The sequence below is a fragment of the Lissotriton vulgaris genome, chromosome 9 (genome assembly GCF_964263255.1).
Source record: "Lissotriton vulgaris chromosome 9, aLisVul1.2, whole genome shotgun sequence".
Classification (NCBI taxonomy): Eukaryota; Metazoa; Chordata; class Amphibia; order Caudata; family Salamandridae; genus Lissotriton; species Lissotriton vulgaris.
Genome location: NC_141697.1, coordinates 1,218,174,239 through 1,218,462,596, shown reverse-complemented (window position 1 = coordinate 1,218,462,596; position 288,358 = coordinate 1,218,174,239). Strand labels below are relative to the sequence as shown.

Sequence of the window (288,358 nt, the reverse complement as noted above, 5' to 3'; positions counted from 1 at the left end):
CCACTGCCTGCGGAGGCACCACTGGAGCGCCCTCATGTGCCAGCGTGCATGACTGACCAACAGAATGCAAGAAGCCATCAGACCGAGCAGGCGAAGGACCTTCAGGACTGGAACAACCGCTCCATTGAAGAATAAAGGAATCATTTCCTGAATGTCGCGAATCCTTTGAGGTGGAGGGAATGCACGACATACAGAAGTGTCCAGTACCGCACCTATGAACAGGTTGCGCTGGGAGGGCACCAGGTGAGATTTGGGTACGTTTATCGAAAAACCCAACCTGTGCAACAACTGAGTTGTCTCCTGCAGATGATGGAGCACCATCTCCGGCGACTCCGCTTTGATGAGCCAGTCGTCTAGATAAGGGAATACAGGAATCCCTGACCTTCTGAGATGCGCCGCCACCACCGCCATCACCTTGGTGAAAACTCGAGGCGCAGTAGTAAGTCCAAACGGGAGGACCGCAAACTGGTAGTGCTGCGATCCCACCGTAAAACGGAGATACTTCCTGTGCGACTTCAGGATTGGGATGTGAAAATACGCATCCTGCAAGTCGATCAACACCATCCAGTCTTCTTCCATCAGCGCAAGAAGAACCTGAGCAAGGGTGAGCATTTTGAACTTCTCCTGTTTGAGATAGAGGTTCAAAATCCTGAGATCCAGGATAGGCCGAAGTCTGCCATCCTTCTTGGGAATCAAGAAATACCGGGAGTAGCACCCTTGACCCCTCTCCTGCTCTGGAACCACCTCTATCGCTCCCTTTCGATACAGAGCCAGGACTTCCTCCTGCAGGAGAAGCAGGTGGTCCTCCGAGCAAAAACCTTGGCAAGGAGGGTAATTGGGAGGGAACTCCTGAAAAGGAAGTGCATACCCATTCTCTACGAGATTGAGAACCCAAAGATCTGATGTAACCGATTCCCAATCTCGTAGAAAGTGAGTAAGCCGACCCCCTACTGGCCCTACATGATCCAGAATGGTGGATCTAGGGCTGCTTTGCTGATGCGGGTGGGGGTTGGGCATTATTGGAGGAAGTGGAGGAAGAGGAGACTTGACGTCCACGTCCACGACCCCTCTGTCTACCTCTATAGGACTTGTATAGAGGGTTCTGCTGCTGCTGCTGTTGTTGGCCCTGCTTGAAGGGACGAAAAGAAGATTTACCAAATCCCTTGAATTTTCTTGCTGCAGACCCTCTCATCTGCAGACCCAACGACCTCGCAGTGGCACGGCTGTCTTTAAACCTTTCCAAGGCCACATCAGCCTTCTTACCAAAAAGGCCAGATCCTTCAAAGGGTAAGTCCAGCAAGGTAGATTGTACGTCCGCCGAGAAATCAGATGACTTTAACCATGCGGCTCTCCTAGTTGCAATGGATGAGCCCATAATTCTGGCAACTGAATCCACAGTGTCCATGCCGCTTTGGATGACCATGCGGGCCGCGGCCTGAGTGTCAGAGATGACTTCATTAAAGTCTTTCCTATCCTCCTCAGGAAGTTTTGGTGACAATTGCTTCACTGAGTCCATCAGCGCGTGCACATATCTACCCAAAAGGCAAGTAGCATTTGACGACTTTAGAGCCATGCTTCCAGAAGAGAAAGTCTTCTTCGCAGCCTGATCCAACTTCTTAGACTCTTTGTCAGCAGGCACTTGAGGGAAGGAGCCTGCCGCCCTATTAGAGCAAGCCGCCTGAACCACAAGACTTTCCGGAGACGGATGCGTAGAAAGAAATGCAGGGTCATCAGGAGCCACCCTATAGCGCCTTGCAATAACCCTTGAAACTGCAGGAGCAGACAACGGCCTCTTCCAAATTTCCTTAATCGGATCTGACAAGGCATCAGTAAACGGCAAAGTAGGCTCCACAATTGAAGATGGAGAATGCAGGACTTCCGTGAGAATGTTGGGCTTGTACTCCACTGTGGCCAGCTTTAAGTTAAGAAGGTCAGCAGCCTTCCTAATAACCACGTGATAAGGAGCTACGTCCCTTGATGGTGCATCAGAAGCCGAAGGCAGACCCCACTCGGGAGAGAGTTCCAGACCACTAGCATCCCGAAGCTCATCAAAGTCATCACCATGATCAGGAAGCTCGCCTTCTTCCACATCTGAACTCTCATCGTCCTTTTGCTCGAGAAGACGCTGAGCTCTTCGCCTCGACCACTCCATTCGAATCGAAGTCGACGGATCCGGTAACGACTCCGACGGAGCCGGTTCCGACGTCGCTCGAGGAACCGAAGCAGGAGGACGAGAGTCATGAACAGGCGTGGCACCTCGATCTCGACTGCGAGGTCGATCCGGAGTCGGCGAAGCCGCATGCGGAGTCGAGGACCTCGGTGGAGCCGTACCGAGCCAAGGTGAAAGAGGCGCCGGCATAAAAGGCATAAATGGAGCAGGGGCATACGACTGAGGAATACCCAGGTTGTATGATAACGGACCCATGGGGCCACCAGGCGCTCCAGCGGGGTACATTGCCCTCGAATAAACTCCAAACATCGCATTGAGAAAATGCGAGGGATCCTGCCCAGGACCAGGAAAGGAAGGGTACGGACCTACCGGATGTTGCAATGGAGGCCGACCCGACACATCCTCACCCTGACCTTCTGGATTCACAGGAGTCTCCGCCGAAGCCGGTTCTTGAGTCACCTCCTCTTCTTCATGCTCCGAGGAAACCGGCTCCGGGTCCGGCTCCGGCGCCGGAGAACCCACTCTTGACAAAGCAGGTGAAGGAGAGACAAAGTCCTTACGGTGTTTGTGAGACCTTCTCTTCGAGTCAGAGGAATCCTTCCCCGAATGATGTCTCGAACTGTGCTTCCTCCTCTTATGCTTTCTCCTCGAAGAGCTCGAAGCATGCCCGGAAGCCGATTTAGATCTAGACCTAGACCTTTCCCTGGACTTTGACTTCGCCTTGGACCTCGAGTCGTCTTCAGACCTCGAACCCGCTCTGGACCTCGACGCCGATCTCGACCTCGACTTCGATCTCCGTGACGTAGATCTCGAAAGCCGCCCAGAGTCTTTTTTCACCTTTGCCAAAAGCAACTTTGCTTCACGCTCCCGAAGCGCCTTCGGATTCATCTTAAAACAGGACTCACAGTTCTTGACGTCGTGGCCCGATCCAAGACACCACAAACAATCCTTATGTGGGTCAGTGATAGACATCATGCGGGCACAAGACCTACATGGCTTAAAGCCTGTTTTCCTCGACGACATCTCCGGAGAAGAACAAAGTCGCAAGAGAGAAACAGTGACAAATATTAGTCAGAAAGATACTAGGTATCGCTGAAGATCCCGAAAACCGTTAGCGTCGGAGACGCGGAAAAAAGGGAACTGACGTCATCACGCCGGCGTGGGCCTAATATGAGGTCGGTGACGTCAGACGGAGTCGCGTGCGATGCCGTGCTCCTGTGACGTCGCCCACGACGGCGTGCTACGAAGAAAATTTCCGAACGTTGCTGACGCAAGGGGGATATTCACAAGGTGAGGAATCCACACGGCAGATGTATCTATCAGAACCCTACTTCCAGTTGAAAGCCTAACCCCAGCCCTAGTCCCAACCACCAATCATACAGTAAACCCTAAACCCTAATTCCAATCGAAAGCCCAGCCCCAGGAACCAATCCAAAACCCTGAACCTATCCACCAATCAGATCACTAGACCTTAGCTCTAAATCAATTAAAAACTCTGAACCAGGAACCAATCAGTACCCTCAAATATCCAACCATGAGAACACCAACCAATAGCCAATAGAAGCACCAGATGCAACCAACAATCAGTGCACACATGTGGGATCCAATAGCAGCCCATATAAGGTCCCTGCAACCTCAGGCTGGCCAGGGAGTTGGAAGCCGCTCCTCAATGCAGAATCTCCTACGAGACAGACAGGCTCAATTCATACTTTAAAGTCTTGCAGGTAAGCGCATAACAAACTTTGCCCGCTAATAATACAGTTTTAAAAAACGTTATTCACTCTCCTAGCCAAAAAACAAGTTTACATCCCTAAAAAACATAGATTAAACAGCTAACAGCAGATTACTGCTGTCTCAGAGCACCCTCTGTTTACTGTCTGATGTATAATATCTGTGTTGCTAAGGGAGAAAGGGGGTAATCTGGTTTCACTCACTCGCTAACGCAAAACGGGAGCTGGGGTGGATTGCTTAACACACAGGTTTGAGCACAGAGCAAGGGAGAAATTAGGAGGGAAAAACAGGTAGTCACAGGCAATGTGAAAAAACAACAGATTAAGGACTGCACATCACACAATTCAACAGGTAAAATGAAAGAGTCACGGGCAAGTTAAAAACACACATTTCTAAACAAAACAGGTGACAAATGATGCAATCACAGGCTGGTAAAACAACTTACATTTTTGAACTGTAACAACCACAAGCAAAACAGGTGTAAATGATGCAATCACGGGTAGGGAAAATTGCTTTTTACATTTCAGGAAAAAGACAGCACTAGTCTGCCTTCTCACCACCTCCTGGACCTTGGCTCACTACAATCTTGGGTACAGGGAAACTGCAGCTGAGAGTGGATCCTTAAAGTACCACTTGACAGGAGGAGGATCATGCACATCCTGTCTATACTAACTTTTGTGAGTTGGTGGGATAAGATGTAAGCCTCTGTAAGACAAGAGTCAGAGGAACCCATAGGAGTTTGCCGGCTGTGACTCGGTGCCTGGTGGTGGACAGTGTCAAAGGCTGCAGCGAGAGGTCAAGCAGGATCAGAAAGCGTGAGCCATTTTTATCATTGGTGAAGAAGGCATATTAACTACTTAAAAGTACCAATTTTCATGCTGTATCATGGGTTGAAGTGAGATTGGTAGTCCTCCATCAGATTTTCTTGTTTCTCTGCTGTAAATGTTTGGCGGAAACTACTTTCCCAATAATCTTTCATACGAAAGGTAGGTGGGTAATGTGGTTAAAGTTGGTGAGGTTGTCTGGGTCCAAAGTAGGGTTCCTCAGCAGGGAAGGATCTGTCCTCCTGTTTTAAGGTATCTGGAAATGTTCTTTAACTGGGGGCAACATAGAAAGCATTTATTGAAAGGGATTTTACAATCGAGGATGATAGGATGACAGGTAGTTTGAAGTGGAAAGTTGGGAGAAAATGCTGCATGGCAAAGCAGGTAGAAGGATTCGGCCTAGGGTATTCAAAGTAAAAAGTGGCAGATGATGTCATTGAAAGACTTGGATGTTGGGTGAATGTTGCGGTGTAGGTATAACCCCAATCTCTGTCTTGTGTGTTTGGTATGTGTGTTGGAGTTTGTTACCTACAGGCAGGAGCATTTCTAGGTGTGAGTGGATGTGGGTGTGAACCACGTTTCAGGGATGAATAGTGCATCTGCGTTGTGAAGCGTGATGGTCGTAGTTGTCATTAGCGATGAGGACGACAAAGTGAGGATTAGTAAGCATGGATTGATGATTTGAGCTTTGGGTCATGTGTGTTTGCTGATGAGTAATATGTGGATGAGGAGCGTAGTTTGTTGGCTCCTGTGAGTTTTGGCTTCTGTTGATGTGGGGTTTGTTACGGCAGCCCGACTTGGTTTTGTGCAATATTTTATACCGATCTCTTTTGCTGCACTAGACTGTATGTTTGTGTTGCGGGGTTTCAGAACTACAGTTCTACTCCGTGTTACTTAATTTTTATTTAAAATTAACTCACCGCAATAGTTTTTAGCCTTGTTGGGGACCTGCCTGCCCTCCTTGTCATCTGGCGTTCTGTGCTCCGCGTTGGCTGGGTCTGTCCGTGCGAGCGGACCCGCCATCTTGGAGTCAGTTGTCAGGGGCTCACTAAAGGGTGCTGACCGGTCAGTTACTCTAGTGAAGAGCTTTATTTTATTGGTGAGGTGGGCAGGGCCAAGGGGGCCCTTGACTTTGCTCAGTCTGCCTTTCCATTGTAATGAGGTAATATGAATTTTTATGGTCAATTGTGTCCCCTAACGTGAACCCCACCGTCTCCATGTACGAGCTTAAAGTGCATGTAACTTCCCTCCTCGACCTGCTATGAAGACGCAAATACATTTGCGTCCAACGTTAATATGTCCTCTTTCAGATCCACCATGAATGGATCGATAATTCAGTTCCTAAGTATGCCTTGCCAACGTCTTTTCATGGTGCACTTTCACGTTTTCCTAGCCCTGCAGAGCTAGGCCCTGATTTCTGCCATCGAGCCCTTTCTGTTCTCTGCCTCCTGAAAGCTGCAACGTGGGATGCATCCCTGACCTCTGTCCTACTCCCTGCGCGGCGAGCGGTGCCCGGCTCGGCCTGCTTGCCTGCCAAAGACAGTATTTTGCCCTCAAGTTATCAGTATAGCCGAGTTCAGCTCCTCGAAAACACATTCCAGTCTAGCAGAATAGATAAACATTTCCCCGGCTGCAGAGCAAAGGGCCCGGCCTCTCTGTCTCCATGCAAGTAATTCATTGCTCCCGTTACCATGGAAGGCCCATGGCCCCTCGCATTACACGTAGACACGTAGTCACATATGCACGCATTAATAGTCAGTATAGAGTAGCCTCTGCCCAAGAGACCTTTCCTTCTAGATAATATAGTTCCCTAAACACAAGATATCAGATATGATTTAGGAACGAGTCGATCTGACATGCCAGACTTCTGTCTCTTTCCTCTAGTGCTAAATGTCAAGTCCCCTGCACCCTCCAGCCTCACGTCAGTCACACGTCATGCTGCTGCGCGCGCATCCTTGCTACAGATTTCTGCTGACACTGCAAGATTCCACTATGTATCCACCCACTTGTGACACTTTCATGTGACGTTTCTAGCACACACCTCTGTGTACGCCCTCGTGCACGCCTTTCTGTTACGCACATGTGTTCTTATCTCGTTTCTCTCAGCTGTTACGCCTTCTGTATCCATCACCATTATATGCATTGACTATAAATATTGTATTCTGTCAATAAAGTATTGTCTATCCCTTCCCGATCCTTAATGGTGAAAGGAACATGATACCCTGGTTCGAACCATTCCATTTTATGGAATAAAACCCTTTTAAACTCAGATATCACGGATTTTGCCTCTTATTTTCGACTGAGTTATTTTATTGAATTTTACTGCATAGAAATTCCGACGGTAAATATTTATTTACCACATTAATTTGGCGCCCGAACAGGGACCCCTCCCCCACCTTACGCGCCGGCGGTGCGTTGCAGGCCTAGCCCCCTGCCACAGCCGAGACGTACAATTACGCGTACCCGCAGGATTTCCTGTATCTCCCTCTGGCCAACGGAGGTGACTGAGACTGCGATCGACACCCAGACGAGGCGGTGAGGAGTGCGGAGGATCCCGACCAGAGCCCAGCCAAGAGAGCAAGATCCGAGGTGTTTAGAGGCCCACCAGTTCCGACGTGCCTGTGACGTCACGAGTCGAGTCGAGTCCAGTCCGGTCCAGTCCAGACGAGTTTTCCGAGGCCTTCCGTTCCGTGCTTCCCGGTGAGTACCGTTGCTGGGGACGCATCTAGACGGGTACATTACTATGTATCCGGTCAAGACGGGTTTGGGTACACAGACCCGGTCTGCACTGTTTTAGCAGTGTATCTGTACTGTTTAGCAGTATATCAAGTAATTAGTGTCTTCAACAGTTCGATTTTTGTTTTCGTTATAGAATTCAAGCTTAGTTAATATGTGTTCAAAATGTTTCTATGTGATTAATGTTGTGGTATGAGTGACTGTTTGATATACATTACCGTGTTTCTGTGTCAAAGGTGTGTTCAGGTTCGAGTAAGTATCAAGTACCGAATATCAAGATGCCATTGTTTTCCAAATTAAGACAGATAGGAACTAGGAAAGGGATACTAGAGGAAGCGATTCCTGTCCCACCTAGGGACACTCCCGGAAATTTTATGTACCATAAGCATGGCTTAGATGCCATCTTATATCTAGATTTATGGGCCGATTATACTAAGAACCTAGACGAGAAATATAGATGGCCCGTTACAGGAACATGGGATGCAGATTGCATCATGAGAGTAGAAGAAGCGCTATGGAAAAAGAAGGCCAGACAATCTCAGAAAGACGCCATAGAATTGTGGCGTAAAGAATCGCATAGACGTACAGAAAAAGAATTCAGAAAAGCAGAGAAACATAGAGAAGATTCAGATAAAACCCGAGAAAACGTACTAGTTGAAGAAGGAATACGAGTTAAAGCAGAGCAAGTAGACCGACAACGAAACACCCTTGTGAATGGTATGTATCCTCTTTTGGCCGAGGGTTTACCTAAGGCCACTCCGGAAATACCAAAAGATCTGCCCCCTCCATTGGTTCCGACTAAATTACGTCACAAGACTGCAGCAGACATTTTTATTTCTTCCTATTTAGACGATGTAGCTCCTACATATACTACTGCACCTGCCCATGTACCCGTACCACCTGCACCTGCTGACGGTCTCCTACCCCAAGATCATCCGCCCCCAGGTCCGCAACAGCAGATCCTTCCAGGTCCGCTGCCCGTACCCGTTCCCGTTGTCCCCCCTGGTATCCAACAACTGCATCCATTAAATCCTTTTGGGACTGGCGTGGTCCAGGACCCAACCCAGCTACAGCAAGTACCGACCCTACAGCCAGGTTATGCTCAAGCCTCCGGTTCAGGAGGTGCTACAGGAGGTTATCAAACACCCCCACAGATACACCGAGTTACAATGAGAGATTTAGCAAAGGCTCGGACACCGAAAGGCGTTTTGACCGAACAACTTAGAAGAGAACTTACAGACTGCAGATATGACTCAGTGCCTGGTACGTCAGGACCCATGTTGTTAGCGTCCATACGTTTGAGACGCGTTACGGATTATTTGATGCTACTACCAGAAATGCCAGAACATCTAGACAAATTGTATTATTTTATCAGAACAGGAGAAGGACCGGAGTCTGTTGCCGACGCCATGTCACGTCAGAAAGTTGAGACTAAAGGTTTAATAATGCGATTTTTGGTTAATTGTTTAATAAGAGAACAAGATCAGGCAGGCTTTCCGCAAAGTGAGATGAAAAGACTGATTAGATGGAGCCAGAATATGGCGGAGGGTAAACATGATAAGGAGAACAGTATACATATTATGGTTAAAAAGATCCGTAAAGAAATAATAGACATACATGCCCAGCGAGCACCTGACGAAGATCTTGAATTAGACGATCCACCTTCCTCGCAAGAGGAGGAGGAAACAGAGGATCTAGCAGAAACTTCGCAACAGTCAGACAAAGAGATGATAGCATATGTAGGTAAGGGAAAATACCTAAAGAAAACAACACATCCATAAAGCAAAATAATTTTTCTCTCTGCTATATCAAATCCGAGTTCGCCTGAACATATGTTTCAGGCTACCGATAAAATACTTCAAGATCGAATGGGGTACCATGTACTCAATTCCATGGATGAGCAAGAACTAGCCCGGTCCGCAGTACAATGGGCTAACAATTCCAGTACATATAATGATGATGCAGTAGCACAGACGTTTTTGAACCTTTCCCCTGATGAACAAAAATTAGCTGGTATATACATGATTCAGCATCTCATTACGTTGTTTAAAAGCCAACATTCTGATCCAGGTCCCTTACCGGATATATTAGTAGAACTGCTCTCTAATAGATGGAGAGGCCTAGGTACTGATTTAATAAAAGAAATTCTAGAACATAGACACAAGTATAATGCTTTTCTGAAACCTCAGTTTATGTCAGCTCCACCACCCTCAGAAAGAAAAATGTTTTACTTTGACAGACAGAATCCCTTACGGGAAGTACATCCGGTCAGAAAAGACGATAACACACTAGAACGTGTATTCGTATATACACCCATCACTAAAATGGAATTATTGGAAATGAAGAAAATAGTGCCTAGTCATGATAAAGACCCTGCAGGTTTTCACCGAGAGATTAAAGATATGTTACTCATGGGCGATTATACATATACAGATATTATGAAAATGTTAAAAGTACTGTTGCCTGCTGGAATTTACGAGAAACTAAAGGAGAAAGAATGGGAGGTGGGAGACACAAAGATTGATTGGGCTGCATTAGAAGTTGAAGAAAATGGACGTACCGCAGGTTTAGGCCTTGGGGATAAAGCTAAAGCTTTACCAGGTTTATTAGTTCAGGTTTTGCCTAGACTGTTAGCAACTAAAAAGGAAGACTGGGACGCAATCTCAGCCTGTAAACAGAAACACGATGAAGACACTAGTGATTTTTATTCTAGATTCGAGAAATGTTTTATTATTAACAGTGGCCTGAAAACAAGTAGCGAGTCATACCCACACCTCTTTGTATCAAAATTAGTCGAGAATTCCCTGCCTCAAGTTAAGAACCGTGTTTTGAAAGTAGAAAGTACATGGCAAGCAAATACGCCGTCCCAAATGTTACAAATGTTACAGTACCACCAGAATAGAATTAGGGAAGAACAAGACCACGAACAGAGACGTATGAAAGATACGAAAATGAAAATGTTAGTTGCTCAGTCAGTTCCAGCTGACGGTCAGAAAAAGGGTATGACACAGTCAAATAATACGGCGGCTCCCGTTAAAGGGACATGCAACTATTGTAAACAGCCAGGTCACTATGTGAATGAATGTACGGTTCTGAAATACAATATAGCAACAGGAAAAACTAAAGAGAGACCACGTCAGCCTAGACAGGACCAGGTCCAACACCAAGTTCAGCAACATATTCCACAGAACGTACAGCCAATGCCTGCTCCACAACAGACAGGACAGATAGTGGCGGTACCACATCCACAGCCCATTGCCGCGACACAGCAAGTTTCACAGCAGATGTACCAGTATGCACAATCTGATTACCCCGATTATCAGCGATACTCATGAAACAGCCTAGAGAGGGAGGTTGGCTTGCCTCTCATTGAGGTTCCTGTAGATCAAGAGGGTCCTTATGTACATAGTCAAGTATTAGGAAAAGATAGAAAGTTTTTGATTGACACAGGGGCAAGTCGAACAACAATAAGTCACGACGAGGTTCCAGGGGCACCCCTCTCAGGCTCACAGAATGTTTCCCTTGGATTTTCAGGACAGCCCATTGTTAATGAAGTATCGAAACCTGTTCCCCTAGCAGTTGGTCCATTGTCACGTACTACAGACTTACTACTCACGAAGTCATGTCCAGAAAACTTGTTAGGTATCAAGACACTGAAAGCTCTAGGAGCTGTAATATGTTGTTCTCCAGAAGGAGTTAGACTGTTTTTGCGTGACTTTAAAGGTCACTATGTATTACGAGATTTTGATGTCAGATTGAAAAATGTACCAGAACATTTATGGGCGAAAGGCCCAACTGATGTAGGTTGTATGCACATTACACCATACCGAGTTACACTCAAGCCAGGAGTTGTACTGCCCCGAATCCGACAATACAAGTTACCACCCGATGCTGTAGTGGCTTTACTGGAAATCATTGAAGAGCTCATTGCACAGGGAGTGGTTGTAGAAACCGACTCCAATTTATGTAATTCCCCTATCATTCCGATTCTTAAACGTACTGACCCAAATGCACCTCCCGTTTATCGGTTGGTGATTGATCTATGAGAATTAAATAAATGCATTGTGCCACAGTATCCTGTGGTCCCCGACATCTCATCATTACTGACTGCTTTTGATTCAGAGGCGACGTTCTTTACTGTAATTGACCTCAAGAACGCCTTCTTCAGTGTCCCCATTGATCCGGAGAGCCAATACCTTTTCGGATTCTGTTTAAATGGCCGTAGCTTCAAATTTGCACGCCCACCTCAAGGATTCACAGAAAGCCCCAGCATCTACAGCCAAGCATTGAAAATACAACTTGACAGTATTCACATGCCAGTTAACACTGCCCTACTTCAGTACGTCGATGATCTGTTGATCACCGCTCGTAGCGAACCTGAATGTGAACATGCATCACTGACGGTTTTGCATTTCTTGGCTGACAAGGGACACAAGGTGTCCCCTTCAAAGTTACAATTCTGTGTTCAGCAAGTGGTGTACCTTGGGCACTTGCTGTCCAAGAGGGGGAGACAGCTACTACCTGACCGCATTGAGTTAATTGCACACTTACCGCAACCCAAGACACAAAAGGAAGTGCGGGCCTTCATTGGCCTCACCTCTTACTGCAGGCAATGGATTCCCCAATACGCATTTCTAGCCAAGCCACTTATACAGTTGACAACACAGGAGGCAGTGACTTCGACTGTCCTCCCTTGGACTCAGGAACACACACAGGCTTTTGATGAATTAAAGAAAGCATTATGTCACGCACCAGTTTTAGCAACACCATGTTACAGCAAACCTTTTACACTTTTTGTTACAGAACGTGATGGCACAGCATTATCTGTCCTCACACAAGACCAAGCAGGTTCACATAAGCCGTGTGCTTATTTTTCGAGTACATTAGACCCAGTAGCCCAGGCTCTGCCTGCATGCTTAAAATCAGTTGCAGCGACAGCCTTAGCAATCCGACAAAGTGATTCCATAGTGTTAGGACATTCCCTGACAGTACAAGTTCCACACTCTGTGGAAGTTCTTTTAAACAGAACGCAGACTCAACACTTGACTATAGCACGACTGACAGGTTATGAATTGACATTGTTCCAGCCACACATAGAAATCAGACGCTGTAATATACTCAATCCTGCCACATTGTTACCGTCGAACATTACAGATCCTGCTCCACATGACTGTATAGAGATCATTAATGCAGTAACAAAGCCCCGACGAGACTTGACAGATGTTGCACTGACTAACCCAGACCTGACACTTTACGTGGATGGTTCATGTATGAGAACAAGCACAGGAGAATTAGTGGCCGCATATGCAGTGACCACTGAAACTGAAGTCAAAGAAACACACCGTATTGATACACTGTCTGCTCAAGCAGCAGAGCTCATTGCTCTGACCCGAGCTTGTATAGTAGCCAAGAACAGGAATGTTAACATATACACAGATTCACGTTATGCATTTGGAGTCGTACACGACTTCGGTGTACTCTGGCAGGAAAGAGGTTTCTTGACCTCTCACGGAGCCAAAATCCAGCATGGTCCACTCATTCAAGAATTATTGGAAGCAATACATTTGCCATCAGCCATAGCTATCATGAAGTGCAGAGCACATACTAAAGTTACAGATACTATTTCCCAGGGTAACGACCTGGCCGATCGAACCGCGAAACACACAGCTCTGACTCATACACATGCAGCTGATATGACAAAGACAATAGTTCCGACACCGACACATTGCATGACAGTTAAGGATCCCGCACTAGATGTAATTGACATACAGACACATGCTACTCCAGACGAAATAAAGAAATGGACTGAACTAGGAGGGATCCAGACAGACCAGGGATGGATGACGAAGGGAAAAGCCACATGGTTTCTCCCCGACTCTATGGTTCAAGTTATGATTAACACTGCACACAGTCCAGCACACTTAGGAGAAAAAGCCATGTTAGACAGTTTACAGAATCTCTGGTACAATAAACATTTACGAGCAGCAGCAAAACAGAAAGTGCGTACTTGCATGATCTGTTGTCAGTTCAACCCAGGTAAAAGCATTCCTGTAGAGCAAGGTGGATTCAATCCTCCCGATCACCCTTTTGAAGTCCTCCAGATGGATTATATCCAGATGGAACGATGTCGAGGATTCAAATATGTCCTTGTAGTTGTATGTGCACTTTCCCGTTGGACAGAAGCATATCCAGTCCCAGATTACACTGCTCCGACCACTGCCAAACAGTTGGTTCGTGAATTCTTCCCACGATACGGTTTGCCTCGTGTCGTGTATTCAGATAATGGCCAACCATTCTCGTCCGAGCTAATGAAGCAGGTATCACTCCTGCTAGGATATCAGTGGAAATTCCACTGCGTCCGACATCCCGAGGCAGCAGGTCTCGTGGAACGCCACAATCAGACACTGAAAACACGTCTTGCTAAGATTTGTGCTGATAAAGGGGTAGACTGGATAGTCGCCTTGCCAGTTGCATTGTTTTACATGAGAATGGTTGCACACTCTAGAACAGGGCTATCCCCGTATGAGGTGGTCTTTGGTAGGCCACCGAATATGTGGGGGACGCCTCTGCCTCGTAAGATCACAGATGTTGACTGTAATATGCTGACAGATTACCTTGCCTCCTTGATGTCTGCACTACAATCTTGTCGTTCACAGGTGGCTGCAGCCTTTCCCGACAACACCGAGGTGAAGCCACACGAGATTGTTCCGGGGGACCTCGTCTTTGTGAGGAACTTCGACAGGAGGAGTCCGCTGGAGCCCCGCTGGCAGGAGCCGAAGCTTGTTTTATTAACTACAAGGACAGCCGTGAAGGTGGAGGGCCGCAAGGGCTGGCTCCACTCAAGTCATATAAAAAAATATCATGGACTACCGCCAGAGTCAGACTCCCAGCCCGGCCCCATCCTAGAGACTGATACTAAACTCCCACTGGTAGAGAAAACTCCTCAACAGGAGTACCATCTAAAGTTGAGGTCTAGCAAGTCAGACAGTTTAATTGTTTAAGTCCTCCCCTAGGTGAAGCGGTTAGACAGGTTCCTGACATGTACAAGTTAGACCCCAATAGAGAGAGAGATAGACAGAAACAGCTCAAGAAACGAGAATATTGTAAATCTCTTCGTAGTCACTGCATCGTGACATTATTGATTATGTTTTTTCTGAGTCTTACGATTATTGCTGCAAGTTTACTGCTACACATGTATTTCCCCATTTCCATACATGCACATTTCTTTCCAAATAGCACTGTCGAGCATACTTTCAGCGAACTACCCCCGCACGAGTTATCTTACCGGCTTGCGCTGCGCAACAATACTTTTATCAGTATGTTACATCATTCCCATCAGACCAGCAATGCTACCAATTGTTGGATATGTGGCCGACTTCCTCCCTACCAGAAATACAAGGGAGTCCTGCCCCTCTTCCCGTATCCGTTCACACATAATGGTTCCTGTGGTGCCTGGTTTAGTTCAATAAATTCTTTAGACTCTGATTCCATAGTCTACAAAGGCAGTTGGAATGGGGAAATCTGAACACAGTTCTGCATAAAGCATGTTACCCTAACAAGGAGGGTCTTCCACAAGGGACAGGGACCGATCTAGAAAATGAAGTAGATGGATTAGGTAATTATACACTTAACCTCATGATTCTGAATGTCCAGTCCGATACAGGACCAGACTTGCCCTCTATGTCAGTGTTACCAGTCAAAGGCGAATTATGTGTCAGAAAGAATGGTTCGGTACCCCTAGGTCATAGTAAATGTACTACTGTGATCGAATTCAGTGATAAAGGCAAGTCTACATTCAGCTACCCGCCATTCCTATTTCATTTGTGGTCATACAGCCTATATACGTTTGCCACTAGATTGGGATGGGACATGTTACATTGCATTCCTTCTGCCACCTGTTTTTCTAGCTCCACCTGATTATCATAAGAACTCCCGGCTAGTACCTAATAGACCCAAGAGAGAACTCCCGATTGTCGACTATACTGAAACGGCATGGGAACAATATACAGATTTCAATAAAGGTTTCTTTCCCTATTTAGGAGCTATCTTCAATAGCAAATCAATACGTCACTTGACCAGAACCCTTGAAGCAGTGGTAAATGAAACTACTTCCGCCCTAGGCAACTTAACAGAGGAACAGTCTGCTATGAGAATTGTTGTCCATCAAAATCGTCTTGTTCTTGACGTCATCCTGGCCGATAGGGGTGGAGCCTGTAGAGTCATCGGATCGAGTTGCTGTGTTTTCATTCCAGAAAACGCACCGTCAGTATATAAAGCCATAACGCGTCTCCATAAGATTGCAAGTCAGATACATCAGAATCCAGGTACCTGGACATGGTCCGGTTGGTTCTGGAGCGTGTTATCAGCCTGGGGATGGAAAGTCCTATCCTTCCTCGGAATAGCCCTTCTCATAGTATTCAGTTGTTGCTTATGTATACAATGTGGGCCAGCGATATGCGGCTTGTGCGCCACATCATGTTTTCCTCATCCAAGTCCACGTTCTAAATACCGCCTGAAAAAGGAAGAGCAAATGATGTTATATGAACAAATAGATGGACTAATGAAGATTGATATATCATGAAGGGTCCGTAGGGGACAAGGAGGGAATGAGGTAATATGAATTTTTATGGTCAATTGTGTCCCCTAACGTGAACCCCACCGTCTCCATGTACGAGCTTAAAGTGCATGTAACTTCCCTCCTCGACCTGCTATGAAGACGCAAATACATTTGCGTCCAACGTTAATATGTCCTCTTTCAGATCCACCATGAATGGATCGATAATTCAGTTCCTAAGTATGCCTTGCCAACGTCTTTTCATGGTGCACTTTCACGTTTTCCTAGCCCTGCAGAGCTAGGCCCTGATTTCTGCCATCGAGCCCTTTCTGTTCTCTGCCTCCTGAAAGCTGCAACGTGGGATGCATCCCTGACCTCTGTCCTACTCCCTGCGCGGCGAGCGGTGCCCGGCTCGGCCTGCTTGCCTGCCAAAGACAGTATTTTGCCCTCAAGTTATCAGTATAGCCGAGTTCAGCTCCTCGAAAACACATTCCAGTCTAGCAGAATAGATAAACATTTCCCCAGCTGCAGAGCAAAGGGCCCGGCCTCTCTGTCTCCATGCAAGTAATTCATTGCTCCCGTTAACATGGAAGGCCCATGGCCCCTCGCATTACACGTAGACACGTAGTCACATATGCACGCATTAATAGTCAGTATAGAGTAGCCTCTGCCCAAGAGACCTTTCCTTCTAGATAATATAGTTCCCTAAACACAAGATATCAGATATGATTTAGGAACAAGTCGATCTGACATGCCAGACTTCTGTCTCTTTCCTCTAGTGCTAAATGTCAAGTCCCCTGCACCCTCCAGCCTCACGTCAGTCACACGTCATGCTGCTGCGTGCGCATCCTTGCTACAGATTTCTGCTGACACTGCACGATTCCACTATGTATCCACCCACTTGTGACACTTTCATGTGACGTTTCTAGCACACACCTCTGTGTACGCCCTCGTGCACGCCTTTCTGTTACGCACATGTGTTCTTATCTCGTTTCTCTCAGCTGTTACGCCTTCTGTATCCATCACCATTATATGCATTGACTATAAATATTGTATTCTGTCGATAAAGTATTGTCTATCCCTTCCCGATCCTTAATGGTGAAAGGAACATGATACCCTGGTTCGAACCATTCCATTTTATGGAATAAAACCCTTTTAAACTCAGATATCACGGATTTTGCCTCTTATTTTCGACTGAGTTATTTTATTGAATTTTACTGCATAGAAATTCCGACGGTAAATATTTATTTACCACACTTTCTTGACACAGGATTATTATCGTGTGGACTTTTGAATGTTAGGTCACTTCCTAAGCACTTCACGGAAAATCAGCTGTTGCTGGAACACCATGAACTTGAGGTCCTGTTTATGACCGAGACTTGGACCTCTCCTGATTGTGAGATCGACCCCGGCTGGGCTTGCCCACCTGGTTATAACATTCGCCACAAACCTAAATCGAATGGGAGGGGTGGAGGAGTGGGGGTGATTTTTAAAGATAGCTTGAACCTGGTTATTTTTGATGTGGATGCGGTCGCTGGTTTTGAGCTACTCGGCTTCGCTAATAAGAATGACGATGGTCAAGCCCTTACTGGGATCATCTGCTATCGTCCTCCTGGGGTTTTCAGTGTGCTACAGCAGCAACTTCTGCTGGAGCCTTTCACTGACATGGCGGCTACTCACCGCCGATTGGTGATCATGGATGATTTTAATCTTTGGTTTAATGGGTCGCTTGATTCTGCCTATTCTAATGTTCTTCACTCTTGTGAAGGCCTTGGCCTTTTTCAGCAGGTGTCCAAAGCCACTCATACAGGAGGGCATATGCTTGATTTAATTTTTGCAGAGGCTAATCACCTTTCTATTGGGGAAATTCTGCCAATGGACTGGACGGGCCATTCGCTGATCAAATTTTTCGTTGATGTTGCCACTTACAATTCTCGGGGAACAAATTCTGTTCACTATTATGTGAGCAGAGATTGGAAGGCCCTCTTGCATATGAAGGGCAGTGTCCCGTTATTCAGGGTAGTAGATTGTTTTTCCTCAGATAGGCAAGTGGATGAGAACTATGCTTCCTTCTATAGTGAGATCACCTCAACCCTGGATTTATTAGCTCCCTTAAAAAAACACCGTAATAGGGGTAGACCTTCAGCTGCTTGGTTTAATGAAAACCTAAAAAACTTGAAATTGGAATGTAAGCATGCTGAAAGGAGGTGGAGACGTAGCTATCACGACAATGATAAGACTATGTGGAAGTCTAAGATTCCGGGATATAAGAAGGCGATCAACATGGCTAAGACAGACTATTTTTTCTCCTTGATACTTAAGGCCTCCAACAGTTCGAGAAGTATTTTTAATATCCTGAACAGCTTGACAAGCCCCGAATGTTCCAAGAACGTGATACCTTCCTCCCAAGAGCTCTGTGAGGACCTGGCTAGGTTCTTCCATGATAAAATTAAAATCATTATTGAGGATCTGGGAGGTGGTCAACAGCTTTCGGGGGTGGCAAACACTGTGACTATTGGCTGTGGCGATAGGGCAGACACGGATTATGAGGCTTTTGTTGCTAGTGTAGAAAGATAGGCCGTCAACCGCCTTTCTGAGTTTGTGCCTCTAGGAGTGAATGATTTTAATAGGGTGGCCTGTGGTGTCCCCTCTGGGTCTCCTCTTGATCCCGCGCGCCTTAAAATATGGATTGAATTTAAGGCAGAGCTGTTCTCCACTCTTCGGTTGATTTGCAACCAGTCTCTGTCTAGTGGTGTGGTCCCGGCCCGGTGGAAACAAGCATTGGTGACACACCTGCTAAAGAAGCCCTCACTTGACCCTGGAGTGTCCTAAGAACTTTAGGCCTATCTCTCTCCTGCCTTTTCCAGCTAAAATCGTGGAGCGAGTGGTGAGTAGCACTCTTAAGTTTTTGGAACAACACAATTTGCTGGAGGAGGTGCAGTTTGGCTTTCGGCCGGCCCATGGAACTGAAACGCTCTAGTGACCGTGATGGACGAACTTTGGATGCGGGTAGACATGGGGCAGGCAGCCATCTTGGTTTTGCTTGACCTGTCTGCCGCCTTCGACACGGTAAACCACGGGATCCTGCTGAATAGACTGAGAGAGGTTGGGGTGACGGGAGCTGTCCTGAGGTGGTTCCAGTCATTTTTATGGGATAGACAGCAGACGGTATCCCTCCCCCCTTTTCAATCTGCCTACTCCGATATCTCGCATGGTGTACCACAGGGCTCGGCCATCAGCCCTACTTTATTTAACATTTACAAGAAACCTCTGATTGCTGTCATCAAAAAGCATAACATTAACATTGTTAATTATGCGGATGACACACAGTTGATTTTCTCCCTTGAGGGAGACCAGTCAACCCAGTTAGAGGTGTTTCATAGTTGCCTGCGTGACATGGCCATCTGGTTGAAGGAAAACTCACTGCAATTCAATGCAGATAAGACAGAAGTGCTTTATTGTCCTAGGGACAGAATTCCCTCTGTCTTGCCTAGTAATTTCTGGCCCGCTACCACCTCGTCCATTGTTCAACCAATGAAGAAGGTCCGTAATCTGGGCGTCATGTTTGATTATAAACTCACACTGGAATCTCAGGTAATGAAAACTGTGACCTGCTGTCTGGTTATTATTAGGTCTCTGCGGAAGATCCTTCCTCTGCTTCCATCTCATGCCCGTGCATTGATAATGCGCAGCACTATTCTTAGTAGACTTGATTATTGTAATGCTTTGTTTCTCGAGTCTCCTGAATTTTTTTTGACAAGTTGCAGAGGATCCAGTCTACCGCCGCCCAGTTGGCCTTGTGGTGGCCTAGAAGATCCGCTTCCTCTGCGGCTATGGCAGAACTGCATTGGCTTCCGCTGAGACAAAGAGTCCAGTTCAAGTCTCTCTGCATAGTGTTTAAAGCCTTGCATAGGTTGGGGCCTGTATCCATGCAGAGAAAGTTTGAGTGGTACGCTCCTGCGAGATGCCTTCGCTCTTCTTTAGCAAGACTTGTAAAAATTCCCAGATTTAGGAAAGTCAGGGCAGGTGGTCGATCCTTTGAGTATGCTGCTGCCAAACTTTGAAATCAGCTCCTTTGGAACTAAGACAAGTTAGTGATCTCCGTGTCTTTAGAAGGAGACTCAAAACCTGGTTGTTTCCTAAAACCTAGTTGGATGCCGGCTTTGGTGCATCTTTTTGTCCTTCCTTATCTTGAGCCAACAGCGCCAGGATGCCTTTTTGGTGACAGTGCGCTTTATAAGTTAAATAAATAAAAATAATTTGTGGGAAAGATGTCTGTGTTTACGTGGTCTGAGTGTGAATGTGGGTATGTGGAAGGGTGCCGTTTGAGAAAGGCACATGTTGCTAATGTCTTACGTTAGATGCAAGGGTTCTGGTCCTAAGTCATTCTAGGCCTAAGCAGGCTCAAGTATGTGGTGACCTTGTCTTTGCCCTTCCATTGCTGAAGAAGCCCCTGCAGTAGACTATCCAAGGGGTGGAATATAAATAGAGCTGCTGATTGGCTGGGGTGGATCGCCTCCTAATGAATTGAATTGAATTGAAGGTTCACTTGTATAGCGCTATCTACCCAGAGGCCTCGTAGCGCTTATGACAAAAGACTAAAATAGCGTGGACTCGGGTATGAGAAGCAGCTATGCTGCCTGGGGGGCCCCCTCTGGTGGTGCTGTGGTATGGCAGCAGTGATTGGCCAAGATTTGTCATGGCATGTGGTGGGAAATCTTGAAGATGGGAAATCTTGAAGATGACTGCTCATTAGTTGTTGGGCGCGTTGCTGCAGTGCTCTGTTATTGGTATCTGGATAGCACAGAAAGTGATTTTCAGAGACAAACAATGCTTTTGCATATCAACCCTATACTGACTTGTTATGTTATGTTATGTTATGTTATTTATACTTTTGTATAGCGCAACGGTTACTCAAAAAGAGTGTCCCGGCGCTTTGGGTAAGGAGAACTAATTCACAATAACATAACACATTAAAAGCAACAAAAAACACACAAGACAGAAGAGGGGACTGCTAACTGGACTACTGAGTGAACAACCAGGTCTTAAGCCCTCTCCTAAACTCAAGCAGACTTGAAGCCCCCCTAAGAGGGAGCGGGAGCGAATTCCACATCTGTGGGGCCAGCAAGCTGAAGGAACGGCCACCCAGGCGCGCTCTCTTAACACGAGGAACAGCCGCCAAGAGCAAAGATTCTGATCTCAGAGAACGAGCAGGATGGTAAAAAGCCAGTCTCTTTTGAAGATACCTTGCTCCCATCGCATGGAGAGCCTTGTATGCCAGACTTGCATCGTGCACTACGCAGGTAGTACTAAAACATATTCAGAGCTCACAAAGCACCTGTCGCCTGATTTGTTGTAGGTTGAGGTATCACAGTAGTGACACCTAGTGAGCTCTGGCAAATCACCTCCGTTCTGAGTTACATGGTAAGGTATATCAGGGGCTCAACACACCTGCTACAGAGATATATATGATGTCTCAGGTCACATCCCAAGCTAGTGTTTGCAGGTGGTGGCATCAGCACTTATTTTTGAGGCCCAAGACTTATATTTCATCAGCAGACTGGACCAGAGCAAAAGAAAAAAAAGAGAGAAAGGCAGAGGAAGATAACGATAGCAAAAGAGATATGGAAGGAAAAGGCAGGGATAAATAGAACTTGCAAAGTAAGATAAAGAGAAAGGACTTGTAGGATGCTGGCAGAAACAGGTAAGTGGTGGAATAAGTACTTTAGATTTGCAACTCCAGCGTTTGTCAGTACTGGCGGTGGGCTCCTAAGAGAACCTATGGGTTGCTGCACTTTTTTTCTTCAAAGTAGGCCCTGTCCATATAAATTCTATTAAGCGGAGTTAAATCAACACTTGCTATTCCTCACATAAATTTAGCTAACATTAAATGTGATATACAGATGTGTTCTATTTTCTCTGTTCCAGAGTGTGTATATTAACCCGCTGTATAAAACAGGATTAAAAGAAGCCTGGAGCCCTATATGTTGTTTATGAAAATAGCTGAAGGAAAGCAAGTACGATTACACACAAAGTTGAGTACATGCTGCAGAGATCTTTGTGTGCCCTGTGGTAACTAGTCCTGAGTGGAAGATGTCAATCCGCCTGCGCAATTTCCGGAACTCTGCGTTACCCTTGTAAGTTCTGGCCAAATTCTGCCAGTCGCCGCGTGGTGGAATTATTTCTCCCGCAAGGCTCCAGAAATGCGAGTTGGCGAGTGCAAGAGAGATTTGGTGTCTCGTAGTCCAGTTTCTAGAGAGACTTTTGAACCTAGGTGGTTGAGAAAGGGCACAGTCCCGATCAGAGGGTTGCTTGCTTTTCTAGTATTTTTCCTACTTGAGCGTCAGCAAAAGCAATTCGAATGGCCACGTGCTCTTGCGCACAGCGAGGTGCCGTTAACCCTGATTTTTCAGCAAGCAATGCGGTACCAGAGCTAAATCGCAGCCGGAGCAGTGCAGCATGCCTTTTTCCGCCCGTTAGCGGAACTATAAGGAGTCTCACTGAGTTATGTGAATCTACGGAATTTTGCAGAGTGGAATTCCGTGAGTTCCGCCCAACCCTAATGGTAAAAATCTAAATAAAAGCTCACAAAGCTGATGTTGAGTGCCACAGAATGATTCAAAACCTGCTGCCCCCAAATTCCAATCCCAGTAATATATTGTGATGGAGTTATCATTCCTGAAATAAAACATGAGTACTCTACCTGTCTGCAAGTCATGGTTTCGAATGCCAGCAGAATAGCTCAAGCGATCTGTAAATAAGCTATTGATTAGTGATGTGAATCCCGTCTGGGCCACCACAGCCCTTCCTCCTTCTGAGATTGAAAAATGAGTCTATTTGCACTCAGTGATAGAAACAGGTAACACCACAGAATTCGAATACTGCATAAATTCAATACGTTAAATAAAAACAAATTATAATGTTTTTAACAAAAATTCCTTCCTTTACAGGTTTCTTCATTTTGCAGGAAGACGCCTGTAGATATTTAGGCTGCTCCCATCTGTCACTCCTGCTGCATGTTCACCCCCAAACCACCGGTGAATGTTGCTTTACAACAGTGACATGGAGGGTCTCCACCTCTTGTTACTAAGAGAAAGCCGCCCTTCTCTCCACCTCACCTGCTTCTTATGCACCATCTTGAGTCCTCCCAACCCCCTCTGTGTGCCTTGGAGAGCCTCACCTCTTGTTACTAAGAGAAAGCCGCCCTTCTCTCCACCTCACCTGCCTCTTACGCACCATCTTGAATCCTTCCCACCCCTCTGTGTGCCTTGGAGAGCTTCACCTCTTGTTACTAAGAGAAAGCCACCCTTCTCTCCACCTCATGTTATGTTATGTTATGTTAAATTTAGCTTATAAAGCGCACGTACGCCCGTAGGCTTCATGGCGCTGTAGGAAGTTTTCAGAGCATAACACAACAACAGGAGGACAACTTAGAACGTCTAAGGATAGGCTTCTCTAAAAAGCCAGGTCTTAAAGGCTAGTCTAAAGGCTAGAATATCCTCGTGTGACCTTAAAGAAGCTGGCAAGGAGTTCCAGAGGGAGGCAGCAAGAAAATGAAAGGAGCTGCCGCCCTGACGTTGCTTCCTAACAACCGGCACCGTGAGCAAGTTTTTGTGACCAGAACGGAGGCTGCGGGAGGGGGTGTATCTGGCAAGCAGGTTGATGATAAATTTGGGGCCTTTGCTTTGTAATGCCCATGCCTCATCCGCTTCTTATGCACCATCTTGAATCCTTCCTCCCCTCTGTGTGCCTTGAAGTAGCTTCCACCTCTTGTCACTAAGAGAAAACCACCCTTCTCTCCACCTCATCCGCTTCTTATGCACCATCTTGAGTCCTCCCAACCCCCTCTGTGTGCCTTGGAGAGCCTCACGTCTTGTTACTAAGAGAAAGCTGCCCTTCTCTCCACCTCATCCGCTTCTTATGCACCATCTTGAATCCTTCCTCCCCTCTGTTTGCCTTGAAGTAGCTTCCACCTCTTGTCACTAAGAGAAAGCCGCCCTTCTCTCCACCTCGCCCGCTTCTTATGCACCATCTTGAGTCTATCCTACCCCTTCTGGTGTGAGCAGCAGGACACCACTTCCTCACTAGCCCGGCAGAATACATACGTCTCAACATACAAGTACATACATCAGCCGACACGTTTAACAGAGGTGACCAACGTAACAGACTTCAGATCATACCCACTCTAAATCATCCCAGAAATCCAAATTACTTTTAAAATCTTTTATTATGAGAATCAACTGTGTTTCTGTGAACATTCAAATGATAAATTTGAAACCATAAATAAGAATAAATAATTACTCAGTGCAATCAATGCAAACGTGTATGTAAACACTTAAATAACAGAAAAAGCAACGAGGGAATGACAATATGTGCATGCATTGTGTGGCGCCACAATGTACAAAGGGACCGGGTCCCACTGTATATCCCAAAGGTTTCCCCACGGGCACACAGGAGGAGATCCCCGCAGGAGTCTTGTTCCTTACTGGACCTGACACACGTGGGTTTGGAGGCGGTAAACAGTCAGATGTGCCTTTTCAACCTTCATTTCACCGTATAGTAATAACAGGCCACATGCATTTAGAAGTAATTGAAAGAGATTAAAGGGAACAACTCAACAGTGGGACTACTGAACTGCATGTGTGCCTTAGCAGTCAATAATGCCTTGACCTGGACAGCACAGCAATCCTATGGATCTGTAAGTCACTGTACTTTCCGATAAGGCAACTTATTGCCACTTTTTGATGATGCAGTCCTACACTTTCCAATACGTATGCTTGCACAAGAGGGATATACATGGCCTCTGGGGATTGGGGGTGGAATGCCTGGCTTGACCTCCATGGCTTCAATGGGGTGCACCTCAATAAAGCACCACACACATTATGCTTTTTCGGGCCCTACTTTTTGTTCACCTAGATTGAAACCAGTCTGCAAATACGCGTCTATTGAGTCCCATTTGCGTTTTAGGTAATTTAAATGCATGATGCCCAAGGAGCAGAAAAGGGATGTGTGTAATTGGGGACCAGCACATTAACATATTCTCTTCAGAGCTCTAGTACCACACCTCTACTCTAGAATGAATGCATATTACATATCTCTTGATTCTGTCTTATTACCTCGATTTTGGAAATGTTGCCAGCAGAAGGGAAAAAACACATCCTATGGTTTTCATTTTAGTAAAATGGAAAGTTATTTATCTGTAACTTCAGTTTATAACAGGATCTTCAATGAATTAGAAAACACAGAATATCTCTGCCGCTTTGGGCCTTGGATCCCACAAGGAGGTGAAGATATTTTATGTTTATGAAGTCAGTGAAGATCCCAAGATGGACAACAAGAATCCCATGTCATCCCAACATGAAAACTGAATTTACAGTCAGAGGTAATTACATCCTCCATAGAGACTAAAGAATAGAAAAGTTTGCATAAAGGACAGGAGAAAATAGGGTCGGAGGATCCCAATTTATCTGACCAGAATCAACAAAAAAATATTGCTTTTCATATGACTGGACTTTTGTGATTTTTCTTTGAAGGCCATGTGACACACCTACTCCCAAAGGAGGATATCAATGAGCTGCATCATAAAACCCCTTTTAAATAAGCGTCTTTCTAATGGATATGTGTACAAAGTAGAGGGAAGAGCCCACAATTTGCTATAGGGCTTGGGCTTAAACGTGCATGTTGGAAGTAGAACGCTATGGGACCATGATGCAATCCTTTTCGGGTGGCAGAATATGCAATTACATCTCCTTCGATAAAATAATTTTTTACTCAGTTTTTACAGTACATGCACTGTAATCGATATATAATCAATAGCAATAAATACCTAAAATGGTAAACAAACAAGACGTTTTATGTCAAAAATAAAATACATATATTTAAATAACACAACATATTGTGGGATCTAAGATTTTCTGTCAGTCAGATGCTCTTCATTACAAAAAAATACAGTAACAAAATTGGGCAAACACAGCAGATTCATGACCCTTGGAATTATTACAGATGGGTCCAGTAGGGCCCAAAGATGATACACACATTTGACACAGATAAAGAATGTTTTCATTATCAATATGAAACTATCATTCATCTGATATACAAATGTTGAGATAATACAACTAATCAAACAGCAAATGAACATCTTCTCTGGCTGTGGTGGCCTGTAGGCAAGGGTGTCAGATCTCCACCCACCTTTCCAGTGCATGAGTACCTGTGAGGTTGAGTAAAGGTTAGCCTGACAAATACTCATCATGTCAGGGTCAGGCAGCCAGGCATGCGCTAAAGCGCAGTTGCCGGGTATCCATAGTTTGCCGAGTCAAGGATCTCAGCCCTGAGGGCAGTGACATCATCACACCGGCAGAGATTTGTGAGGATCTTCCTCCTGATGACTGGGGGAGCATCACTGATAGAGTCAGTCCTATAGTGCCCTGGGCTGACTTCAATCAGCGAAGTCTCACACACCACCCTTTTTCAACTCAGCAAGTCTGCCCACCCCGTGATAAGGTAGGAAAGGTCATCCTCTTATGGGCCGATGCTTGACCAGGTTAGGCAACGAGAGGAGGCAGAGGGATCTTCCTGGTTGTGCTGCCTAAGGCTGCCGGAAGCCTCCAGCTTCCTCCTGGGCCATCGTGCACCTCCCTCCCACCACGGACAGGTCCTGTATTTCCACCAAGGCCATCCAGGTAAGCACTACATTGAATGTTTGCATGCATGTGTATACGTATTTGTATTTGCGCATGTATTCTTGTGACTAGGTGGGTGCGTGTATGTTTGTGAATGGGTGGGTGTGAGCTTGTGTGTGCACTTGTGAATGAATGGGTGTGAGTATATGGGCCTGTGCATGCTTGTGGATAGTACGAAAAGAGTATGTGTGCCCGTGGCACACCTTCTACAATTAAGCAGCCGCCACTGCTGTCTGGTGCTCGAGCCCCGTTTACCCAAGCACTAACATAATACATGTAGGTGGAACATGTCACATACACCTTGTATTTTAAGCTGCTTGATAAGAACAGGTCAATCAAGGAAAGTCTACATAGTTTTTCATAAGTCAAGTGATAAAATATTGCCTCTGACTTTTTAAAGATGTATTCATCACAAATCTACATTTCTTTGGTGTGTATACATCTACAGACTTAACAGTTCAGACAGAATCCTAAGCACAAATGAACTTTACCACAAGACAGTAAGTATGCTTTCAGTATCCGCGTACATAAACACGAATACTCTTTGTGAAATCTTTAAACAACACAACAGCATCCTTTGTACCGCCAAGCAGTCTGCAGTGAACCCAGGTAGCTGTCAGTTTGCCTCTCCCTGGAAACACTCTGATATGCTTTTAATGTTGTCTCCTTTCAAAGTGGCTCAAAAAGCTATACAATAAATACATACAAGCTCTAGACACAGTTATGTAATCGCTATAATTTACAAAAACAAATATTTTCTTTGTAAATATATTTTTTCTAGTATTGCACAAAGGTGTCGGTCCAAACAGTAAACAGGAACCTTTCAGAAAAGTACTTCAGCCCTGAGAATAATTTACAGACTTGCATACATTTTTAGTTTCTTGTGGTTGTTTCCTATTACTCAGACCATGCTGGCCCATCTGCTATTGCCACATATTAGGATGTTACTTCCCCTTCATTTGTTTTCCTGGCATGATGATTTCTACTTGACCACTCTCTTCCAGAATGCCTACTTCTAGCAGAAACATGTCAAAACATTTTCCAAAGTGAAAACTGGTTTTAGAGATACTTCCCACAACTCGATATATATGGGAGTGGGCAACATTTTAATTTAACCTAACCTACAAAGGTTTGTGAATGTTAAAAACTACACATTTCACAAGACTTGCGACATTTTGTGAAGGCTCCAAATGTCGCCTATGGGCAAAAAGCTTTCAAAAACTGTTTTGGGTGGAAAAGACAATTCTCTAACTAAAAGGGGTTTTTGCTGATATTTTATTTTGCAAATCCTGTTTTTAATGGATTTGTTTGCACATTTTTGTTTACATTTTGCAATCTTCGCAAAGTTTTCAAAATAATTTCATGCGGAGCTAAAACTTTGCCGTTTTAAATACCCATAGGTAAAAATTCCAGTGAACTAACAAAATCCTCTTTCATTCACAAGTAAGCCACACCATATGGTCTTACTGGACAGCTGAACGTCCTGCAACTTCAACTGCTTATTGGTTATGCTTACTTTCCAGAGCAGGTTAATAATTATTTGCAATTTGTTGCCTGATGAGAAGAGCGCGGATCCCGACTCCGGCTCCCAAGAGCCAATGTTCCCATGAGCTTCTACCAGTCGTAAATGTGGTTAGTCGTATCTGGCATGAAAGACAACCTCAGCAAGACAATATGTACTGAACGCCTTTAATATATGGACCATTACAGCACCTAGGCCAAAGTAACGTGAACATCTACAGTAACGTCTTAAGCCATCCCTAAAAAAGTCACAAAGAATTTAGGAGTCGGATCCTCTTGACCCTTCCCTATTAAGAGATACTAGCCATGTTGTTGTTCGGTCTCATCCCTTTCCCAGCAAACTGAGTTAGAGATCAGTTGGTCTTTGTATGCTTGGTGGACGAGCTGTGTAGTGAAACATCTGGTATAGACTCAACACTATAAATATCACCTTTGTCTCTACAGCAGCTTCTATTCCTAGTCTATGTGGCTTCCTCCTTTGCCCATTAAATGTGTCTGAGCTCCTTTTATCTGCCAGGGTAGCCCCTGGCTGCCTGTCTCCTTTGTCAGTGGATCACAGAAACAGCCTTAAGAAAGAGAAGAATAATGTAATATATTAGCTGACGTTGGGAATTCACAGCACAGCACCCTCTCCACTGGCTCCCCAGCTTGAGTTTCTGAATTACTTGTCTGGAAAAACCCAAAACTGAGCTTTTGCCTTTAGTACTGTAAAATGTTTCCTGGGGTTTCTGCTGCACAGAGATCTTCTGCGAGTGAGAAGCGAGTTTGGAATGTCTTATCTTCATATTAAGAAATTTACATAGTTCTTTGGACTTGAGGCACCTCAAGTCTGACCGGTAACTGGAGAAAGGCTAAAAATCATGTGAAAGCGTGCTCGAAGAGCAAGCCGCCTGATTTTCTCGCCTGGGTGGTAAACAGACCAGAGTCTCCCTGATGACAGTTACACAAAAGTTAGTTGTAAAGCAGCTGGTGGCAGAGGCGCTGTTGGGGCTCAGTATGGTTCTTTTTATTCAGGAACGTACGTATGTGCAAAGCATGAGACACTGCATGCACTGAATTTCTTGGGTGGGCCATATGATTGTTGATAAAATATTGCGTTCGTTCATTACATTTACCAAAATTCAGTTCTTGATATGTGGAAACTGGTGTTTCTTGGGCAAAAAAAGACCGATATATATTAACTTTTATTTTGGATTAATAGTCCAACTGAATGAAAAGTTCTGACCACCTTTATTCTCTAGCAAAGCTTCTCTGATGGTTGAGCTGGAAGAGCAAACACAGGACCAGAGTCTTGGGGAATTGAAGTACTCCTCGGAATCAACCAGGAGGCCCCAACTGCATTAACAGTGATCAACAATAAAGTGGTCATAAAATGTGCTGCACAAATGTGATTAATGTTACCTTTATTTGGCACAAAAGCCAACTGCCTCTCCGAGTGCCAAGGTTTTGGTCAAGAGACTGACTCAGAGAAAGCTCCAGAGGGTTTTTCACATTTATGAATGTAGAGGAGCTGTTGTGGACTCAATATAATGTGTGCAGCCTTCTTAGGCAGCAGAGTTAAAGGGAGTAAAATGACCTGTCAATAGCTAGGGCTCTGAGGATGAGTAACATTGCTACGTTGGCTGTGGCTCGTGCTGTGTGGAGAGCATAAAACAGTAGATTTTATTTTCAAGCACAGTGGGAATTTGGCAAAGAGTTTTACAGATCAATCACCCTGTACTTTGAGTTCTGGTTGGCTGTGGTAACCAACATAACCGAGGAAAGGTGACATGGTTTCCTCTCTGCTTTTACAAGGGGTCAGGCGGCAGAGTTCTACATTTTTGGCTGCCATCTATATAACGTATAATTGAGACCTTTGTATAAGCTGTTGTAGTACACTTGTTTTGCTTCTTTTATTGGTGAAATGAGTATTTCCGAGGAGCCCAGTCAAGGTGTTGCCGGGTGACATCCATTATATATTTACTATTCTATTATCTGTCCCGGATGGAAGTGCTGTCAAGCTAACTCTTTGCTCCATGAATGGGGAAAGATTTGCCAATGAGTCTCATTACAGTACATAACACTCATTTCCATTCTGTGTTTGCATTCAACTGAGCTGTGTTTGCACTACACGCAACCAGCTGGTCTCATCTGCTGCTTGCATATTGGAAAATAGGATTCCGCAGTTTAAGTGTCGTGTCTAAGCGTCACTTAAATATCAAACCGCCGGGGCAAGAGTGTTGATCCCTGAGCCTCAGCGTAGGTAGGAGGTGCTGGTAGAGCCTCCATATTAGGATCCAGCTGACACTCCATTAGGAAGGAGAGAATGTGAGTGAGTATATTAGTCAGCATGATCATTCCTAATGCTCATGCCACAAAGCAACCTGCCCATTGGCGCTGATTGAAGCCACGAAAAAACATGCAACGTATCCTCTGTACATCAAACCAACATTGAGAGTCAAATATTAAAGCCTCGTACATCAGAAATGGCAAGCTAGTATCAGGGCAGGCACCTCCCTAACTATATACACCAAGGGTCAGCTAGGGCCGCCATCTCTCTCTTTCTGTCTGTTTGTTTAAAATCTGGTTTGTTAATTTCTTTTGAAACATCTGCTTGTGTGGGGTTCACATCACTAGAGCATTGAGGCTGCATCTTGTTCTAGACATCCAGGAGTTCTACTCAAAAGTACACAATGTCAGCCCTAGGAGTCTAGACTGAATGTAAGGGGTTAAACATCATCTCTTTGTGTGGTGAACTTTAATAGCCTCAACCTGGTGCATAGGAAGCCTTATTCGGCTGTACGAATGACAGAACTGCTATAAACAAGGGAGGCTGTGAAACTGGGAGGATCCTGTCCTGGAAATGTGGAAATGGCAGCTTTCAATAAGCAAACAACCACACTTTGCTCTGCATAGGTGTCTAGAAATTACAAATACAAAAGTGCACTGATGCACTCTGGGCGTGAAACAATGGGGATGTGTAAACATTTAATATATGCGAAGCACTACAGTGATATGGTTGTGAAGTCGTAAACAGTTCCTCAAGTACTAGGACTAACGGAATGAGCCAAAGAGATTGAGCCTACTTCTTCGAGCACCACCCAATAAAAGTCAGTTGGAGAAAATGAAAAAGAAGGGCTTCTCTGGAGTCATGCCGCTTATTTACTGGTCTCTGTCCCTTCTTAACCTCTATGGTGCCGCTGTATGAAAGTAGTCTTTGGGTAAGGATTATGTTTCCCCACTGATGGCATAATCGTACAATGAGGCAGTCACTAGTTGATGACACAAGGAGCGTACGAGTGCCAACCCGTGCTGAGCATTCTGTGAGCATGTAGAGTCAACAGCTGATTAAACGCAGCTAAGAATTCCAAAAACACCTTGAAAAGGTTAACAAAACACATGTTGAACACAAACACGGATGCTTTTGGAAAGCGGCGCTCAGCAGGCTGGAGACACTTGAAACAGTCAACGAGTCCTTCTGGGACTCACTTACTTCACCTACCATGAGCTCCTGTGCTGCGAAACTACAAGACTTCTTACAATCATGGTCGGTGTAAGGGGTACCAAGCGTGCATTAACCTAGCAGGTGGTGACTGCTCGCTATGCTCAAAGTGCCACCTTCGATGAAGTTTATCCTCTGACGACTAAAGATCCAAGTGTACATCTTTGTAGGATTTGTCTAAGGTCCATTCTGACTGGGAGTCAGTATCCTCTTTGCCGTAGAGCGCCATCTCTTGTTGGAAACGAATCTGGCGCAGCCTGTTGGGGTCCACATTGATCCAGTTGTTTGCAATCCACTTGACACCTTGAGTGACCAGGCAGCCACCATGCAGGGAGTATTCATCCAGTTCTCCTACCCAACCTGGAACAACAACACACAAACAAGTTACTCGGCTTCTGGGGAGAGAACATTATGGAAGAGTAGCCTCTTCCTTCAGTTCTTCAATTTATAAGTCAAACTGATGAAATAGTGCAAGAGAATATCTCAGCACTGTGGGTAATTAGAAGATGCATGTAATTATTGCAAATGTTCTATGGTGGTTGCCAGCAGAGTGCACGTCCAGATTCTCTGAATACCTGGACGTACAAGGTGCCTTACAAACCTTCTTTAAGTACTTCAGTAACTCCAGTACGTCTGGAGAGCCTTCCACTGTAAAGGCCTTTTTACATGCTTCTCATTTATCTAATCACAAATATCAAGTTTATAGCGCATATGGAAACAAAGCTTTTTCTACAACAACACCTGAAGGCGGGAAAACGCTTCCAGTTCGCCTTTCCAAAACGAATTATGCCATGCAATTTCCGTATGCTCTGAAGATGTGGCTCCCTATTTAGCAATTACACCATCTCCACCTGGACACTGACCACGACCAAAGAGACCGCCTCAACCATGAAAGGATCCACTCGGGCCCCTACAGACCCCTGCCCACTACACATATACCACAGAGCAGCCCCCGCCATAGCGCCAAAACATTGACGCACCATCAACACCACCTTCAAGACCGGCATCTTCCCCGAAGACTGGAAACACTCTGAAATCAGACCCCTCCTCAAGAAGCCCTCAGCAGATCCCACCGACCTCAAGAACTACCGGTCCATCTCACTCCTCCCTTTCGCTGCAAAAGTCGTAGAGAAGATCGTCAATGCACAACTAACAAGGTTCATCGAAGTCAACTCTGTCCTCAACGCCTCCCAATCCAGATTCTGCGGCAACAACAGCACCAAGACCGCCCAACTCGCCGCTACAGAAGATATCCGCTCCCTCTTCAACCAAGGACACACCATGGCCCTGATGCTGCTTGACCTCTCAGCAGCATTCAACACTGTCTCCCACCGCACACTCGCCGCCAGACTTCACGACGCCGGCATTCAAGAAACTGCCCTCGACTGGATCTGCTTCGTTCCTCACCGGCACAACTGAAAGAATCAGTCCGCCACCCTTCCTTTTCAAACCCACGGATATCAACTGCAGAGAGCCCCAGGGATCATCGCTCAGCCCATCCCCTTCAACATCTACATGGCTCCCCTCGCAAGCTTCGTCAGACAGCAGGGCCTCAGCATAGTATCCTACGCAGATGACACCCAGCAGATCCTCTCCCTCACCAAAATCCCCACCATGGATTGGTGTATGTTCAGGGAGAGGGCAGTGTATGTGGCCAGGGGTTGTCCAGAGAAGTGGGGGAAGATCTGGGGGGGCTTGGAATAGTTATCGTGGTGAACTATGCACTCCCCCGATGCGGCAAATGGAAGCAGAAGCACAGGAATCCCCGTGATCCCAAATTTTATGCATATTGTAATATATGATTCTGTACAAATGACAAATAAAACCTCACAATGATGACAATTGTTGTTCACCTGATGCTATTGTTTCTTTTGTTCCTTTTCAATAAAAACAAAAACAAAAAACCCCCACCACCACCAGACCTCCAGGAAGGAATGCAGGTGGTCGCATCCTGGATGAGAAACAGCTGCCTCAAGCTCAACTCAGAGAAGACAGAAGTCCTCATCCTCAGAACCTCCCCCTCAGCTTGGAACAACACCTGGTGGCCCATCTCCCTCGGCAGCCCCCTGAACCCCACGGACCACGCTTGGAACCTCGGCATCATACTCGACTCCCACCTCTCCATGAACCAACAGGTCAACGCCGTCACCTCCAGCTGTTTCAACACCTTCCACACCCTCCGTAAGACTTTCAAATGGATCCCCCCCAAATCAAGGTAGACCGTCACCCACACACTCATAACCAGCAGACTGGACTAAGGAAACATCCTCTACACCGGGATCAACGAGTCTGCACTCCGCAAGCTCCAGCCAATACAGAACACCGCAGCCAGACTCGTCCTTAGCATCCCACGACACAAACATATCACACAACACCTACGGGACCTCCACTGGCTCTCCGTCGAGAAAAAACTCACTTTTAAGATACTCACCCTCGCCTACAAATGCCTCCACAACACCGGACCCCGATACCTCAACGAGAGAATCTCGTTCCATGTACACAAAAGAAACCTCCGATCCACCAACCTTGCCCTCGCCGAAACCCTGTGCATCCATAGAGCCAGAACAGGAGGAAGAGCTTTCTCCTACATAGCGACGAAGGCCTGGAACAAGCTCCCGCTCGACATCAGACGCGCTCCCTCCCTGAGCATCTTCAGAAAGACACTCAAAACCTGGCTTTTCGGCTGAACGGAGCTGCTCAACCTTACGCCCCCCTCCCTCCAGCGCCATGAGACCCACTTGGGTGAGTAGTGCGCTTACAATCCCCTGATTGATTGATTGATATAATGGTAGATGTGGTTGCTGCTATGGCCCCTGCTGTGGATGAGTACTGACGTGACAGGTGGTCCCTGTGTATTTGTATCAGAGAAGCTCCATAGTGTGATCGTGGCCCTTTTAACCCACTCGCCGAAGCAAAAACACAGTACAAATTGTATCACTACTAAAATCAACATGGAAAGCTTTTCTCTATATAATCTTTTTTTCTGTCACATTAGATCAAACAAACAGCTAAAACGGTCTCTAGCCAGACCTAAAAAGAAGCAACAATACAAGGTACCATGGTTCCATAGGCTGTGCCATGTATGTGTGACCAAAGGCATTACCTTTTCCGTTCGACAGGTAGTTGTACCAGAAGACAGCTGTGCCCTGCCGAGGTTTCACCCTCAGGTTCCCTTTATCACAGTGCTTCCTTGTATCTCGCAGATCAACATCATTCTGGATCAAGGACTGAAACAACACGAAGAAAACACTGAAACTGTATGTAAGCAAACAAAATATTGCCACACCCACCCCTTTTATTAGTTAAAAGTCCCATAAATGTTACATCAGCACAAAGAACAACATTTTATAGATACCATTGCTAGACTCCTAGACATGTGAAGGGTCAGTGCTGAGTCAGTGCTTGTGCTCAGTCTCATTCTTCTTGTAGAGCTAAAGAAGAAGTTACTTCTCTTGAGTAACACCTTTTCTAGCAGATACTAAACTTTTCACTGATTTTGCACCTTGAACTATTGCAATGCAGCAGAATATGGTCCTAATTTACAGTTGGACTGATGGGTTTACCATCACAAACATGACAGATATCCTGTTCACCTTATCACAAGTGCATTAGGATAGAAGAATATGGGATATTAGGATACGATTATTTGCCATTATGTGAACGGGGAGTACCCGACTGCCAAACTCTGAATCAGGCTCTAAGTCAGAATTATGTTTCAACAATTCCCCCTTGCCATGCTCGATGGGGCTGCTGCAGGGCCAGCCCTGGATCAGACAGACCGCATCCTCAGAAATTCATTTTTGGATCCATAAAGGCACCGGATATGCTGCTGGTACTCATTCTTACTAATAATCCTCACTACACGTAAGCCGAGGTAAAAGAAAACTAAGAGATAATTCCTTCAATGATCAGAAAAACATTACCAATGAATTAACACCCTAAGAAGAGATTGGAGGAAGGGTGCTGAAGAATCTGTGAAAAGATTTGTATCCACCAGAAAAGATGTTACTGAGATTTAACTCACCACTAGGAGAAGGGATGCTTTAGAGTGATGAAGAGCTTAGTGAAGATTTGTATTGATCACAGTATTATCGAAGGTAAGCAACTCGTTTTTCTGATGGCTACTCCTACCTGCAGGTTATGATGACCAAATCACACTTTGACAGCTTCTATTGGCTCTTTCTGTGATAGTTCATACCACAATTTATTGTACAGAATGGCCATATGGGACATTGCTTGTTTCCTAGTTTGAGGACTCGGGTGGAGCGCACCGCAGTGGGTCTCTTTGCAAGGGCCTCCACTCATGCCAGCTATTGTTCCCTAACTTACCTACAGGGGGCTACACCAGGGCAAGGCAGAACAAACACTGCATATGGTTCACTAGGACATACAGGAGATGTGTTCTACAGGAATGCTGCTAAGATGCACATTTACTCGAGAGGCGCCCAATAGAAAAAAATCTGTTTTCTTTCATTGGGTTTTTATTTAACTCCATGGTGACAGCCATCTTGGATTGGGAGACTTTCAATTATATCTGCATGTTGTTCGCGTTTTCTTATTTTTCACTCTTCTTCCAGGGCATTCTAGCAGCAGCAGTAATAAAGCGGCTAGTCAAATCACTTCTTACGTTTACGCGCAGCGATCGCGCCCAATCCGCGCCGAAGGTGCGCCAAAGGTAAGCCCATCTACGCCCGTCCGCGCCTGGACCGCGCCCAGCGCCAGTCCCCCTGGCCCCCGCTCTGCCCACCCATCCCGCATTTCTTACGATGCCACCACCCTCCTAGCCCTCAACCCCGGCCGCTCCCCCAACTGCGTCCAAGCCGCTTCTGGACACACCCATGGACCTTTCTCATGCTACTCCTGCAAATTCGTCGGCACCGTCAACAACCTTGCTACGTTCACACCTCAGACTCCCGACCCCAACCACCTACAATGCATCCTGCTCAACACCCGATCGGTCCACAGGCACGCCATTGACCTATGGAATCTACTAGACACCATCTCACCGGACGTCGCCTTCCTCACAGAAACATGGATGAACGCCTCCTCCGCCCCTGACATCACCATCGCCATCCCAGAAGATTATAAGATCATACGCAAAGACCGCACAGGCCACACAGGAGGAGGAATCGCTATCGTCCACAAGAAATCTATCCACATCTCTACCAGCTCTGACATCAATCTCGCCAACTCTGAACACCTTCACTTCCAGATCCACATCGACCCCAAGACCACACTCAGAGGCACCCTCCTTTACAGACCACCAGGACCCCGCGCACAATTTAGTGAGGACATCACGGACTTCATCACTCCACACGCACTCCCCTCCAAAGATTACATCCTCCGGGGAGACCTCAACTTTCACCTTGAAAAAAACAACGACCGCAACTCCACCACCCTTCTGGACAACCTCGCCAACCTCGGACTTAGACAACTGGTCTCTTCCCCCACCCACATCGCAGGTCACACTCTCGACCCTATCTTCACCTCCAGCAATCATGTCTCCTTCAGCCACACTACGGCTCTCCTCTGGACTGACCACAGCTGCGTTCACTTTACCTACAACAAACCCAAACCCAACAACCACCCCCAACCAACTCTGCAAATAAACTGGAACAAAATCACCATCAACCAGATCTCCTCATCGCTTCTTCTAAACCCCCCAGCCCACTCCTCTAACCCCGACCAAGCCGCCTCCAACCTCTCCCTTTGGTTATCCAGCAGCGCAGACATCCTAGCACCACTGAAAAAGCGACAAAACAAAGCTGGCAGCAAGAAGGCCTCATGGTTCAACGATGATCTTAAGAAATCCAAGATACTTTGCCGCTCCCATGAGAAGGCCTGGAAAAAAGACCCAACCACCAGCACCAAGGACGCCTTCAAAAACGCCACCCGCACACACCACCAACTGATCCGAAAGGCCAAGAAAAGCGCCTTCAAGGAATGACTAGATAACAACGCCCACAACAGCAAGGAACTTTTCAACATCGTCAAGGAATTTACCAATCCCTCGGCCAACTCTAACGACATCACCCCCTCTCAAGCACTCTGCGACTCACTAGCCTCATTCTTCCACAACAAAATTGCAGACATCCACAACAGCTTCGACAACCAACCAAGAGAGCAACCCTCCCAACCATCTACCGGACCTGCACCCCCCGCGAACACCCTTAATGACTGGAACCCTATCTCCACTGAGGACACCATCCGCCTGATGAACTCCATCCACTCAGGATCCCCCACAGACCCTTGTCCTCACCACATCTTCAACAAAGCAGACTCCATCATAGCACCGCACCTCCGAGACGTCATCAACTGCTCCTTCAAATCCGCCACCTTCCCGGAAAGCTGGAAACACGCAGAACAAGACAAGACAAGATGCAGGACAAGGGGGGAGGGGGGAGGGGGGGGGGGGGCAGTTCTCCAAGGCGCCCTCATCCTGAGAGTTTTTCCTTTATTAAACTGTTCCCCCGAATGCATGGGCAACACATGTACTAGTAAATCTGTTCTGGTTCAGTTACTCGGGCGCGAGCATTTTAAAATAGCAGACGGATGAGGCACCTGCTGCAGAGATGTTTGTGGTCCTTGCAAACCCGGGTAATAATAAAGTAAGAGTTCAGGTGGTTAATACAAGTGGTTAATGCAAGTGCTGGTGAAATCTGTGAGGGATCTAGTCATAGGTTTGACTCGTCAGGAAATTGCATCGAGGGTTATGATCTGTCTACATAAAATACAATTCTATGACTTAATATCTATGTTACACGTTGTGCCTTGCATCAGTCACAGATGCGTGTTTAACCAGCCGGTCACAAATGGTAATCCTGCTGCTATAGTTCATTTAATAATTTAAGGCGGCATCGAAGAGGTGCATTCAAATTGCAAGTTTAGTTGTTGGACGACTTTAATCTTGTTTCCCAATATATTTGCAAGTCAGTCACGTAAATAGCTCACATCGACATTCATAGGGCTTTAAATGGGCCAGTTCAAAAAAACAGGTGCCGAAACGGGTCCCTATCGGGCTCTCCATTTCGGCCCTCACCGTCAGGCTGGGGAAAAAATCTTAACCCTGGAGCTGCCTTTGAGGTAACTTCAAAGAGACTCGTTATCGTTCTTGCACAGTCTAATTTCTAAACAGAAGCATTTTCAATATTTTATACAACAAAGCCATAGCGGTTGCTTAATTATCTTATGCAGCTAACAGCCACTGACAAAGCCAATAGTCCTGGCTTATAGGTATAATGTTATTTGCTGTAATGACTGAAACAGCAAAATACCAGTTGGGTGGCACACGTGCCAAGGACAGGTTTTTAGCTTAGGTGTTTTTGAACGACGCCCTTAATTATACAGACCAGGCCCCTTTGAGGGAACTCCCACTTTTTTTTCATCCCACTTAAAGCCCTGGACACACATATCTAACCTTCCTACAGAGATTGGAAAACTTAAAAACCTGCCTTTGACTGCTAGCTTAGCTCATGCACTTGTAAAGTGAGAATCTTAATATGTTTGCTTTCATTACTTTTTGTCTGCAAGGAGGATGAGACCAGAAAACAAGCATTTACAAAGTCAGTAGCTCTCGCCTACACAAGAGCTATTGACTTTGTCAGTGTTTTGTTTAGCCATGTTGTACAGCAGGACAACTGCTGTGCGGGATGGCGGAAAGTAAAGAAAAAAAAAAAGCGATATGAAGCAGGCAATGCTGACCACGTCATAGCGATTTATCAGGCCGAAGCCTATGGTTTGCAATAAATCTTGGCATTCTCAATCAATCAATCAGAGTACTTGTAAAGCGCGCTACTTACCAGTGAGGGTCTCAAGGCGCTGAGGGAAGGGGGGTGCTGCTACTGCTCGAAGAGCCAGGTCTTGAGGAGTCTTCTGAAGGCGAGTAGGTCTTGGGTCTGCCAAATGTGGGTAGGGAGGGTGTTCCTGGTCTTGGTGACGAGGTAGTCTGCTGTTCAGGTAGGCTGGTCCTGCGTTGTGGAGTGCTTTGTGTGCGTGGGTGAGGAGGTTGAAGGTGATCCTCTTGTCGACGGGGAGCCAGTGTAGGTCTCTCGGGTGGGGGGGTGATGTGGCTGCGGCGGGGGACGTTGACGATCAGTCGGGCGGAGGCGTTTTGGATGCGTTGTAGTCGTCGTAGGTGTTTGGCTGGCATTCCTGCATAGAGTTCATTGCCGTAGTCCAGTCTGCTGCTGACGAGGGCCTGTGTCACCGTTCTTCTTGTTTCGGTCGGGATTGGGTGTTGTAGCAGGAGGAGACAGTGCTGACCTGCTTAGACATGGAGAGGGAGGAGTCGAGGATGAATCCTAGGTTGTGAGCATGGTCGGTGGATGTTGGTGCTGTTCCCAATGTGGTCGGCCACCAGGAGTCGTCCCAGGCTGAGCGGTTGGGTCCGAGGATGAGGACCTCCGTCTTGTCCGAGTTCAGCTTCAGTGGAGGTTGGTTTTGGCGGTATGTGGGCCTTGGTGAGGGAGAGGATGAGCTGGGTGTCGTCGGCGTAGGAGATGATGTTGAGGTCGTGATGGCGGGCCACTTGTGCGAGGGGGGCCATGTAGACGTTGAACAGTGTCGGGATGAGCCCTGGGGGATGCAGCAGATGATGTTGGTGGCTTCGGATCGGATGGGTGGGAGGCGGACGCTCTGGGTTCTGCCGGAGAGGAAGGATGTGGTCCAGTCAAGGGCCTTCTCTTGGATTTCGGTTTCTAGGAGGCGTGTCTTTAGAGTGCGATGGCAGACCGTGTCGAAGGCGGCCCACAGGTCCAGGAGGATGAGGGCTGATGTTTCGCCGTTGTCTAGTTGGCACCTGATGTCGTCTGTGGCGGCGATGAGGGCTGTCTCGGTGCTGTGGTTTCGTTTGAAGCCGGACTGGGAAGGGTCCAAGATGTTGTTGTCTTCCAGGTGGCGGGCCAATTGCATGTTGACGATTTTCTCGATGACCTTTGCCGGGAACGGGAGCAGGGAGATAAGACGGAAGTTCTTGAGGTCCTTGGGGTCAGCCTTTGGCTTCTTGAGGAGGGCGTTGATTTCGGTGTGCTTCCAGCTTTCCGGGAATGTCGGTGTTTCGAAGGAGATGTTGATGACCTTCCATAGTTGGGGTGCGATGGCTGCGTCTGCTTTGTTGAATACGTGGTGTGGGCACAGGTCTGACGGAGATCCTGAGTGGATGGAGTTCATGACCTTGTGTGTCTCCTCGCCGTTGATGTTGGACCAGGAGGTCAGGCGGATGGCGCTGGTGGTGTTCACAGGGGAGGTGGAGTCTGGCGTAGTTGGGGCGGTTGTGGTGTTGAAGCTGTCGTGGATGTCAGCGATCTTGCGGTGGAAGAAGATGGCTAGTGAGTTGCACAGTTCTTGTGAGGGCGGGATGTCGTTGGGGTTGGAGAGTATCTTTAGGATGCTGAAGAGCTCTTTGCTGTTGTGTGCGTTGTTATCCAAGCTGTCTTTTAAGGAGGATCTCTTGGCTAATCTGATGAGGTGGTGATGTCTGTGGGTGGCATCCTTGTGGGCTGCATGGTTGTCCGTTGTGTGTTCGTGGAGCCATATCTTCTCCAGGTTCCGGCATGCGCGTCTGGAGGTCCTCGGTGAACCAGGTGGCTCTCTTGCTGGTGTGGCTGTTGGAGGGTTTCTTGAGTGGTACGTGGATGTTGGAACAGGGTGGCGGAGTTGGCGTTATTGTTGTTCTCGAGGTGGAAGTTCAGGTCCCCGAGGAGGATGTAGTCCAGTGCATAGGTGCTGGCGAGGTCGGCCATGGAGTCGCTGAACTGAGCCCGGGGGGTCTGTAGATGGTGTTCCTCTGAGGGTGGTGTTGGGGTCGGTGTGGATCCGGAAGTGCAGGTGCTCGGAGGTGTTGAGGGTGTCGTCTGCATGGGTGGCAACCTTGAGGGTGGACTTGTGGGCGATGGCTATTCCTCCTCCGATTACGTTGGCACGATCCCTGCGGGTGATCTTGTAGCCGTCCGGGGTGGTTTGGCGATGTCGGGCGCCGAGGAGTCGTTCCACCAGGTCTCGGTTAGGAAGGCCACGTCTGGGGCAGAGGTGTCGAGCAGATCCCAGAGCTCGACGGCATGTTTGTGTGCGGAGCGGGTGTTGAAGAGTATGCAGCGGAGGTGGTTGGGTCCAGTCCTTGGAGGTTTGGTGGTTCTGTTGCAGGTGCGGTAGGAGAAGGGTCCATGGGTCCGTTTCGGGGCGGCCTGGAAGCAGGTGTGGTTTCGGCCGGCGATGAGTGCGTGGAGGGTGCTGGCGTCGTAGTGGAGTCTGGTGTCGTGGAGTTCGCGGGGTCCAGGGGTTCTGGCGCTGGGCGCGGTCCAGGCGCTTATGGGCTTGCCCTAGGCGAGCCTTCGGCGCGCCAGCGGCGCAGTGGCCAGCATATATGGGGAGGTGAGAGGGAGGGGCAGCTTGGAGGCGGGAGCAGCGAGCAGGGAAACAGTGGTACAGAAGGCAAAAAGCTTCCTTGGGAATGCATTCTGCCCATTTCTTACCATTGGCTTTGTGTACTTTATGACACTCTACTCTCTCTACGCCAGAGGTCTTCAAACTTTAGTCGGCCGAGCCCCCCCTATGAAACTTTTTTACACGTAAAGCCCCCCCACCGCCACTACCACCTGACAACAAAGTTCTGGAAGCTGGTACTCTGCATCATTAATGGCTATTCCCTCCTGCAGAGCCCAGGTTGTATAGGGCAAATAATATTAAATAAAGTAAGAGTGTTTAGCAAACTGAAGTTTTTGTAGTGCATGTGCTTATTCTAAAGTTAAAATGAAAAGTCTCCAAGAAACAAATTAGCCCAAAAAATTACATTGGTGCTTTATTTTTCCCATAAAACACAACATTTAGGATAGATTAGCAAAAACACTCCCAAAACACAGGTGCAGGAGTGCTTGTTTTTCTCCACAGAGACAATGTGTGGATGTATTCTTGCTTCTGCCACCCTTAGGTTGTGCTCCACTTCGAGTCTTGAGCAGTGCCTGGAAACAGGAGTGCTCACAACATTTTGCAATATATTTTTTGTACTTTCATATAGGGCGAACATGACCCAAAGGTATTGGAGCGCCTTACAGGAGCATCTTTTACATTACACAAGCACACATTCATTTTTTGTAAGTACAGGGCGATTAAGCGATTTGCCCAGAATCACAGGATATTGAGCAGACATCAAGAATTGAACCTGGTTTCCCAGCTCTACAGTCATCAGCTCCAGCTGTTGTGCCACATCCTTGCCCCTAAACAAGATATCAGAAAAAGAAGTTCCACAAAACATGCTTTCTGACGCAATTAAAAAATCCATGATTATGTGGATTATGGCCAGGTGTTGCCATGTCAGTAGGAGGCCAGCCACACTTTTCCAAGAAGGCCTAGGGGACATTTACATCATACACATGTGATATAAGTGATTCAAGAGGATATATACATCTTTATTCTCTAGTAACATCAAGAATCCTTTTGTTAGCAGAGTTGGCTCATAAAGAAGATCGCCTTCCAAAGCTTTAGAAATAGCTGCACAAGAAAAAAAATTAATTCGGTGTACGAAAGAAGCGAGAACAGATGGTAGACACACTTCACACTATTTGTTATATTTGACTTGTGGACTCAGCTGTAGGGATTGTAACATGCTAAACCAGCACCAGCGACTTTAATCAAGGTCAAATTCATTTTTCGTAAGTCACTGGTAAATTAAGTGATTTCACCCAGGGATCACACGATGTTGAGCCGAACCCAGGACTCGAACCTGGGTCCCCAGAACCAAAGGCAGCACCTATGGCATTAATGCCAAATCCACTCCCCCTTGAAATATCCAATGTTCCCACTAGTATTGGGACGAAGGGGAAAGGAGCAAGGCTTAAAAAAAAATACAAAAAGCTCTCCACTCTTACCTGCCAGAGAATGGAATCTACAGGAAGGATGTAACCATTGTAAACTCCTTGCAGTGAAACTTACTTCTGACGTGGGAAGCAACATGGAGTGCAACTAGACAGAACTTTGGGGTGGGGAGACTAAGATTCCCAGCCAGGGCTGGCTCTAACACTGATCGCTCACGTGCGAGGGACAGGTAGTGAAGTGTTGCATGAGCAGGGTGAGTAGTGTGCTCGTGTGACTGCAGGGTGAGGTACAGGGTGAACTCGTGTGACTGCAGGATGAGGACCAGGGTAAACAGAGCAAGAGTATTGTGAGTGCAGAGTGATCACTGTGAGTGCATAGTGTGCGGTGAGCTCATGTGACCGCAGGGTAAGTGGAGGGAGAACAGTGTAAGTTCATGGTGAGTGGCATAAGTGCAGTGTGGTCACTGTGAGTACAGGGTGAAAGAGTGGGTTCAGTGCATAGTGATCAGTGTGAGTACATTGTGATCCCAGTGAGTGCAGGGTGAGTGTGAAAGTGAAGGACGAGAAAGAGGAGTGAGTTGTCTGAATGCAGGGTGCATCCCCAGACACAGTTGAAGTTACTCAGCATGTTATTGAGGCTTGGCATAGGGTTTCAGATATAAGTTAAACTAATGCTTTTAATGCAAGGTCCAGGGATCGAGGGTGGGGGCAATAAATATTGTGCTCATCCTGCAATAAACTTCCAGTCTTGCGATTAGGGTTGCCAGCTCATTATATTGATGTCCCAGAAGGTACAAAAGTAAGCAGTCCCCTAAAGCCTATTTTCAGCACTGATCGGTGCACACTTGGAACAGCAAAACTACATAGAAAGCATTTTTAATTGTGTTCTAAGGCTTCCTGAATGATCTATGACTTATAATTAAAGGGAACAAAGATTAAACGTCACATTACAAAGGAATATATACTATTTTATTTATAACCCTATTTAGTGTCAAGACAAGGCCTTTGCAGGCTCTTTAAACAGCACATGGCTGGCATTTTTATTTTGGTAACCCTTCTTTATATTCCTTTTCATGAAATGCATTCTCACATTAAGGCAGTAAAATTTAAAATGTAAGGAATAGGCAGAGTGGGGGCACAGGGGGCACTGGAACCAGAAAACAAACAGCCTCTTTAATCAGTTTACAAAGGTATGTAAATATGCACAGGGGGGCAGATTTACAAGTCCCTTGTGCCATTTTTGCGTCACTTTTTCCATGTTAAAAGTGACGAAGGGGCTTGTAAATAAGCCCCATGGTTTTTACCAGGCGCACAACACCCATGGGCTCAAAAGGCTTCAGCATGCCTCCCCCCACCCATCGTGTGTGTCAGCCCAGGCTGAGGCAGCTTCCGGGCACACACACAGACAGTTTTGGAGCTGGCAGCCGCACAAGTACTTCACAGATCTTTAAAAGACCATTTACACGTTAATGAGGCTTTGTTGTTTTCCAGCCTTTAGAGCCCCTGCATCTCCGTGACCATGAGAATGAGCCCCCACCCCCTCTCCAAAATCGTCGTGCCTGCCTCTGGCCTTTAAAGACCTGTGACTCTTGACACCGTCAGCCGAGCCCCCAGCAGCTGCAGCAGCCCGGGCTGAGAGGCACGTCTCGCGCCTGGAAGCAACAGTGTGGTGTGAAGTGCGCGCCCCCCCTGAAGGGATGCGTGCCCCCCCAGGGGGGCGCGCCCCACAGTTTGAAGACCTATGCTCTACGCTATGCCACTCCACAACACTCTACACCATTCCACAACCTTTTACTTCATTCTACAACACTTCACTTTATGACACTATACCCCACTCTATGCCACTCCACTCTACGACACTCCACTTTATTACACTCCACACTATGACACTCTACTCCATTCCAATCTATGACACTCCACTCAGCAGCCCTCTTCGCCACTCCACACTAGGCCACTCTACTTCCCTCCACCCTACCACACACTACACCATTCTGTGCCACCCTATGCCACTCCATCCTACGCCACTCCATGACACTATGCCATCCCACTCCACTCCATGCCATTCTCTTCTACGCAATTTTTTTTTGCCATGCTGAACAGCAGCCACACTGGTCTACAACATGACTAAAACACATTGGCAAAGCCATTGGCTCTTGCATGGAAAATAACTATTGGCTCTGCCAATGATTATTAGATTCTGTATCTTAATAAAATCATCCCTTAAAAATGAAGTCTTTTTTTAGGGGATTTTTTTTTTTAATTAAAAAGTATATTTTATGAGAAAAACATAACTTCATTTAAATGTTTTGTTTTTTTAGTGATTACAGATCTGTTAATATAAATATGTTTTGATTTGACGTTTTATGTTCTGAGAGACACTGCTCAAGTGGTGGGAGGTTTATTTGATGTTTATAACTGTAGGACCTTATGCGGGACAGCAGGGAGTTCAGATGGAATAACATTGATGTTGACAACAGAAAAACTACAATATCATCACTGTTACAGGATAGAATGACAATATTTAAAAACTTGCTGAAAAGCAAATGTATCTCGATCATCGTAACTGTTATGCAAAGGGGATCATAATTATGCTGCCGTTTCCTTGGACCCTGAAGCTGGAATTAGTCATAGACATTGCAAAAGGCTGGTCCTGCAAAAGGTGAAGATAGGTTTCATAAGAAACTGAAAGATTGCACGCATGGATGGTGCAATGGTATATCTTTTATGTGACCAGGGGCCATATGTGTAAAACACACTTTTTGCGATTCTCAAATAGCGATTTTTAGAGAATCGCTATTTAAGAATCGCAAAATGCTATGTATGTAGGATTTGCAAATAATTTTGCGAATCCTACATATTCCTTAATTGCGATGCGCAAATTGCAATTCGCAATTAAGGAATACCTCCCCGTTCATTCCTAGGGGCCCATGGGAATGAATGGTAAAACATTCTCAATTTGCGATTCTCAATTAGAGAATCGTAAATTGAGAATGCAATTTCAAGGGTGCCAGGGTGTCAAAAGGAAACCATGTTGCACCCCTGAAATGTGCATGTGTGCCCATGTGGCACACATACATGCCCTAAGGGCATGTATGTGCGCCACATGGCACTCTGAAAAATGCAAAAAAGTGAATTTTTCAAAGAAATCGCAAATTACCACCAACTTGAAGTTGGTGGTAATTTCGATTCCTTAAGGCCAAATTGCACTTTTTTGGTGCTTCTTACATTGCATTTAAGGAATCGCAAAATTTGCAATTCCTTAAATGCAATCACAAAATAAGGAATCGCAAATTTTGCGATTCCTTATTTTGCACGCAGATTTTCCCTCATGCATACCATTTAGCAAAAATGCGATCGCAAATGCCCAAATTCTACGAATTTCGGCGTTTGCGATCGCATTTTTGCTTGATACATATGGCCCTAAGTCTCATCAGGGTGTTTATGAAGATACTGAATGGAACCAAATGCGCAGTTGCCTTTACCTTAAAAACCACTGAAAAAGGGCATATACGTTCCAACAACTATGTGAAGCAAATGGGGCAAGCGGTGCTGCAGATTACATTTTGAGGTGTGCGTATTTTACTTCATACTGTAATAGGCAGAGGGTCAAAATGAGAGATCTCATTTATAAACGAGAAAATGAAAAAAGTGCCACAAGCCAGCTGGGTTTTAAATCTTCCATAGAATAAAAGGTAATCCATTGCTAGCCTTAGATTTGGGCACAAGAAGACAGTTAAAGACTATTTTTCTTTACAGTTAAATATTTCACCATGTTACATATAGAAAAGCCAAAGCAGGTTAATTTACAGCATTTCACTGCTTAGAAAAGTTAGAAAAAAGTCCTAGGACGCAGCCAACACTGGAAGAGGCAAGACGGACATTATAGGAAACAAGTAACAGACAATGAGAGGGAAAAATCCACATGGACAACAGGCAGGTGGGTGGGAGAGAAGAAGCAACATGGACAACAGTTGGGGGGGGGTGAGATGAAAAGAAGAAAAACAACAACATGGACAAGGTAACTGGGCAATTGTCCTCAATTGGCAAGATCTTTAGCACCGCTGTAAGTCCTTAGTAAATAGTACCCATGGTACATAGGGCATGGGTAATAAAGAGGATCCATAAGGGCTGCAGCATGTATTGTGCCACCCTAAGGGAACCACCATTAAACTTGTCCAGGCTGCGATTGCAGGCTGCGGGAAATGGTGCAAACAAGTGTGAAAACACGACATGACACACACCCTGTGTGCAATGCCCACAGACACTGCCTGCAATATGTGCAAGTCACCCTCTACAGCAGGCCTTACCGTCCAATGGCTGGGTGCATTATATTTAGGGCTCCTGGTTATATGGTATTTATTTTTTTAACATTTCCGTCTGTATTTATCCATATTTATTTTTGGCCCATCGTATTGGTATTTATCCATATTTATATTGTGTTTCACTAATATATGGAGTCTTAAAATGGTATATTTCCACTTTTAATTGATAAACATGCACTCATACTTTGTTGCCTGTCGCATTTTAGCAAATTAAGCAGCCAAATATAGCAAAACACTACACCTTCAGGTAAATATGAGCATTATAATACAAATATGTTACCATACACCTGCATTTAGGAAAATCTCAACCTATTTTAACTTCCCATGCTGCTCATCTGCTCAGCTGTTGTCCTTGAAATCATGAAAAACAGCATGGAGAGTCACCCACAAGAAGCATTCTTCTACATTTTCTCACTGTAAAAATAAATACAGACAGGAAACACTTTGTTTTCTGTCTGTAATTATCTGTAAAAATTCATAAAAGCGGAAACCCGGGAGCTTAAATTATATAACAAGTGAGGAAATATCTGCATGAGCAGATATGCTCCTGTGCTGTCTATTTCAATTGCCAGATAGTACCAGTGAACAGGGAAGCCATCCTAACGAGTTCCCCAGATACATGATGGCTTCACTGAAACCTATGGTGTCTGGTATCAAACACCTTGTCTTAATAAACCCATACTGATGCCAGAGGTGGAATTATTAAAACATGCACCCAGAGGGCACCTTAGAGGTGCCCCCTGAAAACCTACCAGCCTCTTAGTGTGCTCTCTGACTGGTATCATCCAGCCTGCCATCACAGACATCTTTTTAACCCCCTGCAGGTGAGAGCTTGCATGCTCCCAGAGGAAGGTGTTCACGCCTCCTCCAGGAGGATGGCTAGTGAATCTGCATACCAAGGCCAGGGACTTCAAAGCCCCTGCTGCCTTCGATATGTGACCCCGGCTTCCCCAAGACCTGGGAGATGCCACCCTTTGCCTGAGGTCCATTTGGCACCAGGACAGGCTGGAAATTTGCTATACAAGATTGGGAAGCAGCCAGCGATTTAGATAGCCGTAAAACCTGGAATTATTACATGTATAGTATGTTATAATTGCGTGTTGCCCACCTCAACGGTGTGTTGCTCATTGACTTAGCTTTACCATTAAATATGTACAAATAGAGAGGCAACCACAACCGATTAATGAATGTAGTGAGTTCAAGAAGCAAGTAAATAAAAAGTCGCAGGTCCTGGTTGATGTGTTGGTTTCTTTTCTTTATACATTTTTCTTCTATCTTTTTCTCTCAGAAATAGCGCACCCAACGCGTTTCACCTTAAAGAAGGCTTCATCTGGGCATAAAAATGAAGAAACCACTTTTTGTAACCGGTGATGCGTGGAAGTATATTCCGACCATTACGTCTGTTGTTTGACTTCCATGGGGATGTGATGACATGTGCATGGGCCTTACTCTGCCTATATCACGGTTTATGGAATCATTGGTCAATTGTACTGCAACCTGTAGCAATTGTGAAAGAGCTAAAATAAGCCTGACTATCCCCTGAAGAGAAATCTTGTTGTTTCTTCTCAAGTAGTTTATTCATTTACATGCCCTGAGGAAGCCTTCTTTAAGGTGAAACGCGTTGCTTGCGCTATTTCTGAGAGAAAAAGATATAAGGGAAATTAGCTATGCTAGGAGGCGTGGTGCACTATCAGGCCATTCACACCACTAAGGTGGGCTGCCTGATGAGCCTCATAAAAGAAGGATTCCACCATCTTGATTTTGGTGGAATTAGGAACTCTGGGACAGGGTTATGCCCCTACCCGCGGGAAGTAGTCATATAGTGGGCATAGTGACCCCAAGGGTGAGTAGTCCATTGGCTACTACCCTTTACTCCTCTTAGCACCTCTAAATTCTGTATTTAGGTGGCCCCCTGACACCACCCCTTTGCAGGTCAAACCGAGACCCGTGGATGCCTGAGCACCAGCCAAAGCCAACAAAAACTCTGCACCCGAGGTCTGTGGGCCCGGGTTCACAACAACTGACTGTGCTCTCCTGCTCTCAGGACCGCCACAAAGCGCGCCCCCTATTGGGAGCTCTCAGACTTGTCCCCCTCTGCAGCCTGTTTCTAGGTGCCCCCCCTCTTTGCCTACGCTGTAGTGGACAAGGCTACCAACCCATCCAGCATGTCTGCACCCGGACACTCCAGGGCATGTAAACCTGAACTGCCGGTGGTACTTTGGACCTTGGCCCCCTAGCACCTTAAATCCTCAAGGCAGTGGTCTTCAAACATTTTAATGCCGCCCCCGTGGAAAAACAAATCATCGGAGCCCCCCTCAAAATTATTACATTGGCAATGTTTAAATATGTCTATACATATGTAAACATTGCAGTTACGTTCTGCTACTGTTTTAAAAATGCAATCAAACACATGATTGCCAAACATACTTTTCTGGTCAGGCAGGCCTTAATACCATGTACTAGTATCCACATTGTGACTATTAGAAGTGGGAGTGGAGTCTCTTCCCTTTTGACACCTTCTCCCAGCTGGGATATAAATGACACAACGTTAGTGATGGCCCATTACAGAGCAGCTTCCTGCCGTTCCTTTTTTCAGCTTAAAACAAAGCACAGTTATCAACACAATGCTTCTGTTGGCCAGAGCCAGGAGCAACACCTGGGATCACTTTAGGTCCGCCCCACAGTTTGAAGACCTCTGCCCTAAGGGGACCCTAGAATAGTTTGCAAATATCCAAATGCAGTATATGCCTTTTCCTCCATAGGACAGCGTAAAGACACATTTTTGAGCAAACATTTATTTACTTACCTACAACAACTGATAAACTGAAAAGTCATAACGAAGTTCTTGGTGTTTAAAAGAAATATTAAAATACTTGTTATTCTTCTAAATTAGTCTTGAGTTTCTTCTTGAGTGTGTGTCTCATTTGTTGACTCTGTGTGTGTTCAACAAATACATGAATACTACCCCCTGATAAGCCAAAACTGCTCGCCCACAGTGCCACAAAAGAGAGCAGTTGGGATTATTAAATTAAGCCCTGTAAATCCATAAGGGTCATCTGGACTTTCTACTTAGAACACCTCGTTTTGGTATATTACATAAAAAGCCAGCTTCCTACAACTACACTGATACTAATGATCTAAATAATTTTCGCCCAGCATCTAACATCCCCTTCCTTGCAAATCGGCTTGAAAAATGCATCTACAAACAACAATGTCAGCATATGAACAATCTTATCGACGACTTCCAATTGGGCTTAAGAACAGGACACAGCACAGAATCGGCCATACTATACATTGTGGAAAATGTACTCAGAATAATGGACTAGAATGAATCCTGAATTTCTCATCCAACTGGACCTATCCTCAGCATTCGACACAGTCAATCATGACTGGCTTATGGAGATACTCAAACACAGAATGGGTTTCTATGGCAACGTTCTCACTTGGTTCAACTCATTTCTATGTGATCACTTGCAACAAATCAAATTGGGAACCTCATTATCAAAGATAGGACCGATCAAGATGGGTGTGCGTTGAGGTTCCATCATATCGCCCACACATTTCAGTCTATACATGGAACTGCTATTGGAGATATTCAAACAGGCAAACCTAGCTTACCACATGTATGCAGATGACATGCAACTATACCTAAAAAATTCCTCCAGTGATGACATCACAAAACTCAACAACATTCATAGGAAATCCCAAACCTGACTAGCAGACAATGACCTCACACTGAAAACTATGAAAACAGAATTTCTACTGTTCTCCCCTCCTCACCCACAGTACAAGAATGGTTGACCCTCCTTGACACCCTCAATTACACTCCAATCTCTGTGGAAAAGACAAAATCCCTGAAGATAACTCTAGATCAAATCCTGACTATGCTTAGCCACTCTAAGTGCATTTAACCAACTCAACTTCCTCATGAAGTTGAAACATTTTGTACCGCCAGAAGACTTACGGTACAATCCTTGGTGGTGTCTAGATTAGACTATGGGTCAGCTACCTTAGCGAGCATACCAAAAGCACACTCTGCACCACTAAAGGCTATACTCAATGCTGCAGGGAGATTAATAACAGGAAAGATGTGTTTCAACTACATCACTGCCTCTCTTAAGTCTTTACATTGGCTCCCAGTAGAAGCCAGAATCCATCTGAAAATAGATTGATGGTCACACAAAGCACTTTACTATGAGACACCTAGGTATCTTAAAAATAAGCTAACAATATTAAGGGGCAGCTGCTCTTCACGTATTGCAAACACCTTCCTCCTAGAACCTCCAGTATTAAGACAAAAGAAGAACTACGCCCGTACCTTTGCTGGATCTGCACCAAGAATTTGGAACTTTACCTGCAGAGATCAGGTTGAACCGTCCTACAGCCACCTACAAGAAAGAGGTCTAGAGGATTTCAAGAAACAGATTCCTAGATTAAGCTCTAGGCACTAAACCTCGGACAGACTCAGCTATATCAACGAGCAAGTGCTAGCATGCATAGATAAGATGTGCTATGTTATTGAACTTGAAGAGTATCGTTGGTGTATGCCATTTAACTTGATTTGCGACTATGGTATTTTATCTGAAGTTTTCGTGTAAGTGGTTTGTTAAGCATTCTGTTGTACAGCGCTCTGACACCCCTGGGTTAAGTTCGCACTTTATCAAGCTCTCTAAATAAATAAAGAGTTACATTGAAGCCAAGAAATGGTAAGCAGAGGGCGGGCACCAAGACCTTAATGTACACAATATCTCTCGCAAGCGACAGAGCAGATAAAAAAAGACCTAAAAAGGAGTGCTGATGGACCTGTAAGTTAGGCGTTTGAGTTGGGCCCAGCTGCAACTAAACCTAAGAGACCTCCCTCACCATGTGCAGATGTTGCTCTGAACCAAAGCAGTAAAAGTGCAGCCACTGCTGTATGTGTAGAGATGCTCTGAGGCATGGGCAAAGTAGGAAATTGCTCAGGGTCTCCTCATAAAGCATAGTTGCAACCAGACATGCATAAGTAGTTAACTCCACTACCTCCTTGAGAAAATGCTTCAACCAGTGTCAAACACAAGTGTAATCAGGTGTAAGTATCACAACAATGGTGATTTATTCTAGCGACTTACCTTTAATGCAGTATCATATCACAGAATAATCACGCTTATCCTAAGACGTTCCTTCAAAGTAGGGGTGAAGTAGTGTACTTCTTAAGGCCCTTGAGGAGATGAGCTGCAGCTTGTATGACGCTTTGAAGGGGTGCCAAACTGATGTTCAGTAGGCAGTGGAGCAGAGAATTGTCACCAACTAAGTCAGAGGACCTTTTTCTGAAGTCTGTTTCAGGAAGGAAGTGTCTCAATTATTCAAGAGGAAGTGTTGGGACAAAGTTGTCTTAATTTTTTAGCAATGTGTTCCTCCAAGGTGCGTTCAGTGTTGAGGACAAACCTCAATGATTCTGCAGTGGCAGCCAGCTGAAAGATGAATCAGTCTAGTTTTATCTTGGAGAGACACAATTGGATCTGTAGATGTTTGGAGCTATTGGCAAATATGAGGAAATCTCGCTTTGTGTTTAGGCAACTGCTTGTTATTCATTTATAGGCCAATTCAAGGTTTTTCTCAGAACGTTAATATATGGATCGTGATGGTGGTGGTAATAGAGATCCACATAGATTTTAAAGGAGATTGTATTGTAATTGCATTTATTTAGTGCTTACTACCCCATACGAGGTGTCAAAGCGCTTTCTCGATGAGTAGCATGCTACTCCGGAACCCATATAGGATTAGTGGTGAATTAGTATAGGGAAATATGAAAGTAATTTGAGTGGTGGATATGTTAGTCAGCTATTTGGATTGAGAAGGATAGCGGGGGGGATAGAAAAGGGAAAAAGGTTTGCATTTATGTGGAGCTTTCTACCCCTGATGAGGTATTGAAGCGCTTTTTGGGTGAGTAGCACGTTACTCCAGAACCCATAAAGGATTAGTGGTGAATTAGTGAAGTGAAAAAGTAAATTAATTTGTGAGGTGAACATGTTAGTCTGTTATCTTGATTGAAAGGATAGTGGAGGGATAGAAGTTTTTTCAGATTTTTTTGTTGTTTTTTTTGTTTGGAGGTCATAGCAGTAGGAGGAGGCTTGGGGTGCGTTAAGGGGATGTGGAGGGGGAAGAGTCAGAGGAAAGGGTTTAGAAAGGCTTGTTTTGGGGGATCGGAATAGTAAAAGAGGTATGAGATTATGCTAGGAGGGCTAGAGTAAGGAAGAGTCTTGAAAGGGTTATTTTGGGGATCATAGCAGTGGTATGGGGTTTGGGATGAATGAGAGAGGTTGAGGATATATTGATAGAGGAATAAGGTGAGAAATAGGGCAGTGCATTGAAAAGAGTAGTAAAAAGACGTTTGAGATGAGCCAGGGAGTTGAGGTAGAAGATATATTGTGAGAGGTATAGGGTTAGAAATAGGGTAGCTCATTGGATATGCTGAATTAGAAGATATGTAATAAATATATAGATCCATAAGTACATGGGAAGTATATAGATGCACAATGGAAGTAGTATATGTAGATTAAAGATGCATTAAATAAACTCCGGCTTTCAAGTGTTGTTGTACTCAAAATTAATATAAACAATTTAATTTGTATATGTAATTGTTCTTTTTTTGTAATTCAATAGTGAAGCAATTGTAGATAGTTATGATAAAATATTAACTTATTCATGCAGTCACTTATATACATGTTAAAAACATAGAATGATATCAGCAATATGTGATTTGTTTCACAGAACTAATGAATATATATATTTTTTAACCCCTTCGCTGCTGCGGCAATTCCGCTGCAGCGCTAGGGGGGAGGGGGGCAGAGCGGCTCTCGCATGCTCGTGACGGAGCCGCTCCGTCACGAGCCGCGGTTGAGCTGTGCTCATGACGGAGCGGTTCCGTCATGGCCCCGCCCGCTCAATGGAACGTCCAGCGCAGGCACGGAATTTGCGCCGCGCAGGCCCGCCGAGCGGGCCATGACGGAACCGCTCCGTCATGAGCACAGCTCAACAGAGGCTCATGACGGAGCGGCTCCGTCATGAGCTTGGAAAAGGTTAAAACAACAATTTTACTCATTTATACAAAGCAATAAACATATATAGGTACATATTGAAAGTACAAATAAATGCTTATATACAGAGGGATATGCTGTATATTTGTGTTTGCGAATGGTGCTTTTGTGGGGAAGAGCCACTTCTTGAGTAGTTTTCTGAAGATAAGGTGGTTATTCGTGTATCTTATGTTGGGGGTAAAGAGTTCCATAGTTTGGCTGCTTGAACAGAGAAAGATGTGCCACCCATTTTTTTTCTTGTATCTTGGATTTAGAGACCAGGTGCTCTAGAGCAGAGGTTCCTTTGTTTAATGTGTTTGGTGATTTTATTGCTGATTAAGTGCAGTCCTGTTCCATGTATTGCTTTGTGGGTGATACAAAGCAGCCTGAATGTGGATCTTCTGGCAACCGGTTACCAATGCAGGGCTTTCAAGGCAGGGGAGATGTGGTCTTGCAGTTTTATATGCAAGAGTAGTCTGGCAGCTGACTTCTGAATGCGTTTTAATTTTTTCACAGTCATTAAAGGTGAACCGTAGTAGAGGCTATTGGTGTAATCGAGTTTGGACAGAACAAGGGAGATGGTAGCTTGGACCTTGTGAGGAAACCCAAATGGGGGAAGATTCATCGCAGAGTTTTTATAGAAATAAAGCTCTTGATCTTGCTAGTTTGTTCACTTGGGCATTCATCGATAGTTTGAAGTCCATGGTCATTCAGAGGTTTCTCACATCCTTCAAATCTTTAGGTGGTGTTCAGGCCAGGCAACAAGCGGGTCATAATGCTACCAATCGGCACACATGAGTATTTCTATTTTGGAAGCATTCAGTTTGAGATGGCTCCTCGTCATCCATTGATCCATGGCACTGAGACAACTAAAAAGTGGCGAGTTTGCAATGTATTTGGGGCATTCCAGTTGAAGGAGTATTTACGTGTCATCTGCATAGTTATAGCACGTGAGGTGAAATTGACTGATCAGCGTTGGTAATAACTGCATGTAAATGTTGAAAAGCATGGGTGAGATGGACGAGAAAGGGGGTATGAATGAAATTAGTTCTGTTGCAAAGGTAGGATTTGATCCAGTCTAGAGCAGTCCACTATATGCTGACTTCTTAGAGTGTTTGTATCAGAGTGTCATGGTCAACTGTGTCAAATGCAGCCGAGAGGTCCAACAGAAGTAGCGCACTAACCTCGTTACGGTCAACTGTCTTCTTCAGGTCATCCCAGATGGCAAGAAGGACAGATTCTATGACTCTTCCTGGATGGAATATCGTTTGGAGGTATGACATTCTCTTCAACGAATTGTGACATCTGGGCGAATGCTGCTCTTTCTATCAGTTTGCGCAGGAAAGGTCCATTTGTAATCGGTCTCTAGTTGTCAGGGTTCAGCGAGTCCAAGTTTGTTTTCTTTAGTAATAGGTGTATGTATGACTTTTTGAGTTCTTCTGGGAATATTCCAGTAGTTAAGGAGTTGTTGATGATTCTTCTTACTGGAGTGGCAGCATAGGTTGTTAGACAAATTGACTTGAAGGTTTGCTGTGGACAGGGTCAGAAGGGCTGCCGACAGACCTGCTTGCTTTGACCAGGTCCATAAATTTGTCATGTGAAATGTGTTGGAAGGAACGGAGAGGCTGGATTAGAGTATTCTTGGATTGTTGTTTTGTAAAAGGGTCAGTGCTGGTGCTTTGTCTTTGTTTTAAGTATGATTCCAATGTGTCTGCTTTGGCGGTGTAATGGTTTACCACTTTGTCTGTGAAATCTTGAGTAACAAGATGAGTTCCTTCCAGGAAATTCGGTTTACGAAATTCATCGAGTATTTTATAGAATTCTTTATTTGCACATTTAACATTTTGAATTATGTCCAAATAGTACCTTTTCTTCGCATTTTTGATAGTCGACTTGTATAATCTGTTAATTGTTTGTAGGTGAAGTTTGTCTTGATTGGCGTTTGTTTTGCGCCAGGCATGCTACAGATTTCTAATTTGTTCTTTTATGTCTTTTATCTCTGTATTTCTCTATGGTGTTTGTTTTCTTTTGTTCTGTTGTGTGGGTTTTAGCAGTATCAGGATATCAAAAGCTTTCTGTAGGTATAGGTTTTTAACAGAAATTATTGTTTCTAGATCTCTATTGGATGTTAGTTGTTTTTCTAAGTATTCCGAATTGAGTTTGTTCCACGGTTAATGGGTGGATGCATGTAAGGTGGTTTTAGGTGCATCGCTTAGTGTTGTTTTATGTTGGAAAGCAAGCAAATGGTGGTTTGACCATGTGACCGGAGTTATAGTTTGAAAGGTAACTAGTTCTGTATTTGCAAAAATGACATCTAGGATGTGTCCAGCATTGTGTGTGGGTTTGTGGATGATCTGATGCATGTTCAGCGTGTCTAGGCCAGCAATGATTGTTTTCGATGGGGCATATTGGTTTGTCAAACCAAATGTTGAGGTCACCCAGAAGGCATAGCTTGGAGCGTAGTGTTTTCAGGTTTGAAATTGTGTCTAGAAGCATATCTGGGAATGTTGCATTGCTAGGTGGAGGTCTGTAAAGGAGTAGGGAGTTACAGGAGGAAGATGGGGTAGGATTGCATCTGGCGAAAAGAGAGCCTCACAATTTTTTATGGCGAAGTCGTCCACTTTAGTCATGTATAATGTTTGCCTGAACACAACAGCTAGGCCACCTCCATTTTTGCCTGGACGATTTTGTATGATCACTTGATAGCGTAGAGGAACGGCTTCATGCAGGACTGGGGCCATATCATCTCCCAACCATGATTCAGTTATGATAAGTATGTCTGGTTTTGAGTCAGTGAGAATGTCGTAGATGTGATGTTTGTTTTTAGAGAGCAACCTCAGTTTAGAGAATGTGCTTTGGCGATAATGTGACTTTGTTTTGTAGAAGAGTGAGCAGTATTTTGTGGGCTTGTAGCAGGTGTGTCCTTAGTGTTGGTATTAGCTGTAGGAGGATAGCAATAGTGTAGCGGTTCTGTATCGTGTTCCTCGTCCACCAGGCTAAGAAGGCATTTTGATGGGTCTGCGTGTGTAGATGGTGGAGACAGTGTTTGAGAGGGAGTTGGTGTGTTGTGTTGTTTTTGTGGTGTAACCTTGTTGTGCAGTAGACATGGAGAAGCAAAGTTGTGAGGTGTGGCACGTTGCTTATATAGTTTGCGTGTGTTAGGGCAGAATGAGTATGAGTTAGGGGTGGTGGTGTAGCATGTGGATCATGGAGTAAGGTTCTAAATTGTACAATGTTGGAGAAGCGGTTAGAAAAGAGTTGTTGTATGTGTCTTAGGTGTGGTGGAAGAGAGAAAGCTTGGGATTGGAGTTTATTCATTTGTGTAGTTTGAAAGGTGGGTGTATGTTTGTATTTTGTGATGGTATCATGAGGTGTTGCGCTTGCGACAATTTGTTGTGCTGGTGTGCATGATATGTTTTGTTTTTGAGGAGTAGTGAAAAGAGGTGCTGACCTATTTGTTTTATGAGATGGATTTGTTCGTATAGTATTGTTTGTTAGTGGAAGTTGTAAGGTAAAGGGGGCATTGATGTGTTTGTAAGTAGAGTGTAGGTTGTGTGTAAGAAGGGATGATATAGAGTTAAGAGTGTTTGTCTTAGACTTGTTTGCTGCAATAGGTTATATGTGTGGTGTAGTGGAGTGTAAGTGTTGTGTGGTTGTGTTATTGTGGTAGAAAAAAGAGGAGGGTGTTGGTTGGAGAAATGATGGAAGGCTGAGTATAGGTTTGTTAGTGACAAAAAGGGGTCAGTTAGGAGTAATTATAGAGGGGAGTATGTGTATAGATGGGATATAGTTAAATATGCAGTGGACTTGGTTTGTGGAATAGGATAGAGTTGTGTACTGTTTGTAGGCGATGGTGGAAATGTGCGGTAACTGGGATAGAAGGGTGTATAGATGTGGTTTGTGTGGTTTAATAGTGGGTGCTGAGATATTGAATTGTTCATAGGGTTAGTTGATAGTAAATGAGTGGAGTACATTTGGTGTGAGTGTGTGAATCTGGTTGTGGATGTGGGTAGTGTAGGGTGGGTGTTCGTGGATGTGAATTTGGGCAGCATTTCAGGCCCTACTAGTCTTAAACAGGCTCAAACAGGCAACTGCCCTTGTCCTCTTTGCCTTTAGCCTCAACTTAGGCTGAGACGCCCTAAACTTAAATAGCCCTAGTAATCAGGCAAATGGGAAACTTAGCCCTAACCAGTAACAATTATAGCCCACAGCCCTACAACTAATAGTACAGCAGCCTCTTACAGCCAATAACAACCCTAGTCCCAGAAGCCAATCAGGCACACAACCCTAAACCCTACATCCAGTAAAAAATACCAAGCCCCAGCCCTAGTCTCTGCTCTCACCACAGCCCTAATCCCAGCAGCCAATCAGACACGAAACCCTAAACCCTACTTCCAGTTGAAAGCCTAACCCCAGCCCTAGTCCCAACCACCAATCATACAGGAAACCCTAAACCCTAATTCCAATCGAAAGCCCAGCCCCAGGAACCAATCCAAAACCCTGAACCTATCCACCAATCAGATCACTAGACCTTAGCTCTAAATCAATTAAAAACTCTGAACCAGGAACCAATCAGTACCCTCAAATATCCAACCATGAGAACACCAACCAATAGCCAATAGAAGCACCAGATGCAACCAACAATCAGTGCACACATGTGGGATCCAATAGCAGCCCATATAAGGTCCCTGCAACCTCAGGCTGGCCAGGGAGTTGGAAGCCGCTCCTCAATGCAGAATCTCCTACGAGACAGACAGGCTCAATTCACACTTTAAAGTCTTGCAGGTAAGCGCATAACAAACTTTGCCCGCTAACAATACTGTTTTAAAAAACTTTATTCACTCTCCTAGCCAAAAAACAAGTTTACATCCCTAAAAAACACAGATTAAACAGCTAACAGCAGATTACTGCTGTCTCAGAGCACCCTCTGTTTACTGTCTGATGTATAATATCTGTGTTGCTAAGGGAGAAAGGGGGTAATCTGGTTTCACTCACTCGCTAACGCAAAACGGGATCTGGGGGTGGATTGCTTAACACTCAGGTTTGAGCACAGAGCAAGGGAGAAATTAGGAGGGAAAACAGGTAGTCACAGGCAATGTGAAAAAACAACGGATTATGGACTGCACATCACACAATTCAACAGATAAAATGAAACAGTCACGGGCAAGTTAAAAACACACATTTCTAAACAAAACAGGTGACAAATGATGCAATCACAGGCTGGTAAAACAACTTACATTTTTGAACTGTAACAACCACAAGCAAAACAGGTGTAAATGATGCAATCACGGGTAGGGAACATTACTTTTTACATTTCAGGAAAAAGACAGCACTAGTCTGCCTTCTCACCACCTCCTGGACCTTGGCTCACTACAATCTTGGGTACAGGGAAACTGCAGCTGAGAGTGGATCCTTAAAGTACCACTTGACAGGAGGAGGATCATGCCCATCCTGTCTATACTAACTTTTGCGAGTTGGTGGGATCAGATGTAAGCCTCTGTAAGACAAGAGTCAGAGGAACCCATAGGAGTTTGCAGGATGTGACTCGGTGCCTGGAGGTTGACAGTGTCAAAGACTGCAGCCAGGTCAAGCAGGATCAGAAAGCGTGAGCCATTTTTATCATTGGTGAAGAAGGCATATCAACTACTTACAAAGTACCAATGTTCATGCTGTATCATGGGTTGAAGTGAGATTGGTAGTCCTACATCCGATTTTCTTGTTTCTCTGCTGTAAATGTTTGGCGGAAACTGCTTTCCCAATAATCTTTCATACGAAAGGTAGGTGGGTAATGTGGTTAAAGTTGGTGAGGTTGTCTGGGTCCAAAGTAGGGTTCCTCAGCAGGGAAGGATCTGTCCTCCTGTTTTAAGGTATCTGGAAATGTTCTTTAACTGAGGGCAACATAGAAAGCATTTATTGAAAGGGATTTTACAATCGAGGATGATAGGATGACAGGTAGTTTGAAGTGGAAAGGTGGGAGGAAATGCTGCATGGCAAAGCTGGTAGAAGGATTCGGCCTACGGTATTAAAAGTAAAAAGTGGCAGATGATGTCATTGAAAGACTTGGGTGTTGGGTGAATGTTGCGGTGTAGTTATAACCCCAATCTCTGTCTTGTGTGTTTGGTATGTGTGTTGGAGTTTGTTACCTACAGGCAGGAGCATTTCTAGGTGTGAGTGGATGTGGGTGTGAACCACGTTTCAGGGATGAATAGTGCATCTGCGTTGTGAAGCGTGATGGTCGTAGTTGTCATTAGCGATGAGGACGACAAAGTGAGGATTAGTAAGCATGGATTGATGATTTGAGCTTTGGGTCATGTGTGTTTGCTGATGAGTAATATGTGGATGAGGAGCGTAGTTTGTTGGCTCCTGTGAGTTTTGGCTTCTGTTGATGTGAGGTTTGTTACGGCAGCCCGACTTGGTTTTATGCAATATTTTATACCGATCTCTTTTGCTGCACTAGACTGTATGTTTGTGTTGCGGGGTTTCAGAACTACAGTTCTACTCCGTGTTACTTAATTTTTATTTAAAATTAACTCACCGCAATAGTTTTTAGCCTTGTTGGGGACCTGCCTGCCCTCCTTGTCATCTGGCGTTCTGTGCTCCGTGTTGGCTGGGTCTGTCCGTGCGAGCCATCTTGGAGTCAGTTGTCAGGGGCTCACTAAAGGGTGCTGCCCGGTCAGTTACTCCAGTGAAGAGCTTTATTTTATTGGTGAGGTGGGCAGGGCCAAGGGGGCCCTTGACTTTGCTCAGCCTGCCTTTCCATTGTCTGACTTTCTTGACACAGGATTATTATCGTGTGGACTTTTAAATGTTAGGTCACTTCCTAAGCACTTCACAGAAATTCAGCTGTTGCTGGAACACCATGAACTTGAGGTCCTGTTTATGACCGAGACTTGGACCTCTCCTGATTGTGAGATCGACCCCGGCTGGGCTTGCCCACCTGGTTATAACATTCGCCACAAACCTAAATCGAATGGGAGGGGTGGAGGAGTGGGGGTGATTTTTAAAGATAGCTTGAACCTGGTTATTTTTGATGTGGATGCGGTCGCTGGTTTTGAGCTACTCGGCTTCGCTATTAAGAATGACGATGGTCAAGCCCTTACTGGGATCATCTGCTGTCGTCCTCCTGGGGTTTTCAGTGTGCTGCAGCAGCAACTTCTGCTGGAGCCTTTCACTGACATGGCGTCTACTCACCGCCGATTGGTGATCATGGATGATTTTAATCTTTGGTTTAATGGGTCGCTTGATTCTGCCTATTCTAATGTTCTTCACTCTTGTGAAGGCCTTGGCCTTTTTCAGCAGGTGTCCAAAGCCACTCATACAGGAGGGCATATGCTTGATTTAATTTTTGCAGAGGCTAATCACCTTTCTATTGGGGAAATTCTGCCAATGGACTGGACGGGCCATTTGCTGATCAAATTTTTCGTTGATGTTGCCACTTACAATTCTCGGGGAACAAATTCTGTTCACTATTATGTGAGCAGAGATTGGAAGGCCCTCTTGCATATGAAGGGCAGTGTCCCGTTATTCAGGGTAGTAGATTGTTTTTCATCAGATAGGCAAGTGGATGAGAACTATGCTTCCTTCTATAGTGAGATCACCTCAACCCTGGATTTATTAGCTCCCTTAAAAAACCACCGTAATGGGGTAGACCTTCAGCTGCTTGGTTTAATGAAAACCTAAAAAACTTGAAATTGGAATGTAAGCATGCTGAAAGGAGGTGGAGACGTAGCTATCACGACAATGATAAGACTATGTGGAAGTCTAAGATTCCGGGATATAAGAAGGCGATCAACATGGCTAAGGCAGACTATTTTTTCTCCTTGATACTTAAGGCCTCCAACAGTTCGAGAAGTATTTTTAATATCCTGAACAGCTTGACAAGCCCCGAATGTTCCAAGAACGTGATACCTTCCTCCCAAGAGCTCTGTGAGGACCTGGCTAGGTTCTTCCATGATAAAATTAAAATCATTATTGAGGATCTGGGAGGTGGTCAACAGCTTTCGGGGGTGGCAAACACTGTGACTATTGGCTGTGACGATAGGGCAAACACGGATTCTGAGGCTTTTGTTGCTAGTGTAGAAAGATAGGCCGTCAACCGCCTTTCTGAGTTTGTGCCTCTAGGAGTGAATGATTTTAATAGGGTGGCCTGTGGTGTCCCCTCTGGGCTCCTCTTGATCCCGCGCCCCTTAAAATATGGATTAAATTTAAGGCAGAGCTGTTCTCCACTCTTCGGTTGATTTGCAACCAGTCTCTGTCTAGTGGTGTGGTCCCGGCCCGGTGGAAACTAGCATTGGTGACACACCTGCTAAAGAAGCCCTCACTTGACCCAGGAGTGTCCTAAGAACTTTAGGCCTATCTCTCTCCTGCCTTTTCCAGCTAAAATCGTGGAGCGAGTGGTGAGTAGCACTCTTAAGTTTTTGGAACAACACAATTTGCTGGAGGAGGTGCAGTTTGGCTTTCGGCCGGCCCATGGAACTGAAACGCTCTAGTGACCGTGATGGACGAACTTTGGATGCGGGTAGACATGGGGCAGGCAGCCATCTTGGTTTTGCTTGACCTGTCTGCCGCCTTCGACACGGTAAACCACGGGATCCTGCTGAATAGACTGAGAGAGGTTGGGGTGACGGGAGCTGTCCTGAGGTGGTTCCAGTCATTTTTATGGGATAGACAGCAGGCGGTATCCCTCCCCCCTTTTCAATCTGCCTACTCCGATATCTCGCATGGTGTACCACAGGGCTCGGCCATCAGCCCTACTTTATTTAACATTTACAAGAAACCTCTGATTGCTGTCATCAAAAAGCATAACATTAACATTGTTAATTATGCGGATGACACACAGTTGATTTTTTCCCTTGAGGGAGACCAGTCAACCCAGTTAGAGGCGTTTCATAGTTGCCTGCGTGACACGGCCATCTGGTTGAAGGAAAACTCGCTGCAATTCAATGCAGATAAGACAGAGGCGCTTTATTGTCCTAGGGACAGAATTCCCTCTGTCTTGCCTAGTAATTTCTGGCCCGCTACCACCTCGTCCATTGTTCAACCAATGAAGAAGGTCCGTAATCTGGGCGTCATGTTTGATTATAAACTCACCCTGGAATCTCAGGTAATGAAAACTGTGACCTGCTGTCTGGTTATTATTAGGTCTCTGCGGAAGATCCTTCCTCTGCTTCCATCTCATGCCCGTGCATTGATAGTGCGCAGCACTATTCTTAGTAGACTTGATTATTGTAATGCTTTGTTTCTCGAGTCTCCTAAATTTTTTTTTGACAAGTTGCAGAGGATCCAGTCTACCGCCGCCCAGTTGGCCTTGTGGTGGCCTAGAAGATCCGCTTCCTCTGCGGCTATGGCAGAACTGCATTGGCTTCCGCTGAGACAAAGAGTCCAGTTCAAGTCTCTCTGCATAGTGTTTAAAGCCTTGCATAGGTTGGGGCCTGTATCCATGCAGAGAAAGTTTGAGTGGTACGCTCCTGCGAGATGCCTTCGCTCTGCTTTAGCAAGACTTGTAAAAATTTCCAGATTTAGGAAAGTCAGGGCAGGTGGTCGATCCTTTGAGTATGCTGCTGCCAAACTTTGAAATCAGCTCCTTTGGAACTAAGACAAGTTAGTGATCTCCGTGTCTTTAGAAGGAGACTCAAAACCTGGTTGTTTCCTAAAACCTAGTTGGATGCCGGCTTTGGTGCATCTTTTTGTCCTTCCTTATCTTGAGCCAACAGCGCCAGGATGCCTTTTTGGTGACAGTGCGCTTTATAAGTTAAATAAATAAAAATAATTTGTGGGAAAGATGTCTGTGTTTACGTGGTCTGAGTGTGAATGTGGGTATGTGGAAGGGTGCCGTTTGAGAAAGGCACATGTTGCTAATGTCTTACGTTAGATGCAAGGGTTCTGGTCCTAAGTCATTCTAGGCCTAAGCAGGCTCAAATATGTGGTGACCTTGTCTTTGCCCTTCCATTGCTGAAGGAGCCCCTGCAGTAGACTATCCAAGGGGTGGAATATAAATAGAGCTGCTGATTGGCTGGGGTGGATCGCCTCCTAATGAGAAGCAGCTATGCTGCCTGGGGGGCCCCCTCTGGTGGTGCTGTGGTATGGCAGCAGTGATTGGCCAAGATTTGTCATGGCATGTGGTGGGAAATCTTGAAGATGGGAAATCTTGAAGATGACTGCTCATTAGTTGTTGGGCGCGTTGCTGCAGTGCTCTGTTATTGGTATCTGGATAGCACAGAAAGTGATTTTCAGAGACAAACAATGCTTTTGCATATCAACCCTATACTGACTTGTTATGTTATGTTATGTTATGTTATTTATACTTTTGTATAGCGCAACGGTTACTCAAAAAGAGTGTCCCGGCGCTTTGGGTAAGGAGAACTAATTCACAATAACATAACACATTAAAAGCAACAAAAAACACACAAGACAGAAGAGGGGACTGCTAACTGGACTACTGAGTGAACAACCAGGTCTTAAGCCCTCTCCTAAACTCAAGCAGACTTGAAGCCCCCCTAAGAGGGAGCGGGAGCGAATTCCACATCTGTGGGGCCAGCAAGCTGAAGGAACGGCCACCCAGGCGCGCTCTCTTAACACGAGGAACAGCCGCCAAGAGCAAAGATTCTGATCTCAGAGAACGAGCAGGATGGTAAAAAGCCAGTCTCTTTTGAAGATACCTTGCTCCCATCGCATGGAGAGCCTTGTATGCCAGACTTGCATCGTGCACTACGCAGGTAGTACTAAAACATATTCAGAGCTCACAAAGCACCTGTCGCCTGATTTGTTGTAGGTTGAGGTATCACAGTAGTGACACCTAGTGAGCTCTGGCAAATCACCTCCGTTCTGAGTTACATGGTAAGGTATATCAGGGGCTCAACACACCTGCTACAGAGATATATATGATGTCTCAGGTCACATCCCAAGCTAGTGTTTGCAGGTGGTGGCATCAGCACTTATTTTTGAGGCCCAAGACTTATATTTCATCAGCAGACTGGACCAGAGCAAAAGAAAAAAAAGAGAGAAAGGCAGAGGAAGATAACGATAGCAAAAGAGATATGGAAGGAAAAGGCAGGGATAAATAGAACTTGCAAAGTAAGATAAAGAGAAAGGACTTGTAGGATGCTGGCAGAAACAGGTAAGTGGTGGAATAAGTACTTTAGATTTGCAACTCCAGCGTTTGTCAGTACTGGCGGTGGGCTCCTAAGAGAACCTATGGGTTGCTGCACTTTTTTTCTTCAAAGTAGGCCCTGTCCATATAAATTCTATTAAGCGGAGTTAAATCAACACTTGCTATTCCTCACATAAATTTAGCTAACATTAAATGTGATATACAGATGTGTTCTATTTTCTCTGTTCCAGAGTGTGTATATTAACCCGCTGTATAAAACAGGATTAAAAGAAGCCTGGAGCCCTATATGTTGTTTATGAAAATAGCTGAAGGAAAGCAAGTACGATTACACACAAAGTTGAGTACATGCTGCAGAGATCTATGTGTGCCCTGTGGTAACTAGTCCTGAGGGGAAGATGTCAATCCGCCTGCGCAATTTCAGGAACTCTGCGTTACCCTTGTAAGTTCTGGCTAAATTCTGCCAGTCGCCGCGTGGTGGAATTATTTCTCCCGCAAGGCTCCAGAAATGCGAGTTGGCGAGTGCAAGAGAGATTTGGTGTCTCGTAGTCCAGTTTCTAGAGAGACTTTTGAACCTAGGTGGTTGAGAAAGGGCACAGTCCCAATCAGAGGGTTGCTTGCTTTTCTAGTATTTTTCCTACTTGAGCGTCAGCAAAAGCAATTCGAATGGCCACGTGCTCTTGCGCACAGCGAGGTGCCGTTAACCCTGATTTTTCAGCAAGCAATGCGGTACCAGAGCTAAATCGCAGCCGGAGCAGTGTGGCATGCCTTTTTCCGCCCGTTAGCGGAACTATAAGGAGTCTCACTGAGTTATGTGAATCCACGGAATTTTGCAGAGTGGAATTCCGTGAGTTCCGCCCAACCCTAATGGTAAAAATCTAAATAAAAGCTCACAAAGCTGATGTTGAGTGCCACAGAATGATTCAAAACCTGCTGCCCCCAAATTCCAATCCCAGTAATATATTGTGGTGGAGTTATCCTTCCTGAGATAAAACATGAGTACTCTACCTGTCCGCAAGTCATGGTTTCCAATGCCAGCAGAATAGCTCAAGCGATCTGTAAATAAGCTATTGATTAGTGATGTGAATCCCGTCTGGGCCACCACAGCCCTTCCTCCTTCTGAGATTGAAAAATGAGTCTATTTGCACTCAGTGATAGAAACAGGTAAAACCACAGAATTCGAATATTGCATGAATTCAATACGTTAAATAAAAACAAATTATGTTTTTAACAAAAATGCCTTCCTTTACAGGCTTCTTCCTTTTGCAGGAAGACGCCTGTAGATATTTAGGCTGCTCCCATCTGTCACTCCTGCTGCATGTTCACCCCCAAACCACCGGTGAATGTTGCTTTACAACAGTGACATGGAGGGTCTCCACCTCTTGTTACTAAGAGAAAGCCGCCCTTCTCTCCACCTCACCTGCTTCTTATGCACCATCTTGAGTCCTCCCAACCCCCTCTGTGTGCCTTGGAGAGCCTCACCTCTTGTTACTAAGAGAAAGCCACCCTTCTCTCCACCTCATCCGCTTCTTATGCACCATCTTGAATCCTTCCTCCCCTCTGTGTGCCTTGGAGAGCCTCACCTCTTGTTACTAAGAGAAAGCCACCCTTCTCTCCACCTCATCCGCTTCTTATGCACCATCTTGAATCCTTCCTCCCCTCTGTGTGCCTTGGAGAGCCTCACCTCTTGTTACTAAGAGAAAGCCGCCCTTCTCTCCACCTCATCCGCTTCTTATGCACCATCTTGAATCCTTCCTCCCCTCTGTTTGCCTTGAAGTAGCTTCCACCTCTTGTCACTAAGAGAAAGCCGCCCTTCTCTCCACCTCATCCGCTTCTTATGCACCATCTTGAGTCTATCCTACCCCTTCTGGTGTGAGCAGCAGGACACTGCTTCTCACTAGCCCTGCAGAATACATACGTCTCAACATACAAGTACATACATCAGCCGACACGTTCAACAGAGGTGACCAACGTAACAGACTTCAGATCATACCCACTCTAAATCATCCCAGAAATCAAAATTACTTTTAAAATCTTTTATTATGAGAATCAACTGTGTTTCTGTGAACATTCAAATGATAAATATGAAACCATAAATAAGAATAAATAATTACTCAGTGCAATCAATGCAAACGTGTATGTAAACACTTAAATAACAGAAAAAGCAACGAGGGAATGACAATATGTGCATGCATTGTGTGGCGCCACAATGTACAAAGGGACCGGGTCCCACTGTATATCCCAAAGGTTTCCCCACGGGCACACAGGAGGAGATCCCCGCAGGAGTCTTGTTCCTTACTGGACCTGACACACGTGGGTTTGGAGGCGGTAAACAGTCAGATGTGCCTTTTCAACCTTCATTTCACCGTTTAGTAATAACAGGCCACATGCATTTAGAAGTAATTGAAAGAGATTAAAGGGAACAACTCAACAGTGGGACTACTGAACTGCATGTGCGTTGTCCTGCTGGTGAGGTGGCCTTAGGAGTCAATAATGCCTTGACCTGGACAGCACAGCAATCCTATGGATCTGTAAGTCACTGTACTTTCCGATAAGGCAACTTATTGCCACTTTTTGATGATGCCGTCCTACACTTTCCAATACGTATGCTTGCACAAGAGGGATGTACCTGGCCTCTGGGGATTGGGGGTGGAATGCCTGGCTTGACCTCCATGGCTTCAATGGGGTGCACCTCAATAAAGCACCACACACATTATGCTTTTTCGGGCCCTACTTTTTGTTCACCTAGATTGAAACCAGTCTGCAAATACGCGTCTATTGAGTCCCATTTGCGTTTTAGGTAATTTAAATGCATGATGCCCAAGGAGCAGAAAAGGGATAGGTGTAATTGGGGACCAGCACATTAACAAATTCTCTTCAGAGCTCTAGTACCACACCTCTACTCTAGAATGAATGCATATTACATATCTCTTGATTCTGTCTTATTACCTCGATTTTGGAAATGTTGCCAGCAGAAGGAAAAAAAACACACCCTATGGTTTTCATTTTAGTAAAATGGAAAGTTATGTATCTGTAACTTCAGTTTATAACAGGATCTTCAATGAATTAGAAAACACAGAATATCTCTGCCGCTTTGGGCCTTGGATCCCACAAGGAGGTGAAGATATTTTATGTTTATGAAGTCAGTGAAGATCCCAAGATGGACAACAAGAATCCCATGTCATCCCAACATGAAAACTGAATTTACAGTCAGGGGTAATTACATCCTCCATAGAGACTAAAGAATAGAAAAGTTTGCATAAAGGACAGGAAAAAATAGGGTCAGAGGATCCCAATTTATCTGACCAGAATCAACAAAAAAATATTGCTTTTCATATGACTGGACTTTTGTGATTTTTCTTTGAAGGCCATGTGACACACCCACTCCCAAAGGAGGATATCAATGAGCTGCATCATAAAACCCCTTTTAAATAAGCGTATTTCTAATGGATATGTGTACAAAGTAGAGGGAAGAGCCCACAATTTGCTATAGGGCTTGGGCTTAAACGTGCATGTTGCAAGTAGAACGCTATGGGACCATGATGCAATCCTTTTCGGGTGGCAGAATATGCAATTACATCTCCTTCGATAAAATAATTTTTTACTCAGTTTTTACAGTACATGCACTGTAATCGATATATAATAAATAGCAATAAATACCTAAAATGGTAAACAAACAAGACGTTTTATGTCAAAAATAAAATACATATATTTAAATAACACAACATAATGTGGGATCTAAGATTTTCTGTCAGTCAGATGCTCTTCATTACAAAAAAATACAGTAACAAAATTGGGCAAACACAGCAGATTCATGACCCTTGGAATTATTACAGATGGGTCCAGTAGGGCCCAAAGATGATACACACATTTGACACAGATAAAGAATGTTTTCATTATCAATATGAAACTATCATTCATCTGATATACAAATGTTGAGATAATACAACTAATCAAACAGCAAATGAACATCTTCTCTGGCTGTGGTGGCCTGTAGGCAAGGGTGTCAGATCTCCACCCACCTTTCCAGTGCATGAGTACCTGTGAGGTTGAGTAAAGGTTAGCCTGACAAATACTCATCATGTCAGGGTCAGGCAGCCAGGCATGCGCTAAAGCGCAGGTGCCGGGTATCCATAGTTTGCCGAGTCAAGGATCTCAGCCCTGAGGGCAGTGACATCATCACACCGGCAGAGATTTGTGAGGATCTTCCTCCTGATGACTGGGGGAGCATCACTGATAGAGTCAGTCCTATAGTGCCCTGGGCTGACTTCAATCAGCGAAGTCTCACACACCACCCTTTTTCAACTCAGCAAGTCTGCCCTCCCCGTGATAAGGTAGGAAAGGTCATCCTCTTATGGGCCGATGCTTGACCAGGTTAGGCAACGAGAGGAGGCAGAGGGATCTTCCTGGTTGTGCTGCCTAAGGCTGCCGGAAGCCTCCAGCTTCCTCCTGGGCCATCGTGCACCTCCCTCCCACCACGGACAGGTCCTGTATTTCCACCAAGGCCATCCAGGTAAGTACTACATTGAATGTTTGCATGCATGTGTATACGTATTTGTATTTGCGCATGTATTCTTGTGACTAGGTGGGTGTGTGTATGTTTGTGAATGGGTGGGTGTGAGCTTGTGTGTGCACTTGTGAATGAATGGGTGTGAGTATATGGGCCTGTGCATGCTTGTGGATAGTACGAAAAGAGTATGTGTGCCCGTGGCACACCTTCTACAATTAAGCAGCCGCCACTGCTGTCTGGTGCTCGAGCCCCGTTTACCCAAGCACTAACATAATACATGTAGGTGGAACATGTCACATACACCTTGTGTTTTAAGCTGCTTGATAAGAACAGGTCAATCAAGGAAAGTCTACATAGTTTTTCATAAGTCAAGTGATAAAATATTGCCTCTGACTTTTTAAAGATGTATTCATCACAAATCTACATTTCTTTGGTGTGTATACATCTACAGACTTAACAGTTCAGACAGAATCCTAAGCACAAATGAACTTTACCACAAGACAGTAAGTATGCTTTCAGTATCCGCATACATAAACACGAATACTCTTTGTGAAATCTTTAAACAACACAACAGCATCCTTTGTACCGCCAAGCAGTCTGCAGTGAACCCAGGTAGCTGTCAGTTTGCCTCTCCCTGGAAACACTCTGATATGCTTTTAATGTTGTCTCCTTTTAAAGTGGCTCAAAAAGCTATACAATAAATACATACAAGCTCTAGACACAGTTATGTAATCGCTATAATTTACAAAAACAAATATTTTCTTTGTAAATATTTTTTCTCTAGTATTGCACAAAGGTGTCGGTCCAAACAGTAAACAGGAACCTTTCAGAAAAGTACTTCAGCCCTGAGAATAATTTACAGACTTGCATACATTTTTAGTTTCTTGTGGTTGTTTCCTATTACTCAGACCATGTTGGCCCATCTGCTATTGCCACATATTAGGATGTTACTTCCCCTTCATTTGTTTTCCTGGCATGATGATTTCTACTTGACCACTCTCTTCCAGAATGCCTACTTCTAGCAGAAACATGTCAAAACATTTTCCAAAGTGAAAACTGGTTTTAGAGATACTTCCCACAACTCGATAAATATGGGAGTGGGCAACATTTTCATTTAACCTAACCTACAAAGGTTTGTGAATGTTAAAAACTACACATTTCACAAGACTTGCGACATTTTGTGAAGGCTCCAAATGTCGCCTATGGGCAAAAAGCTTTCAAAAATTGTTTTGGGTGGAAAAGACAATTCTCTAACTAAAAGGGGTTTTTGCTGATATTTTATTTTGCAAATCCTGTTTTTAATGGATTTGTTTGCACATTTTTGTTTAAATTTTGCAATCTTCGCAAAGTTTTGAAAATAATTTCATGCGGAGCTAAAACTTTGCCGTTTTAAATACCCATAGGTAAAAATTCCAGTGAACTAACAAAATCCTCTTTCATTCACAAGTAAGCCACACCATATGGTCTTACTGGACAGCTGAACGTCCTGCAACTTCAACTGCTTATTGGTTATGCTTACTTTCCAGAGCAGGTTAATAATTATTTGCAATTTGTTGCCTGATGAGAAGAGCGCGGATCCCGACTCCGGCTCCCAAGAGCCAATGTTCCCATGAGCTTCTACCAGTCGTAAATGTGGTTAGTCGTATCTGGCATGAAAGACAACCTCAGCAAGACAATATGTGCTGAACGCCTTTGATATATGGACCATTACAGCACCTAGGCCAAAGTAACGTGAACATCTACAGTAACGTCTTAAGCCAGCCCTAAAAAAGTCACAAAGAATTTAGGAGTCGGATCCTCTTGACCCTTCCCTATTAAGAGATACTAGCCATGTGGTTGTTCGGTCTCATCCCTTTCCCAGGAAACTGAGTTAGGGATCAGTTGGTCTTTGTATGCTTGGTGGACGAGCTGTGTAGTGAAACATCTAGTATAGACTCAACACTATAAATATCACCTTTGTCTCTACAGCAGCTTCTATTCCTAGTCTATGTGGCTTCCTCCTTTGCCCATTAAATGTGTTTGAGCTCCTTTTATCTGCCTGGGTAGCCCCTGGCTGCCTGTCTCCTTTGTCAGTGAATCACGGAAACAGCCTTAAGAAAGAGAAGAATAATGTAATATATTAGCTGACGTTGGGAATTCACAGCACTGCACCCTCTCCACTGGTCCCCCAGCTTGAGTTTCTGAATTACTTGTCTGGAAAAACCCAAAACTGAGCTTTTGCCTTTAGTCCTGTAAAATGTTTCCTGGGGTTTCTGCTGCACATAGATCTTCTGCGAGTGAGAAGCGAGTTTGGAATGTCTTATCTTCATTTTAAGAAATGTACATAGTTCTTTGGACTTGAGGCACCTCAAGTCTGACCGGTAACTGGAGAAAGGCTAAAAATCATGTGAAAGCGTGCTCGAAGAGCAAGCCGCCTGATTTTCTCGCCTGGGTGGTAAACAGACCAGAGTCTCCCTGATGACAGTTACACAAAAGTTAGTTGTAAAGCAGCTGGTGGCAGAGGCGCTGTTAGGGCTCAGTATGGTTCTTTTTATTCAGGAACGTACGTATGTGCAAAGCATGAGACACTGCATGCACTGAATTTCTTGGGTGGGCCATATGATTGTTGATAAAATATTGCGTTCGTTCATTACATTTACCAAAATTCAGTTCTTGATATGTGGAAACTGGTGTTTCTTGGGCAAAAAAAGACCGATATATGTTGACTTTTATTTTTGATTAATAGTCCAACTGAATGAAAAGTTCTGACCACCTTTATTCTCTAGCAAAGCTTCTCTGATGGTTGAGCTGGAAGAGCAAACACAGGACCAGAGTCTTGGGGAATTGAAGTACTCCTCGGAATCAACCAGGAGGCCCCAACTGCATTAACAGTGATCAACAATAAAGTGGTCATAAAATGTGCTGCACAAATGTGATTAATATTACATTTATTTGGCACAAAAGCCAACTGCCTCTCCGAGTGCCAAGGTTTTGGTCAAGAGACTGACTCAGAGAAAGCTCCAGAGGGTTTTGCACCTTTATGAATGTAGAGGAGCTGTTGTGGACTCAATATAATGTGTGCAGCCTTCTTAGGCAGCAGAGTTAAAGGGAGTAAAATTACCTGTCAATAGCTAGGGCTCTGAGGATGAGTAACATTGCTACGTTGGCTGTGGCTCATGCTGTGTGGAGAGCACAAAACAGTAGATTTTATTTTCAAGCACAGTGGGAATTTGGCAAAGAGTTTTACAGATCAATCACCCTGTACTTTGAGTTCTGGTTGGCTGTGGTAACCAACATAACCGAGGAAAGGTGACATGGTTTCCTCTCTGCTTTTACAAGGGGTCAGGCGGCAGAGTTCTACATTTTTGGCTGCCATCTATATAACGTATAATTGAGACCTTTGTATAAGCTGTTGTAGTACACTTGTTTTGCTTCTTTTATTGGTGAAATGAGTATTTCCGAGGAGCCCAGTCAAGGTGTTGCCGGGTGACATCCATTATATATTTACTATTCTATTATCTGTCCTGGATTGAAGTGCCTGTCAAGCTAACTCTTTGCTCCATGAATGGGGAAAGATTTGCCAATGAGTCTCATTAAAGTATATAACACTCATTTCCATTCTGTGTTTGCATTCAACTGAGCTGTGTTTGCACTACACGCAACCAGCTGGTCTCATCTGCTGCTTGCATATTGGAAAATAGGATTCCGCAGTTTAAGTGTCGTGTCTAAGCGTCACTTAAATATCAAACCGCCGGGGCAAGAGTGTTGATCCCTGAGCCTCAGCGTAGGTAGGAGGTGCTGGTAGAGCCTCCATATTAGGATCCAGCTGACACTCCATTAGGAAGGAGAGAATGTGAGTGAGTATATTAGTCAGCATGATCATTCCTAATGCTCATGCCACAAAGCAACCTGCCCACTGGCGCTGATTGAAGCCACGAAAAAACATGCAACGTATCCTCTGTACATCAAACCAACATTGAGAGTCAAATATTAAAGCCTCGTACATCAGAAATGGCAGGCTAGTATCAGGGCAGGCACCTCCCTAACTATATACACCAAGGGTCAGCTAGGGCCGCCATCTCTCTCTTTCTGTCTGTTTGTTTAAAATCTGGTTTGTTCATTTCTTTTGAAACATCTGCTTGTGTGGGGTTCACATCACTAGAGAATTGAGGCTGCATCTTGTTCTAGACATCCAGGAGTTCTACTCAAAAGTACACAATGTCAGCCCTAGGAGACTAGACTGAATGTAAGGGGTTAAACATCATCTCTTTGTGTGGTGAACTTTAATAGCCTCAACCTGGTGCATAGGAAGCCTTATTCGGCTGTACGAATGACAGAACTGCTATAAACAAGGGAGGCTGTGAAACTGGGAGGATCCTGTCCTGGAAATGTGGAAATGGCAGCTTTCAATAAGCAAACAACCACACTTTGCTCTGCATAGGTGTCTAGAAATTACAAATACAAAAGTGCACTGATGCACTCTGGGCGTGAAACAATGGGGGATGTGTAAACATTTAATATATGCGAAGCACTACAGTGATATGGTTGTGAAGTCGTAAACAGTTCCTCAAGTACTAGGACTAACGGAATGAGCCAAAGAGGTTGAGCCTACTTCTTCGAGCACCACCCATTAAAAGTCAGTTGGAGAAAATGAAAAAGAAGGGCTTCTCTGGAGTCATGCCGCTTATTTGCTGGTCTCTGTCCCTTCTTAACCTCTATGGTGCCGCTGTATGAAAGTAGTCTTTGGGTAAGGATTATGTTTCCCCACTGATGGCATAATCGTACAATGAGGCAGTCACTAGTGTGATGACACAAGGAGCGTACGAGTGCCAACCCGTGCTGAGCATTCTGTGAGCATGTAGAGTCAACAGCTGATTAAACGCAGCTAAGAATTCCAAAAACACCTTGAAAAGGTTAACAAAACACATGTTAAACACAAACACGGATGCTTTTGGAAAGCGGCGCTCAGCAGGCTGGAGACACTTGAAACAGTCAACGAGTCCTTCTGGGACTCACTTACTTCACCTACCATGAGCTCCTGTGCTGCGAAGCTACAAGACTTCTTACAATCATGGTCGGTGTAAGGGGTACCAAGCGTGCATTAACCTAGCGGGTGGTGACTGCTCGCTATGCTCAAAGTGCCACCTTCGATGAAGTTTAACCTCTGACGACTAGAGATCCAAGTGTACATCTTTGTAGGATTTGTCTAAGGTCCATTCTGACTGGGAGTCAGTATCCTCTTTGCCGTAGAGCGCCATCTCTTGTTGGAAACGAATCTGGCGCAGCCTGTTGGGGTCCACATTGATCCAGTTGTTTGCAATCCACTTGACACCTTGAGTGACCAGGCAGCCACCATGCAGGGAATATTCATCCAGTTCTCCTACCCAACCTGGAACAACAACACACAAACAAGTTACTCGGCTTCTGGGGAGAGAACATTATGGAAGTTTAACCTCTTCCTTCAGTTCTTCAATTTATAAGTCAAACTGATGAAATAGTGCAAGGGAATATCTCAGCACTGTGGGTAATTAGAAGATGCATGTAATTATTGCAAATGTTCTATGGTGGTTGCCAGCAGAGTGCATGTCCAGATTCTCTGAATACCTGGGTATCCACAATGCTCACGGCTCGTATGTATAATGCCCTTCTGAAGCGAACAAGGTGCCTTACAAACCTTCTTTAAGTACTTCAGTGACTGCAGTACGTCTGGAGAGCCTTCCACTGTAAAGGCCTTTTTACATGCTTCTCATTTATCTAATCACAAATATCAAGTTTATAGCGCATATGGAAACAAAGCTTTTTCTACAACAACACCTGAAGGCGGGAAAACGCTTCCAGTTCGCCTTTGCAAAACGAATTATGCCATGCAATTTCCATATGCTCTGAAGATGTGGCTCCCTATTTAGCAATTACACCATCTCCACCTGGACACTGACCACGACCAAAGAGACCGCCTCAACCATGAAAGGATCCACTCGGGCCCCTACAGACCCCTGCCCACAACACATATACCACAGAGCAGCCACCGCCATAGCGCCAAAACATCGACGCACCATCAACACCACCTTCAAGACCGGCATCTTCCCTGAAGACTGGGAACACTCTGAAATCAGACCCCTCCTCAAGAAGCCCTCAGCAGATCCCACCGACCTCAAGAACTACCGGTCCATCTCACTCCTCCCTTTCGCTGCAAAAGTCGTAGAGAAGATCGTCAACGCACAACTAACAAGGTTCATCGAAGTCAACTCTGTCCTCAACCCCTCCCAATCCAGATTCTGCGGCAACAACAGCACCGAGACCGCCCTACTCGCCGCTACAGAAGATATCCGCTCCCTCTTCAACCAAGGACACGCCATGGCCCTGATGCTGCTTGACCTCTCAGCAGCATTCAACACTGTCTCCCACCGCACACTCGCCGCCAGACTTCACGACGCCGGCATTCAAGAAACTGCCCTCGACTGGATCCGCTTCGTTCCTCACCGGCACAACTGAAAGAATCAGTCCGCCACCCTTCCTTTTCAAACCCACGGATATCAACTGCAGAGAGCCCCAGGGATCATCGCTAAGCCCATCCCCTTCAACATCTACATGGCTACCCTCGCAACCTTCGTCAGACAGCAGGGCCTCAGCATAGTATCCTACGCAGATGACACCCAGCTGATCCTCTCCCTCACCAAAATCCCCACCATGGATTGGTGTATGTTCAGGGAGAGGGCAGTGTATGTGGCATGGGGTTGTCCAGAGAAGTGGGGGAAGATCTGGGGGGCTTGGAATAGTTATCGTGGTGAACTATGCACTCCCCCGATGCGGCAAATGGAAGCAGAAGCACAGGAATCCCCGTGATCACCATTTTTTATGCATATTGTAATATATGATTCTGTACAAATGACAAATAAAACCTCACAATGATGACAATTGTTGTTCACCTGATGCTATTGTTTCTTTTGTTCCTTTTCAATAAAAACAAAAACAAAAAACCCCCCACCACCACCAGACTTCCAGGAAGGAATGCAGGTGGTCGCATCCTGGATGAGAAACAGCTGCCTCAAGCTCAACTCAGAGAAGACAGAAGTCCTCATCCTCAGAACCTCCCCCTCAGCTTGGAACAACACCTAGTGGCCCATCTCCCTCGGCAGCCCCCTGAACCCCACGGACCACGCTTGGAACCTCGGCATCATACTCGACTCCCACCTCTCCATGAACCAACAGGTCAACGCCGTCACCTCCAGCTGTTTCAACACCTTCCACACCTCCGTAAGACTTTCAAATGGATCCCCCCCAAATCAAGGTAGACCGTCACCCACACACTCATAACCAGCAGACTGGACTAAGGAAACATCCTCTACACCGGGATCAACGAGTCTGCACTCCGCAAGCTCCAGCCAATACAGAACACCGCAGCCAGACTCGTCCTTAGCATCCCACGACACAAACATATCACACAACACCTACGGGACCTCCACTGGCTCTCCGTCGAGAAAAAAAGTCACTTTTAAGATACTCACCCTCGCCTACAAATACCTCCACAACACCGGACCCCGATACCTCAACGAGAGAATCTCGTTCCATGTACCCAAAAGAAACCTCCGATCCACCAACCTTGCCCTCGCCGAAACCCTGTGCATCCATAGAGCCAGAACAGGAGGAAGAGCTTTCTCCTACATAGCGACGAAGACCTGGAACAAGCTCCCGCTCGACATCAGACGCGCTCCCTCCCTGAGCATCTTCAGAAAAACACTCAAAACCTGGCTTTTCGGCTGAACGGAGCTGCTCAACCTTACCCCCCCCTCCCTCCAGCGCCATGAGACCCACTTGGGTGAGTAGTGCGCTTACAATCCCCTGATTGATTGATTGATATAATGGTAGATGTGGTTGCTGCTAAGGCCTCTGTTGTGGATGAGTACTGACGTGACAGGTGGTCCCTGTGTATTTGTATCAGAGAAGCTCCATAGTGTGATCGTGGCCCTTTTAACCCACTCGCCAAAGCAAAAACACAGTACAAATTGTATCACTACTAAAATCAACATGGAAAGCTTTTCTCTATATAATCTTTTTTTCTGTCACATTAGATCAAACAAACAGCTAAAACAGTCTCTAGCCAGACCTAAAAAGAAGCAACAATACAAGGTACCATGGTTCCATAGGCTGTGCCATGTATGTGTGACCAAAGGCATTACCCTTTCCGTTCGACAGGTAGTTGTACCAGAAGACAGCCGTGCCCTGCCGAGGTTTCACCCTCAGGTTCCCTTTATCACAGTGCTTCCTTGTATCTCGCAGATCAACATCATTCTGGATCAAGGACTGAAACAACACGAAGAAAACACTGAAACTGTATGTAAGCAAACAAAATATTGCCACACCCACCCCTTTTATTAGTTAAAAGTCCCATAAATGTTACATCAGCACAAAGAACAACATTTTATAGATACCATTGCTAGACTCCTAGACATGTGAAGGGTCAGTGCTGAGTCAGTGCTTGCGCTCAGTCTCATTCTTCTTGTAGAGCTAAAGAAGAAGTTACTTCTCTTGAGTAACACCTTTTCTAGCAGATACTGAACTTTTCACTGATTTTGCATCTTGAACTATTGCAATGCAGCAGAATATGGTCCTAATTTAAAGTTGGACTGATGGGTTTACCATCACAAACATGACAGATATCCTGTTCACCTTATCACAAGTGCATTAGGATAGAAGAATATGGGATATTAGGATACGATTACTTGCCATTATGTGAACGGGGAGTACCCGACGGCCAAACTCTGAATCAGGCTCTAAGTCAGGATTATGTTTCAACGATTCCCCCTTGCCATGCTCGAGGGGGCTGCTGCAGGGCCAGCCCTGGATCAGACAGACCGCATCCTCAGAAATTCATTTTTGGATCCATAAAGGCACCGGATATGCTGCTGGTGCTTATTCTTACTAATAATCCTCACTACACATAAGCCGAGGTAAGAGAAAACTAAGAGATAATTCCTTCAATGATCAGAAAAACATTACCAATGAATTAACACCCTAAGAAGAGATTGGAGGAAGGGTGCTGAGGAATCTGTGAAAAGATTTGTATCCACCAGAAAAGATGTTACTGAGATTTAACTCACCACTAGGAGAAGGGATGCTTTAGAGTGATGAAGAGCTTAGTGAAGATATGTATTGATCACAGTATTATCGAAGGTAAGCAACTCGTTTTTCTGATGGCTACTCCTACCTGCAGGTTATGATGACCAAATCACACTTTGACAGCTTCTATTGGTTCTTTCTGTGATAGTTCATACCACAATTTATTGTACAGAATGGCCATATGGGACATTGCTTGTTTCCTAGTTTGAGGACTCGGGTGGAGCGCACCGCAGTGGGTCTCTTAGCAAGGGCCTCTACTCATGCCAGCTATTGTTCCCTAACTTACCTACAGGGGGCTACACCAGGGCAAGGCAGAACAAACACTGCATATGGTTCACTAGGACATACAGGAGATGTGTTCTACAGGAATGCTGCTAAGATGCACATTTACTCGAGAGGCGCCCAATAGAAAAAAATCTGTTTTCTTTCATTGGGTTTTTATTTAACTCCATGGTGACAGCCATCTTGGATTGGGAGACTTTCAATTATATCTGCATGTTGTTCGCGTTTTCTTATTTTTCACTCTTCTTCCAGGGGATTCTAGCAGCAGCAGTAATAAAGCGGCTAGTCAAATCACTTCTTACTTGGCAACATTGCAAGTTCGTAGAAGGGTTGACACCTTGCTGGTTTTATACCTGCATGACCTCTATTTTAATATCCCTGTAGCCACAAAAATTTGAAAAATCACTAAAAGCTAGTGTTTTTTCGGCTTATCAGTACATACTTTAAAAGAAAATACTTTTAAATGGTTTCTACCGCTGCCCTAATAACCCCTGACTGATAATTAAAGTAAACAAAGACAGACCGGGCATGGTAAAAATGAATATAGAAGATTTCATATACATGAATCAGGTCCGGGCCTTAGCAGAATTATCTGATCTCCACCTCATTCAGGTGACCACACCAGCCCAGAGGGATGCATCCGTCATAGTCAGCTCTGGTTGGGGAAGGTAGAGGTGTCTGCCACTGACCCAATCGTGATTCCTTAGTCACCACTGTAGATCTTTTGCAGTTCCCTCCGAGAGCGGGACCATGTTAAAGAGATTCCCCTGATGCCATGCCCAGTGGGACTTCAGGTCCCACAGCAGAGCCCACATATGCCATTGGACATGAGTAAGAAAACAAGTTACTTACCTGTAACTACAGTTATACAGTATTGGTATCTTTCATAGATTCACATGCCTGAATCATTCCCCGTCGTCGAGGCGGGAGTCCCACTGTAAAAATATATATAATAGCAGTGCCTAAAAATTTCTTGTAGTAGGCTGGAAAAGCCTAAAGGCCTAGCTAGGCCCAACACTTAGCAGCCTATCTACCTCATTATGTAAAAAGACCTGAAATAGTAGCCTCAGCCAATCAGCTGTCCTCACCCTCTAGAACCTTCCTAGCTCAGGCAGTTCTCCTCAGATTTTACCAGCACAAGTGAGAATAAGTATCTATAAAACAGAACTGCCCTGCCGGGGAGGAGGGTGGGTGCATGTGAATCTATGAAAGATACCAATACTGGATAACCGTAGTTACAGGTAAGTAACTTGTTTTCTTATCCAGTATTGGGGTCTCTTTCATAGATTCACATGCCTGAATCAGAGTAGCAAGCAGTGACATCATGTCTGTCGTTAGAGGAAGGTGGGAGACAAAATAAATCGTATACACCCCACACAACCTGGAAGGTTATAGAGCACACACCTGTTTACATAACATATGCATCAAAAACCTTCATAAAGTACATCACAGATTAGGACAGCGTTTGAAAAGAATAAAACATCATAATGAAATACATATGCTTAAAACAGTCAAATGAAGAAGAAAACACTATAAAGAGTCTAACCTTAGTGAAGAAGATGCTGCAGCACCGCTTCCCCAACTGCTGTATCATCATGAGCTGCCGACTGCAGACAGTAGTGCTTCGTAAAAGTGTGCACACTTTTCCACCTAGCAGCTCGGCAAATGTTCTCCAGCGCCACTCCAGCGAAAAGGTCCGTCGACGCTGACATTGTTCGGGTGGAATGCGCTTTAACCTTTCTTGTTAAAGGTTTGTGAGCTTTGTCATGACAGAAGAGAATCGTAGATGACAACCATCTAGCTATAGTTGCCTTTGTTACAGCCTGACCCAAGGTGGCTTGACCATAAGCAACAAAAAGCTGATTAGATTTGCTTATGTCCTTTGTTTTTTGAAGATAAAACTTAAGGCACCGTTTCACATCTAGGGAATGTAAAACCTTCTCTGCCGGAGTTTTAGGATCCGGGAAAAAAGTTTTGAGCTTGACAGGTTGATTGATGTGAAATTGGGTCGGCACCTTTGGGATGAATCTTGGGTTGGTTCTAAGCGTCACAAAGACTCTAGAGAATTGCAAGAAAGGCTGTGCAATCGTGAAGGCCTGCATCTCACTGACTCTGCCGGCTGAAGTGAGAGCCGTAAGATAGCCACTTTCCAAGTTAGAAACTTTAGCTCCGCCTTGTGAATAGGTTCAAAAGGCCTTTTTAGTAGTTGGGACAGAACAATATTGAGATCCCACTCAGGAGGAGGAGGCCGAACTGGAGGAAAAGCTCTGAATAGCCCTTTAAGGAATTGTTTGATCAAAGATGATGAACATAATGATGGTTTGTTGGAACTCTTTCTGAATCTGGATATTGCCGCCATATGTACCTTAATGGACGAGAAAACCAGTCCTGCCCCAGCTAGGACAGCAGTTAAGGAAGGATGTCTTCAGGTGGAGCTTGAATTGGATGAACATTATTTCTCCACACCAGGAACAGAATCGCTTCCACTTAAAACGATATGTCTTGATGGTACTTTGCGCACGGGCCTGTGATAAAATCGCCCTGCAGTCTGAGGAGATGTTAAGATCATTGAACTCTATGAAGAAACAAGTTACTTACCTGTAACTTTAGTTCTCCAGTATTGGTAACTTTCATAGATTCCCATTGCTTGTATCATTCCCCGTCGTCGGAATGGGAGCCTCGGTAATAATATATATATATATATACACCTAGGTAAATACACCCTAATAGGTGTAAAAAAGTAAAAAATTAGGCCTAGGCCTCATTATCTTTTGTAGCCTATTGGTGTCATTATGTAAAAAGACCCAAAGTCACCTTAGCAACCAATCAGATCAGCCTCACCCTGTAGAACCTTCCTGAGAAAGCTCAGAGCCTCAGATTTTCGTAGCCGTTGCTTTGCCACATAATCACCTAGCCCTAAAGTGAGCTTTCCTCGGGGAGTTGGGTGGGCGCATGGGAATCTATGAAAGTTACCAATACTGGAGAACTAAAGTTACAGGTAAGTAACTTGTTTCTTACTCCAGTATTGGAACTTTCATAGATTCCCATTGCTTGTATCAGAGTAGATAGCAGTTAGCATACCTCAAACATTTCTTGCACAGTTACAGAATCATTACTAACTAATGATATCACAGATTATAACAACCATAAAGCAGTAACCAAAGCATAATAAATGAAATGTTTGAAAAAACAGGAGGAGGGAAGAGAGGAAAGCTCACCTCTTATTGGAAGAGATTTCTCAGGACTGCCTGTCCTACAGCCGAATCCTCCTTTGCAGCCGCCTCCAGGCAGTAGTGCCTCGTGAATGAGTGAGTACTGCTCCAGGTGGCCGCTCTGCAAATATCCTTTATGGATACTCCAGCAAACAGCGCTGTTGATGCTGAGATTGATCTTGTGGAATGCGCCTTCACCTGTCCTTGCAAAGGCTTGCCTGCCGCCTGGTGGCAGAACCGGATCGCACTTGTTATCCATCTAGAAATCCCTTGTTTTGACAATGGAAATCCTTTCCTTGGGGCTCCGAAAGCCACAAACAGCTGGGGTGTCTTTCGAAATCCAGCTGTGCGTTGTAGATAGAATTTCAAACATCTCTGAACGTCCAGAGAATGAAGTGTCCTCTCAGCCTGGGTTGAAGGTCGAGGAAAAAAGACTTCAAAACCACTGGTTCGTTAAGATGAAAGTCTGTCGGTACCTTCGGAATGAACTTGGGGTTCATTCGTAGGATCAATGTATCATTCTTGAACTGCAAGAAGGGTTCCTTGATAGTTAAAGCCTGAAGCTCTCCTACTCGCCTTGCAGAGGTGAGTGCCAAAAGAAGCGCCACTTTCCATGATAGGAACTTTAGGTCCGCCTTATGTACTGGCTCAAATGGCGGTCTCATCAGTTGAGCCAGGACCACATTCAAGTGCCACACCGGAGGTGGGGGCCTAACTGGCGGAAAAACTCTAAACAGTCCTTTCAGGAATTGTTTTATTACTCTTGCTGACAATAGAGAAGGGCCCGATCTTGTTCTTCTATACCTGGAAATAGCTGCCAAGTTGACCTTGATAGAAGTATGAGCCAGGCCTGCCTGTGCCAACGATAGAATGTATGGTAAGAGTTGATGCGGAGCTGAAGAGAATGGATGTACTTTTTCTCTCTGGCACCACAAATAGAACCTCTTCCATTTCGCTCTATATGTCTTATTAGTGCTAGGAGCTCGTGCCTGTGCCAAGATGTTCCTGCATTCTTCTGAGATGTTTAAATCCTTAAACTCTCTGTATTCAGGAGCCAAGCTGTTAATTGAAGCGAGCTCGGGTTCGGGTGAAGAACCTGGCCGTTGTACATTGATAGAAGTGTCTGTTTGGGTTGCAGATGAATGGGCTGTGTCTCTGATAGAAGAAGCAACTCCGTATACCAAAACTGGCGAGCCCAGGCAGGCGCTATTAGTATCATCCTGCACCTGTCCATCTTGAGTTTCTTGAGGACTCGAGGAATCAGGGGAAATGGCGGAAAGGCGTAAACAAACGCGCCTGACCAGGACATCGAAAGGGCATTCCCCAGTGACCCTCGATGGTGTTCCCTGCTTGCATAACACCGGCATTTCTTGTTCCAAGGTGTTGCAAACAGGTCGATCGCTGGGGTCCCCCAACGGAAGAAGATGTCCTTGACCACTGTGCTCTCCAATTCCCACTCGTGCGAGACTGCTCTCAGGCGGCTTAGTGTATCCGCCTTCGTGTTGTATACTCCTGGAAGGTGTTCTGCCACGAGCGTGATGTTCTGCGATATCGCCCATTCCCACAGTATTTGGGCTTCCTGTGAAAGCAGTGGTGATCTTGTGCCTCCCTGCTTGTTGACGTAATGCATTGCGGTGGTGTTGTCCGTCCGCACCAGGATTGCCGAATTTGTAATCCTTGGGAGGAAAGCCAACATCGCCAATCGAATAGCTCTTAGTTCCAGAACGTTGATATGTAAGCGACGTTCTTCCGGAGTCCAGTGACCACTGACCTGGAGGTCTTGTATGACCGCTCCCCAACCTTGAAGAGAAGCGTCTGTGGTAATGACGTGAGGAGCCGGTGCAGCCCTGAAACTGAGTCCCACAGTGAGGTGAGATCTTTTCATCCACCATGAAACCGACCGTTTCATCTGCTGGGTAACCGTCACCCTGTCGTCGAACGAACCTCCCACTTGTCTCCACTGAAGGTCCAGTTCCTCCTGCAAGGGGCGCATTCGCAGCCTGCAGTGCGGAATCAATTGAATACAGGATGAAATCGACCCTAGAAGAGATTTGTACATCCTGACTGTTATCCAACTCCTCTTCTGCAAGCGAGTGGCTGACGACATGAGTTTCATCTGTCTCTCTTCCGATGGGAAGGCTTTGCACACCTGAGTATCGAGTATCGCTCCCAAGAACTTCACCGTACCTGCCGGCTGAAGAACCGATTTCTCCTTGTTGAGTTGTAAACCCAGATGAATAAAGAGATTTAGGCATGTGTTCACTGCTTTTGATGCCTCTTGTAAGCTTGGAGCCTTCAGCAGCCAGTCGTCTAAGTACGGGAATACTTCCAGCGACTGTCTTCTCAGAAATGCTGCTACCGGGGCCAGCACCTTTGTGAATATCCGAGGAGCGGACTTTAATCCAAATGGGAGCACCATGAACTGGAAGTGACTCTTGCCTACTGTAAAGCGAAGGAAACGTCTGTGAGCTGGATGGATCGGGATATGAAAATAGGCATCTTCCAGGTCTAATGTTGCCATGAAGTCGCCTGGGTTCAAAAGGCGCAATATGTCCTGGAGTGAAATCATCCGAAACGACAGCTTCGTGAGATAGGTGTTGAGCTCCCTCAAGTCCAGGATAGGACGCCACTTTTGTTTTGTTTTGCGGATCAGAAAAAATCTTGAATAGAAACCTTCTCCTCTTTGTGATAGGGGAACACGTTGGATAGCCCCCTTCAGAAGCATTTGTTGAACTTCCTTTTGTAGAAGGTTGAGATGTTTCGAAGTAGTGGCGTGGGGAGCTCTTGTAGGTGGAAATTCCTGGAATTCTAGTGTATGCCCATTTCGGATGATGTTCAATACCCACTGATCCGATGTTATTTCTTCCCAGCTGCTCATATGTTGTGATATCCTGCCGCCCACTGGAGATCCCAGAAGCGGAGGAACAGTTAGCAGAGTCAGGAGGCCGCTATTGACGCTTGCCAGCGTCTTTGCCCTGACGCCCCTGTCGTCCACGAGCGTTCTGACGAGAGAAAGACTGGGATTGCGACTGTCGCTGATAGTACTGATTGCCGTACTGGGGTCTGTACGACTGCGACTGCTGCGAGTACCGCTGCTGCTGATAACCTCCTCTTGGTGAAGTGAAGCCTCTTCCTCGTGCTCCACGGAACAATGTTTTCCTATATTGCAGGTTTCCCAGAGCCCTTGCAGTCTCTGTGTCTTTCTTTATACCCTGTAGGGTCTCATCGACATGTTTCCCAAATAACATGTCCCCATCAACGGGCAAGTCCAAAATCCTATTCTGGACCTCTGGCCGGAAGTAAGTCGCTCGCAGCCACCCTTGTCGCCGAAGAACCGCCACGCTGCCTAGAGCACGGAAAGAGATGGTGGCGATGTCCATCGCGCAGTCAATCATTTCCGAAGAGGAACGTTGCCCTTCTTCTAGAAGTTTATGTGCTTCAGCTCTAGGGTCATCCGCTAGAAGGTCCACATAGTGTGCCACATCACTCCACATCTGGCGGTCGTATCTTGCTAGGATCGCCAAGGCATTCGCTGCTCTGACCAATAAGCTAGCCATCGACGAAAAACACTTCCCCGCGTTGTCTAACCTTCTACCCTCCTTGTCTGGTGGAGTTGTGAGGGTGGCCGAAGCATTCCGCGACTTCTTTTGCGCCGCCTGCGATATGACCGAGTCTGGTCTAGGTTGTCCAGTCAAGCAGGCGGGACTGTCATCAGGAGCTTTATATTTTTTCTCCAAGCGCAGAAGAGTTGGAATGACCGTCGCTGGGGACTGCATCACCTTCTTTCCTTCATCCCATATGTGGTCTACAATGGGAATCGAACGCACCGCCTTACGGTATGCCTCTTTAAAATCGTACAAGAAACAGTCCGTAGATGTTGTAGGCATTGTTAGCTTAAAGCGTGCTGTGGCTCTTTCCATCAAACTGAAGAAACCTCCTACATCCGCCGGAGGCGAATCGACCGGGTCTGGCACTGGTGAAGCCGGATCCGGAGCTACATACTGGTTCCATTCATTATCAGGGTCTTGATCCTGGTTCTGCCCTGTTTCATCCTCATCCGAGGTATCTGCATGGACTTGCGTCTGCCGAGGATATTCCCTCTCATGTTCCTCCTGTGCAGGCAGCACTGACTGAGCTGCCACCACCTGCGGTTGAACTTGCGCTTGACCTTCCACTGGTCGCGACCCTTGTCTGCTCCTATACTCCTCCAGCATTGCCCTTAAGTCTGTCAAAAGACTCATAGGCATCGTTACCATGCCCTGCTGCGGTTGGGTTTCCTGGTATGCGACCTGTTTTTGTGGTCGCTGTTCCTGTTGATAATAATACTCCTCATCTAAGTCCGAATCATGGTATTTTAGATTCAACTGAGATGGACTGTATGCATCCCCATACATCTCATTCTCCTCCTCTGAGTAGTCCTCTTCATCCAACAAAAGGGCTGGAGGTAATGAAGGCACCTTTCTAGGTGAAGTCATATCTGGAGTTATCCTCCTCTTTCTGATGCTTTCTGTAGCACCTGCCGTCGACGGCGTTGAAAACAAATCCACCATCTCCTTATCTTGAATCGTCGTCGACGGGACCGTCGACGAGAGTCCTTTCACCGTCGACGGGATCGTCGACGGAACTGTCATCGTCGACGGGCCCATCATCGTCAACTGGATCGTCGACGGAACCGTCCTCGTCGACGGGCTCGTCGTCGTCGACGCGATGGTCGCCGTCGAGATTGCCACCGTCGACGGAATAGTCATCGTCGACGGGATGGTCTTCGTCGATGAGGTGGTAACTGTCGACGTGGTTATCGTCGTCGACGCTGTCGTCGATCCAGTCTTTGTCGACGGAATCGACGTCGAAGTCCTCGTCGACGCTCTCGTCGTCGTCGTCCTCGTCGTCGTTGGATGGCTCGTCGACGACTGAGGAGAAAAATTCACCTCAGATGCTTTAGAGTCTTTCTTGACCACTGTAGAGGCCTCTACAGTCGTTTTTTTGAAGGACTTGGCTACTTTTTCCTGGTGGGAAGGCGCCGAGCTCTCATACAGTTTAGCCTTCTGCACCTGTGGTGCTTGCCTTTCCCTCTCCTTTAAACTCACGTGAGGAGATTCGTTAGGCCCTGGCTTGCCAGACCTATCAGAGGTCCCACGCATAGCCTTTGAGGGGGGTTCAGTTGAAACCTCCACAGATGATCCACCCCTCTTCAACGATGTTCTAGAAGATGATGATCTGGCATCTTCCTCATCACCAGAAACCACTACTTCCTTCCTTTCCAACTTTCTGAGCCACAGAAGTAGCCTTCCTTCACGATCACGGAGGGTTTTCACTGACATCCTCCTGCATATACTACACCCTTCTACCTTATGGTCTGGGTATAGACAGTATATACAGTCATTATGTTGATCTTCAGCATAAAGTCGTTTTTTGCCACAAGTGGCACAGGGCCTGAAAAGACTCTTCTTTTCCTTATCGAACAAGTTACTTACCTTCGGTAACGATATATCTGTAAGAAACATTAGTTAGTGTTAGATTCCTTACCTTAGAATATCCCCAGGCGTCAGTCTGGATCCGGAAACTTTTGCGTAGCAGTACCCTTGCGCGTCGGTGGGCGTCGTCTGCAGGCGTCTCCTGCGGCTCCGCGTCCGTCGTTGGCGTCGTGCGCCGTGATGACGTCGCTGGAGTATATAGACGCCGCCTCCGCGCGCTGACGTCAGTTCTTTGTACACAGCTTTTCCGCGCCAGAAGACGCAGAGCCATGAGAGAACCAACACTGGTGCCTTTTGAAACTAGGGCCCTGAAAGGGATGTCCTTAACCCTAGGTATCAGTTCGCAGAACGGGGAGGATGGGTGGGTTCGGTAAGGAATCTAACACTAACTAATGTTTCTTACAGATATATCGTTACCGAAGGTAAGTAACTTGTTCATCTGAAAGAAACACGTTAGTGTTAGATTCCTTACCTTAGAATAGATACCCCAGCAATACCAACCCCGGTGGTGGGTCTGCGAACCAATACACTCCTACACCAGAAAGTCCTGGAGGACAGAACGGCCAAAGAAGCCATCCCTCCGGACTTGACTGTCCAGGCAGTAGTGCCTCGCAAATGTGTGCAGCGAGGCCCACGTAGCCGCTTGGCAAATGTCCTGCAAGGGGACTCCCCGACCCAGGGCAGTAGTAGCCGCCGTGGCCCGAGTGGAATGGGCCCTCAGCCCAACAGGAGGCTCCTTCCGAGCCAAAGAGTAGCACGCTTTGATGCAGAGAACGACCCACCGAGAGATGGTCCGTTTGTGTACCGCCCGTCCCTTCTTCGCACCCACGTAGCCAACAAACAGTTGGTCATCCACCCGGAACTGGCGTGTGCGATCCATGTAAAATGAAAGCGCACGTTTTGGGTCCAGACGGTGGAGCCGCTCTTCATCCTTTGAAGGATGCGGAGGCGGGAAGAAGGAAGGGAGGGTGATGGACTGCCCAATGTGAAAAGCAGAAACTACTTTGGGCAGGAAAGAAGGTCTAGTCCTCAGAACCACCTTGTCAGGATGGATGGACAAGAAAGGAAGTTTGACAGAAAGAGCCTGGAGCTCACTCACCCTCCTGGCAGAGGTGATGGCAACCAGGAAAGCCGTCTTTAAAGTCAGGAGACGAAGAGGGCAAGAATGAAGGGGCTCAAAGGGAGCACACATCAAAAAGGTTAGAACCAGGTTCAAGTCCCACTGAGGCATCACAAACGGAACAGGTGGATACATGTGCGTGATGCCCTTCAAGAATCTCGTGACAATCGGGGACTTGAACAAAGAAGGCTGATCAGGAAGCCTAAGAAAGGCTGAAAGGGCAGAAAGGTAGCCCTTGATAGTGCCCAGAGCAGAGCCCTGCTGGGCAAGAGAGAGAAGGAACAGAAGAACCTCGGAGAGAGGGGCAGAAAGGGGATCCACAGCCTTTGCTGTGCACCATGCCACAAACTTGTTCCACCGACAGGCGTATACCGATTTCGTGGAGGGACGCCTGGCTGCCAGAATTACATTACAGACTTCAGGAGGCAAGTCAAATGGCCTCAACTGCCGCCGCTCAATCTCCAAGCATGGAGGTGGAGACTGGACAGGTTCGGGTGGAGGACCGTCCCCTGTTGCTGCGACAGAAGGTCCTCCTGAAGGGGCAGGCGGATCGGGGGACCGACTGACATGCTGAGTAGCTCGGGATACCAGTACCTTCGAGCCCAGTCCGGAGCCACAAGGATAACTTGGGCCCGGTCGCGCCTGATCTTCTTCAGCACTCTGGGCAGAAGTGGTATAGGCGGAAAGGCGTATAACAGACCGCAACTCCACTCGCGCCGAAAGGCGTCGCCGTGCGAGTGCCGTCTTGGAAACTCCAACGCGCAGAACTGATGACATTGCGCGTTCTCTTCTGTGGCGAATAGATCTAACCAAGGCTCTCCCCAGTGCCGAAAGAGACCTTGCGCCACGTCCGAGTTCAGACGCCATTCGTGATCCATCGAGCACCGACGGCTGAGTTCGTCCGCCCTGGCGTTCAGAGAACCTGCCAGGTGTTGAACCGTCAGAGTCACGCCCTGACGTTCCAGCCACTGCCAGAGGCGCAGAGCCTCCTGGCAAAGGGTCCACGACCCCACCCCGCCTTGTTTGTTGCAGTACCACATGGCGGTGGTGTTGTCCGTGAACACCTGCACCACACTCCCGTTGACAAAGGGGAGGAATGCCTTCAGTGCTAGACGAATCGCCCGCAGCTCCAACAGGTTGATATGGAGCCGGGACTCCGCCGGAGACCAGATGCCTCTGATCTCCGCCTCTCCCAAGTGGCCTCCCCAGCCCTGGAGGGACGCGTCCGTCACGACAACGTGCTCCGGTTGGGGAAGGGAGAGGGACTTGCCCCTGACCCAATCGCGGTCCGTAAGCCACCACTGCAGTTGTCTCGCAGTGCCCTCCGAGATCAAGACGTGGTCGGACAAGTTGCCCTGATGCTGGGCCCACTGAAACTTCAGGTCCCACTGCAGAGCCCGCATCCGCCACCGGGCGTGATGCACCAGAAGGATGCAGGAAGCCATCAGCCCCAGCAGCCGCAGCGTCAACCTGACCGAAACCCGGGATAGCGGCTGAAAGATGGGAATCAACGCCTGAATATCCCGGATCCGCCGTTCCGGAGGATAGACCCGAAACTGCGCCGAGTCCAGAACCGCTCCGATGAAAAGGAGCTTTTGAGAGGGACACAGGTGTGATTTCGGCACATTGATGGAGAACCCCAGGCCGTGCAAGAGGTCTGCCGTCATCTGGAGGTGGTGGACGACTGTCTGGGGCGAGCCCGCCTTCAACAACCAGTCGTCTAGGTAGGGGAAGACTGAAACCCCTAACCTGCGCAGATGGGCTGCGACCACCGCCAACACCTTTGTGAACACCCGTGGGGCGGTGGTAAGGCCGAAGGGGAGCACGATAAACTGAAAGTGTTCCTGGCCTACCGTGAACCGCAGGTAACGCCGGTGGGCCGGCAGGATGGGGATGTGAAAATACGCATCCTGCAAGTCCAACGCTACCATCCAGTCTTGCGGGTCTAGAGCAGCCAAGACCTGAGCTAACGTCAACATCTTGAACTTCTCCTTCCGGAGGAAGCCGTTGACGTTCCTTAGATCCAAGATAGGACGTAGGCCCCCTTTGTCCTTCTTGGGTACCAGAAAGTAGTGGGAATAACAACCACGCCCTACTTCTGGCCCAGGAACGTGCTCGACGGCCCCCTTGGCCAAGAGGGCCGTAACTTCCTCCTGCAGAAGTTGCAAGTGGTCCCCCGACACACGGTGGTTCTGCGGTGGCATGGCTGGAGGAGTTGTCTCGAAGGGGAGGGAGTAGCCCCTTCGGACGATTTGCAGCACCCACCTGTCCGATGTGATCGTGCGCCAGCGGGCGTGGTGATGGCGAACCCTGCCACCCACTGGCGTCACGTGGGCCTGAAAGCACGGACTAGGAGGATTTTGAGGCAGATGCTGCGGGGGGGGATGTGGCCTGACCCCGCCTCTGACCCCGACCGCCTCCACGGCGGTTTCCACGGCCGCCACCGCGTTGATAAGATTGTTGCGGCGCGTGGCTGGCAGCACGTGTGGGGACGCCCCTTCCTTGGCCACGAAAGGAGCGAAACGAACCCGTTTGCTGGCGCTGGGTCGAGAGACCCAAGGACTTGGCCGTGACCCTGGAGTCCTTGAAGCGTTCCAGCGCGTGGTCCGCCTTGTCACCAAACAGATGACAGCCATCGAACGGCATGTCCATTAAAGTATTCTGGACATCTGCCGAGAAGTTGGCGGATCTCAACCATGCGTGGCGACGAATCGCCACCGTCGTGGACATCGCTCTGCCTAGCGAGTCGGTCGTATCAAGGCCACATCGAATTGAATACCTAGCTGCATCTCGGCCCTCAGCTACAGCTTTGCCGAGCTTTGCCCGCACCTCCATGGGGCATTCTGGCAGCAGCTCCGCGACCGTATCCCACACAGAGTGGGTGTAGCGGCCCAAGAGGCAAGCGGTGTTGCAAGACCGCAGTCCTAAGCTCAGGGACGAGAAGACCTTCTTGCCATATTGGTCATACCTCTTGGATTCCCGATCGGGCGGGGCCGACGGGAATGCGGACTGGGAGGTAGAGGCCTGGATCACCAGACTCTCAGGGGTGGGGTGGGTGGACAGGAACTTGGGGTCGTCCGGACAAGGACGGTGGCGTCTGGCCACGTTCCGATCAACAGGCGCACCTGAAGAGGGCCTGGACCAAGTGCCCAACAGAACGTCTGACAAGGCTTCGTTAAACGGCAGCAGAGGCTCCTGTGGGCATGACCGCGGTTTGAAGACCTCAGTGAGGATGTTAGGCCTCAAGGCCGCAACGGGGAGCTCAAGGTTTAAGGCCTTGGCAGCCCTCATCAACACCACTGAATAGGCAGCTCCCTCCTCCGATGCCACGGAAGGAGGAGAGACAAAGCCAGGGTTAGGAGAGTCATCTAATCCACTGGCGTCCCCCAAATCACCTGTCCAGTCCATGTCATACTGACACTCGCGTGACAGAGGGTCTTCAGACCCCTCCCAGCCCTCACCGTACTCTACATCATCACCATAGTCGGTGTCAACCATGTAGACCGGCTCCACGGGGTCAACAGGCCCCATCGGCGTCGAACCCGGCGTCGGGCGACGCCGGTCCGACTCCGCGTCCGGATTCGGTGAGGGTATGGGGACGGCGCCGCCCTGAGCCGGCGCCGGAGCCCCGGCGCCGCCCGAAGCCGGCACCGAGGAACCGGCGTCGCGCGGGGGCGGCGTCGGGGGTAACCCCGATGGAAGCGACGCCGGATTGGATGGACGTCCATCCGGCGCCGATCCCGAAGGCCCTAGCGGCGCCGGGGTCGGCGCCGGGGTCGGCGCCGCCGGCGCCGCCGGTGTCGGAGCATCCGACGGCGTCGAGGTAGGGTCAGCTGAACCGCTAGGGCCTCCGGACGGGTTCACTGGGCCCGTAGGCGCCGTGGAACCCGCCGGAGAAGAGAGGGCCCTCATGGCCATGAGGAACGCCTCTATCCCCTCAGGCGTCGCACCTTGCCCAGGGACCTGAGGGTATGGGGCAGGCCGCGCCGGCGACTCTCGCGGAGCCGCGGGGTTGGGGTCACCCGAACCCCCGGCCGCATCGCGCGAGCGTCGGGGGGAGTCGGGGGTACGATGACGACGCCCCGACTTCTTGTGTCTCTTACCTGACGAACCCGACGAGTGATGTCGACTTCCGGAGCGTCCGGCGCGGCTCCGCGACCGCTCCCTCGAACGCTCCCTGGACCTCCGGCCGGACCGAGACCGCTCTCGACGCGGGGCCGACACCCGGAGCTCGAGCAGCTTGCGGGACCGCTCCCGCCTAGCTTTGCTAGTCAGAGCCCGGCAATCGACGCAGGCGTCGACATGGTGGTCGGGGCCCAGGCACCGGAGACAGAGTCGGTGATGGTCCGTGACCGACATCGTGCGGTCACACCCGTCACAATGCTTGAAACCGGGCATCCTTACCAGGCACAAAGATAGAAAATACTATTAATAACTTGGTCAAAAGACCGGGTACCGCTCTTCAGATCTGCGTCCACTGGCGCGGAAAAAAGAAGAACTGACGTCAGCGCGCGGAGGCGGCGTCTATATACTCCAGCGACGTCATCACGGCGCACGACGCCAACGACGGACGCGGAGCCGCAGGAGACGCCTGCAGACGACGCCTACCGACGCGCAAGGGTACTGCTACGCAAAAGTTTCCGGATCCAGACTGACGCCTGGGGATATTCTAAGGTAAGGAATCTAACACTAACGTGTTTCTTTCAGATAGCCATGTCAAAGTTGAAAGAAATCCTGACAGAAAAACTGTTTAAATAGTACCTCAAGTAGAAGTTAGAGCAGAGCTCTAAGGAGACTCCCTGTCACCAACGATGCGGTAGAAAATCTGAGGCTCTGAGCTTTCTCAGGAAGGTTCTACAGGGTGAGGCTGATCTGATTGGTTGCTAAGGTGACTTTGGGTCTTTTTACATAATTACACCAATAGGCTACAAAAGATAATGAGGCCTAGGCCTAATTTTTTACTTTTTTACACCTATTGGGGTGTATTTACCTAGGTATATATATATATATATATTATTACCGAGGCTCCCATTCCGACGACGGGGAATGATACAAGCAATGGGAATCTATGAAAGTTCCAATACTGGAGTAAGTCAGGAGCCAGGCGTGCAAGTGCAGTGATTGAGGATCCGGGTGTCGAATCTGACCCCCCTCTCTTGTTAACATTGACACTGTCGGCTTGAGACGAAGTGGAGGCTGCTGGGAGAGTAGAAGGAGCTCCTGAAACCAATACTGTCTTGGCCAACGGGGAGCAATGAGGATGAGAGTGCAATGTTCTCTCTTCATCTTTTGCAGAACTTTCGGAATGAGCAGGATCGGAGGATAAGCGTATGCAAATATTCCGGACCATCTCATCAAAAGGGCATTTCCCCATGACCCCTGTTGAGGAAACCTGCTGGCATAAAATAGGCATTTGCTGTTCTGCTGCGTGGCAAACAGATCCAGTGTTGGTGTTCCCCATGTTTGAAAGATCCTCTCCACTTGATGTTGCTCGAGTTCCCATTCGTGACAGCCTGTGAAAGCCCTGCTGAGGTTGTCGGCTAGAGAGTTCTGGACACCTTGCACATGTTCTGCTCTGAGGGATATGCCATGGTGTATGACCCATTCCCACATTTCCTGAACTTCCAGCGACAGGGTGAGAGATTTCGTTCCTCCTTGTTTGTAAATGTAAATGTATTTGAGCTTATATAGCGCACAGCTACCCACAAAGGGTTTCCCGGCGCTTGCTTAGGGAACCCGTCCTGGTATTCCCCTGTGAGATAACCCCAGCAGGGTATCCACAAGGTGAAAGCCAGGCATCCCGCCGCGAGGGGCCGTTGTGGAGATTAAGCAAGCTATTGCCCAGAGTCGCAGAGTGTGAACCCGTGAGTTGAGAAGGCACCAGAGCGAGAATTATCGAGTCCGTGGAATTTTTGAGCCCAAGACCCGCCGAGGCGGGGAATTGAACCCTGGTCCAGGGCCGATCTCAGCTTCCGGGTCTGCCGCCTCTAACCCCTGAGCCACACTTCTCCACTTCTTCTTGTTTATATAATACACGCTGGTGGTATTGTCTGTGCGCACCAGCACTGACGAATTTGCAATCCTTGGAAGGAAGGCTTATAGGGACAGAAAAATGGCACTCAGCTCCAGGCTGTTGATGTGCTTCTGCCGGTACTGATGAGACCACCGCCCTTGAATCTGAAGGTTCTGGAGGTGACCTCCCCAACCTTCCATGGAAGCGTCGGTTGTCAGGGTGAAGTCTGGTATGTCGTGGAGAAATGTGAGGCCCGGTGACAAATTGTGCGCCTTCGACCACCAAAGAAGGGCTTGCTTCATCTTGGATGTTACTTTGATGCGGTCGTCGAACGATCCGTCGACTTGCCTCCACTGTCGAAGTAATTCCTCCTGCAGTGGCCTCATTCTGAGTCTCGCCATAGGGATGAGGCTGATTGCAGACAAGCACATCCCTAGAAGGGAAGCAAATGTTCTAACCGAATGTGACCTTCTTGCAAATATTTTTTTTGCCAGCTTTAGCAGTTTGTTTTGCCGCTCCTGAGTCAAGAACGCTTTGCACTGGCATGTGTCCAACACCGCTCCCAGAAAGGTCAACTCCCGGCGAGGTTGAAGCTGAGATTTGTTCGAATTGAGGGTCAGTTCAGATTTGAAAATAGGGAGCGGGAACTCTTGACCGCTTCCATCGTGGAGTTTCTTGATGGTCCTTTTAATAGCCAGTCATCGAGGTATGGGAAAATTTGTATTCCCTGTGACCTCAGCATGGCCGCCACCGGGGCTAAGCATTTGGTAAATATTCTTGGTGCCGATTTCAGGCCGAATGGAAGCAATTTGAATTGAAAGTGGACGCCACCCACTGCAAATCTTAGGTATTTGCGGTGTTTTGGGCAAATAGGGATGTGAAAGTAGGCGTCTTCCAGATCCAAAGAAGCCATAAAGTCCCCTTTGTTGAGACAATTCAGAATGTCTGTTAGCGTTACCATGCGAAACTCTGTTTCTTCAGATATTTTGTTGAGCTTGCACAGATCTAATATTGGACGCCACTCTCCTGAATTTTTCTCTACGAGGAAGAAGCGAGAATAAAATCCTTTCCCTTTCTGAGAGGCAGGAACTCGTTCTATCGTATCCTTGTGTAGCATCTTTAAGGCCTCTTTGAATAGTAAGTGAAGACGAGGGGGAGGGGGACCCCTGGGCGGCGCTGTTGGTGGTTGCTGCAAAAACTCCAGAGTGTGTCCATTCCTGACAAGATCCAGGACCCACTGATCCAAAGTTATTTTCCGCCACTGTTGGTAAAAGGCGGACATTTTGGAGCCCACGGGAAGGGGAGGATGAATGACTGACGTCCGGAAAAGCTCAATGGCGCTTGTTGGAATTGCGCCCTTGATTGTTTGAGAGCCGTTTCCCTCCCTGACAAGAGAAACTACCAGAGGAAGGTTGTCTGTAGGATGATTGATAGTACGGTTGTTTGTACTTAGACTGGTACTGTCGATTTTGCTGGTTTGAATAATTTCCTCTGGAGGAGTAGCCAACGGTCTCTTGCTCCTCTAAAGGACCCTCTCTTGTATTGTAGGGTACCTAGTGATTTTGCAGTGTCCGTATCCGTTTTTATTGCCAGCAAAGCGTCATCGATGTGTTTCCAAAAAAGTGAATCCCCATCGTACGCCATGCCCAAGATCTTCGTTTGGACCTCAGGTCTGAAGGTGGTAGCCCTGAGCCAACCTCTCAGGTCTGAAGGTGGTAGCCCTGAGCCAACCTTGACGTCTGAGGACTGCTGCTCCCGCCAATTGTCTAAAGTTGGTGATCGAAATATCAAGGGCGCAATCAATGATTTCCAATGCCACCCTTTCTCCTTCAAGCACGATCCTGCGTACCTCCTGTTGACGATCCTCAGGGATCAGATCAAGGAACTCCGACAGATCTGACCACATCTGTCTATCATAACGGGCCAAAATTGCTAACGAATTAGCTGCCTTAATGGAGGCTGCTGCATTTGCAGAGAATTTCTTCCCTATTGCATCTAGTCTCCTGCCTTCCTTGTCAGGTTGTGAGAAGTTGGCCTGATATGTAGTGTTTCCAATTCTGGAACCACTGGGTATCAGTCCAAACAAACCCCAAAGATGTCAGGTTGTAAGTCAACCTTGTAGACAAGCTATCCTAGTGGTAGCATGGACTAAGCAGCCTTAAAGGCTTAACTTAAGAGGTCGTGTTAAGCGAGCTTGTTTTACCACATACAATCCTGTAATCAAATGAAAGGACACCACACAAGTATATATTGTAAAAATATATGTATTTATTTCTAAATTACTCCCCAGTACTCTTTATGAGGAAAGGGGCACAAGCGTTAAATCAAAAGCACTGTTACACATATAAAGTTGGCACAATTATGGCTGAGGGCGGGGGGCCACTCAGACCATATACTAAAAAAAGTGGTATAAGTAACACTTATCGAGCAATGGTTAGGCCTAGGGCCTAGAGATTCGCTGGGAGCAGTCAGGACAAGCAATGAAGAAGTCGGGAGTAGCCCACAGGATACGGGTGCAGCACGGAAAGTGCGGCGCGCACCAATGTAAAGTCAATGGTGCGTAAAAGTTAGTTAAAGTGAATTAAATGATACTTCCGCTGAACCTAGAAACACAAAACTTCAGACACAGACCCTAGAGGTGTGTGCCAGTGTAAGGACACCGGCGTTGCAAAGTTACCTCACCCACAGGCCGTGGGTGCACAGGGTCGAAGTGGCGTCGGGTTCTGTCACGCAGGTTCTTGGTGCTTGGAGCTGTTGCAGCTGCAGGCGCTGTGAAGCAGAAGTGTCCGGTGCGATCCAAGGGTGGATCGAAGTAGAAAAGTACCTGAAAGCAGAGGGGACAGAGTCTGGGTCACTCAGCAGTGACCAGGGTGGAACCAGGACGGAACCAGGCAATGTCGGGCGCAATCAGGCGGTTGTCGATAGGCTTCTCTCCGCTGTCACGTGGGCTCTGGGGCATCTGCGACGTCCAGGAGCAGGTCACGATCTGTCCCACGTAGGCTCTCGCCGTCAGCACCGTCGGCTTGAAGATTGTAGCAAACAGCACTTGGCAAAAGCAATCCACGCGGAACCGGGAGATTGCTTATCACTCGAACCAGGAGGGTCAGAGTGGGTGCTCCTTTTCACAGGAGCTGGTGCAGATCTGGAGCAACCAGAAAAGCAAGTCGGTTTTCAAGTTTCGTCGGCACAGGGGCCACAAGCCAGCTGGCAAGTGACCGGGCCAACGCGTCGAGCACACACAGGCAGAAGGGCCCCACGCAGCACTCGTCGAGTGTGGAGGGGTGAGCTTTGGTGCAAGTGGAGCTCGGGGCTGGGGCTTCTCAAACCCCGGTGTACAGCTTCGAGGGTCACTCGTGGGCTGCACGGTCAGCGTCTCGTGGCCTTTTCAAGATGGCGTGCCCCACGCTTCCGGTCGCCTCCACGGGTCTCAGCTCTGCAGGGACTGTGGATCGGGCAGGTAGAAGGCAGGCAAGCTTGATCTCGTCGATCTCTGTCGCTCGAGTTCCGGCGGGAACTGCAACAAAGCAAGGGTCGAGAGCTGGATGGTGCCTGTTTGCACAGGGTGGTCACTCCTTGACCACAAGGGAGATTCTTCAGTCTTCTCACGTCGTGTAGAAAGTCGAAGGGTCCAGATTTCGTTTCTTATGTTTCTTCAGGATGATCTGAAGTCCGTTGGGACTGCTCCCCCTCTTATTCGAATCTAGGGGGTTGGACATCCTGCTAGGTCCCCTCCTATGGGTGGGACCCAGGAAGGGGGTGGTTACACCCCTCTCCTTTGATCCTGGCCGCGCTGGGACAGGGGCTGGGAGGCCCCAGAACCGGTTTGGCCGGATCCTGCAAGGGGCAGCCTTGTGCTCCCCAGGCAGTGTCTGGTTTCTTTGAAACCTCCCTACTCCAATCCACTATCTCCTGTCTGGGGTGGTTTGACACCGCCCTGTGACAGGAAACTCTTTGTCCAGGCCTCCTCTGCCGGGTTTCGGTCAGCAGCAGGAGGCCAGACCCGTGTCTGTGGCAGGGGCATCCATTTTGTGGATCTGAGGCTCATTTTAAATCAACCGCGTTTCAGCAAAGTAACATGTCTTCTCCCTCTAGAAGGGTGGAATGCTACCCCCGTCGCCAGAACTGGCGAGGGGGTAGTATTCCAATTCGTATGACACCTTACACGACATGTTTTGATAAAGCCAAACCAAAGTTGCTATATAACCGCGAGGATTATAAGGCGCTTAAGAGTATATGGTATGGCATTATCCCGGATCAGCTTAGGGAGTTGTTCCCGACAGCTGCAGACAGGCTCAGCTCATGCCAGAGCTCCATCTCACATAAAACCACGCACTCTGCCTCCAGGATTGATGAGGCCTTCCATAGGAGTGGCTCACAGGTTATATATGTGTCCAGATATAGGTTTAGATATAGGTATACTATATCTAAGCAAGGGGTGATTACACCCACTTGCCCCAGCTGAGTGATCAGCCAGTTGTGTCAATTTAAGAACCAGCCAGGGGTGGCAAAAGCTATGCTTCAGCCCCTGGTAGGCCTTGGTGGCACCTATGCCCTGAGCACCTATAGTGCATGGTACAGGGGCTGACAAGGAGTCCATTTCCAATTGTGGTATGTACCTATAGCACATGTATTATAAATTTAGAGAGAGAACAGCAGGCTGGGGGTCTGATTAGCAGGCCCACAGCCTCAGTAAGTCGAAAACCAGTGAAGCAAAAAGCAAAAATTGGGGTGACCATAGGATAGCAGACCCTACTCTCCTACATAACCCCCCCCCCAAACGCAGGGACATTAAACTTAACCTTGACCAGATAAGTCTTCATGTTCTAAGTGGAAGTACCTGGAGAGACCATCTGCATTACCATGGTCAGTCCCTGGGCGGTGCTCCACTGTAAAGTCCATCCCCTGTAGGGAAATGGACCACCTGAGCAGTTTGGGATTTTCACCCTTCATCTGATTTAGCCACAAGAGGGGCTTATGGTCTGTCTGAATTAGGAAGTGAGTACCAAACAAGTATGGCCTCAACTTCTTCAGGGCCCAAACCACAGCAAAGGCCTCCCTCTCAATAGCTGACCAACGTTTCTCCCTGGGGGTCAGCCTTCTGCTAATAAAAGCAATGGGCTGGTCTTGACCATCTTGATTAAGTTGTGAAAGCACAGCTCCCACCCCCAACTCAGAAGCATCTGTCTGTACAATGAACTGTTTGGAGTAGTCAGGACTCTTCAGGATAGGTGCAGAGCACATGGCCTTCTTCAGGTCATCAAATGCCTTTTGACAGCTAACTGTCCACTGAACCTTTTTGGGCATCTTCTTGGATGTCAAGTCATTCAATGGTGTCACAATGGACCCATAGTTCTTTACAAATTTTCTGTAATACCCAGTCAGGCCCAAGAAGGCTCTGACTTGTGTCTGGGTAGTTGGAGGAGCCCAGTCCTGTATGGTCTGGATCTTGCTCTCCAGTGGTTGAACTTGACCCCCACCTACTAGGTGGCCCAAGTACACAACCTTGCTCTGCCCTATCTGGCACTTAGTAGCCTTGATAGTCAGGCCTGCCTTTTGCAGGGCCTCCAGAACCTTCTTCAGGTGGATCAGGTGATCCTCCCAGGTGGAGCTAAAGACAGCAATATCATCTAGATATGCTGCACAAAAGTCTTCCAACCCAGCAAGGACTTGGTTCACCAACCTTTGGAAAGTGGCAGGTGCATTCTTCAAGCCAAAGGGCATTACCACAAATTGATAATGTCCACTAGGGGTCGAAAATGCTGTTTTGGCTTTTGACTCCTCAGCTAGTCTGATTTGCCAGTAGCCAGCTGTCAAATCAAATGTGCTCAGAAACTTGGCAGCAGCCAATTTATCAATGAGCTCATCTGCTCTTGGAATGGGATGAGCATCTGTCCTAGTGACAGCATTGAGACCTCTGTAGTCCACACAAAACCTCATTTCTCTCTTCCCATCTTTGGTATGAGGTTTTGGCACAAGGACCACTGGGCTAGCCCATGGGCTCTCTGATGGCTCAATCACTCCAAGTTCCAACATCTTTTGCACCTCAGCCTTTATACAATCCCTGACATGGTCAGGTTGCCTGTAGATCTTATTCTTCACAGGCAGATTGTCACCAGTGTCCACCTCATGGGTGCACCAGTTAGTCTGACTGGGTGTGAGTGAAAACAATTGTCTGTGGGCCTGCAACACCTGTCTGCAGTCCACCTGTTGCTGCTCAGTGAGGCTGCCTGCCAAGGCTACTCCATCAACTGAACCATCATCAGGGTTCTGGGAAAGCAGGTCTGGGAGAGGGTCACTCTCTTCCTCCTGTTCCCCATCTGTGGCCATGAGGAGACTCATGTCCTCCCTGTCAACAAATGCTTTCAATCTGTTCACATGGAGCACCCTGTGGGGGCTCCTAGGGGTACCAAAGTCAACCAAGTAGGTGACTTCTCCCTTCTTTTCAATGATAGGGTAGGGTCCAGTCCATTTGTCCTGGAGAGCTGCTGGCCCCACTGGGTCCAACACCCACACCTTCTGTCCTGGCTGGAACTCAACCATAACAGCCTTTTGGTCATGCCAGGCTTTCTGTAATTCCTGACTTGCCTCAAGGTTTTTGGATGCTCTCTCCATGTATTCAGCCATCCTGGAGCGGAGACCAAGTACATAGTCCACAATGTCTAGTTTAGGCTTTTTGAGAGGTAACTCCCATCCTTCCTTCACCAAACTCAATGGACCTCTTACAGGGTGGCCAAACAAAAGTTCAAAAGGGCTGTAGCCAACCCCCTTCTGTGGGACCTCTCTGTAAGCAAAGAGCAAGCAGGGTAAAAGGATGTCCCATTTCCGCCTAAGCTTCTCTGGTAAACCTTTTATCATTCCCTTTAGGGTCTTGTTGAACCTTTCCACAAGCCCATTGCACTGTGGATGGTAGGGTGTGGTAAACTTATAGTTTACTCCACACTCTTTCCACATTGCTTTTAAGTATCCAGACATAAAGTTAGTACCTCTGTCTGAAAGAACCTCCTTTGGAAAGCCCACTCTTGAAAAAACTGCAATGAGGGCTTTTGCCACCACAGGAGCTGTGGTGGTCCTCAGGGGAATTGCCTCTGGGTACCTGGTGGCATGATCCACTACCACCAGTATAAATCTGTGCCCAGATGCTGTTTGAGGATCCATGGGACCCACAATGTCTATTCCAACTCTTTCAAAGGGTACCCCCACCACAGGTAGTGGTATCAGGGGGGCCTTTGTTGTGCCACCTGACTTACCACTGGCTTGGCAAGTGACACAGGAGCGACAAAACTCCTTGACATTTTCTGACATGTGAGGCCAGTGAAAGTGTGGAACAAGCCTGTCCCAAGTCTTATTCTGGCCTAAGTGTCCTGCAAGGGGAATATCATGGGCCAAGGTAAGAAGGAAGCCCCTAAACTTCAAAGGTATAACCAACCTCCTGGTGGTGCCAGGCTTGGGGTCTCTAGCCTCTGAATAAAGGAGCCCTTCATCCCAATACACCTTATGGGTACCTTGAGCATTCCCTGCAGCCTCAGCAGCAGCTTGCTGTCTGAGGGGTTCAAGTGAAGGGCAATCTAATTGGGCCTGCCCCAGGTCTGCCCTTGAGGGTCCCCCTGTCCCCAGAAACTCAACCTGTTCAGGTTCAAGCTCATCTGAGACAGTCTCCTCTTGGACTGCAGAATCAGTTTCCTGTGAAACTTGATCCTCAACCTGGGGCAAGTGGGAAGGCACAGCCTTAACCCTCTTGCTCCTCCTCTTGGGTTGTGGTTGGTCTATTGTTTCAAGATCCACCACTGGTTCAGGAAGGCACTTCTTAGCCTGAGACCTTGTCACTGCAAGGACATGAGCTGAAATCCCTAGCATTTCTGCATGAGTCCTGTACTCCACTTCTGACCAAACTGAGCTTTCAAGATCATTGCCTAACAGACAGTCTACTGGGAGGTCTGCACTCACAACAACTTTCTTTAGGCCATCTACCCCTCCCCAGGAGAAGTTCACAACAGCCACACTATGGGAAGTAGTGGAGTTGCTTGCATTGGTCACTAGGTAACTTTCACCTAGTACAATCTGTCCAGGGTCCACAAAGCCAGGTGTCACCATTGTGACACTGGCACAAGTGTCCCTGTAGGCCTGAGCCAGTTTCTCATTAATTAAGGGAGTCTGCCTATATTTGCCCAGGTTACTGGGGCTTACTGCAGTGGGCAAAGATATGTCCACATCATATAGGAGAACTGCCTGTGTGGGGATTCTGACTAGGCCAGATTCCACCTCAGTACCCAGGGTCAACCCTACTAAACCCTTTGGCTGTGTACCACCACTGCTGACTGTACTAGGGGGTGCAGTTGCTTTAGGAGCTGCAGTGGTGGGGACTGGATTTTTCTTAGTGCATTCACTGCCCCAGTGTGAAACTGATTTGCAGGTATTACACCAAGGTTTCTTTGGGCCATCATTCTTCTTTTTCTTGTTTCCATTTTGGGAACCCCCCTCCTTATTGCTAGTTTGGGGGCCTGAAGACTTCTGGTCCTTTTTTTTATCTTTCTGATTCCCACCCTTCTGGTCTGTTTTCTTCTGGTCACCTTGGTTCTGGTTTTTCTGCTTAATCCTTGTTCTGACCCATTTGTCTGCCTTCTTTCCCAATTCTTGGGGAGAGGTCAAATCAGAGTCAACAAGGTATTGATGCAACAGCTGGTTCTGACAGTTATTAAGGATCTGTTCTCTCATCATAAGATTGTACAATCCTGTATAGTCTGAAACTTTACTTCCCTGCAGCCAACCCTCCAGAGCCTTAGTGGCACAATCTACAAAATCAGTCCAGTCCTGAGTCTGTGCTTTTTGGGTGTCTCTGAACAACAACCTGTATTGCTCAGTGGTTAGGCCAAACCCTTCAATAAGAGCACTCTTCAGAACAGAGTAGTTTTTGGCATCCTCAGGTCTAACAGTGAGGAGCCTGTCCCTCCCTTTCTCAGAAAAGGAGTACCATAAAATTGCTGCCCACTGATCCTCAGGGACCTGCTGTACCATGCAGGCCCTCTCAAGAGCAGTCATCCATTTGTGGATATCATCCCCTTCCTTGTAGGGGGGCACAATTTTTGTCAGGTTTCTATTGTCATAGGCCCTGTCTTTTTCTTTAGGAATTTTGCTGCCACCAGTGGCATCTAAGCCACTTATTTTTTTCTCCCTTGCCAAGGTAAGTTTAGCTTGTTCCAAGGTAAGCTTAGCTTGAGCCAGGGCTACCTCTTCCCTCTCTATCTGGAGTTGGACAGCCCTCATTCTGGCCCTATGCTCTTTTCTCTGGGAGGAAGTCATCCCTCTTTGAGATTCTCTTGAGGCACTAGAAAGGTGAGAGTCCCCTGATAGAGACCTCTCCCTCCTATTACCTGGGAGAATTAGGTTATGAGATCTGGGGTGGTGCTGGCCCCCCCCATTCCCATGTAGGTCCAAGTTGGCCTGGTTAAGGCTGGCAACCTGTACCTGGTTTCCCTGCTGATCCTGATCTTCAGGCTCTTCTAAATCAGAGCCTTCCTCTTCCTCTTCCTCCTCTACTGCATCATCATCTGGAAGATCCTCATTCTCAGGGGAGTTTATCCCTTCACCTGATTCTAAGGGAGCCTGACTCACCTTATCTAGGTCATCCTTTTCTAGGAGAGCTATTAGGGAAGGAATGGTAGGGCCTCTGCCCTTTTTTAGCCCCCTGGCTGTGCACAAGGCACTCAGGTCTTTGTGGCTAAGGTTGTCATATCTGGATGTTGTCCCTATAGGATCAACTTCTACAGGAGCAGAGCCTGAGGCTCTACCTGTATCAGACATGACTGCTAGTGAGGTGTAAGTGGTGCACTTACCTACACTAAGTGGTTTCCTACTGTACCTTGCTAGTGAGTTGTAGTCAGGGTGTGCTACTCCCTTTAATCTACAACTACTAAGTTCAGTAGAACTTAATATGCTAAGCTTTTGATTTATATGTACCTAGAGGTACTTGATGTGATCTTTCAATTTGATAAAGATTGCAATGGTAAAACAAACAGCAAGCTCAAATCCGCACCGCTGCACACCAATGTGAGAAGTTGGCCTGATATGTAGTGTTTCCAATTCTGGAACCACTGGGTATCAGTCCAAACAAACCCCAAAGATGTCAGGTTGTAAGTCAACCTTGTAGACAAGCTATCCTAGTGGTAGCATGGACTAAGCAGCCTTAAAGGCTTAACTTAAGAGGTCGTGTTAAGCGAGCTTGTTTTACCACATACAATCCTGTAATCAAATGAAAGGACACCACACAAGTATATATTGTAAAAATATATGTATTTATTTCTAAATTACTCCCCAGTACTCTTTATGAGGAAAGGGGCACAAGCGTTAAATCAAAAGCACTGTTACACATATAAAGTTGGCACAATTATGGCTGAGGGCGGGGGGCCACTCAGACCATATACTAAAAAAAGTGGTATAAGTAACACTTATCGAGCAATGGTTAGGCCTAGGGCCTAGAGATTCGCTGGGAGCAGTCAGGACAAGCAATGAAGAAGTCGGGAGTAGCCCACAGGATACGGGTGCAGCACGGAAAGTGCGGCGCGCACCAATGTAAAGTCAATGGTGCGTAAAAGTTAGTTAAAGTGAATTAAATGATACTTCCGCTGAACCTAGAAACACAAAACTTCAGACACAGACCCTAGAGGTGTGTGCCAGTGTAAGGACACCGGCGTTGCAAAGTTACCTCACCCACAGGCCGTGGGTGCACAGGGTCGAAGTGGCGTCGGGTTCTGTCACGCAGGTTCTTGGTGCTTGGAGCTGTTGCAGCTGCAGGCGCTGTGAAGCAGAAGTGTCCGGTGCGATCCAAGGGTGGATCGAAGTAGAAAAGTACCTGAAAGCAGAGGGGACAGAGTCTGGGTCACTCAGCAGTGACCAGGGTGGAACCAGGACGGAACCAGGCAATGTCGGGCGCAATCAGGCGGTTGTCGATAGGCTTCTCTCCGCTGTCACGTGGGCTCTGGGGCATCTGCGACGTCCAGGAGCAGGTCACGATCTGTCCCACGTAGGCTCTCGCCGTCAGCACCGTCGGCTTGAAGATTGTAGCAAACAGCACTTGGCAAAAGCAATCCACGCGGAACCGGGAGATTGCTTATCACTCGAACCAGGAGGGTCAGAGTGGGTGCTCCTTTTCACAGGAGCTGGTGCAGATCTGGAGCAACCAGAAAAGCAAGTCGGTTTTCAAGTTTCGTCGGCACAGGGGCCACAAGCCAGCTGGCAAGTGACCGGGCCAACGCGTCGAGCACACACAGGCAGAAGGGCCCCACGCAGCACTCGTCGAGTGTGGAGGGGTGAGCTTTGGTGCAAGTGGAGCTCGGGGCTGGGGCTTCTCAAACCCCGGTGTACAGCTTCGAGGGTCACTCGTGGGCTGCACGGTCAGCGTCTCGTGGCCTTTTCAAGATGGCGTGCCCCACGCTTCCGGTCGCCTCCACGGGTCTCAGCTCTGCAGGGACTGTGGATCGGGCAGGTAGAAGGCAGGCAAGCTTGATCTCGTCGATCTCTGTCGCTCGAGTTCCGGCGGGAACTGCAACAAAGCAAGGGTCGAGGGCTGGATGGTGCCTGTTTGCACAGGGTGGTCACTCCTTGACCACAAGGGAGATTCTTCAGTCTTCTCACGTCGTGTAGAAAGTCGAAGGGTCCAGATTTCGTTTCTTATGTTTCTTCAGGATGATCTGAAGTCCGTTGGGACTGCTCCCCCTCTTATTCGAATCTAGGGGGTTGGACATCCTGCTAGGTCCCCTCCTATGGGTGGGACCCAGGAAGGGGGTGGTTACACCCCTCTCCTTTGATCCTGGCCGCGCTGGGACAGGGGCTGGGAGGCCCCAGAACCGGTTTGGCCGGATCCTGCAAGGGGCAGCCTTGTGCTCCCCAGGCAGTGTCTGGTTTCTTTGAAACCTCCCTACTCCAATCCACTATCTCCTGTCTGGGGTGGTTTGACACCGCCCTGTGACAGGAAACTCTTTGTCCAGGCCTCCTCTGCCGGGTTTCGGTCAGCAGCAGGAGGCCAGACCCGTGTCTGTGGCAGGGGCATCCATTTTGTGGATCTGAGGCTCATTTTAAATCAACCGCGTTTCAGCAAAGTAACATGTCTTCTCCCTCTAGAAGGGTGGAATGCTACCCCCGTCGCCAGAACTGGCGAGGGGGTAGTATTCCAATTCGTATGACACCTTACACGACATGTTTTGATAAAGCCAAACCAAAGTTGCTATATAACCGCGAGGATTATAAGGCGCTTAAGAGTATATGGTATGGCATTATCCCGGATCAGCTTAGGGAGTTGTTCCCGACAGCTGCAGACAGGCTCAGCTCATGCCAGAGCTCCATCTCACATAAAACCACGCACTCTGCCTCCAGGATTGATGAGGCCTTCCATAGGAGTGGCTCACAGGTTATATATGTGTCCAGATATAGGTTTAGATATAGGTATACTATATCTAAGCAAGGGGTGATTACACCCACTTGCCCCAGCTGAGTGATCAGCCAGTTGTGTCAATTTAAGAACCAGCCAGGGGTGGCAAAAGCTATGCTTCAGCCCCTGGTAGGCCTTGGTGGCACCTATGCCCTGAGCACCTATAGTGCATGGTACAGGGGCTGACAAGGAGTCCATTTCCAATTGTGGTATGTACCTATAGCACATGTATTATAAATTTAGAGAGAGAACAGCAGGCTGGGGGTCTGATTAGCAGGCCCACAGCCTCAGTAAGTCGAAAACCAGTGAAGCAAAAAGCAAAAATTGGGGTGACCATAGGATAGCAGACCCTACTCTCCTACACAGGTGGTGTTGAAATAGGAGCTGAAGGGTTCTTGGACCTCTGTTGTGCTGCCTGAGATATGACCGAGTCCGGTCGAGGGTGTCCTAATAAGCAAGATGGAGTATCAGGTGGCGCTCGATACTTCTTCTCAATTCTTGGAAGGACTGCCGGAATGGAAGCGGGCGTTTTCATGATGTTGAGGCCCTCTTTCCATATGTATTCAATGTTAGGGATAGCTCTGGTAATTCTGCGATACCCCTCCTTAAAGTCATGCAAGAAGCAGTCAGATTTCTCAATTGTGACAGACAATTCAAATCTATTAGCCGCACGTTGCATAATATTATGAAATCCGACAATATCCTCAGGCGGAGAATCTGACGGGCGTGGCACAGGCGGTGAAGGCATGGGAATGACATAATCCTACCACGGATCCGTGGGTGTATGATCTGGCAACTCGCCCTCTTCCCTGCCATCATCCTCATCATGAGAAGAAGTATCCGTGCCACCATGGGGTGTAGGGCCAGTATCCTGCATTGGTGACAATGAAGCTCGCGGCGAAGGAGGCCTTGGCATGTCAACTGGGACAGGCGGCACAAAAGGTGCAACTGGAGTTGGAGGAAATCTCTGGCGATAGTCTGCCAACATAGCTTGTAAGTCTTGAATTAAAGTATATGGCAGATGACTTGTGTCCACTGAATGAGGAGGTCTGGTATGGGGCGAATGATATGGCGTTGACAAGGCTTCATTCGCATAATGCTTTGGTCATTGTCCTCATCTTCCTCCTGATACTTGATGTTCAATTGTGAAGGGTGACGGGCAACCCCAAAAGGTCTATCATCGTCTTCGCCGTCATCCGAATCATCCTCCACATATGTCTCCAAAAGGTGTGATGGTAAGAGTGGAGAAATGTGAGAGTAGTCTCTGATAAGTTTTCATTTGGAAACGGGTATATTGCACCCTCGTAGGAGGTGTACTGTGCAGCAGATGAGTTGATGCCATTGCTTTCGTAGAAGTCGATGACGACGAACCTGTTGTCATTGGAATTGTCGTCGACGGGACTGTCGATGGCATTTCCGTCGACGGAGCGGTCGTCGACGGTATTGATGTTGCCGTCGACGAAGCCGTCAATGGTATCCTCGTCGACGAGGCCGTCGATGGTGTCTTCGTCGACAAATCCTTCGTCGATTGTGTCTTCGTCGACGAACTCTTCGTCGACGAGGTCATCGATGGTGAACTTTAATGCATCTCGCCCATCGGCAGTAGCCTGGGTAATATGGCTTAGGCCTCCTCCGAGACCATAGGCAGCACTTGCACAACCGAGCCCCATATGATATGGAAATAAAGACCCAAAAAGCATGCAGTGTCACCAACCACAATTCTAGGCTTGCGGGAGAGAACATTGTCTTGCCAAGTTGTTCAGACTCTGGGATTCCATATGCGCTCGAGTGGTAGGGAATGCGCCGGAATAAATCCTGGATGTGGAGGTTTGAACCACCAAACTCTGCAGGATGGGGTGCTGGGTGAGGAAACTGGGAACCACAAGAGCGGGACGATGGTGGTGGGCAATCTTCCCATAAAAAAGGAGTCTCTCTGCAAGGTTTGGACCAGGCCCCCAGTAGGACATCCTTAAGTGTTTTATTGAATGGAAGAAGTGGTTCAGAAAAGGAAACTCCAGATTGCAGCACCGGTATCACGACATTCTTTTTGACCGCCACTTCGGGCATGTGAAGGTCCAAGACCTCAGCCACCCTAAGCACCACAATCGGAAAAGAGGCTCCCTCCTCCATAGCCACGGTAGGAGGAGAAACTAGACCAGTGTCAGTGAAGTGTCTAACCCACTGGCTCTGCAAGGTCCTCATTATAGTTGTCCTGTTCCTGCTCTTCTTCAGGGAACTGGTACCAATATGGGTCCATAGACTGCTTCCATTTATCTCCCTCTCCAGGCTTGTCAAATAAATAAGGCACTTTCTTTGTTCTGGGAAGCATGGACCTGGTTGGTGTCAGATGCTGCTGCCTGCTTCAGCCCCCAGTCAGAATCAGGAATAACGATGGGGGCAGCGGCAAGGGGGTTGTCAGCACTGGAGAGGCATTGAGGAAGGTCTCGGTTTCACCAAAGCAGCTACAGATCCAGCAAGGGATGCTAGGGACCCAACTAGCGCCAAAGGACCTGCTGGCGTGGATCCAGTGGGGACACCTCCCAAGCCTATGGGCCCTAAGGTGATACAGAGGGGACGGGCCACCCAGATATGAGATGCATGGCTTCATAAAATTACTTTAGCTGACAAGGGGTCACTCCAGCTCCAAGAAAATCGGAGAATCGCTGAACAGACCTGGGTTCATGTTCGGCTGACTCGAAAGGCCTGGAGTGCCGTTGCTCCTGCGTCTTGTCAGAAGACTTTGTCAGACGCAGTGAAGTAGAAGATCGCTTCGACTTCTTGAATTTTTTGTGTCTGTGGAACTTATCCAATGACTTGGAGTGTGAAAACGTACATCAAGAAGGACTCCACAAATAGTCCCGGGACCTTCCGAATGAACGGGACCTTGAGCGTCGCTGATTCAACTGATGTCAGGCTGTGAAGAGAGGAAATTGAGGGATCGCTCCCTGAGCGTCTTGGGATGCATGACACGACAGTCCTCACAGGTCTTGGAGTCCTGCTCCAGACACCACACACACCAAGTGGGGTTTTTTGTAAATAACAGGGGTCTCTCACCGACATGTGCCTGTGACAGGTCCCAGAGGGTTTGAATCCAGCAGGTTTTCCTGGCAGGAGAAAAATCTCAAAAAGGTTTGACAAAACATTGAAAAAATAGGCAGTCAAAAAGTAACGGACGGTAGCTCAGATCAGATCACAGCTATCTGCACCTGAAAGGAAAAACTGAGGTCAGACCCCCAAGGTGGCACGTATTCAGGTACTGTGCCTGTCACTTCCAGAATGGACAATGCCAACAATGCCACCCGTAGCTGGACAAAGCCACCTACCAGCATGCATGGGTATTGCTTTGAAAACTCTCCAGACACAGTGTGATGCATGGGGAATATTCTAAGCTAAGAGACAATTGTAAGACTGAAGAAAGCTCTGCTGTTAAGAGATTTTGATCACACCACCCAGAAAACCTGATCCACCTTCCTAAAAAATAGGTATATGGAAGGATGTCTGGCAGCAGGCGCCACATCTGTAATCTCAGCAGAACAGGAGTGAGCATCGAAATTATTTCTCTCAGCCTTCAAACGTGAACATTTAGGGTTTGTACACTGTGGTGCAAACTCAACATGTTCAGCTCTGACAGAAGAGTATTCTTGCACAGAAGAAACCATGGAACACTGACTCTAAGGTGGAAAAGTTGATACTACATTCTTCTTGTCCAGTCTAGGGTTTCAAGATAAACTTCTGATCATTGTTATTTTGTTTTCTGAGCCACCCAGTGTAGAGAAAGGCTTTGTGTGAAAGCAGATTTTGCGCTCCATGGGCAAAGCAATGGAAGAATGCGAGCTATATGCAAATGCTTTAAACATACTAAACTGTAGAGGGAAAGTCTGCGCGTGCAAGCATCCTACAGCAATCTATTTAGAGGAAATTCTAAAGAACAACTTTGATTTGTATGAGTTTAACGATGCCTAATCCAAAAATCCCTTGTGATAAATGACTTGCCACCTTAGGGGTAAATGGGAGGCGGGCAACTTTGGCACCAGGAAAGGGGCCAATAATAGGGATTGCAAGTCAAAGGAAGAGGGGGTCTAGGCCGTACCTGGCCATACAGTCTGGAGCTATGTTTATCATCTTTGCTTTGTGCTACATCCAGTTGCCAATCACTTTTGGGAGCACTGGTGGAGTTATGGGAAAGACATTTAGAAATGTCCTTGACTGAGCAATGAAAAGGGCATTCCCCTTAGATCAAGACTCTTGAAAACACAATGGAAATCAGTAAAGTCCCTACTATTCCATCTCTGCTTCATTAAGGTTAACTGTAGACAATCACCTTTTCGCTGATGCCCTACAAATTCATCAATTTTCCCAGATTTGGGTTTTTTATCTGGATAACCTCTGAATTTATAAATGGGGACCTCTAACGTCATTGAATGATCCATTTCTGCAGCCCTTTCTTCAATACTGGGTGGTCGCCAGTGTTTGGCAATGTCACCTTTGGCCAGTATACGCTGATGTGAATTAATAACAGTTTACTATCCTTGTGACTGGTTACATGCGGTAGCTCAAACTTCAGGTCACTAGCAAAGGTCCGACCCATCACCCCCACCAATATCTACGAATTCGCTCCCTATAGCATTGAAGTTATGGGTATGTCCCAGAAGTGTGAAATAAGCCTGCTTTTGGACTCACTTATCTAAGGCAGTTCGAGTTAGGGACCCACCCAAATAATTAGAACTAGGTTTAGGTGATACATTTTCAATGGAAGTATTGCAACTGGATAATTCTGAATTGGGTTGCAATTGAACAGACCTTTGGGTCATCCTGGCTTCCTGCCAATCCTCATTCTCCAGAGAACCGGTGTCTTTCTCCCATGTCTCTTGCAGAGCCTGGAATGTGTCATACTTGTGACTCACTAGGGACTTGTAAAGGTATGAGATCTTGTGTCTAACCATGTGTCCCATTAATAACTTCCCCTCCAACAAATTAAACTCAGTAAGACCTGTAAGCCTGTGAACATGGGTAAGCATTGTGCCTCAGCTGCAAACAATTCACTCTTGTGCATGTCGTAATTTTACTGAAGATCTCCTGAGGAACGTATATCAGTGCCAACTATCACATCCCCCAGTCTAGACACCCCTATATTATCTCATCTCTTGAAGCCTTGTAGTGTGTGTACCTGGCTGACCCATGGCCTCACTTACAGTAAAGTTTTCCATGTGAGTTGGCAGTGCTAGTCAGTATCACATAAGGTGTTTTGCCATATCTTCATCCCAATAGTCGAAGAGAAGGTAAACCCAAGGTCAGTGTCCCACCACATCAATATGGTCCACCCCATCACCCACATGGCCCATCTCTCCATGGCATATGCGGGATCAGGATCGCATTGTGTAGCCATTCATTAACTATAATGTGCTGAGATACGCAATAGCATGCCCTAGCATCTGTGGCCCCAAATCTGCCATCAAACTGAGATTTATAACCCTTATCCATGGCTATTCTGGTTTTTCTGCACTTCCCAGAGATAAACTCGGACCACTGCCATCAATCTGGAGAAGTATCCTCGTGGGATTTTGTATGGATAGTTGCCTAGGTTGAAAAGTACTTGATGAAGTATCAACGTCCTGGCCTCCTCTCTCTCAACCAATTTTTTTTGCTGTTTGCAGATCAAGGATTGGCAAAAACTCCTATTTTGGGCTTTTCTAAATTACAAGAAACTAGGACACTCATATGTTCTTGATGATTTGGAAAGACTCAAAATGTTCACTTCTTCCACCAATTGAACCAGGAGAAAATGTTTGGATATCCCTGGCAGAATCTGTAATGAGGAATCTTAAAATCTGGCCTTACTATTTTGATCAAAACCTAGCATGTATCTGCCTTGTGTTATCCTCTACCAAGTCAGGATATGAATGGAATGCCGTACCAACAAGCAGTGGATGATGGTGCGGCTGGATAGCAGTCACTCTTCTGATGTGGGACAAGCTTTTACAGCAGCAGCTAATGGCTGTCGGTTTCCTCTACATCACTATATGCATTTTGCCCTTGGTGAACCCGCTCTAGCTCGCCTCGGCGATACCCACTGAAATGAACATTGGGAAAGTCCATCTTCTCTATGCCCATGGAATTCAGAGTTTCAGTTTCCATCCGCCTCTTTTGTATCTCACTGTCATTTCTGGATGCAAAGTGGTAAGAACCCGAGAGAAGTATATCCAGAATTTGTTGTGTGCAAGAGGTCCCTTATTTAGAGACCATTACAGTAATCACATGTTGGTAAGTCAGCTGTGTTATTGGCTGCACTACTGAGGTTACCTAAGATGATCAATCTTTCTTTAACATTATCCAGGGAGTCTTCCATTTTGTCTGGCATACTGTTGCCCCTAAGATAGCCATTTGCCGTCTTCCTCCAGAGTGGTCAATAAAGAGGCTCCTAGAGTACTGCTTGTCTTCTTTGCAATGATGCTAACATCATTCATAATCTATTGTTATTTTATCCACCTCTGCTTTCAGGTCCATTAACAAAGGTAACCCAAGCTGGGAATGTGCACCTCATCTCCTCAGGTCTTCTCCATCAGCTCAGATTTTAAAATCCAATTGGGGAGCACAGTCCGGTGGAAACAGATGCCGCAGGAATCCAGTCATGAATGTTTTCTATCACAGTAACAAATCAGCACACTCAGAAACAATGTAAGCGAAACAACACTTCTACTGCTTACCATTTCATCATAGGTTCTGTTATCAGCGATAGGGAAGGTGGTCTCGCCTCCTCCGGTGACGTTATTCAAGTAGAATAGTACGGTCACATATCTAAAAAAAAGAAACCTCACTTGGAGTTAAGGCTGCGGGTCTACACCAGCCTAGAGCATTTCTCATTTTAAAATTGATCCAACAGAGAATTATCTACATAATGAGCCTCTCATAAGCCCTGGTGGTCGGATGCTCCAGACCCATCACTGGAGGAAGGTCCTCTCTATTATATAATGCCTGCCCCAGGGGTCAGAAGGTTTCTCCAAAGCCTTCTTCCAGTGCCAAGGATGAACACTGGGACAGCAATGCCACCCTGCACTGGCAACATGGAAAAGCTGCCACATACAGGTATTGGAAATGTACACCGGCAAAACAGGGGTACATTTCCAATATCCACAGAGCATGTGTCTCAGGCTTACTGAGAACTTTCTTGCAGCACATAAGGTACATCTGTGTGCCCCAAAAATGGGGTACAACAATATAAAAATTATGAAAGGAGCATGTAATTGAGTTATGGTTTTCTGCCTATATTATGAAAAATAAGAAACTCTACATAGGTTTTGCACTGAGGTGATACACCATGTACAATTTAGAAATTGATGACTTATAGGTCTTAAGGTAGTGCAGAAGGGGACACAATCCACTTTATTTGATCTCAGCAACCCTTTTCTGACAAAAGAAGATGGACAACCTACCGGCATGAGGTCTCGAAGGGAGCCGTCTCATTGGTGACCAGTTTTGTGTGAGTGCAAGAGGTCTCCGGGAAAACTGGGCCGCTGTCCATATGTGCGTGATAGTGGCCTCCTTGGTCGTATCTCACAACCTGCATGGGCTCACTGTTCTCCACAATAGCAGGTGGCAGGTGTGTTAACTTTATGATCCTAGCAGGGCAAAGAAAACCGACACCGATTACTTCTGTGACTAGTTCTCTTTTCCTTATCAAGCAATTGTCCACCTGTACCTAGTTACCAAATACGCTTGATTAAGCATCAGCACATTTTACCGCACTGAACAGTATAAAGGAGATTAAAAAAACTCAGAAAGAAAACATTATTTAAAAAAAAAATGTCTTGCAGATGTCTCTCAAAGTGGAGGCGGGGGTAGGCAGTGGTTGTGTACCTTTGATCGGGCATAAAGAACTTCTCGTGCTCAAGTATTGCTTATGAACAAAAAAGTGTATATCTTTGTCTGGTTGAGTGTGCGTTCTCCTACTACCTAATGAACCAATACAGATACCCATACCATGCAGTGCTCTCTGTCATCATGGCCAGCCTGAACTAGATTCTGTTTGTTAATAGTATGCACTCTTAAGTAGCATAGATCCCTCTGTGTCCATGGATGGGAAAACTCAGACCAAGTTACTGTGACTCAATTAGAGCAGAGAAACTGTGTACCGGGGCCATGGTCAGTGGGCGCACACCATGGGTCAGAGGCAACTCGTGCTCCCTGTGACTCAGTCTCAAATCGCTCTTAATAGCGATACCCTTCTGCTTAGGGTTATGTTATGGACAGTTTGTTTTCCTCTGAGCAATTCTTTGGTCACTCTCTGCTCACACCTACAGGAATCACTAGTTAATTGTCCAGCTCATTGACTAAAATGTAATATCCTGGATCAGCCATGTCAATAAACGGTTACTCAGTTAGACTTAATCACTCTGGAAGTCCCTCTATTCCATTGGGACCCTCTGTAGACTCTTGAACCAAAGACTCGTTTTTTACCTCTTTTTACCAGGTTCTTAAGCTTGATATGGCTGCTTAGTATTTATTAGTTTTGCCTGCTTGTAGGTTAGCACCAGGCCCTTGTGTACTATTGCCAACAGAAAAACATGCTCTATGTGTGATTCCACGCTGGAGAAGGTAAAGAAGACCTCACAATGAAGCCAGGTAGAGCGGACTTCACACCTGGAGTTGCTCTTTAGTGTGTTTCCAAAGACAATCATATTAGAAAATAATGAGGAAAAATGGTTTGACACAGTGGTACAGCAAAAATATTGTAGCAACCCTATCTGGAACGCATAAAGGCATACTGAAAAAAAAAAGCAGAATCAAATGTGACAAAGCGGACAAAAAGGGCATATAAGGGAAATTGTCTAGGCTTTTAGACTTAGCCAGAACACCAACAGAAAAGATCATATTAGATGGGTGTATGTTCAGGGAGAAAACAGTCTACGTGGCATGGGGATGTCCTAAGAAGGGATGTATGACGTTAGCATGCATACTATTACCATGCATACCTTTACAACGCAGTATTTACAACGAATACCGTTACAACGCATAGCGCTTTGAGGTGCTAGTTAGTGGTAAGTATAATTTTATATTCCAACTCCAGTCCCCGTGGACACTAGGGAAGGTGTTGGATATAAAATTAAACGTATTCCCTATCCTAGAGCGCCCCCCAGCGCAATGCGTTGTAATGGTATGCGTGGTAATGCCTGCGTTGTAATGGTAGTGCGTGGTAAAAAATGCATGCTAAACCTTGTATACCCCTAAGAAGTGGTCGGCTGTATGGTGTAAGTGGAATGCCTACCGGGGAGATATATGTGCGGCCCCTGTGGTCCCCTCGGAGGATGAACCTCTGTCTCGGGTGCTCGATATGTGTCCCAGCTATCTATGATGTCTAAATGTACTCGCCATATGAATCATACCATGTAAGTGCACGCTGCTTTGCTGAATGTCACTGTTTATGATTAAGAAAAAGATATATATATTTAAAAAAATGATAATATCTTTATGGTACCTTAGCCACAACAGGCCATGAGATCTTTTTTCCACCCGGGGAATGCCTGCCAACTTATTGTGGACAAGAAATTGCTTCATAAAGCTGTAAACAAAAACAGCGTGGCCACACATGTGCAAGGCACAATGTATGTAGTGACTCCACAGCTGTGACCACCACAAATTCAACATTTTGCAGTCTTTCAGGCTACTACATCGACAGATGCCGAGAGCTGGGAATACGTTAGAGCCCAAGACTAGAAATGCAAGAATCCTCTATTGGTAGCTACTGAATCAAACTCCACAAGGAAGAGAGGGTTGAGGGCAGGGACATGGAGTTTTACTCATTGTGAGAGAGGATCACACCTTTGGGGCCAGGATGAGGTTTCATCCCAAGCAGGTTAAATGTCTCACTTGGCAAAGAGGTTTAGAAATGAATGCTAAAGCAGCTCTTTTCAGAGCTCTGTTGCATGTTCAGCAGCTCCTGGTGTAAGGGCTTCAGGAAGATATCTCATCTAGGGGCATCCTGAAGACCCAATGAATCAACTTTAATGAGGTCTTAGTGTTACTCAGTTCATTTTACATTTATTTGATGTTTATCCTATTAGTGATGTCACTGTCCATGTTATTGACTTCAGCAGGTGTGAGATACAATACCTATGATGTCATCCATTATGCTCATACGTTCTCATGCCTAGGAATTTCGAAAACCTGAGAGCCCTCGGAGGAAAGAAGCTACATGAACATGAGAACATGCCTCAGCATATCCCCGGGGACTACTTGGATGACAAGTGAACCAGTTCTTTAAGAAATACAAGATGCATCCAAGGCACAAAGTTGGAGGACTAGGAGTTGAATAGTACATGCAGCGGCTCTTCAGAAGCCTGCGATGCTCACATGCCTTGTGAACGCCACCAGCCCTGCCAATTTTCACAGATTCATGCACCACTCCAGCTTTTTAGTGGCATTCTGGGACTTAAGTATAACATCCTAAAACCAGGGCTATGAGTACTCATTAATGGACCTGAGAAACTTGGTAGCAATACACCAATGAAGTCGGTAGCACGGTGGTGGTATGCACACCGATTCTTTAGAGAGAGGAGTTGTGCAGTTCATGGCAATACTACATGCATCTTGCAAAGGTGGAACCAGAATGAGGTTTGCATGACTCCATTTATCATGACTCGCAAAGAAGCACCAGGAAGACTGTAAAGACTGGATCCAGCTAAAGTAAAAGTGTAGATCACACCGTCCCTCCCAGGTTTGAAGAATTTTCTCTCCTCAGGAAGAGATAAGACAAGAAAAAAGCAAGTTACTCGGATCCCATTCAAATAAAAATGCAAATGCAGTGATCTATTAGTGCGGGTGGTTGCAGCATTCATTTTTGGGGACCAGGAATTATTTTCATCATCAGACTTTCACTGAGAGAAAGACAGAGATGGGCAGAAAAGAGAGAAAGAGGAAGGAACAGAAAAGTAGGAAAACACTGACAAAAGGGAGAAAGCAGGGGAACAGGAAAGGGAACTGTAGAGTGGTGGAATAAAGAGGCATGAGGTGGAATCCAGGCTAGGAAGCCTTGGGGCTCAGAAACCATAACATTTAGCAATGCTTGCAGTCGGGACTAGGAAAAACGTTAGGTCCTACAAAATTGGTGCATTTGTAACGCTGCTTTGTTTCTCTACGAAATGTTGTAATACCGAGCCACACAAAGTTTGAGGTTCACTGTTAACTCTGGCCGAGGTGATAGCTAGAAGAGAAGGAACAAACATGAGAGGAGCTGTGCTTTAAATGCCACAAGATGCTCTTATTGATGTGAGGTTTAACTATTTTTAAGAGCTTTCACTCGAGGAACGAAATGCAGGAGCCATCGTACTTCTGTCAGGGCCTAGTGGCAACGAGGTTTGTAGAAGAGTTGTCCCACTCGATTCACCTGCATCCCAGACTGGGGAGGCTGCCTGCTGGGCTTTTGTGGTAACTCTGTGCTAAGAGGTGTGCATGTATGTGTTTTTTTTGCATGAGGACCTGGAGAAAAGCGGTGCCCATGTGTATCCCCGACAACGTGGACTGCAATATTAGAGTTTAGGCCACCCCCCCCCCCCAACCCCACTTCAACTCCCTCATGTCTCCAACTGCTCACTGTTCTTACAAACTCCCTGCCCAAGCATCTGTCGTCAGATTGCTGTGTGTTTGTCTAGTATCAACAAAGTCTCAACGGAACATGGGAGATCTCCTAGTGCTCACTTCATGGGATCAGACCGCTTTGGACCAGGTTAGCATCTGTTCCCAAGCACTGCCGCTGTAACATCTGAACAAAAGTGATGTGCCCTTCCCCACCCCTGTGATCAACTCTGGCAGAAGAGAAGTGAACTAACTGAACCTTTCAAAGTGAATATAAGTGTTACAATTTTTTAAAAGGTAGAAAACTGAACGGACATTACACTTATCGTACGTCATTCAAGTTTTATTTGTTTCTGAATTTCTACCTACACCACTCTTCAAGCGAATACTTGTTTACTCAACTTTGCTGCTCCCAAGGGTGAAACTAAAAATAGCAGGTCTCTGGCATCAGCGAGCCCAGAAGTTTTTGAGTGGACATGCCTAAATTCAAGGACTGCGGTATAAAAGGGGGTGGTGATGGACGGAGCATCTGAATCAATCACACACTCACACCCAGTCAAAACATCTGGGTTTAATTCATCACCGTTCTTTAGCCCACTCTGCCACCCCAGTTCAGACATGGCTATATGCAAATCAGTCTGACCCTGTGCCTCATGGGAACAGTCCAGTCCGAACCGCCAAGCCATGTACCGGAAACAAGCTTCCGAGGACCGGTTTCTGGCATTCCAGCCGTCTTCAGCCCGGCTTGCTTGAATCCAGTGGCAAAGTGAGCAAGGGACTCACGTCTGAGCATACCCTGCCACACTTATGGCGGCCAAAAGCGGTACAAAAAGGGGTGGTGATGGACGGAGCATCTGAATCAATCACACACTCACACCCAGTCAAAAGATCTGGGTTTAATCCAGTGGCAAAGTGAGCAAGGGACTCACGTCCGAGCATACCCTGCCACACTTATGGAGGCCAAAAGCGGTACAAAAGGGGGTGGTGATGAACGGACATTACACTTATCGTACGTCATTCAAGTTTTATTTGTTTCTGAATTTCTACCTACACCACTCTTCAAGCGAATACTTGTTTACTCAACTTTGCTGCTCCCAAGGGTGAAACTAAAAATAGCAGGTCTCTGGCATCAGCAAGCCCAGAGGTTTTTGAGTGGACATGCCTAAATTCAAGGACTGTCAGTTGCCGGCGAGTTATATAGTCCCACTGCCTCGTGTACCCTTATGGCGTGTTGTATGTCGGTAGTACCATCAGACATTTGCAGATACTTATTGTAGATCACATTTTCCCAACTAGGAAGCAAGGCGATTATTTTACCATTTTACAAAACAAATCTGAATATCATTATTCAAACGAAAGGATGTTAAATATTGCTAGTATTTCTATACAGAATGATCCCAAAGAGAAGGAAATAGGGAATGGAGACAACTACAGCCCTGTATTATCGTCATACTATATCTTTTGAAGCCAAACGAACATAATATGGGTGAAGGGTTCCCTTAATTTAAAAATCATAATAGCGATTGATGGTCAATATATTATCGATCTATTGCTGTAATACATTTGTCTTAACTCCTATGATGAAACAGTGACAGCTCTTGGAGTGCAGGTCTTTTTTCCTATGCTCCTACGTCACTGAAAATAATTATATTTTCTATTTTGGTTCCTGAATAGACTGCAAATTACACCATTTGGGATTTATGTATTGTTTAGTGAAAGTGATCTATATGTTGCAAGGTGTCAGTGGCTTAGCTATTTGCAGCTTATATACCTCTCATACGGCTTAGGATAATGATACTCCTGGTATACAATGTCACATCACTTTGCCATTGATGGTATCGAGGATTAATGGATAAGATTGTAGGATAATGTATATTTAGCTATTATAGTTTATATTCGTTCCATTTACTATAATGTAAAGATTATTGCGATACACATTACAGCACCATATTGCCATTGGTGGTGTTGAAGAGGTTTGAACATGATTGTTGCATGGTGTGCACCTCTAAGTATTTTCTTGCACAGTTACAGTACAGTACAGTGCATGTAATGGACTCAGCTTCCTGAGATGCACTGGTACCCATCAGCTCTCTTTTAATGCGGTTTGTTGTAAACAATGGCACCTGATCCCGATTACCATGCTTAAAATTGAGTATTTGCAAGTGTAGGAATTACCTTGATAAAGCCCACGGATGTGGGAGAAACTTGGCCAGCCATCACTTTTTTTGCACTTTGTGAGCACATTTTGCACTTTACTATTGTTGGAAACCAATGAAGGTTATTTCTGTACTTTTTTTAAACTTTGGAGTATTAGACTACAGATATTTTTTGTACAGTGACTTTGGAGACTGAAATGACCAAAATATGTGACTCAGTGGTTTATGTCTGTACCTACACCCTTCCCCTCTCCTGAAGCAAGTTGAGACTGAATGCCTCCTGAATGCTCTGTAATTTCAACAAATGATGGCGCCTGGGTCTCTCCAGAGAGAAGCGCTTCCCCACCATCGGGAAAGCACTATTCTAGAAGAGATTCAGATTTCAGCATTTAGAGAATCTTCCTCATTAGAAGCAACTCCTTCTGTAGTACTTGGGGCCTAAGGCATGGGTAGCATCCTATGAGGATACAGTTGTTACAGGGTGGTACCCGATTCAGCATGCTTGTATATGTCCCGGCAGGTGTTAGCGACCTCTTGTAAACATGCCAAACATTAGAGGCCCGCACTGACATAACTAAGTTTTGGGCAAATCACCTGGTCTCTGTACATCCGTTAAAGAAAATACCTGTGTCTAAACTTCCCTTTAGAAAGTACTGTTTCCAAGGTTCCCCTCTCTGTTTCGCAGTTGTTGATTTGCTGTTGTGGTACAACAGTTTTTAGAGATTTCTCTAACTCCTACTTTACCATAATAAGAGCAAGTGCAGCCCAGCGGGGAAACAGAAGGGAGATGAACGAGTCCGTGCACTGACCGGTGGCTTTGAGCGAAGGCCGCAATGGGAAGGCGGACAGTGTTACTATTGTGTGGTTTGTGATCCCTAAGCCTGAGAAGTGGTTGTACGGGACCAATTCGCAAGTGTAGTAGGGCTGGTGGGAAAGTTGTAGTTGGTCAAGCCCAGAGGTCCAGGCAGGGTCAGATTAACGGGAAGACACCGTTGCTGTTGGATGAGAATGGGAGCAGAAGCGGCCCCGTAAATGTGGTATTCAGGGACTCGATGGGGCGCAGACCTGACCCCATGGAGGAGACAGACGAAGGTCCTTCTTAGTGTCCACACCCGATGCTTCCCCCAGTCTAAGACAGAGTAAGGCCCTGGTGGGCGCTTTACTGGGCCAATAGTTTCCTTATGACTTTACTCTCACGTTTCAGAAGGGTCTTTTCTGGGAGGGGTTGGAGGGCCCAGCTGAGTTACTTTTCCAAGTGCAGCGCTCCGGCACGTCTTTCACCGGACAGGGCCTTGTTCAGACATCTGGGGAACATTAAGTGATTGGAGTTTCAAAGTTAAATGTCATCTACTAGTAAGGCCCTAGCCTTTCCAGCAATAGATGTGCGACCGTGCTGCAAACCAGCTTCTATCTCGGCTATAAAAGCCCGTCTGCACATGTTTAAAGACACAGCCCCCCTCCCGTGTAGCCGGCCCACCATGTCACTATTAGTGCCATCCAGCGATTACACTGTTGTAAACACAATTACTTCTCATTAATGGAAAATAAACAGGGCGGAGGGCACTCTCCCTGCTTGCAGTTCGGCTTTGTTTGCATATAATTACAGCCGGTGTAACAGCCTCGGGGGTGTCACCTCCTCTGCCTCTGGCACCGGCCTTATCTCTCTACCAATTAGTGGCAAATAAGCCGAACAAATGGGACTTCGGCGCCCGCTGCGTGTTTGTGTCGGGCGTGTTTCTCTGACTAACAGGAGCAGCCCCCCCCCGCAAGGCCCCAGACCAGCTTCAAAATGGCGGCCGGCTCCTGGGGCGTCAAGGGCAGCCCTGGACAACAGAACCATGCAGGGAGACGAGGAATTACTGAGCATACAAAGGGCAGGCCTGCTCATGCTTCCTACCTGCTTCGAGCACCAGCAGGGAGCCCTCTAGCTTCCCAGACCCAAGCCAGGGCTCTTACTAGCCTTCTCTCGTTTGTAGTCGTGTTTAGCCCATAAACAAATCAGGCATACAAGTCCCAGAATGCACAGAGAAACACTGCCTGGATGACACACTCACCCACGGACCTGGCAAGCTGGAGAACTCCACATATACTAAATATTATCATGTATTTAGCAACTGAAAAGAGGCATCATTGCACTTAACACACATCCTCAAAATAATACCTGAACTCCTCAGTTTGAAGACCCCTTTCAACTGTCACATTAATAACATGAATACGTTCAACTCCTCGCCAAAGGTAGTACGCGCTATATAAAGGCAATTTAGGCATGACCAAGAATGACAGTTTTTGCCCTGGGAGTCACATTTGAAGTAGGGGATGGTGTTTATCCATGTGTGCTGTGGCAACTGAATAATTCTGCATCTTCCACGCTCCATTAGCAAAAACCATCAAATCCAGACAACATGTGCCATGGTTGGTGTTGTGCGAAGGCCCTACTCTTTGCCTTTCACTTCTAGTGTGGCCAACAGAGGCGTGGGATTACCTTTGCCGTATGGTCCGAAGCACCTGGTGCGCTCCCTCGCCCTGGTACAGCCAGGTGTGCTGGCTGTTTCGCACCAGCTCGCTCATCTTCACCTCCTGGCTCCCCATGTACCTGTGGAAGTCCTTGATGTTCAACTCTTTAAACTCCTCCAAACTCAGCACTCCTTGGGGAGGAAAAAACAAACATGCTTGGTACTGCCGGTGACAGTTATGTGTCATCATTAACAAAGCACCCATGTTGAGTGCAATGCACGCAACATTCAGAATTATTCGGAATTATTCAAAGGTGTTCCTGATTGTTCTTCAAGCCATATTTCTTTCCTTGGAAGCTGATATACAAATCTTCCTCATTTCGGAAAAAATATACAATGGAAAACACTAGCTTGATAGCGCCAGGCTAGTAAAATTTTATTCAGGCATGTTTTCAGAATGAGAAAACCACTTAGCTGGGAAAACTGAGGAAATCCAACAAAAACACCATAAAGGAGAAAAGGAAAATTCATAAAATTCAACTGAGAAAAAAGGGCAGGAAGAATAAGAGGGGGCGCAGAAGAGCTACAAGAGTATCCGTAGCAGTAGATGTACAGTGCCCATGCAGTGATACAACGGTTGTAAGTATTAGGGCAGAGGTAGAGGTAGCACGAATATGGGCAGGGGTGAAGGTCTTCGAGTAACCTACAGACAGGGACCCCAGGATGTAGGAGAACTAAAGTATAGGTAAGAGTGGAAATACCATGGTTGAGACAATAGTAGAGGTACGAGGCAGAGGTACTGGGGTACAGGCGGGTCAAGTTACTAAGGTGTAGGCAGGGGTAGAGGTACTAGTGTAGAGGCAGAAGACTGGGACAGAGAAAAAACAAGATGTAGGAGAAACAAGGAGGCCGTTGGGGTCTAGGGTGAGGAATGAATCGAAAAGGACAGAAACAATGTGATGTGGGTTGGCCCACCTGGCATACAAACAAGAAAAAGAGGTGATAAACAGGAAGAAGAAAGAAGGGGTTCAAGGACTCCCTAGCCCTCTAAAAGTGAAACAATAGATCTATGGCATCAAAAACAATAGGTCTGCAAGGAGATTTTTTAAGATAAAAGGCATTCGCCAACATGCACTCAACATTCTGCCTATGACTTAATAAAAATGAAGGAACATGTTCAATGAGAAAGTTGCTCCAGACCAGATTTCCTCAACATCACACACAACCCTGTATTGTATTGTATTGTAAGGGGTGCTTGTAGAGCGCACTGACACCATGGGTTTCCTGGCGCTGGTTGGAAGTAGGAACCAGATTGGGGGAAAAGGCAAGTTTTTAAGGACTTACGAAAGAGAGTCAAAGAGTTAGAGGTTTTAAGAGGAAGAGGAAAAGAGTTCCAGAGCTTGGGGGCCAGGTATGCAAATCTCCGGCCTCCAGATCTGCAGAGCTTGTAAGAGGGGACAGTCAAGAAGTGAAGATGAGAGGATCTCAAGTTCCGGGATGGGCGGTAGGGTCTGATGAGAGATTTCACGAAGGCGGGACAGGCCCCAACTAACGACTTGAAGATGAGGCAGCCGATCTTGAAGGCTGCCCTTGAGGTGACAGGGAGCCAGTGGAGTTTGGCAAGGAGGGGCCTGGCGGATTGCCACTTCGGGATCCCTAGGGCCAGTCTCGCCGCTTGATTTTGAACCGCTTGCAGTCCAGCCACCGATGTTTTAGGCAGACCGTGATAGATCGCGTTTGAAAAATCTAAGCGGGAGAGGACGAGGGCTATGATGACCTGCAGGAGGGCATCAGGTGTAAGGAGGTATGCCACTTTCCTGATCCTGCGCAGCTGGTAGATACAGGACGAGACCACCGTCCCCACCTGCGGCCCAAGGGATAGAGCGGAGTCAATTGTGACCCCCAGACTCTTCACCGAGACCACGGGAGTGGGAGAGGGACCAAGTTCCGCCGGCCAGAATTGTGGCCCCCAGAAGGTGGCGCTCCTACCAGGAAGGTGGAGCTCCGTCTTACCGGGGTTCAACTTTAGCTGGTTGTGGCCCATCCACTGGAGAATGTGGGACATAACTGCCTGAAAGTTGGGAATAGCAGAGGGGGAATTAAGAGAAAAGATGAGTTGCAGGTCGTCCGCGTAGTTAAACACGGTGACGTCCCACTGCCTCAAAGAAAGAAGAAGGGGGCGAAGATAAAGATTGAAAAGAAGAGGGGATAAGGAAGAACCCTGGGGGACCCCGCAGGGCGAGTGCTCCCTAGGAGCCCTGAAGGTGCCCAGGCTGAGGGTCTGAGACCTGCCGGTCAGGAAGGATTTGACCCAGGCCAACACCAGGCCTTGGATGCCAGCCTGCTCGACACGGTGGAGAAGGATGTTATGATCCACCATGTCGAAGGCGGCTGACAGATCTAATAATACCAAGGCCTGGGGGGTACCCTTGTCGACACCGTCTCTCAGGGCGTCCAGCACGGCCAAGATCACTGTCTCCGTAGAGTGGCCGGGTCTGAAGCCGGCCTGGTTAGCCCCGAGAAAGTTGGAGCTCTCGACAAACTGTGAGAGACAGGTGGTGACGTGGGCTTCCAGGATTTTAGAAAAGAAAGGTAGAAGAGAGATAGGACAGTAGTTCGCCGGGACGGCGGGGTCAGCCCCTGGCTTCTTCAAAAGGGGCACCAACACGGCCTCCTTGAAGGAGCCAGGCACCGTACCGGAAGAGAGAGAAGAGTTTAGCAGGGGGAGAATGCAGTCGGGTAGAGAGTGGCAGATGTCCCGGAGTATAGAGGGGGGGCAGCAGTCGTCTGGGGATCCCGACTTAATGCGGGTGGCGAGAGTGGCCAGAGAGGCAGAGTCTAGAAGAGGGAGTTGTGTGAGTGAAGAGGTGTTATAGGGGGGGGAAACAGATCCAGCGCCAGGAGAAGTAACTGGAATGGTGTCCTTAATCAATACAATTTTTTCAATAAAAAAAGTGCTGAGAGTATTGCATGCTTTCTGTGTGGGGGCCTGAGTTGGGAGCGTCCTAGGGTCGGAGGTGAATTCATTGAGGATTTTGAAAATTTCTTTGGACTGGCAGGGGGCAGATAAGATTTTTCCTGAAGCGTAAGCTTTTTTTGCTGCGAGGATGGCAAGTTTGTACCTATTGCGGGCGGCCACATAGGCATCTCTACTTAGAGGGCAGTAGTCTCTCCTCCACTTACGCTCAAGTTGGCGAAGTTCCAAGTGGAGGGTTTTAAGATGGGGGGTAAACCATTTATGGGAATTGCTGTGCCGAGATTGGGGGAACTTAGTTAGGGGAGCAAAAATGTCACTGGCTGTTGTGAGCCAGTCAGTCACAAGCCCATGAAGCTCATCGGTACCACTGTCGTTGGATAGCATGGGACAAGTTTGGGACAGATGAGCCAGCAGTTTGGGGGAATCGACAGCCTTCCACTTACGGGCAGTGCCACCCTCCCGCGGGGGGACCCTGATCTGGCCAACCGCCGAGAATGTGGTGTCGATCAGAGAGTGATCCGACCACACACAAGGTGTTATTAGTGGGCGAGAGGACTTGACCCCATGGGTCCAAATATGATCGAGGATGTGGCCACCCTTATGGGTGGCGGACCTGACTAGTTGGATAAAATTCAGGCTCGAGAGACCCTCGAACAGTTCGAAGCATGCGGGCCAGCGTCCTCGTGCTGGAACCAGTAATTAAAGTCACCAATGATGACGATACGGGGGGAGGAAGTAGCGATGTTGGTCAGCTGATCGATGAAAAATGAGGGAAAGGACGGCATGGAGTGGGGGGGATGATAGAGTACCACAAGAGTGACTGCACCTACCTCGGTCCCGAGGCTGAGGACCAGGGTGTCCACTTCCGGTAGGGTCATGGCCGCGGAAGCAATAATCTTAAGATCCTTGCGTATTACCGCCGCCACCCCTCCCCCGGTGCGAACCCTGACAGACAAAGATATGAATTATGAAAGTACTCTGGTTTAACTCCCGCTTCGTTTGATATAATTAACTCCTGGGTGCAATTTCTCCGCCCCCTCAGTAGGGCTGGCACTCTGGCAAGCCCCCAGTAGGATGCTGGCTAGGAGGCTACTTTCAGAGCAGGGTGGGTGCAATGACCCAACCATGCCACCTTTGCCCAGTTCTGCAGTGAGGCTAATTTAAATAGTTTATGCCAGGACTCATTTTGCTTTCCAGTCTCGCCCTCATCATCATGTTGAGCTCACCTCGCCAATATTGCCATTCTGCTAACATCTGTCTCCAGAGCCCCATGAGAACACCACGATTAAAACCAACCCTTCTAGTTATACACAGCCCAAAAGCTCTTTAAAAATGTATTATGCACTGGCGAGATTAGACCATCACCAGGGATGATGAGAGGAGACTCCTGGCTGCCTTCGGGAAACCTTCTCATAAGACAAGGTGTTCGCCTCTGTCCAGTTCTGCCCCCAGATCCTCCCAGTGTTCACAACTGGTGCCTCTGACCAGCTCTGAAGTCTACCTTCAGGCTGAGAATCACCAGTAGATCGAGGCCCTCGAGGTGATCTTGAGTTTGTCTCAACGCTGACGTCACTGAGGATCCATCACTAGAAATAGTCCACAGTTTAGCCAGAGTCCGAACGGGGCTTTTCAGGCAGGACAGATTAGCGTCTTGTTGGGAACACAGGTGCCTATGATGTTAGGACTGTGGCTGAATATTGTTAAGCCCCGCTCTTGCTGAGGGCTTTCCAGGAGGCTGCTAGTTGCCAGAACAACTAAGGCACCTCAGATACTACCATGATGACAGATTCCCTCTGCTTAGCCACAGAAGCCAGAAGGATGGTGTAAGGGAGGAGGGTCACTGGACATTTTCATTCCTTGGGACTGGGTTTGTGGTTTCTACCGCCTGTGTGTTTGCATTGTGAAGAAGGAGGCTAAATATGACCAGGACGGTCAAAAACCTTTGGCAATTTTTGCATTTAGTAATCTCAACAAGAAAAATAAACTCATTATCACAAAGACATGAATTATGCAGTCTTGCTATATCACTAAATAGATATTCAAATAAAGTCTGCACCAAATATATATATTCTTCCTTCAAGTAATCATGAAACAAAAAAGAAAGAATTCAAAAATAATATAGAAAAGTCCAACATTCAACTTAGTTTTTAACCAATCCAGTCTCCCCACAATTTCTGACAAACTTTAGTTGTCGCTTTGCAAGGATGTCCCTGTCGGATGCGCCTCTGACCTGGATCTCAGACAGTGTCTGCCAATAACAGCCAATATTTGTTTCTTTTTACAAATGCAGGACTCGGGAGTCAGTGGGTCTAAAGGTCACGGTTTTGCAACACCTCCTACATTTTCCTTGGATCTTCACCTTTCTTCAACTGTGTTTGCTAATATCCGAGACCAATGTCTGGAGAGAGAACTAGGTGCTAGGAGTTTGCCACTGATAGCCGCCCTGGTTGCCTCGGGAGTCTGGGCACTGATCGCAGGTTCAGCTGCTAGTCAGTGCTTTCAAAGGTGGGCTCTAGAAGGCAGCTAGGAGAGGCTTTCACTCGGCAGTCTCAAGAGAAGCAAGGAACGTTATGGTAAGGATCAATACAATCTAGAAACTTCCACTTAATTCCAATATTTCGAGTGAGTGCTTAGGAGTGAGTGAAGAACATAGATGGCGCTGGCCTGGTGAGCTCCTGACATGGTTCAATTAGAATCCAGACACCATAAGCGAACAGGGCATCACCATAAGCGAACAGGGCATTGCGCAACCACCAGTGCAACTTGACGGCACCACCCAGCCTCTCTAACCTCTGCTCCAAAGCCTCTTGCATCTAAAAGGAGCAGCAACTTCCAGAAAAGGTCAACAGGGGCCGAAAGCACCCATGGCTGCCCCAGCAAGGAAAGAACAAAGTTACCCTTTGCCTCAGGAGGCCACATAGGGAAACCTCCTTAGCTCAATCTCCTCAGGTCCGATTTGGGGTTTGAACTTTAGGGACCAGTCCTCGGGCTAGAAATGCCTCTCACAGTCAGTTTTCTATCCATAAGGTACTGTTTCTTAGAATACTCTTCTAACACAGACCGTCATGGACAGCTGAGACCGTCCACATGCTCTGTTGCAAACTCCCACTCTGGACGCAAAAATACTGGTCGCAAAGTGCGACACGTTTTTGGAACCAGGTAGTAGTACACGATAGTAGTCTTTCATCCATTTCACACTCTGCAGCGACCTCTGGCAGCAGGTCCAAGACGAGCAAAACCTTAATCCTCGAACCCCACCCCACAATCCTTGGTAGGAGCGACACCCCTTTCTACTGAGCTAGGATGGATACTGGCGTCCTTTCTTACTCTATGTGCCATTAATGTCTCCCTTTGCCAAGAACTAGACCCACTGCACGAGGGTTCTCAGCTCAGACTTGAGTGGCAGCATCATTAACCACTCCCTTCCATTCAGGCGTTCGTGGACACGTAGCATCATGGGGGTTCAGTTCAAATAATGTTATTAAATTCTACCAAAAAATAATGCTTTAAATGGCCAGGTGCTGTCCGGCACCGAGTACCCGCACTTGTTTAATGTGAAAGGAGAGTTCCTGCCCTTCTCAGCACTGCTGCAACACATTTAATGTGAGAGTACCAGTACTTCCCAGGAGCACACAGGTAATCTTAGTACTGAGTACCCGCACTTCTCAACACTGCTGCAAAACAACTAATAGGAAAGTATGTGAAAGGGAGAGTACCTGCCCTTCTAAGCGCTACTGCTAAACATTTCATAGGAGAGAACTGGTACTTCCCAGGAGCGCCTAGTTACTCTAAACAATGAGTACCCACACGTCTTTAAAGTGAATACTCTGAGTAGTGAGTAACAGCACCTCCGCATTTCCATTTAAGGCGCTGCGACTGCCTAACACACAGCAAAGCGCTGTAGTCCGTGCACACGGACCTTGGCATCTCGTGAGTAGGTACACCCTCGGTACACTGCACTTTGGCTGAAGTTGTCCGATAGATCATAACAGAACTAGGCTCATTCAAAGAAGAAACCACAAAGGAAAGCCCTGCTGTGGGTGCTTCTCCCACCCACGGCGTAACCAAGACCAAGGTAGTAAGGCCTTGAAAAGTGATGGGACCAGAGAAGTGATGATCGAAGCAGACACCCTTGAGGGAGTGCATCGCACATGGCTGACACTACTGCACCCCAGACACTGCTGCTTGAAGGCAAAGCTAATGCTGCGCAGCGCCTAGAAACGCATCACTCACAACACAACAGCGTCACACAGATAGGAACTGTGGGCCAGAGTCTCAAAGCATTGCTAGAAATGATGTGGTGGTACGAAACTTGAGGGGGCACCCTGCAGGGTACATGGAGCCCCCACAGACTCAACAGGAGCGCTCAGGCCAGGGTACTGTGCTGAGGGGCCCCCCTGTAGGGTACATGGAGCCCCCCGGACTCAACAGAAGCTCTCAGGCCACGGTACAGTGATGAGGGGGCCCCCTGGAAGGTACATGGAGCCCCCCGACTCAACAGGAGCTCTCAGGCCAGGGTACTGTGCTAAGGGGGCCCCCCTGTAGGGTACATGGAGCCCCCCGACTCAACAGGAGCTCTCAGGCCAGGGTACTGTGCTGAGGGGGCACCCTGCAGGGTACATGGAGCCCCCCATACTCAACAGGAGCTCTCAGGCCAGGATACTGTGCTGAAGGGGGTTCCCCAGCAGGGTACAGGGACTCAACTGCAGCTCTCAGCCAGGGTACAGTGCTGAGGGGGGCTTCTGCAGGGTACACGGAGCCCCACAAACTCAACAGGAGCGCTCAGGCCAGTGTACTGTGCCGAGGGTCCCCCCTGCAGGTACATGGAGCCCCTCGGAATCAACTGGAGCTCTTAGGCCTTGGTACAGTGATGAGGGGGCCCCCTGGAAGGTACATGGAGCCCCCCGACTCAACAGGAGCTCTCAGGCCAGGGTACTGTGCTGAGGGAGCCCCCCCTGTAGGGTACATGGAACCCCCCGACTCAACAGGAGCTCTCAGGCCACGGTACAGTGATGAGGGGGCTCCCTGGAAGGTACATGGAGCCCCCCGACTCAACAGGAGCTCTCAGGCCAGGGTACTGTGCTGAGGGGGCCCCCCTGTAGGGTACATGGAGCTCCCCAACTCAACAGGAGCTCTCAGGCCAGGGTACTGTGCTGAGGGGGCCCCCCTGTAGGGTACATGGAGCCCCCCTACTCAACAGGAGCTCTCAGGCCAGTGTACTGTGCTGAGGGGTCCCCCCTGCATGGTACATGGAGCCCCCTGGACTCAACAGGGGCTCTCAGGCAGGGTACTGTGCTGAGGGGGTCCCCTGCAGGGTACATAGAGCTCCCTGGAATCAACAGGAGCTCTCAGGCCAGGGTACTGTGCTGAGGGGCCCCCCCTGCAGGGTACATGGAGCCCCTCAGAATCAACCGGAGCTCACCGGCCAGGGTACAGTGCCGAAGGTCCCCCCTGCAGGTACATGGAGCCCACCCGGACTCAACAGGAGCTCTCAGGTCAGGGTACTGTGCTGAGGGGCCCCCCTGCAGGTACATGGAGCCCCTCGGAATCAACCGGAGCTCTTAGGCCAGGGTACAGTGCCGAGGGTCCCCCCTGCAGGTACATGGAGCCCACCCGGACTCAACGGAAGCTCTCAGGCCAGGGTACAGTGCTGAGGGGCCCCCCTGCAGGGTGCATGGAGCCCCCGGACTCAACAGGAGCTCTCAGCCAAGCTTGAGAGCTCCTGCAGCTGGGAGCCCCCAACCCCACCGCGGGGGTTGCAGGGGCCTATGTTACGCCATTGTGTAAATCTCCTCCCGTAGGGACCTCCTACGCCCAGGGTACACCGCAGAACCCTCCCATGAGAAGCTGCGTGCTCCTGGACTGCATTTTTTATTCCATTTTGGCGCAAGGAAATACACACGTTTCTTTGTTCGTGTGAAAACCCTGACAGTGAAAATGGCACTTGTTTATTTTTTCTACAAATGAGAAAATATCTTTCTACTGTGCTTTTCGTACACAACTCCCATTCCTCACCTCGGATGTTTGGGTGCACCCCACATCCCCAAATAGGGTTGGATTTGGAACAAAAATCGGCCCGGGCACACCAAAAATAAACGTGGCCCACATTTGCGCATTGCCATTCAGCAAAACACTGCTTCAGGGAAGTTTTATGAAAAGAAAGGGGGTGGGGGCAAGTTTTACTAACTTCACTTAGATAAAACAAAATAGCACAGATTAGTTCACACTGCTGAGCCACACATGAATTTAAGTGAGACCACTTCTGCTCAGGCCCCCTGTCCCCGCTCGCTCAGCATCCATTAATGGGCAGGACCAGCGAGAGAAAGGGAGTGATACCTCCACCCATCTGCCTCTAGAAAGGCCACTCGGGCACCCACTGGGCTGCTGGTGGCATCCTAACAGCACAGACAGCCCCCAGCCTGCCTAAAAAAGCAGCTCACAGCTGGAACTCTGCTACTGACTCTTCGGCCATTTACAGAGGGCCCGCGTTACCAATCCGACCCTGTCCCCAAAGTGGCCACAAACTCAGCCCGCTCCTTTCTTGGAGTTTAGGCTTCTGCTCAGTCAGGCTGAATACTCACCATTCTGTGCATCTGTGGGACGTTACAGACTTCCCAGGGTACTCTACGCCACAACGTCAACTCGGTCCCCTTGGGGTAGATTAACTACTTGTTAACACCTTAGCTGCTTCGAACGTTCAGCACCCAATGCTGAACGTTTGAATAACGAGTGCTGGCCCGTCGGCAAACGGTAGTGCGCAGCACTGGGGAGGTAGCGCTCGTGACGACCGTTGGCCGACGGCAGCGCTTAAGGGGTTAAGTACCTGTCGGTAATCTTTCACAAGTAAACATCCACATTTTGTCAATTCCAAACGTGAATTTACCCTGGTAAAAATGAATGATCATATGTGCATTTAAGATCAGCTTAGGGGTGCAAGTGACTTTTCCCGGCGACAGCCACAGTGTAGTGTTAAAGGAGGCAGGATCGAGGCCCAGAAAGTGTAGAGTGCTTCAGGTACGCATCCCTTGCTGTTGCATGCAGATGATCATGCGAGGGATGATGTCCCCACATCACGAGCGTGATCATGCGTGCCGGTTGTTTTTAAAAGTGGAATGTTTTGCCATGAGCCTCAAGGCCACATTCTTTCTCCATGGTTTCCACAGCTGTATCCTCAAATGCGATGTGTGATTCCTTGGTGAAAATCACTATTTTTGGTGGCCCTCAATGGATTCACACGTTGCCGCTTGATTTCATCTTGCAGTGCATGCTTGTTATCTGACAAACATTGATTGACCCACAATACCCCATCACATACAGTACCCTTACCAGAAGGTGCCTGTTCCAAAGTTGCTCTTGACTTTTCTGGCCCATTTCATTTGTTATCATTTGAAAAAAGGTTCCTAATTGTTTTAATTGATTATTTCTCGATATTGATTTTGAATAATTTGGCTCTTAATGCAGGCACTGCTTGTGTTATTACATTTTTGTCTGGCATATTTGATTATGAAGGTCCCCCAAGGGAACTTGAAACAGACAGAAAGGAGGAGAGGATGGGCAGGTAGTGTAAAGTGCTGCGGACAAAAGTAGGCCCTGGCTCCACTGAGCTGAAGAACATGGCGGATGTCCCCTGCAGTCTGCCCAGTGGCCTGAACCTCACAACACGGAGTGGTGCTTGGTATGAGGTGGTGTTGACATGAAGCCCTATGGTGGGCAACTTGTTTTCGCTTTTCATCAAATGATGCTTTGACATCACGGCTTGGAGTGGACAACCTGAGCGTCACCAAGAGGGCTGGGTGGACTAGGGTCACGGTAGGGCAGCTTTGCCACACATCACACATACCAATAAGACAATGTCCCTAGGGCATCAAGCCTGTGCTTACGCACACTTCCCTTCGTTCCCACGCCACCTCCAGGTCCTACCACTGCCCGCTGCGGCGCCAGTCAACAATGGCGATGACGCAGTAGACCAGCAGCTCAGCCAGTGAACAATGGCGATGACGCAGTGGGCCAGCAGCGCAGCCAGATGGGCAGGGGGCACCAACCGAAGCTTCTCAGGCGCGCTTCCCTGGCTCCAGTCAACAGGGTGAGCGCACAGACACCAGGCACTCCTGGGTGTGCATTACACCCACAGTCTTGGCTGTGTGCTCCATAATTGGATTAGCCGATGCTTGGTCGCTCAGTAATTGGAAGACAAGAGCCTTAACGTAAAGCCTCAGAGAGAATAATCCTCCGAGTGAGGCCCTACAAAGATTCCTAGGGTGGGCCAAGGGGATGCAGAGGGTTCACAACACTGACTGTACTGAGTACCCCCCATCCCTCCTTAGACCTGCTGCACATCTTTGTGCAAAAGGAGGAAACGGTGCTTCTGAAATGTCGCGTTTTTCACTCCCCTTGCATAGGAGCAGTAGAAGGAGCTATGGGCTGAGAGCAGTTCTGAACCTGTAGTCCCGGGACCCTGTGGGGATGATCCCACAGGATCTAGGGACCCATATGACCTCTGACCCTTATTTTCTGTCAGTAATCACAAACATCTTCAGATAAATCACTGAATAAATCGGTCCTTTCTAAAGGACAATAGTTTTGTCAAGTAATAACAATACTTACTTGAAGCCCAGTGAACAGCCGCCACAATTTGCGCTATATATATATATATATATATATATATATATATATATATATATATATATATATATATATACACACACACAAATATATATTAACACAACCAATAAAGATATTTAAAGAAAAATAATCGAACGCATTTTCAAAATCTTTGTAGCCAGAAGCAGACTGCCAGCTTAGGACGGAGCCTGCGTGAACGAATTAATACACAGTCTGTTGACAGTAAGTCGAGCTCCGACCTGAACTAGCAATCCGCTTCTGACCCAAACCGAGCTTGGATTCCTTGTGCTTTGGTTGCAGATCACACTGCTTTGCACCCTTGGAGCGCCCCTGTTCTTAGCACGGAGTCATCTGTGAATATATGCACAGGTTCACTGCCCAAACCCCACGTGCAGTCTGAACAGTGTCCCATCCGCAGAAGCCACCAGGCTCAAGCACCTCGCTTCTTATGTTCGAAAGGGGCCATGCCAGCGCCTTTCAGCAGAGCTGACATACTACCCCAGGGAGGTTGCACTTCCCAGCAGGCAGCCTGTCCTCTGGTGTAACAGCTCTGATCTTCTGGCTCTTATACAGTGGTGGTCTTGGTCACCGTTTGACCCAAAGAGTCCGCATGGTCCCCAGCTTCGTCCACACCAAGCTCGATTGCCTTCTGGGGTCAGTCCGAGGTCACTTTCAGTCCCTTTACTGCTTCTGTCCCTCCACTTCTGCGGAGAGTTCTGACTGCTCATGATTTTTGATTGATTTGTGAATATGACCAGTGTGTAGTCACTCTCACATTTAAACATGTAGCTGCAGAGGGAAGAAGTGCTGAGTTCATCTACTGTATGTTTGTTGTGTACTGCTGTTGTGGTACAAGACAGAGAAATGGCCTGGGGGCCCCTGGCTTCCATTGGGATTCAGTGGGGTTCACAGGAGTCAAAAGGTTTAGAAACTCTGGTCTATAAGAAGCCCTCGTGTACTGTATGGCGTTTACTGCGCACCACTGTGTAGGTTCAGTGTGTACAATGTGCACATGGAAACTACGCAGTGGTGGATCATAAAACTGCCACCTCCTCCCTAGCACAAGTGAGATAAATGCAGATGGGAGACCTGGAACAGTGATATTTATAAAGGAAACAATTATTTCTAAGGGGAAGGAGTCATTTGTTCTCAAAGACTCAACTGCAGGCGGGACAGAGTAGCATGAAAAGCTGCTCTTACCAACCTGTCGCTATGGATATAAGGCTCAGATTTCATGGAGTGACCCTCCCCCTGATAGTAGTAGTAACTCATCTCTGGCAGTTAGCTATCAAACATAGCATAAAAAGGACATATTCCACTCTACAGTTTGAAAACATGCATTTCAATTGCACTGCCAGCGTTGTAACAAGCTTCTAAACATATCATTATGTCAGTACTAAGCGCGCTAACAGTATCTAAAAGAGAAAAGACTTACACCATATAAAGGTCTAACTTTACCACTACACTGTACAATATGCATGTCCAGTGAGGGCTTTCAAAAGAGTCCTAGTCAACAAAATGAAGACATTACATCATCTTGTAAGGACAACACCCCCACTGTAAGTGCTGTTCGACCATGTTGTTTGTTTCATCCCATCAATTCCCTGTTTAACTTGTTTACACTATGGATCAAACACCAGGAGCTAACCCTGATGTGTGCAGAGGAGCCCTTGGCAGAAGTGTCCACCGGATTTCGGCAAAGTATCCCCACCAGTGTGCTTATTGTGAGGCGAGTGCCAGGTTGCAGGGAGTCCAGCAATCATTTCTGTGATGGAGCCATATGACTGTAGCTAAGATGTAATTTCGAATGATCCAACTCTCTATGTAGCCGAGATGTAACGTCGAATGATCCCACTCTCCATGTAGCCAAGATGTAATGTCGAATGATTCCACTCTCCATGTAGCCAAGATGTAATGTCGAATGATCCCACTCTCCATGTAGCCAAGATGTAATGTCGAATGATTCCACTCTCCATGTAGCCAAGATGTAATGTCGAATGATTCCACTCTCCATGTAGCCAAGATGTAATGTCGAATGATCCCACTCTCCATGTAGCCAAGATGTAATGTCGAATGATTCCACTCTCCATGTAGCCAAGATGTAATGTCGAATGATCCCACTCTCCATGTAGCCAAGATGTAACGTCGAATGATCCCACTCTCCATGTAGCCAAGATGTAATGTCGAATGATCCCACTCTCCATGTAGCCAAGATGTAATGCCGAACGGTGCAACTCTCCATGAAGCCAAGATGTAATGCCGAACGGTGCCACTCTCCATGAAGCCAAGATGTAATGTCGAATGACCCCACTCTCCATGTAGCCAAGATGTAATGTTGAATGATCCCACTCTCCGTGTAGCCAAGATGTAATGGCAAATGATCCCACTCTCCATGTAGCCAAGATGTAATGTCGAATGATCCCACTCTCCATGTAGCCAAGATGTAACGTCGAATGATCCCACTCTCCATGTAGCCAAGATGTAATGTCGAATGATCCCACTCTCCATGTAGCCAAGATGTAACGTCGAATAATCCCACTCTCCATGTTGCCAAGATGTAATGTCGAATGATCCCACTCTCCGTGTAGCCAAGATGTAATGGCAAATGATCCCACTCTCCATGTAGCCAAGATGTAATGTCGAATGATCCCACTCTCCATGTAGCCAAGATGTAACGTCGAATGATCCCACTCTCCATGTAGCCAAGATGTAATGTCGAATGATCCCACTCTCCATGTAGCCAAGATGTAACGTCGAATGATCCCACTCTCCATGTTGCCAAGATGTAATGTCGAATGATCCCACTCTCCGTGTAGCCAAGATGTAATGGCAAATGATCCCACTCTCCATGTAGCCAAGATGTAATGTCGAATGATCCCACTCTCCATGTAGCCAAGATGTAATGCCGAACGGTGCAACTCTCCATGTAGCCAAGATGTAATGCCGAACGGTGCAACTCTCCATGAAGCCAAGATGTAATGCCGAACGGTGCCACTCTCCATGAAGCCAAGATGTAATGCCGAATGACCCCACTCTCCATGTAGCCAAGATGTAATGTTGAATGATCCCACTCTCCATGTAGCCAAGATGTAATGGCGAATTATCCCACTCTCCATGTAGCCAAGATGTAATGTCGAATGATCCCACTCTCCATGTAGCCAAGATGTAATGCCGAACGGTGCCACTCTCCATGTAGCCAAGATGTAATGCCGAACGGTGCAACTCTCCATGAAGCCAAGATGTAATGCCGAACGGTGCCACTCTCCATGAAGCCAAGATGTAATGCCGAATGGTGCCACTCTCCATGTAGCCAAAATGTAATGTCAAATGATCCCACTCTCCATGTAGCAAGATGTAATACCGAAAGGTGCCACTCTCCATGTACCTAAGATGGAATACCAAATGGTCAAACTCCCCCATGTAGCCAAGATGTAATAGCAAATGGTCCCGTTTTCCATGTAGCGAAGATGTAATGTCGAATGGTGTCACTCTCTATGTAGCCAAGAAGTAATGCCGAATGGTGCCACTCTCAATAGTAAAATCTGGATTCCCCATCTTCAGAAGAAAGCTAACTCCCTATACGTTGGCACAAGAAGAGCCCAGTCAAAAATGATTCTATATGCTAAGTGCTCCTTTCTGATGGGCAGCTTTAAAGCTCTTCACATATTTGAAGCTTTGATGTCAGTACATACTTACTACTACATGAATGTCGTGTTTGCATAGCATGAACCTAACCCAAAGGCAGGGCAGCGTTGTCGGGATTCAAAGGCAAAGACACAATCAGAGAGTGACTCTAGGCAGGGGACGCAGGGTTCAGAACTGGGACATGGACTAGTTTCTGTGTTACAATATAATATTCCTAAAAGACTCTTAAGCTCTTTCATAAAGTGAAGAAGGCTAAGGACATTCCTGTTGGATAAATAGATGTCATTCCACAGCAAGAGTATGAAGAGGGAGAAGTCTTGCATCCTTGTGTTTTCTTTCTTGCTTCTTCATTTCTAGTCTGATGCTGTACTGGCTGCAGGTGTGCCGAGAAACACTTGTGAGGGTGAATTTGTGATCCAGACAGGCAGAAGTGCTGGTTATGATGGTGTAGATGATAGAGCTGGTTTTGAAGTTGGCGCAGCCTGGAAATGACAGCCAGTGGATTTCGTTTTGGGTGGAGTGATGTGGTCATATTTCTTAAGGTCCTTGAAAAGGTGCGAGTGCTCTGTAGGAGCCTATTAGGAAAGGGCACAGGCAGTGTGGGAGCAGTGTGGCGTGTGGGAAACCACAGACATGGGCACCATTGGGATGCACAGGTACAAGGCTTTAAACAGCAGTTCTGAAGATTTTTTCTAAGTGACTGCGCTGGTCGAAATCTGAAATTTGAATCCACCCATGCTCAAGTTGTTCAGCCAGGTTTGAACTAGTTGTTGTTAATTCTGGTTGATGAAGAGGAGGAATCCAGTTTTGGAGGGGTGAAGTTTCATGAAGGTTTTGGATATCCGGGTCTGGATAAGAAGCAGGCAGTTACTGGGGCATGGGGATGCCCAGTGAGGAGTAAACTATAATGCAGACTGTGTCTCGATGGATTTTGATGTTGCTAATGGTGAGTACTCCAATCTTCTTAAGGTGCTGTGGTACTGCAATTCTGGACCCTTTCGTTTCACCAGCCTCGGGGTCCGCACACTTGTGTCACAAATGTCGTCGTAACATGACGAATTTGGTATAGACGGACCGGTAATGATTAGGATATCATCCCTATGCATTTGCGTCACGATCGAGTGATGCTGACACCCTTAAATCATGGTTTCCGTCTCGAACCCTCAGACGCCATTTTGTGAACGGCATCCATCTTATGACTTGCCCTCATATAATCAATTGATTAAGGCCGAGTTTTGATCTGAAAGGACACGTCCACCGTAGCTGACTTCCCCATGACCTGGCCGAGCTGACTCCACTGCCTCCAGCCAAGCCTGTTTGGGCAACTCCTCACCCAGTGGCCGAGCCAGATATCATCAAGGCACAACATGTCATAAACCCTTCACTGCATACAGACCCTGTTTTCCCATACACACACACACCTGTCCATGATTCTTGTTTATGACCCGTTTATGATGGGAGGGTGCTCGACCTTATTGGCATTTCGTCGATATCTGATGGGAGTTCTGGATCTGGCGGAGTAATCCATCACTAACTGGACATCTGAAATATGTGCTGACCAGCATGACTTCGCTCTTTGTATTATTGTGGAAATATTTGTATTGCCATATCGTAAACTTAAGAATTCTTGCCTGCAGCTGTTATTCATGTATATAAGGAAGAAGGCTGGTTCTGTAAAAACGAACAGTCTCCTGAGAACTTACGGCCCGTGTTGTCGTACTTCTAGAACGCATGTTACTTGGTTGCAGCCAATAAAACTCTATCACTGACTTCAACTAGAAGACTCTGTGTTTCTGTAAATCCAGAACAGGGAGAACCTAGAGGTCTTCGGGTGTGATCCCCTGGCACCACCGGGTCTCTAAAAACCCGGCACCTCAGTGCCACAAGCACTTGGCACGACTTCCAGAGTAGCATCTGGTACGGCAGCCCCTTTCTTAATCAAAAGGGAACAAGCTGAATACGATCTACCTATAAGAGAGCATCTCAGTCAAACGAGAAATTAAATCCTGCTCAGAACCTCTCCTGCAAGCCTCCTGTAACTGTGGCACTGTCCCATGACACAAAAGAAAAGCAACAGAGGAGACTGACCAGAAAGACAAAGCAGCAGCTTTGTTCATATGACCCCACCAGGTATGCCCACTCTTACCGCCACAAAAAGCAAGTTACTTACCTCCAGTAATGCTCTTTCTGGTGGATATTCTATCTAACTGCAGATTCCTTACCTTTAAAGTATTCCCAGGCACCAGTCTGGATCCAGAACATGTTTCAGCATAGCCGCCGCAGTCCAGCAGATGATGTCCTGTGGCTCTGTGGGAGCTCCTCTGTGATGACTGGAGCTACCCAAGCGCACGGACTATCAGTTTTTTTTAGATACCATCCATACCCGCAGACGTGGAGCCCAAAGACAAATTATTCGTGCCAGTCTACAGATGTCTAATTTGGGAAGTTTTTAGCTGGAAAAGAGTCCATTCCATCGAACGGGGAGGTAGGAGAGCAGTGAGGACTCTCGGTTAGATAATGGATCCTCCAGAAAGAGCACATCGAAGGTAAGTAAACGTGTTCTTCTGATGGATACTCCTAACAGCGGTTTCCTTACATTTGGAATATGTACCAAACCAATAGCTTCTTAGTGGTGGGTCTGTGGAATGAGTCAGACCAAACAGTTATTTAGGACCAAGTGGCAAAACTGCCCATCCTGCTGAAACTGGCTGTTAAAGCAGTAGTGCATTGTGAATGTGTGCACGGATACGTAAGTTGCGAATATCAAGGACAGGCACTTTGAATAGTAAGACAATGGTAGCAGCCATGACCCTTGTGGAATGGCCATCAACACTTCTGGAGCCTGCTTCTTGGCGACTGTATAGCAGGACAATGCAAAGGACTATCCACCTGGACAAGTCAGTTCCTGCACTTCTTTCCCTTTCTTTGTCCAGGGGAACTCCATAAAAAGCAGATAATCTACCTGTTTTTGGTACAAAGGATGTAAAAGTTGAGAGCCCTTTAGGGGTCAAATATGACATTTCTCCTTTTTCGAGGGGTGACGTGGGGCAGAAGAGGGATGGAATGCCTGCATGAGAGGAAGTCACAACTTTTGGTAGAAAAGACACTCTAGTCCTCTGCACTGATTTGTCTGGAAATAAGGTGGTGTAGGGCGGCTGGACTGACAGAGCCTGAACCTCACTCATGTGATGAGCTCAAGTTATTGCAATGAGAAAGACCATCATCAGGGTCAGGAGACATAGAGAAAAGCAGAGAAACTGATCATATTGGGTACACACAAGATAGCCAAGGACCAAAGTAAGGTGCCACGGTGGCATCATGAAAGGTTTAAGAGGAAACATGTAGACTAAACCTTTGAGAAAATGCCTCACAAGATATAATATGAACCAAGGACAGTCGGTCCAGTAAACACAAAAGGCAGAATGGGCTGATAGATAACCTCTAACAGTCTCCACTACAAGTTCTTGCTGGATCAAAGATAGAACAAACAGTAACAGATCAGATAGTTTGGATTGCAATGGGTCTATGTTATGGGTATCAAACCATGCCACAAACTTGTTCCAATGTCTGCCATAAACAGATTTTGTCGCAAGACGCCTAGCTGCCAGGATAACATCCACTACTTTAAGAGATAGACTGAATGCAGTTAAATGCCACCACTAAATCTCCATGCACGGAGGCGTATATTGGAGGCACGAGTGGCAGCCTGATCGGAGGACAGATACTCATACCCAGAAGTTCCAAGTACCTGGCCCAATTCTGAGCCACTAGGATAACTTGGGCCAGGTCAATTCTGATCTTCTTCAGAACTTGGGGTAGGAGAAGTAGTGGTGGGAAGAGAAACAGACGTCCAATGGTCACTTTAGGTGGAATGCATCTCTGAGAAAGAGAGCCTTCTTGGGAACTCCAATGCGCAAAAGTTTTCACAATACGCCTTCTCAGCAGTGGCAAAGAGACTGAGTCAGGGCTCTCCCCATTTCTGGAAGACACAGAGTGCCACCTCCAGTTGTATCTGCCATTCATGATTTGCTAGGCATCACTGGCTGAGATTGTATGCCCCGAGTTTAATAATCTCGCTGGGTGGTAAGCCCAACCTCTAAAGGTATTCTGCGAACACTGGCATCACCGCCTTGAACATCAGAGGAGCAATGGTAAGGCTGAAAGGGAGCACAGCAACTGAAAATGCATTTGGCACATCTTGAATCGCAAGTAACATCTGTGGGCACCTTCTTCAGATACTACTTGCTAAGGGCAGATACAACCTGAGCCAGCATGAGCACCTTACATTTGTCTTTCCACAGGAAGAAATTGAGGGGGCAAAGATCTATAATAGGGCGTAGACCTCTGCCTTTTTCAGTACTAAGTAGTAGTGGGAGTAACACCCAGTTCTGATCCCTGAAGCTGGGACTCCCTTGATGACTCCCTTCTCCACAAGAGCCTAAATTTCCTGCAGGAAAATGGACAAATGGACCTCTGAAAAGCTGCTCTGATGTAGGGGAAAGAAGTGGTAGGGCGGAAAGGTGCCAAAGGGGCTGGGGACTAGGAAGTTTACAGCCCCTTTTGACCTGGGGCTGTCTGCAGGATCTCCTACTCTTACTCCCAAAGGCCCGGGGTGCCTGTTGTTGGCGTGATGGGCCTTGATGCTGTCTGAAAGCAATACCCTTAGCGATGCATCAAAAGGGGCAACAATTGTTGGGGATACTGCCTTGTCAGGATGTATTGATTGAAGGAATGCACAGTAGCTCTGCTTTCTATGAAGCACTCAACAACTGAGTCGGCCTTCTCCATAAAGAGACAAGACTCATCAAAAGACATATCCATGAGTGACGCGTCAACGTCACCAGAGAAGCCTGCGGATTTATGTGTGGCACCGGAGCACCGCACTAGTACCAACCTCTCTGCCTAAGCAATTAGCAATTGGTTGTATAGGATGAAGTACTTGGCCACATCCTAGCCACCCTAAATGGTCTGTGCCAAATTGATGCAAAATTCTTCCGAGACTTCTGTTAAGATCTCTGCAACTGAGTCCCATAATGCAAGGGAGTACATTCCCAGCAAATAGCTGGTGTTGGCTCATCTGAGAGCAATACTAGCAAGAAAAACATCCTCTTCCAAATGCCACAATTCTTTTTTCCTCCCTGTCCGGATGTGGGGTGTAGGGGGTGTGTAGTGGGGAAAACCTTGGGATTAATCCTGCTTGTGAAGGCCTGTACTATCAGACTCTCAAAAGTAGCATGATGAGTTTTGGAAGGCAGGTTCACCTAGAGCAGGTCTGGGACAATGTGCTACCAGTAAGTTTACAGGTGGGGAAGAGCAGGGTTTAGTCCAAGTGCCCATGAGGGTGTTGGTCAGGGACTTGCTGAACAGCAACAGGGGTTAAGTTGAGAATTGTCCGGGTTGTAAACCTTCAGTCTGGGTTGTAAAACTTCAGTGAGGACGTTGTTTTTTATCCTCAACAGAAGGCAAACACATTTCTAAGACTTTGGTTTCCAGTCTAATGTTCATGGCGGATGAATAAGACCCCTTCGTGGGAATCTCCCCTGTCAGGGGAGATGTCCAACCTACAGGACTCTTGGAGGTTCATATAAAAATTGTCACTATCATATTGTGGGGAGAATCCATCCCTACCATCATCACCAAAAGCTGGTTGGCTCTGGTCAGAGTCAGGTCTGAACAGTTGGTGGAGCACCAGGTGCTGACTCCTGCGTAAAGCTAATGTCTTATCAGAGTCAACTGTATGAGGGTTGGGCATGTAAGGGCTGAGCTCGAGTTTGGCTTAGGCCAGGATTGAAACAGATTAGATTCTGAGTTGGACAGAACTATGGGACTGACATTCTCCTGCAGCTTTGGTGGCGTCAGTTCCGGAATCGATGTGGCAGGCATGAACCGGTATGGATAGCGCTGATAGTTGTGGAGTGGGCTTGAGTCAAGGCTGAACCCAAAGCAGGTTCAGGAGGCACAAACGGCAACAAGGCAGACCCATCAGGCGAAAGTCGACTGGAGGCTTCTGCAGATCCATGGGCTCCAAAGGCGCACCAAAGGGAACTGGCAGGGTGCAGAAGATGCAGAGCATGCCTCCTTACATGCCTTGATCTATTAAGGAATCGCCAACAGACCCAGAAATTTAAGATACATCGGAATCAGTTGTGAAATCGGCTCCAGGGTCGAGGAGGACCCCCTTGGGGGACCTGAGAAGTCATAGGGGACCTTGACTTCCCATGACTTCTCAGGGCGAAAAGTGGTGAGGCAGGGACGAGGCCTACTTGGACTTCTGTGTTTTGTTTTGGAGTCTGACTTACCTGAAAACTTGGCCCGCGATGATGAACTGTTGTGGGAAAGGGTCTGAGTCCTTGACTTCGAGCTGGAGTGGCATTTAGGCGACTTCCTGTGGTGCTCTGCGACACAAGGTCTATCTGGGAGGTGACACATGCGGGAAGGTGCTAGCACAGAAGCTGCGTGCCAGGGCTGTAGCAGGGTCCATCCCTTTCCTCAAAGGCTCTACGGGAGAGGACCGCAATCTGGATTCTCAGATTGCCAAAGAATTTCAATGTTTCTATCACACCCTCTATAGCCCCGACCATCAGGACATCCCTGAGGCCCGGGACTACCTAGCGACTAGCAAATTCACCCGTCTCCCGAAGGCGGAAGCAGACCCTCTTGAAAATCCTATTCAATTGGAAGAGGTTATCTCCGCCATTGCTAAACTGAAGCTAGATAAATCTATGAATAATCCCCGCTCATGAGCATATAGAAAAATACATATATATATATACCTATATATGCATATGTGAAAACTTATATATATGCAGCCTAAACCATTTTCACAATGGCGAAAATGCTGAAACTACATAGGTTTGTATAGTAGCACCTATACTCTCACAACCCCTAAGGAAGAAAAAGAGCAGTAAACATTTGTCATAGAACAATGCTTTATTGCCATAGAGAAACCTGTAATTGGAGGCATTTGCCAGTAAGGTGCAGTAGAGTATAAAGAAAACAAAAAACCGACACCTTGCCTTTAAGCAGGGCTCGACAAATCCGAAAAATGGTACTAGTCCTGCAGGTCTAGTACCATGGAAAATCCCCTCGACCTGACTGCAACCCACTTGACCTTCGTCTCTGAAAACGGAGCAAAAGTGACAAGATAACAAGATTTAAAGGCATCTTTATTGCTCATTCCCTTTATGAGCAATAAAAGTGCCTTTAAATCATGTTATCTTGTCACTTTTGCTCTGTTTTCAAAGACCGGGGACAAAAGTTAGTTTGACTTCCTACTCGCCAGAAAGGGCGAGTAGGACCTAAAAATAGCTCGTCCTGATCCATTCTCCCTCGCAAATGCGAGCGGGCGAGTGGATTTGTCGAGCCCTGCTTTAAGGCATTAGAGTAGGGGTACCATGCCTTTAAGGCCTGTAGGCGACCCCCTGCTCCCATGATGCACCACAGGTGGCAGTTAGGTCAGTTCTTTTTGGAGGTGTATAAGCACCTGAGTAAATCCGCAATCATCATACAATAACTTTGCAGTAATGCTCGTCCGGGGAGGTGGGTGGGTCGCTTATGACTTTGATGAGTATACCCCTGGATTACAACTAGGATTACAGGTAAGTAACTAATCCTTCTCACTTAGGGGATACTCATCAATAGTCATAACCTATGAATAGAGTAGCAAGCCCATACCCAAAGTCTTGCGGACGAGCAACCAAGTACACAGAAAAAAACATGAGCCAACATTACATTTATAATGCAGTTATGCAAACAAATTCCTCAAAGAGGCCTGTCCCACTTGGGCATCGGCCTGTGCATCTGAATCTAAGCAGTAATGGCGGGTAAATGTACGTACTGAGCGCCATGTAGCTGCCTTACCAATCTCAGATATTGGAATGTTGCGAAGGAGAGTAGTTGTAGAAGCTTTCTCTCTAGTGGACTGTGCACGTGGTTTGCCCTGGAATGCTTTGTTAGCTAATTGATAAGACAGAGCTATACAGGAGACGATCCATCGAGAGATAGACCTTTTTGAAGCTGACAGACCGGTATTAGTTGTACCATAGTTAACAAAGAGCCGATCCGACTTCCTCAGTGGAAGAGTCCTAGCCAGGTAAAATGTCAAAACCCTCCGGAGATCTAGGGAGTGTAAAGATCTCTCCGGGGGAGTATTTGGTTGAGGGAAGAAAGTAGGCAGTGTGATGGTCTGATTGATGTGGAAATCAGAGACCACCTTGGGCAGGAAGCCTGGATGTGTTCTTAGCACCATTCTATTGGCATGAAAAACTGTGTAAGGCTCCTTGCAACACAGGGCCGGAATCTCACTGAACCTGCGGGCTGAGGTGATAGCTACCAAGAAAGCAGCTTTCCAGGTCAAGTGTTGCAAAGATGCCTTATGAATAGGCTCAGAAGGAGCACCCATCAACTTGGTAAGTACAATGTTAAGCTCACAGGGAGAAGAGGGGGACCTCACTGGAGGGGTACTTCAGTTCTGACCTTGGCAAATGTAATAAGTATGGGAGAATCACCTGCTCCTGACCTTGAGTCGGATCAAGAGCATTGTCCATAAACCAAATGTAAAACCTCTTCCACTTGAAAGCATAAGACTTTCTAGTGGAGAGCCTCTTTGCTTCTTTAAGAATGTTAATGCAGTCAGCCGAAAGGTCTAGTTGGCCATACTGGATGACCTCAGGAGCCATGCAGTCAAGCGAAGGGAAGGGAGACTGGGATGAAACACCCTCCCCTCGTACTTGGTCAGTAAGTCCGGGTGGCAGGGCAACCTCCGGTAAAGAACCTCCGACAACTGGTGGAGATGCGGATACCACCACTGGCGTGGCCACTCCGGCACTATCAGGATCATCCTGGTGTTGGTCCTGTAGCACTTCTGTATCACCGCCGGGATCAGAGGGAGTGGAGGAAAAGCGTACAGCAATGTCTGAAACCTGCTGATCAAAAGTGCATTCCCCCGCGATCCCTGCGTTTGCCGCGCCTGCGAACAGATCAATGTCTGGCAATCCCCATTCCCGAAACACCTCCGGAGCGACGTCTTCGTTGAGCACCCAGTCGTGCGCGTCTACGAAGTCTCTGCTTAGGTCGTCTGCCTGAACATTCAGGATCCCTGGAAGGTGAACTGCCATGATGGAGAGACCTCTCGCCAGAAGCCACCGCCAAATGGCTTGAGCTTCCAGAGACAGAACTTGTGACCTGGTGCCTCCTTGTTTGTTCAGATAGAACATCTTTGTTGTTTGTCTGTCTGAACTTGAATGTGGGTGGACCGAAGAGACGGGTACAGGGACTTGAGCACCAGATGGACTGCCCATAGCTCAAAGAAGTTGATATGATAGCTTCTTTCTGTCTCGGACCAGAGACCTTGTACCTGAAGCTGGTCCATATAAGCTCCCCAGCCTTGCACAGAGGCATCCTAACCACTGTCTGTGTTGGAGGCGACTGATGAAACGGTACTGCTTGCAGCAGGTGAGAGCGCTTCATCCACCATCTGATGGAGACTCTGGCAACTTGATGGAGAGAGACACGATCTTCCCAGTGGCCTGTCCTTTGAGACCATTGGTCCTCGAGTGCCTGCTGCAGAGGCCGCATGTGAAGGCGTGCACTGGGCACAATATAGAGATGCACAAGGCCATCGATCCCAGAAGTGACAACACTTGTCTGGCTGTAGGACTTTGGGTGTTGAGAAGGGTGCGGCACTTCAGAAGCATTGATGACAACCTCGCCTCCAAAGGACACACGCTTGCCTCTGCGGAGTCCAGGGAGGTGCCCAGATAGAGTATCCGTTGGGTGGGGTTGAGGACCGACTTTTTGTAGTTGACTTGCGACCCTAAGGAATGCATCAGGTTGAGGCAGTATGAGAGATGGCTCTGAAGTAGAAAAGGTGTGGAGCTTTTCAGGAGCCAGTCGTCATGGTAGGGCTAGATGAAGATCTTCCACCTGTGGAGGAAGGCAGCCACCACCGCCATGCACTTGGAAAATGTCCGTGGGGCGAATTTGAGGCAGAACGGAAGCACTCGATACTGATAGTGGTGCCGGACTATCTGGAACCTGAGAAATTGGCGATGAGACAGGTATATGAAAGTAGGCGTCCTGCAGGTCGATGGCATACATCCCATCTCCTTGGTGAAGGTGCGGAAAGATCTGATGCAGGGCCAGTAAACAACATTTCTTCTTCCTGATGAACCTGTTCAGCAGGCGTAGGTCGAGGATAGGTCTGTACTCTCTGCTTTTGGACTAGGAAGTAACAAGAGTATACCCCCTAATTTCTTCGTAGAGGCAGGACCTCCTCTATTGCCATCTATGCGAGAAGGATAGGTACTTCGTCCTTTAATAGTGGACTTTGAATTTGAGGAAGGCACTTGAATTGTGGGGGCACTTGCGGAGGAGGAGACTTGAACGTCAGCAAGCTGCACAATATTCAGCACCCATTTGTCTCTTGTTATGGCTTTCCACTCTTCGAGGTGACAAGCTACACTCTCTCCCACCGGAGTGGCGAACGGTTGAGGAGGAAACAACGACTCAAGGCTTGGGAGGCTGCTTAGAGGTGGACTGCTGTTTGTTATTGCCTCTTCCTCTTCCAGGGTGCCTTTGTTGGAAATTGGATTTTTGTTGCTTCTGGAAGGACCATTGAGGGGTTTGAACCCTCTGTTGAAAAGAACGTTTGTCGCCCTGACGGAAACGTTTCTTGAACTCTTTGCGCTTCTCCAGACCAACAGCCTTGACAATGTCCATCTCAGCCTTCATTTTGGTCATCTCGTCGTCAGCATGAGCTCCAAACAAAGACGAGCCATTAAAGGGGAGGTTCAGAATTTTCTTCTGGGCATCAGGCTTGAGGCCTGTGAGGCACAGCCAGGCTGAGCGTCCTGAAAAGACTCCATGAGTGTAGCCATGAGCAGCAAGATCTGAAGCGTCTACTGCAGCACTGACCACCTGATTGTCTACTAGCCCCCCTTCTTGTAGAATTTCTGTGAAATCCTGCCGTTCTTCTTTGGGGAGCTTCTCTGTAAATCGGGTCAGGGAGTCCCAAAGAGATGTATCATTTCTCCCGAGAAGGCCACAGGCACTCGCACCTTCATTGATGACGCTGAAGTATTGCACATCTTCCTCCCATATGAGTCCATCTGTTTACTATCCTTCTCAGGAGGAACAGAGGATGATGTAGAAGCGGAGTGTGACTTCATGGCTGCAGCCACAATGACCGAGTCCGCTGGTGGGTCAGCCCTGAGAAACAAGGGGTCCTCTGCTGGAGCCTTGTATTTTTTGGCGATTCTGATGGCACTGAACCCACCGTCGATTGAGTGAGGAAGGTGGCCATAGCCGGTTCCAAAAATCCTGGCACCAGTGGTAGCAGCGGTCTAGGAGCTGTCCGGTGATGCAAGGTATAGAAGATGACGGACGTGGGGACCACCGGGGTATGCAAAGTGATGTTGAGTTTCTTTGCACCCCTACCCAGAACATCTGTGAAGGTCGAGATGTCATCTACGGGCGACACCCGAGATGGAGGTGTTGAGGAGAGGGTCGGGGAGTAGTCCCAGACCGTAGACCTTGTAGAGGAAGACCATGTGGGTGATCTTGTGTGCCTCCTCTTATGGGATCTGTCGTGATGACGGCTGTGACGACCCCTGGACCTAGACCGACGTGTAGAAGGCGATCTTGGTCTGGAAGGCGATCGTGGTCTGGGAGGTTATCTTGGTCTGGGAGGCGATCTTGGTCTCCGAAGGGGAGACTTCGAGGGTCCAGCCGGAGAACTTTTCTGAGGAGTGGTCCTGGAAGGCGAATATGTGCGGGACTAATCCGAATCTGGACTACTGCGGCCACCTGACATAGCACCTTGAGGACGGCGAGGTGACAGACTGTGGGCCCTCCCCTCTGCAGGTATGGGTGACACTTCTGGTGATATCTCCACAATGTGTAGTCCTGGAGACGATGATCGGTCTTCAGATGACGATCTGGACCCTGGACCCGACTGCCGCGGGGACTCCGTAATTCCTGTGACCTTCTCTCTCGACGTCAAATGCTTCGACGCCCATGAGGTCTGAGTCACCATCGGCGTCGAATGAGGTCTCAATGGTGGTCTTGACGTTGATCGCCTACGGCGATGAGGTGACCTCGACGTCAATCTTCGCTGTCGATTTGAGGACCTCCACGTCGATCTGCCCTGACTTCGAGTCGACGGCGATCTGCCATAGCACCGAGTCGACGGTGATCTGCCATGGCGTTGGGTCAACGGCGATCTTTCATGACGTCGTGTCGACGGCGATCCTCCACCTCCATGCCATCGATCTTCTTGACATCTAGTGGTGGGACCTTGACGATCCTCTCGACGACGGCACGCCCACAGGCGGCGAGATGATATCAGTCGCAACTCTCGACGCTGACCCCCTAGAGGGTGGCGGAGAGTGTCTCGACGTCGACGGAAGCCTCGACGGAGACTTAGACCTCAGCACCCACAAACTTCAAGCCAGAAGTGTGGTGCCTTGACGCCGACTTACTTGCATGCGGCGGAGACTCTCGACGTCGAGATGGTGTTCCTGAAGACTGTCTGGGCCTCTTCGACAGTGACTTCGACGTCTACGGTGAATTTCTTGTCCCCTTCCTCTTCCTAGTGTCAGGGGAGGTGGAATGTCGTCTATTTTGAAATTGCTTGCTGGAAGACGATGTTCTGGGGCCTCCATGGCCACCACCCTGATGACTCTGGTACTTTTCCAGCAGAGCACTGAGTTTTATGCGTTCCCTGTCATGCAGGGTCCGCCTGAGGAACTTCTGACAATAGTGGCACTGGTCAGGATTGTGTGAAGATGAAAGACACACAATACACACCGAGTGTGGGTCTGCCAGTGCCATTTTCTTGTCACCGCAAGGGCATTTCCTGAATAAAGCTGGCATTCTGACTAGAAAAAATGTATGGAAGTCCACAAGACCAGCAGCAGAAGCCTTTAGACACCAGAAAACGTTGAATTTTCTGCAAAAAATCTCTTCACCATCAGTTTTAGTCACACAACTGAAGAGCTCAAACTCCAGGATCCTCTCAGAAGGAGCCGGAAAAAAGAACTGACCTAACTGCCACCTGTGGTGCACCATGGGAGCACTACCTTTCAACTACCCTTCCCCCTCGTCTCCATGCTTTCCCTCCCATACCAGGATAAATATCCCAGGACTAGCTGGTAATTCCTCTCTACTCATATATTTTGACGATGTTAATTCTATAATTGTTTGGACCTTCCTGTTGGGTATTGATTTCTATCTCACTGTTATCCTGTTACATTCAATTAATCTTATCTATGTATTGCTGTATTATGTTCCCCTTATTATCCCACTCCCTGCCTCCCCCATCCCCATTCCCTACTCCCGCCTTTGTTTTCGTTTAGACTATACAAAATATTACAGGATGTCTTCCATTTGTATTGATTTCTGAATACTACCTCATTTATTACTGTATTGCAACAAATTACCCCTGTAAAGCGCTCTGATACCCCTGGGTCCAGCTAGCGTTATAGAAAACATGTTAAATAAATAAATACAGGTCTTAAAGGCACTGTACCCCTACTCTAATGCCTTAAAGGCACCCTGGGTGACTTACCGGCTCTTTCTGCATTTACTCTGTTAGGGTTGTCCCCCTTCCCTCTGGTGCCTCACTCTGAGACAGCACTTCGATGCTGTTCGGTTTTATGTGCTTTATAAATTCAAATTCAATGTAACAAAGGTCCACCTGCACAGTATGGGGAGGCATGTGAGTTCTTTATTGACGCGCATATCATCAGCAATTGCCCAAATTACGCAGAACGCCCTGGCGATGAGTCAATTTTGCACCAACTCTAGCTCGGAGGTTTCGACAGGTACAACAATACACATTGGTCAGGCTCTGTCAATGTAGCTCCTACACTTACCAGGTCTTGCAAATGTTGGTTACAGGACTCCACAGGCCCAGGTGCATCTATGTAATCCCTCCCCTGAGGACCTCAAACCCCAGATCATCCTGACCTACACTGCAGCCCATGACTGTGTCACAGCATCACATCCTAGGTCACAGAAAGAAGGGGGCTCCTCACCATCTCCGTCGGGGTCAGCCTTAACCGCTGCGTACATCTCGCGGATATTGTCAGGCGTCATCCATCGGCCACTCCCCAAGCGGGTGTGAGTCAAAACCTACAATGACAGAGAAGCCTTTGAAAATGCTGTCACTGTTAGGAGCAAAAGAAGCCAAAAAGAATCAGTAAACAATAAGGCACAGGATGCTTCGGAGCGCTCGTTATTCATACTTAAGGAAGCAGGGCACAGGGTCTACCAGGGTCACACAGCTTGTGAGGGTTCAATAACTTTGTGAAGAAGTTACACTGTCTCACCATGGGGCTGGTGCAATCATCTTGGAAATCATTCATGACTTCCTTTTAATGGAGATTATGAAGGTGTCCCAGGTTATAAAGCATACAATATATTCATTTTCAAACAAAAAATATTTTCATATAAACAATGTAACTCAGTCCTCTCAAAGCAATGCGCAGAGTTTGAATGCTGGTGATTTCAAGAAGCTAACAGGAATGTTTTTCAGTGTTCCATTTGTTTTCAGGGTCATGGTATAATTGTTTTTGGTCTAAAAAGGGAATGATACTGCACATTACCTTCAGTGCCTACTGGCAGTATGTCGGGCGTCCTGAAGTTGGCAGTTTGCGAGTCTGTGATAACACCAGCTAGCGCTAGTCTCAACTTTAGGGGATATTTACTAGACATGTGACACTCTTTACTCCTAAATGCGGCTTAGCTCACAATGAACCCCTGTCTTCTATCTCCTATATTTGTAGATTTTCATATTTTTACCTAGGTTGGCCTCCATTTTGTCATCTGCATTCAGACCATGAATAAGAAGTGGCACCAGAAGTAGGAGGCAGTGAAATATGGGCATCCGTTGAATCAGCAAAAGCACAAGGTTAAAGACTGCTTTGTCTTTCACATTTCACCAGCAGGGTACACCGAGCAGGCCGGTCCCCTCCTGAATGTCTCAGCGGCTACAAACATTCACCTTGAATACAAATCAGAATGCAGAAGGACATTCCTGTCGTTTATGCCCTCCTATAGGGTCAGACCGAGAAAGGCCCTGTCAAGGTCCTAGAAGAGGTCTAGCAAATACCATTTTTTTCAAAGAAATCTGTAATAAGAGGTAAATTCCTGAAAGGCCTGCCTGGCCTCTGCACCCCTTCAACCACACCAGTGAAGACACCACAGAGGAACAATAAAAACATACATGGGATGAGTGTGTTGGGTGGCTGGGGGTCCGCAGTGGAGTAAAGCCCCCCTCTCTTAAAGTGATCCTGGTTTTTAGATGTTACCCCCCTATTAATGCAGAACTGTAGCAGGCCGCGTCGCCGGTCACAATCTGTTAACATGACCATCCATGGCTGTTTCTACGGAAGGGAAACTTAAACGAGTCCCAAAGTCACATGTTTACAGTGACTCCCCACTGAGACGAGGGTCAGGGTCAAAAACTGCGGCCTCGTTAATGAAGCATTCCACCTGATCAATCCAAGATATAGCGCCAATCTGCTAAATTCGTGGGTGGGCAGCGCCTGGAAACGCCGGCTCGAATACCTCAAAAGTCAGCAACAAATTGCTGGGCTTCTGCCCACCCATCCCTGCCTTCTCCCTCTCACGAAATCCTTAAACAATAGTCCCCGACTCCTGTGATTGCAGCTGTTCTTCTGACAGATGTTCTCTGCAAAGTGCGCTCGTAATACAGAAGCGCTAGATGAAAGAGACATGTTTACAAATGAAAATGTAACGAGTAACTGGTGAACCCACCCTGCAGTACAGAGACAGAACAAAACCCGCACATGTTTCTCTAGCTTGAATAGGAGTGAGTTATTCACTAAGCCCCTTGTGTGGTAAAAACAACTTCTAGGCGCTGCAAGGTACACCGTTCACACTATATTTTCACAGCCAATGGGCCAAGGACACCATCAGACTTTTGACTGCGATATAGAAAAATTGACAGGAAGATTCACAGCGAAACTCAGATTCAAGGCCGTGCAAAGCTTGGGAGATTACAAAACTGGGAGACTCAAACTGCAATCTGAAAACAGAGTGCGAGTATAAACTTAAAGGAAGGAGAATGAGGTCAGATGTGATAAGACTGCCCACGCCCCCTTCCTGGGGGATGGCACAGCATTATCCGAAGGTAGCTAATGGGAGGTAAAGTGATTTTCCGTGAAACCCACCCAGGCCGGGGCTGATCAGCGCCATCTGTACATCTGGACCAGTGAGTGAATTAAAGATGGCGGCGGTCCCGCACCCTGGATGCTGTCAAGGCCTGAGATGCAAACGGTGCGAGCACCAGCGCGTATCAATGCATTCATGCGCTGCGAAGCTGGCGCTTCAACAAGGGGTGCCAAGCAGGGCTGGTACAAAAGGGGGTGGTAATGGACGGAGCATCTGAATCAATCAAACACACACACCCAGTCAAAAGATCTGGGTTTAATCCATCACTGTTCTTTAGCCCACTCTGCCACCCCAGTTCAGACATGGCTATATGCAAATCAGTCTGACCCTGTGCCTCATGGGAACAGTCCAGCCCGAACTGCCAAGCCATGTCTTCCCTGGACCGGAAACAAGCTTCCGAGGACCGGTTTCTGGCATTCCAGCCGTCTTCAGCCCGGCTTGCTTAAATCCAGTGGCAAAGTGAGCAAGGGACTCACGTCTGAGCATACCCTGCCACACTTATGGCGGCCAAAAGCGGTACAAAAGGGGGTGGTGATGGACGGAGCATCTGAATCAATCAAACACTCACATCCAGTCAAAAGATCTGGGTTTGATCCATCACCGTTCTTTAGCCCACTCTGCCACCCCAGTTCAGACATGGCTATATGCAAATCAGTCTGACCCTGTGCCTCATGGGAACAGTCCAGCCCGAACTGCCAAGCCATGTCTTCCCTGGACCGGAAACAAGCCTCCGAGGACCGGCCTCTGGCATTCCAGCCGTCTTCAGCCCGGCTTGCCCGAATCTAGTGGCACAGCTGCAACAGATCCAGGGCACTACAACCATGCCAGGGGCACCAGTGCAAGTACGCAATTTGTCCAACTGCACCCGGCTAGGCAGGAAAAGACATCCTTGTGCCACTGCACCTGCTGCGCTAATCCAAGCGACGCCCCCGAGGATGGGTGTGTGATACAGGTGGGGCTGGCTGCAGAGGCGAGCTTTGGGGACCCCCCAGCTATCTGGAAGAGACTGAAGTAAAACCAGCGATTCACAACAATTGCGATCCTGAGTGTGTGTTTAGCTGCACTGAGTGACGCCCATTGGATATACGTGCCATTATGAATAAATGCCCCTGCCACGTGCCCCCCCCCCCTCCTCACCTCCTTGAGCTGCAGCTGTCCGTCCTGGTTGTGGTCCAGCAGGTTGAAGATGTCCGCCTGGCTGATCTCGATCTTTTCCATGGCTTCCTCGTACTCGTCGGTGGGAAGGATTTGGCTTTTCTGCAGTCCCTTCAGCTGGGCCAAGTGAATCAGCAGCTTGCATTCCTCCTCGCTCAGGAAGTGCGGGATCTCTGCAGGAAAAACGAGAATGGGTCCTGTGAAAGGATGGCAGATCCTCAAATGTGAGCTGAGAAGCTCGGTCCACTGACGTTCCCAGCAAACAGTATATGTCTCGCTACTTTTGCCTTCTCGCTACCCTCTAATTTGGAATTTCATACAAATTATACTGATATTACTGGAATAGTACATAGCCTTACGTACCCCGCTGTACATTTAAGGATGTAGCGCATTCTTATAATGCACATTATATCATTTTAACAGGCACACATCGTTTTGATCGCATCTCCTCATCACTCAGAGCCCTCGCCTGGCTCCCAGTTGGAGCTAGGATTCACATGAAGGTTGCATAAAGCTCTACACAATTCAGATCCCAAATCCATGGCGAAGAGGACCAAGCTATCAGGAACCAGGTTTTCTAGAAGTGCTAAATCCCCCATACTACAACCAGCCATATATTCAAAACAAGCATTTGCAATGCAATAGGTCTCGCATTAGGAAAGTTTGAGCTATTGGTCTTGTAAATGACAATTTTTTTATTTATGTGTTTGTTTTGAAAATAGCTAAATTAATAGCTTTGTCATTTACAATGCCAATAGTTATATCTTTCGCAAATGTGACACCTATAGCATTTGTAATGCAACATGTTTTGTATTTACGTGACTTAGATGTATTGATATTACAAATAACAATGGCTTAATTTTTTTAAATAAATAATACTTAAATAAAAGTGATTGTAATTTATAATGGCAATAGCTTAAACATTTGTAAATAACTTTTGTGAAGAATATGTTCAGTGTATTTTATTGTGATGAAAATCCAACATCAGAAGTGAAATATTAACATCTTTTTGTGACATTTGTAATAAAGCTTGAAACATTGAGCGAACATATTTGAACCAGTTGTAGTTGAATGGTTGCACAGATTGATGCTGTGATGGCGCGGAGTGATGCTGTGGCGTTCAGTGATGCTGTGGCATTCAGTGATGCTCTGGTGGCGCATAGTGATGTGGTGGTGCCCCTGAGTGATGCTGTGGAGGCCCTGAGTGATGCTGTGGAGGCCCTGAGTGATGCCGTGGAGGCCCTGAGTGATGCTGAGGAGGCCCTGAGTGATGCTGTGGAGGCCCTGAGTGATGCTGTGCAGGCCCTGAGTGATGCCGTGGAGGCCCTGAGTGATGCTGTGGAGGGTGGAGTTGGGGTTGTAGTTGGGGTTGGAGAGTGGGGTTGGAGGTTGGAGTTGGAGGGTGGAGTTGGAGGGGGGAGTTGGAGGGTGGAGTTGGAGGGTGGAGTTGGAGGGTGGGGTTGGAGGGTGGGGTTGGAGGGTGGGGTTGGAGGGTGGGGTTGGGGTTGGAGGGTGGGGTTGGGGTTGGAGGGTGGAGTTGGGGTTGGAGGGTGGAGTTGGAGGGTGGAGTTGGAGGGTGGAGTTGGAGGGTGGAGTTGGAGGGTGGAGTTGGAGGGTGGAGTTGGAGGGTGGAGTTGGAGGGTGGAGTTGGAGGGTGGAGTTGGAGGGTGGAGTTGGAGTTGGAAGGTGGAGTTGGAAGGTGGAGTTGGAGGGTGGAGTTGGAGGGTGGAGTTGGAGGGTGAAGTTGGAGGGTGGAGTTGGAGGGTGGAGGGTGGAGGTGGAGGGTGGAGGGTGGAGGTGGAGGGTGGAGTTGGAGGGTGGAGTTGGAGGGTGGAGTTGGAGTTGGAGAGTGGAGTTGGAGGGTGGAGTTGGAGGGTGGAGTTGGAGGGTGGAGTTGGAGGGTGGAGGTGGAGTTGGAAGGTGGAGTTGGAGGGTGGAGTTGGAGGGTAGAGTTGGAGGGTGGAGTTGGAGGGTGGAGTTGGGACTCGAAGGGTCCTCGGGGAGGAGAGGGAAGAGAGATGTTGCCTAAAAGAAAAATAAAACGGACAAAATGACCCTGATACTTTAGGTCCACTCCAATTAAGAACGTTGTTTATTTGCTATAAATCTGTCCTTTTCGCATCCAAATATGTAATTGCAGTGCATTTCTATGTAAAGTATTTCCTACGAGGCCAACGATCCAGGCAGCATATTTGTATTTCAAAATATATAGGAGTTAGTCTTTTCAATGAAAACATGCATACACTTTATCCACCACGAAGCTCGTCGCAAATAGCACTCCTGCTAAGGTTATATTTTCAGAATACCAAAATCTTATGTGGAACATAGTTTCCAGACTCAACTGCATTCTTTCCCACTGGCATTGTTTGCCACGTTTTACAAGCTGTGTAACAGAACCCATTAATGGAGGAGGGTGTGCGTACTTTGGCCTCAAGCAGCCATTTGTGAATAAGTTAAACACATCGCATGGTCGCAGCCCCGTGTCCTGATCAAGGACTGAGGGGAGGTGAAAACACACATTAGGTTCTACAGTTAGAAGACTTTGCACTCAAGCAAGTTCATTCTGTTGCATAACATTTCCATCACGCCGTCTGTGAAAAACAAGCAGTCAAGTTCGCCTACCTCAAACTTCACAAATGAGCAGTTAACACAAAAAGAGACAAGACGCTTTATTACAGTTTTATAAACATCAACTTTATCGACTGTTAACACCTCTCTTGGATCCGAAAAACCCAAACAGGAAATCACGATGATCATCACAAAATATGTACTCGCGCAGACAAAGCTTGAGAATACTTTCATCGTTAATAGCCCATAGCCAACAGCAAGATCTCAAATACTCTGCACCCAACAATACCTAGGGTACACTGCTAGATTGATTTAGTATGGCACTGGAAGGGGAGGTGTGTGTACGAGGCCTATCATACTGACTTCATAAATGTAAAAAGCCTACCTGTTGTGCTGTTCGGTAACTTTGCCCTAGGGCTCCGAGAATATTTGCTGAAAGAACAAGCGGGAGGCGGCTCGGGCGCAGCACGTCTTCCGGAGACGTGCGCGTTCACAGAGCTGAATCGGCTTGTGCACAGGCCAGTAGCTGCTCGTGCACAGCTCTATCTCCCTTGCCAGTTAACACGGTCACTATAGAACTCGCTGGCAGGAGCGCTTCGCGCTCCAACGCCAGCTCGACCTAAAAAGCTTTCCCAGCAGTTAGAGACGAAGTCTGAAAATAAAACATTGGACCAGGACAATCTGGTTGATGTAGCAAACCTCAGCTCCATTGATGTCACCCTGAAATTGCGCCTAGTTCCATGTTCATCATGAACTGTTGATTTTCACTGGTGCTTGACTTTTCCTAGGCACTTGCCTAAAAACTTTAAAAATCAATAATTCCTTAGGCTATCCTGATGATAGTGGCATCTTCTTGTTTATTACATTTTCCCTAGTTTTTTACATTAAATTGGGAATTTTATTGTATTCTTTACTTTAAAATGGTTGGTACTGTTTGAACTTAGCTAGCACTTTTCTGGGTACTGCATGCTGCTTGCGCCATAGCTGCCAGGGGTTCAGAAGAGCTTCTCTTAGAACTGTGTTTTGACATGCCTAACCAGTGAAGGTTTCTTGAGTTGGTAGGGGTGCCCAAGTACCAAATGATAAATCACATTTATGATGCAAAAGACTTAGGAAGAACCACAATAATAAATTAAAGAGAGACAAAAGGAGTACCATCTTAATTAAACACATTGTAAATACCGCAAACAAAATCAGAAAACTGTTAACAAATCGATAAACCCTGAAAGATGCCCTGCGATTCAAGAAAGAAATATGCTATTTTGTCTAGTTATTCATAGCTTTCACTATAACCATCAACTATTTCACCCCTGATTCAATACTCATTCACCTTGTACTCCCAACTGATTATGTTGGGGATCTAAAGACTGATCCAAAAAGTACAGCATTCAACTTGCATGCAGAGCTCAGTCCAGTCGACTTCTTGAAGCACTTCATACAGAATTTTGAAGCTGACCTCAGATCCAGGATCAATGCTTCAAAATAGTCTTTTCTAGAAACTTGAGAAACACTGAAGAAAAGAACAGCTATCCTTGAGGTTGTGGGTAATCACTAACCAGAATATCACCAAACCACCATAACCCAAATAGATCTTGGTAAGGGACGTAACGAGACAGCTTCATTCAGGTCTGCAAAGGGCACCAAATCTACTCTTGATAATGTAAGAGATCGCTTTGTCTTGTTGGACAAGAACATGCAATCAGATTTCTTAAATGTTGATATCTCAGCTTCCTGTAACACAGTATACAACATGTTACTTAGAGATATACCCTATCCTTCCTTCATACTATTGGAAATAAGTTTGGATTGTGTGAACAGAAGTACCATCAACAGGTGACCTGTGAAATGACACTAGTGCCATCTGTTTCCTGTCAGCTTTACATTATCTAAACGTAGACTTTGACAACTCCTACTGGACGACCAGATGCACTTCAGTATGCATCCAGCACCCAAATCTATATCCAATCAGTTAACAGTCCAACAACCTAGGTCAGCAGCTGCTTGGCAGCTACATGCCTGGTCTGGGTGTTCCAGTCGATGAAAGTGAGCTGATTGAATTAAGACAAGGCAGGAGCCTTGGTGCTAGAAGAACCAGACTTTGACTCGCTACCCTTTGATTGGCCTCCTAATGATGGAGTATCTCAAGCTCCTCTGGTGTAAGAAAGAAACATGAAAATGATTTAAGCTCTCCCTCATCACCAATTCAATGCATAGAACAAGGACATAAAACTAGAACTCTGCCTACAGCGTAAAATCCTCCCAAACCTCGAGGCCACTATGAGGTGAGTCTGAGAAAAGTCTTAAGCCCACCTCGATCATTTCATCATTGCCTAAATGTGCAAGACAGGTTGCAAAAGTTTTTGAAAACCTAATATGGTTGTCTTTATTTGTATAAGCGCGAGTATATATTAAGAAGGCAGAAAACTTCACTGACTCCTACTAGAAACAAAATCTAACTTTAAGATTACTACACCTTGGAAAAGACCTACTAGTAGTGGGTCATGGGGAATGAACACCTTGACCTCTAAGAGGTACCTGCGCTCTGCAATTCATTCCACACACAGAGAAATGGGTAATAAGATGATGTATAAATGTACAACTGTGCGGAGTAGAAGGTCCCAGCCGATGGAATGAATTGAAGACTAAACTGATAGCAGGACCAATCTACAAGCTCTCGAGACACAGGCATAAAACAACCCAACAACTAAACTCCAAGTAAGAAAAAACTTGTTTTACAAAGTAGCCTTGACAGGAGAACAATGGATTTCAAACATTGCTTTGCCACCAACAAAACATTCAAACTCTGGTATTGCTTCAATGTGGAGGAAAGCTAGGGGCAATCATTTATAAGCAATGTAATTAACATTGTGCATTGCACTGCCATCAGCACAGGTTGACTTAATTACGCTGCGATCACCTGCATTTGCTTTTTTTTGTTTTGTTTTTAACATAAGTGCAATCCTGCGAACTGAGGTACACTTATTTCGAGTGACACTCCAGCTCCAGCAGTTTTCTAGTCCCACAGCGAGGAAACGGTCGACTATGGTTCGTGTATTAAATCCATTTAAGTTACAAATTGATTACACAGTGTGTCAGTCTGGGCCAGAGAATCAGCACATCCAGCTGAGTCGCAGATCATAAGGTGCCCGAACAATTCCACGAACTAAAAAGCCAACTTTACCACCGCCACCATAGCCTCTTCTCCGTTCCCCGCTACTTAATCTCCCTCTGCATACCTCGCTGTTCTGATGTTTGAATGTTTCCAAGAAAAGCAACTCCACAGCAGCCTCCGCCGCAATGTTCTTCTGTTTTAGAACTCAGGTTGTGAATACTGGGCCATAGTACATTCGGAGCACCCAGGCCTGTAGATGCTTGGGAAAGGGAAAGAGTTAGACATAGAAAAAGGACTGTCAATAAGATTTCTGCTTATCGGAAATAGTGGCCATCTTGAAGATACAACGCTTCGGCCAATCACTAGAGAATCCGCCGAATATCGTAATTTAAATCCCAAATTTCATACGACTTTCAGTTTAATAATGGCTTTTTAGAAATTACGGTAATTTATTTAAGCAGCAATGCACGTCAAACTATTTACATTTTAGTTTTCTGATATAGCTACTGCGATCATAAAAAAAATACTTTAACCGAACTTTATAAATTATGTTCGAGAAATTAAAAATATTTCTTACCGCTCGCATCGACTTAACCTAGATTGATTTAGTATGGCACTGGAAGGGGAGGTGTGTGTACGAGGCCTATCATACTGTCTTCATAAATGTAAAAAGCCTACCTGTTGTGCTGTTCGGTAACTTTGCCCTAGGGCTCCGAGAATATTTGCTGAAAGAACAAGCGGGAGGTGGCTCGGGTGCAGCATGTCTTCCGGAGACGTGCGCGTTCACAGAGCTGAATCGGCTCGTGCACAGGCCAGTAGCTGCTCGTGCACAGCTCTATCTCCCTTGCCAGTTAACACGGTGACTATAGAACTCGCTGGCGGGAGCGCTTCGCGCTCCAACGCCAGCTCGACCTAAAAAGGAAAACACACGGCCGCACTTTCCCCGGGTCTGTCCCAATATATGGAAGTCCCTGCCACCCTCAACGAGAAGCACTTACCTCCTTTAGACTTTTCAAGCCCGAAGTCAAAGCCTTACATTCTTCTAGAAAAACACGTCTCTTCAGAGAACTCTTGAATCTGCTTTGTATCTTATTCGACACTAGATTCTACTGTTTTATGCCTTGCTCTTCGAACTCTACATATGAGAACACTTTTGAAACTGTCATTCAGCATATTTGATATTGTATATGATTGTGTTATACCTTGCACTTCGAAATCTATACACAGTGTATCTTAGGGTCCCGTGTCTTTACTGTACTGTAACCCTCATAAGCTCTCTTGTACAGCGCTCTGACGCCGTGATGGTCATGTTCGCACATTATAAAACACTATAAATAAAAAAATACATTAAGAAATAAATAAATAAATAAGGTTACTTCAAGTCACAGAGGAGTTTCATGGCCATATAGGGGAATGAGAAGTAAGGCTGTGGGTCCCTTATAAAGTTCTGCAATGCCACAGTGACTTGCAATATCTTTTTGACATACGTCAGAGCGTATTTTATTCCTTATAGTTTATTGTCACAAGTCGCCCTCCCCACAAACCATTTATAGCCTTGGTGTCTTGCTCTTGCATATGAAAGTGAATACATGTAGAATTAAAGTTGGCATCTGTAGTGCCAAATTAAACACACCAAGAGGCTGTTAGCAGTTTGCTGAAAAAAGATATTAGAATACGTTTAATGTAAGTCACATTACAAATGCTTCAGCTCAGAATGTGTGGAAACATGCAGAGAGATTATATCTTTCCTGTAATGCCCCAAAGTGTGCAAAAAACACAGGCAGGAAGGAAAATCCATCTGTTGCTTGCTATGATTAAACTGCCGTTGTAATTATGCTCTATGCCCGCCTTTCGCCTTCACTGCTGGCTCTGGAGGAGGCTACATGACCAACTTAAATAACTTATTACAGTTAAGCATTTACGTCATTTCATTATTCAGGTGACTAGAGATGCTACAAATCGACTGTAATATGGATATTAGGGACCAGTTTTCTTGCAGGGATTGTGGAATCACATGCATTAGTTTTCGTTTTTTACTCTCATAGCAAAGAAGTCTGACCACCTCACCCCATTGAAAAAGATCTTCATGGCTTCCCCAAAATGTCCTCGACCAAGCACAAACAGGCTGAGCTGTTACCTGAGCAATGAAGTAAAAGCAAGAGAGGCAAATGAGATACAGGAAGCAAACCCCGCCTTCACCTTGACATCCCTCATACCCTCAGCAGCCAGGCTGTCTCTCGTCACATTCTGGCACAGTGAACTCTTCTATATGAAAACATCCCACTGAACCCTAACCAGTCACCTTTCCAAAACAAGCATTTTCAATGCAATGGTCTCGGCTTTGCAAAAGTTAGAGCTATTGGCATTGTAAATGACACATTTTTTATTTATGTGTTTGTTTTGAAAACAGATAAATAAATGGCATTGTAATTTACAATGCTAATAGCTTAATCTCTCGCCAATGCGAGACGCAGGAGTAGAGTGATTAATAGTGAGTAGTAGAGAGTGCATAGTAGAGGAGTAGAGTGTGTGTAGTAGACGAGTAGAGAGTGTGTAGTAGAGTAGTAGAGTGAGTACTAGAGAGTACTAGAGTGATTAATAGAGTGTGTAGTAGTGAGTTGTAGACAGGACTGTAGTGAGTAGTAATGAGTATAGTGAGTATTAGAGAGTTAGTAGAGTGAGTAGTAGCCACTCAATCCGCACCGCACCACTCAACCCGCAACGCCTACAGCACCACTCAACCCGCAACGCCTACAGCACCACTCAACCCGCAACGCCTACAGCACCACTCAATCCCCACCGCATACAGCACCCTTCTACCCGCAACACCTACATCACCACTCAACTCGCAACGCCTACATCACCACTCAACCCGCAACGCCTACATCACCCCTCCACCCGCAACGCCTACATCACCACTCAACCCGCAACGCCTACATCACCACTCAACCCGCAACGCCTACATCACCACTCAACCCGCAGGGTCCAAGGGGTGGTGCGAAGTTAACCTTCCAAGGAATTACCTGGATTGATTTAAAAATATGTTCATTATAATGGTTAGCTGATAAGAAGAGAAGCAGACTGCAGGGGGTGGTGGTGTGTAAATGGTCAGCAGGGAATGGGTGAAAAACGGATGGCAAGGGTTGGGAGCAAACCATACAGTACCATGCACTCTGTAAGAGTCTATGGCCAAGTGTGAAAAAAATATATGTCTTTGAGTAGAAGTCACAAACATACTAAGAGCAGCTATAAACCTGCAGCAGAAGACCAAGATCTAAAAGCTCTCCCAAGAGAGATGGGAAGGAAATCCATCTCAAAGTAAAATCATTAGCTTAGGTCCCATATGATCAAAAGACCAACGCATTCTTATCCTTTTCTGACCTCCAACAGAAACACGCACTGGCACAAGGGGAGGCCTTTCGATAGCTCCAAATTAAACATGCCATACTCACGACTGTGCCGGACCTCCCCTCCCTTTCCGAGGCCTCGCCCCTTCAGGACAGACTACTCTCCGAACCCCTTCTAACAAAGGCCATCTCCTGCACATATCGTAAGCTCTGCAATAATCTGCCCGATTCCTTCCAGGCCTTGCGAGAAAGGTGGGAGGGGGATCGGACACACTTTGAGGATGAATATTGGCAAACGGTACTCATGTCCCCACGGGAATAGGCGATTAGTCACCACTTCCGCCTGATACAACTCAAAATCCTACACAGGACTTATATGTCTGGTCCCCTGTTGGCTAAACTTGGTAGGCGCCCGGGCGACTTATGCCTGCAGGGTTGTGGCTTGACTGGTACGTTCTATCACACCCTGTGGGAATGCCCCATAATCCAAATCCTTTGGACCAAAGCAACCAAGAAAATGGCGGAGGCACTGGGGAAACAGATCCCATTGACACCTAAGGGAGGGCTCCTGAATGTCTGGGGGGCAACGGATCTGACAGAGATAGAACATCAATGGTTGGCCCTCAGCTGTCTCCTCATAAAACGTTTGATAGCTATGAAATGGGTTCTCCTGACCGTCCACTGGTGATTGAAATGGATAGGGAAATGGTAGCTGAAAAAAACTTTATAAACTCAGAGGGTGCCCCAAGAAATGGGATAAGAAGTGGGGAAAGTGGAATGCATATAGGGGTGAACTCTGTAGCTCTCCCACTACGGATATGGCAATGGACAGGTCGAGGATTGTACGTAGAGACCCGAATTGATACAAATTGAATTTTATTTTCTTGTATATGGTGTCCCTTTTTATTATCGTCAATTTGTGTATGGCTGAGTGTATTCTGATTTTTATTCTTGATCCACATGTCACAGCCCACAGTGGGTAACATTCCGAACACCCTTATGATTGTAATAATTGTCAGAATTTTATGTTTTTGTGCTTTCTATCGCTTCAAGTGCTCTTATTCTGTTGTCTTCCTAATAACATTTTATTTAAAAAAAGACCAACGCATATTTAGACCCAGACCTCAAAATACAGTGAAAGTTAGACGTACAAACCTGGAAATAAAAATGGAAGCTTAGACCCAAGATTCACAAAAATAGTGATAAAACAGGTGAATCCGAAATCTAAAAAAAAAAATAAAACACTGAAGCTCAGTCCCATTATTCACATTATAAAATGGAAATTTAGGCCCAACTTTTTTGTTACATCCTATTTAGTCCCTCATTATTTAGAAGATAGATGTTATTAGTTGTAACAGAAAGGCATACCTTGCTATGAACAAGTTTTTAATATAAAGTAGTACTGTATCTCCCATTGCAAACGTGCACTCATTCATTTCATACCAACAAAAGATGCCCAATTCGTATTAAAAGGGGCCCCATACAACGCTGAACAAAAAACCCCTGCATGGCAATATGGGAAATAAATATTTACGCCACTTATTAAACGGACTAGTCTTAATTATTTTGAACATACCAGCTAATTTTAGCAGCTCTAGGTTGAGCGTTGTTTGTCTTTTATTTTTATGGCTGATGTTTGCACTAAACAATAAAGAAAAAAAAGTGATCATTGTAGTAGCATGCCAATGCTAGAACTATTGGCTTTGCCGATACTAGAACTATTGGCTTTGCCAGTGCTTGTTATGGTTGAATTTACATTGTGGATGAGAGCGTTCTTGTGATTTTCCTGCCAGGTTATATTGTGGCGCAGTTTGTCTTGAGTGATAGAGCAGATTATAATATGCCTGTGTAGGCCCTAGTGAAAAAACAATAATTGAAAGCAGAAGACTTGTAAAGGCGTTATCACTTTCACCTAACCTAGAACAAGCAGGGAAAATCACTTTCCCCAACCTTCTTTTTATTTGACAGTTCAACAGAGAGTTTCATAACAAATGAAAATATAGGAATAACTTTCCCAACATTTATGGTGGAAGATGAATTACATAATAAATGAAATAGTGATGCAAGTTAGAGGAACTACTAATCTTCGCCCGGTCAGTCCCAAAACATTGTTGTATAGAAAGAACAACGCGCACTCCCCATTAAGTTACACAAAAACGCTATTTGTAGAATGCCCTCTGAAATGTACTAGTAGGTTTTCATCATTTGCTGTTCAGAGGCTTAGCTTAAAAAAATGATGTCACAGAAACCTCTTCTCCAATGGCTGGCCGCCGTTTAGGGAGCCAGCCAATGGAGAAGAGGGGCGGGTTTTAGCCTCGCTACTCTGAGACATAAGATCTCGCCAGCGAGACTGCGCATGCGCAGCCTACGGTAGCCGAGACCTAAAAACACAAAGACTCAACTCCTCTCCACAGCCAGCTTCCCAGGTGTGTTTGCTCTGATGTTCAACGCATCTCCCCCACACCATCTTTCTAGCTCTTCCGGAATGCTAGTTCTTGCTATTGTTACTGGTCGCACGCGGCTAGGTCCTCGCTAACACAATTCACTGTCAACAAGTTCTCACTGATTTAACTAAAGAACACAAGGAGACTCACAGCTTCAGATCAGCATCAGTTCCTTGAGTTCCTGTATGAAGGGGACCAGGCCTGGCACTGTGGGCTGGACTGTTCCTATTGGAGCAGGCCCAAGACTCATTTGCATATGGTTAGTCTCTGCCTAGAGTGGCACAGTGGATTACAAACTATGGACTGGAATCCTGCCTGGTTGACAGCCGGGGCAGATACCCTGATCACTGACAATCAGTCCACGGTTCACAGGGCAGGAACCCTGAGCACTGACCATCAGTCCACAGGGCAGGAACCCTGAGCACTGGCCATCAGTCCACGGTTCACAGGGCAGGAACCCTTAGCACTGGACATCAGTCCACGGGGCACAAACCCTGAGCACTGGCCACCCATCCACAATTCACAGGGCAGGAACCATGAGTACTGGCCATCAGTCCACAATTCACAGGGCAGGAACCCTGAGCACTGACCATCTGTCCACGATTCACAGGGCAGGAACCCTGAGCACTGGCCATCAGGCCCCGATTCACAGGGCAGGAACCTTGAGCACTGCCCATCAGTCCATGGGGCAGGAACCCTGAGCACTAGCCCTCAGTCCATGGGGCAGGAACCCTCAGCACTAGCCCTCAGTCCATGGGGCAGGAACTCTGAGCACTGGCCAGCCGTTCACGATTCACAGGGCAGGAACCATGAGCACTGGCCATCAGTCCATGATTTAAATGGCAGGAACCCTGAGCACAGGCCACCCGTCCACGATTCACAGGGCAGAATCAATGAGCACTGGCCACCCGTCCACGATTCACAGGGCAGGACCCCTGAGCACTGTCCATCAGTCCACAGAGCAGGAACCCTGAGCACGGGCCATCAGTCCACAGGGCAGGAACCCTGAGCACTGGCCATCAGGCCACGGTTCACAGGGCAGGAACCTAGAGCACTGGCCATCAGTCCACGATTCAAGGGGCAGGAACCCTGAGCACAGGCCATCAGGCCAAAGTTCACAAGGCAGGAACCCTGAGCACTGACCATCATTCCACAATTCACAGGGCAGGAACCCTGAGCACTGGCCATCAGTCCACGATTCACAGGGCAGGAACCCTGAGCACTGGACATCAGTCCACGGGGGAGGAACCCTGAGCACTGGCCATCAGTCCACGATTCCCAGGGCAGGAACCCTGAGCACTGGCCATCAGTCCACGATTCACAGGGCAGGAACCATGAGCATTGGTCATCAGTGCACGATTCACAGGGCAGGAACCCTGAGCACTGGCCATCAGTCCACGATTCACAGGGCAGGAACGCTGACACTGGACATCAGTCCACGGGGCACGAACCCTGAGCACTGGCCACCCGCCCACGATTCACAGGGCAGGAACCATGAACACTAGCCATCAGTCCACGATTCACAGGGCAGGAACACTGAACACTGGAAATCAGTCCAAGGGCAGAAACCCTGAGCAATGGCCATCAGTCGACGGTGCAAGAACCCTGAGCACTGGCCATCAGTCCACAGAGCAGGAACCCTGGGCACTGGCCATCAGTCCACAGAGCAGGAACCCTGGGCACTGGCCATCAGTCCACAGAGCAGGAACCCTGGGCACTGGCCATCAGTCCACAGGGCAGGAACCTTGAGCACTGGCCATCAGTCTACAGAGCAGGATCCCTGAGCACTGGCCATCAGTCCATGGGGTAGGAACCCTGAACACTGGCCATCCGTCCACGGTTCAAAGGGCAGGAACCCCGAGCACTGGCCATCAGTCCACGGGGCAGGAACCTTGAGCACTGGCCATCAGTCCACAGAGCAGGAACCCGGAGCACTGGCCATCAGTCCATGATTCACAGGGTTGAGACCTTGAGCACTGGTCATCATTCCACAGAGCAGGAACCCTGAGCACTGGCCTTCAGTCCACGGTTCAAGGGGCAGGAACCCCGAGCACTGGCCTTCAGTCCACGGTTCAAGGGGCAGGAACCCTGAGCACTGGCCATCAGTCCACGATTCACAGGGCAGGAACCCTGAGCACTGGCCTTCAGTCCACGGTTCAAGGGGCAGGAACCCTGAGCACTGGCCATCAGTCCACGATTCACAGGGCAGGAACCCTGAGCACTGACCATCTGTCCACGATTCACATGGCAGGAACCCTGAGCACTGGCCATCAGTCCACGGTTCAAGGGGCAGGAACCCTGAGCACTGACCATCAGGCCACGATTCACAGGGCAGGAACCCTGAGCACTGTCCATCAGTCTACAGAGCAGGAACCCTGAGTAATGGCCATAGGTGCACAGGCAGGTACCCTGAGCACTGGTCATCTGTCCACAGATGAGGAACCATGAGCACTGCCATCAGTCCATAGGGCAGGAACCCTGAGCACTGGCCATCAGTCCACGATTCACAGGGCAGGAACCCTGAGCACTGACCATCTGTCCACGATTCACAGCTTCAGATCAGCATTAGTTCCTTCAGTTCCTGTATGAAGGGGACCAGGCCTGACACTGTGGGCTGGACTGTTCCTATTGGAGCAGGCCCAAGACTCATTTGCATATGGTTAGTCTCTGCCTAGAGTGGCACAGTGGATTACAAACTATGGACTGGAATCCTGCCTGGTTGACAGCCGGGGCAGGTACCCTGAGCACTGACAATCAGTCCACGGTTCACAGGGCAGGAACCCTGAGCACTGACCATCAGTCCACAGGGCAGGAACCCTGAGCACTGGCCATCAGTCCACGGTTCACAGGGCAGGAACCCTTAGCACTGGACATCAGTCCACGGGGCACAAACCCTGAGCACTGGCCACCCATCCACAATTCACAGGGCAGGAACCATGAGTACTGGCCATCAGTCCACAATTCACAGGGCAGGAACCATGAGCACTGGCCATCAGTCCACAATTCACAGGGCAGGAACCCTGAGCACTGACCATCTGTCCACGATTCACAGGGCAGGAACCCTGAGCACTGGCCATCAGGCCCCGATTCACAGGGCAGGAACCTTGAGCACTGCCCATCAGTCCATGGGGCAGGAACCCTGAGCACTAGCCCTCAGTCCATGGGGCAGGAACCCTCAGCACTAGCCCTCAGTCCATGGGGCAGGAACCCTGAGCACTGGCCAGCCGTTCACGATTCACAGGGCAGGAACCATGAGCACTGGCCATCAGTCCATGATTTAAATGGCAGGAACCCTGAGCACAGGCCACCCGTCCACGATTCACAGGGCAGAATCAATGAGCACTGGCCACCCGTCCACGATTCACAGGGCAGGACCCCTGAGCACTGTCCATCAGTCCACAGAGCAGGAACCCTCAGCACGGGCCATCAGTCCACAGGGCAGGAACCCTGAGCACTGGCCATCAGGCCACGGTTCACAGGGCAGGAACCTAGAGCACTGGCCATCAGTCCACGATTCAAGGGGCAGGAACCCTGAGCACAGGCCATCAGGCCAACGTTCACAAGGCAGGAACCCTGAGCACTGACCATCATTCCACGATTCACAGGGCAGGAACCCTGAGCACTGGCCATCAGTCCACGATTCACAGGGCAGGAACCCTGAGCACTGGACATCAGTCCACGGGGGAGGAACCCTGAGCACTGGCCATCAGTCCACGATTCCCAGGGCAGGAACCCTGAGCACTGGCCATCAGTCCACGATTCACAGGGCAGGAACCATGAGCATTGGTCATCAGTGCACGATTCACAGGGCAGGAACCCTGAGCACTGGCCATCAGTCCACGATTCACAGGGCAGGAACGCTGACACTGGACATCAGTCCACGGGGCACGAACCCTGAGCACTGGCCACCCGCCCACGATTCACAGGGCAGGAACCATGAACACTGGCCATCAGTCCACGATTCACAGGGCAGGAACACTGAACACTGGAAATCAGTCCAAGGGCAGAAACCCTGAGCAATGGCCATCAGTCGACGGTGCAGGAACCCTGAGCACTGGCCATAAGTCCACAGAGCAGGAACCCTGGGCACTGGCCATCAGTCCACAGAGCAGGAACCCTGGGCACTGGCCATCAGTCCACAGAGCAGGAACCCTGGGCACTGGCCATCAGTCCACAGGGCAGGAACCTTGAGCACTGGCCATCAGTCTACAGAGCAGGATCCCTGAGCACTGGCCATCAGTCCATGGGGTAGGAACCCTGAACACTGGCCATCCGTCCACGGTTCAAAGGGCAGGAACCTTGAGCACTGGCCATCAGTCCACAGAGCAGGAACCCTGAGTAATGGCCATAGGTGCACAGGCAGGTACCCTGAGCACTGGCCATCAGTCCACGGTTCAAGGGGCAGGAACCCTGAGCACTGGCCATCAGTCCACGATTCACATGGCAGGAACCCTGAGCACTGGCCATCAGTCCACGATTCACAGGGCAGGAACCCTGAGCACTTACCATCAGGCCACGATTCACAGGGCAGGAACCCTGAGCACTGTCCATCAGTCTACAGAGCAGGAACCCTGAGTAATGGCCATAGGTGCACAGGCAGGTACCCTGAGCACTGGTCATCTGTCCACAGATGAGGAACCATGAGCACTGCCATCAGTCCATAGGGCAGGAACCCTGAGCACTGGCCATCAGTCCGCGATTCACAAGGCAGGAATCCTGCCTGGTTGACAGCCAGGGCAGGTACCCTGTGCACTGGCCATCTGTCCACAGATGAGGAACCCTGAGCACTGGCCATCAGTCCATAGGGCAGGAACCCTGAGCACTGGCCATCAGTCCACGGTTCAGAGGGCAGGAACCCTGAGCACTGACCATCAGTCCACGGTTCACAGGGCAGGAACCCTTAGCACTGGACATCAGTCCACGGGGCACAAACCCTGAGCACTGGCCACCCATCCACAATTCACAGGGCAGGAACCATGAGCACTGGTCATCAGTCCACGATTGACAGGGCAGGAACCCTGAGCACTGGCCATCAGGCCCCGATTCACAGGGCAGGAACTTTGAGCACTGGCCATCAGTCCATGGGGCAGGAACCCTGAGCACTAGCCCTCAGTCCATGGGGCAGGAACCCTGAGCACTGGCCAGCCGTTCACGATTCACAGAGCAGGAACCATGAGCACTGGCCACCTGTCCACGATTCACAGGGCAGGACCCCTGAGCACTGGCCAGCCGTTCACGATTCACAGGGCAGGAACCATGAGCACTGGCCATTAGTCCACGATTTAAAAGGGCAGGAGCCCTGAGCACTGGCCACCCGTCCATGATTCACAGGGCAGGAACCATGAGCACTGGCCACCCGTTAACGATTCACAGGGCAGGAACCCTGAGCACTGGCCAGCCGTTCACGATTCACAGGGCAGGAACCATGAGCACTGGCCATTAGTCCACGATTTAAAAGGGCAGGAGCCCTGAGCACTGGCCATCAGTCCACGATTCACAGGGCAGGAACCCTGACACTGGACATCAGTCCACGGGGCACGAACCCTGAGCACTGGCCACCCGTCCACGATTCACAGGGCAGGAACCATGAGCACTGGCCATCAGTCCACGATTCACAGGGCAGGAACCCTGAACACTGGAAATCAGTCCAAGGGCAGAAACCCTGAGCAATGGCCATCAGTCGACGGTGCAGGAAACCTGAGCACTGGCCATCAGTCCACAGAGCAGGAACCCTGAGCACTGGCCATCAGTCCACAGAGCAGGAACCTTGAGCACTGGCCATCAGTCTACAGAGCAGGAACCCTGAGCACTGGCCATCAGTCCATGGGGTAGGAACCCTGAACACGGGCCATCAGTCCACGGTTCAAAGGGCAGGAGCACTGGCCATCAGTCCACGGGGCAGGAATCTTGAGCACTGGCCATCAGTCCACAGAGCAGGAACCCGGAGCACTGGCCATCAGTCCACGATTCACAAGGCAGGAACCCTGAGCACTGGCCATCAGGCCCCGATTCACAGGGCAGGAACTTTGAGCACTGGCCATCAGTCCATGGGGCAGGAACCCTGAGCACTAGCCCTCAGTCCATGGGGCAGGAACCCTGAGCACTGGCCAGCCGTTCACGATTCACAGAGCAGGAACCATGAGCACTGGCCACCTGTCCACGATTCACAGGGCAGGACCCCTGAGCACTGGCCAGCCGTTCACGATTCACAGGGCAGGAACCATGAGCACTGGCCATTAGTCCACGATTTAAAAGGGCAGGAGCTCTGAGCACTGGCCACCCGTCCATGATTCACAGGGCAGGAACCATGAGCACTGGCCACCCGTTAACGATTCACAGGGCAGGAACCCTGAGCACTGGCCAGCCGTTCACGATTCACAGGGCAGGAACCATGAGCACTGGCCATTAGTCCACGATTTAAAAGGGCAGGAGCCCTGAGCACTGGCCATCAGTCCACGATTCACAGGGCAGGAACCCTGACACTGGACATCAGTCCACGGGGCACGAACCCTGAGCACTGGCCACCCGTCCACGATTCACAGGGCAGGAACCATGAGCACTGGCCATCAGTCCACGATTCACAGGGCAGGAACCCTGAACACTGGAAATCAGTCCAAGGGCAGAAACCCTGAGCAATGGCCATCAGTCGACGGTGCAGGAAACCTGAGCACTGGCCATCAGTCCACAGAGCAGGAACCCTGAGCACTGGCCATCAGTCCACAGAGCAGGAACCTTGAGCACTGGCCATCAGTCTACAGAGCAGGAACCCTGAGCACTGGCCATCAGTCCATGGGGTAGGAACCCTGAACACGGGCCATCAGTCCACGGTTCAAAGGGCAGGAGCACTGGCCATCAGTCCACGGGGCAGGAATCTTGAGCACTGGCCATCAGTCCACAGAGCAGGAACCCGGAGCACTGGCCATCAGTCCACGATTCACAAGGCAGGAACCCTGAGCACTGGCCATCAGTCCACGGTTCAAAGGGCAGGAACCCTGAGCACTGGCCATCAGTCCACGGGGCAGGAATCTTGAGCACTGGCCATCAGTCCACGATTCACAAGGCAGGAACCCTGAGCACTGACCATCAGGCCAGGATTCACAGGGCAGGAACCCTGAGCACTGTCCATCAGTCTACAGAGCAGGGACCCTGAGCACTGGCCATAGGTGCACAGGCAGGAACCCTGAGCACTGGCCATCCGTCCACAGAGCAGGAACCCTGAGCACTGGCCATCAGTCCACAGAGCAGGAACCTTGAGCACTGGCCATCAGTCTACAGAGCAGGAACCCTGAGCACTGGCCATCAGTCCATGGGGTAGGAACCCTGAACACGGGCCATCAGTCCACGGTTCAAAGGGCAGGAGCACTGGCCATCAGTCCACGGGGCAGGAATCTTGAGCACTGGCCATCAGTCCACAGAGCAGGAACCCGGAGCACTGGCCATCAGTCCACGATTCACAAGGCAGGAACCCTGAGCACTGGCCATCAGTCCACGGTTCAAAGGGCAGGAACCCTGAGCACTGGCCATCAGTCCACGGGGCAGGAATCTTGAGCACTGGCCATCAGTCCACGATTCACAAGGCAGGAACCCTGAGCACTGACCATCAGGCCAGGATTCACAGGGCAGGAACCCTGAGCACTGTCCATCAGTCTACAGAGCAGGGACCCTGAGCACTGGCCATAGGTGCACAGGCAGGAACCCTGAGCACTGGCCATCCGTCCACAGAGCAGGAACCCGGAGCACTGGCCATCAGTCCATAGGGCAGGAACCCTGAACACTGGCCATCAGGCCACGGGTCAGGAACCCTGAGCACTGGCCATCAGTCCACGATTCACAGGGCAGAAACCCTGAGCACTGGCCATCAGTCCACGATTCACGAGGCAGGAACCCTGAGCAATGGCCATCAGTCTTCAGGTCAGGAACTTTGAGCACTGGCCATCAGTCCACGGGTCAGGAACCCTGAGCACTGGCCACCCGTCCACAATTCAAGGGGCAGGAACCCTGAGCACTGGCCATCAGTCCATGATTCACAGGGCAGGAACCCTGAGCACTGTCCGTCCGTCCACAGAGCAGGAACCCTGAGCACTGGCCATCAGACCTTCGAGCAGGAACCCTGAGCACTGGTCATCAGTCCACGGGTCAAAAACCCTGAGCACTGGCCATCAGTCCATGGGTCAGGAACCCTGAGCACTGGCCATCAGTCCTCGGGTCAGGAACCCTGAGCACTGGCCATCAGTCCACAATTCAAGGGGCAGGAACCCTGAGCTCTGGCCATCAGTCCACGATTCACAAAACAGGAACCCTCAGCACTGGCCATCAGGTCACGGTTCACAGGGCTGAGACCTCGAGCACTGGTCATCAGTCCACAGGACCGGAACCCTGAGCACTGGCCATCAGTACACAGGCAGGAACCCTGAGCACTCTCCATCAGTCCACAGGCAGGAACCCTCAGCGCTGGCCATCTGTCCACAGAGCAGGAACCCTGAGCACTGGCCATCTGTCCACAGAGCAGGAAACTTGAGCACTGGCCATCAATCTACAGAGCAGGAACGCTGCGCACTGGACATCAGTCCACGGGCAGGAACCCTGAGCCCTGGCCATCAGTCCATGGGGCAGGAACCCTGTGCACTGGCCATCAGTCCACGAATCACAAGGCAGTCCACGATTCACAAGGCAGGAACCCTGAGCACTGGCCATCAGTCCACGGGTTAGGAACCCTGAGCACTGGCCATCAGTCCACGATTCACAAGGCAGGAACCCTGAGCACTGGCCATCAGTCCACGGGTCAGGAACCCTGAGCACTGGCCATCAGTCCACGGGTCAGGAACCCTGAGCACTGGCCATCAGTCCACGGGTCAGGAACCCTGAGCACTGGCCATCAGTCCACGGGTCAGGAACCCTGAGCACTGGCCATCAGACCACTGATCAGGAACCCTGAGCACTGGCCATCAGTCCACAATTCACAAAACAGGAACCCTTAGCACTGGCAATCAGGCCACAGTTCACAGGGCTGAGACCTCGAGCACTGGTCATCAGTCCACAGGACCGGAACGCTGAACACTGGCCATCAGTCCATAGGGAAGGAACCCTGAGCACTGGCCATCAGTCCACGGGGCAGGAACCCTGAGCGCTGGCCGTCAGTCCACGATTCACAGGACAGAAAGCCTGAGCACTGGCCACCAGTCCACGGTTCAAAGGGCAGGAACCCTGAGCCCTGGCCATCAGTTCACACGCAGGAACCCTGAGCCCTGGCCATCAGTTCACACGCAGGAACCCTGAGCACTGACCATCAGGCCACGATTCACAGGGCAGGAACCCTGAGCACTGTCCATCAGTCTACAGAGCAGGAACCCTGAGTAATGGCCATCGGTGCACAGGCAGGTACCCTGAGCACTGGTCATCTGTCCACAGATGAGGAACCATGAGCACTGCCATCAGTCCATAGGGCAGGAACCCTGAGCACTGGCCATCAGTCCACGATTCACAGGGCAGGAACCCTGAGCACTGTCCATCAGTCCACGATTCACAGGGCAGGAACCCTGAGCACTGACCATCTGTCCACGATTCACATGGCAGGAAACCTGAGCACTGGCCATCAGTCCACAGGCAGAAACCCTGAGCAATGGCCATCAGTCGACGGTGCAAGAACCCTGAGCACTGGCCATCAGTCCACAGAGCAGGAACCCTGGGCACTGGCCATCAGTCCACAGAGCAGGAACCCTGGGCACTGGCCATCAGTCCACAGAGCAGGAACCCTGGGCACTGGCCATCAGTCCACAGGGCAGGAACCTTGAGCACTGGCCATCAGTCTACAGAGCAGGATCCCTGAGCACTGGCCATCAGTCCATGGGGTAGGAACCCTGAACACTGGCCATCCGTCCACGGTTCAAAGGGCAGGAACCCCGAGCACTGGCCATCAGTCCACGGGGCAGGAACCTTGAGCACTGGCCATCAGTCCACAGAGCAGGAACCCGGAGCACTGGCCATCAGTCCATGATTCACAGGGTTGAGACCTTGAGCACTGGTCATCATTCCACAGAGCAGGAACCCTGAGCACTGGCCTTCAGTCCACGGTTCAAGGGGCAGGAACCCCGAGCACTGGCCTTCAGTCCACGGTTCAAGGGGCAGGAACCCTGAGCACTGGCCATCAGTCCACGATTCACAGGGCAGGAACCCTGAGCACTGGCCTTCAGTCCACGGTTCAAGGGGCAGGAACCCTGAGCACTGGCCATCAGTCCACGATTCACAGGGCAGGAACCCTGAGCACTGACCATCTGTCCACGATTCACATGGCAGGAACCCTGAGCACTGGCCATCAGTCCACGGTTCAAGGGGCAGGAACCCTGAGCACTGACCATCAGGCCACGATTCACAGGGCAGGAACCCTGAGCACTGTCCATCAGTCTACAGAGCAGGAACCCTGAGTAATGGCCATAGGTGCACAGGCAGGTACCCTGAGCACTGGTCATCTGTCCACAGATGAGGAACCATGAGCACTGCCATCAGTCCATAGGGCAGGAACCCTGAGCACTGGCCATCAGTCCACGATTCACAGGGCAGGAACCCTGAGCACTGACCATCTGTCCACGATTCACAGCTTCAGATCAGCATTAGTTCCTTCAGTTCCTGTATGAAGGGGACCAGGCCTGACACTGTGGGCTGGACGGTTCCTATTGGAGCAGGCCCAAGACTCATTTGCATATGGTTAGTCTCTGCCTAGAGTGGCACAGTGGATTACAAACTATGGACTGGAATCCTGCCTGGTTGCCATGAGCACTGCCATCAGTCCATAGGGCAGGTACCCTGAGCACTGACAATCAGTCCACGGTTCACAGGGCAGGAACCCTGAGCACTGACCATCAGTCCACAGGGCAGGAACCCTGAGCACTGGCCATCAGTCCACGGTTCACAGGGCAGGAACCCTTAGCACTGGACATCAGTCCACGGGGCACAAACCCTGAGCACTGGCCACCCATCCACAATTCACAGGGCAGGAACCATGAGTACTGGCCATCAGTCCACAATTCACAGGGCAGGAACCATGAGCACTGGCCATCAGTCCACAATTCACAGGGCAGGAACCCTGAGCACTGACCATCTGTCCACGATTCACAGGGCAGGAACCCTGAGCACTGGCCATCAGGCCCCGATTCACAGGGCAGGAACCTTGAGCACTGCCCATCAGTCCATGGGGCAGGAACCCTGAGCACTAGCCCTCAGTCCATGGGGCAGGAACCCTCAGCACTAGCCCTCAGTCCATGGGGCAGGAACCCTGAGCACTGGCCAGCCGTTCACGATTCACAGGGCAGGAACCATGAGCACTGGCCATCAGTCCATGATTTAAATGGCAGGAACCCTGAGCACAGGCCACCCGTCCACGATTCACAGGGCAGAATCAATGAGCACTGGCCACCCGTCCACGATTCACAGGGCAGGACCCCTGAGCACTGTCCATCAGTCCACAGAGCAGGAACCCTCAGCACGGGCCATCAGTCCACAGGGCAGGAACCCTGAGCACTGGCCATCAGGCCACGGTTCACAGGGCAGGAACCTAGAGCACTGGCCATCAGTCCACGATTCAAGGGGCAGGAACCCTGAGCACAGGCCATCAGGCCAACGTTCACAAGGCAGGAACCCTGAGCACTGACCATCATTCCACGATTCACAGGGCAGGAACCCTGAGCACTGGCCATCAGTCCACGATTCACAGGGCAGGAACCCTGAGCACTGGACATCAGTCCACGGGGGAGGAACCCTGAGCACTGGCCATCAGTCCACGATTCCCAGGGCAGGAACCCTGAGCACTGGCCATCAGTCCACGATTCACAGGGCAGGAACCATGAGCATTGGTCATCAGTGCACGATTCACAGGGCAGGAACACTGAACACTGGAAATCAGTCCAAGGGCAGAAACCCTGAGCAATGGCCATCAGTCGACGGTGCAGGAACCCTGAGCACTGGCCATAAGTCCACGATTCACAGGGCAGGAACGCTGACACTGGACATCAGTCCACGGGGCACGAACCCTGAGCACTGGCCACCCGCCCACGATTCACAGGGCAGGAACCATGAACACTGGCCATCAGTCCACGATTCACAGGGCAGGAACACTGAACACTGGAAATCAGTCCAAGGGCAGAAACCCTGAGCAATGGCCATCAGTCGACGGTGCAGGAACCCTGAGCACTGGCCATAAGTCCACAGAGCAGGAACCCTGGGCACTGGCCATCAGTCCACAGAGCAGGAACCCTGGGCACTGGCCATCAGTCCACAGAGCAGGAACCCTGGGCACTGGCCATCAGTCCACAGGGCAGGAACCTTGAGCACTGGCCATCAGTCTACAGAGCAGGATCCCTGAGCACTGGCCATCAGTCCATGGGGTAGGAACCCTGAACACTGGCCATCCGTCCACGGTTCAAAGGGCAGGAACCTTGAGCACTGGCCATCAGTCCACAGAGCAGGAACCCTGAGTAATGGCCATAGGTGCACAGGCAGGTACCCTGAGCACTGGCCATCAGTCCACGGTTCAAGGGGCAGGAACCCTGAGCACTGGCCATCAGTCCACGATTCACATGGCAGGAACCCTGAGCACTGGCCATCAGTCCACGATTCACAGGGCAGGAACCCTGAGCACTTACCATCAGGCCACGATTCACAGGGCAGGAACCCTGAGCACTGTCCATCAGTCTACAGAGCAGGAACCCTGAGTAATGGCCATAGGTGCACAGGCAGGTACCCTGAGCACTGGTCATCTGTCCACAGATGAGGAACCATGAGCACTGCCATCAGTCCATAGGGCAGGAACCCTGAGCACTGGCCATCAGTCCGCGATTCACAAGGCAGGAATCCTGCCTGGTTGACAGCCAGGGCAGGTACCCTGTGCACTGGCCATCTGTCCACAGATGAGGAACCCTGAGCACTGGCCATCAGTCCATAGGGCAGGAACCCTGAGCACTGGCCATCAGTCCACGGTTCAGAGGGCAGGAACCCTGAGCACTGACCATCAGTCCACGGTTCACAGGGCAGGAACCCTTAGCACTGGACATCAGTCCACGGGGCACAAACCCTGAGCACTGGCCACCCATCCACAATTCACAGGGCAGGAACCATGAGCACTGGTCATCAGTCCACGATTGACAGGGCAGGAACCCTGAGCACTGGCCATCAGGCCCCGATTCACAGGGCAGGAACTTTGAGCACTGGCCATCAGTCCATGGGGCAGGAACCCTGAGCACTAGCCCTCAGTCCATGGGGCAGGAACCCTGAGCACTGGCCAGCCGTTCACGATTCACAGAGCAGGAACCATGAGCACTGGCCACCTGTCCACGATTCACAGGGCAGGACCCCTGAGCACTGGCCAGCCGTTCACGATTCACAGGGCAGGAACCATGAGCACTGGCCATTAGTCCACGATTTAAAAGGGCAGGAGCCCTGAGCACTGGCCACCCGTCCATGATTCACAGGGCAGGAACCATGAGCACTGGCCACCCGTTAACGATTCACAGGGCAGGAACCCTGAGCACTGGCCAGCCGTTCACGATTCACAGGGCAGGAACCATGAGCGCTGGCCATTAGTCCACGATTTAAAAGGGCAGGAGCCCTGAGCACTGGCCATCAGTCCACGATTCACAGGGCAGGAACCCTGACACTGGACATCAGTCCACGGGGCACGAACCCTGAGCACTGGCCACCCGTCCACGATTCACAGGGCAGGAACCATGAGCACTGGCCATCAGTCCACGATTCACAGGGCAGGAACCCTGAACACTGGAAATCAGTCCAAGGGCAGAAACCCTGAGCAATGGCCATCAGTCGACGGTGCAGGAAACCTGAGCACTGGCCATCAGTCCACAGAGCAGGAACCCTGAGCACTGGCCATCAGTCCACAGAGCAGGAACCTTGAGCACTGGCCATCAGTCTACAGAGCAGGAACCCTGAGCACTGGCCATCAGTCCATGGGGTAGGAACCCTGAACACGGGCCATCAGTCCACGGTTCAAAGGGCAGGAGCACTGGCCATCAGTCCACGGGGCAGGAATATTGAGCACTGGCCATCAGTCCACAGAGCAGGAACCCGGAGCACTGGCCATCAGTCCACGATTCACAAGGCAGGAACCCTGAGCACTGGCCATCAGGCCCCGATTCACAGGGCAGGAACTTTGAGCACTGGCCATCAGTCCATGGGGCAGGAACCCTGAGCACTAGCCCTCAGTCCATGGGGCAGGAACCCTGAGCACTGGCCAGCCGTTCACGATTCACAGAGCAGGAACCATGAGCACTGGCCACCTGTCCACGATTCACAGGGCAGGACCCCTGAGCACTGGCCAGCCGTTCACGATTCACAGGGCAGGAACCATGAGCACTGGCCATTAGTCCACGATTTAAAAGGGCAGGAGCTCTGAGCACTGGCCACCCGTCCATGATTCACAGGGCAGGAACCATGAGCACTGGCCACCCGTTAACGATTCACAGGGCAGGAACCCTGAGCACTGGCCAGCCGTTCACGATTCACAGGGCAGGAACCATGAGCACTGGCCATTAGTCCACGATTTAAAAGGGCAGGAGCCCTGAGCACTGGCCATCAGTCCACGATTCACAGGGCAGGAACCCTGACACTGGACATCAGTCCACGGGGCACGAACCCTGAGCACTGGCCACCCGTCCACGATTCACAGGGCAGGAACCATGAGCACTGGCCATCAGTCCACGATTCACAGGGCAGGAACCCTGAACACTGGAAATCAGTCCAAGGGCAGAAACCCTGAGCAATGGCCATCAGTCGACGGTGCAGGAAACCTGAGCACTGGCCATCAGTCCACAGAGCAGGAACCCTGAGCACTGGCCATCAGTCCACAGAGCAGGAACCTTGAGCACTGGCCATCAGTCTACAGAGCAGGAACCCTGAGCACTGGCCATCAGTCCATGGGGTAGGAACCCTGAACACGGGCCATCAGTCCACGGTTCAAAGGGCAGGAGCACTGGCCATCAGTCCACGGGGCAGGAATCTTGAGCACTGGCCATCAGTCCACAGAGCAGGAACCCGGAGCACTGGCCATCAGTCCACGATTCACAAGGCAGGAACCCTGAGCACTGGCCATCAGTCCACGGTTCAAAGGGCAGGAACCCTGAGCACTGGCCATCAGTCCACGGGGCAGGAATCTTGAGCACTGGCCATCAGTCCACGATTCACAAGGCAGGAACCCTGAGCACTGACCATCAGGCCAGGATTCACAGGGCAGGAACCCTGAGCACTGTCCATCAGTCTACAGAGCAGGGACCCTGAGCACTGGCCATAGGTGCACAGGCAGGAACCCTGAGCACTGGCCATCCGTCCACAGAGCAGGAACCCTGAGCACTGGCCATCAGTCCACAGAGCAGGAACCTTGAGCACTGGCCATCAGTCTACAGAGCAGGAACCCTGAGCACTGGCCATCAGTCCATGGGGTAGGAACCCTGAACACGGGCCATCAGTCCACGGTTCAAAGGGCAGGAGCACTGGCCATCAGTCCACGGGGCAGGAATCTTGAGCACTGGCCATCAGTCCACAGAGCAGGAACCCGGAGCACTGGCCATCAGTCCACGATTCACAAGGCAGGAACCCTGAGCACTGGCCATCAGTCCACGGTTCAAAGGGCAGGAACCCTGAGCACTGGCCATCAGTCCACGGGGCAGGAATCTTGAGCACTGGCCATCAGTCCACGATTCACAAGGCAGGAACCCTGAGCACTGACCATCAGGCCAGGATTCACAGGGCAGGAACCCTGAGCACTGTCCATCAGTCTACAGAGCAGGGACCCTGAGCACTGGCCATAGGTGCACAGGCAGGAACCCTGAGCACTGGCCATCCGTCCACAGAGCAGGAACCCGGAGCACTGGCCATCAGTCCATAGGGCAGGAACCCTGAACACTGGCCATCAGGCCACGGGTCAGGAACCCTGAGCACTGGCCATCAGTGCACGATTCACAGGGCAGAAACCCTGAGCACTGGCCATCAGTCCACGATTCACGAGGCAGGAACCCTGAGCAATGGCCATCAGTCTTCAGGTCAGGAACTTTGAGCACTGGCCATCAGTCCACGGGTCAGGAACCCTGAGCACTGGCCACCCGTCCACAATTCAAGGGGCAGGAACCCTGAGCACTGGCCATCAGTCCATGATTCACAGGGCAGGAACCCTGAGCACTGTCCGTCCGTCCACAGAGCAGGAACCCTGAGCACTGGCCATCAGACCTTCGAGCAGGAACCCTGAGCACTGGTCATCAGTCCACGGGTCAAAAACCCTGAGCACTGGCCATCAGTCCATGGGTCAGGAACCCTGAGCACTGGCCATCAGTCCTCGGGTCAGGAACCCTGAGCACTGGCCATCAGTCCACAATTCAAGGGGCAGGAACCCTGAGCTCTGGCCATCAGTCCACGATTCACAAAACAGGAACCCTCAGCACTGGCCATCAGGTCACGGTTCACAGGGCTGAGACCTCGAGCGCTGGTCATCAGTCCACAGGACCGGAACCCTGAGCACTGGCCATCAGTACACAGGCAGGAACCCTGAGCACTCTCCATCAGTCCACAGGCAGGAACCCTCAGCGCTGGCCATCTGTCCACAGAGCAGGAACCCTGAGCACTGGCCATCTGTCCACAGAGCAGGAAACTTGAGCACTGGCCATCAATCTACAGAGCAGGAACGCTGCGCACTGGACATCAGTCCACGGGCAGGAACCCTGAGCCCTGGCCATCAGTCCATGGGGCAGGAACCCTGTGCACTGGCCATCAGTCCACGAATCACAAGGCAGTCCACGATTCACAAGGCAGGAACCCTGAGCACTGGCCATCAGTCCACGGGTTAGGAACCCTGAGCACTGGCCATCAGTCCACGATTCACAAGGCAGGAACCCTGAGCACTGGCCATCAGTCCACGGGTCAGGAACCCTGAGCACTGGCCATCAGTCCACGGGTCAGGAACCCTGAGCACTGGCCATCAGTCCACGGGTCAGGAACCCTGAGCACTGGCCATCAGTCCACGGGTCAGGAACCCTGAGCACTGGCCATCAGACCACTGATCAGGAACCCTGAGCACTGGCCATCAGTCCACAATTCACAAAACAGGAACCCTTAGCACTGGCAATCAGGCCACAGTTCACAGGGCTGAGACCTCGAGCACTGGTCATCAGTCCACAGGACCGGAACGCTGAACACTGGCCATCAGTCCATAGGGAAGGAACCCTGAGCACTGGCCATCAGTCCACGGGGCAGGAACCCTGAGCGCTGGCCGTCAGTCCACGATTCACAGGACAGAAAGCCTGAGCACTGGCCACCAGTCCACGGTTCAAAGGGCAGGAACCCTGAGCCCTGGCCATCAGTTCACACGCAGGAACCCTGAGCCCTGGCCATCAGTTCACACGCAGGAACCCTGAGCACTGACCATCAGGCCACGATTCACAGGGCAGGAACCCTGAGCACTGTCCATCAGTCTACAGAGCAGGAACCCTGAGTAATGGCCATAGGTGCACAGGCAGGTACCCTGAGCACTGGTCATCTGTCCACAGATGAGGAACCATGAGCACTGCCATCAGTCCATAGGGCAGGAACCCTGAGCACTGGCCATCAGTCCACGATTCACAGGGCAGGAACCCTGAGCACTGTCCATCAGTCCACGATTCACAGGGCAGGAACCCTGAGCACTGACCATCTGTCCACGATTCACATGGCAGGAACCCTGAGCACTGGCCATCAGTCCACGGTTCAAGGGGCAGGAACCCTGAGCACTGGCCATCAGTCCACGATTCACAGGGCAGGAACCCTGAGCACTGGCCATCAGTCCACGATTCACAGGGCAGGAACCCTGAGCACTTACCATCAGGCCACGATTCACAGGGCAGGAACCCTGAGCACTGTCCATCAGTCTACAGAGCAGGAACCCTGAGTAATGGCCATAGGTGCACAGGCAGGTACCCTGAGCACTGGTCATCTGTCCACAGATGAGGAACCATGAGCACTGCCATCAGTCCATAGGGCAGGAACCCTGAGCACTGGCCATCAGTCCGCGATTCACAAGGCAGGAATCCTGCCTGGTTGACAGCCAGGGCAGGTACCCTGTGCACTGGCCATCTGTCCACAGATGAGGAACCCTGAGCACTGGCCATCAGTCCATAGGGCAGGAACCCTGAGCACTGGCCATCAGTCCACGGTTCAGAGGGCAGGAACCCTGAGCACTGACCATCAGTCCACGGTTCACAGGGCAGGAACCCTTAGCACTGGACATCAGTCCACGGGGCACAAACCCTGAGCACTGGCCACCCATCCACAATTCACAGGGCAGGAACCATGAGCACTGGTCATCAGTCCACGATTGACAGGGCAGGAACCCTGAGCACTGGCCATCAGGCCCCGATTCACAGGGCAGGAACTTTGAGCACTGGCCATCAGTCCATGGGGCAGGAACCCTGAGCACTAGCCCTCAGTCCATGGGGCAGGAACCCTGAGCACTGGCCAGCCGTTCACGATTCACAGAGCAGGAACCATGAGCACTGGCCACCTGTCCACGATTCACAGGGCAGGACCCCTGAGCACTGGCCAGCCGTTCACGATTCACAGGGCAGGAACCATGAGCACTGGCCATTAGTCCACGATTTAAAAGGGCAGGAGCCCTGAGCACTGGCCACCCGTCCATGATTCACAGGGCAGGAACCATGAGCACTGGCCACCCGTTAACGATTCACAGGGCAGGAACCCTGAGCACTGGCCAGCCGTTCACGATTCACAGGGCAGGAACCATGAGCACTGGCCATTAGTCCACGATTTAAAAGGGCAGGAGCCCTGAGCACTGGCCATCAGTCCACGATTCACAGGGCAGGAACCCTGACACTGGACATCAGTCCACGGGGCACGAACCCTGAGCACTGGCCACCCGTACACGATTCACAGGGCAGGAACCATGAGCACTGGCCATCAGTCCACGATTCACAGGGCAGGAACCCTGAACACTGGAAATCAGTCCAAGGGCAGAAACCCTGAGCAATGGCCATCAGTCGACGGTGCAGGAAACCTGAGCACTGGCCATCAGTCCACAGAGCAGGAACCCTGAGCACTGGCCATCAGTCCACAGAGCAGGAACCTTGAGCACTGGCCATCAGTCTACAGAGCAGGAACCCTGAGCACTGGCCATCAGTCCATGGGGTAGGAACCCTGAACACGGGCCATCAGTCCACGGTTCAAAGGGCAGGAGCACTGGCCATCAGTCCACGGGGCAGGAATCTTGAGCACTGGCCATCAGTCCACAGAGCAGGAACCCGGAGCACTGGCCATCAGTCCACGATTCACAAGGCAGGAACCCTGAGCACTGGCCATCAGTCCACGGTTCAAAGGGCAGGAACCCTGAGCACTGGCCATCAGTCCACGGGGCAGGAATCTTGAGCACTGGCCATCAGTCCACGATTCACAAGGCAGGAACCCTGAGCACTGACCATCAGGCCAGGATTCACAGGGCAGGAACCCTGAGCACTGTCCATCAGTCTACAGAGCAGGGACCCTGAGCACTGGCCATAGGTGCACAGGCAGGAACCCTGAGCACTGGCCATCCGTCCACAGAGCAGGAACCCGGAGCACTGGCCATCAGTCCATAGGGCAGGAACCCTGAACACTGGCCATCAGGCCACGGGTCAGGAACCCTGAGCACTGGCCATCAGTCCACGATTCACAGGGCAGAAACCCTGAGCACTGGCCATCAGTCCACGATTCACGAGGCAGGAACCCTGAGCAATGGCCATCAGTCTTCAGGTCAGGAACTTTGAGCACTGGCCATCAGTCCACGGGTCAGGAACCCTGAGCACTGGCCACCCGTCCACAATTCAAGGGGCAGGAACCCTGAGCACTGGCCATCAGTCCATGATTCACAGGGCAGGAACCCTGAGCACTGTCCGTCCGTCCACAGAGCAGGAACCCTGAGCACTGGCCATCAGACCTTCGAGCAGGAACCCTGAGCACTGGTCATCAGTCCACGGGTCAAAAACCCTGAGCACTGGCCATCAGTCCATGGGTCAGGAACCCTGAGCACTGGCCATCAGTCCTCGGGTCAGGAACCCTGAGCACTGGCCATCAGTCCTCGGGTCAGGAACCCTGAGCACTGGCATCAGTCCACAATTCAAGGGGCAGGAACCCTGAGCTCTGGCCATCAGTCCACGATTCACAAAACAGGAACCCTCAGCACTGGCCATCAGGTCACGGTTCACAGGGCTGAGACCTCGAGCACTGGTCATCAGTCCACAGGACCGGAACCCTGAGCACTGGCCATCAGTACACAGGCAGGAACCCTGAGCACTCTCCATCAGTCCACAGGCAGGAACCCTCAGCGCTGGCCATCTGTCCACAGAGCAGGAACCCTGAGCACTGGCCATCTGTCCACAGAGCAGGAAACTTGAGCACTGGCCATCAATCTACAGAGCAGGAACGCTGCGCACTGGACATCAGTCCACGGGCAGGAACCCTGAGCCCTGGCCATCAGTCCATGGGGCAGGAACCCTGTGCACTGGCCATCAGTCCACGAATCACAAGGCAGTCCACGATTCACAAGGCAGGAACCCTGAGCACTGGCCATCAGTCCACGGGTCAGGAACCCTGAGCACTGGCCATCAGTCCACGGGTCAGGAACCCTGAGCACTGGCCATCAGTCCACGGGTCAGGAACCCTGAGCACTGGCCATCAGACCACTGATCAGGAACCCTGAGCACTGGCCATCAGTCCACAATTCACAAAACAGGAACCCTTAGCACTGGCAATCAGGCCACAGTTCACAGGGCTGAGACCTCGAGCACTGGTCATCAGTCCACAGGACCGGAACGCTGAACACTGGCCATCAGTCCATAGGGAAGGATCCCTGAGCACTGGCCATCAGTCCACGGGGCAGGAACCCTGAGCGCTGGCCGTCAGTCCACGATTCACAGGACAGAAAGCCTGAGCACTGGCCACCAGTCCACGGTTCAAAGGGCAGGAACCCTGAGCCCTGGCCATCAGTTCACACGCAGGAACCCTGAGCACTGGCCATCAGTCCACGGGGCAGGAACCTTCAGCACTGGCCATCAGTCCACGGGGCAGGAACCCTGATCACTGGCCATCAGTCCCCGATTCACAAGGCAGGAACCCTGAGCACTGGTCATCAGTCCACGGTTCAAAGGGCAGGAACCCTGAGCACTGGCCATCAGTCCACGGGGCAGGAATCTTGAGCACTGGCCATCAGTCGACAGAGCAGGAACCCCGAGCATTGACCATCAGTCCACGGTTCAAGGGGCAGGAACCCTGAGCACTGGCCATCAGGCCAAAGTTCACAAGGCAGGAACCCTGAGCACTGACCATCAGTCCACGATTCACAGGGCTGAGAACTGAGAACTGGCCATCAGTCCATAGGGTAGGAACCCTGAGCACTGGCCAGTCCATGGGGCAGGAGCCCTGAGCACTGGCCATCAGTCCATGGGGCAGGAGCCCTGAGCACTGGCCATCAGTCCATGGGGCAGGAACCCTGAGCACTGGCCATCAGTCCACGATTCATAGGGCAGGAACCAAGAGCACTGACCATCAGTCCACAGTCCATAGGGCAGGAACCCTGAGCACTGGCCAGTCCACGGGACAGGAACCCTGAGCACTGGCCAGTCCACGGGGCAGGAACCCTGAGCACTGGCCAGTCCACGGGGCAGGAACCCTGAGCACTGGCCATCAGTCCATGGGGCAGGAACCCTGAGCACTGGCCAGTCCACGGGACAGGAACCCTGAGCACTGGCCATTAGTCCACGGGGCAGGGACCCTGAGCACTGGCCATCAGTCCACAGGGCAGGAACCCTGAGCATTAGCTGTCCACAGGGCAGGAACCCTGAGCATTAGCTGTCCACAGGGCAGGAACCCTGAGCACTAGCTGTCCACAGGGCAGGAACTCTGAGCACTGGCCATCAGTCCACAGAGCAGGAACCCCAAGGTCTGGCAATCAGTCCATGGGGCAGGAACCCTACGCATTGGCCATCAGTCCACGGGGCAGGAACCCTGAGCACTGGCCATCAGTCCATGAGGCAGGAACCCTGAGCACTGGCCATCAGTCCATGGGGCAGGAACCCTGAGCACTGGCCATCGGTCCACGGGGCAGGGACCCTGAGCACTGGTCATCGGTCCACGGGGCAGGGACCCTCAGCACTGGCCATCAGTCCACAGAGCAGGAACCCTCAGCACTGGCCATCAGTCCACAGGGCAGGAACCCTGAGCCCTGGCCCTCAGTCCATGGGGCAGGAACCCTGTGCACTGGCCGTCAGTCCACGATTCACAAGGCAGGAACTCTGAGCACTGGCCATCAGTCCACGATTCACAGGGCTGAGACCTCGAGCACTGGTCATCAGTCCACAGGACCAGAACCCTGACCACTGGCCATCAGTCCATGGGTCAGGAACCCTGAGCACTGGCCGTCAGTCCACGATTCATAGGGTAGAAACCCCAAGCACTGGCCACCAGTCCACGATTCACAAGGCAGGAACCTTGAACACTGGCCATCAGTACAAAGAGCAGGAACCCTGAGCACTGGCCATCAGTACACGGGGCAGGAACCCTGAGCAGTAGCCATCAGTCCACAGAGCAGGAACCCTGAGAACTGGCCATCAGTGCACCGGGCAGGAACCCTGAGCACTGGCCACCAGTTCACGATTCTCAAAGCTGAGACCTCGAGCACTGGTCATCAGTCCACAGGACTGGAACTCTGAACACTGGCTGGGAGTCCACGGGGCAGGAACGCTGAGCACTGGCCATCAGTCGACGGGAATGGGACCCTACGCACTGGCCATCAGTCCACAGAGCAGGAACCCTAAGAACTGGCCATCAGTCCATAGGGCAGGAACCCTGAACACTGGCCATCAGTCCACGGGGCAAGAATCCTGAAGACTGGCCATCAGTTCACGATTCACAGGGCAGAAACCCTGAGCAATGGCCATCAGTCCACGGGGCAGGAGCCCTGAATACTGGCCATCAGTCCACTGTACACTGTGCAGGAACCCTGAGCACTGGCCATCAGTCTACGATTCACAGGGCAGGAACCCTGAGACTGGCCATCAGTCCACTGTACACTGCACAGGAACCCTGAGCACTGGCCATCAGTCCACGATTCATTGGGCAGTAACCCTGAGCACTGGCCATCAGTCCACTGTACACTGCACAGGAACCCTGAGCACTGACCATCAGTCCACTGTACACTGTGCAGGAACCCTGAGCACTGGCCATAAGTCCTCGGTTTAAGGGGCTGAGACCCTGAGCGCTGGCCATCAGTCCACGATTCATTGGGCAGGAACCCTGAGCACTGACCATCAGTCCACTGTACACTGTGCAGGAACCCTGAGCACTGGCCATCAGTCCCCGATTCACAGGGCAGGAACCCTGAGCACTGGCCATAAGTCCTCGGTTTAAGGGGCTGAGACCCTGAGCGCTGGCCATCAGTCCACGGTTCACAGGGCTGAGACCTCGAGCACTGGTCATCAGCCTGCAGTCTACAGGGCAGGGGCAGAGACAGGGACCCAAGTCATTGGCCATCAGTCCATGGGGCAGGAACCCTCAAGACTGGCCATAAGTCCATGGGGCAGGGACCCTCAGCACTTGCCATCAGTCCACGGGGCAGGAACTCTGAATACTGGCCATTAGTATGCCAGTCCACGGGAAAGGAACCTTGAGCACTGGCTGTACATGAGGCCGGAACCCTGAGCAGTGGACATCAGTCCGCAGAGCAGGAACCCTGAGCAGTGGACATCAGTCCACAGAGCAGGAACCCTGAGCACTGGACATCAGTCCCTGGGGCAGGAACCCTGAGCACTGACCATGAGGCCACGGGTCAGGAACCCTGAGCATTAGCCATCAGTACACAGGACCGGAAGCCTGAGCACTGGACATCAGTCCACAGGACCGAAACCCTGAGCTCTGGACATCAGTCCAGCGGGCAGAAACCCTGATCACTGTCCATCAGCATACAGTCTACATGGCAGGGACAGGGCCCAAAGGCACTGACCATCAGTCTACGGGCAGGAACCCTGAACACTGGCCATCAGTCCACGGGGCAGGAACCCTGAGCACTGGCCATCAGTCCACGGGGCAGGAACACGGAACACTGGCCATCAGTCCACGGGGCAGGAACACGGAACACTGGCCATCAGTCCACGAGGAAGGAACCCTGAGCACTTGGCATTAGCCCATGAGGCAGGGACCTTGAGCACTGGCCATCAGTCCACTTTTCACAGGGCAGGAACCCTGAGTACTGACCATCTGCCACAGAGCAGGAACCCTAAGCACTGGCCATCAGACCTTGGGGCAGGAACCCTGAGCATTGGCCATCAGTCCATGGGGCAGGAACCCTTAGCACTGGCAATCAGTCCATGGGGCTGGAACCTCGAGTACTGGTCATCAGTCCACAGAGCAGGAACCCTGACCACAGGCCATGAGTCCACTGCGTACTGCGCAGAAACCCTAAGCACTGGCCATCAGTCCATGGGGCAGGAACCTCGAGCACTGGCCGTCAGTCCATGGGGCAGGAACCTCGAGCACTGGCCATCCCTCCACGGGACAGGAACCCTGAGCACTGGACATCAGTCCACGGAGCAGGAGTGGTGGGTCTGGGCTCCACGGCAGGACATCTAATGCCTCATGAACATTCCTCGGGGGCAGAGGGGGATCAGGACATCTAATGTCCCGTGAACATTCCTCGGTGGGCAGAGGGGGCCCAGGACATCTAATGCCCCGTGAACATTCCTCAGTGGGCAGAGGGGGCTCAGGACATCTAATGCCCTGTGTACATTCCTCAGTGGGCAGAGAGGTCTCAGGACATCTAATGCCAGTTGAACATTCCTCGGTGGGCAGAGAGGGCTCAGGACATCTAATGCCCCATGAACATTCCTCGGTGGGCAGAGGGGGCTCAGGACATCTAATGCCCCATGAATATTCCTCGGTGGGCAGAGGGGGCTCTCTAATGCCCCATGAACATTCCTCGGTGGGCAGAAAGGGCTCAGGACATCTAATGCCCGTGAACATTCCTCAGTGGGCAGAGAGAGGGCTCAGGACATCTAATGCCCTGTGAACATTCCTCGGTGGGCAGAGGGGGCGCAGGACATCTAATGCCCCGTGAACATTCCTCTGTGGACAGAGAGGGCTCAGGACATCTAATGCCCCGTGAACATTCCTCGGTGGGCAGAGAGGGCTCAGGACATCTAATGCCCCATGAACATTCCTCGATGGGCAGAGGGGGCTCAGGACATCTAATGCCCCGTGAACATTCCTCAGTGGGCAGAGGGGGCATAGGATACCTAATGTCCCGTGAACATTCCTTGGTGGGTAGAGGGGGCTCAGGACATCTAATGCCCCATGAACATTCCTCGGTGGGCAGAGAGGGCTCTCTAATGCCAGTTGAACATTCCTCAAAGGGCAGAGGGGGCTCAGGACATCTAATGCCCTGTGAACATTCCTCGGTAGGCAGAGGGGGCTCAGGACATCAAATGCCCTGTGAACATTCCTCAGTGGGCAGAGAGGGCTTAGGACATTTAAAGCCCCGTGAACATTCCTCAGTGGGCAGAGAGGGCTCAGGACATCTAATATCCCGTGAACATTCCTCGTGGGCAGAGGGGGCTCAGGACATCTAATGCCCCGTGAACATTCCTCGGTGGGCAGAGAGGGCTCAGGACATCTAATGCCCCGTGAACATTCCTCAGTGGGCAGAGAGGGGTCAGGACATCTAATTCCCTGTGAACATTCCTCGATGGGCAGAGGGGGCTCAGGATATCTAATGCCCCATGAACATTCCTCGATGGGCAGAGGGGGCTCAGGACATCTAATGCCCCGTGAACATTCATCAGTGGGCAGAGAGGGCTCAGGACATCTAATGCCAGTTGAACATTCCTCGGTGGGCAGTGAGGGTTCAGGACATCTAATGCCCCATGAACATTCCTAGATGGGCAGAGGGGGCTCAGGACATCTAATGCCCGTGAACAGTCCGCAGTGGGCAGAGAGGGCTCAGGACATCTAACGCCCCATGAACATTCCTCGTGGGCAGAGGGAGAACAGGACATCTAATGCCCCGTGAACATTCCTCAGTGGGCAGAGGGGGCACAGGACATCTAATGCCCTGTGAACATTCCTCAGTGGGCAGAGGGGACCCAGGACATCTAATGCCCTGTGAACATTCCTCGATGGGCAGAGGGGGCTCAGGACATCTAATGCCCCGTGAACATTCCTCAGTAGGCAGAGGGGGCTCAGGACATCTAATGCCCTGTGTACATTCCTCGGTGGGCAGAGGGGACTTAGGACATCTAATGCCCCGTGAACATTCCTCTGTGGGCAGAGGGGGCTCAGGATATCTAATGCCCCGTGAATATTCCTCGGTGGGCAGAGGGGGCTCAGGACATCTAATGCCCCGTGAACATTCCTCGGTGGGCAGGCGGGGCTCAGGACATCTAATGCCCCGTGTACATTCTTCGGTGGGCAGAGGGGACTCAAGACATCTAATGCCCCGTGAACATTCCTCAGTGGGCAGAGAGGGCTCAGGACATCTAATGCCAGTTGAACATTCCTCAGTGGGCAGAGAGGGATCAGGACATCTAATGCCCCGTGAACATTCCTCAATGGGCAGAGAAGGCCCAGGACATTAATGCCCCATAAACATTCCTTGATGGGCAGAGGGGGCTCAGGGCATCTAATGCCCCGTGAACATTCCTCAGTGGGCAGAGAGGGCTCAGGACATCTAATGCCTGTTGAACATTCCTCAGTGGGCAGAGAGGGATCAGGACATCTAATGCCCCGTGAACATTCCTCAATGGGCAGAGAAGGCCCAGGACATCTAATGCCCCATAAACATTCCTCGATGGGCAGAGGGGGCTCAGGACATCTAATACCCAGTGAACATTCCTCAGTGGGCAGAGAGGGCTCAGGACATAGAATGCCAGTTGAACATTCCTCAGTGGGCAGAGAGGGCTCAGGACATCTAATGCCCCATGAACATTCCTCAATGGGCAGAGGGGCCTCAGGACATCTAATGCTCCATGAACATTCCTCAGTGGGCAGACAGGGCTGAGGACATCTAACGCCCCGTGAACATTCCTCATGGGCAGAGGGGGCTCAGGACATCTAATGCCCCGTGAACATTCCTCTGTGGGCAGAGGGGGCTCAGGACATCTAATGCCCCGTGAACATTCCTCAGTGGGCAGAGGGGGCTCAGGACATCTGATGCCCCGTGAACATTCCTCGGTGAGCAGAGGGGGCTCAGGACATCTAATGCCCCGTGAACATTCCACGGTGCGCAGAGAGGGCTCAGGAAATGTAACGCCCCGTGAACATTCCTTGGTGGGCAGAGAGGGCTCAGGACATCTAATGCCCTGTGAACATTCCTCAGTGGGCAGAGAGGGCTCAGGACATCTAATGCCCCGTGAACATTCCTCGGTGTGCAGAGAGGGCTCAGGAAATGTAACGCCCCGTGAACATTCCTTGGTGGGCAGAGGGCTCAGGACATCTAATGCCCTGTGAACATTCCTCAGTGGGCAGAGAGGGCTCAGGGCATCTAATGCCCCGTGAACATTCCTCGGTGCGCAGAGAGGGCTCAGGAAATGTAACACCCCGTGAACATTCCTTGGTGGGCAGAGAGGGCTCAGGACATCTAATGCCCTGTGAACATTCCTCAGTGGGCAGAGAGGGCTTAGGACATCTAATGCCCCGTGAACATTTCTCAGTGCGCAGAGAGGGCTCAGGAAAGGTAACGCCCCGTGAACATTCCTTGGTGGGCAGAGAGGGCTCAGGACATCTAATGCCCTGTGAACATTCCTCAGTGGGCAGAGAGGGCCCAGGATATCTAATGCCCTGTGAACATTTCTCGGTGGGCAGCGGGGGCTCAGGACATCTAATGCCCCGTGAACATTCCTCTGTGGGCAGAGGGGGCTCAGGACATCTAATGCCCGGTGAACATTCCTCAGTGGGCAGAGGGGACTCAGGACATCTAAAGCCCCGTGAACATTCCTTGATGGGCAGAGGGGGCTCAGGACATCTAATGCCCTGTGAACATTCCTCGATGGGCAGAGAGGGCTCAGGATATATAATGCCCTGTGAACATTCCTCGATGGGCAGAGGGGGCTCAGGACATCTAATGCCCCGTGAACATTCCTCAGTGGACTGAGAGGGCTGAGGACATCTAATGCCCCGTGAACATTCCTCAGTGGGCTGAGAGGGCTCAGGACATCTAATGCCCTGTGAACATTCCTTGATGGGCAGAGAGGGCTCAGGACATCTAATGCCCCGTGAACATTCCTCGATGGGCTGAGAGGGTTCAGGACATCTAATGCCCCGTGAACATTCCTCGGTGGGCTGAGAGGGCTGAGGACATCTAATGCCCCGTGAACATTCCTCGGTGCGCAGAGAGGGCTCAGGAAATGTAACGCCCCGTGAACATTCCTTGGTGGGCAGAGAGGGCTCAGGACATCTAATGCCCTGTGAACATTCCTCAGTGGGCAGAGAGGGCTCAGGACATCTAATGCCCTGTGAACATTTCTCGGTGGGCAGCGGGGGCTCAGGACATCTAATGCCCGTGAACATTCCTCTGTGAGCAGAGGGGGCTCAGGACATCTAATGCCCCGTGAACATTCCTCAGTGGGCAGAGGTGACTCAGGACATCTAATGCCCCGTGAACATTCCTTGATGGCCAGAGGGGGCTCAGGACATCTAATGCCCCGTGAACATTCCTCGATGGGCAGAGAGGGCTCAGGATATATAATGCCCTGTGAACATTCCTCGATGGTCAGAGGGGGCTCAGGACATCTAATGCCCCGTGAACATTCCTCAGTGGACTGAGAGGGCTGAGGACATCTAATGCCCCGTGAACATTCCTCAGTGGGCTGAGAGGGCTCAGGACATCTAATGCCCTGTGAACATTCCTCGTTGGCCAGAGAGGGCTCAGGACATCTAATGCCCCGTGAACATTCCTCGATGGGCTGAGAGGGCTCAGGACATCTAATGCCCTGTGAACATTCCTCGGTGGGCTGAGAGGGCTGAGGACATCTAATGCCAGTTGAACATTCCTCAGTGGGCAGAGAGGGCTCAGGACATCTAACGCCCCGTGAACATTCCTCAATGGGCAGAGAAGGCCCAGGACATCTAATGCCCCATAAACATTCCTCGATGGGCAGAGGGGGCTCAGGACATCTAATGCCCAGTGAACATTCCTCAGTGGGCAGAGAGGGCTCAGGACATCTAATGTCCAGTGAACATTCCTCGTGGGCAGAGGGGGCTCAGGACATCTAATGTCCAGTGAACATTCCTCAGTGGGCAGAGAGGGCTCAGGACATCTAATGCCCAGTGAACATTCCTCAGTGGGCAGAGAGGGCTCAGGACATCTAATGTCCAGTGAACATTCCTCGTGGGCAAAGGGGGCTCAGGACATCTAATGTCCAGTGAACATTCCTCAGTGGGCAGAGAGGGCTCAGGACATCTAATGTCCAGTGAACATTCCTCGTGGGCAGAGGGGGCTCCCTAAATGTCTCGTAAAAGGGGCATTTTGGCCGAAAAATGTAACTTGCTCTATGGTCTCACAATCTTGTGTATGAAGCCGGTTATGCACACATGGGTTAGACCCCGAGATATTTGATGTTGAGTGTGTAATAAAGGTGCCCTTGTTTCCAAACACACCGAATGGCTGCATTGGTTATGTGTGGGGGAAGAGAGGGTTACTGCCCAGCACCCCAGGAGCCTATGTACACGAGCACTTACCCCAGACTTTGAATACCCCAGGCCTCTGAGTGGAGCTCAAGGGCAGCAACATCTCTACAGAATCAATACCTCATCTAATGGGATGCTTCAGCAAACAAGCACAGGCACCATTTAGGAATGAGCAAACCTGCAGATTAATGGGTAAACACAGGGCCCGAAGCGCTGCTAATGGGCTGACCCTGTAAAAACACAGAGCCGAGGAGGGGGGAACAAGACCCCGACCAGGCCGCACAATGGGCGCCTTCGTCACCTTGCTGCTCCCATTGCGGAGAATAACAAAAAGAGGGCGCGCGCGTCATCTCGTGCGATAATGCCTATCTCCGAGGAGAGAGCTAATCACCCCCTCCGCGTCCTCATTACCACACCTGCTGGGCCCACCATGCCCCCGCACACTGACACACCAGCCGGCCATTGTCCCGGCCAGTGGTGCTCCGGGGGCTGCGGCCTAATGAGAGGGGATTAGCCGGGCCCCTCGACCTATAAAAGCCATCCCAGCTCAGGATACCGGGACTCTTGGGTTCAAGTGAGGGGACGGGCCCTCTCCAGCTCTGCGCATTTGACAGGGGAATTCTTGGGTTCAAGTGAAAGGACGGGGCCTCTGCGCATTTGACAGGGGTTCTCTCTTGGGTTCGAGTGAGGGGACGGGCCCTCTCCAGCTCTGCGCATTTCATCCATTGGGAAGCCGCGGTGCCGCACGATGCGCGCAGCCGGTCCCAGGTGCCCGGGGTGGCTGCCAGGCCTGCTGCTCTTGCTCTCTCTGCGGCCTTCCGAGGGGCTCTACCTGGACATGCCTAGCGCCTCTTCCAGGTGCACGCCCATCCCCCGGAACATGGCGCTGTGCTACGACATCGGGTACGCCGAGATGAGGATCCCCAACCTGTTGGAGCACGAGAGCATGGGGGAAGTGATCCAGCAGTCTGCCAGCTGGCTGCCTCTGCTGGCCAGGGAGTGCCACCCCGATGCCAGGGTCTTCCTCTGTTCGCTCTTCGCACCCATCTGCCTGGACAGGTGAGTCTCGGCTGCTGCTGGCGCGCTGCACTCTGGGGGCAGAATAGATGCCACAAAGACCTGGCATAGCTAAAGATCTGCTGAGCAACGTTACCAGAAGAGGCCAATTATCTGTAAGGGCACTAAAAAGAATCAGAATGTTTCTGGAACGTAAAGTAAATATTAACGTGGGGCCTGGGGGAGGGTGGTAGTTCACCACACGCCAGCACAATTGTGGCAATATCCTGCAGATGTGAAGGTGTGAAGGTAACACTGCACAGGTGAGTAAAGGCGGCCAGGGAGTGATTTTTGTGAAAGTCACAGTTCTCCAGTCCATTGCGGTAATGGCTGGGGGTAGTTCTTACGCCGCCGCGTCCAACCGCATAAGTCAAGGGCTTATCAAGGAGCTGGCCGTTTCAAGGCGCTGCATAGTTCAGTGTGGATTAAAGTGAATGCCACTGCGAGGTTTCCAGGTTCTAATGGGCGCACGCCTCTCTGTCAGGCTAGATTAGCTAACTAGCTCCCAGTGACTGGCACCGCGGATGCCCACCTGCTGCCAGCCGGACATGGCGTCCTGCAGCCTGGTTCCAAGTGTCCCCAAATGACGCGCCGTGTCTAGCTCCGAGAGAAGGCTGCGTTGACAGACATTCCTCGGTAGACATTCCTTTCGTCCTTCTGCTTAGCTGAAGCACTTCGGCCTCATTAGGACAACTTTGCACCAGAGCATAAAAACACTTTAACATTAGTTTTGCACATGTTTCTCCAACTTGACTTACAGGGAACCAAGGAAGCAGGTTTTGCTTCAATCCATAGAAAAATACTTTCCTGTCAGCTCAAAAACGCGCAAGTACATGTTTGCTGCTTAAGTTCAAGGAAAGCAGCAAATCCACCAACTCTCAAACTTCACCCACTTTCACGTTTAAAAATTGGCGCAGCGTTTGGTTTGTTGCATTCTCCAAGTTTCATAAAAATACAAGGGCAGCATGCGCAGCTTTTGTTTGCTGAGGAAAATTTTCAGGCTAAATATAGACCACGACCTGGTTGCCCCGCTCGCTCTCAGCAAATGCCAACAATAGTGTAAACCAGCCCTGCGGCCCGCGTTCACCTCGGCGCCAGCTCGACTGGCACCGTTCCATGTGACAGACACTACAAGGGGGCGCTGCATGAGTGGGCATCGGTGCCAGCTCCCTGCTCCACGGCCCGTGCCTTCATTACAAAGCGAGCCATGGAGACAGGTTCCTGCCCGCAGACCTCCTCCACACACCAGCATCTCAGCATCTGTCCATCTCTGCCCACAGACGACCTCCACACACCAGCATCTCAGCATCTTGTGTCCATCTCTGCCGCAGACCTCCTCCACACACCAGTATCCCATGTCCATCTCTGCCCGCAGACCTCCTCCACACACCAGCATCTCAGCATCTGCCCATCTCTGCCCACAGACCTCCTCCACACACCAGCATCTCAGCATCTGTCCATCTCTGCCCGCAGACTTCCTCCACACACCAGCATCTCAGCATCTGTCCATCTCTCCCCACAGACCTCCTCCACACACCAGTATCCTGTGTCCACCTCTGCCCGCAGACCTCCTCCACACACCGGCATCCCGAGCTCATCTCTGGCTGCAGACCTCCTCCACACACCGGCATCCCGAGCTCATCTCTGGCTGCAGACCCCCTCCACACACCGGCATCCCGAGCTCATCTCTGGCTGCAGACCCCCTCCACACACCGGCATCTCAGCATCCTGTGTCCACCTCCGCCCACAGACCGCCTCCACACACCAGCATCCCAGCATCTGTCCATCTCCGCCGCAGACCTCCTCCACACACCAGCATCCCGTGCCCATCTCTGCCGCAGACCTCCTCCACACACCGGCATCTCAGCATCCTGTGTCCACCTCCGCCCACAGACCTCCTCCACACACCGGCATCCTGTGTCCACCTCTGCCCCCCAGACCCCCTCCACACACCGGCATCCCGAGCTCATCTCTGGCTGCAGACCCCCTCCACACACCGGCAGCCCGAGCTCATCTCTGCCCACAGACCTCCTCCACACACCGGCATCCCGAGCTCATCTCTGGCTGCAGACCCCCTCCACACACCGGCATCCCGAGCTCATCTCTGGCTGCAGACCTCCTCCACACACCGGCATCCCGAGCTCATCTCTGGCTGCAGACCCCCTCCACACACCGGCATCCCGAGCTCATCTCTGGCTGCAGACCCCCTCCACACACCGGCATCCCGAGCTCATCTCTGGCTGCAGACCTCCTCCACACACCAGCATCCCGTGTCCACCTCTGCCCACAGACCTCCTCCACACACCGGCATCTCAGCATCCTGTGTCCACCTCCGCCCACAGACCTCCTCCACACACCGGCATCCTGTGTCCACCTCTGCCCCCCAGACCCCCTCCACACACCGGCATCCCGAGCTCATCTCTGGCTGCAGACCCCCTCCACACACCGGCATCCCGAGCTCATCTCTGCCCACAGACCTCCTCCACACACCGGCATCCCGAGCTCATCTCTGACTGCAGACCCCCTCCACACACCGGCATCCCGAGCTCATCTCTGGCTGCAGACCCCCTCCACACACCCGAGCTCATCTCTGACTGCAGACCCCCTCCACACACCGGCATCCCGAGCTCATCTCTGGCTGCAGACCCCCTCCACACACCGGCATCCCGAGCTCATCTCTGGCTGCAGACCTCCTCCACACACCGGCATCCCGAGCTCATCTCTGGCTGCAGACCCCCTCCACACACCGGCATCCCGAGCTCATCTCTGGCTGCAGACCTCCTCCACACACCGGCATCCCGAGCTCATCTCTGCCCACAGACCTCCTCCACACACCGGCATCCCGAGCTCATCTCTGGCTGCAGACCCCCTCCACACACCGGCATCCCGAGCTCATCTCTGGCTGCAGACCCCCTCCACACACCGGCATCCCGAGCTCATCTCTGGCTGCAGACCTCCTCCACACACCAGCATCCCGTGTCCACCTCTGCCCACAGACCTCCTCCACACACCGGCATCTCAGCATCCTGTGTCCACCTCCGCCCACAGACCTCCTCCTCACACCGGCATCTCAGCATCCTGTGTCCATCTATGCCCACAGACCTCCTCCACACACCGGCATCTCAGCATCCTGTGTCCATCTATGCCCACAGACCTCCTCCACACACCGGCATCCCAGCATCCTGTCTGTGTCCACCTCCGCCCACAGACCTCTTCGTAACACCGGCATCCCGTGTCCATCTCTGCCCACAGACCTCTTCCAAACACCAGCATCCCGTGTCCATCTCTGCCCACAGACCTCCTCCACACACCGGCATCCCGTACCCATCTCTGCCCACAGACCTCCTCCACACACCGGCATCCCGTGCCCATCTCTGCTCACAGACCAACTCCACACACCAGCATCCCGTGCCCTTCTCTGCCCAAAGACCTCCACCACACACCAGCACCCTGTGTCCATTCACACCTGCATCCGGTGTCCATCTCTGCCCGCAGACCTCCTCCTCACACCAGCATCTCAGCATCCTGTGTCCACCTCCGCCCACAGACCTCCTCCACACACCGGTATCTCAGCATCCTGTGTCCACCTCCGCCCACAGACCTCCTCCTCACACCAGCATCTCAGCATCCTGTGTCCACCTCCGCCCACAGACCTCCTCCTCACACCGGCATCTCAGCATCCTGTGTCCATCTCTGCCCGCAGACCTCCTCCACACACCAGCATCCTGTGTCCATCTCTGCTCACAGACCTCCTCCACACACCAGCATCCTGTGCCATCTCTGCCCACATACCTCCTCCACACACCGGCATCTCAGCATCCTGTGTCCATCTCTGCTCACAGACCTCCTCCACACACCAGCATCCCATGTCCACCTCTGCCCGCAGACCTCCTCCACACACCGGCATCTCAGCATCCTGTGTCCATCTCTGCTCACAGACCTCCTCCACACACCAGTATCCTGTGTCCATCTCTGCCCTCAGACCTCCTCCACACACCGGCATCTCAGCATCCTGTGTCCATCTCTGCTCACAGACCTCCTCCACATACCAGCATCCTGTGTCCATCTCTGCTCACGGACCTCCTCCACACACCAGCATCCTGTGTCCATCTCTGCTCACAGACCTCCTCCACACACCAGCATCCTGTGTCCATCTCTGCCCACAGACCTCCTCCGCACACCGGCATCTCAGCATGCTGTGTCCATCTCTGCCCACAGACCTCCTCCACACACCAGCATCTTAGCATGCTGTGTGCATCTCTGCCCACAGACCTCCTCCACACACCAGCATCCCGTGCCAGCTCTGCCCACAGACCTCCTCCACACACCAGCATCCTGTGTCCATCTCTGCTCACAGACCTCCTCCACACACCAGCATCCTGTGTCCATCTCTGCCCACAGACCTCCTCCACACACCGGCATCTCAGCATGCTGTGCCCATCTCTGCCCATAGACCTCCTCCACACACCAGCATCCTGTGTCCATCTCTGCCCACAGACCTCCTCCACACACCGGCATCTCAGCATGCTGTGCCCATCTCTGCCCATAGACCTCCTCCACACACCAGCATCTCAGGATCCTGTGCCCATCTCTGCCCACAGACCTTCTCCACACACCAGCATCTCAGGATCCTGTGCCCATCTCTGCTCGCAGACCTTCTCCACACACCAGCATCTCAGGATCCTGTGCCCATCTCTGCCCGCAGACCTCCTCCACACACCAGCATCTCAGGACCCTGTGCCATTCTCTGCCCGCAGACCTCCTCCACACACCAGCATCTCAGGACCCTGTGCCATTCTCTGCCCGCAGACCTCCTCCACACACCAGCATCTCAAGACCCTGGGCCATTCTCTGCCCGCAGACCTCCTCCACACACCAGCATCTCAAGACCCTGTGCCATTCTCTGCCCGCAGACCTCCTCCACACACCAGCATCTCAAGACCCTGTGCCATTCTCTGCCCGCAGACCTCCTCCACACACCAGCATCTCAAGACCCTGTGCCATTCTCTGCCCGCAGACCTCCTCCACACACCAGCATCTCAAGACCCTGTGCCATTCTCTGCCCGCAGACCTCCTCCACACACCAGCATCTCAAGACCCTGTGCCATTCTCTGCCCGCAGACCTCCTCCACACACCAGCATCTCAAGACCCTGTGCCATTCTCTGCCCGCAGACCTCCTCCACACACCAGCATCTCAAGACCCTGTGCCATTCTCTGCCCGCAGACCTTCTCCACACACCAGCATCTCAAGACCCTGTGCCATTCTCTGCCCGCAGACCTTCTCCACACACCGGCATCTCAGCATGCTGTGTCCATCTCTGCCCACAGACCTCTTCCACACACCAGCATCTCAGCATGCTGTGTCCATCTCTGCCCACAGATCTCCTCCACACACCAGCATCTCAGCATGCTGTGTGCATCTCTGCCCGCAGACCTCCTCCACACACCAGCATCTCAAGACCCTGTGCCATTCTCTGCCCGCAGACTTCCTCCACACACCAGCATCTCAAGACCCTGTGCCATTCTCTGCCCGCAGACCTCCTCCACACACCAGCATCTCAAGACCCTGTGCCATTCTCTGCCCGCAGACCTCCTCCACACACCAGCATCTCAAGACCCTGTGCCATTCTCTGCCCGCAGACCTTCTCCACACACCAGCATCTCAAGACCCTGTGCCATTCTCTGCCCGCAGACTTCCTCCACACACCAGCATCTCAAGACCCTGTGCCATTCTCTGCCCGCAGACCTCCTCCACACACCAGCATCTCAAGACCCTGTGCCATTCTCTGCCCGCAGACCTCCTCCACACACCAGCATCTCAAGACCCTGTGCCATTCTCTGCCCGCAGACCTCCTCCACACACTAGCATTCTGTGTTCATTTTTTTAGCACAGTCATGTGTCCCCGGCCCTCCCAGTCTCAAGTTAAGAACCCGTCAAACAGAGGTCAGCTATATGTGCCCTTTTATATATATAATTTTGCCTGAATTTTTATTGTAAAGCACACACTGCAAGCTGAATCGCCTTGAGGTGCTCGGGTGAAATCCAGATGTAATTGGACAGTGGATGAGGGGCAGAGCAGATGAGCTGAGTACTAAGGTGCAAGGCTTCCTGCTACAGTGGGGAAGAAAACACTGATGAGCAAGGCGAAACGGGTCCTGGGTGCTTGTGATTCAGTTCACGGAGGACCTGTCCTGCCACTTCCGGCTGGACTGCTCTCATTGGATCAGGATTACATTGATTTGCGTATTTTTGGGTACAAACCGAGGTGGCCTGGTGTGTGCATAATAACGGTGGACAGGGACACAGCCCTGAGGCATTACCGGTGGCTGAGATTAGTTCATCCATTCCATCCATCACTTTCTGTATCCTTTGTGTGTCGCCCTAAGTGGGACAGCTGTGCCCAGATGTGGGTCCCGTGCACACTGTGTCACTGGACCCACTGCTTGATGAACACATACAAAAGGTTATACCGGCTCTAGTTTGCTGGTGCTCCGGTTCAGTAAGTACCTAGCTTGGCAGTGTGGGCTGGCGCTGGGCCAAGACTGAGTGGAGAAGACAACTCGGAGTTCACGCCATTGATTCCTGCGGCCCTCTGCGGAGATGCCAAGAGCCGAGGCCACGGCTAGTGATAAGAAAAGGAAAGGCTGAAGGCCCGGGTTGGATTCGCCTCAAGGACCCCAACAAGTATGATGTCACCAGGCACATCTCAGCACAAAGTAGAACTGGGAATCCCTATTTTTCTCAGGGCGTGATCCTGAAGTTGAAAAGTTTCGGTAAACGGGCAAAGATCATAGGCACTGGAAGTAGGGGTGCAACAGCACCCCCAGGAATAATCATGCTGGAGTTCAGAAGGTGAATGGGCAATACAGAGGCCTTTACATTTTGGGGCAGATGTATCAAGATACCATTTTGCACTTCTCAAATAGCGATTGTTAAGGAATCGCTATTTGAGAAGTGCAAAATGGTATGTATGTAGAATTTCGCTATTTATTAGCTATTTCTTAAAATTCCTTAATTGCGATTAGCAAATAGCTAATCGCAATTAAGGAATAATTTCCCATTCATTTCTATGGGCCAGGAGGCCCATAGGAATGAATGTGTAATTATTCTCAATTTGCGATTAGCAATTTGCTAATCGCAAATTGAGAATAATTTCAAGGGTGCAAGGGTGTCTTAAGGACACCCTGCAGCACCCCTGAATTGGACATGGTTATGCACATGGCGCACATACATGCCCTAAGGGCATGTATGAGTGTCATATGGCACCTTTAGAATTTTAAAAAAGTGCTTTTTGAAAAGAAATTCGCCAATTACCACCAACTACAAGTTGATGGTAATTTGCGAATTCTTAGTCAAAAATCGCAACACTGAAATGCTTAATACATTTCAAATGAGAAATCGCAATTTGCCATTTCTTAAAAGCCTCGCAATATTAAGGAATCGCTAAATTTGCGATTCCTTAATATTGCGAGGCTTTTTGCATGATACATCCCAAATCCCGTTTTTTTGGTCGCAAACGCTGCTATTTTCCGAATTGCAGCGTTAGCGAGAAAAAAAACGGATGATACATCTGCCCCTTAGTCTTTATCTTACGTTTCTGTGCTTACAAAGTCAGCGAGCAAATGTCAAGCTGTATCTTATGACAAAGTATTGCTTGTTCGTTTAACATGGAGATTGTGTTTACTTTTCATTCTCAGATTACAAAGTGCGAGGGAGTGTGAAAGGAAAGGCTGTACGATGTGTAGTACAAATAATAAATATTCACTGAAACCTGATTTCCACCCATTGTCATTTTATCAGTAAAACTGCACGACTATGGAAATTTAGCTGCCATTTTAATGAAAAATTCACTTTCTGTAAATAGCAGTGCACAACTTAATAATATTTTAGTACTATCATGTTTTAGTACTATATTTGTGACAGTGTGACCAATACAGGTCATACCACACCTTTGCCACTCGCCCGCAGAATGGGCGTGGTTCCCTTGCTACACTTGTTATTCGTGTGACGCTTGGGTTTTTCGCAGTTCCTATCAGGGCACGAGTAGGATGTACATACAGGTACACAGTGTCCACCCACTATTTTTACAGGGTGGACGCTGTCCACCCTGCTAAGAAATTGGGCCCCAAGAAATATGTTGAACTTGTCCCAGTGTAATTTTCAGACACCAGGACACGTTCATCAGCTCCTGCACTTTGCCTGCTACCCATTTACAGCAGCAACGCGAAAGCAGGCGGGGGCTATTTTTTCACCTCCAGCTGAGTGAAAGACAAAGGCAGAAGTTAAAAGGCCATCAGGCCTCCTTCTGATCGAGTATTGTAACTGAACGTGGCCTGGAACCTCACACTTACAGGCAAATGCACTGGAGAGAAAACAAAAGCACACCGCTGGTTATCCCTTCTTTTATTGCATTTTCAGTTGGCACAAGTTATAACATACACATATCAGAGCACTATTGCATAATTAAGTGGTACATTTATGCTCACAACATTGTATAAGGTGCACACCATGTGTGTTGCAATATCATAAATAACAAACCTGAAGAAGGTAGCAACAAAATAGAGGTTCAACAATCTCCAAACACCCCCACCTCCAAGAACAGTGGGTGGTTATGTTTTGCAGGAGACAATTTAATCTTCTAAACTACGTTGATTCAAATTTGGGACTACACAAAAACACAGATCTCTCCAACACATGCGTTAACCTCCAGAGTTATTTCACCATTATTATTATTCCCCGAGGTTTCTCATGTGGGAAAGCGGTCCCAAGACCTCTTGACAGAGGCAGTAACAGGGATGGTGGCTCTGCTACTCCTCGTCCAACACTCTCTCCAGTGGGAGGGCTTCACTTGGGCTAACTGAAAGCAAGAAGTAACGGTTAGGATGACTCCGCTGTCCATGGTCCAAGAATCTCTCCTGTGGGAAGACCCCTTGGGCTCACTGGTAGTACAAAGTAACTGTTAAAGTGACAATGCTGCAGCTAGTACAAGACACTTTCTTGGAGGTACCTGTCCCCAAGACCACAAGTCGGATCATTACAGTGGCAGCACTGCACCTAGTCCAAGACTCTCCGGTGAGTATCCTAGCAGGAACACCACCAGGCCACCACCATGCACCGGTCTTCCTTGAGATATACAGTTACCCCACCAAGGTTCACTAAGTCATGTACTGGTCAATGCTGGATGACACCTATCCAGACCCAAGAGATGTTCCCCAGTCCCAAGACGTCAATTTGAGTTCTACGATACCGTTCCATCCCCCAGCGTTGGAAAGCATTGACCTCTTTATGGGTCTGGGAACCAATCTATTAAACGCATTACCCATTTATTAATACGCCACAGCTAAGCTAACTCCAGGAAACATTTCCTATGATGACAACATCCATAGCATGATCATAAAACACACCAGGGGAAAGATCTTACTGAAGCTTCCAGCCCTATGAGCCATGTGTGTTCTCCAGGTAGCAAACCTACCCTACATCTTTAAGAGGATTAATAATTTGAACATTTAATCAAACTATATTATATTCCTATGGATTCAGAATGTGTATTGTTCTAAAAAAAGTATCCTATCCGAACTCAATCAAGAGATCCTACCAGCAGATGAAAGGGAAGCCTGACTGGCCGAGTGTTTCTTTTCGCACTAGGTTGATACTCCCCTGCCGCAGCCTGTGTGAGGCGGTGAGGAACAGCTGTGCCCCCATCATGGCCTGCTATGGTTACCCCTGGCCGGAGATCCTGAACTGCGACAAATTTCCCATTGACCACGGATTGTGCATCTCAGCCATATCGGATGAGGCCAGTGCAAGCCGCAGAAGTAAGTGCCTTTTCTTTTCATCTTATGCCTTTCATCTCAGGACTTAAAATATCTTCATAGTATTCGAAGAGTATATTTTCTATCCGCCTAGTACGGATCTTTGAGAAATACACAAAGCTTACTAAAGCCTCATCAGCTTTCTCTAAAGTTATAATTCACATACTCAGGCATTACCCTTATTCTTCTGAAAAGGATGTAAAACTTTGCTTTTCAAGCAACACCCCAAAAATGTATAACTCCAAGTATCTTGCCCTGCCCTCAAACTACGCCAAGGTGACCATCCCCTTCTCTCTCAACCGAAGCCTACCACCCCTCCAATTTAACAAACTCCCCCATTGATCACTGGCTAGAAAATTCACACTGGGTAACTATTTATCAAAAATATCTCAATACCTAAGGCCCATGAAGATTTGTGATCAAAATCCCTAAATTGGAAGTCTGTGGAAGTAATTGGGAGCCATTTTGGATTCCTACATAGTCCATTCCAGTAACCAAAGTTTGTGAACAACGAAAACTAAACAAAAACATAGATCAAAGCTGGTATGCCTATGTTCTCCAGCTCTCACCTCGGCTCAGAACCACCACTGCAAGGGACCGCCAGTAGCTCTCTGATGCTCAGCAAACTGCACACAGAGACCGCCAGTAGCTCTCTGATGCTCAGCACAGAGAGACCGCCAGTAGCTCTCTGATGCTCAGCACACTGCACAGAGAGACCGCCAGTAGCTCTCTGATGCTCAGCACGCTGCACACAGAGACCGCCAGTAGCTCTCTGATGCTCAGCACACAGAGACAGCCAGTAGGTCTCTGGTGCTCAGCATGCTGCACACAGAGACCGCCAGTAGCTCTCTGATGCTCAGCACGCTGTACACAGAGACCACCAGTAGCTCTCTGGTGCTCAGCACGCTGCACAGAGACCGCCTGTAGCTCTCTGATGCTCAGCACACTGCACACAGAGACCGCCAGTAGCTCTCTGATGGTCAGCACGCTGCACACAGAGACCGCCAGTAGCTCTCTGATGCTCAGCACACTGCACACAGAGACCACCAGGAGCTCTCTGATGCTCAGCACGCTGCAAACAGAGACCGCCAGTAGCTCTCTGATGCTCAGCACACTGCACACAGAGACCGCCAGTAGCTCTCTGATGCTCAGCACACCGAGACCACCAGTAGCTCTCTGATGGTCAGCACGCTGCACACAGAGACCGCCAGTAGCTCTCTGATGCTCAGCACACTGCACACAGAGACCACCAGTAGCTCTCTGATGCTCAGCACGCTGCACACAGAGACCGCCGGTAGCTCTCTGGTGCTCAGCACGCTGCACAGAGACCGCCAGTAGCTCTCTGATGCTCAGCACACTGCACACAGAGAACGCCAGTAGCTCTCTGATGCTCAGCACACTGCACACAGAAACTGCCAGTAGCTCTCTGATGCTCAGCACACTGCACACAGAGACCACCAGTAGCTCTCTGATGCTCAGCACGCTGCACACAGAGACCGCCAGTATGTCTATGGTGCTCAGCACACTGCACACAGAGACCGCCAGTAGCTCTCTGGTGCTCAGCACACTGCGTGCAAAGGGCATAGCGCTTTGAGGAGTAAGGTGCAAGGGACCGCCAGTAGCTCTCTGATGCTCAGCAGACTGCACACATAGACCGCCAGTAGCTCTCTGATGCTCAGCACACTGCACACAGAGACCGCCAGTAGCTCTCTGATGCTCAGCACACTGCACACTGAGACCGCCAGTAGCTCTCTGATGCTCAGCACACTGCACAGAGAGACCGCCAGTAGCTCTCTAATGCTCAGCACGCTGTACACAGAGACCGCCAGTAGCTCTCTGATGCTCAGCATACAGAGACCGCCAGTAGGTCTCTGGTGCTCAGCACGCTGCACACAGAGACCGCCAGTAGCTCTCTGATGCTCAGCACACTGCACACAGAGACCACCAGTAGCTCTCTGGTGCTCAGCACGCTGCACAGAGACCGCCAGTAGCTCTCTGATGCTCAGCACAGTGCACACAGAGACCGCCAGTAGCTCTCTGATGCTCAGCACACTGCACACAGAGCCTGCCAGTAGCTCTCTGATGCTCAGCACGCTGCACAGAGACCGCCAGTAGCTCTCTGATGCTCAGCACACTGCACACAGAGACCGCCAGTAGCTCTCTGATGCTCAGCACACTGCACACAGAGACCGCCAGTAGCTCTCTGATGCTCAGCACACTGCACACAGAGACCACCAGTAGCTCTCTGATGCTCAGCACGCTGCACACAGAGACCGCCAGTAGCTCTCTGATGCTCAGCATGCTGCACAGAGACCGCCAGTAGCTCTCTGATGCTCAGCACACTGCACACAGAGACCGCCAGTAGCTCTCTGATGCTCAGCACGCTGCACACAGAGACCGCTAGTAGCTCTTTGGTGCTCAGCACACTGCACACAGAGACCGCCAGTAGCTCTCTGGTGCTCAGCACACTGCGTGCAAAGGGCATAGCACTTTGAGGAGGAAGGTGCAAGGCAATTATCAGTCCATACCGCTTCCTGTATCAAATAACTGCAGAAGGCTGCAACAAACGCCAGGAGGCAGTGGTGCGCAGCAAGACACAGAAGCCTGCCCGCTTCTGGGAAGGAAGGGGGGAGGGGCGGGGGCCTCTTGACACATCCTTCGAGCCATCAGGCACAGCTGAGATAATGCTGGGGTCTCTACCACTGTAGCTGAAGGGCAGGAGGGACATACATTAAGCAGCGACTCCCCAGGAATAATGGCAGGTGATGGGGTATAGAAATCTCACTCTCTTGCGCCTCGACTGTCCCAACCCCAGGAGTCCTGCTGTTCCCATGTTCAGAGCTCACCATCCCAGCCCTTTATGTAACTGGTACGTGTGGTGCACATTGTTAAGATGCTCCTTCTTTCAGGTCCCTTTGCTAGATGTCTTCCAGTTCAGTCATGGGCAGGGCAGGACTTTGGTAGGTGTGGTGCACATTGTTAAGATGCTCCTTCTTTCAGGTCCCTTTGCTAGATGTCCTCCAGTTCAGTCAGGGGCAGGGCAGGGCAGGGCAGGACTTTGGTAGGTGTGGTGCACATTGTTAAGATGCTCCTTCTTTCAGGTCCCTTTGCTAGATGTCTTCCAGTTCAGTCATGGGCAGGGCAGGACTTTGGTAGGTGTGGTGCACATTGTTAAGATGCTCCTTCTTTCAGGTCCCTTTGCTAGATGTCCTCCAGTTCAGTCAGGGGCAGGGCAGGACTATGGTAAGTGTGGTGCGCATTGTTTAAGATGCTCCTTCTTTCAGGTTCCTTTACTAGATGTCCTCCAGTTCAGTCATGTGCAGGGCAGGACTTTGGTACGTGTGGTGCACATTGTTAAGATGCTACTTCTTTCAGGTCCCTTTGCTAGATGTCCTCCAGTTCAGTCAGGGGCAGGGCAGGACTTTGGTACGTGTGGTACGCATTGTTAAGATGTTCTTGCTATCAGGTCAGTTTGCTAGATGTCCTCCAGTTCAGTCATGTGCAGGGCAGGACTTTGGTACGTGTGGTGCACATTGTTAAGATGCTCCTTCTTTCAGGTCCCTTTTCTAGATGTCTTACAGTTCAGTCAGGGGCAGGACAGGACTTTGGTAAGTGTGGTGTGCATTGTTAAGATGCTCCTTCTTTCAGGTCAGTTTGCTAGATGTCCTGCAGTTTAGTCATGGGCAGGGCAGGGCTTTGGTAGGTGTGGTGCACATTGTTAAGATGCTCCTTCTTTCAGGTCCCTTTGCTAGATGTCCTCCAGTTCAGTCATGGGCAGGGCAGGATTTTGGTAGGTGTGGTGCACATTGTTAAGATGCTCCTTCTTTCAGGTCCCTTTGCTAGATGTCCTCCGGTTTAGTCAGGGGCAGGACTTTGGTAAGTGTGGTGCGCATTGTTAAGATGCTCCTTCTTTCAGGTCAGTTTGCTAGATGTCCTGCAGTGTAGTCATGGGCAGGGCTTTGGTAGGTATGGTGCACATTGTTAAGATCCTCCTTCTTTCAGGTCCCTTTGCTAGATGTCCTCCAGTTCAGTCAGGGGCAGGGCAGGACTTTGGTAGGTGTGGTGCATATTGTTAAGATGTTCTTGCTTTCGAGTCAGTTTGCTAGATGTCCTCCAGTTCAGTCAGGGGCAGGGCAGGACTTTGGTAAGTGTGGTGCGCATTGTTAAGATGTTCTTGCTTTCAGGTCAGTTTGCTAGATGTCGTCCAGTTCAGTCATGGGCAGGGCAGACTTTGATAGGTGTGGTGCACATTGTTAAGATGCTCCTTCTTTCAGGTCCCTTTGCTAGATGTCCTCCAGTTCAATCATGGGCAGGGCAGGACTTTGGTAAGTGTGGTGCGCATTGTTTAAGATGCTCCTTCTTTCAGGTCCCTTTGCTAGATGTCCTCCAGTTCAATCAGGGGCAGGGCAGGACTTTGGTAAGTGTGGTGCGCATTGTTTAAGATGCTCCTTCTTTCAGGTTCCTTTGCTAGATGTCGTCCAGTTCAATCATGGGCAGGGCAGGACTTTGGTAGGTGTGGTGCACATTGTTAAGATGCTCCTTCTTTCAGGTTCCTTTGCTAGATGTCGTCCAGTTCAATCATGGGCAGAGCAGGACTTTGGTAGGTGTGGTGCACATTGTTAAGATGCTCCTTCTTTCCGGTCCCTTTGCTAGATGTCCTCCAGTGTAGTCATGGGCAGGGCAGGAGTATGGTTGGTGTGGTAGTAGTGGTCTACTGTCCTTTGTTGGGTTTTTAACATTGGAATAGCACGGTTACAGAGGATTAACAACCTGCATCCTTTTCACAAGTGTGGGCCCGGGGCCTCTGGTCGCTTTGATTCACCCCGCTGCGGTCCTCAAAGTAGGGAGAACGAGTCTGGGGTAGACCGGCGACAACTGATGGTTGCCTGGGCCCGTCCCCAAAAGTGGACAAGTCTGAGTAGCTGAGCCCAGTTTTCACACCTTGTTGTTTTCCTCATTATTTCTAGCTGGTTTCATCTGATGATAGTGTTTAGAGCACTGTACATATTTGGCGATGTTAAATGGATATATTTCTGTAGGACTTTAAATTGTTTCTCTACATTTTGGATTTGTAATAAAATACGGCCCACAAAGTAGGGGCAGCCTAAGCAAGTGGGAAAAGATATGGAGTGCGTGGGCTAGCTACAGAATGACAACATGAATGGGGAGGCTGGGAGGATCGGATGGGTGGGATGATATTATTGTGTGTTTGGGTGGCTAATCTCCTCCTGGTAATACACGATTGGCAGGCTTGATTAATGCTACAGTTTGATCCCATGAATTGCTGTCTACAAAAATATCCTTTGTAACTGTGTTGTATGGAAATGTGCCAGAAGCAAAGGTTCAATAAAAAGATTTATAAAAAAATACGACCCAAAAGTTTACCACAAAAATTGTAATGCTCTAAATATTCTTTGAGAGTGTAGTGCATCCTTGCTTGGTCACGACCTGAGCCTGTGGTTGCAGCAGAATTCCTGCTGGCCCTTTCTGCGTCAGAATCATCCTACAAGGGTCACGGACGGGGTGGAGTAGAACATCAGGCCGCCAGAACCAGCCCTCTCTCAATGAAGCCTGGCATATCATGGACAGGGCTTGGGCCACCAGAACCAGCCCTCTCTCAAGGAAGCCTGGCATATCATGGCCATGGCTTGGGCCACCAGAACCAGCCCTCTCTCAAGGAAGCCTGGCATATCATGGCCATGGCTTGGGCCACCAGAACCAGTCCTCTTTCAATCAAGCCTGGCATATCATGGACAGGGCTTGGGCCACCAGAACCAGCCCTCTCTCAAGGAAGCCTGGCATATCATGGCCATGGCTTGGGCCACCAGAACCAGCCCTCTCTCAAGGAAGCCTGGCATATCATGGCCATGGCTTGGGCCACCAGAACCAGTCCTCTTTCAATCAAGCCTGGCATATCATGGCCATGGCTTGGGCCACCAGAACCAGCCCTCTCTCAAGGAAGCCTGGCATATCATGGCCTTGGCTTGGGCCACCAGAACCAGTCCTCTTTCAATCAAGCCTGGCATATCATGGCCATGGCTTGGGCCACCAGAACTAGCCCTCTCTCAAGGAAGCCTGACACATCATGGCCATGGCTTGGGCTGAGTGTCTCCAGAGCTCCTTCCCTGAGGGAGCACAGACATCTGTGCAATTACCATAAGATGTGGCACTGATTCTCAACCTACGAGAGCTGAGAATAGTGGTCAGACAAGAAGCTGGCACCGAAAATATCACTGATAAGACCAGAGACTGTGTTGACCAAAGTATTAGGTCAAATGCCATTTCCACTGCACTCATAGTAAAACATGCAAAAGTTTATTTTATGGAGCTTCTTGAACCATTCTTGCTAAAGAGTAACTCTTGCATCCTATCTATTTTTCATCCAATATACCGTACCAAGTAGGGTTCCAAATATAATGAGCCAAACCACCAATCCTCAATTCCACCTTCAAGCTTGGACAGTTTTGTACAGTACTCACTGCTTCTGCTCCTGGATGTAGAATTTCACCAAATAGCTCAGCTTCAAGCCTTGAGAAGTCGTTGATCCTACAGGGGATTTTCTTGTACTCGAAGTTCTGTGCACTCTCATGTCTGGGGCAATGCATGGAGCAGTGCATGTCGTTTTTCACAAGGTCCATACAAATCCAGACTGTCTCATATTTCGTCACTTTCTTTCTATCTCTAGTCTGTGATCGCGGACCCAGTACTCGCATCACACGCCTGTGTTTGGGGTATTCTATCGACCTCCATCGGCTCATGCTGCTCTAAGTCTGTATCAATGTTTTACCCATGCAGGGCATACCTTGCCACAGGTTTTTACTCTCGTACGCAGTGTGATTGTGGGTTTCTCAACTATCAAAGGAACACAATCATTGAGTCTTGGAAAAGTTCTAGCAAACTATCAGGTTATGAACAAAGTGTCAAGCAAAATTTGGGTTTAATTGAACCTTTTGTCATCTGTTTCTTAAACATTTCTTAAAATGAGATTTTTCACGTTTTATCTCAAATAGGGTTTTGTTTACTAGGTAAACACTTTGACGACATGCCTTAGTTTGGACCCCAATTGGAAAGGCAGCTCAGGGACCGTTATAGGTTCCTGTTTAAAGCTTTATTTGATTTGTAGTTTACTCCATCCATGCGAGTTTGCACCATCAGTACTGCTACGGGTTCAGCAACAATGCATGAGCCATGACAGAGTTTTGGAGCAATCCATTCAGTGCAACCGAAGGCACATGCTTCGCCAGCCTAGACTCTCCGATCTATTAGGGTCACTTACTGAACTTCAATCATCACAGTTTAACTTACTAGTTCTGGACAGCCAGGGAAAAGGAACTTTCCGTTCACCCACTAGAAGCGTGCATGAAATCGAGGCTGAGAACTCAAAGTATGTGTTTCTAGTTGAATGAAAGTGATTTTTGAGAGTAGGAGGCAGTGGATACAGAAGGCTCCAGGGGAGGGATTGGATTGCAAAAAGATATTGTCAACATGTAGCCACTACTTGGTAGACAAGGCTTACCGGCTACCCCTCCCGGGTTCTCAGTGGCTCAAGGGTACCCCTGAGCCACTCAGAACCCCTCACCGGCCTTCTACTCTTTCCTGTGTCCTAGGGTAAGAGCAAAGAGATAAACTAGAGAGAACGTATTGTGTTCAAAACTATGTGTATGGCACAGCGCATTGCGCAGGGAAAGGTACCTATATACTTACAAAATATGCTGACCATGTATCGTCCTAAGCGGCTACTGAGATCCCTAGGTCGTATGCTATTCCAGGTCCCGCGTATTTACAGAGCACGTATTGGCGGTCGCTCATTTAGATACCTTGCCAGTAAACAATGGAACGCACTTCCGATTGAGCTCCGTATGGAACCATCTGAGGTGAGGTTTCGTCAGAAACTGAAGACTCACCTATTTCCCAAGTAGTTCAGGTCCAATATCCGGAGGGCCCCTTCTTGTGCTCCGAGCCTTATTGAAGCTCTTTTATAGTCTGTATCCATAGCACGAGGACACACTGATTTAAGTGTAACCAGGCGCTTTATAAACTTTATTATTATTATTATTATTATTAACAGCCCAGTTGTTAGAGTCCTCTTTGCCTTCACTTCCTGTTACTTCCTTCAAGGCTCCTGACACCTGAGCGAGGGAGTAGCACCGGAAGCGCCAAGGGTAGCTGCTACTATCTGTGGCTACCCCCAACTGAATATGATGTCACACACACTACAAATCAACCTTGCTCTTTTTATGGACTGGTTTAGGGACGATTTCACACTAGCACTCGTGACCTTTGTCTGCCTGGCTCATCATTCAAGATCCTGAAGAAGAATCCTTGCTTCATCCCCACACCCTCTTGAAACGCTCTGTTGGGTTTCCCCCACAGGGTGACGGATTCCGGTGATCCGCACCCCCAGATTTTATGTGTAGTTCAAAGTACAATTGTAAAGTGACCAGGGTCCTGGCCCGAATCTAACTGAGGGCATCCTGTCTACCATTTCTAAAATCTTTGGGAAAGATCACTTCCACCACAACTGTTTTACATGAGATGCTTGTGAGTAGTTCTAACGTCACTCTACTTTAGGGTCTGGGCTAATGTTACAAAGCTGTAAGGGCAGAAGCACCTACATATGATGGCTGCAGGGGCTCCATGTCACGAGGATGCTCATTTCCAGTCCTTGACTTTCATTGAAAGGAAGCATTGCTTTCTGGAGGTCTGTAGCCCTGGGTCATCTCCCTTGACCCAACTGGACCAATGAGTCAGATAATGATTGCTAAGAGGAAAGTTCAGAACCAGAAAAGAGGTATCCTGTTATTATGGTGCATCCGATCCCCTTACATCAGACCATCTATGCCTGATCATGTCCAGGCAGTACCTCCTTCCTCAGACTCAGCTTCCAGGCCAGCGTTCACCGGGCAGTGAGGGCAGCGCCTCTGTAATCAGGAGTTACTCGCAGGGAGTATACGCACTTATCCTAAAGGTAGAGCGGCCTACGTCTTCTTCCAGAGCAAGCTGCTCACTATTTGTCTGATTGTGAAAGCAGGTGTATGCAAGACACTCGCCGGAGCACCCAGAAAATGTCAATGTCCGCAGACATGAGCCAACCCCGAAAAATAGCAGATCACCTCATACACCACAATCAGACTGATGGTGAGAGCCAGGCTTCTTTCAATTAAAATGGAAATGGACAGAAATATCACATAAAACCACAAAAATATCACTCCTTGGATCATATACAGTTTAAATGTATCCCGTCCCTGTCACGGACGATGGACAGTGGTTGAAGAATGGTGACTAAAGGTGATCATTGGGGGTACAGGGTGTTTTTTAAAACTTGTTTTTATTAGCATTTTCCTGGAAAATACGCACAAACATCAGTACAATAAACATAACAGCAGAAAGGGAAACAAAAACAGATTGCCAAAATATGATGCTAGTACGACGCCTCGGGTAGCCGCCATCCGGTGGAGGCCTGTCCCCCCAAAAAACAAGTACAGGGTGTTTTTAACTCCCACCAGGCACTATCACTGACCAGTGTAAAGGTATGGACGTTTTTTCCCAAAACAGGGTAACATGTCTGCAGCCGTTTAGAGGAAGTGTGGACATTCTTTACTGATCATCAGTTAATGGGATTTCTTGCTCACCAATGAGTGGTATTTGTGAGTGATGAATAGCAGCAGGTGTTGCTCTCTTGCAAAATTCTAGCCAGGTACATAAACTACATGATGTAAAAGACCCTTCTCCATTTGAAGTCACAAATCTGCCTTTAACAAGCAGTCGGAGCTTTACTAGCCGCTTCCAAACAACTCCTCAGTGCCTCACATTATAGCAGAGTTAACGGCGGTGGCCGCTGAGTGTCTGTCATGGGAGCCTGGAATACCCTCTCCCTGGGCTGAAGAGGACCCTGACCTCCTATGCTCTTGTTCATGCCTCAAGAGAGCCCCAGTTTATACCCACAGCTCACTCAGATAAGAGGCAGAGCCTGCTGCTGCCAGAATCTGGCTTCTTGTATGTCCAAAGTGGGCTTCAAGCAACGCATAATATGACCCAGTGATTGCAGGTGGGGCCCACCGGCACCCAATTTAGGGGACCAGAGCTTATTTTTCCTACAAAAAAACCTTGATCCAGAGCAAGACAGAGAAAAACACAAAAGGGGGAAAAAATCGGAAAAACGTGAGAAAGGGAGAAAAGCAGGGAGCCTACAAGAATAGATAAAGCAGGAAGTATTGGGTAGTGGATAAAAGATGCATAAGGTTGAATCAAAACTACGCAGCCTTGGTATTCGTGACTCTAACCTTTGATAGTGCTGGCCGCAGGATTCTGAATGAAACTTCAAGCCAAGTACTTATTCTTTTACAAATTAGGCACTGGCTTCAGCCACAAACTCACAATAAATACCCTCCTCCCCTTCCCGTGTCTCTCACCACCCCCTTGGGGTACACCCTCTCCGGGTTCTCCATTTGACGTTTTGAGGTGCTAGGTAAAATCTACATTCCTTAGGATTTGACAACTAACAGAGGCTGTGAGTAGCCATGTTGAGCTGCTCTTTCCTCCTATTGATGATGATCCGGAAGACGCGCAAGCAGCTCACTGGTGCTAGATGGATGATTCGTGAATGGAGGGTTCTCTCTTAAGCAGCTATGAATGAAAATTAAATAGTGTTACTGCAGTTGCATTTTTGTGGTCTACTTTAATGTTGCCCTTTGTTACAGCAGTGCCGCGAGCGAGCTGCCGGGACTGTGAGCTTGAAGAATCGAGTTCTACCAAAGAGATCCTGGACACCTTCTGTGCCCATGACTTCTGTAAGTATTTCTTTTATGTCTATCACCACTAGTTCCAGAAAGAACAGTGTTCTGTGTATGTCTGCGAGGAGGAGTAGACGTGGGGAGCGTGTCCCGTCGGCTTGTGTCTCTCAAATTTGAATATGTTGTATCTTTCAAACGGTATTAGAAGCGGGGACATGTATTGAAGGGTCCTGCCGTGAGTCAGACGGCAAGACTTTTTTAAATGTTCCTTCAGAAAAAATGGCATCAAGAAAAGATAGTGCTTGAGCATCCTAAGGCGAGCAGAAACTCATGGCAGCCATGAGGCCAAGTAGGGGCAGTGGGGAGATCGAGGGCATCTGGGCTGGCATTAGACTGCTGATCGACGGGTGGTGAAGGGTATTGGCAGGGGCAGGTCTATCTGAGCCAGCTCTTACGATCCATTTGTGGGGAGTGCATCAGAACTCGCTGGGAGGAAGCCTTCCAGCTGTAATTCAGTTTTTGGTACCCTGTCCTGCAATTCCAGAAATCTTATTTGGGGTGGGGGGGGGGGGGGGGGGGAGTTTAAGAACATTAGAGCAGCACGAATTTGCTTCTCTCGATTGCATTTAGTGGAAACTTGAATTTTCGGTTTTTTATTTGATGTAGAAGTATTTTAGAAATGTTCTTCTTTATTACTCTCTGGTCTGTTTACATGTACGCAGCAGTATTGCCCATGATCCTGTAGTTGTGTCAAATGAAATGATGTAAACATTCACTTTTTTCTGCGTTCAAAGAGGGTGTAGTTTCAGCTCTTCCTAGGCCCAGGGGTCACTTCCCATGTGAACCACAAGGCACCAGGATGTCCCTTTCTGATCGCAGGGGATGGCATGCGAGTATGTTAAACAGCTCCAGGAGTGAGGCCAGCAGGGCCCGCCCCACAGATTCCTACTTGCGCTAGGACCTGTCTAGTTCTTCCATTGTGTTTTTCCCTTTCCATCCAGATACCTCTAAGTGATTTATTCTTAATGTAGACAATGGGCTTCCTGCAGCAGAACACAAAGCGAGCACAGGACCTGGTGAGCTGCCCACACGAAACACTGAACATCAAAAGATTGTTGTGTCCTGGAGTGGCACCCATCTTGGCTATTGGGTGAGGACTTCTCTCCTGATGTGCTTCTTGCCGGCAGAGAGAAAAAATCAACCATTGCATCATTGTAGCAGCCGTGAGCCGGGCCGCGAGCCAGGTCCAGGTCTGGTGGTTTAGTGGATTAATGTGTCCACTGTAAGGGCTTGTGCTTGACCTCATGGTCGCAGGTTTACTCAGCCATTCACCCATTTGGGGTTGATAAAATGAGTGCCATTGAGTTAGGTAGCAACAAAAATCTATTATTCAGATACCTTTCTGGGTGAACGTGCGCTTTACAAATACACGTTAAGTGTAGTACACCAGAGACAGCCCTCGCTGTAACCTAGGGGACCACAACACCCAGAAGAGCATGGTTTTAGACAACAGTAGAAGTTTGGTCACTTTTCAACAGACGCACACAAATGTTCTATCCACTGGTCGCATGTGGTCTTCGCAGATGTGTTTACGCCAAAGCTCCCTCTTCAACAGGGCTCGTGAAGCGTCTCAGTTCTTCACTCGTTCTAGTCATACATCTTTGCAGGGATAATGCTAATGCGAATAGAGAGGAAAAGCAGGAAAGAAGAGTCAAATTAATAATAAATGTGTTAGAAATGGGATCCCTGGCTGGCCAGGGCTCGCGCCAAAGTCAGTCAGAGACCACCACGGCAGACTCTGCTCTGGTGCTGCACCTCGGGCTTGGTGCGGCGGGCGGGGCTCTCCCTTCCAGACGGGAACTCCGCTGACGGCCGCAACTCTGCTCCTGCACTCCGGGGCTCTCCCTCCTCCTGGGAGCCCCGGAGGAAGTACGTCGACTTCCTGTTGTCCCCCGGTCCCGCCCCCGGCCTGCCTGACTTCCTGCTACAGGCCGGCGGGCGGCGGAGACGATTCTCGGCTCGATCCTGGGTGGGCACCCGATTTAAATATAATAAAAACGGCTAAGCATAATTTAAAAGAAAGCGCTCCTAAGCGCTAAGGGGCACAAAGACGGCGAATAAGTGGGGTGGGCACCCTCGCCGCAACTCGTTAACCGGCTCGGTGAGATGCAGGGTGGGCACCTGCCGTGGGGAGTCAAAAATAAGCGGGCATGAGGCCCACAGCGCTCCCAGGGCGCTAAAGGGAACCAGAGGTCCTGGAATAACGAGGAAAGCACTTTCAGGGTGCTAATGCAGATGCAGCAAGGTCCTGGGGCAAGGAAATGGAGTAACCAGCTCCTCAGCAATGAAAAAAGTCCAGGATATCCAGGGGCTGGGCAGGGCCCAGGGAGGCAAGCCTTCCCCTGGGCCCCAGCAGCAGCATGCCCCTGGTAGATTCCAGTCAGAAACAAGAACATTTGACAAGAGGTCACAGCCTCCTTTTATACAGAGAAATCCTTAGTCTAAAGTGCAGGGTGGGGGAAGAACCAGTCGCAGCTGGTCTGGGAGCACCCTTGATGTGCTCAGCCCCTCACTCTATTCACTGGCAGGGCTAGGGACATTAGACGCACCACAGGGGCGGAGCCAGCATTGTGTGGGGAAAGCCCAGCCCTATTCAGGACCCAGGTGCACTCCTCCCCAGCCATCAGCAAGCTAATCTCCACACTCACCACCAGGCAGACCCATCCAGACTCCTGGAGCCAGGCTCACCAGCCAGCTCCAGCCAATCACGTGCCAGCACACTCACTGCACACGCACACCCATGTCTAGAAGTGGCACTTCCACACTAGACACATACATGCCGCATACATCATTGCGCAGCATTCAATCACACGAGTCCGCACATACCAAACTCGAGCATGCACACCTCACGCATCAGGAACTACCAGGGACACAGACATTCCCCATGCATTCCTTTGGGAGGGCAGGCCAATCTCACACATTCACTCAGCGAGCGCACGCACTTTATACTGCGCCACAGTGTCAAAGTGCGCAAAGACCAGAAATCACTATAATTATTTAATAATACCAGGCAAAAAGTTCAGGGGTGAACCTGCCAGAAGGGCCAAGAGCAACAAAATGAATACCCTATTCCCTCATTTGACTCCAGCCCGAAGAACAATGGGGAACCATGTGGTGCCCTAAATTCCCCCACCCCAAAAAAAAAGAAGATAAATCACGTGTTGGGCACCACTGGCCCCAGAGACACAATTAGCTGGGTCTTACTAGATTTTTGGGTCAGAGAGAAGACGCATTAAGAAAGGTTTTGGTAATAACTAACTGTCCAAGCATGGTTTGTTGGATTATAGTGGGTTTGTTGGTGAGAGAAAAGGCTCTTCAAGTAGGGTCTTGGTACAAGCTAGCTGTCCATGCATGGTTTGCTGGATCTAACTGGGTTTGTGGGTCAGAGGGAAGACGCATTAAGCACGGTCTTGGTACAAGCTAGCTGCCCATACAAGGTTTGCATTCCTTGCAGCTCCAGGTCGGTTGTACTTTGAAAGTTGGGATCTCGTGTACAGTTTGAGGGCACGGTTGATGTGGTTGAGTGGGCTGTTGCCTCTTTCTCCCTGGGAGAACGTCAGCCCTGGTGTGACTGCACCCACTCACGGCGCAGACAGTGCTGTGACAAGAGCGGTTCTATGCTCTGCCTAAGCTGCACAAACCTTACCCTTCACCATGAAGCACACACAGGTCAACACATAAATATGAACACAGCATTTTTCACTTTATTACTCTGGTTACACACAGCAGGGCGTGCAAGGGACAGAACATGCTTTTTAAAAATACCTGCAGTGCAAACCTGGTCCCTTAAAGGAGCAGGGGCACAACATCAACAAGCAGGTGTGGAGTTGGTGGCCAGCCTCTTGGTTTTGTTAAAGCTCATTTTGTTTCGTCATGGCTGATCATTGCTGCACTAGCGCAGGTCGCGCTGCCATCTGGCTCTAACAACTGAATATTTTAAAACTACCTTTTGCCTATTTTCGTTCCTTTAGGTTTTTTAACCCCTGTTTTTACTTACCGCCTCACTGGGCTCCTGTCCCCTCACTCGCATTTAATTTTGGAAAACTCAGCGCCATTTGGCGGGTCCGGGTCCCGGGGCTGAACATTCGTGGGCGCCATCTTTGTTAGGGGTGAGTGTGTTTGAGCGCGGGCGCCATCTTGGAGCGTCCCGACGCTCGAGTGGTTTTGGGAGACGCCTATTTAAGGCGGACTTGCATTATCAGGCGTCCTGATCATTGCTGCACTAGCGCAGGTCGCGCTGCCATCTGGCTCTAACAACTGAATATTTTAAAACTACCTTTTGCCTATTTTCGTTCCTTTAGGTTTTTTAACCCCTGTTTTTACTTACCGCCTCACTGGGCTCCTGTGCCCTCACTCGCATTTAATTTTGGAAAACTCACCGCCATTTGGCGGGTCCGGGTCCCGGGGCTGAACATTCGTGGGCGTCATCTTTGTTTGGGGTGAGTGTGTTTGAGCGCGGGCGCCATCTTGGAGCGTCCAGACGCTCGAGTGGTTTTGGGAGACGCCTATTTAAGGCGGACTTGCATTATCAGGCGTCCTGATCATTGCTGTACTAGCGCAGGTCGCGCTGCCATCTGGCTCTAACAACTGAATATTTTAAAACTACCTTTTGCCTATTTTCGTTCCTTTAGGTTTTTTAACCCCTGTTTTTACTTACCGCCTCACTGGGCTCCTGTCCCCTCACTCGCATTTAATTTTGGAAAACTCACCGCCATTTGGCGGGTCCGGGTCCCGGGGCTGAACATTCGTGGGCGCCATCTTTGTTTGGGGTGAGTGTGTTTGAGCGCGGGCGCCATCTTGGAGCGTCCCGACGCTCGAGTGGTTTTGGGAGACGCCTATTTAAGGCGGACTTGCATTATCAGGCGTCCTGATCATTGCTGCACTAGCGCAGGTCGCGCTGCCATCTGGCTCTAACAACTGAATATTTTAAAACTACCTTTTGCCTATTTTCGTTCCTTTAGGTTTTTTAACCCCTGTTTTTACTTACCGCCTCACTGGGCTCCTGTCCCCTCACTCGCATTTAATTTTGGAAAACTCACCGCCATTTGGCGGATCCGGGTCCCGGGGCTGAACATTCGTGGGCGCCATCTTTGTTTGGGGTGAGTGTGTTTGAGCGCGGGCGCCATCTTGGAGCGTCCCGACGCTCGAGTGGTTTTGGGAGACGCCTATTTAAGGCGGACTTGCATTATCAGGCGTCCTGATCATTGCTGCACTAGCGCAGGTCGCGCTGCCATCTGGCTCTAACAACTGAATATTTTAAAACTACCTTTTGCCTATTTTCGTTCCTTTAGGTTTTTTAATCCCTGTTTTTACTTACCGCCTCACTGGGCTCCTGTCCCCTCACTCGCATTTAATTTTGGAAAACTCACCGCCATTTGGCGGGTCCGGGTCCCGGGGCTGAACATTCGTGGGCGCCATCTTTGTTTGGGGTGAGTGTGTTTGAGCGCGGGCGCCATCTTGGAGCGTCCCGACGCTCGAGTGGTTTTGGGAGACGCCTATTTAAAGTCGTCCTCTCCTGCGCAGCGGGAATGCGCAGGGGGACGCCGTCGCTTAGCCGGAGTCGTGCCAGAGTCCTGCCCGTCAGCGTCCCGGAGACGTCCGAGGCGACGGGCAGGACCGGGCTTTATTTTGTATTTTGCTTGTATATGTGGGCACTATGCTCCACTACTCGGGAGCGGAACTTCGCTCATGGCAGCATAGTATTGGCTCATGTCGTACGGTATTTCCTGCGCGCCACAAGGGCAAGCATTGCTGTCCCGAGTGTGGCTGGCGCCCGCAGAAACATCTGGTCGGTGCGCCGCAGAAGGCGGCAGTCAGCGTCAAACATCTGGGCTTACTGCTTAATACTAGATCTCTCGGCCGGCATGCTCTCGATATCTTCGATCTGTTGAAGTCAGAAAAACCACTGTTTCTGATGCTCACCGAGACGTGGCTCGGTGAGGCGTCCAACCCAGATATTGCCACTGCTATCCCGCCAGAGTATAACATCTTCAGGCAGGACAGGCCGAAGGGGCGCGGAGGTGGGGTTGCACTGATAGTAAACAAAAGTGCCACCTGTACCATCATTCCCTCCGACGGGATTAAGGATTGCGAATCCCTTGCCTTTGTTATTGTCCTTTCACCACATCAATCGGTGAAAGGTCTTCTTGTTTATCGTCCGCCAGGGCCCACAGGCTCTTTTTTTGAAGAGTTCCAGTCGGTGACCTCATCCCTGTTACTCACGTCAGAGCATTGTATCGTCGCCGGGGACTTTAATGTCCATATGGACGTCGAAATGGATGCCGACGCAATTAAAATGATGGATGTCACAGCCCCTCTGGGCCTGGTACCCTATCACGTTGGTCCGACCCATGAGAAGGGACATACCCTAGATCTTACTTTCTCTACGACCCCCATAGAGATGTTGGCTCCTATTCAGGTGCTTTGGTCTGATCACAGGCTGGTGAAATTTTATCTTTCTGAAGTCAGGAAGCCTTCCGGTGCCCCCCGGCAGGCTTCCGCGGGATTCAGTGCTCTCCACCGGGTCACCCCGGAACTGCTGGCACATTCTTGCGCGGACCACCCCTGTGTTTTGACTGGGGACTTCGAGGAGGATGTTGAGCGACTGCAGGCCTGGCTCTTAGAAAGGTTAAATGATCTTGCTCCTCTGAGACCCCCCCGCAAACTTGACAAGGGTGCATCCGCCCCTTGGTTTACGGATGCATTGGCGGCTTCACGTCGGCAATGCAAGATAGCGGAAAGAGCATGGCGCGTGAAATACGACTCGACAGCGAAACTCGCCTACAGATCTTTGGCGAAAGCTTATCATCGGGATATCCTTTCGGAGAAGAAGGCTTATTTCGCGAGAAAAATTGAAGCTGCCTCCAATTCCTGTAAGGAGCTTTTCGCCATTGTGCTGGAGTTTACAACTTCACGCGCGGCACCAACTCAGACCCCCAACACCCCCCCCCTCCTGCGCCTTGGGTCAGGGCGATCGCGGACTTTTTTACCTCTAAGATCCAACGGATCCAGGACTCTTTCCCTGTGCAGGAGCCTGAGACGCCCGGTCGGGCGGAGAATGCCGCTGTTACCCTGCCCAGTGCAGGTGTGGACTTGGCAGTTTTTCCTCCTCTCTCCATGAACGCTTCATTCGATCTGTTGGCTTGTCTTAAATCAGGTTCCCCCCGGGATGCCTGCCCCGCAAAATTTCTGGCAAAAATGGCAGCCACCATTAATCCTTATGTGAACCCCCTGCTGAATTGTTCGCTTGCACAGGGTGTGGTTCCCCAGTCCTGGAAGCAGGCGATGATTATCCCCTTGCTCAAAAAGCCCGGTTTGGATGCGGAGGTGTTGGCGAATTATAGGCCTATCTCGCTCCTGCCTGCTTTTGCGAAGGTCATTGAAAAGCATGTACACAAGGTGCTTGCCGATTACCTGGAGTCCCACGACCTACTGCACCCCACCCAATCGGGTTTCCGCTCCAATCTTAGCACAGAAACAGCTCTCCTGGAAGTCTCGGAGGCGATTAAGGAGGTGCTGGATTCGGGTGGCAGGGCGATGCTGGTGATGTTAGATCTGTCGGCGGCCTTCAACACCGTCCCCCATGAGGGTCTTCTTGCAAGACTCTCAGAGATTGGTCTCCGGGGGACGGTGCTCCAGTGGTTTCGTTCGTTCCTGGCAGGCCGTCGACAAACGGTCTGGGCTTCTGCTTGCTCCGCCGAGATGTCGCCATTGGGTGTCGGAGTTCCTCAGGGCTCAGTATTGAGCCCAACTCTATTTAACATCTTCATGACCCCTCTGGCGGCTCTGGCGGAGTCTTTCGGGGCTCAGATCGTTTCCTACGCCGATGACACCCAGCTCCTCTTCACCTGTGAGAGGGGTGCGGATTTCGATGGAGGTAGGATCCAGGGTTGCCTTGAGGCTGTGTTTCAGTGGTTCCAACATAACAGCCTCAAGTGCAACTCGGATAAATCCGAGGTCCTCTTTTTCGGATGCAGTTCGGATCCGGACTGGAAAGTGTGGTGGCCGGAGAACATGTTTCCACCAGCAAGTTCGTCCCAGGTGGCAAAAAACCTTGGGATTAAGATCGACAATGGCCTCACACTGCGCTCACAGGTAATCGGTCTCACTGGCACCCGCTTTGGCCTCCTCCGGATGTTGCGTAAGTTTCTCCCCCTGTTATCGGAGGAACACAGGAAGATCACGGTGCAGGCGATCATAGGTTCGAGAATTGACTACTCTAACATTCTTTATCTCGGCCTGCCAGAATACCTGCTTCAACGGTTACAGGTGGTCCAGAATTCGGCAGCACGGGCCATCTTTGGATTATCTCGCCGTGCCAGAGCCTCGGGCCTCCTGGAGGCACTGCACTGGCTCCCTGTCCGGAAGCGGATAATCTTTAAGACTCTTACTCTGGCACGCAAAGCCTTGCACGCCTCCGGAGCGAAATACCTCCAAAAAAGGCTGACCTTCTACCATCCAGCCAGGTCGCTGAGGTCAGAATCCTTGTTTCTTGCTGCGGTGCCTCGTGTGAAGAGAGCACGTATTGGAGGCCGCTCTTTCAAATTATTGGCGCTCCAGTTGTGGAATAAGCTGCCTGTGGCCCTGCGCAGCACTCCAAACCTGTTGGCTTTCAGGAAGGGGCTCAAAACCTGGCTTTTTACTTCTTAGTTTTTCTGGCCTTGTCTGGTTTCCTTCTCTCTGCCTTTTATTTGTTTTTTCCTGTTATGTTATGAGTTTGGTGCGCAATGCAAAGCGTCGGGACACTCTTTCGAGTAGCCGTACGCTATATAAAACCCCGGTATAACATAACATAACATAACATTTTGTATAACTTTATTGTTTGAAGGGTGGGGGGGGGGTTGTTGCCAGACTCTCCCCAATATAAAAATAAAATTGGCAAAAAATGTTTTAAATCAGAAAAAACACCTTGCCAATAGTTACACATGGCATTTAACAGAACTAGGCGGTGATGGTGGCGGCGGTGGCTAATGCCAGACTCAATAAAAACTGCGGAACAGTTCTCAGTGCCTGCTTCCCCAATGTATGCAGCTTTAGTGTATTGTATTGTATTGCAGCACTTATGTAGCGCTTACTACCCCAATGTGGGGCGCTAAGAACTTGCCTACATGGGTAGCAGGTAGTCAGTAGAGTGAAACCAGCTGAGGTGGTCTGTTTTCAACTCACAAAAGGGTCCTGCCTGCTTCGGACATGTCTGAACCAATATTTCATCGCCGGGTATGGGGGTCACAGAATATTGATAAATGCTCTTGCAAGGTGCAGCCTGCAGGGACTGTCATGCGTTATGTTTTGTGATGGGTTGCAGTGCCTCAAGTGGCTTCCTGGCTCCATGATTCAGAATGATTCATTCCAGGTTCCTAAACCAATGAGGTTGATGGAAAAAAGCCACAAGGGGACAGTGGACCGAGAGGTACCACTGTTATGGAGCTTACCTAGAGCAAAGGACTAGAACATTTCTGAGGAGCACCTGAGCAAGTGTCTCAGAAGAGATATTCTGGGGGACATTTTGTTTTTTGAACATCTCACTTGGAGGTCTGGAAGTAGAGGTGAACATTATGGGGATCACAGATGTCCTACTAATGGTCCCAAGGTGTGCAAAGTGTGCAGATACATCTTGTGTGCTGGAAGGATTCTACCGGGTGAAAAGGGTCGTGACTTCTTTCAAATCTGTTACCTGAGTTACAGCAAAAGTGACAAGAAGAAAGAGCATCACAAGCAGGTTCACTCTGGAATGTTCAACATTATGCAATGACTCAATTTTTACACACAGCTGGGGACCACCACGTAGTTTTTAGACAGGTTAAGGTGAAAGGCACAGGAACATGTGTAAAGTTACATCAGGGTGACCGGGTCCGAAATCACTTGGCTTGAAGAAAGGTTATCCTAGTATTATGTTTCTATGATTTATGTTAGATCCATTCCTCGTCACTTATTCTGAATTAAGAATTGAGTAATCCTGGTCTTCTGATTGGTTAGTCAAATGTTCTAAAGAGATGTATTCCATGCATAGTTTTACTGAGTGAAGATCATTTATATGACCTCAATTTAACTGAAGGATTTATACTCGAAACTCTTGACTATGCGCAGATAGTGAATGCAAATGCTGAAAATGAAGTTTAAATATTGGCAGCTTTTTCTGAAACCAGATTCTTTGACCTTGTGCTCTGCATTTTGCTGAATGTGCTCATTAAAAATACTATATTTACGATATCTGACTTTTCCAGCGATAAAGATCAAGATCTCGAAGAAGAATATGACATCACCCACGCTTTTTGACTTCGACATGGACTCCAGGGTGGAGGTTCTGAAGCATGGACCTCTGATCAAGACTGAGATCCTACCCAGGCTCCAGCAGTGGCTCGACCTGGACGCAACCTGCGTCCAAAACATCATGCGGGGCACGCGCTCAGGAGTATACATCATCAGCGGGGAGGTGCAAGGCAACAGGATCATCGTCAACAAGGCCTTCTCGTGGCAGAGGAAGAACAAACATCTGCAGTCGGCGGTGAGAAAGTGGAAGGCGCACAGGTGCAGATCTTAGCGGTCTACAGTCGAGGCATGAACAACAGAACGTGCAGCGGGCTGGAGGACAGCGAGACTTACAAAGCTGTATTCCTCTTGGAGGCTTCCTGGCTCGCCCAACGCAAGACTGACCGAGCCTATTGTTGGCAGCACAGGATCCATACTGTGGACCTTTACAACTTGTCGATTTCATATTCTAGAAACAGAGGCGAAATATTCAGATAGAAACTGATTTATAATGCACTTAAGAAAATGAGGACCTTTTATGGTATATTTTTCTCAACTAACTACCCACAAGGCAACAAAAAAAAATGACACTGGTCTGCTGTGCCACGAACACGGTTACTTTACCTGTGCATTTACATAGCTCTCAATATTTGGGAAATTACGTGCCTTCAATTATTGGGAAGGATTATGGTAAAGATTTATCACAAAAAAAGGATTGTTTCTAACCACTCTAAAGCATTTCTTCTTTAAAAGAAAACATGGCACCTTCTCGAATGTGCTTTTCAACCATAGAATAATGCCTACATGCATAGCAATTGAAGAGCCCGTTAATGGGCATTTATCCGAAATGAGCATTCTGCGTCAGAATGCTGCTTAGCGTAGGAGCGAGTAAATAGAGGGTTAAGCCAAAAGGAGGTTATTGTTAATAAATATGAACGGTTTAAGAGTATGCATTAAACAAGTTCAACAACTGTGCCTGTGAGAGATGGGGCAGTCTGGCTATCTGAGGCAATGTGTTCGGTTTCACTGTCAGCCGCACACTGAGGCAGCCACAAAGCCCTTTCAAGGCTTCGAAACCTAGAAACACTTTGGCCATTAAGTACTTCTGAGTCTAACAGGCACCTGGTGCCAGGGCTGCTGTCAGGATTGGCAAATGTCCTGTTTACACAAAGGATCTGCGCTACAGCCCATTAAACACTCCAATCACAGTCTGATGATATGACACACTGGCCAGCAGACAAAATGGAGTCAATCCAAGGGCTCTGGTAAACCAGGGCTCAGCACCCCACCCTTCGTTCATGTCCAGTCGCGGCATGCTGCTCGCTAGTCTAATGCCCTAATCCTCACTATCTGCACTGACACAAAGCTTTGTGATTAAAAAAAAGAAAATTCCAAAGCCGATTAGAAGTATATTATCCTTAGCTAAGTGCTAGTGTGAAAGCGGGAGACCTTAGGTGCTACTATCAGTGATCCTATGTATTAAACACCAACTTACAGAAGAACAGTGAGGCTCTGGGGTGGGATCACCCCTTGTGCGCTGGTCACCGCTGCTGGCTCTTAATGATTTTTAAATCTGATTATATCTTTAGAGCTGTTACATTTTCTAATTACTGTTTCATGGTCATTCTTTGCCCCTGTAGAGAAGCCCTCCTTTCCATCGGTGTCTCTTTGGTATTTGCACCACGTTCTGTTTATTATGGCCATACGAGCACCACCTCCAGCACAGCAGAAGTCGGTCCTACTTATTTGTAATAATGTGAGGGGCTCACTCATGGAAGCATTTCCCCAAAAAATGGATGTTAAGGATCTGGCAGATCATGGACTTACGTGACTGAGGCGGAATTTGCTGACTTTATTCTGTGAAATAACAGAATTAAAAAAGTTGGTAACAAATGGTTTTTTTTTTCCATTCAAAAATGCCCAATGAGAGGAGAAACCCAAGCTCCAGGAGGGAGACAGGCTGTGAAAACGTTTCTTACCAATAGTTGAAGTTCTCAGTCATCAGAACCCTCACCATTGATTCCCACAACAATAATTCCCGCAGGTCATCATCATAGCACGAGGATCTCCAAACTGTTCTTTGCCTTGTACTATATTTCATAAATGAAAACACAATCTCCAAGGATGCCTTATAGAACAAACCTGGCTGCAGCCTACCCTGTATAGAAATTAACTGTTGTCTTTGATCATGTAGCATGTTTTTACCTTTTCATGACATGAAAAAAATACATCATTTGTAATCTTTTTAAGAAGTTTGATGTTTCTTTGGACAAAAAACTGCATTTATTGCCCAGAGCGAAGAGAAGAACATATACATAGGAGACGTATATAGATAGATAGATAGATAGATAGATAGATAGATAGATAGATAGATAGATAGAAAGATAGATAGAGATAGATAAACTGGCATCTTCTTTAGAATGAGTTAAACTCCTTTTTCATAAAGCAGCTCTAGACGCACTATGCTTTTTGTGACATAAGCCAAGGTGAGTGCTCCGCAGTGGGTAAGGAGGTGCCAGGTAATGTTGCTTAATAAGCTGAATAGGCGGTTGTACTCTGTCTCAGTCATGGTTCATTCTATCAAAATCAGGATGACCCAAAACAGTGAAACTTGGGGACATAAAGTACATATTTCAGGAAACAAAGGTTTAACTTGTACATAGGCTATGTGAGAATAATAAGGGAAAGCAGACATGGTCCTTCGGAGACCCCCTGTGAAATTCAAAGAGAATAAGAGGACTCAGTTGTAGCTGTATCCAAGTTGAAGGTTTATTCTTCGGGAAAAAGTTACATGTGTAGATACAGGATAAAGACCATTATGAGTAGAATCAGTATAGTTAGCCCTACCGGGAGCAGCAACCCTGCTGCTCAGCCTACATACAGCAACTGACAGATAGACTCAAAATTACAGAAGGGGAACATTCCATGACATCACTGAGACCGGCTGAGCAGCAGAGTAGAAGACACAAAGAAAGGACAGAGTAGAGAAGAAAGCAACATACACCCCCCCCAAGCATTGGCAAAGCCAATAGGTTTTGCCTATGCAGAAGCGATTGGTTTTGCCAATATGTTTTAGCCATTTTATACTGTTCAGCATGGCTAAATGTTAGCAGGGTTGAGTGGAGCGGAGTGTTATAAAGTGGAGTAGAGTGGAGTGTTATGGTGTGGTGTAAATTAGAGTGGCGGGGAGTGGAATGTCATTGTGGCGTGGAGTGGTGTAGTGTTTAGGAGTGTCATGGAGGGAGTAGAGTGTCGTATAGTGGAAGAGCGTATAGTGTAGTAGAGTTGAGTAGAGTGCCAGAGTGGAATATAGCATAATAGAGGGGAGAGGCGTAGTGTTAGAGAGGTGGGTGTTGAGTAGAGTGCGTAAAGTGTTGTAGAAGTGGAGCAGAGCGGAGTAGATTGTTGAAGAGTGGGATGGCATATAGATGAGTGGCGTAGGACAGTGGAACAGCATAGCGTGGAGTACAGTGTGGTCGAATCGATTTGGCGTGGCATAGAGTGGAGTGGCATAGAATGGCATAGAATGGGGTAGTGGAATAGAGTGGAGTAAAGTGGCCATGAGTGACATATAGGGAGTTGGGTAGAGTGGAGTAGTGTTACAGAGTGGAGAAGAGTATTGTAGAGTGGAGTGGCATAGAGTGAAGCAGAGTGCCATAGTGTGGAGTAGAGTTTAAAGGAGTAGAGTGTCAGAGTAGAGTGGAGGGTCGTAGAGTGGAGCAGAGTGGCATAGATTGAAGTGGAGTAAAGTACAGTGGTGCAGAGTAGAGTGGCGTAGAATGCATTGGTTTTTCAGTACAGTGAGTGCACTGGCATAGTGTGCAGGGAAGTAGAGAGCAGTAGAGTAGAGAGGTGCAGGGTATATTGCAGTGGCGTAGAGCAGATTGTTTCAGAGTAGAGTGAACTGGCATAGAGTGGAGTGGTGCAGGGTAGAGTGCAGAGGTGTAGAGTTCAGTGGTGTAGAGTGCAGAGGCATGGAGTGCAGTGGTGCATAATAGATTAGGGTGGCATGATGCAGAGTGTAGTGGCGTGGTATTGCCATAGAGTCCAGTAGAGTGGAATAGAGTTTAGTGGTGCAGAGAAGAGTGCAGTGGCGTAGAGTGCAGTAGTGCAGAGCACAGTGGCACAGAGTAGAGTGATGCAGAGTTGAGTGGCACAGAGAGAAGTGGGATAGAGTACAGTGTTGCAGAGTAGAATAGAGTGGCATAGAATACTGTGAAGTAAAATACAGTGGCGTACAGTGTTGTAGAGGAGAGTGCGTAGAATGCAGTGTAACTGGTGTAGAGTACATTGGTTTTGAGTAAAGTGGTGTTGAGTGCATTGGCGTAAAGTGCAGTGGCATGGAGTAGAGTGGCACAGAGTAGAGTGGAGCGGCTTAGAGTGGAGTAGCGTAGAGTGCAGGGGCACAGAGTGAAGTGGCGCAGAGTGCAGTACAGTGATGTGGAGTTGAGTGGCACAGAGTGGAGTTGAGTAGAGTGGAGTGGTACAGAGTAGAGTAGAGATCCATAGAGTGAAGTGGCACAGAGCGATGCACAGTAGGTTACACTGGCATAGAGTGTAGTGGCTTAGAGAGCATTTATGTAGACTGTAGTGGAGTGGCATATAGTAGAGTAGAGTGCAATTACATTGAGTGCAGTGGCACAGAGTAGAGTGGTACAGAGTTGAGTAGCGTAAAGTTCAATGGGGAAGAGTGCAGTGTTGAGTGCAGTGGTGTGCAATGGTGTAGAGTGGACTGGTTTAAAGTACAGTGTGCAGTGGTGTAGAGTGGCATAGAGTGCAGTGGTGCCGAGTAGATTGGTGCAGAGTGCAGTGGTGTAGAGTATATTGGTTTTGAATAAAGTGATATAGAGTGCATTGACATTAAGTGCAGTAGTGTAGAGTGCAGTGATGTCGAAAAGTGTGCCATCTAGTGACACACGGTGATTGCAGTGGCAAAGAGTGGAGTATCATACAGTGGAATGGGACAGAGTAGAACAGAGTGGCATAGAGTACAGTGGTGTAGAGTACATTATTTCAAGGGTATAGTACAGTGGCGTGGGGTTCAGTGGTATAGAGTGCAGTGGTGGAGAGCAGATTAGACAGGCTTAAAGTGCATTGGCGTAGAGTGCAGTGGCATAGAATGAAGCGATCCAGAGTATAGTGGTGAAGAGTGAAGTAGATACAGTGCATCAGCGTATGGTACAGCAGAGTAGAGTGCAGTGGTGCAGAGAAGATAGGCGTAGAGTTCAGAGGTGGAGAGTGTAGCGTTGAAAAGTAGAGTTGAATAGAGTGAAGTGGAATCGAGTAGAGTGGAGTGGTGCAGGGTTGAGTGCAGTGGCGTAGAGTGGAGAGATGCAGAGTGGAGTGGGATAGAGTGCAGTGGCATAGAGTGCTGTAGAGTAGAGTGCAGTGACATAGTGCAGAGGTGTAGGGTGCAGTAGGTTAGAGCTCAGGGGCAGAGAGTGCAGTGTTGCAGAGTAGTCTGGGACAGAGAATGCAGTGGTGCATAAAGTGGTACAGAGTACATTGGTGTGGAGTGCAGTGGCATAGAGTGGTGCAGAGTGCAGTGGTGTAGGGAGCAGTGGCATAGAGTATAGTGATGCAGAGTGGAATAGAGTGGCATAGAGTGCAGTGCTGTACAGAACAGTGGCGTAGAGTGTAGCAGCTAGAGTGCAGTGTTGCAGAGTAGGGTAGAGCGGTGCAGAGGGGAGTGGCGAAGAGTGCAGTGGGACGAGTGCAGTGGTCCATAGCAGGGTAGTGTGGGGTAGAGTGCATTGGCATAGAGTAGAGTGGTGTATAGTTGAGAAGCACCAAGTGAAGTGGCCTAGAATGGAGTGGTGCAGAGCAGAGTATATTGGCATAGTGTGGAGTGGTGCAGAGTAGACTGGAGTGGTGCAGAGTAGAGTGGAGTGGAGTGGGAGTATGCATGGTGTGGTAGGGTACTGCCATTACAAACAACACGTTACATTTGCGCAGACATACAGTTTTTCTGTTAAAAGTATACAATGCACAAAGGATAATGTGTGGAAATTTAATCGTCTAATATATTGATTTGTTTTGTAATTGTAATTGAATTTATATAGAGCTTACTACCCCCGAAGAGGCATTGAAGCAACTTTCTGCGAATAGAACGCTGCTTCGGAATCCAAAGAAATAGTGGTGGCTTAGGAAAATATAAGTTGTTAATATGAGCGGTGGACATGTGAGTCTATTAGTTTGACTCTATAGGATAAAGGAGGGATAGAGGAGGAGGGAGCCTAGATAGTGGTATTTGGGAGATCCAATTAGTTAGATGAGGTTTGGGATGAGTCAAGGAGGGCTAGAAGAGGGGAGAGTCTAGAAAGCGTTATTAGGGAGATCATAGTAGAATGGGGTTTGAAAGGAGTCAAAGGAGAGATACAGGAGGAAAGAGTCTACGATGTGTTATTATGAAGATCATAGTAGTAAAATGAGGCTGGGATAGAGGAGGGAAGAGTCTAGAAAGGAGATCATAGTAGTAGACTGAGGTTTGGTGTGAGCCAGGAAGGGATAGAGGAGGTAAGAGTCAAGAATAAAAAGGCAGTTTTAACAGTGATGTTAAATTCTGGTCCACTCTTTCTCTGTCCCTTCTGGGGCATTTTGTCAACTTCAAAATTGTCTCCTTACTGCGCCTCCTATACCAGCTACAGAATCACCCCTACCCAGTTGAGGGGGCATTTTTCACCAAATTGAATCCTCCCATCAGAACGCAGTTATAGGGCGGGGGGGGCAGCTCCGAATAGCTAGGGAAATCCCTTTGCCAGGGCCAGTTTTGGTTCCAAGTTGGCCCTGGCTGTCGCCCGGTGTACAAGGGAGGTATACATACTCCAGACATGTTTAGGTATTACTGGGTGACACACCTCCTAGTGGTGAATGACTGGTGGTTCAGGGGACTTGACGAGCGGTTTATGCAGTGGAAGGGTCGGAGATGGGTCGTCAGAAACCTCCACACTTTCTGTATGTTGTCGTGCCATAGACTACTCCATCTGCCACAAGAATGGTGTTTATGGTTTGGACAGTTGCAATGAAGGCTACAGGCTGGGCTGACAGGTTAACACTGGAGACTCCACTGTGGCGGGGTGCTAGGCTCCCCCAGGTCACAGGTTTACAGGGTTTTCTACCTGGGACACCACAGGCATTTCCACACTGGGGGAGGTTGTGCACAAAGGGACATTAAAGTCCTTTCAGGATTTACAACAAGAATAAGAGCTGATTCTAACACAGTTTTTCTGCTACCTGCAACTTCAGTATGCACTCTTACCCCACGTACCGTCGGAGGATCCTAGCCCCGAATGTTCTCCATTAGAGGAGAAAACGATTACAAATGTTCTGATACTTATAAAAAGCTAGTGTGCCATCTGCCCGACCCAATGCTAGCAGTGAAGATGGAGTGGGCGGGGGACCTCGGTCAGTTGGATGATCATGACTGAAGGGAAGTGGTGGAGGCCCCCTAGGGAGGCGGTAATAACATCCCAGTTTAGAATGATACAGCTGAAGGTGCTCCATCGGGTCTATCTCACTAGGGTGCGTCTACATGGCATGGGCATGATAACTGCAGGGAACTGCGTGAGATGCGATGACCCGCAGGGGGATCTATCCCATACATTCTGGCACTGTCCCACACTCTCTCATTTCTGGAATGGGGCCCTGGGGCGGTTGGAGGGGGTACTTGGCAAGCCTATTCCCAGGGACTCTAAACTCATCCTCCTACATATCACTGATGATTTTGGGGGCAATCGGTATCAGAGGGTCTTGCTTCGGCTCTGTCTCATTGTTGCTAAACAAGATACTGCAAGACACATCGTCCCCCCCTAGTAGAAGCAAGGGCTAAGGGCATGGACCACTGCATGTGGCTCGAGCGCCCGATATAATTGAAAAGAGGGTGCCCTGAAAAACACTATCAAATCTTGAAGGAGTGGGCGGGACTCCAGGCATAGTGCTCGTACAGTGCCCAGACAGGCCTTGGTCCACTTTCGGAGGCACACGTCAAGGCAAAATCAACACAATTGAGTCATGGAATGAGTTGAACAGGTCTTGCTGCGTTGCCCCATGGAATTATGTTGTATTCTCTCTGTTGTTTCACTGCATATTTTATTGTATTCTGTGCGGAGGGTGCAATGCAGCCATTCACTTTGTATGTAAATAAAAAAGAATAAAAATGTTTAAAGAATGAAAAGAGAGTTTTAGGTCTGGCAAGGGTTCATTTTGCCAGGTTGAATTGTCAGTTTAAGACTGCAGACAGGCTGCAACGGCAGGTCCGAGACATGTTTTAATGGGCAACTTACGTTTGTTGCACAATAAGTGCTGCACGCCCACTAGTAGCATTTAATTTACAGACCATGGAAACAGGTTGTACCACTTTACTAGAGAAGTATAAGTAAATTAAATATGCCAATTGGGTATAAGCCAATTCTACCATATTGTAAGGAGACAGTGCTTTAGCACTGGCTATCAGTGGTCAGGTTCACAGAGTCTTAAAGCCAATAAAAACTAATTTCAGCAATCACAGGCGAGTAGGCATTAAGTTTGGGGGAAGAACACCCTAAGGACTGCCAGGCATAACAACCCTATTGTGTGAAGGCTAGTGTTTCAAATTCAGAGCTTTATATCTATGATGGGCGCTATGTGGACCCGTGCAGGTTACAATTCTAGTATGATCCTAAGTTTAGGAATCAAGACGTACTGCAGTACCAATAGACTACACCTTCTACTTAACACCTGTTACCAGTACATAAATACCATACCTTCTTTCATGTCCAAGCTTCATTATTGCTCCTCACAAGGAAGAAGCAGAGGTATTTTACTGCTTGTGCAGTTATGCAAAGAATGTTTGAAGCGTTGAGAATGTAAATCGATGCAGACCTACGCTAAAACTGTAGGAGACTACCTCTCCGGTAGTCGATTGCTGTTTCACTGGTTTTCATTCTGAAAGTTTCAAACTCAGTTTTCTTTGCACAGGGTTACAGTGTAGACAGGGTGCACTAACAGGATACCGAAGGAAAGTCGATAGAAGCTAAGCCTCTTCTGGTGAAGACTGCAGCTTTACAAGGCATGCTACATGGCATGGATGGACAACGACGCATGAAACTGAAAGGACTGATGTGAACACCTGTCACTAGGCCAAAAGCTATATTGGCATCTTAGACAGCACAAGAACAGCAGAAACATTCCAAGCAAAATCAAAATCTCCATGGGCTCGAGGAACGAACATGCCAATGATGTCCAGCCGCAGCGTGGAACACTGACCCATGCTTAAAGATGCAGTAAGGGAGGTCCTTTTTGAAGCTGCAAAGGACTAGATTCTGCCCGTGCAGGAGCCACCGTAAACAATTTACAATGGAAGTTCAGGTGACCGTTTATGCCTAAGTAAATAAAAAGTAGGTCCTACAATGCCCGTTCGTTCAGCCCAATGATCAAGCTAACTTTGGTCCAGAGGCCGCCACTAATTCCATTCACGTAAGCTTTTCAGCCATTTGGAGTGTTTTACCTATACTGTGAATGTCGACTTCAACCGGCTACGCAGTACAAATATAACCTGTTGGCTGCTGATTAGTGCTCTAGATTTCTCTAGGTATTGCCACAAAATCATGACAATGAGTGCTAAAATGAGTGCAGTGCCCATTACTGATGATAGTAATTTGTATTTTCCATTCAGACAATGGGCAAAACACAGACCAGGATGCTTTTCTCTTGGCCTCTTCGACTCCAGTCATCTGGTCGCTCTGGAGGAGGGATCTATGTTGGAGGGAATTGGAAGAGTGTTTCCTCAACACAGAAGATTGTGAGGCTGTGATCACACAGTACATTTAAACCCACAATGACACAAGAAATCAACAGTAGTAATTGTGTCCCTGTGCTAGTTGGAAATGCTAACCCCCATCATACAAATGCCCCATTACTCCTTCCTCCTGAATCGTGAGCCAGCCATCTGACCTTGGTAGACTACTATACAGCTACTGGGTTCCTAAGAGGGTGTTTAGATATCACCCCCAAGATTAGTTTAAAAGTGAGGTATTACCTTGTGTCAATACTGCAACAGCAAGAGATTCTGAGTTACTGTAACTTCTTGTTCTTCACAATCCAGTTCCCAAGCAGCTGGCTTAGGACACTGGTCCCAGCTGTTGTCTTTGAAAATTAAAATATTCGTTTCCACCACTCTTCAGAATTTAAAAAAAATGATCTTCATTTGTGCTTTTCTAAATCTGATATATTCTAAATTATCTGCACAGTTAATTTACAGCCATTTAAATGTTGTTGCGTGCTAGAAATAAATAACATCCAACAGCATTCCTCAAGCACCCCCCCCCCGTAGCTAGCATGATTGTCACATAAATCCTCTCACTTTGAAGGCAAAGAAAGAAAAGTACACACCAAGCTCCCTGGAAGACAGAGCCTGACATTTGACCTCTCTCTATGAATGCACAGCAGATGTTACAAGATAAAAACAAGATTTAAAGGCCTGTTTACAGAAATCGAGCACTGATGTAAGAATACAGTAAACAGGAGTTGGGCAACGGAAGGGACAAACTCAAGATGGACAGCCTAAAACAAATGAAGCCAGCAAACAGCAAGCAAGCAAATGTGAGTTACAAACCACAAAGACAATGGTAAGCAATGGGCGGAATGCATTCCCAGGAAAGTTTCTGAATGTCACCAAGATGTCATTAGCAAACCAGACATCTGCGCTGTCTGGTAGGCGTTGACCTAAAAAGTCCAAAATAAAATGATGCTCTTTCCTAAGATATTGGTGTAAAGGTCTAGAGTGTTCTGAGCAAGTGGTATATGTATATACTGTATGAAATCTGACTGCAAAGAGCAGCACAATGAATAACTTCTGACACTCAATCATGGTTTAAACATGGAATGTTGCATAGTTGTGAAAAGGACAATGCCGTGCGCGACTCCTTCAGCCAGTTTGATCCATCGGAATCAGTAAGATATTTGGGAATAAAGATCCATAGAGACAAAGAAACTGTGATCGTAGGAACTTATGGACCAGAATGGTAAAGCTAAAGGCACACATTTCGAGATGAACTTTGACTGATTCAAGCATTCCATCCATCAGTTTTTATATACCCCAGTGTGCATCCTAAGTGGGACGGGTATGTCCAGACGTGGGTCCTCTGCATACTGTGTCACAGGAACCAAGCTATAATACCCAACTGATACGCCCTAATCAGGGCGATACCGGTCCTAGTGCTAGTGTTCTGGTAGGACCTGGCGAGGTAGTTCGGCTGGTCTGTTACAAATGGAGAGTGGTCAAGTCTGATTTGCATACGGCAGGCTCCAAACTGAAGTGGTATGGTGTGCAAAATAACGATGGGCTGGGATGTGGCCCAGAGTAATTACCAGTGACTTAGATTTATTCAAGCAATCCATCCATCACTTTTTGTGTGTTTAATATGGTTCACAAATGGCATAGAAGTCTCCTCACCACCACCCCCACAGCAACACTTTGGAGTGTTATATCCAGACACATGGGGTCATTTTCCCCCAGAGTGAGTCCCGTATCTCCCTTGGGATCTGCTCACCTCATCACGACAGTCCTCCTTGCTGCATTTCCAAGGCAGTCTCCACCAGCAGAGCAAAACTTTCCCTGAAGCCGTTTCCACCAGCAGGGCCACTACTCTCCCCGAGGCTGTCTCCAACAGTTCCCATTACGCCATCTGCATGGCAGTTTCCACCGGGCAGGCCTCGGTCCACGTGGAAGCATCCCAAATCCGAGTCCGCAGCAGGCCCCACTCGATTTTCAGGCAATGTTGTCTACCCTTTTAGGTTGCTTTATTTTACATGAAAAGCCCCATGGCTCCATGCAGATTTTGTTAAATATTGGTGCATGCCGCCAGACCCCTTCAAGGTGTGGCCATCTTTTGTGCGGTTGGATCCATCCCGTTCCTTTGTTACTTAAGGGTGGATGTACACGACCACGTATACTTCTGCCGGTTGAACAACTAATGTCCCTACATCCCTCCGCAGTTGATCTACCAACTGGTGCCCTATACTTTACAGCATGTCATTTTTCACAGCTCAAAGGCCAGAATGAGTAGCTGCAATTTCCTAGAGAAAGAAACGATGGACTCACACAAACCTTCTGTTCCGGTTCCTTTATGTAATTGATTAGTGACACAGTTTCCGGCGTCTTGCGAAGGATACACCCGTAAGGCATCACGCATTAGACTCCCATCTAAATAAACAAGGTATATTATTGCCATCGAATATTGACATACTGTGTGTCCCAGCCGTATATGCATAACACTAAGCTCTCGTTACTAAATTATTGGCGCTAATCAGTGTCATTCTCTCTTTATCTCTCCGCCGTCCTTTTAGCTGTGAGATCCCACTAGTGATCTGCGAGCCGCGATCTATTGAACAAGAACTACCTTGCTGCTCGGCTTACATGTTATATGTTTTTACCAGCGTTATCTGAAATAAGAAAACTACTTTTAATCAGGTAATCTTAACTAGCAGTTCTATAGCCAGGCCAGAAGAATTAGCATTGATAGCACTTGTAACATTGTTGATATATCCTCACTGTGATCCTTAACATGATGTCATTTAGGTGATTTGTTTCTATTGCCTAGAACCGTATATACGGCGAGTGGACTATTTTTCTTTGTTATCTAGGTTGTCCTACGATAGTCGAAGCAATGCAGATGGCCATATTATTAACGCTTTCCCCTGACTGATTTGTGGAGGGGTAGAGGGTTATTTTCTTTCTGCGAGGATTTCTATTAATAGGTATTTTAGTCAGCATTTACTAGACCATTTCCCCCCCCCCTTTTACATTCCATCTGACCCCATGAGATTTAGTAACTTATCACTTAGAATTTCGTCTTTTCTTAATCCTGATATATTCTTTCATCCACATGTCTTGATTAGCGATGTGACCCATTGTGTTCATTATTGGTAATATGTGTTTTAGCGATTCTACATCTGCCTGTGTCTCTCTCCTTATCAGGAATTATTTTTCATAGAGAGATACAGTGCCTCTAAGAAATATACATGAAGATATCACCTCCAATTATTGTACTGCACGGATAGAGTGTCTTCTGATGTAAGTGTATTGCCATGTGTTTTGCACTATGTTTTATTATAGTTTCCTTAACATGTATTTTAAGATGTTGTGTTTCATATCGATAAAAAATATCACTACAGTCTTTTATCAACTCATATGTCAAGACGCAATGATTTATATGTTATAAATATATACACGCTAACACATAGCAACTGCATCAGTTGTGTGTATATAATAGGTCGCTCTTGAATGACAATTCTCTCTCTTAGTTAAGTACTGCACAATCGCAAGAGATCATCTGTCAATTTTTTGTCGATAAGTGAACAAACCAGTAGTCCTGACTAGTTAGGTACTAAGGATTTTCGAACCTAGAATCTAATACTGTTAGCCTTGTTTAATGCCGTCTGCAATGTATTTTTAATATTGTCAGTGAGTTTGCATAAAGATGTACATTTATATATAGTAGTCTAACATAATATTTTTTATAAATGTATTTCCAGGACTTAATCTGTGACTCCTGAGGAAGGCGGTTCACTGCCGAAACGCGCGTCGAGTTTTTACGTTTCTTTAGTACTCCTGTTATTAAATGTGATTTTTGAATGTACACAATATGATTTTTATGTAATAGATCTATTTGTATAACATTTGTGTGTATTGGATGAATTTTTATTCTCATCATATAGTTTGACTTTTGTCCATTTACTATATGATTTTTAATATATTGATTAAAAATATGTGTTTTATATAAATTGCTATTTCGATTATTCCTTTGACCACTGGCTTGGCTTCACTGTTCACTTAGTTCTTTGATGGCCTAGGATTTTTTTCACACCTGGACTCACACAAACCTCCAGCACTAAGCAGTGAGCTACAGTGCAAGAACGCATTACTCAAGCTGAAAAAGGAACTCCTTCAACAGCCTATAGGCAGTGATCAGTGCTGAAAAGGATGATTTAATTTCCCTCTCAAAAAATGATACTGAGGACCAACAGTTGCCCTGTAAAACAGAGATAGAGGGTCCAGTGGAGGCTGCTGGCAACTAATGTCTCCAGGCCTGAATCACAGCATATTTTTATGAAGATTCCGAAATTCCTTACTGAAGGCTAACACAGCCAGCACAGCTGCAGTCATTCTTGCAGATGATGCACTGAAGAGGTTGAGGCCTTCACCTACCTGGGCAGTGTCACAGACAAGCAGGGAGGCACAGACACCGACATCATGGCAAGAATCGACAAAGCAATGGCTGCCTTCACTCAGCTAAAGAAGATCTAGAACTCAAAGGACCTAACACAGCAAACCAAGATCAGGCTATTTAACACCAACGTAAAATTGGTCTTTCTGTATAGAGCAGAAACTTGGAGGACAATAGTGACCACCACCAACCGAGTCCAAACCTTCATCAACAACAAACTGAGGAAAATCCTCCAAATCGACTGGCCAAACACCATCAGCAACAATGACATCTGGCAATAGACTTTCCAACTCCCTGCTCATTAAAAAATCATGAAAAGAAACTGGCGGTGGATAGGTCATACTCTCTGCAAGCCGCTTCAAACACCATCAGGCAAGTGCTCTCCTGGAACCCTCAAGGGAAAAGGAAAGGAGGAATGCCAAGAAATATCTGGCACCGATCCTCAAGGCCGACTGCAACAAGATGGGTTACACCTGGAGTCAGATTGAAAGAATAGCTCAGGCTAGAAATGGCTGAAGAATCCTGGCTGATGGCCTATACCCCAGGAGGGGTAATAGGCATAAGTAATTAAAACACCTGAGTCACACACACCTAAGTGAATGAAGTGGCAGCTTTCAGTCAGTGCTCCACTGGTTAAAAATACACCTACTTGGGGTTAAGTATGAGGTTTGTACCTTAACTTCTTTTTCCCTCCACAGAAACCATTTGCTCTTCACTCACTGTAAACATGAGGTATTTGGGATTTTTCATGCCTGGAAACACTTACTTCAACACTTTTAGGTGGAGGGTTAGAAGGAGGCAACACAGTGCAAAAATCCACTCGAGGTATTTGGGAATGGTCACTAAGTTTTCATTTTGTGGATATTTACCACATTACAAAAGGCCAGAACTCGCCTCACGCCTCTCCCCTAACTTACAAAGGTGAAAAAATCCACTATGCTGGAGGTTCTTTTCTGTGTTATATGTGAAATATCCATTAGTAAAACTCTATGCATCAGAATCTATGATTACAACCACATTTCTTGCATTTTTTGTGTGCCTAAGCTGGACCAAAGGTCTTTTGTCTTGCTGGTATTAACTGCCTGACTATTAAATTAGTTCAACCCACCAGATTCAGTCAAGAGAGAGGCTGGGGCGATCAATGAGAGTTAAAATGAAGATTCTATAGTTTGACTGAGGGAAGCCAGCTAGGTACAAACTAGACTGCGTGCTCATATACTGCTATAGCTATTATGTACTGCTAGTGCTAGTAAGCACCTCTAGTTCTAATATGTACCGCTAATGCTAATATATAACGGAGTCTCTTCAAGGGGAAGGAGAGATCCAGAGGGAGGTGAGCCATAGACCTTTGTTTCCACTGCCTTCTTCCTCAATTTTAAAAATTGAGATATGCCCTTTTCACTTTCTTATTTTGATTCATACCTGCTATTTTGTCTTCATGCACAATACATTCTTTAGAAATTCATCTCACTTTGTCCAGTTTCTGCTCCCTGTGCTCCTACAAACAACTTCCCTGTGCTTTCTTTACTCAAGGTTCCCTTACAGTGCTATGTTTATCCTTCGGGTGATGAGCTCCTTTCCAATCAGTCAAGTTATCTTATCCATAAAGCGTTTGCATCTTCAGGCCCTACTGTTTGGTAACGGGACTCGTCTTTTCTCTCTTTCTATTACTGAAAACCTGTGGGATGTCCGTCGTCTTCATCAGATGAAGTTAGCAATTTTAGGGGTTCACCAGATCTCAGCTCACCATGCTGTCCTGGCTACCTGCCTTACAGCTATCCTACTATTTGACCACGCTGTCCTCATCCCCACCAAGATGGCAGTCTTCACTCCTACACTGAGGGAGCCCTGCTCCGGTAGTAATTCCCAGTCCTTCTTTGTCGAGGAGGTTTAACCAACATTCACAGAGTTTATAGAGTGCCCTGATCGTACGGGGAGACTCCCAGGTTCTGACTGCACAAACCAGGAGTGGTTCACCCCATTGTTTTGAAATCAATACCTGATCTTACCGACAGCAAAAAAAAAATCTCTGCAAATATTTCAGTACTGTTAAAAACCTTGTTAAGGACAGACGCTCTCCAGGTACAGCCTGTTCTGGAGATTCTTCTTATCCTCAGTACTGGCAATTGGGCTTTCAACATAATCGCGGCAGAGAACCTGAGATGATGGACATTTAGGGCCTGATTTAGATCCATCACAAGGGTGACAGATATCCTGTCCGCAGGAATATATTTCAGTGGACGGGATATCCGTCGACGGAGTAACCCATCCACCAACATCTAAATCAGGCCCTCACTCCTCCACTCCGAATACACTGGCATAAGTAGATGCGATGTTACTCATGGTAATTGATCGATTGGCAGTATTCCACACCCTGGGGTAATAGTAAGGGACACATCAACTTCCCAGCACATGCTTCTTATGGAGTCCCCCGCGATCCCATTTATCACTTGTTAATCAATGTCCATGCAGAACCTCTGCATTACCTCTTACCTTCGGGGGAACCAGGAAGACGATACCCTGTTGATCTTTGTGCTGTCAGGAGGATAACAATTCATTTTCCAGGCAATCCAACCATGGATGAATGGCAGCTGAGGCCAAAACAGGCATCGCTAAGCAAGCTATAAAGAAGGAAGGGTCTTTACTGATAGGCTATGATGGGTGATACGGTTATCTTGTCCATAGACACAACTGTGAGTCCTTTCAACTCTGACATGCACATGGTAAAACAAGTGAAAGCCAAGGGCGCTAACTCAAACTAGCACATGAGGTTTCTAAGGAGGGCTGGCCCATTTTGCCTGTGTCTGAGAAAGCCACTATTAACAGAGCTCAAACGCAGACTACTGCAACAGAAAGAATCTCCTAAATTGCAAAATATGACAGTACTGGCCCTATAACTGCACCAGTACCTTCAAGAAAGGCGTAAATAGTAGAATTAAACACACCACTTATTTCATGTGGACCATTCCTTCTTGAACTGCTCAGAGTGAAGAAGGACCATCATTTACTCCCCAAGCGACTCCATTGAGGCAAGCCTCTCCAGAAGGCCGGACTGGGATCTGCTCCCTTTAGCTGCAGTACAGGGTTCAAACCCTTCCCGTTTTGGATCTTCTACGTTTCTGGACTTCATCTTAGAGTTTGATTAACCTGTCCTGGGTTTATTTAGCGCTTTACACTTCTGATGTGAGGAGGATCAGAGAAATCCAACATTTCCAAGACTGTCAGGCCCGCACTCTTCCAATGCTTGTTTTTTAACGTGTCTCCTTGATGTGCTGCTCTGCTACATGTGATGGGAGGTCCATGCTCTACAAAAACTGTTAACTAAAACAATTTCCTCTGTACCCATATTCCACCCACCACGATGTAGTCTGTATTTTTTGTGAGTTTTATTACAAACCAGTAACTTAGTTTTGTTCCGCAACCCACATCAGATAACGACAACCAAATGCTCCATGCAGCAGCACAAAAAAGATGAAAGTACATAAAATAGGTTACTTCGCTTGTTTGTGCATCCAAGTGAGCAGAATTGAGCTCTTCGCAGCCACGAGCCAGGCCAGGGGACTGAAGATGCATTTTGAGGCTTCTGTCCAAATGAGCAGCGACTGGTCCAAAAATAACCAGGGGAGCCAATCTGCCTCCTAAAGAGCCTCTTATCAGCAGGGCTTCTCCAGGAGTGATGGCTGGGAAGGTGTGAGCTGCTACTTCTGGGGCTGCAGCAGACTTCCCACCGAGGCATCCATCAGACACAGCAGTCTGATTGCAGAGACATATTGGGGGCATGCTGAAGGCTTACCTAAGAATGCATTCCGCCCCAGTGTTTTGTTTGTAAAGTAATAAGTGCTGTTTCCCAAAGATGTGTTGCGAAACCCACCGCTGGCGCTATCGTAGGTCAGGGTGCTGAACACCAAGGCTGCATGGCTTGGACTCCACCCCATTCCTCTTTAATCCGCCACCAGACACCCCATGAACCTTTATCTCACTCTTGCATGTTCCTGATTTCGCTCTTTGACACAGTTTTTCCGTCTTTCTCCTCCTCCTCCTTTCTCCCTCATCAGTTTTCCTCTCTCTAGCTCTGGATCAAAGGATGTTGATGAAAAATAAGTGCCGGTCCCAACAATGTGTGCCGGTAGGCCCACTGTAGCCGCCAGCTCAAATGAAACACTGCTGTGCCCATTGCTTACTAGTGGCTTTGTGTTTTGTAACTCACGGTTGCCTGCTTCCTATTCTGTTTTTAGCCTGTCCAGCATGTCTTGGTACCTACCGTGGAACATAGCCCAATTACCATTGCTTTCATTAGCTCCTCCTGTTCTTCCAGGAGTGCTTGCGTATCTTTTTTTGAAGCACTCCATGCGAGTGCATGTTTTATCCACATCTCCCTTACATGATTCTCTACCCGCCCTCCCCTCGTAGCTCTCAGGCATGGTGTACTGTTCAACCTCCCCTCCGCGCTCCACAGTACTGTCTCACCCAAGGGGTTTAATGCAGGAAGTTCATATCCATAATCATCGTTAACAGAGAACAACACCAAAGGTTTATGTAACGCTGAAACGCTTTGGGTGCTGTTCTCTGTTATGCTGATTGTGGATATGAACTTACTGCAATAAACCACACTGCTGTGAGTGTGCTATCTTTCCGGCACATCCCAATCTAGAGCTGTGTGGGACATATACACAGGGTGACGGTGACACACACACACACACACACACACACACACACACAAACACACTCTCTCTCTCTCTCTCTCTACATTTTCAGGCATAGAGTGCTGCATACATTATGCAAAATAGAAGCAGAGAACTCTGGGTAGCTCTCAAGTTTAGGTGGAAAGCAGCTCCTGTAGAGAGTACACTCAACACCAGCGACACTCTAGATCTGCTCATCTCAAATGTCTGCTTTTCTATCAAAGTCTTTAAGCATAGGATTAGCAATCCACGGCGAGATAGAAAGGGACAAAGTCTTTTGTCATTTCAACAGCAAAGTCTATAAGCATAGGACTAACACAGTTCTGCCCATGCCGAGCTGTAAAATGACAAAAGCCTTTTACCACTACAGGCACAGTATTACAGCTTCGAATTGGTAAAATCCCAACCAAGCCAAACTGAAATGAATAAACACAACCCCTGACATGTGGTTCGCTCTCATTAGAACTCTTCAGAGTGGTATAGCTTTGTTCAGACACAAGAGAGCACCCAGTATAAGTCAAAACAATACCATTTCAGGCACAGAGTGACGAAATGGCAAAAGACTTTGAAAATTGAATTTGAAAGGTTTTGGCAAAGATTTAAAAAAAGATCAGACCTTTTTTCCTTTGCTTTACAATGAGCTGGAAGGGAAGCCTCTATTTCTCTTCACATCTGACCCATTCCGAAACAAGGACCCCTGGGCTGGATGGCCCACTGCTGATGTGGGTAACTTCTAACCATGAACCACACATGCTTCCCCCTGGAGCAGCCAATGAATGACTGCTGGGACTGCCAACCCTCAGCTGTTAAATGGATGGTCAGTAGGGAACACTCAGTAGTTTTGGCAGACTCTGATCACATCTTTTTACCTTCAACTATGCAACTTAACCTTCTAGGACTTGAACAGAGAGTCCCAACCAAAATGGAAACAGACAACTGTGCTGTGATTAACAAACCTAAAGAAAGAACACATTGAGGAAAGTAACACCTCAATGTAAGATAAAGATTGCATAACCCTGATTAAGGAGCTAAGATAATGGATCATGAGCCTTTGAACACAAACGTTATGGCCCAGAAGATCAGTCTGGAAGAGACAATGTCTGTATTGTTTGAATGCCGGAAGACTCAGAGATTAACAACAAAATACATGTTTTTTTTGTTTTGTTTTTAAAATCTTCTGTACATCATGTTCAATTTGCACCAGGTGCCATATTAGGTGTCCTAAGCAACAAACGTATGAATGGAATACAACCCAGACAGATGTACAGTTGCCTTAAGGAGGGTAAACTGACGTAAGCTATTTCAATTACTACAATTTGAAATTTAACAAAAGAGAAATGTGGAACAGATCTTGGCCACTGCCGGTACCAATGCCAATGAGCACCTTGAAGGCAGAGCCTAAGGAAGAAGGCCGACTGGACAACCTTACTTTTATCCGCTTACACTCACAACCAGCTACATTTCCAGGAATTCATTAAAAATGCAAAACAGTTTAAAACAAGTATCTTATTTTCGGCTGTATTCACTGCATCATGCAGACAAAGTTCCATATAGAAGAAATCATTATCAAATTCACTGCAACCCTTCCACCAATAATCAAAAACAACAGGCTACATAATGCGTTTGAGAGGATGCAAACATTTGCAGAGGTTCGAGTATGAAAGGAGTCCAAAGAAACCAGGTCCAAAGGTGGCCAGACTTACGTAGCTCTGACTTCAGGACAAATCCACCCACACAAGGCCTTCAATGCCTGGTGCTACCATACCCAAGACGATGATGGCCATAAGGCCACATCTGTTGTGAATCCCAGAGTTCTGAGACATCTCTGAAAGCTTGAGTGAAAAATAACAAATTGGTCCCAGAACTGTGTAACAGCAGGATGTGATAGATTGATGATCTACCTGCGTCGAATGAATGAGGACGAAAACGGTGCTGCTAAGCTCCTCTCTAAAACAGGAGGATTGTAAATATGGGCTCTGGCACCATTCACAAATATCTGTACCATAGCACACCTAGGCACTCATTTCAGCCTTCTTTCACAGTGCCATGTGCCAGCTGTGGTGTCAACACGGGGCACAACACAGATTCGACTCTACTACACATGCCAGAACTCAGAGCCATTGCAATACTCAGAACCTTAACACGACCAGGCCAGAGTCTAGGAGAGCATGAAGGCTACCAGAGGACAGGCCTTCTCCTTTGAGGCACCGTGTATCTGGAGCAGCATCCTGATGAAGATTCGCCTGGACCCATCACTCCTCCACTTCAGGAAGGGACTGAAGTCCAACCTCCTGGACAGTCCCCAGACCCCTCGGTGTGCACCCTGATAAAGATTTGCCTTGACCCATCACTCTTCCACTTCAGAAAGGGACTGTAGTCCACCTCTTGGACAATCCCCACACCCCTCTGTGGTGCACCCTGATGAAGATAGGCCTTGACTAATCACTCCTCCTCTTCAGGAAGGAACTGAATCCAACCTCTTGGACAGCCCCTAGACCCCTCCGTGTGCATCCTGATGAAGATTCGCCTGAACCCCTGACTCCACTTCAGGAAGGGACTGAAGTCCCCACCTCTTGGACAGTCCCCAGGGCCCTGGGTGTGCACCCTGATGAAGAACGCCTGGACCTGTCACTCCACTTCTGGAAGGGACTGAGGGCCCACCTCTTGGACAATCCCCAGCTCCCCCAGCCCTCCCCCCGTGCGCCTTCTGATGAAACTGTTTCCCCTCCTGTTCTCTACGGCGCTCCTATAAGTACCCACACACAGAGGCCCGTCCCTCATTCACCCTCTCCATGAGCACCGGGCACGGCACGTCACCAGGGCATCACACAAGGCCATCCACCCTCACGCGTCCATTTCTTACCGAACAGCAGCGGCTTCAGGCTCAGGGTCTCAATCTCGTGGATCCGGCGCTGACCCAGTTCCAGCTTCTGCTTGTGGCCGACCTGGGGGGGGAATCAGGGAGGGAAATCATTAGCGCTGCACGGAGGCTCTGCGCAACATCTGCCGCGGGCGCATGTCTCACACGCCTGGGAAGGATGGACACAGACACACACGTCTCTGCGAATCTGGGAAGGAAGGACGCCGATACACACACACAGGGCACACGCTGTACACAACACTCGCAGGAATCAGCCCAGGGCCCTTTGACTCAGGCGGCGGCACGAGGCTCGCTTTCATGACAACCTTGATACTCATGGCAAGCATGGGCCAGGGCAGAGGGCATGGGCCAGGGCAGAGGGTGCGAGCTACTCTGCTGATTGGCCGGTAACAAGGACAGAACCACCCGCCAGCCTCGGGACGTGATCTGTAGCATGATAAAACATAACGTGTAGCAGCGGCACGCTAACCCCTGGGGGCGTCTTGGCACTGAGTAACAGAGGTGTCCAACTCGATGGCACTCACTTTATCGACTTCGGAATGATGAAGGACTAACGACTAAGTGGTAATGCCGGAATTTAAACCTGTGACAAGGAGGTCAAAGGGAAATTCCTGACCCGGTCAGAAGATAACATAGAAAAGCTAGAGTGGCAAATACTTGACCCGAGGAGGTCAGCAAGGGAAGCATTGAGATACTGTTCAAGGGAGCACTGTATCTTCCTGGCCTGACAGGGTGGGTGAGCTGGTGAACTTTGCAGTGCTGCTGAGAACCCAAGGCTGAAGCGGAAATGTAACAGCACAAGCACTCGGTGCCCCATGGGGGTCTGATCGCTATTGAGAGGTGCCTGTAGTAACCAATTAAAAGTAGTGGGTCACTGCAGTGAAGTGGCGAAACTCTCCCTTTCAAATGAAACAACTGGAAGCACCCAGTGTCTGACAACACCAGCCCATTTAAAGCAGTCAATATCACTCAGTGTCTTCGGGTCAGTGTGGCCTGCAGATCACAAGACTAAATCTGGCAATATCACTCGGTGACTTCAGGGCTCAGTGTGGCCAGAGTGCAGATCACAAGAATGAAACCAGCAATATCACTCGGTGACTTCAGGGCTCACTGTGACCGGAGTGCAGATCACAAGACTGAATCCGGCAATAACAGTCAGTGACTTCAGGGCTCAGTGTGACCTGAGTGCAGATCACAAGACTGCATCTGACAATATCCCTCAGTGACTTCAGGGCTCAGTGTGACCTGAGTGCAGATCACAAGACTAAATCTGGCAATATCAATCGGTGACTTCAGGGCTCAGTGTGGCCTGAGTGCAGATCACAAGACTAAATCTGGCAATATCACTCGGTGACTTCAGGGCTCAGTGTGGCCTGAGTGCAGATCACGAGACTGAATCCGGCAATATCACTCAGTGAATTCATGGCTCACTGTGGCCTGAGTGCAGATCACGAGACTGAATCCGGCAATATCACTCGGTGACTTCAGGGCTCAGTGTGACCTGAGTGCAGATCACAAGAATGAAACCAGCAATATCACTCAGTGACTTCAGGGCTCAGTGTGACCTGAGTGCAGATCGCGAGACTGAATCCGGCAATATCACTCAGTGACTTCAGGGCTCAGTGTGACCTGAGTGTAGATCACAAGACTAAATCTGGCAATATCACTCGGTGACTTCAGGGCTCAGTGTGACCTGAGTGCAGATCACAAGAATGAAACCAGCAATATCACTCGGTGACTTCAGGGCTCACTGTGACCGGAGTGCAGATCACAAGACTAAATCTGGCAATATCACTCGGTGACTTCAGGGCTCAGTGTGGCCTGAGTGCAGATCACGAGACTGAATCCGGCAATATCACTCGGTGACTTCAGGGCTCAGTGTGACCTGAGTGTAGATCACAAGACTAAATCTGGCAATATCACTCGGTGACTTCAGGGCTCAGTGTGACCTGAGTGCAGATCACAAGAATGAAACCAGCAATATCACTCGGTGACTTCAGGGCTCACTGTGACCGGAGTGCAGATCACAAGACTAAATCTGGCAATATCACTCGGTGACTTCAGGGCTCAGTGTGACCTGAGTGCAGATCACAAGAATGAAACCAGCAATATCACTCAGTGACTTCAGGGCTCAGTGTGACCTGAGTGCAGATCACGAGACTGAATCCGGCAATATCACTCAGTGACTTCAGGGCTCAGTGTGACCTGAGTGCAGATCACAAGACTAAATCTGGCAATATCACTCGGTAACTTCAGGGCTCAGTGTGGCCTGAGTGCAGATCACGAGACTGAATCCGGCAATATCACTCAGTGACTTCAGGGCTCAGTGTGACCTGAGTGCAGATCACAAGACTAAATCTGGCAATATCACTCGGTGACTTCAGGGCTCAGTGTGGCCTGAGTGCAGATCACGAGACTGAATCTGACAATATCACTCAGTGACTTCGGGTCAGTGTGGCCCGAGTGCAGATCACAAGACTAAATCTGGCAATATCACTCGGTGACTTCAGGGCTCAGTGTGGCCTGAGTGCAGATCACGAGACTGAATACAGCAATATCACTCAGTGACTTCAGGGCTCACTGTGGCCTGAGTGCAGATCACGAGACTGAATCCGGCAATATCACTCAGTGACTTCAGGGCTCAGTGTGACCTGAGTGCAGATCACAAGACTAAATCTGGCAATATCACTCGGTGACTTCAGGGCTCAGTGTGGCCTGGGTGCAGATACCAAGACTGAATCTGACAATATCACTCAGTGACTTCGGGTCAGTGTGGCCCGAGTGCAGATCACAAGACTAAATCTGGCAATATCACTCGGTGACTTCAGGGCTCAGTGTGACCTGAGTGCAGATACCAAGACTGAATCTGACAATATCACTCAGTGACTTCGGGTCAGTGTGGCCCGAGTGCAGATCACAAGACTAAATCTGGCAATATCACTTGGTGACTTCAGGGCTCAGTGTGGCCTGAGTGCAGATCACGAGACTGAATACAGCAATATCACTCAGTGACTTCAGGGCTCACTGTGGCCTGAGTGCAGATCACGAGACTGAATCCGGCAATATCACTCAGTGACTTCAGGGCTCAGTGTGACCTGAGTGCAGATCACAAGACTAAATCTGGCAATATCACTCGGTGACTTCAGGGCTCAGTGTGGCCTGAGTGCAGATCACGAGACTGAATACAGCAATATCACTCAGTGACTTCGGCTCAGTGTGGCCTGAGTGCAGATCACGAGACTGAATACAGCAATATCACTCAGTGACTTCAGGGCTCACTGTGGCCTGAGTGCAGATCACGAGACTGAATCCGGCAATATCACTCAGTGACTTCAGGGCTCAGTGTGACCTGAGTGCAGATCACAAGACTAAATCTGGCAATATCACTCGGTGACTTCAGGGCTCAGTGTGGCCTGAGTGCAGATCACAAGACTAAATCTGGCAATATCACTCGGTGACTTCAGGGCTCAGTGTGGCCTGAGTGCAGATCACGAGACTGAATCTGACAATATCACTCAGTGACTTCAGGGCTCAGTGTGGCCTGAGTGCAGATCACAAGACTAAATCTGGCAATATCACTCGGTGACTTCAGGGCTCAGTGTGGCCTGAGTGCAGATCACAAGACTAAATCTGGCAATATCACTCGGTGACTTCAGGGCTCAGTGTGGCCTGAGTGCAGATCACAAGACTAAATCTGGCAATATCACTCGGTGACTTCAGGGCTCAGTGTGGCCTGAGTGCAGATCACAAGACTAAATCTGGCAATATCACTCAGTGACTTCAGGGCTCACTGTGGCCCGAGTGCAGCTCACAAGACTGGATCCGGCAATATCACTCAGTGACTTCAAGGCTCACTGTGACCTGAGTGCAGATCACACAACTGAAATCCACAATATCACTTAGTGATTTCAGGGTTCACTGTGACCGGAGTGCAGATCACGAGGCTGGATCCGGCAATATCACTCCGTGACTTCAGGGCTTAGTGTGGTCTGCAGATGTAGAGACTGAATCCGGCAATATCACTCAGTGACTTTGGGTCAGCGTGGCCTGCAGATCACATGACTGAAATTGGCAATCTCACTCAGTGACTTCAGGCCTCACTGTGGCCTGAGTGAAACTCACGAGACTGAATCTGCCAATATCACTCAGTGACTTCGGGCTTAGTGAGGCCTAGAAATAATGATGATGAATCCGGCAATATTCCTCAGTGACTTCAGGGCTCACTGTGGCCTGAGTGCAGATCGCAAGACTGAACCTGGCAATATCACTCAGTGAATTCAGGGCTCAGTGTGGTCTGAGTGCAGCTCACAAGACTGGATCCGGCAATATCACTCAGTGACTTCAGGGCTCACTGTGACCTGAGTGCAGATCACACAACTGAAATCCACAATATAAACTTAGTAATTTCAGGGCTCACTGTGACCTGAGTGCAGATCACGAGGCTGGATCCGGCAATATCACTCAGTGACTTCAGGGCTTAGTGTGATCTGCAGATGTTGAGACTGAATCCGGCAAGATCACTCAGTGACTTTGGGTCGGCGTGGCCTGCAGATTACACGACTGAAATCGGATATCTCACTCAGTGACTTCAGGGCTCACTGTGGCCTGAGTGAGACTCACGAGACTGAATCTGCCCATATCACTCAGTGACATCCAGCTTAGTGAGGCCTAGAAATAATGATGATAAATCCGGCAATATCCCTCAGTGACTTCAGGGCTCACTGTGGCCTGAATGCAGATCGCAAGACTGAAACTGGCAATATCACTCAGTGAATTCAGGGCTCAGTGTGGTCTGAGTGCAGCTCACAAGACTAAATCTGGCAAAATCACTCGGTGACTTCAGGGCTCAGTGTGACCTGAGTGCAGATCACAAGAATGAAACCAGCAATATCACTCAGTGACTTCAGGGCTCAGTGTGACCTGAGTGCAGATCGCGAGACTGAATCCGGCAATATCACTCAGTGACTTCAGGGCTCAGTGTGACCTGAGTGCAGATCACAAGACTAAATCTGGCAATATCACTCGGTGACTTCAGGGCTCAGTGTGGCCTGAGTGCAGATCACGAGACTGAATCCGGCAATATCACTCGGTGACTTCAGGGCTCAGTGTGACCTGAGTGTAGATCACAAGACTAAATCTGGCAATATCACTCGGTGACTTCAGGGCTCAGTGTGACCTGAGTGCAGATCACAAGAATGAAACCAGCAATATCACTCGGTGACTTCAGGGCTCACTGTGACCGGAGTGCAGATCACAAGACTAAATCTGGCAATATCACTCGGTGACTTCAGGGCTCAGTGTGACCTGAGTGCAGATCACAAGAATGAAACCAGCAATATCACTCAGTGACTTCAGGGCTCAGTGTGACCTGAGTGCAGATCACGAGACTGAATCCGGCAATATCACTCAGTGACTTCAGGGCTCAGTGTGACCTGAGTGCAGATCACAAGACTAAATCTGGCAATATCACTCGGTGACTTCAGGGCTCAGTGTGGCCTGAGTGCAGATCACGAGACTGAATCCGGCAATATCACTCAGTGACTTCAGGGCTCAGTGTGACCTGAGTGCAGATCACAAGACTAAATCTGGCAATATCACTCGGTGACTTCAGGGCTCAGTGTGGCCTGAGTGCAGATCACGAGACTGAATCTGACAATATCACTCAGTGACTTCGGGTCAGTGTGGCCCGAGTGCAGATCACAAGACTAAATCTGGCAATATCACTCGTGACTTCAGGGCTCAGTGTGGCCTGAGTGCAGATCACGAGACTGAATACAGCAATATCACTCAGTGACTTCAGGGCTCACTGTGGCCTGAGTGCAGATCACGAGACTGAATCCGGCAATATCACTCAGTGACTTCAGGGCTCAGTGTGACCTGAGTGCAGATCACAAGACTAAATCTGGCAATATCACTCGGTGACTTCAGGGCTCAGTGTGGCCTGGGTGCAGATACCAAGACTGAATCTGACAATATCACTCAGTGACTTCGGGTCAGTGTGGCCCGAGTGCAGATCACAAGACTAAATCTGGCAATATCACTCGGTGACTTCAGGGCTCAGTGTGACCTGAGTGCAGATACCAAGACTGAATCTGACAATATCACTCAGTGACTTCGGGTCAGTGTGGCCCGAGTGCAGATCACAAGACTAAATCTGGCAATATCACTTGGTGACTTCAGGGCTCAGTGTGGCCTGAGTGCAGATCACGAGACTGAATACAGCAATATCACTCAGTGACTTCAGGGCTCACTGTGGCCTGAGTGCAGATCACGAGACTGAATCCGGCAATATCACTCAGTGACTTCAGGGCTCAGTGTGACCTGAGTGCAGATCACAAGACTAAATCTGGCAATATCACTCGGTGACTTCAGGGCTCAGTGTGGCCTGAGTGCAGATCACGAGACTGAATACAGCAATATCACTCAGTGACTTCGGCTCAGTGTGGCCTGAGTGCAGATCACGAGACTGAATACAGCAATATCACTCAGTGACTTCAGGGCTCACTGTGGCCTGAGTGCAGATCACGAGACTGAATCCGGCAATATCACTCAGTGACTTCAGGGCTCAGTGTGACCTGAGTGCAGATCACAAGACTAAATCTGGCAATATCACTCGGTGACTTCAGGGCTCAGTGTGGCCTGAGTGCAGATCACAAGACTAAATCTGGCAATATCACTCGGTGACTTCAGGGCTCAGTGTGGCCTGAGTGCAGATCACGAGACTGAATCTGACAATATCACTCAGTGACTTCAGGGCTCAGTGTGGCCTGAGTGCAGATCACAAGACTAAATCTGGCAATATCACTCGGTGACTTCAGGGCTCAGTGTGGCCTGAGTGCAGATCACAAGACTAAATCTGGCAATATCACTCGGTGACTTCAGGGCTCAGTGTGGCCTGAGTGCAGATCACAAGACTAAATCTGGCAATATCACTCGGTGACTTCAGGGCTCAGTGTGGCCTGAGTGCAGATCACAAGACTAAATCTGGCAATATCACTCAGTGACTTCAGGGCTCACTGTGGCCCGAGTGCAGCTCACAAGACTGGATCCGGCAATATCACTCAGTGACTTCAAGGCTCACTGTGACCTGAGTGCAGATCACACAACTGAAATCCACAATATCACTTAGTGATTTCAGGGTTCACTGTGACCGGAGTGCAGATCACGAGGCTGGATCCGGCAATATCACTCCGTGACTTCAGGGCTTAGTGTGGTCTGCAGATGTAGAGACTGAATCCGGCAATATCACTCAGTGACTTTGGGTCAGCGTGGCCTGCAGATCACATGACTGAAATTGGCAATCTCACTCAGTGACTTCAGGCCTCACTGTGGCCTGAGTGAAACTCACGAGACTGAATCTGCCAATATCACTCAGTGACTTCGGGCTTAGTGAGGCCTAGAAATAATGATGATGAATCCGGCAATATTCCTCAGTGACTTCAGGGCTCACTGTGGCCTGAGTGCAGATCGCAAGACTGAACCTGGCAATATCACTCAGTGAATTCAGGGCTCAGTGTGGTCTGAGTGCAGCTCACAAGACTGGATCCGGCAATATCACTCAGTGACTTCAGGGCTCACTGTGACCTGAGTGCAGATCACACAACTGAAATCCACAATATAAACTTAGTAATTTCAGGGCTCACTGTGACCTGAGTGCAGATCACGAGGCTGGATCCGGCAATATCACTCAGTGACTTCAGGGCTTAGTGTGATCTGCAGATGTTGAGACTGAATCCGGCAAGATCACTCAGTGACTTTGGGTCGGCGTGGCCTGCAGATTACACGACTGAAATCGGATATCTCACTCAGTGACTTCAGGGCTCACTGTGGCCTGAGTGAGACTCACGAGACTGAATCTGCCCATATCACTCAGTGACATCCAGCTTAGTGAGGCCTAGAAATAATGATGATAAATCCGGCAATATCCCTCAGTGACTTCAGGGCTCACTGTGGCCTGAATGCAGATCGCAAGACTGAAACTGGCAATATCACTCAGTGAATTCAGGGCTCAGTGTGGTCTGAGTGCAGCTCACAAGACTGGATCCAGCAATATCACTCAGTGACTTCAGGGCTCAGTGTGGCCTGCAGATCACAAGACTGAATCCAGCAATATCACTCAGTGACTTCAGGGCTCAGTGTGGCCTGCAGATCATAAGACTGAATCCAGCAATATCACTCAGTGACTTCAGGGCTCAGTGTGGCCTGCAGATCACAAGACTGAATCCAGCAATATCACTCAGTGACTTCATGGCTTAGTGTGGTCTGCAGATGTTGAGACTGAATCCAGCAATATCACTCAGTGACTTCAGGGCTCAGTGTGGCCAGCAGATCACAAGACTGAATCCAGCAATATCACTCAGTGACTTCAGGGCTCAGTGTGGCCAGCAGATCACAAGACTGAATCCAGCAATATCACTCAGTGACTTCATGGCTTAGTGTGGTCTGCAGATGTTGAGACTGAATCCAGCAATATCACTCCGTGACTTCAGGGATCAATGTGGCCTGAGTAAAGATACCAAGACTGAAAACAAACAATATCACTGAGTGACTTCGGGTCAGTGTGGCCTGTAGATCACGAGATTAAATCCGTCAATATCACACAGTGACTTCGGGTCAGCGTGGCCTGTAGATCACGAGAATAAATCCAGCAATATCACTCAGTGACTTCAGGGCTCACTGTGACCTGAGTGCAGATACCAAGACTAAATCCGACATTATCAATCAGTGACTTCGGGTCAGTGTGGCGTGCAGATCACAAGACTGAATCCGGCAATATCACTCAGTGACTTAAGGGCTCACTGTGGCCTGAGTGCAGATCACAAGACTGAATCCGGCAATATCACTCAGTGACTTCAGGGCTCACTGTGGCCTGAGTGCAGATACCAAGGCTAAATCCGACAATATCAATCAGTGACTTCAGGGCTTACTGTGGCCTGCAGACCACAATACTGAATCCGGTAATATCACTCGGTGACTTCAGGGCTCAGTGTGGCCTGCAGATCGTGAGGCTGAATCCGGCAATATCCCTAAGTGACTTCAGGGATCACTGTGGGCTACAGATCACAAGACTGAATCCAGCAATATCCCTCAGTGACTTCAGGGCTCACTGTGGCCTGAGTGCAGATACCGAGACGGAGTCCGGCAATATCACTCAGTGACTTCAGGACTCACTGTAGCCTGAGTGCAGATCACAAGACTGAATCAGGCAATATCACTCAGTGACTTCAGGTCTCAGGCCTACAGATACCAAGACTGAATCCAGCAATATTGCTCAGCGACTTTGGGGCTCACTGTGGCCTGAGTGCAGATACCGAGACTGAATCTGGCAATAGCACTAAGTGACTTCAGGGCTCACTGTGGTCTGAGTGCAGATCAGCAGACTGAGTCTGGCAATATCCCTCAGTGACTTCAGGGCTCACTGTGGTCTGAGTGCAGATCGCAAGACTGAATCTGGCAATAACAATCAGTGAATTAAGGGCTCAGTGTGGCCTGAGTGCAGCTCACGAGACTGGATCTGGCAAGATAACTCAGTGATTTAAGGACCCACTGTAGCCTACAGATCACATAACTGAATCCGGAAATATCACTCAGTGACTTCGGGTCAGCGTGGCCTACAGATCACGAGACTAAATCCAGCAATATCACTCAGTGACTTCGGCTCAGTGTGGCCTGAGTGCAGATCACGAGACTGAATCCGGCAATATCACTCAGTGACTTCAGGGCTCAGACTGGCCTGCAGATCACAAGACTGAATCCGTCAATATCACTCAGTGACTTCAGGGCTCACTGTGGCCTGAGTGAAATTCACGAGACTGAATCCGGCAATATCACTCAGTGACTTCAGGGCTCAGACTGGCCTGCAGATCACAAGACTGAATCCGTCAATATCACTCAGTGACTTCAGGGCTCACTGTGGTCTGAGTGCAGATCGCAACACTGAATCTGGCAATAACAGTCAGTGAACTGAGGGCTCAGTGTGGCCAGAGTGCAGCTCACAAGACTGGATCCGGCAATATCACTCAGTGACCTAAGGACCCACTGTAAGCTACAGATCACAAGACTGAATCCGGCAATATCCCTCCGTGACTTCAGGGCTCAGTGTGGCCAGAGTGCAGATCACGAGACTGAATACAGCAATATCACTCAGTGACTTCAGGGATCACTGCGGCCCGAGTGCAGATCACGAGACTGAATCCGGAAATATCACTAGGTGACTTCAGGGCTCAGTGTGGCCTGAGTGCAGATCGCAACACTGAATCTGGCAATATCACTCAGTGACTTGAGGGCTCACCATAACCCGAGTGCAGATCACAAGACTGAATCTGGCAATATCACCCAGTGACTTCAGGGCTCACCATAACCCGAGTGCAGATCACAAGACTGAATCTGGCAATATCACTCAGTGACTTCAGGGCTCAGTGTGGCCTGCAAATCAGAGAACTGAATATGGCAATATCACTCAGTGACTTCAGGGCTCACTGTGGCCTGAGTGCAGATCGCAAGACTAAATCTGGCAATAACAGTCAGTGAATTCATGGCTCACTGTGGCCTGAGTGCAGATCACAGCCCGAGTCTGGCAATTTCACTCAGTGGCTTCAGGGCTCAGCGTGGCCTGCAGATCACAGGACTGAATCTGGCAATATCACTCAGTGACTTCAGGGATCACTGTTGCCAGAGAGCGGATCATGAGACTGAATCCGGCAATATCACTCAGTGACTTCAGGACTCACTGTAGCCTGAGTGCAGATCACAAGACTGAATCTGGCAATATCACTCAGTGACTTCGGGTCAGTGTGGCCTGCAGATCACGAGACTGAATCCGGCAATATCACTCAGTGACTTCAGGGCTCAGTGTGGCCTTCAGATCATGAGGCTGAATCCGGCAACAGCACTCAGTGACTTCAGGGCTCACACTGGCCTTCAGATCATGAGGCTGAATCTGGCAATATCACTCAGTGACTTCAGGGATCACTGTGGCCTGAGTGCAGATCACGGCTTCCACGAGACTGAATCCGTCACTATCCCTAAGTGACTTTAGGGCTCAGTGTGACCTGAGTGCAGATCACGAGAGTGGATCCGGCAATGACCGTCTCAGCCCTTCATCCTTCCGTTGTAAATAGGCATGGAATCATTACATGTGGTTCCGGTATGTCGTGAGACTGTCACAGACCTCACTTTGAGGGGCACTCCTCTGACAGAAGACATGTTCACCAGAGCATCAGAGGAGAGCGTGTCCGCAGCAGGAGTCTGGTCAGGTTCAGGACAAAGCGAGCGAGCGATGGGATCGGCTCACATAAGAAGCCCTGTTACTCCTCCGAGAGCTCCATCGGGGTGTTATAGCGCCTCGGCAGCTGGACTGCTAACACACTGGTGTGCAGAGATTCTGAACAGATGTCTGGCGGGAAGGGGGTATGAGTCCTTGATAACTGTTTAAACAGCCCCCGCCCCCATTAGAAGCACACCCAGGCAGTGTCATTAGTGACAGTAACCAGGCCCGGCTTTAGCGCTGCTGGCTCCCGGGCGACTATCTATTTGGGCGCCCCCATACGACCTCTTCCTCGGATTCCACCACTAGCACCCGGATAAAAGTGCACCTCATCTCTCCATAGCCCCTCTCTCACATACATGTCAGTTGTGTCCCTCATCTCTCCATAGTCCCTCTCTCACATACATTTCATTCGTGCCCCTCATCTCTCCATAGCCCCTCTCTCACATACATGTCAGTTGTGCCCCTCATCTCTCCATAGCCCCTCTCTCACATACATGTCAGCTGTGCCCCTCATCTCTCCATAGCCCCTCTCTCACATACATGTCAGTTGTGCCCCATCTCTCCATAGCCCCTCTCTCACATACATGTCAGTTGTGCCCCTCATCTCCCCATAGCCCCTCTCTCACATACATTTCATTTGTGCCCCATCTCTCCATAGCCCCTCTCTCACATACATTTCAGTTGTGCCCCCATCTCTCCATAGCCCCTCTCTCACATACATGTCAGTTGTGCCCTTCATCTCTCCATAGCCCCTCTCTCACATACATTTCAGTTGTGCACCTCATCTCTCCATAGCCCCTCTCTCACATACATGTCAGTTGTGCATCTCATCTCTCCATAGCCCCTCTCTCACATACATATCAGTTGTGCCCCCATCTCTCCATAGCCCCTCTCTCACATACATGTCAGTTGTGCCCCCATCTCTCCATAGCCCCTCTCTCACATACATGTCAGTTGTGCCCCTCATCTCCCCATAGCCCCTCTCTCACATACATGTCAGTTGTGCCCCTCATCTCTCCATAGCCCCTCTCTCACATACATGTCCATTGTGTCCCTCATCTCTCCATAGTCCCTCTCTCACATGCATCTCTCCATAGCCCCTCTCTCACATACATGTCAGTTGTGCCCCTCATCTCTCCATAGCCCCTCTCTCACATACATGTCAGTTGTGCCCCTCATCTCTCCATAGCCCCTCTCTCACATGCATCTCTCCATAGCCCCTCTCTCACATACATTTCATTTGTGCCCCTCATCTCTCCATAGCCCCTCTCTCACATGCATCTCTCCATAGCCCCTCTCTCACATACATGTCAGTTGTGCCCCTCATCTCTCCATAACCCCTCTCTCACATACATGTCAGCTGTCCCCCTCATCTCTCCATAGCCCCTCTCTCACATACATGTCAGTTGTGCCCCATCTCTCCATAGCCCCTCTCTCACATACATGTCAGTTGTGCCCCTCATCTCCCCATAGCCCCTCTCTCACATACATTTCATTTGTGCCCCATCTCTCCATAGCCCCTCTCACATACATTTCAGTTGTGCCCCATCTCTCCATAGCCCCTCTCTCACATACATGTCAGTTGTGCCCCTCATCTCCCCATAGCCCCTCTCTCACATACATGTCAGTTGTGCCCCTCATCTCTCCATAGTACCTCTCTCTCATGCATCTCTCCATAGCCCCTCTCTCACATACATTTCTGTTGTGCCCCTCATCTCTCCATAGCCCCTCTCTCACATACATGTCAGTTGTGCCCTCATCTCTCCATAGCCCCTCTCTCGCATACATTTCTATTGTGCCCCTCATCTCTCCATAGCCCCTCTCTCGCATACATGTCAGTTGTGCCCCTCATCTCCCCATAGCCCCTCTCTCACATACATTTCATTTGTGCCCCTCATCTCTCCATAGCCCCTCTCTCACATACATGTCAGTTGTGCCCCCATCTCTCCATAGCCCCTCTCTCACATACATTTCTGTTGTGCCCCTCATCTCTCCATAGCCCCTCTCTCACATACATTTCTGTTGTGCCCCTCATCTCTCCATAGCCCCTCTCACATACATGTCCATTGTGTCCCTCATCTCTCCATAGCCCCTCTCTCACATACATTTCATGTGTGCCCCTCATCTCTCCATAGCCCCTCTCACATACATGTCCATTGTGTCCCTCATCTCTCCATAGTCCCTCTCTCACATACATTTCATTCGTGCCCCTCATCTCTCCATAGCCCCTCTCTCACATACATGTCAGTTGTGCCCCTCATCTCTCCATAGCCCCTCTCTCACATACATGTCAGTTGTGCCCCTCACCTCTCCATAGCCCCTCTCTCACATACATGTCAGTTGTGCCCCTCATCTCTCCATAGCCCCTCTCTCACATACATGTCCATTGTGTCCCTCATCTCTCCATAGTCCCTCTCTCACATACATTTCATTCGTGCCCCTCATCTCTCCATAGCCCCTCTCTCACATACATGTCAGTTGTGCCCCTCATCTCTCCATAGCCCCTCTCTCACATACATTTCATTCGTGCCCCCATCTCTCCATAGCCCCTCTCTCACATACATGTCCATTGTGTCCCTCATCTCTCCATAGTCCCTCTCTCACATACATTTCATTTGTGCCCCTCATCTCTCCATAGCCCCTCTCTCACATACATTTCAGTTGCGCCCCTCTTCTCTCCATAGCCGTTCTCTCACATACATGTCAGTCTTGCCCCTCATCTCTCCATAGCCCCTCTCCCACATACATGTCAGTTGTGCCCCTCATCTCTCCATAGACCCTCTCTCGCATACATGTCAGTTGTGCCCCTCATCTCTCCATAGACCCTCTCTCGCATACATGTCAGTCTTGCCCCTCATCTCTCCATAGCCCCTCTCCCACATACATGTCAGTTGTGCCCCTCATCTCTCCATAGACCCTCTCTCGCATACATGTCAGTTGTGCCCCTCATCTCTCCATAGCCCCTCTCTCACATACATGTCAGTCGTGCCCCTCATCTCTTCATAGCCCCTCTCTCTCACATACGTCAGTTGTGCCCCTCATCTCTCCATAGCCCCTCTCTCACATACATGTCAGTCGTGCCCCTCATCTCTCCATAGCCCCTCTCTCACATACATGTCCATTGTGTCCCTCATCTCTCCATAGCCCCTCTCTCACATACATTTCATTTGTGCCCCTCAACTCTCCATAGCCCCTCTCTCAAATACATGTCCATTGTGTCCCTCATCTCTCCATAGTCCCTCTCTCACATACATTTCATTTGTGCCCCTCATCTCTCCATAGCCCCTCTCTCACATACATGTCAGTTGTGCCCCTCATCTCTCCATAGCCCCTCTCTCACATACATGTCAGTTGTGCCCCTCATCTCTCCATAGCCCCTCTCTCACATACATGTCAATTGTGCCCCTCATCTCTCCATAGCCCCTCTCTCACATACATGTCCATTGTGTCCCTCATCTCTCCATAGTCCCTCTCTCACATACATTTCATTGGTGCCCCTCATCTCTCCATAGCCCCTCTCTCACATACATGTCAGTTGTGCCCCTCATCTCTCCATAGCCCCTCTCTCACATACATTTCATTTGTGCCCCCATCTCTCCACAGCCCCTCTTTCACATACATGTCCATTGTGTCCCTCATCTCTCCTCAGTCCCTCTCTCACATACATGTCAGTCGTGCCCCTCATCTCTCCATAGCCCCTCTCTCACATACATTTCAGTTGTTTTACCTCGGCTGGCTTTACTATTTCACTCAGCTATCCGCATAAAATACAGGTCTGTTCTTTGCAGCAGGCAGATTTGCCCTCTGCGCTACCTTATGGCGAGTCAAACTGGCCCTAGGCACACCGCTGCTCTCACTCTCTAGCAGGAGCATTATTCACAAGAGCTATCTTCACATTGGTATTGCTGCCGGAAAGCTGGGCACTCAAGGAGCTCGGAAGCAGCTGCTTTTAAAGCTTAAGTTAGTGCTAGACACCGGGACACCTCTGTGGTCAGTGCGCCCCTCCAGATCAGCGCCCAGGGCGGCCGCACCGATAGCACAGCCCTGAAGCCGGCCCCGACAGTGACAGTTCCACTTGCAACAGTGCGACATACTGTCAGTGACATCCATGAACGTGGCTGTCAGTGACGGCGCAGTCATTGACAGTTCCCTGCCAGGACACTCCCATTCGTGGTAGAGCTGGAGGTAACAGACCTAGAAGAGACAGTCTTAAAGTGACAGCCTCAGTCTCTGCTTCAGTCTTATTAGCAGTAGTGGCTGCACCAGTCCCATTACTGAAAGTCCCAACAGTGACTGCCCCGTTAACGACAGTCTCAAGACTTGCAGTCACTAAGTCTAATAGAGACAGCCCGGACAGTGACAGTCCTGTTAGTAAGAGTCCCCGCAGTCACAGTCCCGTTAGAGACAGACCTGACTGTGACAGTCCTGTTAGTGAGTCTCCGCAGTCACAGTCCCGTTAGAGACAGACCTGACTGTGACAGTCCTGTTATTAAGAGTCCCCGCAGTCACAGTCCCGTTAGAGGCAGCCCTGACTGTGACAGTCCTGTTAGTAGGAGTCCCCGCAGTCACAGTCCCGTTAGAGACAGACCTGACTGTGACAGTCCTGTTAGTAAGAGTCCTCGCAGTCACAGCCCCCTTAGAGACAGCCCGGACAGTGACAGTCCTGTTAGTAAGAGTCCCCGCAGTCACAGTTCCTTTAGAGACAGACCTGACTGTGACAGTCCTGTTAGTAAGAGTCCCCGCAGTCACAGTCCCCTTAGAGACAGACCTGACTGTGACAGTCCTGTTAGTAAGAGTCCCCGCAGTCACAGTCCCCTTAGAGACTGTTAGTAAGAGTCCTCGCAGTCACAGTGCAGTTAGAAGCAGCCCTGACTGTGACAGTCCTGTTAGTAAGAGTCCCCGCAGCCACAGTTCCTTTAGAGACAGACCTGACTGTGACAGTCCTGTTAGTAAGAGTCCTCGCAGTCACAGTTCCTTTGGCATTCATGGAGTAATACGCCGCAGCAAACGCTGGTTCCTCGCGTTGCTGAAGCCGCCGGAGAATTAAGGAAGATTGTGGGACTTGAGCCACTCCTGAGACTTATACCATTTTCATTTTAATATATCTTGCTGGGCGGACACAGTGAAGATATTAAGATTTCTCGAGATTTGAGCCGAGACGGTGGCACCTACCCCACCCTCCTGGGTGGGAGTGTGGGTTGGCCGATAAGATTTGCCCTAGACTTGGCCAGGGCCTTGCAAACTAGAGTACCCATGTCCTGATGAAGCCTATATCATCTGGCTGAAACGCGACCGCGACTGCGTCGACACCTTTGGCTGTGAACGGAGTCCCTTAGTTTAATTCAAGAAAGATTTAATTTGTTCATTGATGCACCTACACAAATATAGGCTGGGTATATATGTTAACCCCCTGGTGCTTGTCGTTAGGGACTACCTTTGAGTTGTAGACTCCACTATACTTTAAGAGGAGATACATATGTAAATTGGTGTGTATATATATATATTTGTATATATGTTTTGTCTTGAGGGTACATAGAAGTGTTTTTGATATTATATATGTTGTATAGTTGTATAGAATATACATGTGATGTGTTGTATATAAATTGTTTTCTGTTGTGCCTCTCTGGCTGTCCGCCCATATATGTATATATGAACTTATAGATATTTTTCCTTGATTTAATTTGCTTATCACAAGATAATTAATTGTTTCTTGTTTGAGAATTAAAAGTGGATTAATCCCTTCAGTACCTTTTCTCTCTACTTTTTCATCCTTGGATGTCTCCTGCTCAGGTACGGGAGGGTGAGGTGGGCAGAACCCCTAACCATTTTTTCTAGACAGTTCCTTTAGAGACAGACCTGACTGTGACAGTCCTGTTAGTAAGAGTCCCCGCAGTCACAGTTCCTTTAGAGACAGACCTGACTGTGACAGTCCTGTTAGTAAGAGTCCTCGCAGTCACAGTTCCTTTAGAGACAGACCTGACTGTGACAGTCCTGTTAGTAAGAGTCCTCGCAGTCACAGTTCCTTTAGAGACAGACCTAACTGTGACAGTCCTGTTAGTAAGAGTCCCCGCAGTCACAGTCCCCTTAGAGACGGGCCTGACTGTGACAGTCCTGTTAGTAAGAGTCCCCGCAGTCACAGTCCCCTTAGAGACGGGCCTGACTGTGACAGTCCTGTTAGTAAGAGTCCCCGCAGTCACAGTCCCCTTAGAGACGGGCCTGACTGTGACAGTCCTGTTAGTAAGAGTCCCCGCAGTCACAGTTCCTTTAGAGACAGACCTGGCTGTGACAGTCCTGTTAGTAAGAGTCCCCGCAGTCACAGTCCCCTTGGAGACGGGCCTGACTGTGACAGTCCTGTTAGTAAGATTCCCCTAGTCACAGTTCCTTTAGAGACAGACCTGGTTGTGACAATCCTGTTAGTAAGAGTCCCCGCAGTCACAGTCCCCTTAGAGACGGGCCTGACTGTGACAGTCCTGTTAGTAAGAGTCCCCGCAGTCACAGTTCCTTTAGAGACAGACCTGGCTGTGACAGTCCTGTTAGTAAGAGTCCTCGCAGTCACAGTCCTGTTAGAGACAGACCTGACTGTGACAGTCCTGTTAGTAAGAGTCCTCGCAGTCACAGTTCCTTTAGAGACAGACCTGACTGTGACAGTCCTGTTAGTAAGAGTCCTCGCAGTCACAGTTCCTTTAGAGACAGACCTGGCTGTGACAGTCCTGTTAGTAAGAGTCCTCGCAGTCACAGTTCCTTTAGAGACAGACCTGACTGTGACAGTCCTGTTAGAAAGAGTCCCCGCAGTCACAGTCCAGTTAGAGGCAGACCTGACTGTGACAGTCCTGTTAGTAAGAGTCCTCGCAGTCACAGTTCCTTTAGAGACAGACCTGACTGTGACAGTCCTGTTAGTAAGAGTCCCCGCAGTCACAGCCCCCTTAGAGACAGCCCGGACAGTGACAGTCCTGTTAGTAAGAGTCCCCGCAGTCACAATTCCTTTAGAGACAGACCTGACTGTGACAGTCCTGTTAGTAAGAGTCCTCGCAGTCACAGTCCAGTTAGAGACGGGCCTGATTGTGACAGTCCTGTTAGTAAGAGTCCTCGCAGTCACAGCCCCCTTAGAGACAGCCCGGACAGTGACAGTCCTGTTAGTAAGAGTCCCCGCAGTCACAGTCCCCTTAGAGACAACCCGGACAGTGACAGTCCTGTTAGTAAGAGTCCCCGCAGTCACAGTCCCCTTAGAGACCACCCAGACAGTGACAGTCCTGTTAGGAAGAGTTCTCGCAGTCACAGTCCCGTTAGATGCAGCCCTGACTGTGACAGTCCTGTTAGGAAGAGTCCCCGCAGTCACAGTCCCCTTAGAGACGGGCCTGACTGTGACAGTCCTGTTAGTAAGAGTCCCCGCAGTCACAGTCCCCTTAGAGACAGACCTGGCTGTGACAATCCTGTTAGTAAGAGTCCCCGCAGTCACAGTCCCCTTAGAGACGGGCCTGACTGTGACAGTCCTGTTAGTAAGAGTCCCCGCAGTCACAGTTCCTTTAGAGACAGACCTGGCTGTGACAATCCTGTTAGTAAGAGTCCTCGCAGTCACAGTCCTGTTAGAGACAGTCCTGACTGTGACAGTCCTGTTAGGAAGAGTCCCCGCAGTCACAACCCCCTTAGAGACAGCCCGGACAGTGACAGTACTGTTAGTAAGAGTCCCCGCAGTCACAGTCCCCTTAGAGACGGGCCTGACTGTGACAGTCCTGTTAGTAAGAGTCCCCTCAGTCACAGTTCCTTTAGAGACAGACCGGACAGTGACAGTCCTGTTAGTAAGAGTCCTCGCAGTACCCAGTCCCCTTAGAGACGGGCCTGACTGTGACAGTCCTGTTAGTAAGAGTCCTGCAGTCACAGTCCCATTAGAGAAACCTGAGTGTGACAGTCCTGTTAGTAAGAGTCCCTGCAGTCACACAGACCTGATTGTGACAGTCCTGTTAGAAAGAGTCCCCGCAGTCACAGTCCAGTTAGAGGCAGACCTGACAGTGACAGTCCTGTTAGTAAGAGTCCCCGCAGTCACAGTTCCTTTAGAAACAGACCTGACTGTGACAGTCCTGTTAGTAAGAGTCCTCGCAGTCACAGTTCCTTTAGAGACAGACCTGACTGTGACAGTCCTGTTAGTAAGAGTCCTCGCAGTCACAGTTCCTTTAGAGATAGACCTGACTGTGACAGTCCTGTTAGTAAGAGTCCCCGCAGTCACAGTCCCCTTAGAGACGGGCCTGACTGTGACAGTCCTGTTAGTAAGAGTCCCCGCAGTCACAGTCCCCTTAGAGACGGGCCTGACTGTGACAGTCCTGTTAGTAAGAGTCCCCGCAGTCACAGTCCCCTTAGAGACGGGCCTGACTGTGACAGTCCTGTTAGTAAGAGTCCTCGCAGTCACAGCCCCCTTAGAGACAGCCCGGACAGTGACAGTCCTGTTAGTAAGAGTCCCCGCAGTCACAGTTCCTTTAGAGACAGACCTGACTGTGACAGTCCTGTTAGTAAGAGTCCCCGCAGTCACAGTCCCCTTAGAGACAGACCTGACTGTGACAGTCCTGTTAGTAAGAGTCCCCGCAGTCACAGTCCCCTTAGAGACTGTTAGTAAGAGTCCTCGCAGTCACAGTGCAGTTAGAAGCAGCCCTGACTGTGACAGTCCTGTTAGTAAGAGTCCCCGCAGCCACAGTTCCTTTAGAGACAGACCTGACTGTGACAGTCCTGTTAGTAAGAGTCCTCGCAGTCACAGTTCCTTTGGCATTCATGGAGTAATACGCCGCAGCAAACGCTGGTTCCTCGCGTTGCTGAAGCCGCCGGAGAATTAAGGAAGATTGTGGGACTTGAGCCACTCCTGAGACTTATACCATTTTCATTTTAATATATCTTGCTGGGCGGACACAGTGAAGATATTAAGATTTCTCGAGATTTGAGCCGAGACGGTGGCACCTACCCCACCCTCCTGGGTGGGTTGGCCGATAAGATTTGCCCTAGACTTGGCCAGGGCCTTGCAAACTAGAGTACCCATGTCCTGATGAAGCCTATATCATCTGGCTGAAACGCGACCGCGACTGCGTCGACACCTTTGGCTGTGAACGGAGTCCCTTAGTTTAATTCAAGAAAGATTTAATTTGTTCATTGATGCACCTACACAAATATAGGCTGGGTATATATGTTAACCCCCTGGTGCTTGTCGTTAGGGACTACCTTTGAGTTGTAGACTCCACTATACTTTAAGAGGAGATACATATGTAAATTGGTGTGTATATATATATATTTGTATATATGTTTTGTCTTGAGGGTACATAGAAGTGTTTTTGATATTATATATGTTGTATAGTTGTATAGAATATACATGTGATGTGTTGTATATAAATTGTTTTCTGTTGTGCCTCTCTGGCTGTCCGCCCATATATGTATATATGAACTTATAGATATTTTTCCTTGATTTAATTTGCTTATCACAAGATAATTAATTGTTTCTTGTTTGAGAATTAAAAGTGGATTAATCCCTTCAGTACCTTTTCTCTCTACTTTTTCATCCTTGGATGTCTCCTGCTCAGGTACGGGAGGGTGAGGTGGGCAGAACCCCTAACCATTTTTTCTAGACAGTTCCTTTAGAGACAGACCTGACTGTGACAGTCCTGTTAGTAAGAGTCCCCGCAGTCACAGTTCCTTTAGAGACAGACCTGACTGTGACAGTCCTGTTAGTAAGAGTCCTCGCAGTCACAGTTCCTTTAGAGACAGACCTGACTGTGACAGTCCTGTTAGTAAGAGTCCTCACAGTCACAGTTCCTTTAGAGACAGACCTAACTGTGACAGTCCTGTTAGTAAGAGTCCCCGCAGTCACAGTCCCCTTAGAGACGGGCCTGACTGTGACAGTCCTGTTAGTAAGAGTCCCCGCAGTCACAGTCCCCTTAGAGACGGGCCTGACTGTGACAGTCCTGTTAGTAAGAGTCCCCGCAGTCACAGTCCCCTTAGAGACGGGCCTGACTGTGACAGTCCTGTTAGTAAGAGTCCCCGCAGTCACAGTTCCTTTAGAGACAGACCTGGCTGTGACAGTCCTGTTAGTAAGAGTCCCCGCAGTCACAGTCCCCTTAGAGACGGGCCTGACTGTGACAGTCCTGTTAGTAAGAGTCCCCGCAGTCACAGTTCCTTTAGAGACAGACCTGGTTGTGACAATCCTGTTAGTAAGAGTCCCCGCAGTCACAGTCCCCTTAGAGACGGGCCTGACTGTGACAGTCCTGTTAGTAAGAGTCCCCGCAGTCACAGTTCCTTTAGAGACAGACCTGGCTGTGACAGTCCTGTTAGTAAGAGTCCTCGCAGTCACAGTCCTGTTAGAGACAGACCTGACTGTGACAGTCCTGTTAGTAAGAGTCCTCGCAGTCACAGTTCCTTTAGAGACAGACCTGACTGTGACAGTCCTGTTAGTAAGAGTCCTCGCAGTCACAGTTCCTTTAGAGACAGACCTGGCTGTGACAGTCCTGTTAGTAAGAGTCCTCGCAGTCACAGTTCCTTTAGAGACAGACCTGACTGTGACAGTCCTGTTAGAAAGAGTCCCCGCAGTCACAGTCCAGTTAGAGGCAGACCTGACTGTGACAGTCCTGTTAGTAAGAGTCCTCGCAGTCACAGTTCCTTTAGAGACAGACCTGACTGTGACAGTCCTGTTAGTAAGAGTCCCCGCAGTCACAGCCCCCTTAGAGACAGCCCGGACAGTGACAGTCCTGTTAGTAAGAGTCCCCGCAGTCACAATTCCTTTAGAGACAGACCTGACTGTGACAGTCCTGTTAGTAAGAGTCCTCGCAGTCACAGTCCAGTTAGAGACGGGCCTGATTGTGACAGTCCTGTTAGTAAGAGTCCTCGCAGTCACAGCCCCCTTAGAGACAGCCCGGACAGTGACAGTCCTGTTAGTAAGAGTCCCCGCAGTCACAGTCCCCTTAGAGACAACCCGGACAGTGACAGTCCTGTTAGTAAGAGTCCCCGCAGTCACAGTCCCCTTAGAGACCACCCAGACAGTGACAGTCCTGTTAGGAAGAGTTCTCGCAGTCACAGTCCCGTTAGATGCAGCCCTGACTGTGACAGTCCTGTTAGTAAGAGTCCCCGCAGTCACAGTGCCGTTAGAGGCAGCCCTGACTGTGACAGTCCTGTTAGGAAGAGTCCCCGCAGTCACAGTCCCCTTAGAGACGGGCCTGACTGTGACAGTCCTGTTAGTAAGAGTCCCCGCAGTCACAGTCCCCTTAGAGACAGACCTGGCTGTGACAATCCTGTTAGTAAGAGTCCCCGCAGTCACAGTCCCCTTAGAGACGGGCCTGACTGTGACAGTCCTGTTAGTAAGAGTCCCCGCAGTCACAGTTCCTTTAGAGACAGACCTGGCTGTGACAATCCTGTTAGTAAGAGTCCTCGCAGTCACAGTCCTGTTAGAGACAGTCCTGACTGTGACAGTCCTGTTAGGAAGAGTCCCCGCAGTCACAACCCCCTTAGAGACAGCCCGGACAGTGACAGTACTGTTAGTAAGAGTCCCCGCAGTCACAGTTCCTTTAGAGACAGACCTGACTGTGACAGTCCTGTTAGTAAGAGTCCCCGCAGTCACAGTCCCCTTAGAGACGGGCCTGACTGTGACAGTCCTGTTAGTAAGAGTCCCCTCAGTCACAGTTCCTTTAGAGAAACCTGAGTGTGACAGTCCTGTTAGTAAGAGTCCCTGCAGTCACACAGACCTGATTGTGACAGTCCTGTTAGAAAGAGTCCCCGCAGTCACAGTCCAGTTAGAGGCAGACCTGACAGTGACAGTCCTGTTAGTAAGAGTCCCCGCAGTCACAGTTCCTTTAGAAACAGACCTGACTGTGACAGTCCTGTTAGTAAGAGTCCTCGCAGTCACAGTTCCTTTAGAGACAGACCTGACTGTGACAGTCCTGTTAGTAAGAGTCCTCGCAGTCACAGTTCCTTTAGAGATAGACCTGACTGTGACAGTCCTGTTAGTAAGAGTCCCCGCAGTCACAGTCCCCTTAGAGACGGGCCTGACTGTGACAGTCCTGTTAGTAAGAGTCCCCGCAGTCACAGTCCCCTTAGAGACGGGCCTGACTGTGACAGTCCTGTTAGTAAGAGTCCCCGCAGTCACAGTCCCCTTAGAGACGGGCCTGACTGTGACAGTCCTGTTAGTAAGAGTCCCCGCAGTCACAGTCCCCTTAGAGACAGACCTGGCTGTGACAGTCCTGTTAGTAAGAGTCCCCGCAGTCACAGTTCCTTTAGAGACAGACCTGGCTGTGACAATCCTGTTAGTAAGAGTCCTCGCAGTCACAGTCCTGTTAGAGACAGTCCTGACTGCGACAGTCCTGTTAGGAAGAGTCCCCGCAGTCACAATCCCCTTAGAGACAGCCCGGACAGTGACAGTACTGTTAGTAAGAGTCCCCGCAGTCACAGTTCCTTTAGAGACAGACCTGACTGTGACAGTCCTGTTAGTAAGAATCCTCGCAGTCACAGTTCCTTTAGAGACAGACCTGACTGTGACAGTCCTGTTAGGAAGAGTCCCCGCAGTCACAGCCCCCTTAGAGACAGCCCGGACAGTGACAGTACTGTTAGTAAGAGTCCCCGCAGTCACAGTTCCTTTAGAGACAGACCTGACTGTGAAAGTCCTGTTAGTAAGAGTCCTCGCAGTCACAGTCCTGTTAGAGACAGACCTGACTGTGACAGTCCTGTTAGTAAGAGTCCTCGCAGTCACAGTTCCTTTAGAGACAGACCTGACTGTGACAGTCCTGTTAGTAAGAGTCCTCGCAGTCACAGTTCCTTTAGAGACAGACCTGACTGTGACAGTCCTGTTAGAAAGAGTCCCCGCAGTCACAGTCTAGTTAGAGGCAGACCTGACTGTGACAGTCCTGTTAGTAAGAGTCCTCGCAGTCACAGTTTCTTTAGAGACAGACCTGACTGTGACAGTCCTGTTAGTAAGAGTCCCCGCAGTCACAGTTCCTTTAGAGACAGACCTGACTGTGACAGTCCTGTTAGTAAGAGTCCTCGCAGTCACAGTCCCGTTAGAGACGGGCCTGACTGTGACAGTCCTGTTAGTAAGAGTCCTCGCAGTCACAGCCCCCTTAGAGACAGCCCGGACAGTGACAGTCCTGTTAGTAAGAGTCCCCGCAGTCACAGTCCCCTTAGAGACAACCCGGACAGTGACAGTCCTGTTAGTAAGAGTCCCCGCAGTCACAGTTCCTTTAGAGACAGACCTGACTGTGACAGTCCTGTTAGTAAGAGTCCTCGCAGTCACAGTCCAGTTAGAGACGGGCCTGACTGTGACAGTCCTGTTAGTAAGAGTCCTCGCAGTCACAGCCCCCTTAGAGACAGCCCGGACAGTGACAGTCCTGTTAGTAAGAGTCCCCGCAGTCACAGTCCCCTTAGAGACCACCCGGACAGTGACAGTCCTGTTAGGAAGAGTTCTCGCAGTCACAGTCCCGTTAGAGGCAGCCCTGACTGTGACAGTCCTGTTAGTAAGAGTCCCCGCAGTCACAGTGCCGTTAGAGGCAGCCCTGACTGTGACAGTCCTGTTAGGAAGAGTCCCCGCAGTCACAGTCCCCTTAGAGACGGGCCTGACTGTGACAGTCCTGTTAGTAAGAGTCCCCGCAGTCACAGTCCCCTTAGAGACGGGCCTGACTGTGACAGTCCTGTTAGTAAGAGTCCTGCAGTCACAGTCCCATTAGAGAAACCTGAGTGTGACAGTCCTGTTAGTAAGAGTCCCTGCAGTCACACAGACCTGACTGTGACAGTCCTGTTAGAAAGAGTCCCCGCAGTCACAGTCCTCTTAGAGACAGCCCGGACAGTGACAGTCCTGTTAGTAAGAGTCCCCGCAGTCACAGTTCCTTTAGAAACAGACCTGACTGTGACAGTCCTGTTAGTAAGAGTCCTCGCAGTCACAGTTCCTTTAGAGACAGACCTGACTGTGACAGTCCTGTTAGTAAGAGTCCCCGCAGTCACAGTCCCCTTAGAGACGGGCCTGACTGTGACAGTCCTGTTGGTAAGAGTCCCCGCAGTCACAGTCCCCTTAGAGACGGGCCTGACTGTGACAGTCCTGTTAGTAAGAGTCCCCGCAGTCACAGCCCCCTTAGAGACAGACCTGACTGTGACAGTCCTGTTAGTAAGAGTCCCCGCAGTCACAGTCCCCTTAGAGACAGGCCTGACTGTGACAGTCCTGTTAGTAAGAGTCCCCGCAGTCACAGTCCCCTCAGAGACGGGCCTGACTGTGACAGTCCTGTTAGGAAGAGTCCCCGCAGTCACAGTCCTCTTAGAGACGGGCCTGACTGTGACAGTCCTGTTAGTAAGAGTCCCCGCAGTCACAGCCCCCTTAGAGACAGACCTGACTGTGACAGTCCTGTTAGTAAGAGTCCCCGCAGTCACAGCCCCCTTAGAGACAGACCTGACTGTGACAGTCCTGTTAGTAAGAGTCCCCGCAGTCACAGTTCCTTTAGAGACAGACCTGGCTGTGACAATCCTGTTAGTAAGAGTCCTCGCAGTCACAGTCCTGTTAGAGACAGTCCTGACTGTGACAGTCCTGTTAGGAAGAGTCCCCGCAGTCACAACCCCCTTAGAGACAGCCCGGACAGTGACAGTACTGTTAGTAAGAGTCCCCGCAGTCACAGTTCCTTTAGAGACAGACCTGACTGACAGTCCTGTTAGTAAGAGTCCCCGCAGTCACAGTCCCCTTAGAGACGGGCCTGACTGTGACAGTCCTGTTAGTAAGAGTCCCCTCAGTCACAGTTCCTTTAGAGACAGACCGGACAGTGACAGTCCTGTTAGTAAGAGTCCTCGCAGTACCCAGTCCCCTTAGAGACGGGCCTGACTGTGACAGTCCTGTTAGTAAGAGTCCTGCAGTCACAGTCCCATTAGAGAAACCTGAGTGTGACAGTCCTGTTAGTAAGAGTCCCTGCAGTCACACAGACCTGATTGTGACAGTCCTGTTAGAAAGAGTCCCCGCAGTCACAGTCCAGTTAGAGGCAGACCTGACTGTGACAGTCCTGTTAGGAAGAGTGCCGCAAGTCACAGCCCCCTTAGAGACAGCCCGGACAGTGACAGTCCTGTTAGTAAGAGTCCCCGCAGTCACAGTTCCTTTAGAAACAGACCTGACTGTGACAGTCCTGTTAGTAAGAGTCCTCGCAGTCACAGTTCCTTTAGAGACAGACCTGACTGTGACAGTCCTGTTAGTAAGAGTCCTCGCAGTCACAGTTCCTTTAGAGATAGACCTGACTGTGACAGTCCTGTTAGTAAGAGTCCCCGCAGTCACAGTCCCCTTAGAGACGGGCCTGACTGTGACAGTCCTGTTAGTAAGAGTCCCCGCAGTCACAGTCCCCTTAGAGACGGGCCTGACTGTGACAGTCCTGTTAGTAAGAGTCCCCGCAGTCACAGTCCCCTTAGAGACGGGCCTGACTGTGACAGTCCTGTTAGTAAGAGTCCCCGCAGTCACAGTCCCCTTAGAGACAGACCTGGCTGTGACAGTCCTGTTAGTAAGAGTCCCCGCAGTCACAGTTCCTTTAGAGACAGACCTGGCTGTGACAATCCTGTTAGTAAGAGTCCTCGCAGTCACAGTCCTGTTAGAGACAGTCCTGACTGCGACAGTCCTGTTAGGAAGAGTCCCCGCAGTCACAACCCCCATAGAGACAGCCCGGACAGTGACAGTACTGTTAGTAAGAGTCCCCGCAGTCACAGTTCCTTTAGAGACAGACCTGACTGTGACAGTCCTGTTAGTAAGAGTCCTCGCAGTCACAGTTCCTTTAGAGACAGACCTGACTGTGACAGTCCTGTTAGGAAGAGTCCCCGCAGTCACAGCCCCCTTAGAGACAGCCCGGACAGTGACAGTACTGTTAGTAAGAGTCCCCGCAGTCACAGTTCCTTTAGAGACAGACCTGACTGTGAAAGTCCTGTTAGTAAGAGTCCTCGCAGTCACAGTCCTGTTAGAGACAGACCTGACTGTGACAGTCCTGTTAGTAAGAGTCCTCGCAGTCACAGTTCCTTTAGAGACAGACCTGACTGTGACAGTCCTGTTAGTAAGAGTCCTCGCAGTCACAGTTCCTTTAGAGACAGACCTGGCTGTGACAGTCCTGTTAGTAAGAGTCCTCGCAGTCACAGTTCCTTTAGAGACAGACCTGACTGTGACAGTCCTGTTAGAAAGAGTCCCCGCAGTCACAGTCTAGTTAGAGGCAGACCTGACTGTGACAGTCCTGTTAGTAAGAGTCCTCGCAGTCACAGTTCCTTTAGAGACAGACCTGACTGTGACAGTCCTGTTAGTAAGAGTCCCCGCAGTCACAGCCCCCTTAGAGACAGCCCGGACAGTGACAGTCCTGTTAGTAAGAGTCCCCGCAGTCACAGTTCCTTTAGAGACAGACCTGACTGTGACAGTCCTGTTAGTAAGAGTCCTCGCAGTCACAGTCCAGTTAGAGACGGGCCTGACTGTGACAGTCCTGTTAGTAAGAGTCCTCGCAGTCACAGTTCCTTTAGAGACAGACCTGACTGTGACAGTCCTGTTAGGAAGAGTCCCCGCAGTCACAGCCCCCTTAGAGACAGCCCGGACAGTGACAGTACTGTTAGTAAGAGTCCTCGCAGTCACAGTCCTGTTAGAGACAGACCTGACTGTGACAGTCCTGTTAGTAAGAGTCCTCGCAGTCACAGTTCCTTTAGAGACAGACCTGACTGTGACAGTCCTGTTAGTAAGAGTCCTCGCAGTCACAGTTCCTTTAGAGACAGACCTGGCTGTGACAGTCCTGTTAGTAAGAGTCCTCGCAGTCACAGTTCCTTTAGAGACAGACCTGACTGTGACAGTCCTGTTAGAAAGAGTCCCCGCAGTCACAGTCTAGTTAGAGGCAGACCTGACTGTGACAGTCCTGTTAGTAAGAGTCCCCGCAGTCACAGTCCCCTTAGAGACAGACCTGGCTGTGACAGTCCTGTTAGTAAGAGTCCCCGCAGTCACAGTTCCTTTAGAGACAGACCTGGCTGTGACAGTCCTGTTAGTAAGAGTCCTCGCAGTCACAGTTCCTTTAGAGACAGACCTGACTGTGACAGTCCTGTTAGGAAGAGTCCCCGCAGTCACAGCCCCCTTAGAGACAGCCCGGACAGTGACAGTCCTGTTAGTAAGAGTCCCCGCAGTCACAGTTCCTTTAGAGACAGACCTGACTGTGACAGTCCTGTTAGTAAGAGTCCTCGCAGTCACAGTCCAGTTAGAGACGGGCCTGACTGTGACAGTCCTGTTAGTAAGAGTCCTCGCAGTCACAGTTCCTTTAGAGACAGACCTGACTGTGACAGTCCTGTTAGGAAGAGTCCCCGCAGTCACAGCCCCCTTAGAGACAGCCCGGACAGTGACAGTACTGTTAGTAAGAGTCCCCGCAGTCACAGTTCCTTTAGAGACAGACCTGACTGTGAAAGTCCTGTTAGTAAGAGTCCTCGCAGTCACAGTCCTGTTAGAGACAGACCTGACTGTGACAGTCCTGTTAGTAAGAGTCCTCGCAGTCACAGTTCCTTTAGAGACAGACCTGACTGTGACAGTCCTGTTAGTAAGAGTCCTCGCAGTCACAGTTCCTTTAGAGACAGACCTGGCTGTGACAGTCCTGTTAGTAAGAGTCCTCGCAGTCACAGTTCCTTTAGAGACAGACCTGACTGTGACAGTCCTGTTAGAAAGAGTCCCCGCAGTCACAGTCTAGTTAGAGGCAGACCTGACTGTGACAGTCCTGTTAGTAAGAGTCCCCGCAGTCACAGTCCCCTTAGAGACAGACCTGGCTGTGACAGTCCTGTTAGTAAGAGTCCCCGCAGTCACAGTTCCTTTAGAGACAGACCTGGCTGTGACAATCCTGTTAGTAAGAGTCCTCGCAGTCACAGTCCTGTTAGAGACAGTCCTGACTGCGACAGTCCTGTTAGGAAGAGTCCCCGCAGTCACAACCCCCTTAGAGACAGCCCGGACAGTGACAGTACTGTTAGTAAGAGTCCCCGCAGTCACAGTTCCTTTAGAGACAGACCTGACTGTGACAGTCCTGTTAGTAAGAGTCTCCGCAGTCACAGTTCCTTTAGAGACAGACCTGACTGTGACAGTCCTGTTAGGAAGAGTCCCCGCAGTCACAGCCCCCTTAGAGACAGCCCGGACAGTGACAGTACTGTTAGTAAGAGTCCCCGCAGTCACAGTTCCTTTAGAGACAGACCTGGCTGTGAAAGTCCTGTTAGTAAGAGTCCTCGCAGTCACAGTCCTGTTAGAGACAGACCTGACTGTGACAGTCCTGTTAGTAAGAGTCCTCGCAGTCACAGTTCCTTTAGAGACAGACCTGACTGTGACAGTCCTGTTAGTAAGAGTCCTCGCAGTCACAGTTCCTTTAGAGACAGACCTGGCTGTGACAGTCCTGTTAGTAAGAGTCCTCGCAGTCACAGTTCCTTTAGAGACAGACCTGACTGTGACAGTCCTGTTAGAAAGAGTCCCCGCAGTCACAGTCTAGTTAGAGGCAGACCTGACTGTGACAGTCCTGTTAGTAAGAGTCCTCGCAGTCACAGTTCCTTTAGAGACAGACCTGACTGTGACAGTCCTGTTAGTAAGAGTCCCCGCAGTCACAGCCCCCTTCGAGACAGCCCGGACAGTGACAGTCCTGTTAGTAAGAGTCCCCGCAGTCACAGTTCCTTTAGAGACAGACCTGACTGTGACAGTCCTGTTAGTAAGAGTCCTCGCAGTCACAGTCCAGTTAGAGACGGGCCTGACTGTGACAGTCCTGTTAGTAAGAGTCCTCGCAGTCACAGCCCCCTTAGAGACAGCCCGGACAGTGACAGTCCTGTTAGTAAGAGTCCCCGCAGTCACAGTCCCCTTAGAGACAACCCGGACAGTGACAGTCCTGTTAGTAAGAGTCCCCGCAGTCACAGCCCCCTTAGAGACAGCCCGGACAGTGACAGTCCTGTTAGTAAGAGTCCCCGCAGTCACAGTTCCTTTAGAGACAGACCTGACTGTGACAGTCCTGTTAGTAAGAGTCCTCGCAGTCACAGTCCAGTTAGAGACGGGCCTGACTGTGACAGTCCTGTTAGTAAGAGTCCTCGCAGTCACAGCCCCCTTAGAGACAGCCCGGACAGTGACAGTCCTGTTAGTAAGAGTCCCTGCAGTCACAGTCCCCTTAGAGACAACCCGGACAGTGACAGTCCTGTTAGTAAGAGTCCCCGCAGTCACAGTTCCTTTAGAGACAGACCTGACTGTGACAGTCCTGTTAGTAAGAGTCCTCGCAGTCACAGTCCAGTTAGAGACGGGCCTGACTGTGACAGTCCTGTTAGTAAGAGTCCTCGCAGTCACAGCCCCCTTAGAGACAGCCCGGACAGTGACAGTCCTGTTAGTAAGAGTCCCCGCAGTCACAGTCCCCTTAGAGACCACCCGGACAGTGACAGTCCTGTTAGGAAGAGTTCTCGCAGTCACAGTCCCGTTAGAGGCAGCCCTGACTGTGACAGTCCTGTTAGTAAGAGTCCCCGCAGTCACAGTGCCGTTAGAGGCAGCCCTGACTGTGACAGTCCTGTTAGGAAGAGTCCCCGCAGTCACAGTCCCCTTAGAGACGGGCCTGACTGTGACAGTCCTGTTAGTAAGAGTCCCCGCAGTCACAGTCCCCTTAGAGACGGGCCTGACTGTGACAGTCCTGTTAGTAAGAGTCCTGCAGTCACAGTCCCATTAGAGAAACCTGAGTGTGACAGTCCTGTTAGTAAGAGTCCCTGCAGTCACACAGACCTGACTGTGACAGTCCTGTTAGAAAGAGTCCCCGCAGTCACAGTCCAGTTAGAGGCAGACCTGACTGTGACAGTCCTGTTAGGAAGAGTCCCGCAAGTCACAGCCCCCTTAGAGACAGCCCGGACAGTGACAGTCCTGTTAGTAAGAGTCCCCGCAGTCACAGTTCCTTTAGAAACAGACCTGACTGTGACAGTCCTGTTAGTAAGAGTCCCCGCAGTCACAGTCCCCTTAGAGACGGGCCTGACTGTGACAGTCCTGTTGGTAAGAGTCCCCGCAGTCACAGCCCCCTTAGAGACAGACCTGACTGTGACAGTCCTGTTAGTAAGAGTCCCCGCAGTCACAGCCCCCTTAGAGACAGACCTGACTGTGACAGTCCTGTTAGTAAGAGTCCCCGCAGTCACAGCCCCCTTAGAGACAGACCTGACTTTGACAGTCCTGTTAGTAAGAGTCCCCGCAGTCACAGTCCCCTTAGAGACGGGCCTGACTGTGACAGTCCTGTTAGTAAGAGTCCCCGCAGTCACAGTCCCCTTAGAGACGGGCCTGACTGTGACAGTCCTGTTAGTAAGAGTCCCCGCAGTCACAGTCCCCTTAGAGACGGGCCTGACTGTGACAGTCCTGTTAGTAAGAGTCCCCGCAGTCACAGTCCCCTTAGAGACGGGCCTGACTGTGACAGTCCTGTTAGTAAGAGTCCCCGCAGTCACAGCCCCCTTAGAGACAGACCTGACTGTGACAGTCCTGTTAGTAAGAGTCCCCGCAGTCACAGCCCCCTTAGAGACGGGCCTGGTCTGTGATAGCCCCCTCGGCCATCCAGGTGGTCCCCCAGCTCTCACCTTGATGCCCTCCAGGCGGTACCACAGCCCCCCCCCCCCCCCCAGGCCTCACCTTGATGCCCCCTACCTTCCAGGCGGTGCCACATCCCCCTCAGCCTCACCTTGATGCCCTCCAGGCGGTGCAGGCTGCTGGCCCCGCTGCGCGCCCGCTCGGGCCGGCTCTGCCCCGGGGCCCCGTCCCCCTCGGACGGGGCCCCCCTGGCCCCCGGCTCGCCCCCGTTGTTCCAGTGCACGTAGAGCAGGAGCGCGATGACGTTGATGATGTAGAGGTGCACGAAGACCATCACCACCACGAAGTAGGAGCGCGAGCAGACGCTGCTCTTCTGCATGCCGGGCCGGCCCGGGGGCAGCTCCAGCGGCCCCCGGGGTCCGCGGGGGCCTTCGCCGGCCTCGTGCGGGAGCTCCATCCTGCCCTCGGGGCCCGGGCGCCCTGGCTGCCGCAGCGCCTGCTGTTGCCCCTGGAGACGGGGCCACCGCTGACAGCGGGGCGGAGCGCGGAGATGGAAAGAGGACTGAGCTCCTGCCGGGAGCGCGAGAGCAGCAGCGCGCGCGCTGGTGGGCCTCAGGCGACCCTGAAAGCGCGGCCATCTCGAAAGAGAGCGGAGACAGGGCGGTCCTCCAGCGCGCTTGAGATGCCTCTCTTGTTTTCACATCAAAGTACATTTTTACTAAATGTCACCTTCTCTTCAGTACATTTTTCATTGTTTGTGGTGTTATGCGTTTTGTAAAACATTAAAATATTTTGGTATCAAACTAACAAACAATTTATTTTCTCAAAGCAGTAATATTTACATTGAGGATTTTTCTGTTTTAAAAGTTTAAAATTTATAGCGGACGTCAAAAGTTAGGGCCTCACTTATTGAAACTATAGCTCGTCTAAGATGGCCGTCTCGCCTCCGTCCTCCCTTACATAGATATGACGGAGTTTTTTACGTGTATGACTGACGGCCTAGTTCGTTATTCAGCCGGGTTTTTACCCGCCACGTCTTGTTTAAATCGTAAACCTCTCGGAGCCGGTCTGTTTTGGTCACGTGACAACTGTCATTGTCAGGTACCGTTTTTTTTTTTAAACCTACCTCAATTAATCGAGTTATTATATATTTTTTAAAGAAACTTTCAGGATTTATATGTATATTACATTCACTGGGGGAAAACAAAGGTTACAACAATGACAGAGTTAGGTTCACATTTTACCCTTACTAAAACCATAGAAATTCAGCAGTTATAGTTATTCTTATGTTAAAACGCCCAAACTCATGGCCTGAAGTTACTTAATTGCACGAGTTATTGTTTCTTTAGAAAAGTCTAGCTATATGAATTTCTATGGTTCTGTGTGGGTAAAACGTGAACTTAACTATAACGTCCCTGTAACCTTTACTTTTTTACTGCAGTTGTAGCACAAACCGTACGGAACATCAACGCTCACCCGCCTACACTTGCTCAAGAAGAAATAGAATAACTTTAGTACGCCGATGACATTGTCTTATTGAGCCAAATGCCAATAGGACTTCAGCGAAGTATGGACGCCCTAAACACTTACATGGACAGAAATGGGTTAGAGCTAAACCTGAAGGAAACCAAAGTGGTTTGGTTGGTAGACTTGAAGAACAAGAAGTACACCTGGTTTGTGGGAGGGAACACAGTCAAGGAAGTTAAGTCATATAACTACTTAGGATTCATCATGGAGCATCAAATGAAAGGCAATCAACACATAGAAACAATGCAGGCAAACGCACAATCTTTAAACTACGGATTCAAAACTTTAAAAACGAAATTGAGCTGTCCTTCATTTGACCATCTTTTAACAGTGATGAGTGCTCAGTTAATGCCAACAGTGACTTTCGGTATGGAAACACTGAAAGGACGCGCAGAAGGCATCTTAAATAAAATCCAAACAAGAGTATATAAATCTGTGTTCAGCATCACAAAAAACTGCACCTCCAGCACAGGTGCGTTTATGGTTTGGACTGCTGAACCAAAAATACCATTGTAAAGGATTCTTTATAAATCTATGCTGGAGACTACACTCGTCGGAAAGAGGGTCCATCAACCACATGTGCTGGAAGGAAAAAGAGGAGCAAACACAGCCAAATAAACAAGCACTGGCGTTGCCAATAGGTCTCGCAGTAGGAAAGTTTGAGCTATTGGTTTTCTAAATGACATTTTATTTTTTTTGTGATTTACAATGCCCATATTTTTAACTTCTCGCATTAGGAAAGTTTGAGTGATTGGTATTGTAAATTACACTTTTTTAATTTATGTGTTGGTTTTGAAAATAGCAAAATTAATAGCTTTGTCAGTTACAATGTCAATAGTTGTAACTTTCGCAAATGTGACACCTATAGCATTTGTAATGCAATGTGTGTTGTATTTACGTGACTTAGATGTATTGATATTACAAATAACAATGGCTTTTAATTTTGTAAATAATTAATACTTAAATAATGGCAATAGCTTAAACGTTTGTAAATAAATTTTGTGAAGATTATGTTCAGTGTATTTTATTGTGACGAAAATCCAAGAACATTGCATTTGCACCTACACACACATATGTGTTGTAGCGCTGAGTGGTGTGAGGGTGAGGGGGTGTGAGGGTGTGAGGCTGAGTGAGGGTGAGAGGGTTGTGAGGGGGGTGAGGGGGTGAGGGGGTGAGGGGGTGTGGGGGTGTGGGGGTGTGGGGGTGAGGGGGTGTGAGGGTGGGTGAGGGTGTGACGGTTAAAAACAATTATTAGCCACCCCTAAAAAGGAAACTTTGGAAGTGGTCACCACACTGCCATTCTTATCCATTCCCACAACAGCGCAGCCTATGTACTGTGTGAGCATTCTAGTGGAGGAACCCTTTAAGGAGCGAGCCACTTTGTTATGAAGGTGACTGTTTGCATGTTTATAATGAAGACTGGAGAAGACTCAGCTTTCAGAGATGCCATGTAGGACGGATAGATGGACTTTTTAGCATGCATCCAATTATTATTTAAGAAGATGTTTTGCAAGTTGCATTTCAGTTGCTGGGCAGTCGTTTACCTGGGATAAAAGACAGCTGCTCAAAGTCGGTTCCTCTTGTCTCCGAATCATGGCCCTTTTATCCTTGGTGGGTGGTTTGTAATTATTAAGGTTTATTTTTCCCACAAGGTATGTTTCCTGCGTGGGTAACTCGCAGTTTTTGGAGTTCATTTCCATGCCTGATAAAGCTATCCGAGATGCTGTACGTTGGATAGGCTCTGTCCCACTGGTAGGTACTCTGACAACAGCATGTTAGTGTGCCACTGCTGGAATTGAAGGTCAAAGGTATAAGGAGAGTGCAATATGAACTCGGACAATACAGGAATGAATACATAGGTGCTAAAATGGCTTCTATGGAGTAGCAGATTGATATTTGTTTCTCACCATCTTCCTGGTGCGAAGTAAAGGTTGTTTTTTTTAGCTTGTGCATTTGAAAACAGAGTTTGGAACCAGATGAGACTCCTTTGGATTTTAGTTTAGAGCCTGATTTTTGTTGTCATTGGTTTTTCAGTCAGTGAAAGAATTTTTTTAAAGCACTTAACTTGGTTTGCTATTCAGTGAGCATTAATGTGCTGGGTAGAAGTATAAACCATAACCTTGGTTGTTCTGGTGTCTGTGAAGTCAATAAATTGTACACCATCAAATTTATTTCCTAATGATAATAAACTGAATCCTTGGTGGCAACTGTTTTCAGTCAGTTTGCAAAAGTAGGCATTCCTGTACTTGCATGGCTGTGCCAATGTCTATTGTCACAACATTCAAGGTGCCAAACTCCTCTGCAGTTGGGAGCCGCTGAAAGGCATCAGATTTAGAGTTTTAGTAGATCGCAGGGTCGAACTCTATACTTCAAATGAAAGTGGTGCTTGTGAATCCAGGAAATGTAACATTGCAAGCTGGTTTAGATGTTTTAGCATGCTTCACCATGTGAGGGGCGGCTCCTTTTCGCTAATAACATTTTTTAGTAAACCTACATGTCAACCTTTCTGTGTGTCCTTATTTCCCTCTCTGGGTAGCTTTCTACGTGGACACGTGATTGATTTAACACCCCAGGCTAGCTTTGAAAATGGAGCCGACTGTGTCCAGGGAGCAGGGGATGTGCCCAGCCCCCAGTGTTGCACGCAGTATATCTTGTCTGTCCACTGTTTGGCAGCAGACCTCGACTGTCTAAAAGGACCATCGGAGTGACTTGTTTTCTCAACCAAGCTCCTTACGTAAATAACGCACCCCGTGTTCTCCATTGTAACTTGCCTGGTGGAGTATTACCTACCCAGTAAAAGGGCCATTTGTAATTGGTGATTAAGTTGTTTGGTTCCTAAACAGCTGTTTTTCATTTGAGGTAGAAAATTGAATCCAAGTGGAACACATTTTAAAAACAAGTAGGCAAGCCGCATCTTTGGGCAACCTAATGAAAGGCAAAATGCTTTCTCGACCTCAGCAAACGTATTACGATGTAAAATAGTTTTAAAACAAATTAGGAAACTACTCTCTCAATAAAGCTCAGAGTTGACTTTATTTGCCATGAAAATTAAAGTCTAAGCTTATGCAGAAATCTAAACAAGAGAATGAAACGTTTACAGAAAACGTCTGCAGTAAATAACCTTCCCTGCACTGAGATTAATTTTAAACACAGCGAAGACAAAGTGCAATCCAACTGAGGGGGGGCAAAATAATGCAGCAAACATCCGATCTTAATCCAACCAAAAAAAAAAAAAACAGCTTGCCGATTTCGATTACTGGCACGTTTATATACAGTGCTGCTCAGAATTGTAAATGCAGCTTTGTGAGAGGTGGTAGGACCAACAACCGTGTTAGGCGACAGGCAGAGGCCACGCGCGGCGGAC

The 288,358-nt window shown here is 48.8% G+C and overlaps 2 protein-coding genes and 1 long non-coding RNA gene across 3 annotated transcripts; 1 reads left to right on the top strand and 2 right to left on the bottom strand.

Moving 5' to 3' along the window:
• Window positions 1–24,237: 24,237 nt before the first annotated feature.
• LOC147693078 (uncharacterized) lies at window positions 24,238–53,047 on the bottom strand. The gene is made up of 3 exons (XR_015300092.1): window positions 52,934–53,047; window positions 34,800–34,923; window positions 24,238–32,056 (listed from the first exon to the last, which is right to left on the bottom strand). It is a non-coding gene; the product is annotated as an uncharacterized LOC147693078 (long non-coding RNA).
• Window positions 53,048–68,011: 14,964 nt separating this feature from the next.
• Window positions 68,012–283,990, bottom strand: P4HTM (prolyl 4-hydroxylase, transmembrane). The gene is made up of 9 exons (XM_086939319.1): window positions 283,619–283,990; window positions 251,705–251,786; window positions 156,871–157,061; window positions 153,573–153,669; window positions 124,322–124,484; window positions 115,546–115,731; window positions 114,820–114,910; window positions 78,654–78,777; window positions 68,012–75,865 (listed from the first exon to the last, which is right to left on the bottom strand). Exons 1-9 carry the CDS (start codon window positions 283,922–283,924, stop codon window positions 75,648–75,650), a joined length of 1,458 nt encoding a protein of 485 aa, XP_086795445.1. The 5' UTR covers window positions 283,925–283,990; the 3' UTR covers window positions 68,012–75,647.
• Window positions 198,877–230,247, top strand: LOC147693077 (secreted frizzled-related protein 5-like). The gene is made up of 4 exons (XM_086936878.1): window positions 198,877–199,103; window positions 208,748–208,917; window positions 219,618–219,704; window positions 229,931–230,247. Exons 1-4 carry the CDS (start codon window positions 198,883–198,885, stop codon window positions 230,245–230,247), a joined length of 795 nt encoding a protein of 264 aa, XP_086793004.1. The 5' UTR covers window positions 198,877–198,882.
• Window positions 283,991–288,358: the final 4,368 nt, after the last annotated feature.

Bases quoted from the DNA above. Each gene is read 5' to 3' on its own strand.
- LOC147693077 (XM_086936878.1), top strand. From the start codon at position 198,883: ATGCCTAGCGCCTCTTCCAGGTGCACGCCCATCCCCCGGAACATGGCG. The intron at 199,104-208,747 runs GTGAGTCTCGGC...TTTTCGCACTAG, and splicing joins GCACCCATCTGCCTGGACAG to GTTGATACTCCCCTGCCGCA. The intron at 219,705-229,930 runs GTAAGTATTTCT...TGACTTTTCCAG, and splicing joins CTTCTGTGCCCATGACTTCT to CGATAAAGATCAAGATCTCG.
- P4HTM (XM_086939319.1), bottom strand. From the start codon at position 283,924: ATGGAGCTCCCGCACGAGGCCGGCGAAGGCCCCCGCGGACCCCGGGGG. The intron at 153,670-156,870 runs GTGAGGAGGGGG...CTGTCATTGTAG, and splicing joins GACAGCTGCAGCTCAAGGAG to GTTTTGACTCACACCCGCTT. The intron at 75,866-78,653 runs GTAATGCCTTTG...TTGTTGTTCCAG, and splicing joins CTACCTGTCGAACGGAAAGG to GTTGGGTAGGAGAACTGGAT.